The sequence below is a fragment of the Dysidea avara genome, chromosome 14, assembly GCF_963678975.1.
Source record: "Dysidea avara chromosome 14, odDysAvar1.4, whole genome shotgun sequence".
Lineage (NCBI taxonomy): Eukaryota > Metazoa > Porifera > Demospongiae > Dictyoceratida > Dysideidae > Dysidea > Dysidea avara.
The window spans coordinates 11349390-11637393 of NC_089285.1; the positions used below are offsets into that span (position 1 = coordinate 11349390).

A 288004-nucleotide genomic window follows, 5' to 3' on the forward strand; every position below is an offset into this window, starting at 1 on the left:
ACATGGGTGTTAGATGTTTGAGCCTTCAAATCTCGGGTATTACCTTGTGGGGTATTAGCCTTGATTTCTACTACCTTAGCCAGTACACTGCTGGAAACCTGCATGTCTACTGGCTTAGCTGATAAATGGGAAGCTTTCACATCTGCTGTGTTAGTTGGTAAACTGGACACCTTCACAGTTACTGACTTAGCTGGTAAGCAAAAATTGCTCACTAGTGGTAAGCAGGGAGTCTTCACATCTACTGACTTGGCTGGTAAGCAGAGAGCCTTCATTGCTACTGACTTGGCTGGTAAGCAGGGAGTCTTCACATCTACTGACTTGGCTGGTAAGCAGAGAGCCTTCATTGCTACTGACTTGGCTGGTAAGCAGGGAGTCTTCATTGCTACTGACTGGGCTGGTAGGCACAGAGTCTTCACATCTACAGACTTGGCTGGTAGGTAGGGGGCCTTCATTGCTACTGACTGGGTTGGTAAGCAGGGAGTCTTCATTGCTACTGACTGGGCTGGTAGGCACAGAGTCTTCACATCTACAGACTTGGCTGGTAAGTAGGGGGCCTTCATTGCTACTGACTGGGTTGGTAAGCAGGGAGTCTTCACATCTACTGGTAAGCAGGGAGTCTTCATTGCTACTGATTTGATTGATGAGCTGGGAGTCTTCACATCTTCAGAAGTAGGTGATAAACTGGGAGCCTTAACCTCTTTAGCGAGTAAGGTAGGAGCCTTTATCGCTGCTTCAGTTGATAAACTGGGACCCTTCACATCTAGCATCTTAACTGGTGAACTTGAAATTGAACCTTTCAAATCTGTTGAAGTTAGGTGGCTGTGAGGTTTTGCATCAGGGGCCAATGAGGAAATTGTTCTCTTAACTTGTGAATCACTGGGTTTAGGGACTATTGAAGTTAATGAAGTTGCAGGCTTTGAGTCAAATTTACAATCTGATGAATATGGCTGCTTAGATCTGACTCTGAAGAGACGATCTGTAGAAACCCTTTCGCATTCCTGAAATAGCCACACAGCTGTTGACTTTCTAATGTAGCAAGATTTGCTGTTGTGGTTCACTTCTACAAATGGTGTAATCTTTGGTTTCAGTTGGTGGCTGCTCTCAGTCTTGGTATACAAAGAAATTGTATTTCTCTGAATACACTTAAATCTATCCTGGATTGCCTTACTATTTTTGCTATCAATAATGCCAAGGTTTTCCATTGCAGAAATATCAGTAACCATTCCTTCATGCATGCCTGAGTTTGTAACATCACTAATGCAATGTGTGATGTCAAGAATGCTGTCACAATCACCGCCATCATCATAGTCTTCTTCATCATTGTCATTCTTTTCTGTTTCAGTATTCACGGGTGTAGTAATAGGTTTTGAAATGATATCCTTCATTTGCTCATGGGTAAACCGTATGCCCAGTTCGTTCATTGCACTGACTGCCTCCTTGTGAGCTTTATCGATGGTAGCAATGATATCTTCATCGGTTATGTCATTAAGACTAGTTTCTTGTTGTGAATTATACCCTACTTTTTTTGCATGAGCTTTGGCTCTGGGATAAATTATTCCACTCTCACCTGTCTCTGACTCCAGTTGCAGTTGAATTTGCAACCAATGCAAACGGTGTAAAAATCCCAGCATACTGAAATTTATAATGGTAGAAAATGTGCTAGTCATGCTCCGTGCAGCCCGAAATGTCTGCTCACATCCTTGTGATCCCAACAGCCATGGCAAAAAATGCTTACTACCATTCGGAACCTTGTCTCTTAGCATCAGTAAAAGTATCACCAAGTTATGTCCATTGAGCTCAATGCAAGCATGAACATTGTATGTAATAAAGTTGTTTCTGACGGTGTACCTTTTGCTTTGTAACACCCATTTGTGCTAACATCGAAAGAAAAAATTGTGTACCAAGCCTTGTGAAGTCGCTCCAAAGGAGAAAGCCCCTTATTCAAGTATGCATCAACAAAATATTGTAGGCATTTCAAGTAATGTAATGTACTTTTTGCATCTGGAATTTGCTCTAATGCGTCAAATACACACTGAGCTGTTATTCATGACACTGCTTCAAAGTTTTGCTTGTCCTTATGCCCCAAGTCCTTATGTCTTATTCCATGCTGGTCTTTAGTAAATGTATTTAAAACGATTTTTAAATGGTGTGATCCAGCAAGAAAATCTCCAAATGGTAGAATAATTGATGGTTTTAATAGTCGCGCTTTTAATTTTACAGCTACGTGTACAAAATCCTGCATGTATATTACAGGAGCTGTCACCTTTAACCAAAACCAAGGCCACTGTTTAGTATTGGGCAATTCATTCAATAAGTGGGATGGTGAAAATTGAAATTCATTGTGGTCATTTGTACCAACTTTGAAATCACACAAGATTTTCATTGCTCTCAAAGGCGACTGTCCCCGTCACCACCAAAACTAATTACTGTGATATTGCGCTTTCTACATTCAGAATAAATGCACTGCTAACGTTTCAGTACTTGTGTTGCAGTGAAACAATTGTTAGTACCTATACAGGCTAGACAAAATGCAGGCACTTCCTTACAAACACACTGTGCTACAAAAACATTCGCAAACTTTGATATCTCCTGTGTTCTAAAATTCTCTTCTATGGTGGCTGGAGACTTTTACGGACATCTTTCACAAAATGTGAGATGATATTCCTGTGGCCTGGTGGTACGGTGGGCACTGCAGTCACAAAATCACTGCGATGAAACCTGTTGAGGAGCACATAAATATACGAACAATAAATGAGGGATTACAAAAACCTGGTATCATTAGGAAAAGTTTCCTTTATGTAATGTAACATTTTGTCAATATCATTATCCACTGTTGTTTGACCAACATCCATCTCAGCAATGGTTTGAAGGGTGTCATACCCACAGGCCATAAAAAATATTTTGGATGTATTCTGGCAGTCTCTGTTGCATCATTGTAATGACAGTTTCACTAGTAGTGGTGGATCATGTTACCATTGGATTCTTCAGTATTCACTGCCCCGTCCATCTAGAAACAATATATGTACAGTATCAGGCCTTTGATAGGTGCTAACTTAGTACTAAGGAACATGATACCACCCTTGCTAATTATTTTTAACCTCAAATCTATATGTATGAACACTTAATGCTTTAATAATAAACTCTGTATGTAGCCAGAATTCAGAGCATTTTGTTCTCAGCAAAGAAATACAATTTTAAAGCCTGCTTATTAACAGCTACTACCTGTTAATATAACCAGGCGCAACCCTAAGAATTACTGTTGGCATTTTAAATTAAGCAATAGCTATAGCTGCCATTCTCAGGCGTGCAGCATAATAGTATACTCAAAAGCTTAGGCAATTATTGAGAGGAAAGGGGCATGACCCATTGGTAAGGATTGTTTGCAGTGTATTAGCTATAGTAGCTGCTAGCATTTGATTAACTTTAAATTCCTCAAAATTCTGCTTTATACAACTAAGTAGCTATACACTGTTAACGTTCATCCTACCTCATAACACTCCAGGGCTTTAATATTGCTACTGAGCAATACCATGAGCCCAAACTGAGCCTGCCGGAAACACAAGATTTCCTACTGAATGGCAGTTACAGCCTTGTAATTAAACCTTCCCTGTAGTGCATGCGTGACATAGCTAGATATATATAGTTACATTACCTTTATGGATCGAATCTTTAGCTAGTTAGTTGTCTTAGTAGCTAATCAGTTATCTCTGAGGTTATGAATCTCACCAAATCTCGAGCCAAATCTTGCACCAAATCCAGCACACTGGGGCTAGCTACGTATACAGTAGCTTACAATAACAGTCAACCGTTTATAGCCTGCAGCAAGGACTTCACTCTGTAGTTACTGGAAAGGCAAAAAGCTCCAATTGATCTAGTTCGAGCTCCAGCTGTACGCAGCTGTATTAACAGATCGTTTCCCATACAAGTGAAAATACACATGCGGACGCCCCAGTGCTACTAATTAAAAGCTCACGTGGTTATATAGTGATCACGTGAGTATTAAAATACATATGCGATGTTTTACTGAAATTTCAAATAAAATTACGGAGAAAGTGCATTGTTCTCTTCCTGTGATTCTCGGACTGATTCAGTGATTCCTTGTGATTCCCGTGTGATTCTTCCTTGATTCTTGGATTCGTCGCCGTGATTCATATCCAAAAATTGCCTGTATTTTTCTGACATCTATTCAACTCTAATAGAGTAGTCGTGCGTTCTATTAGGGATAAAATAAACAACGGTTAAATGGCACCATATAAAAATAACACATATCTAATAACTGTGATTGTAAGATCCCTTATTTTCTAAAGATCATTGTTGCTTATTGTAGGTGTTATCTGGCTGAAGTAGTAGTACGCATGCGTAAAAACGCAGTACCTTCAATATACAGGCACTAAGCGCACAAAACATAATATTTGAAAGGGTCTTGTATGTTGTAAGTATATTGAATGGACAGCGGGTCTCAAGAAGACGACTAAAAGTTGTAAGTTGACACAATTTTACTTGTAAACAGTATTTGTCACTTATCACTAGTTGTATGGTGTTTCTTCAGTTGTGTTAAGGTAGGTAAGGGAGCCGGGGGGTTCCAGACAACTGGGAATTCCCGACACCGCCTCGTTTTTAATCCGCTACTGAAGGATGGAATAGAAACCAATTAGGCTATGATTTCTTGTGTACTATAAATACTAAAGCTTTGCTTCAATAGCTTTAAGGATTACCCAGATCCATCGCAATTTGTTTGCGCATGTAGAACGTTTTTATGTAAAAAACAACTCTACCTATGGTAACAGAATATTGAAGGTACCTTTCATAATTCTAAGCGACCATAGACAGCAAAAATGGTCAATCACACTATACAGTGAGCTACTATATGATGTAGAGATAGTACAACTGGAATCCAAGCCCATCACCTGCAACATGTTAATAGGGATTTCCAACCTATCATTTTAGCATTATGCAGATATTCACTACTCATACAAATGAACCTTGCAATAATTCTTAGCTTTCTTCCTTTCTGTGTGAAGCCAATTAACTGCTCTTTCAAATAAAACTTATTTCGTGAAATTCCATCCAGTAATTCATCAGAAATAGCGAATTTAAAATTGTATTTCAAATTTCCCATTGAAAACTATGTAAAATATTTGTACAGAAATTTTGAACATTTTCAATGTATTATAGCGGTACTGTTTACAGTGATTTTTGTTGTCCTGTTCTGTGGATTTTTAACGAGGTATGAAGGTGTTACTTGTGTCCTAAATGTGCTGATTTTGAATATTTCGTTAGTTTTGGTGGTTAATGATGTTAAATGTGCGTGTTTGGCCAAAATACATGTGTAAGTTTGGGTTTTAAGGAACATACCTAGGGTTTAACATTACTTAACAAGTGTCTTAAGCAAGGGGAGGGCTCTTCTTTGTACGTTGCATTAACTTTCGGCATCTAAGTAGAGACTGTTGGTTGCGGTACGTTAAATATCGCTTTGCGTTTTAACAATGAAGCCATAATTGGCATTCCAGCCGCACTAGGAATGCCACTCGGGTTGAGTTTTATTGTAAGGCAGTTATTGAGCAATATTGTGATGGTAGCTTGTCATGTTTTATGTGAAATTTCTTTTCTTAGTTTAATAATGGCACGTGGTTGCAGTAATAATGTATCTATTGGACCATTTTGTGATGAGACAAGTATAACTGAATTGGCCATTGCTGATTGCTGTTTACCTAAGCTTAGCAATGGACCTACTAATGGCATTGTTTTTGAGCTGAGCAGTTATCAAAAATATAATATTTGTTGGGATGAGTTTTACAGCTGGACTAAACAACTATATCATGATGGTACAGATTTGTGTCCTCTCTCAACCTTTAAGGTATACATAGGAAGAATAGAAAAAGAAGTGTCAAAACTTAAAAGGAACAAACAACACCAGACACTGCAGTCATATTTAGAAAAGCTCTTTTGTTGTTATAATAGGAAGGAGCTAACCACAGGGTCTCCACCTGGTTTAATAGTCCAAAGCAGTGGTGAGATCCCACCTTCATTTGATCTTGAAGTCATGTAGGATGTAAACAAAAAGCTAGCTACAGAGTTGTATGAAACAGTATCTGCATTGGAAGCTAAAAAAAAAAAGAAACTGATAAATTATGTGACAAAATGAGCCACTTGAGTGTGCGAAATGTCAATAAAAGAATTAAAAGACGTGATAATAAAATAGAGGATGTACAATTACAAGTAGAAGCATTAGAACAAGAAATAGATGAACAATCTAAACTGATCAAGCATTTTGAAAAAGAAAACCATATGTTGCATGAAAATAACCACTTATTGCAGAATAAAGGTGAGCAGACACGTGTTTAAGTTTTACTGTGTATCAAAGAAAGCAGAACAGAAAGTAGAAGTTGACTTAAATGAAATTTATTCCAAATTTGAAGAGCTTCAATCAAACTATGATTTAAAATGTTGAAAACTGAAATAACACAACTGCATACAAGTTTGGATGAAAAGCAGAGTACAGTAGACCCTCTCTTATCCGGCCCTCGATTATCCGTAACCTCGATTATCCGAAATCGGTTTTGCAAAAAAAAAAAAATCACGTGCGATTGTTTTCAAAACATGGCGATGGTAAAACGCAAACGGAAGGTGCTAACTGTTGATGAAAAGCTGAAGATTTTAGAGTTGCTCGACAATAATTATTCCTTAGCAGCAATTGCAACAAAATATGACATCGGTAAGAGTACCGTGAGCGATATTAAAAGGGATCGCCAGAAACTTCTAGACTTCAAGAAGGAAACGCTAGATATGGGAATGTATCACCAACCCAAGATGATGAAACTAGGAACTAGTGCGATACTGGACAAGGCTGTGTATTTGTGGTTTAAACAAAAGCGGATGGACGGGATACCAGTGACGGGGCCCATATTGTGTGAGAAAGCCGTTCAATTAAGTAAGAAGCTGTTTGGAGACAACTACAAATTCGTTGCTAGTGAAGGGTGGAAATGGAGATTTTGTAATAGACATGGAATACGAAATATATCAAGCCAAGGTGAAAAGTTGTCTGCTAATTATGATGCAGCTGTGGACTTTGTGCCGTCGTTCCGTGAATTTGTCAGAGCAAGGAACTTTCCTTTAGATAACATCTTTAACTGTGATGAAACGGGACTTTATTTTCGTTTGTTGCCTGAGAAAACACTTGCTGCTTCGTTTGAAAAGTCAGTTGATGGGCAGAAGAAGGCCAAAGATCGAATAACCCTGAATGTTTGCTCTAATGCTTCAGGCACTGTCAAACTGCCCATTCATTTTATTGGAAAAGCTAAAAAGCCCAGGTGCTTTAAAGGCATTAACATGGATCTTTTGCCTGTTGTCTACTCAGCACAAAAGAACGCATGGATGGAGTCTAGTTTGTTCCACGAATGGTTTCATAATAATTTCATTCCGTACGTCCAAGAGAAACTAGGCAAAGACTGTGAAGCTGTGCTGCTTCTAGATAATTGTTCTGCCCATCCTGATGCAGATGAGTTAGTTAGTGAAAATGGAAAAATCATGGCTAAATTTCTGCCACCCAATGTTACGTCACTTATTCAACCTATGGATCAGGGTGTTTTGATTGGTTTGAAACGTATTTACAAGAAGAAGCTGCTGAGTAGAATGCTATTAGCAGATGAAGAGGGTAGGTCTATCATAGACTTTTTAAAGTCTGTCAACATGAAGGTGGTGGTAGATCTCATTAAGGAGGCATGGGATGAGGTTAAGGCTGAAACACTGAGGAAATCATGGGAGAAAATCATACCAATAGACAAAGAAGATGAAGTCATCCAAATGATAGAATTTGATGAACCTGCTACTGATGTATTGATGATGGTGAGAATGTTAAATGAAGTCCAGAATGAAGAAAACCAACTTGAAGAAGAGGATGTGCTTGACTGGTTAGAGCAAGATAGAAATGATCAGGGTTACAGGGTCTACACTGATGATGAAATCTGTGAAGTCGTTCAGCTAGAAAATACAGAAACTGGTGAAGATGATGTTGACCAAAGTGATGATGATGTTGATAGCAGTGAAGGGTGCACTATTTCTCATGGAGCTGCTGCAGATATGTTTGAAAAGTGTTTAAAATGGCTGGAATTTCAACCAGAGGCAAACATGTATAATTTGACGACAATACGTGAGTTAAGATCCCTTGCTATTAAAAAACGGTTTGCTTCAATGAAACAATGTACACTATCTAATTTTTTCCATGCGAAGTAACACTGTACATGTACAACGTAACATTTTATTTCAATACGTACTGTAATTCAAATAAAGTGTACATGTGCATGTAAATATGTCATCCTAATGTCTCTTCAGTTATCCGAACGATTTCAATTATCCGAACACTTTATCAAATGGAAATATACACAGGGGGTCGGATAAGAGAGGGTCTACTGTACCAGCGAACAGTTACGTGAAAGGCTCAATGAAATAGATACAAAATTGTTGAAGACAAAAGAGCACAAGCAGTTGTACCTAGATAATGTAAGGCAGTGCTGTCTTGAGTTATTAAGTTTAAATGTAGGTATTCGACAGGTGGAACCTGTCATCAGATCTGTTATGAAGAATATTGCTGGGTATGAAGTGGACAACTTGCCACAGACAGGAACACTGGTAAGAACGTATTCAGAGATGAAAGGTTTAGCCTGTCAGCAAGTGGAAGAAGAGCTTAGCAAGACTACTGGTTTAACTTTATACAGTGATGGCACTTCAAAGTTTGGACAACATTACGGATCATTTCAAATATTTGCACGGTTTGCTGATGGAAGAAGTAGTGCTTACACATTAGGGCTTTCAGAGATGGTGACAGGCTCTGCAGAAAAGACACTTGATGTCTTAAAGCAGATTTTAGATGATATTGAATTGGTTGCTGGTAAATCTGCTTGTAAAAAACTACTTACTAAATTTCAATGAATTATAGCAGTCATACCGTTTAGAAATATTACCAGATGTAGTGTCGTCGTGGCCTGATCTCTCACCAGAGGAACAACAACATGTGAGTTCATTAAATAACTTTTTCTGTGGATTGCATATGATAGTTGGTATGGCTGACACTGCTGCTTCTGTATTGTGCCATTGGGAAGTCACTACTGTGACATCCACTGCTGGAAGTGGAGTTATAGTTAGAAAATCAGAATCTGGAACTGTTAGGCTCGTAAGGACAGCATGCAAAGCATTAAGCAAGCATGGCAGCGAACAAAGTGGTGTTTACCAGTCCTTTACCTCCTTATCATCCCACGGTGTATCTAAAAATCCACTGGCTTCCTTCAAAGGAAATTGGTTTAATATTCTTTTTTTTGATGCAAGTGCATTGTTTTATATAGTACCATTAGTTAAGCAATTTTCGTTGACGTTTGGCAAACTCCAAATCAATTGTTAAGAGCTGTTCTATCTGATATACAGATTCCTCAATATTTAGCTGGATGTAAAGCACTCGGTCTTATAAACAAAATTGTCACTGGTCCTTTGTGGCGTGTACTTGAAAGTAGTGATGTGTCAATATTAGATATGAATAATTGATACCAGAAATTGAAATCATGTTTTGATGAATGGTCATGTGATGCAACATGTGTATTAACTGGTACCGCTGTTCTTTTTGATGATTTCCCACCTAAGGAGGATGCTATTTTCAATGCATTGATTAGTCCTAGTGAATATGATGCAACCTCACAGGAGATTTTGCAAACCTTGTTTGCTTCACTTTCACTACTAGTGTCACGGTTTGTTGAAGATCATTTACCGGAAGGTAAATACCATAATCCATCTACTCAGTTGCAAACTGAGACAAGATCAGTGCCAAAAACAAATGTTGTTAGTGAAATGGATTTTGCACAACTGGACCGTCTATTATATCAAAAACCTAATGCCACTACTTTGTGTCTAGAAGGAATGATTTTATTTGCAAACAATAAAACGTCCAGATGGCTATATTCCAAATCACCAGAAGAGAGACATGATCTTCTTAAGAAAGCTCGCGACATTGCTCCAGAGTTTAAACAGCTGTACAAGATGCGAAGGCTAACAATGCTAGAAGAACGTTCTAAAATGTTACAAGCCAAGCAGTTAGAACTTGAATGAATGCGACAAAGAAAACTGAAGGAAAAAGAACATTTAACAGAAAGTATTATGATATATGGTCTATGGCAGACCAGAGAGCAAGTCAATGAAAACTTGAGCAAGTTAAAAACAAAGAAAGAAAAAATCAAAGCACTAAAATTACAGCTGGACTTTTGCAAGAAAGTTTTAGAACAATCGTACTTTGAGAAGGATATATTTTTTGTAACTAAGCAGTCTAAACAGTTGCCAGTTGAGGTAATTTGTAATAACCTTTGCAAACTGTTAACTAGTGCACACTCAGTAGTTCCTCCTAGCACTGTAACAACAAACTGTCAATCCCTTATTGGTAAGGAGATACTTCATAAGTGGAAAGATGAAAATGGACAAGAGACGTGGTACAAAGGTAGAGTCTTGAGCTTGGTACCTGGTACTACTGATTAGTTTAATGTAAAGTATGATGGGGAGGAGGACATTTTATCACTTAATTTACTCTTTGACATTGAGAAAGGAGATCTTGACATACTAACTTAACTTACTATAATCACATTTGGATATGTTTATTGTTGAAAATGCAGTGTAGCAAATTTAATGTGGTCCTTTTTAAGGGGTGGTCATTAATACAAATTTCTGCATTTCATGACAGTTTACATTAGTACTGAAATGTGTGAGAGAAATTTCACTTAAAAATATTTATCTGAGCTCAAAATATTGAAGTAGAAAATTTAGGGTAATTTCGGTGCCGTGTCCACATGGGACTTCCTGTACAAAATGCTAGTACAGAAAAATCATGCATCATCATGACGTTTTCCTTCATAACTCCATCTAGGATTAAGCTATGAACTTGATTTTTTAAATAGATTCATCAGCATTAATTGCTGAATTTAGGTAAACAATTAACCACAAGGAATTCCAAAATTTTAATTTTGGTTGGAAATCCCTAATGTTAACTATCATACGCAATCAAGCCCAGAAAAGCCTCAAGCAAGGATCTGCGGAACCACAATGCTGTTTCAGATATTTAGTAGCCTAGACTAGACAAATATGCCAGTATAATAAAAGTATAATAGGATAGAGCGCTATATGCTAGCATAATGCAGTTGTTTCAAACTATTGAGTTTATTTCCTTGAAAAATTAAATGAATAGTTTCTAGTAAAAAATGGTCACTGAAAATTGCAAGCTGCAATAGAGTACTCATATGCATTGTACATAACTCCTTACTCTCCAATAAAATAGTCACATTCTATATAGTGAAATACTCCAATAGCACATTCACTGATGATAATGAGTTGCAAGGTTATTGTAAGAAAAATGCATGTTGTTAGCTTGGGAGTATAATACACATTATTGGCACAGGGTGCCATCAGTGCATTATCAAATCAATTATTTGTTATTGTAATACATGCACACACCCCTGTACATTTTTTCACTGAAAAGCCTTAATAAATAAATAATAACATTAGTAGGTGGAAAACTGAAAGCATTTCATGCAGGCAAAATTTTGAGCATAATTATAATGTATCTCATGATTGCAGATCTGCCCACTATGTACTTGTGTTTTGTCTCATCCTAGTTGTGATAAATTATAATAAAGTATTTTTCTCTGCATGTTATTTGTAGTTGAGTTATGGCCAGTGTGCTTGTATGACCTGAGCATCAAGGCAAACAACTGTTCCAGTTTAAAGAAATGCCACTATCATTTTGGTTATGTGTATGTTCCCGTTGTGTTGTTCGACTTAAAGAGTTACATGTTATTGTGCCATGTTTGTACCCTTATTGTTTGGCTGAGTTTACGTCAGCAGAGGTGAGAAGCTCACTCAATTTGTCAACGCCGTGTGTTCTGTTAGATACAGTCACTTCTAAGCAAGGGTACATTCATATAGTATTTATGACAATTACTTTTATTGTGGCTTACAATTGCAATATGCAAGAGGCATGATTTTGTCCATCTCCAATATGTTACAATTACTCTTGCTGTGTGTTTTGTGGTATAGTATCCTTGTTATTCCCGACTTGTTTGGCTCATATGAACTATAATATTCATGAACAATGATGAATGGCATTATATAGACAGTCATTTCACAAACACAGTATTGAGTGCAAATAGCTAAACAGTTTTACGCCTCTTAGCCCGACTTTCAATAATCCCTCCTTGTCTCCAGTATTCTTTTTTTCTTAGGCTGCATGTATATAATAGCTTGCACAAGTATACAATTTTTTAAAAGAATGGACACACCTGTAACTTCTCTTTCTTCTCACATAAGCAGCTAATTGATTGACAATTTGCTCATGTTTTATGATGTCTATAGTGGCATTCCATCTGTTAGATGATCTGAAATAGGTTGCTTTACAAATATCATTCTTCTTTTCCACAGCTGTAAATAGTAAAGTATGGAGGTGAGTAGTATATTGTAACTGGAGTTTTAAGTACTGAGGAATGTACTTAATGCTACAGTATATTCATTAAACCTCAAGTCAATATAAGGCTATATTCACTGCCTCCAGTGGTTTGTTACATCACCTTCAAATTAAACTGCTTATTATACCGATTCATATAATTCTTACAATCTTGAACTTACAATTAATTCTGTTGTATAGCATAACTAGTCAAAATTATCATTGTTTTCAATACTACCCTACTGCTGCCAACGTATCAGACAAATTCAAACCAACTAACACTCTCTATACAGTGGAACCTCAGTTATATCCAAACTCCTTGGGACCAGGGGTGATCCATAAGTCTGAAAAATCCATATCTCTGAAACTGTGTTAAAAATAACTACCCTAATAGTATGGTTACTACTCTAATAGAGCAATCGTTTCTGTAGTTCAATTAATTCCTGATAAGTGAGATCTGAGGTTCCACTGTATATAAATATATATATATATATATATACCACAAAGGAATTTGACAAAGCTATATGTGTAGTGCTCCTTTAACTTGTGTCTTATTGGCATTATACTACGTGTGTGTGTGTAGTGTATGTAATAATACTTACCTTGGCAACTAAACTGCTTTATATTCCCATAGCATTTAATGAAATAACACAGATGAAAAACAAGGGTGTGCATGTATGGAGTCACATATTGGGGGCGGTAACTGATGTGGAATTTTCTCAAGTGCATAAATGATTTCACCCACTCTTTCGCCTGTAGAATATAAAAATTACTAAACGTATAACTAAAAACCACGTCTGTTACATATCTAAAGTATCTTGGGATAGGGAATTATGCTTAATTAATTTTGAGTATGAAGGTGGGCTAAAAGAATTCAAACCTTTTCTAGTATTTTAAAAGCATTGAAATTGACATACTCTAATAGAGGAGTCACGTACTGTAACAGTCAGTAGACAACCATAGCTCTTTTATCTAGCCTGGTTTAGCAAATTTAAGTCCTGCTGAACCATATTAGATAAATTGACAACTTCAAGTACTATTTGAGAGAAGAATGACAGTGTAGTGTCAATGATTTCGATAAACTTTGAAGGAAAATAGTTTGAGCATAATTCCCACAAGCCTATACCACTAATATTAATTTTAATACTTGTGTACCATATCATGTAGTTCATCATAACCAATGAGTGGGTTTCACTTTGAAATGATATCATATATGTCTCGAAAATCCTGAAAGATTGTTATACATGATTTACAGTTGACATATAAGCAAATACTACCTCCCATAATTTCTGCACACATTTTGCACAATTTGAGGGCTGACACAATGTAATCTTAGACGGAAAGAACTTCAACAAATTCTTCTTTTTGTACCCTACCAATGAAGTGAAAGAGTATGAAACTGCTTTGTCTGATGACATTCCATTTTCCTTTGCTTCCCAAATATCAAATGGAATACCACATCTTCTGATGTTAGATTTTACTGCGTTCAACATCGGTCCTTTCAAAAGCTTCCATTTTCTCTTCATAGAACGCTTATCACTAGCAACTGCAGTTGCAATTAGATTCTTCAGTAGGACATCTGTTATCCTCAATAATAGATGTAGTTCATCAGGAATTATATGGTCGGTTTCTATGTCAAGCAGTGGCAAGCGTTTGCAGCAATATGCCTTTTCCTTGTAGTCATTATGTAAAGATTCAAGAGTTCTTTGTTTAGATATCAGGTATTCCTTGTCTGGTACATCCATGTCCCATCTGTAAAAGGTATATATATATATATATACATATACATATGTATTACATATAATCTAACTAAATTTACATGGCGCACCTGTCATCACTGGCAACCTTACACCAGACACAAGCAAATTTACAGGATGCTTTTTTCAGACCCATCAAAATTAATATCAACTATATGGTAAGTCAAACAAATATAGTTAAATAAATATCTCAAGTAATACAAAGGTAATTAGGTACTATATATATATTCACATGCATGATGCAGTTGTCAAAATTAAGTCATCTAAAACTTAACATAATAAGTGGGAAGTATTAGTCACACACTTTATATAATTTGTTTACTTACATGCATACATGTACCACATAATCCTATACACACAGATGCATATAAAAGTGTCGTATAAAATCATGTACTTAGGTTATGTTACCTTATAGTCACAGCAAAGAAAAATTTCTACTTCATAGTCTTGGCCATTTATTTTAATGCTGGGTTTTTTAATAAGCTGATTAATCTGCTCAAGTGGTTCCTTCATTCCCTGTGCTATGTTATCATACGTCTCTGCAGCTTTTATCACTGATAATACGTGTACATCTATAAATGTAAATTGAATATCTAATTGTGCCATATTCTATGAAACTGTTGTGGGTACCATTATATAATATGACCTCACGTGCAAAAATATGGCACATGAACACAAACTACACCCTGTCACATAACAAAATATATCTCAATATTAGAATTAAAAAATTATATTCTGTAGTTGTGATTTGTATTAAATGTTTCAGTAATAAGTTCTGAAAATTTCATGATAATTATATGTGATGAATATTTGAAAAAGTAGGCAAACTTAATTTTATGTGTCCACATGCCCTGTTTTTGCAATCTCAGGCACATATATGACATTAATCTGTCTATTGACACTATCAGGAACAGAGTCAAGTACCACTTCTGGAATTATTTCGTTCATAACTTTCACCCCCTCAATCCTCATACACTGCACTACCTCTGTCCCTGTAGTCGGTGTGTTACTGATCATTTCTCGATTAACTACACACTGATTTAGACAATTTATCATGTGATCTTTTTTATCATTTTATAATTACTATTTTTGACTGTAGGCACAAGCCTACAGACCTTTAGTACACCATATGCGTTTCATCTGTGTGTGTGTGTGTGTGCCTGAGCTCATGCTTGTGTGTGTGTACTATAAAGCATTAATAAATATGTGTGTATATATATGGCACCTGGTAAGAAAACTATAGCATACATACACTAACTATAAAGACAATCCAGAAAAATTCTTAGTTTTCATTAAGCTGATTGCTTTACACAGGTGGATTATTGTATAAAATTTTCATTTGAAGAATTCATGGTTGCTCTTCAGAGAGATGCTTTTTTGTGCCAGTGAATATATACTAGACAGGTTCTATTTTAGAAAGACGCAACCACCTGCAGCAAGGCGTTTGGTGACCGACCTTCACTTGCTATTACAAATTTCCTATATTCTGTATATAAATAGTTATTATAGTACCTAATAAATAGCTATTATAGTACTATAGTGAGTTTACAGTATTAATTTGCACAATTGCATGCCTCTTCAGTTGAGAAATTAAGGTGCACATATGTGGTAGTTATATAGTTGTGCCCATATATATATTCCATACTTGATTGATTCAGTTCCCCTCCACATAGCACTGCAAAAGAAAGGATGCAAAAATTGGAAGATCGGCTATAGTTTGCTCCATCCAGTGAGATTTTTATTCTAATTTTGTTGTTAGTAAATTTAGTTGGATCCTGTATGTATAATATACAAACAGCTTGATGAGTGTGAATATATACACTCTTGTTAACTGCCTGGGACAGTAGCTTAATAAAATCACTTGCAGCTCCGTCCACTTCACCAGTGACATTGCTGACAGGAACAATATTTATCTGCTTCTTGAGGTCTTTAATCTAGTGTTGGAAAAGTCATATAGCTATAAGTCATCTTACTATTTGACAATGCCATAAACTTCTTAAATATAAACACAATGGTTATCACCAAAATAATCTTTGAATGTCATTTTCAATCATAAATAACTATGTACAGTGTATATATAACCAGGTTTTGTGAAAAGGGGTTTTTCACACGCATCCTATTCTATATATGAACTTGAGAGATCATAACTTGGTGTTCAAGTACCATGTATACACCTGAATTTTCCATTAAGCCATGTTGGTGCTCACTACTGACCAAATTTCAAGTCAATGGCTTCTTCCAATCTTAAATTATAAGTTTCCAGAGTTGTTTAAATTTCATCTATGTGTATGGAAGACCCCTTTCAGTTACATAACTTGGTTGACTAACAGCTGTTCAGCAAAATGGATAATGCATGATAGTCTTTTGTCAATTTTAACTTAATGGCTAACCACATGTGGCATGGCTTGAGAGAATAATACTGCACCAAATAATTTGAACCATGCATAGCTATTTTAGTACATATCTAATCACATGCACAATACAAATGCCACTGAATCAATGAAAGCAATTACCTTGTGTTGTCGGGGGAGAGAAGGAAACAACGAACCTATCTCATGATATGTTTCAGCTGAAACATTGTGCTTCATCAGCACATAAAGAAGTGCTTTTTTAACTGCAACATCATTATCATGCTTAAGCACAGTGTGTCGTCCTTTGCCAAGGTTAATCTTAAGCAGGTCACCTCTTTTCACTTTTCTCAACAGCAGTGCAACTGGCTGTAAACCTGCACTCTCTACACCCTTCAAGAGGTTTATAGTCTGAGCCTTAATCAATCCTAGCTTACGTTGTCGCTGTCTTAACTTAACTTTGTCATATTGATTTCCTGAAATAATAGTACATCATCATGATACTAGTCACAAATTTCCTATAGCTAGCTTATATAATGTGTGCCGTGCATAGCTGACCTCAGTACTTAGATATCATCATAATACACTTTGCATGATGATGCAAAAGCTTAATGATATTAAAACAGTGGTGATTCTACACCTGGCATGTAGGGGGGCACAGCATGACTGAATGCTGTTGGGGTTCTGGGGTGTAACCACAGAAGCTGCTGGTTTAAAACTTTAAGATGGCTTATTAATGCTATCCCACTAGGGACCTGTAAGAAGGCCAAATCCTGTGAATAAAGGGAGTCAGAAACACGTAGACTAAAACATTGAAGAATACAGAAAAAGGCTTTAAAAATGATTTATTTGAAGTTAACCTGCACAGTTGTCAGCATATCTATTCTTGCTCACCTGCATATATATATACATATTATAATTATACAACATAAACCAAAAAAGCATAAGCAGCCATACAACTATAGAAATTATACAAAAACAAACACAAGAAGTTAACTGCAATCACTTCAAATTTTATTGCTCATTGATGTAAACGTCATTAACATAGTGAATTACATAATTGCAATCAACTGGAACTTAAAATAGCTACACTACCAATCTAGCTGTACTGCAACTTTTCTTCAATTTTATTTCAGGGGCCTCATGGGATGCATACCATCTTCCCCTTGAAGTCGCCTATAGCTATAGGTCTAAGGAGAGATTAGGGTTTAACATAGTCTACAGGGCTTCCCTTCTATCGTGTGGCCTATTTCAGTGCTAATTCACTGCTCTCCAGACTTATAAATACACGATTAATTAAGAGCTAGCCACACCTACCTGGTAGCTGCAATGCATTAGACGATTGACCCAAGGGCTGACTAGTGTAGTTGAAGTCCACCTCGCTCTCAAACAGTAGCAAATTGTGAATAGAACTGTTGAACGCTGTTTTCTTTGCTCCAAATGTAGAGGTGTAAGCACCCCTTATTTTTGAGCTTTCTTTCTTCAGCCTACTTTCAATAGAATTATTTAAGGATGCAAACAAGCTTGATGGGGCAAGACCTAAATTTAACAGGTCTGTATAAGTTGAAACACTATATCCTGCTTGGGCCTGCATCTTGATCTTAGCTTGCCAGTCTAAGATAAAACCTTTTGGTATTTCCAGCAACGCAATGGGGTTCTTCTTAACAAATTGGCTATACTGCCTGTGTGTTTTTGGATCTCTGGCAAAAATTTTGCCCTTTATCTTGTTGTCTACAGCCTTAATATCTGCCTGAGGCCCATCTGTAGGTGCTTGAGATGCCATGGTATAGCCAGCTAGCGTGCACGAAGGAGGACGATAAATTCACTGAACGCAGTAGTAATGGCTAAAAACTAACTAGGTTGTTCAAAAAGCAGAGTTACTTAATCTGCACTATTTATAACAAGTACAGTAGCTGTCGTGCTCTGTTACCGGAAATTGTCCACGTGTTTCGCGTGTATTTTCAAATTTAATTGCATTCCATCTGTACAGGTACTGAATGCGGCTGTCACCAGACCCTTGCGCTACGCAGCGCGGGTCGGCTACGTTGCCCCTATTAATGACGTGCTTTACAAACAGGGTGTATGCATGCTCAACTTTTAGCGCACTGCATGTAGCTAGTTAGCTAGCCTTTGTAGAATAAGCACCACCCTCGTCCTCACATTAATATGTATACACCATAGATTTATAAACCCCAGGTACCTGGGGTTTATAAATCTATGTATACAGGACTAGCTAAAAAGTAACATCCAGCCTAATACTTTTCTGAGAGTTTTGGTCGCCTCCATATAGACCTCTTGACTTTTTAGGGCGTGGCACTTTTTTTTAACGAAATGATCACGTGAATGCGATTTTTGTACCAGTGTTGCCATGTTGTGAATAAAGTTCATAGATTTATGAACTTTTTGTTTTGTTCGTGAACCTGAAATAATCTATGAACTTTTTATGAACTTTTGGCTTGTCTGTGAACCTGAAATAATCTATGAACTTTTTCATGAACTTGAAATAATCTATGAACTTTTAATGAAATTTTGGCAATTTTAGGTGGCAACTTTTTTTTTTTTTTGCTGTTCAGTGCCCTACTAATCCAGAGATCCACCTATTTATAATGTGGGCTAGTTTTTGGAAAGTGACTATGGATTTATGAATTTTTTATGAACAAATTTATTTTTTCACATGAACATTTGGAACAAATCATCTGGCAACACTGATTTGTACGGCAAAAGAAGTAGTGATGGAAATGAGTGATTACGTATGAGAGATAGATCATGAGCAAGGAAACAGTATTGTTTGAAGCTACATATTGTTGATGAAGGTTTTCGTGCTGGTACAATGTTGTAAATGAGTCGGAACAGTGTTCAGGCGGAAAATCTCAGTGAATCTGAAGTGTGGCGATGTAAACAAGTACTTGATAGACATGCCAGGGACCTTCATAACAAAAGTTTGAAGGCCTAAAGATATTTTGAAGTGTCTTCTACTGATGTGCGACTAACAGTTGCGATGTTACCATCACTACGGCATCAGTGTGTTGGCAATGGAGCCTGTCACAAAGGTTCAATGTTTGATTTGTGTAAGAAGTCTTCAAACGGCTTTCATGAAGCTTTGGTACAAATGGGAGGCCTTACTACTCAGAACTGGTCACTCTTGTTAGCATGGCTGTAAGTTTGCAACACTGACACTAACTGATCAACATTGTAATTGCAATAGTTAATCAGGGATTCCACTCAGCTTATGCTGATTCTCAGTGGAGTCCTGAAAACAGCATACACCAAATACACTTAATTAAAATACAAGATTGTAGGTATGCTGTGTACAGGGCATAGCTGAAGAACAGCTTCGGCTGATGTTGCCTCCCTGCCAAAATTTGTAAAATGTTACCACTCTAGTTGCTTAACAGTGTTGGGCAAGTTACTTTTTAAAAGTAACTAGTTACATATTACATAATACTTGCAGCTGAACTATTTAGTTACAGTTACATATTACCCATAAAATAAAGTAACTGTAATAATATTACATATTATATTACTTTGTGTCCATAGCCTTAAGCTGTCACGTGTGAAACTACCACCTTATCACGTGACACGATTGCGTTGTTGGACAATGTGCAAGTCTTGATATAAGTAAGTAGCTGGTGAATAAGCCTCACTTAGTAGGCTTCATTACTTCGTTGTGGCTAGGCGTCACTCAGTGGGTTACTAACGAGTTTAGTAACTTCGTTACTTTTAGTAATAATATTACGTAATATTAGATTCGTTACAGTAACTATATTACTTAGGTAGGGTCCGCAATCCGAAAAATCAACTTCTACAAATCAATCCCCCTACCATTGTGGGATGTTCATTGTAGTATCCCATTGCTAGATCCACCATGAAACCGGAGGCACGATTGTTGTCTTCACAGAAATATCATTTTCAGTACCTCGCAAGATGTAAAATTTATTTTTTAAATTTCGTGTTTCACACAAAGGACCGGCTGAAACTTGCTACTTAGCCAAATCATATGCAGAGTTGTTGCAGTTCAAAAGTACGTACAGAAATAAGTAAATGGTTTGCTGGGTGCCCAGCACAGGGTTGCTTTCTTTGAAAAAACATACAAAGAAATACGAAGTTTCGATTTCAAACTTCCCTACCACCCAGGGCAAGAGAAGCAACTCTTCCTCATAGTGTATCGATACGGTTGGGTACATAGTCTGTCTATGCTGTTAGTTTAGAAAAGATCTGAGACTTCTCACCATCTGGGTGACGAGCGTCAAAATTTTCTACAGCATTAGAGAATTGTGTCGCGCTTTCTAGCCATTTCTATCGATTCTGCAGCCACAACAATCATCAATTATTAACTAAACTATGGCAAAATATATCCCTGAACTTTCGGTAGCAGCGGTTGTCAATTATTATTTCATCCACAGCTCCCACGCCTCGCTCTAAGCTATGCATCAAGGGAGGCAGCAAAATCGTCCAAATTTGACTTCACCTCTCATGCTCCACAGCAGCTTCAAACTTTCACTAGATTACATTATGCTGCACAACATCCCAAAACAAACCGAAAAAAGCACAAAATCTGTCATTTTTGATTCGAGCTGGGTGGAGCTCCTGGTGAGCTGCTGGTATACTCCATCATATGAAATCACAGAAACACCAACTGCTACTATTACCAAACGTTTTCAACCATCATTTATCATCATTCTAAACAAAATTAAGTGTCCAGTGTGGTATCAGAAGTACTGGAAAGCACTTTGGTACCATTGAGAGAATCCCTTGAAATGACGCACGAAAATTTTAACGTTCTTTACCCAGATGGTGAGAAGTCTCAGATCCTTTCCAGATTAACAGCATAGACAGACTATGCATCCAACCTTATCACATCACTATGAGGAAGAGTTGGCTTTTCTTGTCTTGGCTGATAGAGCAGTTTGAATTCGAAAATTCGTGTTTCGTTTTCTGCTTTTTGAGAGAAAGCAACCCTGTGCCGGGAACCCAGTGAATCATCTGCTTATTACTGTGCGTACTTTTTAACTACATTAACTCTAGATAATATCTAGCTAAGCAGCAAGTTTTGTCCTGATCTTTGTGTGAAGCACGAAATTTAAAAAATTATTTTTGCATCTCACGAAATACTAAAATCGATATTTCTGTGAAGACAACAATCGTGCCTCCGGTTTCATGGTGGATCTAGCAATGGGATACTACAATGAACATCCCACAATGGTAGGGGGATCGATTTGTAAAAGTTGATTTTTCGGATTGCGGACCCTAACTTAGGTAACGCGTTACATTTGCAAGTAAAGTATCTTGAGTTATATTACCTGTTTTTATAGCGTATTTCGTTATATTACTTTGTTACCACAAAAGTAATAATATTACGTAACGCGTTACATAAGTAGCGCGTACTCCCAACACTGTTGCTTAATGTAGGAATTGTACGTGTATTGGGCCTCAGTGCTAAGATGACCACTGTGTGTGTATTTTATTGCAGGGGAGAGGTGTACAATCAAGAAAGCTCTAGTGATGGATGAAGATTTTATACTACAACTGCACTCTCATTAAGTTTATCGATTACGTACTGTTTTTTAAGGTTTCTTATGTGCAGTGTACTTCATGAGATCTTGATCTAGAAACTTCATAGGCAGTATCAGTTTTTTCGTGTGCAGCATGTTTCTTGTTGCGTTTCATAACTATAATCGCTATAGTACATCTTAATTGGGACCATCGATATTGTTCACATGGTACCAGTCATTATAACGCACTTTACTTAAAACCATTTCAACAATTCAATATATTTCGGGGACTGCCCCACAAAAGTACCAAGTCATACAGTCAGTTGTACATCTGTAGTGATTGTTACTCCAATCACAACTGAGGGATCTGGAATAACAATTAGTTCTTGTAAAACTTCATACTTCACTTAGTATCTCCATATAACTGCCTTTTAATTCTGTTAAGTTGTGACACACCTGAGAGAGAACATCCTATATAAGCACAGTTAAATATAGACACATACAAATCTATACTACTAGGAGACACATCAAGGGCTCTGACCACTGGGCTATGCTGCCTACACACACAAACACACCACGAGAACAGCAAGGTATAATTGATGGATGAGAACCAATTCAAAATATAGATGAGACTAACTTTAAACTCACTATCATATGTGTCCCTGACTGGTTACATATACATTGCGATATCATAGTACATGTAATAGTTGTAACACGGGCATGAGGGCTTTGCCTGATATGTATGCCCGACTGCCGCAGGCCCGAGGGCATACATTATAAAACTATCTCTTGGTGATATAGGTTTCTTATATATTTTGAAAACCTTACATAGGAAGTGCTAGTGCTATAGTTGAAACTTTTTTGAAACTATACCAAACCACATCAAAAACACTTTCAAGTACATCAAAAGTACTCTCAAATACATGAAGTAACTTCAAAGGCTTTAAACTGATTGATTTAATACCTTTAAGGCTTCAAATACAACTTCAAAGTATTGCATAATAGTTGTAATTACCACATTCACCCCTGATCTTCCTTATATGTCAAAATAGTCTAGCTGTCAAAACAGCCCAGTTGTAGCCCTGCTACATTTCGTATGTAGCTGGGATAGCTGGGCTACATACGAAATGTAGCCCGGGGCGGTTCCTTTGATCTGAGGTGTGAAAGTGTTACATATTCTATTCACTACCTTGTAGTGAGTACTATGCATGTGTATCAACTTGCAGTATGGTTTTGTATGCAGAGTAATCACACCAGCGTTACACATACCTTGAGTGAAAAAACTGTTGGCACTAGATGGTTGTAAAGCCCTACAAGCTAGCTGCTCTAGAATAACACGACAGCATCTTGATTTTACAATTCTTCTTCCCTGTAACAAAATGCATGCAGAGTGGTCATCTTAGCACTGAGGCCCAATGCACGTGCAGTTTATAAAGCTACATACTTAAAGTGGTAATGTGTTGATCAGTCAGTGCCAGTGTTGCAAACTTACCCAGCCATGCCAGCAAGAGTTCCAGGTTTAAGTGTAGGTCTCCCATTTGTACTAAAACTTCATGAAAGCCGTTTGAAGACTTCTTACACAAATCAAACATTGAACCTTTGTGACAGGCTCCATTGCCAACACACTGATGGTGGCATCGCAACTGTTAGTCGTACATCAGCAGAAGACACTTCAAAATATCTTTAGGCCCTTAAACCTTCGTTTTGAAGGTCCCTGGCGTGTCTATCAAGTACTTGTTTACGTCGCCACACTTCAGATTCACTGAGATTTTCCGCCTGAGCACTTTTCCGACTCATTTACAACGTTGTACCAGCACGAAAACCTTCATCAACAATATGTAGCTTCAAACAATGTTTCCTTACTTCATGATCTATCTCTCATATGTAATCACTCATTTCCATCACTACTTCTTTTGCCGTACAAAAATCATATTCACGTGATCATTTCATAAAGAGGTCTTATGATGGAAACTAGAAGGAAGAGAGTCTACACAAAGTCTCTACTTAAGGGATGGATAGATGTGAAATCTGTGGTGAGTTCAAAATTTTCATGAGCTATAGCTATTCCAAGACGTGACCCTGCGCGTTGATTTCTTTTTGCGACTATATTATAGCACAGACATACAACTGACTCAGCACAAGTACCTAAGAGTAGAGCTCTATCTAAGAGACTACAGAAGGAATATCACTTAAGTAGAGATAACCCTCGTAAAGGTAACACTGCAGGAGAAGCTGGAGAAGTAAGTAAACTACTGTATAATAACTATATAGCTAACTATAGTTAGCCACTTTAATTTGTTTTGGTCCTTCTATATAGGTGTTTCTCCTGTGCAGGATACTAATAGTTATACTTTTGTTATCATATTTCTTTTTAACTTCAACCAGGCACTTCATGTTTAACTGTCTATCTAAGATATCCATGCATATAATTATGTAGCTAGCTAGCAGTTGCACTGGGGAGGCTTTAGTAACCAGACACTAATTGTATTACAATACAATGTAATTTATTTATTAAAGCTTTACAGCACAAGTGCTAAAGGTCTGTAGGACACCTGGTCCTACAGCCTGTTTAAAAGTTGCCAGAAAGTGTGTTTGGAAAGTGGAGAAAGGGGAAAAAAATCCATGACTGGCCTAGACTGGACCTGGGCAGCCTCGAACCTCTAGCCATCTGGTTAACACTTGAATGCTTAAAGAGTCTGCCAAGTGGTCAGGATGTTTTCTCCTTGATTTCATGTATATATGTGTATCCATAGGAACTATAGAGAGTGACTTATTATCTCAAAGTACCCTATGTGGAACCAAATGGATATTAGTATATTTATTAAGGCTTTACAGTGTTTGTGGGCTTTAGGCACGGTTTCCTGCAGACCTTTGGCTTCTTGCCATAAAGCAACAATAAATAAATAAATGATAGCTATATAAACTGTGTAACTGCAGTATGTGTGCTTTTTTGCCTGGAATCTAACTGAAATACTTACATTATGTAGGATCATACCAATGATGCTACCGGCACCCACCACGGCTATTATGAAGTAGAAAAGGTTATAGCCAGTAAGAAAAAGGTAATTTAATATGTTTATGTGTGAACACAGCAGCAGTCATCTATTATTATAATATGTATATACACATAATGTACTTTGCATGCACATATCATGTGCATACAAAAATATACTTGAGCCGATTTTCGAAAGGGTCTTCCATACACATTCACTTTGACAATTCATAACTTCAAATTGAAAAACACTATTGACTTGAAATTTGATCGGTAGTTAGCACCAAGATGTTATAATGGATGACGAAATTCCAAGTTGGTACTTGAACACTAAGTTATGGTCTTCCAAGTTCATAGAACTGGATGTGTGTGGAAGACCCCTTTTCGCAAATCCGGTCACATAATCATGTATGTGCATAGAGAGGAAAACCAAGGCAATATTTAGTGTCATGGAAGGGATATCCATCTCGTCAAACTGAGTGGGTATCAGAAAGAAATGTGACAGAAGCAGTTAAAAGGTTTTACTACTGTAGTATGTAAGATTTTTTATTAACTCACACACAGGTCATTTTACCAGCAGGATATTTCTGAGGACTCTGTTGCAGAGCATACACTTAGACTTAAACATGCAGTAACTAGAAGACTCAACTCACATAGGACTGATAAGTACATTAGAATCCCATTTATGCATGCACTATACTATAAGTTGTTTAAGGGTAAGACACAACTACACAAAAGGGATTTTAGACATCGCCTGTTTGGCTCAGGGTGGGATGCATCATACAAGAAGCATGTAGGACATGCAAGAACTCTGTATAGTGGTAGCAAAATATTATTTCCTATTGAAACTAGTCTTTATTTAAGTAATAGTAGTGATAATAATTATTTTAAACAAGCAGATGGCACATACACACAAAAAGAAGTTGAACATGTAGAGATGGTTAGAATTCTTGTAAACATTGAGGACTGTAATTAAAATTAATGTAGTTTTGTACTTATAATTATTCCTGTATGTATGTTTGTTGATGATTTGTTTGCTGTAGTTAAAGACATCCATTTGTGGTTTGGCTAATGAAATTAGCCCAGGTCACTGAGTTACTAAATTAGTTGCGTTGTCAGTAGGTATCTGAACAACACACAAAAATGTAATATGCTAGAATGATTCCATAGATAGATGGATAGATTATAGCATTAAGGAGTGGGAGTACAGGGACCATGTGATAACCTGTACATGCTTTCAGTGTGTACATATGAAGAAAAATCGGTTATGTACAGTACAACTCTGCTGATATCAGTAGAGGTAGAGGCATGCATATATGCGCATATGTGAACTTTATGCATGTGACACTACACTACTTATATATTGGTTGTACTGCACCGGGGTTTTCAAGTCCGTTGTCCTATTATAATTGCGCATGCGCTAAAAACCTACTAACCGAAGGGCCATTCGCTGGTGATAAAGGAGTCACAACAACACAGTGAGTAATAGTTTTACCACATTTACAATCATCCATCATAATAGGGCACACACAGTTACCTCATCTCACTTGAATCTGCCATTTCTTTCGCACTGCTAAGCAGCATGCGCCAAAATACATAGGACAACGGACTTGAAAACCCCGGTAATATAGTTGACTATAAATGTTACTGACCTGCTCTACTGTCAGTAGTTACCATGCCATTACTTCATAAACATTTTCAAGAGACATGAAATTTGGGTGCACAACAGGAAAGTTATAACCACTATACACAATTACACATCATTGTGGTTGTCCTTATATATACCTGTTTAGATTATTGACCAAAACAGTGAGACTAATGTCATGGCTAAATGACATCATTAACTTGATTATCCACCACAAGATTACTGGCTGAATGTTATGTAGTCACAGAGAGCATGAATGTAGTTCTGGTATCAGTGACACTACCTTATTTTATTACTTGCCATGGAGGCTAATCAAATTGAATACTTATTCATGTATTTGTGGCTGTGGCATGTAGGTGAGGTCATCAACAATGATAAATCACACTTTTCAAAGTATATGCATTTTTTTCAGTTAATTTCAGTTCACGGTTGGTTTGACTTTGGTTTTCTTTAGTTTTTTAAGTGAATTTGTACTAAAATGCATATTTTCATGAGATTTATAAACTGATCTTGAAGTTTAATAATTTAATCAGAAGTACGGCTGGCTCCTCCACAAGAGGGGGAGGGGGGTGGGATTTGCCCCAAATGTCTCATCCTGGATCCGCCATTGACTGTGTTGTCATGATAACCACCACACACTCCATGGCTGAATGATTATGAACATATGGCAAACACAAAATAAATTTGTATGGCTTCACCAACTACTGTGTCTATATTTGCAGTTACTTTAATCAATTTTTTTGATGTGAACTTTTTTCCATATAATGCATACCATGCTGTTATGCTTTACAGATTTTTTTCCAATTGTTATTTCAATATACACCATGGTGAACAGTTTCCATAAGCTGTATATTTTATGGTTTCCTGTTACTTAAAATCCATCTCACTGTACTTCTAATATTACCAAACCTCACTACATCTATAAATGGATATAGGATGAATACATGCATGCAAACATGCACCCACAACAATGCACACATGACACACACGCTCACTAACTCACATATACACTACACTTATGTAAGTACACTAACACACACACACACACACACACTTATGCAAGTACGCAAGCACTAACACACACACACTTATGCAAGTACGCAAGCACTAACACACACACACTTATGCAAGTACGCAAGCACTAACACACACACACACACTTATGCAAGCACTAACACACACACACACTTATGCAAGTACGCAAGCACTAACACACACACATACTTATGCAAATACGCAAGCACTAACACACACACACTCACACCTACTTGCATGAACGTACACGACACACATATGTTCACACACATGCATCAATGCACATCATGTAACACAAACCAGTGTATTTCTCTACACACCATTTTGATTGGAGGGGGGGATAAATATTCATAAAAATTATAAGGGTACATGTACATGGTACCATTGGTGCATATGGTGCATAGGAACATATGCAAGGCATGGGGGTTGCATGTCTACAATAGTTAAAGTCAACAATATCAGCAAGCAATATAATATCTAATCAAAAACAGCCAAGCTGTAAAAAAAGGTGCGGCCCCCATAAAGGCCATGGTGAAAAAAGATGTGAAATCCAAGGTGGCGGCCAAGAAATGGCTGTGATGGTAGGTTAATGGTTACATTTTAATAACAACAATTCAGGTGAATTTGGTGCCAAGACCAAGCGGCACAAAATTCACCTGAATTGCCGTTATTAAAATGTAACCATTAACCTACCATCACAGCCATTTCTTGGCCGCCACCTTGGATTTCACATCTTTTTTCACCATGGCCTTTATGGGGGCCGCACCTTTTTTTACAGCTTGGCTGTTTTTGATTAGATATCACTTCTTTTTGTATTTGTATGCTGCAAAGCCGGCCTATGGCTGGCTTTGGGGCTTTTTTAACCCATGTGTTTTTTCTTTACCACAGGAAGAAGAAAAGAACTTAAAGAATTTTAGTACTTCAATTATTTTTAATTTTATTAGTAATTATACAAATTATATACATATATTTATTACATGCTCATTATTCCCCACAGGATTTTTTTTGCAGCTGATCTCTCTACTGGGTGACTTGAAATGTAGCTGAACTATATACAGGATGGTTTCTTTGTAGCTGAACTCTGTAACAGGTGATTTGTTTGCAGCTAAACTCTCTACATGGTGGTGTCTTTATAGCCGAACTCTCTACATGATGGTTTCTTTGTAGCTGAACTCTCTATAAGGTGACTTCGTCTAGCTGAACTCTCTATAAGGTGACTTCGTCTAGCTGAACTCTCTACAGGGTGATTTTTTTGTAGCTGAACTCTCTGCAGGGTGATTTGTTTGCAGCTGAACTCTCTACATGATGGTTTCTTTGTAGCTGAACTCTCTATAAGGTGACTTCGTCCAGTTGATCTCTCTACGGGGTGATTTGTTTCTAGCTGAACTCTCTACAGGTGAATTGTTTGCAGCTAAACTCTCTACATGGTGGTTTCTTTGTAGCTGAACTCTCTACAAGGTAACTTCCTCTCTACAGGGTGATTTGTTGTAGTTGAATTCTCTACAAGGTGGTTTGTATGAGCCTGAACTCTCTACATGGCGGTTTCTTTGTAGCTGAACTCTCTACAGAGTGATTTGTTTGCAGCTGAACTCTCTACATGATGGTTTCTTTGTAACTGAACACTCTACAAGGTGACTTCTTCTAGCTGATCTTTCTACAGGGTGAATTGTTGTAGCTGAACTATCTACAAGGTAACTTCTTCTAGCTGATCTCTATACAGGGTGATTTGTTTGTAGTTGAATTCTGTACAGGTGGTTTCTTTGTAGCTGAACTCTGTACATGATGGTTTCTTTGTAGCTAAACTCTTTACAAGGTGACTTCTTCTAGCTGAACTCTCTACGGGGTAATTTCTTTGTAGCTGAACTCTATATATGATGGTTTCTTTGTAAATGAACTCTCTACAAGGTGAATTCTTCTACCTGATCTCTCTACAGGGTGATTTGTTTGTAACTGAACTCTGTACAAGTGCGTTTTTGTGGGTGATCTCACTGCAGGTTGATTTGTTTGTAGCTGAACTCACTAAAGGGTGATTTTGCTTGTAGCTGAACTCCTTGCATTGTATCTAGTTTCTAGCTGATCTCTCTACAGGGTGATTCGTTTGTAGCTGATCTCTCCACAAGTTAATTTGTGTGTAGCTGATCTCTCTGCAGGTTGATTAATTTGCAGCCGATCTCTCTACAAGGTAATTTGTTTGTAGCTGAACTGTCTATAAAGTGATTTATTTGTAGCTGATCTCTCTGCAGGTTGATTTGTTTTAGCTGAACTCTCTACAGGCTGATTTGTTTGTAGCCAATCTCTCTACAGGGTAATTTGTTTGTAGCTGAACTCTCTACAAGTTGATTTGTGTGTAGCTGATCTCTCTGCAGGTTGATTTGTTTGTAGCCGATCTCTCTACAGGGCAATTTGTTTGTAGCTGATCTCTCTACAGGGTGATTTTTTTACCTGACCTCTCTTCAGGGTGATTTGTTTCTAGCTGATCTCTCTACAGGGTGATTTTTTGTAGCTGACCTCTCTTCAGGGTGATTTGTTTTTAGCTGATTGCTCTACAGGTTGATTTGTTTGTAGATAAACTCTCTACAGGGTAATTTGCTTGTAGCTGAACTCCTTACTTTGTGTCTAGTTTGTAGCTGATCTCTCTACAGGGTGATTTGTTTGTAGCTGAACTCCTTACATTGTGTGTAGTTTCTAGCTGATCTCTCTACAGGGTGATTTGTTTGTAGCTGATCTCTCTACAAGTTGATTTGTGCGTATATAGCTGATCTCTCTGCAGGTTGATTTGATTGTAGCCGATCTCTCTACAGGTAATCTGTTTGTAGCTGAACTCTCTATAAGGTGATTTGTTTGTAGCTGATCTCTCTGCAAGTTGATTTGTTTTAGCTGAACTCTCTACAGGGTGATTGCTTGTAGCTGAACTCCTTACATTGTGTCTAGTTTCTAGCTGATGTCTCTACAGGGTGATTTTTTGTAGCTGAACTCTCTTCAGGGTGATTTGTTTCTAGCTGATCTCTCTACAGGTAGATTTGTGTTGATTTGTTCATTGCTGATCGCTCTAAAGGTAATTGATTTGTTGCAGTTGAACACCCTGCAAAGTGTTTTGTTTGTAGCTGATCACTCTAAAGGGTAATTTGTTTGTAGCTGAACTCTCTCCACAGTGACTTGTGTGTAGCTGAATTCTGTGTAACTGAATTCTCTAGAGAGTGACTTAATTGTAGCTGAATTTTCTACATAGTGCATGACTTGTTTATAGCTGAACTTTCTTCAGTGTGACTTGTAATGTTCTGAATCTCTATAGTGGTATATTTGCTTAACTCTCCACATGGTGACTGTCTTCTTGCTGAACTGTCTATAAGATTAACTGTTTGCAGCTGAACTCCCTACAGAATAACTTGTGATGTAATAAAATTCTATAATGGAGTAAATAAATTAGCCGAATGCTCTATTAGGGTGACTGTTCTATTAGAGTATCTCGATCTCGCATTTGCTACACGGAGTTGGCTTTCGAATCATAACTCAGTGGTTTGTAATCCGATTCTTCTGTACTACTGCAAGGACTTTCTATGAAGATTATTCCAGCTATACACCGATTTTCAGCTCATTGCTCTAAGCAGTTTGCCTAGTAGGCGTGAAAACTAATACTTTTTATTGATAAAAATCGATCGCGTAATTGTGACACAGGTTGGGTTTTGTGTCATATCTCCGTGGTCTTTATCTCGATTCCTTTCAAACCACCAAAAGGCACTCCTACGATGGTTACTCCATCTACATAGCAATTTTCAACTCATTCCATGAAGCGGTTTACCCTGTAGGCGTGACAACAAATCGATCTTGTTTTACGCGAATAATCGGTCATAACTCCTGAACCATTCATCGGATTTGTACCACATTTGATGCTAAGATTCGCCTTCGGACTCCCTTTCTGTGTGCCAAATTTCAAGGCGATCGGAGTACGCGTTTGCTTGTTATAGCAATTTTTGCAAGTGTGCGAAAAGACGAAGAAGAAAAAAAAACGAAACTTTGGCAGCTCGTATCTCAGAAATGGCTGGAGCGATTTCCTTCAAATTTGGAATGTAGACTCCCTTGGCTGGCGAGCAACTGTGTAGCAAATTTGGTTCCAATCAGATACGTGATCACCGAGATACAAAGGTGTGAAAATGACGTTTTCGTTCTTCCTGTCAATATACTCACGGTGTGGCGCGCCGGCTTCTTGGGCCGCACGACACACTACCGTGTGTCTTGATATGCATTACACATATATCCATGGTCACACAATGGTAGTCCAAACATGGGTGTATTCACAATGCTACGTTACAGTCAGTACACATAAACCTTGTTATTGTCTTCTTCTAGTTTGCTGAGTTGTTGTTCTACAAACATGGCATCTTCTTCGTGTCTTCTGCCCTATTCCTGGAGTCTCTGGAACCGGTGATGGAAAATGCCGACCTGATATTTATACGTACAATAATACGTATTTTGTGTAATAATTTTTTATATACATTCTTACCAACAAGACAAGTAGGGTTGTCCACAGTACTGGAGGATGCTGTCCTGTCCACTTGTGTAGAGTACTGATCAAAAATCTGCTCTACAACATGCTTACGAAACTCAACAAATTGTAATTTCTTACCACTATTTACTTTATACAGTGCATACACATTATACAGAGACATATCAACAAGATGAAAAAACAATTTTATGTACCATTTACAGATTTTACGTGTACATTTAGTAAGACTAGTTTGCATGTCAGTTTTATCTACTTCCTCCATGTGTTTGGAATAGTCAACTACACAGGCAGGCTTACGTATAGTTTCTCCTGTTGCATGGTGAGTTTTCTTCTGTATCTACAATATCCGGCTTATGCACAGTCGTAAGCATGCGTTAGTCCCATTTTAGCCTTCCACTTCATAGCCAAAAGTGCATCATTGTGGTAAGCTTCTATTTGTCCTTTACATAACATTTTCCTAAAACATCGCATTTTTGTACGCCTACCACCAACAGTCCCACATGCACCTGTAAGATTTTGAAAAAGATTGGCAAACAAGGTTGGGTTACTATACCAATTATCTACATACAAGACGTGACCCTTACCTAAATATGGTGATAGTAAAGTCCTAACTACAGATCCAGTATAACCAAACTCCTTCTCGAAGGTAATGTTGCTCCTATCACCATTGTAAACAATAAAATCGAGGATGTAGCAGGTTTTATAATCACACGGGACAAATAGTTTTATTCCAAAACGGTTGCATTTTTTTGGTATATATTGCTTGAACAAGAGTCTTCCTTTCCATAAAAGAAGACTCATCAATACAAAGGTTATGCAATGGCACAAACACTTGACCATGAACCACACATGTTGGATTTGCTTTTAACTAATGAGAAGACATGGTTCACCATACAAGTTATTCTGCAGGCTTGGGTAGTAGTGACCATGTATGTATCCAATTTAATTTGACCTGTTCTCCAAGTACAGTGTCCAGATCCTGTATTCACTATAATTACTACAAGGCTGACTCCGATAAATTAAGAACCATACTTGATGAGACAGACTGGGACATGCAATTACAAGGCCTTGGAATATGATTTCTGGGATTTTGGAAAATGCTATTGAGGTATGTATTCCTAAGACCCACCACTCTTCTAAGAAAAAACACATGGTAACAAAGCTACCTCTCCTCTTCAAAAAGCTGAAATGCTGAATTCTTATTATAGCAGTGTACTGTATAGGGGGAAAGTTTCGATGGGCGAAAGTTTTGCGGTAGAGGGCAAACAAACTTATTCGCGGTTAAATTTTTGTGGTGGACGAAAGTATGGCGGCGCCCGCTTAAAATGCTTAGTCGGGCAGGTAAACAATGCACATTAATTATTGTGTTGATAAGTGGGCATGGCTCTCGGCGATCATGATGCAAACATACACTGGCACCTGATGATCAATTAAAGTGGGCATGGATCTACATTGGGCGTACACAGCAACGCACGTGGCTTTGTACATACTTTCGGATTTGTGAGATTGCGATGACACCAAAGTGTGCAGTCACAGACCACATGAATTGTTGTCATCAAAATTCTTCAGAGGGAGTGGTAAAAAATTCGAAGCACTTCTCCATTCCGTTTGCACGGACTTTTGTGAAGTTTTGGCATGCTTAGGTGCTTTCCCACGAGGGCTATTCTCTTCACTTTCGCTCTCATCACCATCAGATACACAAGATTCGGCTTCCTCACTCTCCTCACTGCTACCCTGTTCGTTTTCAGCCTGAGTTAAGCAAGCATGATGGCGAGAAACACCTACAGAACCACTAGAATTCTCTGGTAAAGAAGGATCGATCACACTTTCGTTTCCCCTCCCAGATTCATTACTTACGTACATCGCTATCAGACAAATTATCACAAGAACTCACCTCTTCTAACTCACCTGCATCCATTCCAGTATAGACAACTTCCAAAGAATCGTCAGTATTGGTGTTGTCACATTGGTTAAAAGTCTTACAATGGTGAAAAAGATGCTCTGGGGGAAGCACTTTTATAATTTATGGATACATGAGATAAAATAACCTGTACAGCTATGGTATCATTCAAGCTGAACAAGCCACAGCTGATTGTTCAGGGTGTTTATTGTAGTCACCATACTACAGTGGAACCTCCCTTAACGGTCACCTGAGTTGGGCGGTTACCTCAACATAACAGCCACGTGACTACGGTCCCCAATCAGTTTGTACAGAAATAGTTTGCATTAAGTGGTCACCTCTATAACACGTATAACAGCCAGCTTTAGCAGTCCCATGCAGCACTTCACTACACAAAAGGCCTCTCACAAAGCAGCCAGCTATGGCCATTACGGTGAGCAAACTAGCTGCATTACTTCATACTTCTGTAATACGGAAAAGTTATAAACTGACAGTATAGAAAAGTTTGTGGCCACTCAATGGCTTTGCTTTTTCGTGTGATTCTAATTAAAGCTCACCTCATGATCTTGATTCCTGGATTTGTAATTGTGTAGTTAACATTAACAATTCACTGTCTTTAAGGGGAAGTCCCTGTTTTTACCTCACAGACTTTGTAGTTAGGAATCATAATCAGCTCAATTGCTGTCTCCAAACTCAGAGTAGCTTAAATTCAGGCTCTTTTCTGCTACTTTGTCTGCTATGTAAGTAGGCAGTGAACTGGAGTGTAGCTAAATGCATTTTTATGTGGCTGAACCTGAGTTTATACTGTAAGTCCCTGGAACCTTTGTATAAAGGCCAAACCTCGGTTTATGGCCTATGGCTGCTTTATATGGAGGATATTGAGTTAGGCAGCCACCTCTCTATAAAGGCCAAATATTTCTGGCCCGAAGGTGACCGCTTTAGATAGGTTCCACTGTAATACTGTGTAGTAAAAGCATAATAATTATAATATAATCCATAATAATCCATACACTTCCCTTATGAAAATTGTGTGCAACTTGTATATGGTTTGCAATTGCACACATGCAGTGCTCTTAAGATGGTTACAATAGCACAACCTTGCATATTCTCTGTATGCATACAGTTCAATAGCAAAAAAACTAGTGAGTTATTTTGCTATCATATTGCACATATGCAATTTGCTTTCATACAATAGCATATTCATGCTATCCGTTTACTTGTATATTACACATGTGCTCTCATACAATAGCAATGCATTGTGCTCTTTTGCTTGCATACCGCATGCTTGCAGTTTGCTTTCATAAGTTAGCTTTATTAGGGGTTGGTTTGCTCACAAATTACACACATGCAGTCCACTCTCTTTCTGCGTACATGCAGTAGACAGTATGAAATAGCCAATCAGATGAAAACAAACAAATGTTTAAAAATTGCACCCAAACTGTTTGCTACTGTTGACAGCCTGTACAAAGAAAACAAGAAGTAGTCTTTATTAGTGGGATGTGGTGTTCTACAAGAAAACTTGTTGTAGCAGTACATGACATTACAAGTACAGCTGAGATTGTGCTACTGTTGACAGCCTGTACAAAGAAAACAAGAAGTAGTATTTATTAGTGGGATGTGGTGTTCTACAAGAAAACTTGTTGTAGCAGTACATGACATTACAAGTACAGCTGAGGTTGTGCTACTGTTGACAGCCTGTACAAAGAAAACAAGATATAGTATTTATTAGTGGGATGTGGTGTTCTACAAGAAAACTAGTTGTAGCAGTACATGACATTACAAGTACAGCTGAGATTGGCATCTTAAGTCTCCTTGAAAGTTGTGTGTCACAGATGGAGAAACATTTCTAAACATGAATAAAATACTACCACTACTGTTCATTATGGCTTCTTTGTTCTCTGTAACAAAGTGAGGGAGTGTAATTTTTAACCTTTGGCCAAACAGACAGTTTGTGGCTTGTAACTGACTTGTAGTTTTGAATTGCGTGCATTTCTTGTAGATGCGAATTACAAATTTAAAAGAAATACAAATATGAAATAAATTACCAGCATTTGCAAGCTACATTGCTCACAAGTTGAACTGCTGAACTGCTCACAAGTTGCACACATGCGATGGCACACATACAAGTGTTTACATGCAACAGCTATGGAAATGCATGTGTGCAATCGGGCCAAATACTAACATGCACACACATGCATTTGATTACATGCATTTGCATGTAAATATACATGTGTGTTTGCATGTGCATGTTTACAAATTTTCATAAGGGGACGTATTATTGAAAAAATTCCATAAATGTTTTGAACACTTCTTTCTTAGTGAAGGAAGGGACTAACAATAAACCCTGGATATCATCTTATTCACCTGCTCAAGAGGAGTTGGAAAATCTTTGTTTCACTGCAATAGACCCAAGGATACAGAAGTTATGAGCGTTTGTTTACGTCACATCAAAGCAATCTTACTCAATTGATTTTTCTTCAGGAATTTTGCCTTTGTATGCAGTGAAGAAGGGTGAGTAAAGGAAAACTTACCCAGTTCATGGTGAACATGATGGTGAAAATTGTAGCTCTGTACCTCAATTAATTGGTAAGTTACAACCGTTTTTGTAGGTACCTGTAATTTATTTTCCCTATACTTGCTGTACAAATCTATTTTTCTATTGTTGCTACTTTGTAGGGCTGTAATTCCTAGTTATTGGCATATGAGGCTGAAAGTTTTCCAGAAGGTACACTTGGCTAAGTAGATTAAAAATATTTAATACACAGGAATTTGAAAAATGCACGGTTGTGTCGGGTTTTCGCAGATCCGGTCACAAATGGTCTTCACTTATTCAAACTTGTACCAAAATTGGTATTAGTATAGTTTGCAGAGAGATAACCACAAATATGGTCTATATATCTCACTTTGACACAATACACATCAGCATCCCACACACACACATACACACACACAACAGAGTTGGATTGGAAGTCAAAACTAGGTAATAGCCACTGCACAAACAAAATATTTCCACACCATTAGAATTGGCCCCGTGTATTTCTTGGAGGAGGTCTTAAAAGGGCACAAAAAATGTTAGTATAGCATGAAGCCATGATAAAATATTCACTTTCCACCGCCCCGACCAATATTCACTTCCACTACCCCCAGCACTAGCTGAAAAATACTGGGCACTTGTAAGTACATACAATATCAACAATGATTCTTGCTGGAGACCCAAACACAAGAAATCAGCTTTTAAAGATAGCACGTGGAGCCATGACTTTTCTCCCTTGTTGATTTCAGTTCCGTCCACATTTCAAGTTCCACATTATATTTGAAGTGAAGCTAAGATCCATTTTCAGCGTAGCTATGTTATTATAGTGTCATACTGACTCTTGTAAGTGGTTGTGACAAATCCGGAAAGCCTAGAGTTATACTTTTAAAATCCACCATGGAATAATGGACAGAATCTTCAAATGGATCTAAAATCAACAGTAGCAGCCCTCCCTGCTACCCCCCAGCACCAGCTGACAGGTGTTGTGCACCTATATATAAGGGATCTTATAGCCTTTAAGTTTGACTGATCATAAGTACTCAATAAGTCAAGTTATGTACTGACAAGTATATGCAATTGGAAAGGCTATAAGATCACTTTTCACAAATATCAAGATGATTTTTACAAGAGGCTCCAACACAAGCAAGCAACTTCTAACAGCAATTTCCTTGCAGGAGGCCCAAACACAAGAAAGCAGCAAAGCATAAGATTAAATACTGGCCCTTCCCACCACCCACAGCACCTTAACATACACTTACCTGTTGCATATAGGATTGCTAAGAAAATTATGGTGTGCAAAACTGACTTATTTGTATCGATTTGCTGCATCGCACTCTGATGCACTTCCTGTGCATTTAATAGCTGGTTGACACAATGCACATATATCTAAATGCTCATCAATCACGTCACATTTTAAAGTATATAGTAGAAAGTTACACTTCACACGTATGTACCTATAAACAAGCATTCAATTTGCGCTCGTGTCTGTGGTTTAGCCCATCAGTGGAGCTTATTATAGTGAATTTACTTTTTAAATGGCATCATGCAATGCAAACACTTTGCTACTTTACAACTCTATAGTGCCAAAGCTGATGATACCTGTAAGACTGAATATGTTGGCACCCCACACACTCTTGTAGTGACTAAAACACAAGCCTCTTATGAGAGAGATGTTGAGAAGCATAAAGCACATCAAGAGTTGTTGACCCTATTATAATGCAATATTTAACAAAGTGGCTTCTAAAATAGCACAAAAGTAGTGATATTTTCTCCCGGGGCTAAATTCCAGCCCTTCCCACCACCCCAGCACTATCTGACAAAGTGCTGGCCACCTTCACATATATAGGATGATTCTTACTGGAGGCTCATACACAAGCAAGAAGCTTCTAAAATAGCACAAAAGCTATGACATTTTCTCCCCTGGCTAAATGCTAACCTTTCCCACCACCCCCAGCACTTGCTGACAAAGTGTTGGACACCTATATATATATATATATATGATATCAAGATGATCCTTTCTGGCCACCGCCTATGTCCAGTTTACAACTTGGTTTACACACAGTTTTGATCCAACTCCAGCACCACCAAGCAAGCAGAAGCTAATTTCTTCCATTGTTGCAGCAATGAAAGCAAACGAGCATGATACCAAATTGTCTTCATGGAAGGAAAACAGGAGCAAAGAAATTGTGAACCAATTGGTATATACTCGTAGAAGTTTAGAATGTGAAGGTTTACTTAAATCTCTTATTGATGCTTCTGCACTAAGCCTCTATGCTATTCAGTATTAGCAACACTAGGCCTGCCATTCAGGATATTAGAAAGATGGTCTAAATTGATGGCCAACTTCAAGTACTGTTTTCACATGGTGTTTCTACTATAGAAGAATCTATAAACAAAGTGCAAGCTCTGACCAGTTTTGTTGAGTTTTCTTGTACATGCAGTGATCGTACAGAATTGAAGTAGTTTACGCAACATCCTCATATAACACAGTCTCAATTTAGGATAGTCAAACCAAGAAGGCAACATCTTGAGGATCAACTCCATAGTGCCAAAGCCAATGCTACCTGCAAGACTGAATGTGTTGGTACCCCACACACTCTTGTAGTGACTAAAACACAAGCCTCTTATGAGAGAGATGTTGGGAAGCATAAAGCACAATGAGAGTTGTTGACCCTATTATAATGCAATATTTAGAGTGACATATATTAAATATGAAATAAAAAGCAAGTTTGATGAGCAGAACAATTTGCAGTGGAAAGAAATTTCTCAGATTTTCAATGTTTATTGTGAAACAAAATGGATATAAATTTTAACCTCTATGTGAATACCGTGTATGTGAATACCATGTATGTTACAGACAGTTGATCAACTTTTTCATGTGATTGTGGGGCAAAATAGACAATAGATACTTTCAAGTGACTGAGAGAGCAACCAGCAGCAAAGAGCTTGCTAGTGACATTTCAACAACTACTGAGCAAAGATCAGTTGGACAACCAGTATGCATATCTGATGAGTGTGGCAAGACGTATAGAAGAGCAATCACTGACTATACCATGGATTGTGCAAAACTCTCATAGTATTATGGATAAGAGCATATGACAGCTTTATTATTACCATGTTACACTTATCTGGAGTGATAAATGTATTTTAACATTAAATTTTTAAAAAGGCAAGTTTTGAGAACAGATCAACACAAATACAGTAGATGTAGATTCTCATACTCAGATTGGCATTTCAAAGTGGAGTGCAAGGCATACAAATTTAACAGGTGGATGACTCAAAATTTTGCATGGGTGCATTTTCATGACCTATCAAATGAATTCTGTGTGTTCCGTGAATGTAGAACTTTATGTGGGTCAGTATATCTACAGTACTTTGTTGCAGTTTCATCCATCTAATGAACTGGTAGTAGGAATTGGCTAATATGGCAGTAGGAATTGGCTGATCTGGCAGTGAGGAATATAATGAACATCCTTTGCTATCCCAATTGGCAAAGCCCATGCAGGCATTTAAACTCACTGTGGTTTTGCTATATATGTTAATTAATCAGAGAGATGAGACAATTGTAGACACATCAATATGCTGCATTTGTCTGTCAGTTCAGTAAGATTTTCACCAGAACATGCAGATGGTCTTAGCAAATGTGAAGACAGGACTAGGTCTGTTCCATTTTTCTTACACTTAGGCCACGTCGCCCAATTATAAAGCACACAGCTGTAATCATTTATCACGGTCACAGATTTACAACTATTTAGTTAACGAGCAGATGTCTGTCTACCATGGAGGTATGTTTGTGAAAATAATGGAAAGAGATTATGTCTCACCTGGTGAATATTTTGTTACTTGCCTCTCTTCACGCAGTAAACCCATGTAATACAAGTACTTGCCATTCTGGATATTAGTAAGACAATAAACATAAAAGGCCTAGTACAAATGCTTCTTCCTTATTGCATCTCTACTTTAGAAGATTCCATTGGAGAAGTAAAGTTCCAACCAAATTTGCTGGTACATGCAAAATTGTGCAGAATTAAAACAGTTGGTCCCTGACATGTATCAGCGTCTTGCTATGACCTATCAAATAAACCCTGTGTATAGCAGGTATCCCGAACAGCATAAAACAATCCCAGCATTATTGTGAATATCTATAATAGTTATCTGAATATGTAAGGTGACTCTCCTACATAAAAATGATGCAGCGACAGCACATACCCTGTCAGGAAGATACTGACAGATATCAATTGCCAGCAATCTAGCATGCCAAGGAAATTTTAACCAGGATCAAGTAGGGTGCAGCACATCTCAAGTTTACAAGTAAGTGATACTCCTTTATTATTATATTCATGATGTTTTTACAACCCGAGTGATAAAATTTTTTTACATTATATCTGAAAGGATGCAAGTTTGATCAGATCAGCACAATTTCAGTAGCAAAATTTCAAGACATTGCAAAGTGTAGTGGGTACTAATAAAGACCACATTACTACCAACGAGTTTATGCAGCATCTTGACATAACTCAGTGTTGATTCAGGCTTTGCAAGGCAAGAATACATTAGAGGATGCAATGAAAGTTGAATAACATGTATACTCCTCACATTAAAAAATATACCCACTGCTCAGGTTAATGAAATGGTGTTAAATAAAGGAAACAATCATTTGCACATGAGATAAACACAAATGAACTGAGTAAAGCAATATAAATCGATTAAGGTATTTCAAAACAAAACGGTGAAACAGGGAAGTACACACATACAGGTATGGACATCATGTAGCATTACTACTGCGCAACACTACACCATGACCTATTATACGGTATGTGTATCATTACTAACAGATAAAGCTTTAACATTGTAGTTCCTAATAAAAAAACACGATGTCAGATACATTTCTTTTATCAAACGGTACGGTCGTACCGTTTAAGTAGGGATCGTGGTGAATGTTTTGCGTGCCACCCAAAATTCCGCCTTTAAAAATCATCCTACAGACATTGTATGCGGCGAAAACCACCTTTATGGAATAGTACTAGTCCATATAATACATAAAACAGCAATAAATACAACAAAACACTTACAGGTGGCCAGATATAAAATTATAAAAAATCGCCAAAAACTCCAACTTTAGTATCACTGCCTCACTGCCTCACTCACTGAGCACAGTCGCAAGCCTAGAGCCCAAATGCCCATATTGTTTACATAGTGATGTCATGGCCATCCTCGTTTCGGTGTACAAAACTTTATGGCCTCGACAGGTGGAAGATTTCGCTGTTCTTGTAACCAGCAAATTAGTGTTTGTTGTTTACAGCTGGGTTAGCTACCACCCACACTAATTGGAGGCTGGACTGGGTAGGGATACTGGAGAGTAGTAAACAACAGTGTAAGAAAATTCAGGTTCAAAGGTGTTTCAAAATGGTTGTGCAAATTTCCTGAAGAAACAGAAAGTGTAGTGTTGTTTCTTTGCTGTTGTTTACACCGCTTTTAACAGGTAGAGTGTAGTAGGCTAGCTAGATATTCACTGCTTCGCTGTATATTTCCACTGTTTCGATAAAACATCAGAAAATAGGCACTACTTTGTACAATTGTTTAGCTCAAGCTGAGTGGTACTGTGGTATAAAATCTACTTCAGTGTATCACACATTTCTTTGGTTGTGTAAATACGGTGATGAGAGAAGTTGGCTAATAGTACTGCTGCTGAAATATTAGCTTGTGCGTACCTACCATTGTCACCTGTCGCAAATAATATTTCTCCCAACGTCCACAGACACTCCACAGACACACTGTGTTCTTGTTCAGTACATAACGCAACACAATAAACAATGTAAAAGGAATATCCACGTATTCAAACTGGCCTTCAAACAAGGAAGAGAAAGCCAAACAGTCACTCATAACATTTTCTAATGTATTGGCACACCATAACTAGGATAGGGAAAATATTTAATGGGTGTTTCCAATCCATTAAGAACACATACATTATCTATGATTGAACTATGCATTGAGATACAGACATCAGGTGGACTTCAATTTTGCTACAATTAAGTGTAGTGAGGATGTGTCTTGTATACCTAAGCGCATGACATAAATTCAGGAGTTATATAGATTCCCTCTATTAGAGTATCTCAATCTACAAAATCTTTAATATCCCCTCTACATGATAATTAACATTAACCCATAGGCAAGAAAACTATGCATGCCTTGCACAAAGCTTCAAAGCATCCATTCAATGGCTATACAATTTATGTCATTCAACTTATGATGTAACTTCAAATTAAAATGATAGCAAGGGTTTTCCCTAATGCTAAACAGTGAGCCATGCAAATAATTTTGTGGTAAGGAAACATGCAAACTTTTTACATAACCTTGTAAAATTTGATGGTGGTTGCTCCTATCAACCATAATTGCAACAAGTTCCATTTGTTTCACTACAAAAAAGTTTTATCAGTCCATATGACTCACGTGAGTAAACCCACAATTAGAGACAAGAATTATGAAACACGGAGATGCGGTTAACTAATGTTCATCGTTTCATAATAAGTAATTAAGCTTACGTGTCCAGTTACGTGTCCAGTTAACCTTCTCCAAGTAGCCCAGCTGACGAACAGACTTTTGAACGATGAGCTGCTTTAGACTTTAAGAATTAACTTACTCCTCCTAATTCTGTTGCCATGCATGCCCATGTTATGCATAACAAAATACTTTAATCCCTCAATTTTTAGTAACATGATCATGAGTTAATGAACAGAACATGTAAAGTGGTGGCACAAATCGAACAGTCGTCGCATGGTGTCCACCTTTAGGCTGTCTCTAGTCCCTCGGCTACCCTCATCCAGCTGATTATGACACATGCATGCCCGAAACTTGATTACCTTACAAGATAATTTACTATAGTAAACGGAGATTTTAGAGAGCTCGGATTTGAGATTTTCAAAAACTTTTAGAGATATTAAGCATACAATATTTTTTTAGTGGCTCCTGTAAAGAAACGGCCTACTAACGCGCACTGTGCCAGTGTGATTTACTCACAACTTGGTACTCAAAGAGCACCCAATATAAGCACTTTTTTTTGAAATTGTTCGACTTCCGGCCACTAGTACAACACCTGGCTGGTATATTTGTATAGAGTCATTTTATCTACACATTAAGAGGCAGCTGTGACATATGTCACACATGTCAGTTACAACCGTGACTTCGTAACTATAAGATCAATACATACCTGACGTATCAATGAAGGGTTCTGGTGTAGATCTTTCTTGCTGTACGAAGCCGCTTCGGATGACTCATTTATTAAAAGCTCAGCAGTAGTCTGCGGTGAAAATCACGTGTGAAGTCCAGCATTCTAAGGCGACTGCGCAATTACTGTAGAATGAAGTGATGGCGATTTTTGAGAATACGATATTGACATACACAATATTTTCCCCCAATAATTAATAGCTATATGCAATGTTATTAATGAAAACATAAACACAAGATAAGAGTCAAAGTACAAGCTAAATTATCAGTTTGATTGGTACACAGCATTATATATAGTATAGCTGGTTAAATCATACTGTACACATGCATGAGGCATGTCTGGTTATTGGATGCTGGAAATTAGTGACAATGACAGCCAGTGATTATCATGTCTTTGTAAGTCTTCAATTTAACAGATGATCCATCCGGGATGCGATCAGCATCCTCATTGACCGATAACCAATGGGGTTACAACTAGAGCTGGGTGATATCCCAAAATTTCAAGGCGATATATCATATCATAGTTTTTGACGATATTACTAAATATCCCGATATATTGTGTTGCAATATTACCATTGTATAATTTTGTTATTTAATCAATATTACTTGTTATTTTCTCTTCTATAGGTTAGATGTCTGACATTACAAGTTGTAGTAATACAAGTTTACAAACCATCAAGATAACTACTATAGGTTACAACAACATCTAACATGGTACAAGTTTCAAAATTTACAAACCATCATGACAATCAGATAACTACATAAGTGGTACAACTGAGACAACACTAGTTTTTCATGTTTAGAGCCAGAAATACCAAGTTGTCAACTCTTTCTGGTTTCAGATATGTCCTTCTGTCAGAAACAACATGGCCTCCACAGCTGAACACACGCTCAGCGGCTACGCTTGTTGCACACAAACACAGATATTTACGTGCTAGCTTTGCCACATTTGGGTATCTAACAGCTTCAGTCTTCCACCAGTCAAGAGGAGACGCTTCAACATCTAGCTGTGGATGACTTAAATACTGATCCAACTCTTGCTTTACTTGCTGGCGAGGGGTCAGCTGAACCGACTGACTATTGCCCAAACAGCGACCAAGAACCTTGCTTAGTCCTTTTGCTTTCTTAGATGGTGGAGCTGCCATTCCTGAACTACCAGACTGTGAACTTGAAGGTAAGTGTGATGAATCATCCACTGAACTGTCAGTCAAATCTCTCATTTCCTTCTCTACCTCTTCTAAAATTTCTGCTCTATTGCTGACATAGTTGAGCTTGAATCTAGGATCTAGAAATGAAGAAAGTTCTAGAAGAAAGCTGAGTTCTGGATCATCATATCTTGCCTCTAAATCATCCTTTATCCTTTTCTTCATTTCCTTTGTCAGGTCAGTGTCATCATTTTCTGCCACGAGCACTTCCTCTGCTAAATGACTCAACAATGGCTTCACTACAGAAACTGTAACACACTTTTCAGCAGCAAGTGCATCCGTCATGGTTTTCAATCCTTTTAGAGCAGCAGCAATAGACTGCAAAACATCTCGATCTTGCCATGAGGGTGATAAATGTGAAGAGGCTCTGTCTTCACTAAGAACATTTCTTACAGCATCCATTTGCTCCAACATTCTTTCAACCATGTCATATGCAGAGCCCCATCGTGTCACTACGTCAACCTTCAGCTTGTGAATTTCTAGCCCCCTTTGTTCTTGTGCAATAACCAAGTCTCTCTGCTTCTTCCAACTTCTTGAAAATGCAGCTACAGCACTTCTAACAACCCTGAGGGTACGTTGTACCCTTGCATCATTTAATCCCTTTCCCACAGCTAGATTTAAGTTGTGACCAAAACAACTCAACCTATTCCAATTAAGCAGGTCACATGCCAGCTTGATGTTGGAACCACTATCAGTAGTGACTCCTACCAGCTTCTCTACTTCAAGGCCCCATTGCTGTATGGTTTCCTCAAGAGCCTCAGCAATGTTTGTCCCAGTGTGGTCCATGGGAAGGTAGTGAGTTTGGAGGCAATATGATTTTGGAGGCAATATGATTTTAAATCCCAGTTGGCATCTAAAATGGACAGTAAAAGTCATATACGGGTCTCCAGCAGCTGAGGTCCATAGATCTGTAGTAGCAGAATAGTACTCCAACTGTTTGATTTTAATCTTTTCTTTTTAACCTCATTGACTAGTGCTGGTACTGCCACTTTAGTAAAGTGTTTACGAGTGGGTAGTTGATACCTTGGATTAAATTGTTGTAACATCTTCCGGAAGCCTGGCTTGTCTACAGTGGACAATGGTAGCATGTCTCTTGCAAGGCAGTATGTGACAGCGTTAGTCAAAGTTTTGTGCTCTCTTGATGATGGTGACAAAGGTCGGCGCTTATCCCATGAATCTAAGAGTGTTGTTAACTTCGGAGCGGCTGCTTACTCTGTGCTGAAACTTTTGCTTTTCTTCTTGCTAGCTTGACACGCTAGAGCATACTCCTCGGGATGCTTGGTTTTCAAATGGCTGTATAAATTCGAAGTATTCGAATCCTTCGCAACGACTGTTGTATGGTTTGGGCACAAGCGACACTTCGGTAAATTGACACAGAGAGGACGACCATTTCCATCTGTTTCGAAGCCGAAATACTTCCACACAAATGCTTTGGCTTTCCTTTTTGAAACAAGTACAGCATCACTATCGGTCTCCTCGTTGTCTCTTTCAGTGGTGTCAACTTCGACTTCCTCATCGTCAGACGCCATTATGCTTATGCACGTGATGGAAACGTATGATGCACGTGATGATTCGATAATACCGTCAGCAGTAAATTTAATACCGCCAGTTCTTAATATCATCGATATCGATAAATATCGGAATATCGCCCAGCTCTAGTTACAACACACATGACTTGCGTTATGAATTCTGTAAGCTTGTGCTGCCGTCACCCTTGCATAGTTGTTTGGTGGCTGTATATCTGAATTAGCTTGAATGTTTTGAAAATACGAAACATCACATAAGCCAACACACTCTCCTGCATCGTATTGTGGCGGTGCCACAACATACTTCATACCCAGATCTCGAAAATTTATGAGTCGGTTCACTTTTCGGCATCCACCACCTGCCAGAATGGTATCACGGCTTCTCCTCTTCTGGGCTAACTGGAGCAAATCTTTATTAAATTTCCTGGATGATGTGGCAATCTTTAAAATTAGTATAGGCTGATGCTTGTATCTTTGCAGCGTTAGTTTATCAATGTTGATAATCTTGATTGGCAAATGTCCATCTGGACAGTCACTCTTTAAAATAACACTGACCTGTACCTCCATTTCCACATCTGGTATGGGCCAGAGTGCCTTAAATGACGGAGTTAGATCTATATTTTCATAATTTCTTCCGTTTGCCAATTGAATTGACATTTTATTGCCTGCAACATGAATTTCACCGTCAGATACATGTTTGTAAGCGATTTTAGATTGTAATGTAGCTTTGGAGCATTGTGATTTATAATCATGATTTGCATCTTTGTATACTCTTAAAATAGCTCTCGTAATATTACCGAGGCCATCTTCACTATCATTTTTCAGTACGCTCCAATTAAAAATGCTATTTAATATTTGGGATTCTTTAGTAGTAGTTTTTTCTGGCAGGCTGCCGTCGTCTGTCCGCACTGTGCCACGGAATCCTCGACGGAATCTGCTAGTTCCTTTTACGATAGCTATTAGGTAAAAGAGTAGTCATGTTAACATGAAATATTATACCAGACTCAATGAAGTAACTCTGCATGCCACCGCTATACTAAAAACAATAAAAAAAACGCTTACCTATGTCTAGGAAGGTCCAAATAGCGGTGTAATTTTCTTCAAAGTTATCCATTATTATGGATACATTTCGATAAATTTGTTTCGAGTACGGATGAATAAAAGGCGGTAAACGAAATCCGGCACTATCTTCTTCTGGCAATTTGTCCGCAACCCTCGACATCTGGATCTGTACGTTGGGCTGCCGGACTAAAGGATAGCTGGTAACACCAAGTACACAAGCTGCACTAAACGCTATTATTCCAAACATCTTAATAGCGCTGGCTTAACGACAGTAACTTGAAACACACACACACACACACGGTAGCTCCGGCAGAGGATTTTCAGTGCAACACTAATACGCTTGCGCGGCGAAATTGGCTTCTGGTGGGCGTGGCAGTAACAGACGTGTACTGAACAGTCGACACGCTAGAACTTCTCGGCCACTAATACAAGGTTAGTTACGGCATAGGCCTAGGCGTGTATTGATTCAGTTCAGTTGATCATGTGATGCCATGTAGTTTTGTGTTAGACCCTACAACTAGTTAACATTATTTGCACAGAAATAGCTATTGTGTTGATTGGCACATATGCTTAAAAGTCACCATCATTACTGGAAATGTACATGTGATTAATATAATAGTCATGTTGTCTCTGCCCTTATATCATATAGCTACTGTACCCAAATACGTAATCATTTGGACCTTGACTAGGTTGTTTTTGTTTATGTAAATAAACTGTTAAGTAATTACTAGACAACAAAACTGAAAAAGATGGTAAAAGCAGCTTAAGTAAGTAGTCAGTTTCAAATAAATAGAGGTGTACTGATATGACTATGGGGGGAAGGGGGACTGTTGGACAAGCAGTAAAAGTGTGTGCATGTGTGTGTACTTTTGTGCATGGTGTGTTTGTGTGTGTGTGTGCGTGTGCGTGTGTGTGTGTGTGTGACAGAGGATTGCCTGCAACGACTTCTAGCACCTGAGTAGTGCACAGGTGTCCCAGTGCTGGTTCACTGGGTAGGCGTGACCGTGTTAGCACGGCAGCTGAAGGCTTTGCTTTTTGCTTTGTGTATACGTGCATGTGTGTGTGCACCAGTGTAAGAACGATTTTTGGAGTGGGGTGGCCAAAGCTATATATTATAGTCACCACAACCACTAGTAGTTCTATCCATTCTTTAGGTGTTGATTCATGAGTAGAGCTCAATACAACAGGAATTGTCCATTTTTTGTAACACACCCTCATGTATTTAAAGTAAGCAGATTGCAATTGACTGCAAAGGAGCTTAAATTCTTATGCTGTTATTTAACATACTGTTGGCAGACCATAGTTGAAAACAAGCACATTGTTATAGTGTGCATTAAAATTTCAATCCTATATTATCAAATTGACCACAACACCAGTATGTAGTGCATGGGACCTATTTAGGTAGAACAATATGTGTGGTATGTGAGAATAAACAACAACCACAATAACCTTAATGTATACAGCAGCCTGCTCACTCTTGAATATTCTCTGTAGTATGTAGCAGTACAGCAGTGGCAGCTGTGGAGCAGCAAAACACTGGGTGGTCTGTAGTGCTGAAATATTTTTTCTCAAACCCTAAATCTCCTCCCCATTTTCCTTTTCAAATAGTAACAAAATTATGACTAGTCACATGATTGTGCTTAGGGTAACTGTTGTGGAGTAAGTTGGCATACTACAGGATTAAATTCCAAGTGTTGGCACTCAATATCACAAGAGTTGATACTTATTCTGGTTCACAATAAAAATTGAAATGATTGCCTCACTTTTATAATTGATTAAAACACTATAATTTCATGTGTTGTGCACTGATATACTTTATTTCAACCCTTTGTTAACCCATTAAAGGTCACTGCCACTATATGGTGGCATGGCATTATAACTCACTCATAGAATAAACTTTAGCCTTGTACAACACATTTCAAAGCAAAATGCATATGTACTAGTACTAAAGTGGACATACATCCTGTTTCTGGGATAACTGGTTCCTTCCTGGAGTAATATGTTTGCTATGTGTCACATGAGCATGTAGTGTCGAGTATTTGGTCAGTGGAATCATCATTTTGCTTCATGTTGTAATGTTTCTGATCTGATATGTGCAGGTTTACTAAACGTTTTCAGCAATGGAAATTATTTTATTGATTGCACTGGGACACCCTGCTAATTAAATTATTCGTTACGTGAAAACCACAAATTAAGAAAAATGTAAAAATTGATATATTAAATACAGTGGAAAACTGTAACACATGCAAATCCTTTTAAAATTATCGTATTTTGCATCTTACATCAAGTACCGTATAGCTGGTTATTTTCGAAGGGTTTTTATTTTCGGATATTTTGAAGAGGCCCTTCTCTTCGAAATTAAATTCCCAAGTCCTGTTGCTCTTCAAAACAAATTCCCAAAAGTAAAATAACGTATACTTCCATGTAATCAAACAACACGTATTCACTCATGTATTCTTTACAAGTTTAAGCTCAGTATTATTAATAGTCGTTGAATAGTATCATTACTGCATCAATAGCCAGTAAAGTATCCAGAATGGCATTGTTGGGAATCCATGCTGTCTGCTACTGTACCCTGGTCGAGCCGATTGCCTCGTCAGAGGCTGCTATCTACTCCACTTATAACTCAGTCTTCTTTCCTGTGTGTAAAAGTGGGAATTATTCCATTCCCGATTCCATCAGTAAGGCAAGCACATGTAGACTCTATATATTTTTGTAATTTGTGACATGAATTTCTATTTGCTTGAAATACACCAGACTACTTTTGAAATATGCATTCTTCGAAATTAAAACCTTCGAAACCCAGATTTTACTGTTCCTACGAAATTTCTGGTTCAAAAATAACCAGCTATACAGTATGTCCATGTCTTATGCAGCATTAAAGGGATTTAACTGTGTAGCTATACATTGAGTTTACATATCAGAAACTGTTTTGTTTTCAACATATAACTGTCTGCTATTGATGTTGTTACTCTGCAATTACAGAACTTTCAAATAAACATTAGCTACTTCAGTCACTGGGCCTGAGAATATAGAGCACGTGGCTCAACAGGTCATATCTTACTTTTACTATTACGTATATATATATATATATATATACACCGTATTTACTCAATTCGTGCTGCACCCTCGAATATACTGCGCATGCGGTACTATTTGAAGGTCTTTATCCTTGTTTCCGAAAATTATTTTAATTGTACCACACCCTTGAATAGCACTGCACTATACTTTCATAATTACTCTTTACTAGTGCTCTAATACCTTTAGTATTAATCTCCATCTCGATTTAAGGAAGGCATTGTCCTGGTAAAACTTAAAACAACTGTCACATATTCAAAATTCTGGATATTACTTAGAAAATTGACCATGTAACACAAGGCGTGACATAGTTGTGCTACAAGGACTTGAGTGAAAGAAAAGTCTTGCATAGAAGAAGTAAGTAGCAACGTGCTGTGATTGCGCTGAGCACTTCAAGGAGTTTCTACAAAGAAACCCCATTGCATCCCTGGAAATACCAAATGGAATTTTCCAGGAGTGGGAAAAAAAATCTCGCTGCAAGCGCAGCATCTGGATCAATGGTTTCAAAGTACTATTGCTTACTTGATTACTTAAATTCCTGTCCTGCACATAATACACCAAATGAAAGAATGCAAAAATTTGAATTCCTGCTGTATTTAGCTCCATCTAGTGAAACTTTTACTCTTACTTTGTTGTCGGCAGGATCCTATAAAACATTGTTGCATGTGAATACACTATATAATTCAGTGTACGCACACTAACCATTCTTATAATTGTCTGAGACAGCAGCTTTATAAAATCACATTGTGCCCCTTCTACTGTACCACTGGCTTTCTCAACAGGCACAATTTCCAATTACTTTTGAAGGTTAGTCATCGTTATAAGAAAAAAGAATATATTGGGAGCTATAATTACCTTATCAAGCTATGTACACACATGGAGGCAAGTATCAGGTAAATACATCCTAGTCAAACATAAGAAATTTTGACTCTTGTATGTTCATAACAGGCATAATTATGAAACATAGTACAACCCTACAAAGTGGAAAGTTTTACAGGGACCAATGTTAAATTCCATTATTCACAATATAAGGAGATGTGGTGTTCCATTCCACGTTTGGACGCCAAAAGATGAATCATCTTCTGGAAGTACATCTTATTCTTTTACTTCATTAGTCGAGTATCAAAAAAGAATTTAATGAAATTCTTTCCATCAAAGATTTTGCTGTGTCAGCCATCTGAAAAGGCAAAAGATGTACAAAAATTATGGGAGGTAATCATGTGTATATACACAAGTGCATGACTATTAATAAAATACAGGATTTTAGAGACATATACGACATCATTTCTGCAAGGAACCCATGTAACCCACTTTTTGGCTATGAAGAGCTACAGAATATGATAAGTACATGACAGAAGAGCTTGTATAGGGACTGTGCAAATTACATCACTGTTCTATTCCACATATTTTCAAAAATATAATTCACCCTCTCAGAATTTATGCTTTTTCAACAAATTGTTGATGGGGCTTTGAAGCAAGGATAATTCTAGATTAATCAATTAAGGCAGGATAGATAATTTAGTTACATGGAAAAATGGTTAGCGACTGAGAATTAAACTTTTTTATGGTTGTTCTATTAGAGTAATGACTGCTCTATTAGAGTATCCAGTAGAAAATTAATTGTTATTACCCCTGTAATAGCGTATCTGTTATTATAACATAGGAATAATAATTATTGCATTTTCTGCCCATGCATACAAAATCAATGTTTACATCCCTAAGACCTAAGATGTATACTATTTGATTTTAAGCATAGTAATATGTGTTATACTTACAGTTGAAAGTGTGGGTTAAATCATATACCGACTCCTAGGAATTACATATGAACTACCGTCCTAAGTACGTCACTCCTTATATGCACATTTTATCATACCATGTGGGATTCTTTATTAAAAAAATATGGAAATTAAACAATTCAGTTGGTAAGGTGAATCACATGCATGCTACTCACCGATATTTTTAAATTTGCAGCTGTGGAGAACAAGAATGACGTCTGCAAGTCCATCTATTTCAAATCGTCAGATAAATGGAATCCTACCACAGATATCATAAAGCACCAACAGAAACTCAGTAAATTGGCTGTATATGAAAGAGAAAATACACGTATGTTATATGTTTATAGTTAAGGATGTGGGAATTATGAACAAATTATTTTAGTAATAGTTAAGTTACTCAGGTATCTGAAACAGTTTTCTCACACCATTTGTATTAGATCAAGATACTATAATAGAGCAGTCATTTACTCTAATAGAATGATCAGAGGAAAATACTAAGTACTCTTTACTACATTAGTCACTAAGCATTCTGATAACTCCCTTGCAAAGCAATTTTCTCAACATTTTGGTTACAAAAGAAATGGCTATGAAAATAGAATATAATTTAGGGAATAATAGACAACTTGACTGGAATAGAGTAACAGTAAAAATTTGAACATAATTCCTACAACCCTATTTAAATTGTTGTTTTACTATGCACATGATTCTATATGCAGGCAACGCAAAGCATCATGGTGGCAGAATGGTGGCATTCTTACAAACAGAGCGAAGAGACATAAAACTGATTAGTTACTTAACGATACTGTTGTGAAATTAATGCATATAGTAGATTTTATATTAATTACTGTGCTTAATTTACAAAAAGAAGGGGAAAAAAAACAATGATGCTAATAAATGATCTCAAGAGTATAGGTCTAAAACAATGATCTCTAGAGTATAGGTCAGCATATAAAATTAACAGATACCAGCACAAAAGTAGCATAAAAATGTGGTCATGAATGATGAAACAAAGGCTCGTTTGTAGCTCGAGTTGTAGATATTAATCTGTAGGATTTGAGAAACTACTTGCAGGTGAACAACATTCAAAGAATACGAGGCTTGTGCACAGAGATTTTAGCTTGATTTCTCAATTTTAATTTTTCATCTATGCAAATGGTGGGTCTGTTTATCCTGTGAAACAACTAAACAAGTTGACATAGTCTTAGCTGTGTTTGGGACCTATAGTGGAACTTCTCTTATACAGACCTCAGGCACCTCCATTGTCCATACAGCTTGTAGTTTATTGACTGACCATAATGAAATTCAGTTTATATGAAAGCACACCTAAAGGTTGCTATTTATCTGTCAGGTGGCTTGTGTATTCTACTAATAATAGCTACCACTTGTTTGCTAGGTGATAATGGAATTTTACAGTCCAGGGAAGTGACTATGAATGTTCTGTAGTGACTTCCCCTCTACCCATTAAACCACATAACACTAACTGATAGCAATGATAACATTACAGTGGAACAAATTAAGGACACAATAGAAGAAACCTCCATAATAAGGACAAAAATTTGGTCACAACAAGTCTGGTTAATACATTTCCAAAATATCCGTAATTGTCGTTAAGTTTTGGTTGCATCATTCTCAGAAGAATTGTGAAAGGAGAAAAATGGCTGACAAACCCAACATATCAGAGGTGACAACCTTCAACAAGACGAAGCTAAAAAAATAGAGAGGTTCCATTGTACTTGTACTAGCATTGGTACTTGCCCTACGTGCAGGACCATCTCCACATTTTAAAGCCAGACCAAGCATTAAACACCAGCACTGTTCATGTAGCTATGTAGTATGCATGATGATGTCACTTTTTAAAAGAGCATGAAGTTTTCTTGTGCCATCATGTTGATGCAAAAACCAAAGTTGTTTGTTTGTTGTGGTTTTGACAGGAATATAGATCAATTATTGACTGAGCCTTCCCTACCAGTGACTTCAACATGCTGTAAAGAACAAACAAAAGCATTGGTACCTGCTTTACATGCAGGACAACTAATACAACAATGATTAATATATTGGGAACTAAGCATTGTACTTGTATAGCATAATACATGTAGTATGTTACTCTATACATTTCTGCAATACACACAGTAGTATGTACCAGACCACCAGGATAAGAGAGGTTCCACTGTACTTAACATTGTCACTATAGAGAGGCCATGAAGTATGCTTGTTTGGGACTGCAAGGCCGGTTAAAGCAGGTAGATTAAATGTTGCATCTTACATGACCATCCATGCTTAATCCTCAAGCAGTTTGCTACTGTCAGCAGGAAAGTAAACAGAATGCTATTAGTCTCTACTGGACCACAACTCAATGGATCAGTGTAATGTTCTGTCAGGTACACATACTCTTACATACTCATTTTGCAGAAGCCCCAGCTATGTAAATTTGTTTTTGGCATTTTCTCAAACTGCAAAGTAGGCTGCTCTCTCCTAGCACTTCACGTTACTACTCACCAAGCACTTTACCACCTTTACATGTTACCACTCACAATGTACCGTATAGCATAAATATTTCAATTAGGAAATTTTTTTTTGACAGGTATTATGTTAGCATTGTAATTTAGACCTCCATGTTATGTAATAGAATTTTTTCAAATTATTACAACACCTTGAAACCCCTCTCCCCCTTAGAAATATTTAGGCCAACATTTATTAAGTACTTGTTTCCTGTCCCCAAAAGAACATTCAACTAGTGCGGGCAGGCAGTTATTATTATTAATAAAGTTTTTTTCATCAAAATACTGCAAAAACAAGCATCAGATAGCCAGCTGGCTGCCTCAGTGAAGTAAAATTAACCATCTGTAGGGTCAAACAACCTGCAAAACTCCAATAAACAATCATATTTGTGTGCCGAGATATACGTATGCTGGGACCAACGCTGGAGGCACACAAATTACAAATAATTTCCATATTTCTAATTATTTATAAATCCCAATAATTACCAATGCGGGCGACAAAATTTAAAACTGGACGTGGGCAGGTGACAGGAAAAATGCATTAAGAAGAAAAGTTGGCCTTAGGTTATATTACCAATAGAGGTTATCCGTTTTTGTTATTTTCAGTTAGTAACGGTTACTAGACACCATGTTTTTTTGAGGCAAAAATCAATGGGACCAAGTGAAACTTTTTGCAATTTTACACAATTAAAGAATGACTTGGGGGGGAATCGCTACACCAAGTGAGGTACTTCACATGTTGCTGTCAGCAGTGTTGGGAGTAACGCGCTACTTATGTAACGCGTTACGTAATATTATTACTTTTGTGGTAACAAAGTAATATAACGAAATACGCTATAAAAACAGGTAATATAACTCAAGTTACTTTACTTACAAATGTAACACGTTACCTAAGTAATATAGTTACTGTAACGAATCTAATATTACGTAATATTATTACTAAAAGTAACGAAGTTACTAATCTCGTTAGTAACCCACTGAGTAACGCCTTGCCACAACGAAGTAATGAAGCCTACTAAGTGAGGCTTATTCACCAGCTACTTACTTATATCAAGACTTGCACATTGTCCAACAACGCAATCGTGTCATGTGATAAGGTGGTAGTTTCACACGTGACAGCTTAAGGCTATGGACACAAAGTAATATAATATGTAATATTATTACAGTTACTTTATTTTATGGGTAATATGTAACTGTAACTAAATAGTTCAGCTGCAAGTAATATGTAATATGTAACTAGTTACTTTTACAAAGTAACTTGCCCAACACTGGCTGTCAGACCTTCAGTGCTGGCCACCTCACTGGGCACTGTAAAGCGTCAACAATAAGCTAACAAAAAACGCCAGCCCTACTTAGTCTCGCGTGGCCAGGCCCTTTTCTTTCTTTTGTGTGGGGCCGGGGAAAGAAAAGGGTCTGGTGAACATAGTATAGCATCGTCATTGGGCTATCCCGAGATTGTGGGGATTCTACTGCGCAGCTTCCGGATTGTTGTTTGGTGAAAATGACGTGATCTGCTGCATTTGTGTCCTGTTACCATAGATATTTCAGTAGTAGCTATGGTAACAGGATGCAAATATTAGCAAATCACGTCATTCGTGCCAATCAACAATCCGGAAACTGCGCAGTAGAATCCCCACAATCTCGGGATAGCCCAACGACGATGCTATACTATGTTCACCAGACCCTTTTTCTTTCCCGCCCCCACACAAAAGAAAGAAAAGGGTCTGGCTACGCGAGACTAGGCCCTACTTGTGGATGGAATGCGGCATATCCCTTGCCTCACTCGTCACTTAAACTTTAGTAACAAACGGTGGACATGAACATAAAACATATAGCTGCGGGCAGAGTTTAATACATCCGGACCCACAGAAAGGCAAGTACGACTAAATGCGCGAAAACTAGTCGAAAAACATTTTGACACACAAATATTAATCACAGTACGCTACTGCTAACCTGTAGAGATGGAGAAGACACCTCGGAAAACACCCGCTGATGAGTAGATGCTTGGCCAGGTCTGTCCATAGATAATATACGCGCTATCTATGGTCTGTCAAAGCTATTAGCAAAATTATGATAGAGGCGCTTTTCAATAAACTCCGCTTATTCTAGTAATTTATTGTAGTTTACAAAGATTGGATATGGCAGCTTTTTTAAAAATTATTTGTACTATGAAAATCGTCGAATTTAGACTTAGTGGTTGGTTAAATGTTTTAACAAAAGACTGTTCTATCACAAGGGAACCGGGAAACACAGAAAACTTCATGCCTGGATTGTTAGTGTGAGTCGATAATGCAGTTACCAATCGTCTTCTGTGTATTTTCCATAAGCGTATTTTGTACTATGAAAACCGCCGTATATAGCTTTCATCTTTTAATGGTAGATAGATTTCATTATTATTATTATTATTATTGATTGTTGTGCAGACCTAGGTTAGGATTAGGAAAAAGGAAATCATCAGCATTAATATCAATTTGGTGAGATATAATTTTAAATAACATTGTAGCCTTCTGTTCATTCCTGCATCTGGCTAAGGTGGGCCAATTAAGGTTCATGTTCGATATTGCTGCTATAACCGGGGAAGTGGCTAAAGATTATCTGACGCTGCATGCCAAAGCGCTAAAAGGCTTGCTCCCATATAGGCGCGTACATCTCGTGAATTAAAAATTTTTTTTTAGAAGTCACTCAATTTCTGGATATGTCTAGAGAGTTGCGGACCCCTCGCTCGCTCGTAAAAGATGAAAAATCGTTTTTACTAGTATTGGCATGCTGACATACAATGGACCCGCTTTAAGCGACAAAAATATAAAGTTACAAATGTATTCAATATCTAACATTTTAAGGTGCTTACCACAACGTCTTATAGCGAGACCGAATTGTTTTCACTAAGACGCGCGAAATGAGGTGCGTGCCACGTCTTTTCTACTGAGGTTTTCACCAGCGTTCGAATCTGTGTGACGCCGTGCGTAAGTGCGTAGCGGTTAGCGTGATTGCACACTAAGCCTTTTGTCATCACGTTAACCGGTGCGCTCTAACGCACGACGTCACGCAGATTCGAACGCTGGTGAAAACCTCAGTACAGGTTGCTATAGGCTCACGTGAAAAGTTTCCTATCCATAGCGCGTATATTATCTATGGTAGGGTCCGCAATCCAAAAAATCAACTTTCACAAATCAATCCCCCTACCATTGTGGGATGTTCATTGTAGTATCCCATTGCTAGATCCACCATGAAACCGGAGGCACGATTGTTGTCTTCACAGAACTATCGATTTTAGTATTTCGTGAGATGCAAAAATTATTTTTAAAATTTCGTGCTCCACACAAAGAGCAAGATAGAACTTGCTGCTTAGCTAGGTATTATCTAGAGTTAATGTAGTTAAAAAGTACGCACAGTAATAAGCAAATGATTCACTGGGTTCCCAGCACAGGATTGCTTTCTCTCAAAAAGCAGAAAACAAAACACAAATTTTCAAATTCAAACTGCCCTACCAGCCAAGATAAGAAAAGCCAACTCTTCCTCATAGTAATGTGATAAGGTTGGATGCATTGTCTGTCTATACTGTTAGTCTGGAAAAGATCTGAGACTTCTCACCATCTGGGTGAAGAACGTCAAAATTTTCGTGCGTCGTTTCAAGGGATTCTCTCAATGGTACCAAAGTGCTTTCCAGTACTTCTGATGCCACACTGGTCACTTAATTTTGTTTAGAATGATGATAAATGATGGATCAAAACGTTTGGTAGTAGTGGTACTTGGTGTTTCTGTGATTTCATATGATGCAGTATACCAGCAGCTCACCAGGAGCTCCACCCAGCTCGAATCAAAAATGAAAGATTTTGTGCATTTTTCGGTTTGTTTTGGGGTGTTTTGAAGCTTAATAGTGATGTAGGGTGATCTAGTGAAGATTTGAAGCTGCTGTGGAGCGTGAGAGGTGAAGTCAAATTTGGACGATTTTGCTGCCTCCCTTGATGCATAGCTTAGAGCGAGGCGTGGAAGCTGTAGATGAAACAATAATTGACAACCGCTATTACCAAACATTCAGGGACATCTTCTGCCATAGTTTTAGTCTATAATTGATGATTGTTGTCGCTGCAGAAGCGCTGGAAATGATTAGAAAGCGCAACACAATTCTTTGATAGTGCAGAAAATTTTGACGCTTGTCACCCAGATGGTGAGAAGTCTCAGATCTTTTCCAAACTAACAGCATAGACAGACTATGCACCCAACCGTATCAAAACACTATGAGGAATAGTTGGCTTCTCTTGCCCTGGGTGGTAGGGCAGTTTGAATTCGAAACTTCATATTTCTTTGTCTGTTTTTTCAAAAAAAGCAACCCTGTGCCAGACACCCAGCTAATCATTTACTTACTTCTGTACGTAGTTTTCAACTACAACAACTCTGGATACGATTTGGCTAAGTGGCAAGTTTCATCCAGTCCTTTGTGTGGAGCACGAAATTTTAAAAATAAATCTTGCATCTTGTGAGATACTGAAAATGATATTTCTGTGAAGACAACAATCGTACCTCCGGTTTCATGGTGGATCAAGCAATGGGATACTACAATGAACATCCCACAATGGTAGGGGGATTGATTTGTAGAAGTTGATTTTTCGGATTGCGGACCCTATCTATGGGTGAACAAAACGATAGCCTACAATTTACGGGCCCATATAAATAGCCGCTGTGTTGATTTTTTCACTGTTCAACGTCGCTTCGGCCCGACAGGTGCCTTTTGGCATACCGTAGTACGCGCAATGCATTCTTCATGGACTTACCAGTGTCCTCCTTTGTGTCCCATTCATCTTTGCTGACAGGGAAAGGTGTCGATTTGGATCGTCCGTATTTTTCATCGTAGCTATTTCGATTGCAGAGGTGCTTTTCAAACAGTTCTTGATTCGTACTGCTGTGTAACGGGGTTGAACATAGCCTACAACGAAGCGTAATGGATACTTTACTTTTCAGATGATAATTAATATGATTGGGGCGCGCGGCACGATTTCTTTCTTTTGGTATGCGTGGATTGTAGAGGTGCTTTCGAACAGTTCTTGATTCGAAATGCTGTGTAACGGGTTGAACATAGCTGACAACGAAGCGTAACGGATACTTCACTTTTCAGACGATAATTGATATAGCTGGGGCGTGCGGTGCCTCTTCAGATGCGGTATGCTTGGGCTCACCAGTCATAATAAAATTATTTACAAAAAAAGTTAACAAACAAGTACACGAAAAAATTTGGAATTTTCAACTAGAGTAGGGACCATAGCACATCGATAAAAAGTACTGAAACAAGTTGGAGTAGTCCATGATATTAAATCACTGTAAAGCAATAAGAAGTGTTATATCCCTACTGTGCATTTCTGTTATGGTATCTTGAGCACAGTAGGGATATAACACTTATTGTTTTACAGTGATTTAATATCATGGACTACTCCAACTTGTTTCAGTACTTTTTATCGATGTGCTATGGTCCCTACTCTAGTTGAAAATTCCAAATTTTTTCATGTACTTGTATATATATATATACCTAATCAAAAACAGCCAAGCTGTAAAAAAAGGTGCGGGCCCCAAAAAGGCCATGGTGAAAAAAGATGTGAAATCCAAGGTGGCGGCCAAGAAATGGCTGTGATGGTAGGTTAATGGTTACATTTTAATAACGACAATTCAGGTGAATTTTGTGCCGCTTGGTCTTGGCACCAAATTCACCTGAATTGTTGTTATTAAAATGTAACCATTAACCTACCATCACAGCCATTTCTTGGCCGCCACCTTGGATTTCACATCTTTTTTCACCATGGCCTTTTTGGGGGCCGCACCTTTTTTTACAGCTTGGCTGTTTTTGATTAGATATCACTTCTTTTTGTATTTGTATACTGCAAAGCCGGCCTATGGCTGGCTTTGGGGCTTTTTTAACCCATGTGTTTTTTCTTTAACACAGGAAGAAGAAAAGAACTTAAAGAAGAATTTTAGTACTTCAATTATTTTTGATTTTATTAGTAATTATACAAATTATATACATATATTTATTACATGCCCATTATTCCCCACAGGATTTTTTTTGCAGCTGATCTCTCTACTGGGTGACTTGAAATGTAGCTGAACTATATACAGGATGGTTTCTTTGTAGCTGAACTCTCTACAAGGTAACCTCTTATTGCTGATCTCTCTACAGGGTATTTTGTTTCTAGCTGAACTCTCTACAGGTGATTTGTTTGCAGCTAAACTCTCTACATGGTGGTGTCTTTGTAGCCGAACTCTCTACATGATGGTTTCTTTGTAGCTGAACTCTCTATAAGGTGACTTCGTCTAGCTGAACTCTCTACAGGGTGATTTTTTTTGTAGCTGAACTCTCTGCAGGGTGCAGCTGAACTCTCTACATGATGGTTTCTTTGTAACTGAACACTCTACAAGGTGACTTCTTCTAGCTGATCTTTCTACAGGGTGAATTGTTGTAGCTGAACTATCTACAAGGTAACTTCTTATAGCTGATCTCTATACAGGGTGATTTGTTTGTAGTTGAATTCTGTACAGGTGGTTTCTTTGTAGCTAAACTCTTTACAAGGTGACTTCTTCTAGCTGAACTCTCTACGGGGTAATTTCTTTGTAGCTGAACTCTCTATATGATGGTTTCTTTGTAACTGAACTCTCTACAAGGTAACTTCTTCTAGCTGATCTTTCTACTGGGTGATTTGTTTGCAGCTGAACTCTCTACATGGTGGTTTCTTTGTTGCTGATCTCTCTACAGGGTGATTTGTTTGTAACTGAACTCTGTACAAGTGCGTTTTTGTGGGTGATCTCACTGCAGGTTGATTTGTTTGTAGCTGAACTCACTAAAGGGTGATTTTGCTTGTAGCTGAACTCCTTGCATTGTATCTAGTTTCTAGCTGATCTCTCTACAGGATGATTTGTTTGTAGCTGATCTCTCTACAAGTTGATTTGTATGTAGCTGATCTCTCTGCAGGTTGATTAATTTGCAGCAGATCTCTCTACAAGGTAATTTGTTTGTAGCTGAACTGTCTATAAAGTGATTTATTTGTAGCTGATCTCTCTGCAGGTTGATTTGTTTTAGCTGAACTCTCTACAGGGTGATATACTTGTAGCTGAACTCCTTACATTGTGTCTAGTTTCTAGCTGATCTCTCTACAGCGTGATTTGTTTGTAGCTGATCTCTCTACAAGTTGATTTGTGTGTAGCTGATCTTTCAACTGATTGATTTGTTTGTAGCCGATCTCTCTACAGGGTAATTTATTTGTAGCTGAACTCTGTACAAGGTGTTTTTTTGTAGGTGATCTCACTGCAGGTTGATTTGTTTGTAGCTGAACTTACTAAAGGGTGATTTGCTTGTAGCTGAACTCCTTACATTGTGTCCAGTTTCTAGCTGATCTCTCTACAGAGTGATTTGTTTGTTGCTGAACTCTCTATAAGGTGATTTGTTTGCAGCTGAACTCTCTACATGGTGGTTTCTTTGTTGCTGAACTCTCTACAGGGTGTTTTGCTTGTAGCTGAACTCTCTGCAGGGTGATTTGTTTCTAGCTTATCTCTCTACAGGTTGATTTGTGTGTAACTGATCTCTCTACAAGCTGATTTGTTTGTAGCTGAATTCTCTGCAAAGTGTTTTGTTTGTAGCTGACCTCTCTTCAGGGTGATTGTTTATAGTTGATCTCTCTACAGGGTGATTTTTTTGTAGCTGACCTCTCTTCAGGGTGATTTGTTTCTAGCTGATCTCTCTACAGGGTGATTTTTTGTAGCTGACCTCTCTTCAGGGTTATTTGTTTCTAGCTGATTACTCTGCAGGTTGATTTGCTTGTAGATGAACTCTCTACAGGGTAACTTGCTTGTAGCTGAACTCCTTACTTTGTGTCTAGTTTGTAGCTGATCTCTCTACAGGGTGATTTGTTTGTAGCTGATCTCTATACAAGTTGATTGTGTGTAGCTGATCTCTCTGCAGGGTGATTTGTTTGTAGCCGATCTCTCTACAAGGTAATTTGTTTGTAGCTGAACTATCTATAAGGTGATTTGTATGTAGCTAATCTCTCTGCAGATTGATTTGTTTTAGCTGAACTCTGATTTGTTTTTAGCTTATCTCTGTACAGGTTGATTTGTGTGTAACTGATCTCTCTACAAGCTGATTTGTTTGTAGCTGATCACTCTGCAGGTTGATTTGTTTCTAAATGATCTCTCTACAGGTTGATTTGTTTGTTGCTGATCGCTCTAAAGGTTGATTTGTTTGTAGCTGAACTCTCTGCAAAATGTTTTGTTTATAGTTGATCTCTACAGGGTGATTTTTTTGTAGCTGACCTCTCTTCAGGATGATTTGTTTCTAGCTGATATCTCTACAGGGTGATTTTTTGTAGCTGACCTCTCTTCAGGGTGATTTGTTTCTAGCTAATCGCTCTACAGGTTGGTTTGTTTGTAGCTGAACTCTCTACACGGTGATTTGCTTGTAGCTGAACTCCTTACATTGTATCTAGTTTCTAGCTGATCTCTCTACAGGGTGATTTGTTTGTAGCTGATCTCTCTACAAGTTGAATTGTGTGTAGCTGATCTCTCTGCAGGTTGATTTGTTTGTAGCCAATCTCTCTACAAGGTAATTTATTTGTAGCTGAACTGTCTAAAAGGTGATTTGTTTGTAGCTGATCTCTCTGCAGGTTGATTTGTTTTAGCTGAACTCTCTACAGGGTGATTTATTTGTAGCTGAACTCCTTACATTGTGTGTAGTTTCTAGCTGATCTCTCTACAGGGTGATTTGTTTGTAATTGATCTCTCTACAAGTTGATTTGTGTGTAGCTGATCTCTCTGCAGGTTGATTTGTTTGTAGCCGATCTCTCTATAAGGTAATTTGTTTGTAGTTGATCTCTCTGCAGGTTGATTTGTTTTAGCTGAACTCTCTACAGGCTGATTTGTTTGTAGCCGATCTCTTGCAGGGTAATTTGTTTGTAGCTGAACTCTCTACAAGTTGATTTGTGTGTAGCTGATCTCTCTGCAGGTTGATTTGTTTGTAGCCAATCTCTCTACAGGGCAATTTGTTTGTAGCTCTACAGGGTGATTTATTTGTAGCTGACCTCTCTTCAGGGTGATTTGTTTCTAGCTGATTGCTCTGCAGGTTGATTTGCTTGTAGATGAACACTCTACAGGGTAACTTGCTTGTAGCTGAACTCCTTACTTTGTGTCTAGTTTGTAGCTGATCTCTCTACAGGGTGATTTGTTTGTAGCTGAACTGCTTACATTGTGTGTAGTTTCTAGCTGATCTCTCTACAGGGTGATTTGTTTGTAGCTGATCTCTATACAAGTTGATTGTATGTAGCTGATCTCTCTGCAGGGTGATTTGTTTGTAGCCGATCTCTCTACAAGGTAATTTGTTTGTAGCTGAACTATCTATAAGATGATTTGTATGTAGCTAATCTCTCTGCAGATTGATTTGTTTTAGCTGAACTCTGATTTGTTTTTAGCTTATCTCTGTACAGGTTGATTTGTGTGTAACTGATCTCTCTACAAGCTGATTTGTTTGTAGCTGATCACTCTGCAGGTTGATTTGTTTCTAGATGATCTCTCTGCAGGTTGATTTGTTTGTTGCTGATGCTCTAAAGGTTGATTTGTTTGTAGCTGAACTCTCTGCAAAATGTTTTGTTTGTAGTTGATCTCTTTACAAGGTGATTTTTTGTAGCTGACCTCTCTTCAGGGTGATTTGTTTCTAGCTGATATCTCTACAGGGTGATTTTTGTAGCTGACCTCTCTTCAGGGTGATTTGCTTGTAGCTGAACTCCTTACATTGTATCTAGTTTCTAGCTGATCTCTCTACAGGGTGATTTGTTTGTAGCTGATCTCTCTACAAGTTGAATTGTGTGTAGCTGATCTCTCTGCAGGTTGATTTGTTTGTAGCCATCTCTCTACAAGGTAATTTATTTGGAGCTGAACTGTCTAAAAGGTGATTTATTTGTAGCTGATCTCGCTGCAGGTTGATTTGTTTTAGCTGAACTCTCTACAGGGTGATTTGTTTGTAGCTGATCTCTCTACAAGTTGATTTGTGTGTAGCTGATCTCTCTGCAGGTTGATTTGTTCGTAGCCGATCTCTTTACAGGTAATCTGTTTGTAGCTGAACTCTCTATAAGGTGATTTGTTTGTAGCTGATCTCTCTGCAGGTTGATTTGTTTTAGCTGAACTCTCTACAGGGTGATTGCTTGTAGCTGAACTCCTTACATTGTGTCTAGTTTCTAGCTGATGTCTCTACAGGGTGATTTTTTGTAGCTGAACTCTCTTCAGGGTGATTTGTTTCTAGCTGATCTCTCTACAGGTAGATTTGTGTTGATTTGTTCATTGCTGATCGCTCTAAAGGTTGATTTGTTGCAGTTGAACACCCTGCAAAGTGTTTTATTTGTAGCTGATCACTCTAAAGGGTAATTTGTTTGTAGCTGAACTCTCTCCACAGTGACTTGTGTGTAGCTGAATTCTGTGTAACTGAATTCTCTAGAGAGTGACTTAATTGTAGCTGAATTCTCTACACAGTGCATGACTTGTTTATAGCTGAACTTTCTTCAGTGTGACTTGTAATGTTCTGAATCTCTATAGTGATATATTTGCTTAACTCTCCTCATGGTGACTGTCTTCTTGCTGAACTGTCTATAAGATTAACTGTTTGCAGCTGAACTCCCTACAGAATAACTTGTGATGTAATAAAATTCTATAATGGAGTAAATAAATTAGCCGAATGCTCTATTAGGGTGACTGTTCTATTAGAGTATCTCGATCTCACATTTGCTACACGGAGTTGGCTTTCGAATCATAACTCAGTGGTTTGTAATCCGATTCTTCTGTACTACTGCAAGGACTTTCTATGAAGATTATTCCAGCTATACACCGATTTTCAGCTCATTGCTCTAAGCGGTTTGCCTAGTAGGCGTGAAAACTAATACCTTTTTATTGATAAAAATCGATCGCGTAATTGTGACACAGGTTGGGTTTTGTGTCATATCTCCGTGGTCTTTATCTCGATTCCTTTCAAACCACCAAAAGGCACTCCTACGATGGTTACTCCATCTACATAGCAATTTTCAACTCATTCCATGAAGCGGTTTACCCTGTAGGCGTGACAACAAATCGATCTTGTTTTACGCGAATAATCGGTCATAACTCCTGAACCATTCATCGGATTTGTACCAAATTTGATGCTAGGATTCGCCTATGGACTCCCTTTCTGTGTGCCAAATTTCAAGGCAATCGGAGTACGCGTTTGCTTGTTATAGCAATTTTTGCAAGCGTGCGAAAAGACGAAGAAGAAAAAAAAACGAAACTTTGGCAGCTCGTATTTCGGAAATGGCTGGAGCGATTTCCTTCAAATTTGGAATGTAGACTCCCTTGGCTGGCAGGCAACTGTGTAGCAAATTTGGTTCCAATCAGATAAGTGATCACCGAGATACAAAGGTGTGAAAATGACGTTTTCGTTCTTCCTGTCAATATACTCACGGTGTGGCGCGCCGGCTTCTTGGGCCGCACGACACACTACCGTGTGTCTTGATATATATATATATAACACAGGGGGTGCAACTGCACAATAAACAATAGACACATGCAGTACATTGTATAATTGCTTGTTATCTCATTATTCGGTTCCAGCTGCTAGTCATACATGATCAATAACTTTCAGGCAGAACAAGAAAGGTAGAGCATTCAATTATTTTATTCAGTAAACTATTCCAGTTAATAATAGTGTGAGGGAAGAAGCTTTACTGGTAGTAGTTGGATGATGTTACAAGTGTTATTAATCACTGATGTGATAAACGTGTAAAGCGAGACAAGAGCCATCAGTGAGGTAAGTAATGTTCTGGGATACTGATGTCAGGCGAGTCTTGATGTAAAAGGTTATAATAATTAATCTGCTAAACTTTCTGAATAGACCACTAGAGATCATTCATCATGTCCCACACTTTGCTTGTTAGTTATCGATCAAGTACTGTTGGTGTGGATCCCATACATCATTTGCATATACAGTATCAGTCTCAGTAATGTAGTAGTTTTAACAGATGGTCATCACTGGTATAATGTTTGTTTCATAAAATTTAATATCTTGCTTGCCTTATTGATTACTTCTTGATGTGTTTAGACCATGATATGAAGTTCTGTAATAATATTATGTTGTTCCACTGAATGTAAAAGTCAAGTACAGTTTACAGTAACGTGTATGGCAGGGCTCAATATCACTTGCCACTGTTTAGTCCATTCTACTAAAGTATTCAAGTCTATGTCGTGATCTTGATAACTTTGCATAGAACATAATCATCAATGGATATATGAACTTATTCTGGTACTTACTGTTAATGTGCAATAGTTTTAAGTTTCAAGCTAGTTTGTGTTACACCCATTTAGATTATAATCCATTATGAATGTTCTATTATGTGGTTTTGACTGCTCTATTAGAATACATCTGACTGCTCTATTAGAGTATCTCAATCTTCATTGATGTTCCCTTGTAGTTAAATTCATACTCTTTGTAGGTTTCCTAATGCACTGTGGCTATACTGCTCTCTTCCCATTTGTATATTTGTGCAGCCAAACTATGATGGTTTGTTGCTCCTGCTGCAAGCCTACAAGTTCAAATTTCAAATGGGTTTCTGGAACCCCAGGAAACCCCACTAAATATTCTCCTGCCACTAATAGGTAGCATGCAAGTATAACACTGCATGCGTGGAAGATTCTGGTATGGGTAATTCAACAACACAATCTTGAAAATTTAATTGTACAGAAACAATACACTGGTCTCTGTTAACCTGATAATATTAGCTGACTACTTAACAGGTATTGTACATGATGACTGACTTGATGTACATGTTTAATTTAGTACTGTGTAATACCAAGCATCACCAGCAATATCATGTTAGCTATCCATAAATGGATTTGTAAAAGTAAACAAACTAGTGTAAAATAATTTTTAAAAAGATTGTTGAAAAAAACAAAACAAAGAAACTCCAGTCAAATAAGCTAGCATGTTAAACACAAAGAGATTTCTTTGAACTCAAACATTTATACAGAAGCATTCTCAGTACTTACCTGCCCCTGATTTATGGAAACTATTATAGTCACTATATCCATTGAGTCCAAATAGAGATCTCTTTGTGTTTTACATGCCGGCTTGTTCGACTCTTGTTTCTTTACTTTTTCTGTGATCTCCATTCCCATGTTAAAATTGTTTTTACACTAGTTATTATTTGTTTCACTGATCTACAAGAAATCTGTCCACTTTTTTGTGATAAAAACTACACAGCTTTCCTTCCTATGTCTTTGTTCATCTCCATGACCTATTTTTGATTTGATTTTGATTAATTTGTGAAAAATCTGTAGGTTGCTACAAGAACACCCCCAATAAATATATGCAACATTACATCACACAAAGCACAAACTACAAAAACAAACACATACACACCAAAAATAAATTATATTCATGCAAGATAATTAAGTAGCAGAATGAAAAACTTTACGTGAACTTAAATTACATACAGAGAATGGTGACTCATTCCACAAGAAGACTATATTTACAAAAAAAAAGAAAATATGATTGCATTAATTGCAGAGCGTTTAGTCATGAGTGTTTTAGAATGAGATAGGGTATTGTTAAGAGTTAAAATTAAAATTGATGGAAAGTTATCATCAAAAGAAATTGTGGTTCAGTGATGAATCAGGTCATACAAAAATAAGCAATGGTATAGTGGTGAGTTGACTGTAAATGGAAGGCCTATGAAGTTCAGAAAGGCACAATCCTGATGACAGTGGAAGAAGGGTTAAATAAAATGGCTGTCACAAATCGAGCGAGTAGCTTGATTCTGAGTAGCTTCAAGATGACTGATTTCCTTATTGTAATGAGGTAACCAAACTGGATAGCCATATTGAATTAGTGGGTTACACAAAATATGTTTCTGTTCAAGCATACTATATACCTGGAATGAATAATAAGCTATAAGTCATTAAGTCTAAGTCCTTGAAATTAGGTTAGGTAATTCTAAGGCTGCAGCACACGTTGCTGTCTGACCTTCAGTGCTGGTCACTGTAAAGTATATAATAATTCTCCCAGAACCTTAGCTAATAAGCAAAACTGATGGGGTGATAATAATTATTAGAAGCATTTAGTTTGTCACCTTTCTTGTAAATGGGACAAATATTAGCACTCACCCAAACAAAATGGCATTCTGTAAGGATTTGTTAAAAGGGCAGTCAATGAGGTAGATAATTCAGCAGCTCCCTAAGAGACCACATATCTGATCAGGACCACAAGGCTTACTCACTTTTTAAGAAGAGGGACCACATACCTCGTGTCTTCACATAGTCCAGAAGCACATATAGAGGATCTGGACTATGTGAAGACACATGTCTTCACATTAGTTATCATGTCATTCTGAATGTCAGGGCTCAAATACTTGTCACCCTTTTTGTCACCATCTTCTCATTTCTTGGATGTTGTGTGCCTGAAACTTACAAAGCTAAATAAAACTACTCTCCTCGTCGTGATGACCTCATAGTGCTATGCCTTGACTTCATAAAAATTTCACATTTTGCAAGACTTCCAAAAAGCATTTTTGATTAACTGCTTTGTTTTGAGCATGCACACTACATAAAATTTCTCCGATGTCGCCTACAGTTTTTGGAAGTTCCACCATTACTTGAAGAGGTTCTAAATATCATTTGCTATGCTCATGTTGATGAAAGCAATCGGTAGCATCTTTCCAGTTAGCAAATCCTTTAGAAACAAACACTACATCCTTACATTTCGCCCTCAATAAGCTGATAACCAGGATGTATACACAGGTTGCTGACTGTCGTTTCTTACCCAATCATTGTATGTGGGTAAAAAAGATAACTGTGGAGTAACCATTGCACAGATTTCATGAACATCATGTGACCATGACAGAGAAAACTGCATACTTGCGCTCAAGAAAGATAGCTATATACATGTACTACAGAGGCATGAGCTCAGTGATGTATAAAGGTTTTATTTCACAAAGGCCTGTGAAAATAAGGCATGTGGGCACTCTGTTACAGAATAGGAAATACCTCAGTATTGGAATAAAAAACTGTTTGCATTCTGTAACTTGTATCATAAAGCCAATTGATTGCAGAATACCTGCACAAAGTTTGAATGTTATGGCATGATGGCACAAAATTTTATGGGCGATAAAGTTTGAAAATCAAATTTATGTGCCAACATGCCCAATTTTTGCATGGCCAGTACAAATTATATGATATCAAAGACGGTAGGTAAAAAGTGTTATAGTTTATAATACTCGCATCACTCTATTTTGCTGATTTGACATGTTTCACAGTAATGAATGCTGAACACTTTCCCAGATACATAACAAATTTTGGTTCAAATTTGACAAGAATATGTATATATGGTATGCAAAAAGTTTACATACAGTTAAGTGCACATAATAAGCTGTATATATAGCCATATTACAAATTCCATGAAATTTTGATTGGTTCAAATTGCCACAGATCAGGATGCCCATCTGGAATGTTAGAATATCCTGAAGTGCTCCACTGAAATGGAGGCTGTTGCTGATGTGTTGGCCCGCTGATAGCAATACACCCGAGCTTATTGTGGAACATTTCATAGGATGTCACCTGATGAAGAGAAGAGAATATTTAAAACAAGTGAAGATGAACTTATCTTCTTACTGTAACTTTACTTAAATTTGACTATCTCAGCAAAAATTCAACTTGTTCGCACAAACATGCGGATTGAGAAAAACAAAATTTAAAAATAATTCATAAAATTACGCATGCTACGAACAAAAAGTATGCAGGCAATTACTCAAGAAGGAAGACTCAAAACTGTATACCATCTTATTCACCTGCTCATGGGGTTTGAAAATCTTTGTTTCGTTTCTGTAGCTCTAATGGTATGTGTGTCATGTGCATTTGTTTACAATGCAATAAACGTAAACAAGATCGTCATTTATTCTACCACACCACCTTCATATCCGTATGTGCAAGTGACTACAGGGCTAACATTGTACCTTGGCTGATGTGATAATCCATGATGAACATTTTAAGCCAAATTGCAATGCAGTAGACTAATCCAAACGCTGTGAATGTAAGCACCTGTAGTTTATTTTCAGTATAATTGCTGTAGAAATCGATTAGCTTGCTCTTCCCACTATCTAGCATTATAATTCCAAAACTGCTCACCACAGAAGGCTGAAACTTTGGTGATCCAATTCTTGGACACTGTAGATAATGCTGAGAAAACAAAAAAATCCGAAATTGTGCGAACAATTCTGATTTTGCTGAGACGGTCACAAATAGACATAGCTACTATAAATAGGTACTTACATTCCATGCCAAAACAAACAATTTGTACACTTGCTTCACTAACAGTGGAGATTAGTTAGTATAAGTACCTGGAAATGCAATTAGCATTAATTGCATATTGCACAACCACTGGATGCCTATGAAAATGTATTGAAACCATTGGGAAAATGATTATAACTGATAATACTTGCGATCCATTACATACAAAGTATACAGTATGTTCTAATTTTCTGTACATAGATAAAAACTACATCAATTTCCCTTTACTTTTGTGGTTGTCTCCTATTAATTTGATCAGCTGTAAATTCAAGGTATTGCAAAACAGTGCTTTCTAGGGACCCGCCGATTATGCTCATTATTTTACCTATTATGCTATGCTGCACTGCTCAAAAATTTACCTATTATGCTTAAATTAATGCTCAATATTTACCTATTATGCTTAAATTATGCTCAATATTTTTACCTCAGTTCCCATGTTTTTCTAATAACTTTGCACTTTATGGAAAAGCAGTAAGTGGTTGAAGCACAGACTGTAAATCCTTGCTTGTCAAAATGCATGTCACAGAAAAGATCGATATACTCTAATAGAACAGTCAGCTACCTAATAATTTTATTAAGAGTTACTGACTGTTCTATTAGAGTATATCGATCTTTTTGTTGGATATGTATTTTGATAAGCAAGAATTTATAGCATTGCACAAGTTTTCTTCCTATTATGCTAGCATTATGCTCAATGCTTTCAGGCACCTATTATGCTCATTATTATGCCAGCATAATCGGCGGGTCCCTAGTGCTTTCCATGGGTACAGTTTCTACTTGAAAACCACTCAGAACTGATTGGCAAAGCTTGATAATAGATTATTTCTATGAAATATGGACACCATAAAACAGATGTGCTGACAAGAAAATACGAAGTTTAGCACACCAGTAAACTGTCCAAATGCTTGTTCTAGTGTTGTTCTTCAATTAAAACATAGAAACAAGCATCTGTTTGTGTGTTCCGACACCTGAACACTTCTTTACTATGAATTTTCAACTTCAGCACCTTGTAGTTGAAAATTCATTTCGTGTACTTGTTTGTTAACTTTTTTTGTAAATAATTTTATTATGGCTGGTGAACCCATTACATGCATACCGCATCTGAAATGGTGCAGCGTGCTCTAACCCTTATCGTTTGAAAGGTGAACTATCCATTATGCTTCATTGTCAGCTATGTTCAACCCATTGCAGGGCTGGGGCCCAGAGATTTTGAGTGGTCCGACCAGACATGGACTGCAATGAAGGTCATAGTCATGTACACTACTCAGTTTTTATTGATCTAATATGATCTGTAAATCAGAGATTGTCTGCTTTGGTGTGTTACTTAACTGCATGTGTGCTATAAGCATACACAGTATGCTAAGCTAGAAGGGTCAGTGGGCATGCTTTAAACTTTCGAAAATAGATGCTCTGGAATGTCATCTGAAAGCTATTTTACATGCAAAGTCTCTTCTTTTTGTTAACATCCATGGTAATTTTGTGCTATATTGAGTTTCATAACTGACTATTATAGCTAATTTTATTTTCATGATGCATACAAAAATTTCTCAACATGAAAATTTAGTTTTAGATTGTAGCTACATGCTAATACATGACATGCATGATCAATTAGCTCAATGCAGTATACCAAGTATCACCATGACTGCTCTATTAGAGTATCTTGATCTTTTCACTAAAATCAAGTAGCTGAAAAGTGATTGGCCGGACCGTGGGCTCCTACCCTGACCCATTGCACAGCATTTCGAACCAAGAACTGCTCGTAAAGCACCGCTGCGATTCACACATACCAAAAGAAAGAAATCATGCTGCTCGCCCCAATCATATTAATTATCGTCTGAAAAGTGAAGTATCCATTACGCTTTACTGTCGGCTATGTTCAACGCGTAACACAGCAGTACGAATCAAGAACTGTTCGAAAGCCACTATGAAAAATACGGACGATTTCCATTTTGAAGGGAAGCCATCACATGCTACCGCCAAATCGACACCTTTTGCTGTCAGCAAAGATGAATGGGACACAAAGGAGGACACTGGTAAGTCCATGAAGAATGCATTGTACGTACTACGGTATGCCAAAAGGCACCTCTCAGGACGAAGCAACATCGAACAGTGAAAAATTCAAGCCCGTAGCCTTAGCCGTTATCAAGTTATGCTTGTCTGAAGGCATCAGTCAGTCATTTACTTACTTACTCAGTCAGTCAGTAAAAAATTCTGTTAAATAGTTATTTTTAAAATTCCGTAGCAACTTGTTGAAAGCGTTTCGGGTCGATCTGAAAGCATGTTTGAGCTTAGTTTTACCTAATGAATACTACCTCATTTCGTCTGGGAAAATTGAGGCTGTTTTTTGGGTGATATTATTTCATGGGCCACGCCTACTCCTTTGTGGTCCCTACTATACAGTAACTATCGTACTGTATGATATTACATTTGTTTTGGGAGAATCCCTACTATACAGTACTATGGTAACTGTATGATAGCATCCCAGCATAGATAATACACGTAATAAAGGATTGACAACTCAAATAGCAACTGCTATACAATACTTGTTACACTCATGCATTTGATTACGTAAACTGCTCATGCCTATCATCATAGATACCCCACAAATGGCACAGTCCGTCTTTCTAGGTGTCATTGTTTCTTTTGGAAAATAAAGCAGAGTTTCAGACTAACCGTGCTAGAATTGCTACTGCAAAGCAGTACCACAGCGAGCTACTAGTTGCCTGCAATAAGGTCAAATTTATGTTTTCTTCTGACTTGTTGACAGCATTGCAAACCGTACTATGCATTCCAATACCAGCAATTGTTACTAAAATTAAGGAGCGAATTTGGATGAATTATGTTGGTGCCAGAACTATGCGTTAACCACCATTAGATACATCGTGAACATTTCAACAACGAGTCACTGTTTATGAAGCTGGTTAATGAATACATATTTCAGCATCTTTTATGTACAACTTTCAAGGATAGAGGAGAGCCAAGCATCCAAGAGCCTGACGTTACCCTCAATGAAGATGAAGAAAATATTATGGTATGCATGTGAGTACATAGGCATGAAGCTACACCATAAGTATAGGAAGCTTAAAAGCAGCCAGATTTGTGGAATGTTTGGACAGAATGGAAGTAGATGACCAGACTCCAGAACTGCCATCAACTGGTTAGAGTACTCATTCATGATGTCAGTTGGTCCATTACCGAGTTCTTTATCTACTTCAGTGCTCTTCTTGTTGATGGCTTCCTTGATCTTTTGTTCTAAGTATAAACATTTTTTTTTGGTTGTTCTCAATCAAGACCTGTAGCTGTTTGGTTATCTGTTTTATTTCAGTGGTATTTAGCCACCTCTCATTAACATGGCTGACAACATTGGGCTCATCCTGCTGCTTAGACCATCTGTGATACATCTTATTGTATCATGGTAGAGAACACAGTTGCTACAATGGTGTTTGTCTGTAAGTAGCTATAGCTGGCAATTAGACGTTCTCACTGTTTCTGAATACCTCTCACCACTACAGTACACAGCATGCTCCCTGTATATATATGCAGGAATTTAGCCAGATGAATATAGCAATCTTCCCTTTTTTTTCATTTACCATATGCACAAATTGCTTGTCAGGGTGCCCTGGATAGACATTCAGCTTCTTGATCTCTACAGAAGTCTTATTAAGGTTTGTACATTGATTTGCTTTGGAATTGACAAACTATACGCTATTCAGTTCATGGCCATGTATAACTATTCTCACAGATAAATCAGACCTTATTGTTACAGAGTGTGAAAGTTTTAAGGGCTGACTACTAGATAATGGTTCCTCTTGAATTTTATAGATCAATAATTGTGAATTGCATTCAGACTGTTGCAACTCCAGGGATGTGATGGCAACTTTGTATTCAGGTAATGGTGGAGATTCCAATGAGTTAGGTGATAGTGTTTATAATTGTGGGGAAGTTGATTGAATTGATGATGTTGTGCCAGTTATTGGTAATGGAATTGGAGGAAGAGGAGATGACAACAATGAAATAGATGTCATAGATATTGATCCTGGTGATGAGAATGGTGACTGAATATGTTCTTGCCTTAGATATTGGTGGTGAAATAGGAGACATAGGCAGTATAGATGTTGGCATAGATATCTGGGACAGAAGAACTGTTGGTGCCTGCGGAATTTAATGAAACTATTTGCTGGAACCAAACATCAGGATTATAGTTGAAATACACATCAGCACAACAGTATGCATGCAACTACTATTACATTGATTACTGTATACATTCTGCATATGGGCAATAGCCATGCATGCATGTATGCACATTCATCATTTAAAGTATATTTGTGACCCAGTCTGAGAAAACCGGTCTTATCACCCATGTCAGCAGATTCGATTTTTCACCCAGGACACAAAGCTACATGAATAAGCTATCTAATTCCACAATCAAAATCAGCTAGACTTTAGTGGTCTGGTTTTGCTGGCTGCTTTTCCCAAGCCTAGTGGCGATCCGTACGTGTGGTGTGGGGCCTTAATGGAGCTCTGGTCAGCCTGGGGATGACTGTATGTGGCTGTACAGCTCTATGGTGTTAAATAAGCACCTCTACTGTGAATTTCCTTTCATTTTAGCCAGTTTTGAGACCTCAATGGCCCAAAAGTTGGTCTAATTCATCCCTTGGCTATCCTTTTCAATTTTTGAACACCATCTTGCCCGCCTTCCAGGGCCCCTGCCTCCCACCCAATTTGCAGCTCGCCTGATACGTCAACCTTGGTTTAAAAACCATCTAAAATGGCGGGATACTTAGTTGTTGGCTACTTGCACAGTGGATACTCTGGAAGGTAAGGAATTGGTGTAAAACGTGTGAAAATTAGGTTGACATAGCTTCAACCATTGGCGAGCTACAACACACTAAATACTTAAAACCGGTGTTTCTTGATACTTTTAAATAGGCGATAAGCCGGTTTTCTCACATTTATAAGCAAACATAATTGTCTCAATGGAACATTTTTATGCATGTAAAATTATAACATGGGCATATAACAAAATTTTTAATGACAGGGCTTAATAGGATGCCACCATACTGGATACCACCATTATGTCACTATATGTATGGCCACGGTAAAACTCCAAAACCCAGCACAGTAAAACAGGGTAAAACTGAGCTACAGAAAAACAGTTTGTTTGCAAAAAACTAAAGCATTACACCTAATAGGTGGTTACAAGTAGCTACATTAAAAATTATTTTTGGCAAACAACTTTTGTTTTGTTGTGAAAACACCAAAACTGAGAATACTCACTTCCTATCATGCTGGGTCGAAAATTTCAGTGTGTTTAGCTGTTTCCTGCTCACCTTGGTCACGGTTCATCTTCTTTAGTACGTTGCTCGCCAACATAGTGGTACTACTGTCTGAGCGTATGTTGGCAAAAGAAACAAAATGTGTATAGCAACGAATAGAGGGAAGGTCAATTAGTGGGCAGGCCGTAACAAAGATTGTACGTGATGTAATTACAGTTTAATATGTGCATTGCCAATCCTTTATTACGTGTATTATCTATGATTCCAGCTTGAAATACTGTACATTGTGCAACTGGAATGCACATTTAGTGTAACATAAGTGTTACATGTATGTGAGGTGCATGTACAGCTGTATCGCACAACATGCCATTTTGCAATGAATCATATAGTATGGCAGTACTGTATATTAGGGATCATGGCAGTTTGGGTTTTTCTGACCAAAAATATCAGCCAAAACCCAGCATTCTGGTGCCTTGGTAGTATTGGTTAGGTATAACCAAGCCCAATAGTGCCTTCTGTATAACGCTAAATGCTTCCGATAGGTAGCTACAATTCTTTTAAAAAGTTACTCTATGAAATTCTCTACTGACTAACTGCCTGCCTGTCTGTCTGATTCCTTTAGACAAGTGTAACCCAATAATGGCTATAGCTATGGGCTTGATTTTATCACTGTTCAACATCACTTCATCCATAGATGTGACTTTAGGCATACTGCAGTATATAAAATGCACGCATCATGGACTTATCTTTGTCCTCATTTGTGCTCCTGTGTCAATTCACGGTAGGGAAATGCATGGTGTCCTGTTTGTAAACAGGAGTCATTTGTATTTTCCGTGGAGACTAGATTGATTGCAGAGGCATGTTCATTTGTAACGCTGTGTAACTTGCTGAAAATAGGTGAAAGTGGAGCTTAAAGGTTACTTCATTGACTTCACTTTCACAAGTCAGTAATTGATAGTTGGGGCGTGTGAATCATTTGTATTTTTCATGGTGGCTGGATTGACTACAGAGAGGTGCTTCTCCTTTGTAGTGCTGTGTAACGGGCAGAGCATAGCTGTAAGAAAAATGGAATGGCCATTTCCCTTTCGAGTCAATAATTGATAGCTGGGGCATGCGTTCAGATGAAAACATTAACTCTGGTGCCATCCTTTCTTTGTGTGGGTTCACTAGTCATAATAATGTGACAAAGTAAACAAACAATTTTAAGGATTATAGAAAAAAGTATGGAAACAAGGGAGGTCTCCTACACCTGCAGATATACTAGTGAACATTTAATCCCTGCCCCATGACTGAAGTATATCTGCAGGTGTAGGCAGCCTCCTTTTCCCTATTTTTTTCTATGATCCCTAATCGAATATACTTGTATATAGTACATGTATGTCTGTACATGTAAAACGAATGTATTGACTATGTTCCAGTGCCATGTATGTCACATGATGCACCATGTGTAGTACATGCGTGTTTTTGTAGACTACAAATACAAATGAAACTTAATAGAAGTACGTAGTTTGGTACTGTCCCACATGCTGTAAGTGTTCCCAATTAGTCTGAAAACCTTCATGTAGCATGGTGGTAGCCATTAGATACTGCAATAACCATAGTAACAATATGCATTGACTATTGTATGCATGTCAACTAGTGCTGAGCGATAATATTGATAGTTCGATACTCGCGATCAAAAAAATCATTATCGCGATAGAATAATTACAGCTTACTATTGCGATATTGCTGTAAGATTACTAGAAACACTGCTACCAAGTTTATTTAACTGCTTTGTAACTCTTTAGGTTTGCTTATTCGCAAAATGTTTGGTTGCAAGGCTATAACAAGCTGTGTATATTTATCGCCACCCACGCAATTAGTTGATTGCTTTGCGAAGGGTCTAGAATTCCACTAAAAATGCTGCTTGAGAAGCTGTCTTAGCTGTTTTATAACTACTTGGCTTGCTTTATCATGGAAAAGTTTGGCTGCAAGGTTGTAACAAAAATTGTAGAAATATTGGCCACCCATGCAATTAATTACCTAATTGATGCACTTAAAAGAAAACCAAGCAAATAATAATCTATGGTGGTGTTAATTATGCTTAACATGCATTGAATACTTGGAACTTGACTGAAAAGTGTCATTATCGTGATATTATCATATCGTGAATAATACTTCAATATCTATTGTGATAGTGAATTTTCTACTATCGCTCAGCTCTAATGTCAACACAAACATGCATTTTCAAAACATGTTGGGATTTAAAGTGTTTAAAATTCATGCATGTGAACACCGTACTAAGATGCTTAGGAGATCATGTAGGCTACATGTAAAATGTATGGTACATTTGCAACATTTAAGACATGGCCTGTTATTGGTTGGCCTCATGCTATATAATCTATGCAGCATTTACAGCAATGCTTTAGCGTGTACATAATGTACATACAGTAGTAATTGATAGATCAGATAAACTAGATACAAGGAACAACTAATATATGTAATAGAATTTACCTTTGTATCAATTCCTCCATGGAAGCGATGAGACAGAAAAAAGAAGGGATATGTTCCATTGACATCATTTAGATCACTACGTGCACATACTGCATTCTCAGCAGAGTAAGGAGGTGTACAGTTACATGCGGACAGTGGGTCATGCTTAAAGTCATTGTACCTACATGTATACATAATAGCAAATTATTTTAGACACGTATTGCAATGACCACATTAATGCATAAAAGTACATAGCTACATAATGCACACATTATATAGGGACAAACTGTACTATAAAATTGTTCATACATTTCTGTGTGCTTACCTCATCAAGTGTATCATAGACTTAAGGTCAGTAATTTTATCTTGGTCTCTGGCAAATATCTTTGCACGAGGAGAACCAGCATGGGTGAAAAATGAGCCGAACTGATCAGCAAGTTTGGCAAACCCGCTCTTTTCAAATATATCATCAAAATAGCTGCAATGATATAATGAAACAGTACTTTTACTCACATGATGATTACAATACACATGCACAGTGTTATGAATATGCACAACTCCAGGTCTACAGTAAGTTATATTTAGGGAAATCCCTACATTGGTATGTTACTACATGCACAAATAATTCCATTTAATGCCAAAGTAGGGATTTTCCTGTATAGCTATGTTCTACTAAAAATTATTGTTTTTTTAGATAACAGCTTCACTTTGTCATGTTGAATATCGGAATAAGTGTATTGTGCTATGAGGGAAGCCAGACATCAGGTCTTGGCATTTACTTAAGTTATATGTTGATGATTTGGATGTGACCACAAGGCCAGCCAAACAGTAAACTGTGAGGTTTCAGGTTACAACCTAGTGCCAGCCTACTAATTAAATAACTAAAAAGATGTTAGTAAAATGCATTTACAACCTGTTAGCCATGAGTAACTTTTACTTGTGATATATACCCAACTTTGGATAAAGACACACGGTAGTGTGTCGTGTGGCCCAAGAAGCCGGTGCGCCACACCGTGAGTATATTAACGGGAAGAAAGAAAACGCAATTTTCACACCTATGTAGCTCTGTCAGGATCAGGATCACATCATTTTCATATTCATTTCGCACACTTCGCAAAATCCGCCATAAAACACGAATGCGTGCTCGGATTGGGCTGAAATTTGGCTCACTTAAAGGGCTCATTAAGGCGGATCGCAGTACCAACTTTGGTAGGAATCCAATGAACATTCACGGAGTTATGACCAATTATTTGCGTAAAATAAGGTCGAAGGTCTGTCACGCCTATAGGGTAAACCCCTTGGAGGAATGAGTTGAAAATTGATATGTAGATGGAGTAACCATCGTAGGAGTGCCTTTTTGTGGTTTGAAGGAATCGGGATAAAGACCATGGAGATATGACACAAAACCCAATCTATGTCAAAATTATGCGACCGATTTTATGAATAAAAAAACTATTAGCTTTCATGTCTACCAGTAAGGAAAACTGCTTAGAGCAATGAGCTGAAACTCAGTATGTAGCTGGAATAATCAGCATAGAAAGTCCTTGCAGTAGAACAGAAGAATCGGATTACAAACCACTGAGTTATGATTCAAAAGGCAACTACGTGTAGCAAATGTGAGATCAAGGTACTCTAATAGAACAGTCACCCTAATAGAGCATTCAGCTACGTTTATAATTTACTCCATTATAGAAGTATATTACATTACAAGTTATTCTGTAGGGAATTCAGATAGAAACAAGTCACCCTGTAGAGAGATCAGCTAGAAACAAGTCACCCTGTAGAGAGTTCAGCTCACACTGTAGAAAGTTAAGCTACAAAGAATCTACCATGTAGAGAGTTCAGCTGCAAACAAATCATCCTGTAAAGAATTCAGCCACAAACAAATCGCCCTGTAGAAAGATCAGCTAGAAGATGTTACCTTGTAGAGAGATCAGCTAGAAGGATCACCTTGTGGAGAATTCAGCTACAAAGAAATCACCCTACAGATAGTTCAGCTACAAACAAGTCATCCTGTAGAGAGATCAGCTAGAAGGATCACCCTGTAGAGAGTTCAGCTACAAAAACAAATCACCTCTTAGAGAGATAAGCCAGACAAAGTAACCCTGTAGAGAGATCAGTATAAGAAACAAATCATCTTGTAGAGAGATCAGCTACCTTTCAAGTCACCCAGTAGAGAGATCAGCTGCAAACAAGTTATGTATAGGGAATAATTGACATGTAATAAATGTATGTATTTGTATTATGTATATAATTTGTACATTTACTGATAAAATCTGAATTAGTTAAAGTATTTAAAGTCTGCTTCATTGTTTTCTTCTTCCTGTGGTAAAGAAAAAAAGATAGGTTAAAAAGCCCTTTGGGGTATCATGCAGTACGATAGTACTGTATAGTAGGGACATCAAAGGTGTGGGGGCAATCCGTGATATAACATAACCCAAAAACCTGCCACGATTATTCCTCACAATGACATGACAGTATTGGTTGGGTAAAACCAAGCCCAAAAGTGTCTTCAGATCAACCTGAAACATTTCCGTCCAGTTGCTACAGAATTTTTTTTTTTTTTAATTAAGTCAATGGAATTTTCTACTGCATGCCTGCCTGCCTGCCTGCCTGCCTGCCTGCCTGCCTGCCTGCCTGCCTGCCTGCCTGCCTGCCTGCCTGCCTGCCTGCCTGCCTGCCTGCCTGCCTGCCTGCCTGCCTGCCTGCCTGCCTGCCTGCCTGCCTGCCTGCCTGCCTGCCTGCCTGCCTGCCTGCCTGCCTGCCTGCCTGCCTGCCTGCCTGCCTGCCTGCCTGCCTGCCTGCCTGCCTGCCTGCCTGCCTGCCTGCCTGCCTGACACTTTCAGTCAAGCATAGCAGAAAACTGGCTACAGCCCTAATTCTTTCGCAGAAACGTTTCTAGATCGCTTAAGAAAAAACCTTTGGTATATTGATAAACATACAATACTTGCACTATTGTCTTACCTTTTATCCTTCTTTACCATGGCCATCAGTCAAGGTTCTACCGCTGAGTGTTAATAGACTACAGTACGGCTTCCATCTACCAGTTGCATCAAATTATTCGAATACATGTGGTCACCAGTTGCACCAAACTATTTTGAACACACATGTACATGACTAACTGTTGATATTGATCAGTGAGAGCAACTCGTGGCAAGCTATATAGCAATGTGTAAGTCAATAATTAGTTTACAATGTTAAACTGAGTCGGATCATCCAGGTCCCGCTTTACAGATTATTCGGGTCTGACCCCACTTGCTAAACTAGATGTGGACGTGTTACTACACGTCATAGTGTAGCCCTGCTTCTTTCGTGAGCCACGCCCACTTATGTAAATTACTGTCTGTAGACATATGGTAGCCACGCCCATTCATCAGTCTGTAGGTATGCACGAATCCATGTCCATTATTGTCTGCAGGCTTAATATGTAGAGCCATGCCCACTGACCAGTTGCTATTGTATGAGTCATAATCTAGTATAATAGTGCTGTGATTAACTCTTAAAGTATTGTGACTGGTTTTGTGAAAAGCAGGCTATTTTGTGGTCATAAGCTTGCAAAAAAAAACTTCACAAACAAGTATAAGAAAAAATTAGTAATTTTAAATTAGAGTTAGTGCTGCAATAAAAAGTATTGAAACAAGCTGGATCGGAGTAGTACGTAATGTCCAAATACTGTATAACAATAAGAATTGAATATCCCTACTGTACTACACTCAATGTACAGTAGGGATATTCACTTCTTATTGTTTTACAGTATTTGAACATCAAGAAATGGCTGTGATGGTAGGTTAATGATTTTAATAACGACAATTCGGGTGAATTTTGTGCGGCACCAAATTCACCTGAATTGTCGTTATTAAAATTTTTACCGTTAACCTACCATCACAGCCATTTCTTGGCCGCCACCTTAGATTTCACATCTTTTTTCACCATAGCCTTTCTGAGGGCCGCACTCTTTTTTTACAGCTTGGCTGTTTTGGATTAGATAGTAACTACAGATTAACACTTGACTTTTTAATTACACATAAAGCAATACCAGGTTGATTAAAAGAGTGTTTAATATTAGTTGAATTCCAGGATACCGTGAAATATCGGATACCTCACAAGCCTAGACTAGACAACATAATTGTACTGACTGTGTATGTGTGCGCACGTGCATGCGTATGTGTGCGCACGTGCATGCGTATGTGTGTGCATGCAGCATAGCCAATTGCACTAGTAATCAAAAGGTTCCCGGTTCGATGCTCGGTTGGTGTTCTGTTTTCCATGAGCAAGAAACTTTACTCACATTGCTCCAGTCAACCCAGTTGTTTAAAAGGGGACCTGGTGGCCTAGGTAACAGTAACATCAATGGGTACCTGTGGAAGCATATGTCAACTGTCCATGTCACACAGCGGGTGAAGGTCTAGGTGAAGGCACAGGTAGGACTTTAGGTGCCCACACCTCAACCTGTGGGATATGGTACAGCCTTCTGCAGGTTACTAGTCCTACCCCAGGAGGATTTTCCTGCACTGACTCCTAGCACCTGAGTAGCACACAGTATCCCAGAGCTGGTTCACTGGTACCATTAATGACCACACAACACACACAACGCACACATCAGTTATGACATTACATAATCAGCGGAGGTTAAAATCTGAATTTTGTTCCAGCCCTAACTTGTTATTATGCATTACAATTGTCAACTGAAGATGCAAATAACAATAATCTCACACACAAGGCAAAAACTTGGTCAGGAAAGCATAAAACAGAGCCACTGGTGCAATATACCAGCAGCTCTAAAGTAAGATAATTACCGTACAGATACTGCTACTACTGCACACATATTCTTACGGAATATTATAGCTGGCCCAGTAGCCCTGTGACTTCAACACATCAGTGACATCTTTGTGATGAATACTATCAGGTAGTTGCTCCAGTGCCCACAATGTATCACTACCAAGCTCTTCACCTGGTTTTATCTGCTTGTAATCAACCACCATCCATTGGTTATTGTAAGTACCAGAATTATATTGGGAAAATTGACTACACCATTCTGACCCATTTGATGCTATTCGATTAGCAACCATGGTCCGTATGCCCTCAAGCACATGATGTGGATTAATATACTGAAAGAGTTCATCATTGTAGTTGCCGTTTGTTGTTTCTAATGTGACCAAACCAGAAGAGATTTCATAAAAATCATCACCACTGTATAACTGGCCAGGATATGATGAAAATGCCTGAATAGAGCCAACAACTGATTCCGCTACAGTGCATTAAAAACAACAATATGAAGATTTTAACTTCTTAATATTAAGTGACCACAATTGTACATACTTACAGATATATACATTACACCTGTACATCTATTATTATTACATAAACTTATTATTAGCCACCAATATTTACAGTACAGTGGGTGAGCAGGTTTTATTAACTAGATATTGTACTTGAATTATACAACACACATGCAACTTTTTTAATTAGCTACTGACAGCTACGAATTGTACAGTCATTGATGCAGCAAGGAAACAGCAATATGGAAGATACGACAACAAATGATTAAGTTAATGTGACCCAAATCAACAAATGGGATTAAAACACAACAGTGGAGAGATAGGACATGTGCATCATGTCTAGCAACACACATGATGCACTCAACCCAAGATAGGTTGGATGATATTAAACATATTACAGTATAATACACTTTAAAAAGCTGCAGCACAAGTTGCTGTCAGACCTTCAGTGCTGGCCACTGTAAAGTGCTAATAATAATAATAATTACTAAACTATCGTTTAGCAGATAATTTATTACACTTGAAGTAATGCCATGCAGATCTGCAACCCCATTAGTTAATGGCATTATGTGTTATGATCACTGGATCAATATCCTTTATATCAAGAGTTAATAACCCTCCCTACTATTATTAACTCTTGTTTATATTGTAGGGGAAGAAAAAAAACAGCCACTCTGTGCACCAAATGCATTGACATTGAAATTTTATCGCTTCACCAAAACTTGGATGTGGCCACTTATTTTAGATGCTGCACCTGCAATGTTGTCTCACTGGCTAAATTTGGTCATTATGATGTCATGCAAGTTTTCACCGTTGTTCCATCATCTCAATGCTTAAAGCAATAAACTAACTTGCTTACATAATCCGACAAATGAATGTGTTACAATATAATACTCTCAATAGCAACTTGACATATTATTTTGAAATACATCAAGCTATCAGCCAATAGAATTAGCATTACTTGTTTGTCCGTCCCTTTACAAAATCTGCAATACTGATCTGATTGGCTAAAATAGTGTGCTGTGTTCTATTGGAAGTACATGTCCACTAGCGTTACCATAGGATAGATGCCCCATAACATAGCAACAATATGGTTGCTTAGCAATGGTTGCTGGGTAACCATTGCTAATGTAAACATCACTTTGGGACCATACACAATGGTTGCTAGGAAACATTTGCTAAGTGTGATTGGTCTTTTGCAACTTTTTTTTGAATTTTGCTGCTTAGTAACAGTTGTTAGATTACTTTGTAATAGGATGGATGGCTGTATCAGTCATCCATCCTATCGCATAATACAAAGAGGAAAGTAAACTGTAGACGGGCTGAAGACCTACTTCACATCAGGGGGAGGCAGCTTTAGTGCTTCCTCAGCTTAAGACAGTGGGGTAGTGAATAATAGTGATTACCAACAATTGAAATACTCTAATAGAGCATTCAGTTAACTCTAATAAAACATCAGGATTGTTATGAAAAATAGGCTGCCTGCATTAATTAGGCTAACTTTCCTGATCTGAAACATAAAATTAAATAAGTGGTCTGATTCAAGTATCATTTCATTCCTATAAATATTGCCTGTTAGATCCTCTTGTCGTGGATTTTTGAGGAGTCTAATTATATAGTTACTTAGACCCTTCTCATGTTTACTTAGACCCTTTTAATGTTTATTACGTGCACCAACACTGGTAACGCTGGCAATACATTGCCACCTGAAAACTAATTTAAACTCTAACAACAGTTACTGGTGGAGTAGTGGGCTTGTTTCTACCAGTTGACGCTACATTTCTCTGTTACTCCACTGATGTTGCTGGATAGAACTACGTAGTCGCAGTGAAGCTGATTGACCAGCGGCCATTATGTTTGCTATAGAACACGGTGCAGTAGTTCAGTCAGGAACTTAACTTAGCCATGTTCTGAGCTGTCCAATTTTTCAGCCTATCATGTACCTAGTGCTTATGACCAGCGTAACTTACAATTACTTGCTGATGTAGCATAGGGTAAATCATAAAGTTTATATATCCTCAGCATAGCTTGATACTCTCCCCAAGTATCATGACCAACATAGAGATCTTCGTTGTTCGGTAGCACTTTTATCAGTGCAGAGCATGAGTCAGATTTCACAGCAGGTTGTTTCACATTTCCATTTCCTAAAGCTGCCTCAAGATCTTCTAAATCACCTGTGATTTGAAAATACCTACAAAGAGAGAAACAGGGCAATTATTTCTTTGAATATGCATACATACCCCAACAACAATTTCAGCAAAAAATACCACCAGTAGCCTCTGTGTGTTGTGCATGCTACACGTACACTAACCAAAACCCAACATCAGGAATGCTGGGAAACTTTGAAAGTTTATATCCATCTCTTAGGCCATCAAGCTGATCTAGATACAAGCTCACCTAAACGATACACAGAGCAAGAAAACACCATGATACCAACAGCCTCTATAGTGCAGCAGTAGTGCACATATATAAGTTACTTATGTTAGAGATTGTGTAATTACTTCATCTGCAAAACACTACTGTGAACAATTAGATAATTGTTTCTGCAACATTGAAAATTTCATGGTATTAGTACCCAAGAATTGGATATTTGTTGAGTAACAGACCAGTATACCAGGTAGATATTATAGTGGTTTAATAACAGGTTTACAGGTATGTAGCTGCATATGTTTCTACCAAGGAAAGCTACAGTTAATAAGCTGCAATGAATATTGAACATATGACGTACACACAGTAAAGTACAAAAACAAACAGTGATGCTACATCACACTGTATTATTTTCTTTACAGTCGAGTACTGAAGGGTGAATACAGAAGGCAGAGCCTGTACTGAGTGTTGACCACTAGCCTAGGAGCATAAGCTTGTAAACTGAAACAGGACAAGTACCTAGAGAAGGGACTGAAAAAAGCCAACTCATTGTGACTTGATCTGTACGTCACCCTGACTCTGGCCATGTGCCTTATCGTACCTGAAACCAAAAAGGATCATCTTCCATTTGGCCTATTGTCCTACTCATGAACTGAAGATTACGTTCCAAAAACACAGACAATTTTCCGCAGTAGTCAGTCTCATTAGAGCAATAGCCAATCAAAGTGTTTCGATATTGTTTATCAATCAACTCTGCTGTTAGAGTACCCTCCAATAGGCCAGCATAGTAGGCCACGTCATGGGAAGTAGCAGTCTTATTGCCATGAATCTCCAAGTGTGACCACCTGTATAAACAATGAAGCCAAACTATATGGTTATGATTAAATACGGGTAAAGTCACAGCCTGTATACCCGATCACTGCAATGTCTTATACAAAAATAAATCTTGAATCTAGTAAACACGAGGCGAGTAAACAACTGCCTCACAACGATTTAAAAGTATTAGTGGAGATACTATTAACAACATAAGTAGGTAAGCTATTCCAATCATTGGTAATAAAGTAATTTAATCTACACAATAATCTTGACCGTTCCTTAAACAACTTGAACTGATGCCCCCTGGTGGCAGTAGTTGAGAAAGTATATAAATCAGTACAATATGAACCACGCAGCCACACCTGCCAAGCCTATAGCCAGCAGAAAATAGCTATTAAACAAAGAATATTTGAATAATGTCACAGTTCAAATCAGTAAATAAGTTATTCTACTTGCGGTAGTACCATACAACTTACAAGTACAATGATTACCCTGTGCTAGCGATTTGGTCATCAAAGCTTCCCCACACTATTGAGTCATTTACTTCTCCATGGTTTAGAACGTATTCGTTCCTACCCACTCCTGTCTTCGATATAGAAATGACTTGCTTCGTTACAGCACTGTTAACAGTGTATAATAATACAAAGCAAATCCATTTACATAACATCAGCTTCATCGTGATTACGGTGCATCTATGGTGCATCTGCTGAGGCTTGTCCTACCACAGATACTATACTTACAATCTGTGGTCCTACAGAGGCGCGCTGTATTTTATGGCGCTGGCGCTAAGTGCCAAACACGGTGCGCATTAAAACGATCCAGTGGGTGGTGTTCCGATTCGTGTTCGATGGAATAGAAAGATTCGCTGGATTAATGGCGTTGCACAGTAAGTGTGGTTATTTGTGCCTCGTGGTGATTAGGTTACTGTTTGTTATGAGGCAGTAAGTCGGTGTGTTACAGTGTAAGGCGGGCTAGAACTGTTTTGTTTCTGTTGCTGCAGCAGACACAAAATGCCATCTTGAAACGAGCACGTTAACAATCGTAAATTGTGTGTTTGATTTAATGGAAAATAGTCAGAGCTTTTTGGCCCAGCATAATTGTTATTAATTGTTTATTGTGTTGATGGTTAAAACCAGTGTCGATCTATTATACCATTCAGATGGTTTTTTTGCAGCTGTACACATAAGCCATGTGTTACTTACTATACACAGGTGAAGTTAGCAAGGTGCAGCAGAATCTAGACCTATTAAGAGAGCAGTATGTGAGACTACAAGGAAAGTACAATGAGCTAGAACAGAAACACAACAAGGTGTTGGCATCTCAGGGTGGAGGAGTGGGGAAGGGGGATGGATATGTGTCACGTCTGATTGCCATGGCCAATGATCTTTATGATAAGCCTTTGTATAGGTGTGTGTGTGTAGTGTGGTACATGTGTATGTATGTAGTTACTGTAGTAGTACTAGCTAGTGTACATGGATGCAATGCCACTCAACATGTTCATAATCTTCTTAACAGTGATGTTGTGATAAAATTATCAGATCGTCAGCTACCTGGGCACAGGTTGATCCTAGCTACTCGTAGTTCACACTGGGATAGTCAAGATGATCGGATGTCATCTACTAAGGAGATTGACTTCTCCAGCCTCACTCCTAACGTTGCCACTACCATCATCAAATGGGTGTATACCAACCAGGTGTACCTGCCTCAAGATGAGATGTTTGTCATTGAAACACTTGTCGGCGCTGAGAGGTACAAGTTGACTGAATTGAAGGAGAAGTGAGTAGTATACAGTATTACTGTAGTTCAGTAAATGAATACATCCACCTTTTAAGTCGAGTTTGTTTAATTTTTGAGGACTATAATCTTGTCCAGTACACAAAGTGTGGTGATTCCTCCCATGTGTTATTGTAGATGTGAGCAAGTGTTGACTGCTTGTGTGTCAGTGAGGAATTGTCTCAAGTTATATCAGATATCAGAGGAACAGCATGCTGAACAACTGAAGAACTATTGTCTGCAAATGATCTCCAATCATTGGGTATGTATGTAGTTTGTCTGAATGCTTATGTGTTTATGTATGTACATGTGTTTTGCTGTGCTTGTACCCTGTACAAGCCCTATATGTGTCTATGTGTGTGGTATGTTACAGGGGTTTGTTTCTCTTAGCTTACTGTGCCTTTAAAGTCACTTTGTTATTTGATGTGTTGTATGCTGCTGGATATTACTTTTACATAGACAATTCAGCACAGTGCTGTGATATTTATACTTGCTAATGGGTATCCTTATCCTCAGACAAACTCTATTGAAATAGATTTTGCCACTGAGTGTAATGTAGGCGTGGTTATTAGTTTTTTTGTTTCTGTAAATAATTATTATATCACTTATGTGGATAATTAGAACTATGTGGTTGCAGGTGATATTCAAACATGGTCAAGGGTATCAAAATATTTTCTTGTGTTTATATAGCACAAATATTATCATGCTGTTGTTACAATTTTTATGTGCCTGATATGTGGTAGGATTTGGGTTTATTTGCCAATCAAAAAGCAGCTGTGCTTTTCCTTTGTAACAGCTTGGCAGTATTGGTTAGGTATAGCCAAGCCCATAAGAGTGACCCTATACATATTTTAATTTTCTATTGAAAAATTTATGCTGAAACTAACTGATGTCTCCAGCCACGTATAACTTGACAATGGATAAGACTACAGGCTTGATTTCTTCACTGTTCAGCAACACTTCTTCCCAATACTTGCCAACTGCAATACATACAATGCACGCATCATGGATTTTTCCTGTCCTCCTTTGTGTCCTCCCAGTTCATTTTACGGACTGCAGTGCAAGATGTCGATTTGTGATAGCATGGTACAGTAGTTATGGCTTCCCTATCATGCTTTTCACCTGTATTTTCGTAGTGTAATTGCAGAGACACTTGTTCTTCATTGTGTAACACTACAGTGTATGTAATGGGAACATAGTTGAAAATGAAGTGTAATGGCTACTTCACTTTCAGTTGCTGATTGTTGGGGCATGCATTCAATTGCAAAATTAATTTTATAGCATGCCTGGTGCTATTCTTTCTTTAGATTTGTTCAGTAGTCATAATATGTTATAAAAAGGACAAGTAGAAGGAAATTAGGAATTTTAGGAAAATAAAAAAAGGTGTGATGCAAGGAAAAGTCGTAAAACAAGAGAGATTGTCTGTACCTGCAGCTATACTAATGGACATTAACCCTATGGGAAGTATAGGAAATGAATATCCGTTAGTATATCTGATGTCCACTGGTACCTGTATAATCACGTATCTGCTAGTATAGACAACTTGTTTCACTGCTTTTTTTCTTTCCATCTTGAAATTCCTAACTTTCCTTGTACTTGTATATATAATATTTCAACATGGTAACAGATTATAGAACATAAATGCTGCAACTACGTATACATATGTACCATATAAAAGCCACATTCGAGTAAATGGCTGTCTTGATTACAAACTGGATGAACTGGTCTCAAATAGAGACCAGGGACCCAACTGTTAATAGAGTCTACTATTCGGTGACTTTATTGCTTTCCTTTGCTGCGATTGTTTCTTCAACCTTGTTAACAATAAGTTAGTGCTACGAGTAATCACACGTGAGTGGTCCATGAGCCTGAATGCATGCAGATATGCATCATACCGTATTTCTATAAATATAAGCTGCGAGAAATTTTCACGAGATAAATTTTCGTGTTAAAAATTTTTCAATGGTGTCCTCAAGCGACGAAAATTTTTTAACAATGAATCACATAACTTTATTAATTCTATACGGCCATTTTTTGAGAACCAGAACGACAAGCAGCGAAACTGAAGTGTGGCATCTCCGTTCCATGGAGGCTGCGCCCCAGATTTAGAAGTTGTCCGTCACAAATCAAGCAATGGACTGGAGTGGTAGAAGCTCATTCCATGCAACTTGCACATTTGTACATATATACTTTATTTAATGTGTCCTGTAGTAGCTGTCTATCACAGAATGGTATCATTACCAATGTGCAGCAAAATAGACGAAGCGAGATGAACCCCTCTCTCCTAGGATCAGGGAGAACTTTGTTTTTAAAAGACTGCAGCAAAGACATATGCTTGACACGCCAATGGCCAAGCCTCGATCCAGGTGGCCAGAAAGTAGTTTACCGAATTCATTCAACTTCTCAAATATTACGTTGGTAAAAATTTTTCGCGTAATTAATTTTCGTCAGATGCTACCTTGGACGAAATATTTTTAACGGTTTATAATTATAGAAACACGGTAGTTTTTCAATAATCATTAATTTAGGCCTTTACCACACTAGGGTTGGGCAATATTTCAATATCATCACCTGTATGCAATATTATGATGTGCAATACTGAGTACCGCAGCTTTTTTGAAACTGCTGCAATACCATTTTCTGCCTAATTACTAAGAGAGAAATTGTGTTATTAGTGCTTTGCAATCACTACAAGACTGACACAAACATTAGAGAGCTGTACCTAGAAGCACTGAAGGTCTGACAGCAACCTGTGCTGCCATTACATATCAAGAGTTGAATACTGTAGGCCCACAATAATGTCTTATTTATGACACATAGTATCTTATAGTGGACATGGCAATACTCGCAATTATTGCATGATCACAGTGCAACAATCGCAAGTAGAAAATACCAGTACCACCCAACCCTACACCACACTTGTTAATGTACTGAATCCTTTTGTAGTAATTTTGGTCTTTGTTTGGTTAGCTAATACATACATGTCCCAGTCTTATTAATAATTTTCCTTTTAACATGATTCCTTCAATAGGTGTTGATGTTATTACATTTGTGTGACTGTGCATATGTGTGCTTGTTTATGCTTATGAGTACGTATCTACTGTACATACGTACAGTGTAGAGTACACACCTTCTTTATAGGCTACCATGTGTGTAGTATTGTACTCCCTTCTTTCTCATGCATCAATAGGCAGATTTGAACACTGAAGATTTTGCCCAGCTGACAGCTCCGCTGCTCTATGAGATGTTCAAGGCACACTCAAAGTTCCCCCTACACCTTGCCATCCAGCACAAGAGGGAGGATGTAGTCTTTCTGTTTCTCATAGAGTATAACCTGCAAGTATGTGTTACTTAACATACAAATGCACAATATGTACACCATGCATGCACGCACAGTCTCAACACACATTGACTCTGATGTTGTCATCCAGATACCAGGCAAGTTAAGTGAGAGAGATCAGGATGGTCAACTACCACTCAACTTGGCACTGATGCAGCGTCATGAGGGTATATGTAACACACTGATCTCTCACAAATGTGATCTCAATGTTGCGGACAGCAAGGGAAAGACGATGTTACACCTGGCCATCATTAGAGGTGACAGCTTTGCTGCGTCATTCCTTGTCAAGAATGGAGCAAACACCAACCAAACCATCAACACAACCAACGAGACAGCGTTACATCTCATTTCATCATATTCTCCATCCCTGGCTTTATCCAGTATGCCTACAGGAGGACAGACATCATGGCCAAGTGAGCATATGGCACACATTGCCAGCCTTTTGTTGGAGTACGGCAGCAACCCTGATGCTCAGGACTGTTTTGGGAACACTGCGTTACACAGAGCTGTGCAGTCTAAAAATGAAGAAGTGTTCAATGTTCTACTGAATCATAGCAGGTACAGTGTTTGTGTGTCTGTGTCTGTGTGTAATATGTGTACATTGTTCACTATGGTATTGTTATTGTAGACTCAACCTTGAGCTAAGGAACAATACTCGTGAGACTATCCTGTGGCTAGCACTACTCCAGCTAAAGCAAGACTACCTATCAGCTGGTGATGAAGATCTGCAGAACTATGAGTCGAGTTTTGCTGCTCGACTTATCAAGCGAGGCAGTAGTGTGGATGCCACAGATCCCATGGATGGTAACTGTTTGCTGCACAAAGCTGCTGCCATGTCCCGAGAAGAGGTTGGTGTGTTTCTTGTGCGTCATGAAGCTTCTCCCAACCTTACTAATGTGAATGGGGAGGCACCTCTTCATCTTGCATCACTTAATGATTTGCCACAGTTTGCAGAGGAATTATTATTACACGGCGCAGACCCGAATTCTCAAACCAATCTAAAAGTGTGTCCCAGATCTGCATCAATTGCTTCTGAACCTGTGACCACTCCAGAAGCGAGTTTGGAACCACGTTCGTTAGCTCAGGAGAGCACTAGTGAAACTGGTTACAGTAGTTTGCCTCGTCCGCTAGCTCTCCCACCTGGTTTTGAGAATGTTTCCAGTACCCTATCAGCTTTAACTGGTATGGGAATGACCAGCACAGAAACTGCTACTGGGTATACTATCTCTAAACCGCAAAGTACAAATCCATTTGGGTCAGAAGAAGATCTTGAAGTAAAGAACCCTAGCTTACATGGCTTGCATGGCTCACTGGATGGATTACAAAGTAGCCCATCAATGTTACCACGTCGTGTTGCTGAGTTACAGCAAGAGGAGTCTATTAGAAAGTCAAGTCGTTCCAGTAGTATGAGTGAGTGGAGTGATGCGTATGGAGCAGAGGAGTTTATTGAGCCTTCACAATCATTTGATATCGAGTCTGATCCTGGCCAGAGGTCTCCATTACATGTGGCTATATCATGTCAACATGTACGAGTGGTAGATGTGCTGCTGAAGCATAGAGGTGTGTAGTTTGTGTGTGATATACATGCTTGTGCGTACATGTGCCACAAATGCTGTACGTTGTAACATAATAATCTGTTACTATAGCAACTAGTTCAGGATCAGGTAGACTACAGATAGCACTCAACCTTGACCTAAGAGATGGTGTTGGGGAGACTGCAATAGGGTTGGCTCTTTGGACTGGACAATTTGATGTTGCTAGGGAATTATTAGAAGCAGGTAATACACCTACACTTTGTCATTAGCACATTTGAAGTCACATCTTCACTATTTGAATGTGATGCTGTAGGTGCTGACATTGAGGCTCCCAATTCACAGGACCAGACACTACTGTACCTGGCTGTTGTTAGGGAGCAGCCCAAGGCTTGTCTGTTCCTTATTGAAAGTGGAGCTGATTACAGAAAGAAGTTAGTCCATGCTGATAGCTGCATTTGCACATTTGTTTGATATGCTTACATTTATTTTCTTCAAATTACTGTAGCCACCTGTTGGTTATCCATATGTCAGTATAGTACTTTAGAGATGGAGATGTATAATTCAGTAGTTGCCCTATAGATGAAAATCTACACCATAATTTTCCTGTACCAAAATAACTAAAACCACATAATCATCTACTTTTCAAACACATTACAGTGTATATGTCATGTACACATCTTACAGTGTCCACATGCTACACACTACTTGTAGGATAATCGATGATGAGAGTTATTTAGTGTTAGCCATTAAGCATCAGCTTCAGCCATTGGTTAAGAGTTTGTGTGAGAAAGGTGTTGACCTGGGAACAGTGGACAGGACCGGAAGTGTACCACTATGGGTAGCTCTGCGTAGTAAGCAGGAGAATATTGCCTCCATGTTGGTATGTGTGTGTGTACGTATGTATGTTATATATGTATGCGTGTGTGTGTGTTATGTATGTATGTATGTGTGTGTATGTGCGTATGCATGTAGCAGTTAAATACAGAGTTATATTTCACAGGTTCTTCATGGCTGTGATGCTAATGCATGGTCGCCAGGTCCAGGTGGTTGTGTCTACTCACTGCTGCACAAGGCAATCAAACTACGTGACACACTGACCAGCACCTTCCTGATCAAGAATGGGGCTGATATAAATAGTCCATTCAGACCAGGTGCTGAATGGAAGGACAGCATCGAGGCCAACTTTGCCAGTCCTCTACACATGGCATGTTCCATTGGACTAGATGCAGTGGTGCAGTGTTTAGTAGAACATCATGCTGATGTGAACCAAAAGGTACAGTATGTCTGACTTGGTTTCGTTTTATATGATATAGTTTTTAGTGTACAGTGCATCTCCATGTATTTATTGTAGGGATGAAACGAATATTAAATTTTAGGTATTCGAATATTATTCAAATTAACGAATTATTCTTTAGGAATTTTCTGTATAATTAGGTGCTTGAAACGGACAAAATCACTTTGATTGCTAATAAAACTTTAGATGTTAAAAAAGAAAAGTCCTTTACATGTATTATTAAGATGAAAAATTATAATTTAAAATGACAACTTTCAGTTGTCAAAATGTTTTCAAGGTTAAATGTGTACTAGGGCTGAAACGGATAGCAACTTTTACTATCCGGATATCCTGAACAAAACCTATCCGGATATCCTACGGATAGTGACATCATCACTTGCTATAGAAACTTTTAATAGTTTATTGTAAACATCCTTGTTTTACTAGTACTAGAAGCAAACAAACATTAACATGATAGCAAAAGGTTTGTGGTAATGTTACAGTGTTACTTTGCACCGTCTGTAACAAGATTGGCAGTTGGAGAAAACATGAATACAAGATGTAGCAGTTGCTACAAGACCTTTTCCAGGTACAACTAGTCGTAAAGAACTCTTTATAAGGCAATAACTATTCTGTTACAACTTCTTCAGCAACATTCACAGCCTCCCTTCGTAATTTAGCGATGGGCGTGGTCGCGAGCAAGCTGATTAACTTACCAGGCTGCTGTTAACTTCACATAATCTAGCTTAGCTAACTCTCCATGATGAAAATTGATTCATCTAGTGATGAGAAAGTTGGACAGATAAATGGCTTTAAGTTATTACTATCCGCTTGGCTTCAAAGTATTATCCGCTTGGCTTCAAAGTACTATCCGGATAGTAAATTATTATCCGGATCATACGGATATCTGTTTCAGCTCTAATGTGTACATTATCTGATTAACAAATATTTAATGAATAACGAATATTTCTTAACGGATACAAATATTTCTTAACGAACGAATAACGAATATTTGTACTATTCGTTTCAGCCTTAATTTATTGTACACTAAATTTAGACCTGTCACTGTTTCTATTGTGACTTTCAAATTCAATTTAATTTACAAATTTACTGATATTTGTTTTCTGTCACTCTAGGACTCCCTGGGACGTACTCCAATACATGTTGCTATCTCATCCAAACATCCACGATGTTCAGCCCTGCTGATGGCACATCCTGCTCTTGATCTAGCAGTGAAAGATAAGAAGGGAAACACTCCATTTGCTGCTGCCCTAGCTGCTAAGGATAGTGACACTGGACAATCTATTGTACAACGTGATCCTAAGTCAGCTGAACAGGTACGGATAAAATTGTGCTTGAGGATATTTGTTTTATTATGGATGCTTTAATACATTTGTACTATTGTGCCATCAAGAGTATATACTCTTGGTACCATGTTGTACGTTCCACAACATATCATATAATATGTATTTGTGTGTGTACTGTTGTGTGGTAAACTACTCCATTTCTTATCACAGTTTGATAGTCATGGTCACAACTTCATGCACAAGGCAGTGATCAATGAAGATGTGGAGGCTGTTGTGTTTCTGATGAGTGTTAGGGCTGATGTCAACTCTAAGGTGCAGAATCCATCCCTCAATATACCACTACATCTGGCAATCAAGAAGGGATCTGAAATCATTGTGCGACATCTGGTAAGTGTGTGTTTTAATTGTGTGTGTGTGTGTTGTGTGTGTGAGTCCACAACTGAGAAGTGTGAGAAGTTTTTAGAAGGATAAAAGTTCAATAGAAGCAATGCTACTTCTACCATGGCCAGTTTGCAGTATCCCTAACTATCAGGTGTTGAGATAATGTCTCAGGGTGGTTGGGGAGTAAGGTTTTATGCGAGTGTGACAATGGTGCAAAGACCTGTGGCTGTTCACTAAAACAATGGTAGTAGTATATGTTTTATCATTGTGACAGAATTTTAAGCTGAAGATAGTAGAAATACAACATTCCGATGAGTGTATCTGCACTATGGAGCCCCCACCCACAATATATTTATGCATACATGTAACTAATTGTTCAAGTACATGTTCTTAAATTATCTTCATACAAAACAAATTTCAAAAGTTTAGCATTCTAGCACTTCTACCTTAAGGACAAACACAACCACTGGACTCCACTTACTCGATAGTGTGACTCTAATAAATTCGGCCAACTAGTTTATCCTAAGAATAGAACTAGGCCTTAGTTTTGTAGCAATATCAATTAAGGAGTGTAGTAGGTAAGTACATTTAGTGAAGGTAGATCGTTCTAGGAGGATTGGTTGTGTGCTCATCTAATGCTCGCTCAGATGCCACTTATCCATCACCGTGGCGTGTCATGTAAAGCTGTTGCAAGGTAACTAAAGTATAATTACTATAGAGTATATAACTATTTGCATAATCTGCTTTTGCTTATTCCGTTATTCTGTATTCTGTGTTTTACAAAGTCCCCAGCATCCAAGGGAGGAAACGTTTGCATTTCATATTATCAATACTTCTGGTACATCCCCAGGTAATTTGTGTGGTTGTGTAATTCAAAGTTTCTACTTCAAAACTGAACACCACAATCAGTTGTCAAAAGTGATTCTATAAATACACAGTCACTGGTGGATCCTTTGTTACAGTGATGATGAAACTATACATGCTTAGGACACCTTCTGAGTCAGTGACTACATACACTTGTAGATCACTGACAATGCTGTGTTCTTGGGTTTTTGAGCTGTAACAAACCAGTGCACTTGCTATGAAATGTATGTATTTCAGTGGAGTTTTATATTGTCTAACCCGCTTTTCGCTCAACCTTATAGACACATTGAGTTTGATACATCAAAATTTTAGATTGAAATTGCTATCACACTAAAGACCTGCAAAATGGCTAAAGTCTGAGAATATTGGGAGTAGGAATCTTACTGTAGCTCTAAAACACCTTCAAACAAGTGTATTATATTGTAACTGAACAGAAGATATATTGCTACACTATTAGATGTCTGACGTGCCTTAAAATACACACATCGTGGACTTACTTTGTTCTTCTTTGTGGCCTATTCCTTTTTCTTGCAGTGCGAAGATATTGATTTGTGGTTAGCATATCAGTGATTTTATGAGTTGTGTATCATGCATATACTGCATATACTGCATATACACATTTGGCAGTATTTGACAGTGAATCATTTCATCAAAAATTTTCCTTGTCGGATTCTTATGCTCTATGGGGTATATTCTGAATACATAGATAGTCCCTGCTTGAAATCAGGAACTCATCAAATCCTATGGACAAGGGAGCGTGTAACTCCGTACACTACCAATGCTACTGGCGAAATTCAAACATGGTGTCCAGTGTTACTATGTATATAATTAGTTATATCATTCTTACGTACAACAGGGATACACTGAATGAACTGCTACTCTATCGTCTTATGTAAAGCTGCTTTGATAGGAAGATTGTCGAGTCGAAGGTAGAGCTTGGTATAGTCAAGTGAAGTAATTTTGCATGATTTCACGTGATTAGTGACTGTAGAAAGACTGTCCTGCTAAGCCTGTGCTACTATTCCTCCATTGTGCCATTGAACTTTGTTTCCATAGCTTCGCTTCGTTGCAGCGGAATCGTGATGTACTTGAGCATGCGCCTCCACATAATATCCTAATTAGGGCAGCCATGTTTGAATTTCGCTGTTTACGGAGTTACATGCTCCCTTGTCCATAGGATTTGATGCACTCCTGATATATAAACTACATGACACTTCTTTAAATACTAGTTAAAGCATTGCTGCAAGTACAATATGGAAAAAATAGCGTGAGGGTATGGGCAAGAGACTAATATAGTACAAAACAAAGTTGAGCGCTGTATTACACACCATATTGTACAAGGTGCTTTAACTGGTTTACAGTGCTTTCTGGTCACCTTTATTCGGAGCGTTCATTTTGCAAACTTGAACCACATTAGTTTTCAGCCATCAGACAATTGGTAAGTGTCTATATAATACAGGTTTGGTCATAAAACAAACATGGAAATAATGCCACTATTATTCATTTGATCTTCACCCACGCAAGTGCTTTAAATAACTGTAGGTGTAGATGATACAGCATAGAATGGAGCATACACAAAAATTTGTTAACTGTTTTGTAACATTATTGAGCTTCTACAACACTGAATCTAAGGAATGATGCCACGTATATGTGACACTAATTACATACATGTAACAAAAATTACTAGTAAGCGATGCTGCATTTTGCCTATTGTTTAACTGTTCTGTCCATTTGACAACCTAAAACGTGAAGTAGAATGAATCTGCTTATACCTTCACTGTTGGAGGCATGATGCAAAAATAAAGATATATGCCATACAGAAAGGAAAATACAGCACTATTGATCACGTGTGTAACATTTTAAATCACCAGAAGTAGATAAAATGATGCCATCCAATGTCATACATGTGATCAATAAATTGTGCTGGGTTAACATTCCTTACATAACTATACTGTAGTGTATTGTATTTCCGCATAACTGTATCGTATGGGAAATACAGTACAGTTATATGGATGGAGATACAGTACACATCGGCACTTTGATCCCTCCCACGCAAAGTGTAATATACTGTAGTGTGACCAGGCCTGAGAAAATAGGGCATGTGGGCACAAACCACACCCTACCACATAACATCTCATATCTCAGTACTGGAATAGAATATTTTCATTCTGTAACTTGAATTTTAAGTGCTGAAATTGTCATGGCCAAGCAATAATGGAATACGAAGTTATGACACATCAAAGTTTCAAAAAGTATAGGTAATTTTTATGTGCCCACATGCCCTATTTTCGCAGGCCCAGTCACATATATATGTGAATAATAATTTTCCATGTATTTTGTATACCAGTTATTAGCCGGAGCACAAGTCAATGCAGTAGACAATCACAACAAGGGTGTACTACACATGGCAGTAGGTGCTAACTCCCCCACCATACTCAGTGTACTACTAGAACATGGTGCTGATGCTGACCTGGCTGATGAGGAGGGGAACACTGCCATGCATGTGGCCATGCAGTTAGGACAGGTGCACTGTGTGAAGGTGTTGATACAAGAGTCAAACATCAACTTGGCTGCCTTAAATAACAAGTAAGAAATGTAAATTCTTGTAGTTCATGTATATAATACTCTAAATAATTTATTCTTATTTAGTACATTATTGAAATATAGGTGTGTTTAATTTCAGGGGTCAGAATTGTTTGCATGTACTGTCGTCTCATCCTCAAGACAGTGCTACTGCCATCTTTAACTATCTCATTGTGGCTGCCCCTCAGTTCCCAATAAATTTATCTGACGCTGATGGGAATACTGGTAATGTGTGTGCTTATCTAGTAAGGTGTTTAGTACTTGATATTACTCCAGCTGTTATGCATGCCTACTTCAGTGGCAATGCTGCTTTGTGTGATGCTCTGGTTAGAAATAGAGCACATCCCAATACAATGAACAGACAAGGAATAACCATCTTTAATGCTCCTGTGGCCACCAAACAACTTCTCTTCAGAATATTGAGTAAGTTTATTTATCTGTGTGACTTAAAATAATTATCAGATGCAACTGTAACTCTATTTTAATATCCAGTGAGTTGTATTGAAAGTAAAACATGGTTCTAGGTCGCATGTACAAAAACTTAAGTCAGCATCCTAACTATTTGTTCTATACACATCTTAACATAAAACCCTACATCATCACAACTAGGTCAGATCACAGTGGAGCCTCAGTGGGTGGAGGGTACTCATTGTCAGAACTGTCAGACAAAGTTCAACATCTCTACTAGGAAACACCACTGGTGAGTACATATAGTACTATATACTGTTACATGTGTTCCTTACTGTAGTCGTCATTGTGGCCGATTGCTGTGCGCCAAATGTACTGGCCAACAGATGCCGATTTTGAAGTTTGAGTTGATGAAGCCAGTGAGGCTGTGTGAGATGTGTGCTGATGTGCTTCGTCTAGGAAGGGACTCCAGATAGATAACTAGTGTTTTGAGTTGTAATAGATCTCTATCTGTGTAAATGGAAACACAGTGTTTGTGTTTTGTAAGTTTGTGTCTTCAGTCATTTAATATTTTGTATACGTCCATGTTGACTTTTTAATTGCAAACCATTAGGCATTAATGTTAAAATATTTGATACAAAAACTGTACATCCTTACAACAACAACAACATACACATGCAGACAAACAAGCACAGCAGCTTAATACATAATATATTATAAATTGTTCAAATGCAGTTCACCTCTTCACTACAATGTTACTTGATTGTTGTTGTCCCCCTATTCCACCTTGTTGCTGATTATTCCCAATACTGATCACCATACCTCCTGCTACCACTACTGTGTTATTAGATTGCTGCTGCTGCACTGGACGGTGTGGTGGTGGGGCTCTGTAAACTGGTCGTGGAGGCATTGGTTGCTTGTACACAGGAGGCGGTTGGTAGTAACCCTGTCCAGCAGGTTTGGTCTGGTATGGCTGTTGGTAGTAGCCTGGCTGAGGGGGTGGTCGGTATCCTTGAGCTGGCGGAGGAGGCCTGTATGCTTGAGTAGGTGGTGGTGGTGTGTATCCATAGGGTTGTGGCATGGGTGGACCCCTGTATGTAGCCTGCTGAGGTTGTGGCATGGCTGGGGGTGGTCCTCCGTAAGGAGGTTGCTGTGGTGGCATGGATGCTGATCGAGGGGGCAGGCCTCCATGATAACCTGAAGTTGCAGCAGCAGCGGCACCCACTGGATAGGGTGTGTATGGAGGTGGAACATCCTTTGGAGGAAGAGGTGGGGCTTGTTGTGACTGGGCAACTTGTACTTGTTGATAAGCAGGTTGAGCTGGCTGGGTAGGATTAGTAGGAGCAGGATAACCTTGGTATTGTGTACTATCACTGTCACCCTTTACTTGCATCAAACTTGCTATCCATTCACTGTGTAATTAATATGTTACACTCTAATTGAATCACACCATACACTAGTTGTTTACATTATGCTACATGTGACATGAGTAAAATATGAATTTGTCCATGGTTTAGACCTATTATTTTTACCTTTCTCAATAATTTTCACAGGTAATTTGCAGTGTTCCATCACTTCCATGGCTAAGTTTGGCTAAACATTTTGAATGAGCTACATAAGGAGTCCATAAGTGCTTTTTCATTGCTTACGGGCTTTAGTTGTTCAATGGTTGGAATCACTGTTATCTAGAGCTCTTCACCTACAAAATTTTAATCACTTGTTTACATTTATAGGTCACCAACAATGGACGATAATCGGTTAAACTGCTACAATCAAATTCCACTATATGGGCATGGTTTTATAACAGTAAATATTTCTTTATGGAGCACATGTCCTTGGTGATTAACAATAATTAAATTCTTATTGATTTAAGTTGGTGACTACGTTGAGTTACCAGTAGACTTACGTTGAGTTACGGTCTAAACTCTTTCTCTGTGTGTACGTGCATGCATGCATGTGTGTGTCTATGCATATCTAGCTTAAAAGACTTCATGCCTAGGTTATGTCAACTCACTTGCACTCAGCAGGACTCTCTGCATGTAATGTATAAGTCCTCTCCTTAGTGACAATGGAGAATGCCTTAGCATCATCAAAACCAGACGGTAATTGCTCTGATGAATCAATGTCTTTGGCAAGACCAACACGACCGCTATTTACCAAGTCAATACTTCCCTTCTCTGTACCCCCCTTCTTCTCATAATATATCAGGAAACCGTTGGTCCTAAGGATCACCCAACGCTTCTTCCAACTCTTAACTTTTCCTCCTACATATATAAACCAATGCAGGTACAATTAATATTGTGGTATACATAAAGGCATAGTAAACACTCTACAGAGATGTCGACATATTCAATAAACATGACACTACAGAGCTATAAAGACTAGACAATAGCTTTAGATGAAAGTGAATTTTGCATATTCATCATAATGTTATAGTGATAGCGTCAATATATTGATAGCAGTATGAATGGAATTTACAAGTATATGTTAGACACATCATAGTGGAGATACTATCAATGTAGACACATTCTGTACTGTTAACCACTCCAATCAAGCAGTAAATGAGCTGCAACTGTAACATCTAATTAAAGTTGAGGCATTTCGTATTTCTGATCAAGCACCTTAGGAGTTCATCAATGAATAATATTGGGCCTAGATCTCTAGTTGAGCCCACAAGCATTAAGCACATGACATACATAACAAAGATTGTTGATGAAGCCTCATAAAAAAATATTTTCCCAGGCTAGTTGAACATGGACTGCCCTTGCCACCATGCCCAGCACTAGGAGTTACAGTGCTGGACAGCTGGAAATACCAGCAATCAAACAAGGTTACCAGATTGTATAGATTCCTCTGTATGAGATGTACCATTTTACTATCACCTCCTGGCTCATGTGATCACATTCACTCTGCACCAGCGCATGTACACACCCACGGGTCATTGCTCATTCCCACCATTTGTGCGTACGATGCAGACACCTAATGAGACTACCAGCGGATATTTTTTTTATTATATATTTCGCCGATTATCTACCGGGCGTGTAGTCTCTCGCCCCAACAGGTGTGTCCTTGACGTTTGGGCTTTAAATTGTATTCAGACATAAAACAACTCAGTAACAACTTTCTTTGACGTACCACATTTGTGTAGATACCCTGCTTTAACCTCCGTCATGCTGTTCCTAGTTTACTCACTCGGATCAGTCTAAGCGCACGTAACGGGATGTGACGAAGTTAACCAAATTATGTCTAGAATTCGGTGTTATTTTATTATTACGGCACAAGCCTAAGATCACGTGTATGCAAGTGTGTCTAATGTGTGTGTGTGTGTATTCTGTTTTCTGACAGGCAAATGTGAGAGACGTCAATCACAGACTCCAAGCTAAATGCTGTTAGTAGTGTCCAAGGCCAGTTGCTGTTATTTCCTTGAATAAGCCGAACTTTCTGGTGTGTTTAATAGTCTGGGCATAGCTAGCTAGTCTAACAAATCATAATGCTAACTGTGCACATGCCACATTACAGGTAAGCCCACGTACATATACATGGGATTATCAATAGATCACCATTTTGAAGCTGCTAAGTTTTCAAACATATCAATAATCCAGCCAAGCACAGTTTGTGTCCGCTCCGCGCACCCTGCCGCGGCTCTGCCATCACCCAGTTCACAGTTGTTGAGTCAAGCATATGTGTATAAATTTATTAAATTGCACAAACACAAAAGATATATAGCTCAGTTGTATAAAACATGATTATTATTTTACACCGGCTAACTGCAAAAGTTACAATTTATTTACATTAATGTAATTAAATTTGTCAATATTGTCTCCTCACTACAACATTGTTGGTTATTCCCAATATACTGATCACCATACCACTACTGTTTTACTAGTCTGCTGCTGCAGTGGAGGTGGGGCTCGGTAAACTGGCTGTGGAGGCATTGGTTACTTGTATAGCTACAGATAGTAACCCTGTCCCAGCAGCAGGTTTGGTTGGGCAAGATTGTTGGAAATATCCTAGCGGTGGTGGTCTGTGAACTTGAGCAGGATCTTGTGGAATGAGAAGGCGAATACTAGTCTGGTACATCACAGACCCTTGCCAGGGTGCAGGTACTTATAATCTCTCAATAAGCTCCAGCAGAAAGCCAGCCATGAGGTTCAGTCGAGATGTACCAGACTAGTGACAAGTACAAATACAGTGGAACCTGTTAATCAGGACAATTGAAAATGAAAACATCTGAATTGCTACTTGGTAAAAATGTCAAGGTCAGGACACCTCAGTGATAATCAATCAGGACACTTTTGGTCGGTCCCACCATAGATTTATAAACCCGGCCCAGGTACCTGGGGTTATAAATCTATATGGCCCACACAGGTTTCACTGTACAACTATACATGTGCACGTTGATACATATTTACTATTATAGACTCTCCCTAAACCACATCATATGACAGGCACACCCCAAAGGGGGGCAGGGCAGTACTCGCCCAGGATGCTCAGAACTTAAGAAGTGGGAAGAGTTTCGCTATACCACATTAGTGCAGATATCCTTCAGTCATATTCTTAACAATAGTTCTCAACGCAGCGCGTGTTGGCACACACCAAATCAACACGCGAGCGGATGTGACGTCAACCACGAATTTTTACTAAACCAGGGAGAGGCCAGACTTGTCATTTCCCTAGTTGTTAGTGGCTTTCTTGTGTTGTTGAAGTAGCACCAGTCATGTTGATAAAAGAGTTGTAAGTGACCGGCATTTTTTTTGTTTTGTTTCTAAATGGTTGAAGGAATTGGCTTGGGCCGAGGGCTTGGGCAACCTGCGTTTGCGTTTTGAATTTGATTTCACTTATGGCACATTGGTGATGTGGTATGTGTATATTTAGTATTACAATATGTGTGGTCCTATAGGCTGTTTCTATGATAATAATAAACCCAAGGTTTTAGCACTATTCTAAATAAAGCGCGTATAAACAATATTGCACTACGGAGCTGGCAGCTGAGTGCCCCTAGCGATTGTTTATCAAGTTTGGTTTGTTATTATGTTATAATTTATTATTCATATAGCCGGGTGATTATGCCCTTGAGTCTTGAAGAGGTAAGTCATGTTTTATATGTTAGATCCTTTAAACAATTTATGTAAAGGTCTGTAGTGAGCTTTGTTGTGCCAGTTGGTAAGAGTGGTGGTTGATAGTATGATGTGTTAATTGGTGTGGGGTTTCTGTTGGTGAAAGCCCAAAACATTTAAATTGATTGATGATCATTGTATGAAGTTATAGGAAGTTGGCAAGGCTATGTATGATTTCCCTTATAAACTGATAATATATAGCTTATTTTTTGTCAAATTCCTTACAATGTAGTATTGGTGTATTTACTACAGAGATGTTATTGATACAGTTTAGTGATAAATAGTGTACACGAATCCACATTCCATGTGTGTAGTATATATTTAGCCATGTTTCATACAGCAATTGTCCAAACGATTGGGTTTGCACATGATTTTGTGTTTTGTGAAACAATGTGCATATCTGTCTGTGCGTAGCTGCATCCATACGTCATAGATTTGTGTGTGTGTGTGTGTGTGTGTGTGTGTGTGTGTGTGTGTGTGTGTGTGTTTATGTTTGCATTTGCATGTGCATGTGTGTACTATTACATACCATTGCTCTAAACAGTACCACATAGCTCAGTTGTACTCAGTGGCTGAAGCTAGTAAGAATGAGACTGGTGGTGGTGATGGGGTAGAGGTGGTGAAGAATGAACCATGTAACCATGACAAGATGGGCAGTGGACAATATACATACAAGATATTTCACTTAGCAAGGTATGTGATTGTGTTTGGTAGTATAACTTCTCTGCTGTAATCCAACAATGGTTAACATAAAGAACTTCATCAGAATCAAGCATTTCTGTAGCCTAGCAATGCTGTGATTGGTTTATGAAAAGGTACATTTATTTCACGCATCATTTTCACCCATTTGTTAACATACAAAATCTCAAATCCTTTATTACTTAAATTGCCCATAAATAGAGAACTGTCCATTTAATATTATCATGGAAATTTACAGTTATGGATGCAACAATATGGATAAACTCCATATTGCGTATTGTTTTCAAAAATATTGCAATATGTTGTTATATTGTAATATTTGAATACAATGTTGAAATGTGCTAAAGTGAATGTTGCAATTGTTTAAATAGCCCATATCTGTATGCTGAGATACAGCAGACAGTATACCCACAGGTCAAGCAACCATCATCAAACGCATTTACAAGTAGCTAGGCTAGTACTACTGTGCTATAGGTTCAGGGTATAGCTTCTGGTCACCAATAAATCATCAATTATTACTTTCTGGTTCCTTTCATGCTGGGTAATTGTCCACGAACCACAGCCCTGCTGTGTATTACAATACAGCAATGAAATTGTTGTATTGTGGTAGAAAATATTGCAATATATCGATATATTGTAATATGGTTGCATCCCTAATGTCTATTATGTTAAGGGCTCCTTTTTGCAAACTCGATCACAAGTTATCTTGTATCAATAGTAATGTATCAAATACATAGGCACTGTTAAGTGTCCACTACATGTTCTGTTCCTAGAGCCTGATTGACAGAATTTTATTCATCAGTCAGGAGACCGACAGCTCATGTAGTATGAGATTAAACTATAGCTCTTAATAGGGTGCACATGACATGCAAGCTTTTGACTTGTTTACGTATATCGTCCTAATACTTTGGTGCAGGACCATTAACTAAGCCAAGTTGTATTGATGCCACCTTATTATTTGCACAAGCATTGTTTTCTTGTTTTTATGAGGTCAGTCTACTAGCTAGTTGTTCCTGATCACATATACTGGTTTAAAACTTAACATACCCAATATTCAAGTTGCTATGTAGTCATACTGTTACAGCACAGTTCCTCCATAGTGTCACACTATTATTGTGTTACTGTGGCATATAGTATACTGTGCTATATTGATCAGTGGGTGTTCCTGATTTGTTTGTACCTAACCTGATGTACAATATTAAACTGCATCTCCCATACATTCCTGTGACTGTATGACTGTTCATGTAGTTTATGATATAAAGTAGCCAGAGGGGGTTGGACACGCACATGTGAGTGCATACATTTGTATGGAAAGTTTAAGCAAACCTTTAGCAAAGTTTAAACAGGTACCAGTTGAAAGTGCACTTCAATTTTAGTATATTCAGCCGGTCTACCCCATTCAACTCCACTACTCCAGGCGCATAAATCATTCACATGTGTAAGATGTTCACGGATGGAATCGATGTGCAGTACCACGAAACAACTTGCACACTGGAGTTAATTAAGGCTAATAATCGTCCAAGAAATCAATATGCAGTGATATGAATGCTTCCACTTCCTCACAGGCAGTTGAGATGGGTGCTGCTAGCCTGGCCTCACAGCGAATGAGAGACTGCTTGGCCACCCATCTTTTATAAAGAAACTTTCATTCATCTCAAGAAGGGTTTATACACACAAGGTAAAGTAGTGTGGCTGTTGTTAAGCACTTTTATCATATAATCTGCTATCGCGACATCAGAACTATGCAATTAACGGTAATAATTTTTGGTAGCGCTTATATCATGTCCAACCTCCTCTGTGAGGTAGTCTTAATGTGTGTGGGAACCTTATAAGAATGAATGAAAGGTAATATTATTAACAACGATTCATATACTCATTCACAGCAAAGTACCGAGGTTTGTTAGAGCTATTGCACCAAAGGGCTCACTAGAGGTGACTGAAGAGGCATGGAACTGCTACCCTCACTGCAAGACTGTCATCAGTAACCCTGGCTATATGAAGGAGAAGTTTCATATCACTATAGAAACAATACATCGAGAGGATGACACTGGTAAAATTGACAACATTCATAATCTACCACCTGAATTGTTAGCCAAGCGTGAAGTGGTTGTTATTGATATCGTTAATGATCACGTGGAACCAAGAGTACGTGTGTGTGTGTGTGGCGCGTGCGCCTGTGCTTGCTTGCGTGCATGTGTGTGCATATACATTTGTGTGTACTGTGTAGTCATGTGTGTGTTGGCTTGTGTGAATATGTGATACAGCCAAACTTCAGAAAATGTTAAATGGCTGGCTCAAACGAATATATAGTGGTTTACTGTATTCAAATATTCGCACAGCTCTTACAAAATTAGTTGAATAATTGGTGTAAGGTTTCATTGCTATGAATGCAATTCAGTAATGAAGGCAGCCACTACCAAGAAGCCTACAAATAACCACAAACAGGAATAACTTACTGAGAAGAAAGAGACACCACAGTGCCCTTTCTGAAAGGATTATCACAGCAATACTGTGATAGAAAGTATTTATAACAAAGTAGAAGTAAGCCACAAATCTGTACGAAGTCTTGCGCTTACATGGAATTAGTAAATCTTTACCAATTAGTGGCTGCCTAATGCTATTCACAGTATACCCTTCCCTTTATCACCATAGTCTTGCGCTACCCTTCCCTTTATCACCATAGTCTTGCGCTACCCTTCCCTTTATCACCATAGTCCTTTCCTTTTTGTTACTGTCATAAACCTTTTCCATAATGACGTCAGAGCAAAAAATGGCGACCTCTATTTGGGGTACTCTACTGTTTTCAAGTACAAGTGATATTGGGTGACAAATGAAGATTGATTGTTTGTGTGATTCAGGAAGAAGATATCGAGCTAAAACTAACAGGTATGGGTATAACGCAGCAGAATTAAATCATTTATGTGAGGTTTGAAAATTTCGGCTGGTTTTGAAGGTTGCTTAGAATTAGCATTATTGTTTAGAATTAGCTTTATATATGTTGTAACCATACCTGGTACTTGGCTTCAATATCATCTTTATTAACAACTAAATGGCGTATGACAACTTGTCGTCATAGCAAGTAATACTCGAAAATACTGTATAAGAGTACCCCAAATAGAAAATCGATGTGACGTCATTATGGAAAAGGTTTATTAGCATTGTCTTCCGCTTCGTTAAATGCTGACAGCTAATCACGTGCAAATATTTAATTTATTATTCGGCTACAATGCAAATAAATATCAATTCGAACGTTCGGCTAATCATTTGATCCCTACTGGAAATGTAGCTTTTGTACAGTGGATGGCCTGGAAGGTAAGGAATAGGTGTAAAGTATGAAAATTTGGTGCTCGTAGCTTCAACCATTGCTGAGCTACAACACTCTGAATACTTTAACCTGGCATCTCTTGATACTAGCTAAATAGGTGATAAGACTAGTTCTCCCAGAGGCAGTCACATATGTGTATGCACATGTATGCACACTTTAAATACTTGTTACAAAACTCATACATTATTCATACAGTTCATATTCATTACAGGATTACAAAGAAGCAGAGGACCCAACAAAGTACCACTCAGAGAAAAGTGGTCGTGGTCCACTACAGCCTAACTGGATGGTAAGAAACAAGTTGAGTGTGTTCTGTATGTACTAGTCAATATGGCGACTGTCCTGTGTTCACACATCTCATTAATAGTTTGGCTAATGTTGTATACTTATTATTTGGAGACAAAGACATTAAGGGTTTTGTTAATAAGTGTCCTCCTCAATATGATGTACGCTTTAAGGATACCTACATGCTATCTAGGTGAGGTTTGGCAGCTGGTGTAGCTTTAACCTTTTAAATTTAATTCTCTAACTGTTGAGGGGTCCGTCTTCTGCAACTTTATGTTCCCTACCCTTAGTGGTGTTTGTATGCCAATAGCTTACTTTCTTCAGCTTGGGAGAGACAGTGAGAAACGCCCCCTTCTACTACACCCAGCCACCTCATGGAAAAGTGACGGGGGTACTCACTTAACTGGAAAGAAAGGAATAAAGAAAACCTTGGACAGCAATTGCATTGAAATTTTATTTTCATCATTTTCCCTAATTAAGTTTGGAAGGAGTGGGTGGGGCACTTTCACTTCAACACACTGCCACTGTAGATCAGCACGCATGCGTAATACCACAAGTTATCTTAAATGCAAGCTCACCTGCATGCTGAGCGTCTCACCTCCACCAATCAACCTAGTTTGATTTATCAATTATCCTACAGTATTTAGGTAACATAAAATACTTATTTGTGTGTTTTATTCGCTAGGAGACCAGCAAGCCAATAATGTGTTGTTACAAGCTGGTAACATGTGACTTTGTCTGGTGGGGACTACAAGGTCGTGTGGAGAAATTAATACAAAAAGTAAGTACTGATGTTGCACATGTACATGCAATTACATCACTTGCATGGGCAAAGATCAAACTGCTGTTATTTCCATACAGCACTGCGTTCAGAAAATACAGCACTGTTGATACATGCGTAATATTTTTAATTGCCAAAACAATGCTATCTGTTTGTTTAATGACCAAACTTGTACTATATAGACACTTACTAATCGTCTGAGGGCTGAAAACTGATGCAGTTTGTAAATGCTCCAAACAAAGACGACCAGAAAGCACTTTATACCAGTTAAAGCACCACCGCATTCATGCAGTATCATACAGTACGATAGTACTGTGTATAGTAGTGACCACAAAGGAGTAGGTGTGGCCCACAAAATAAAATCACCCAAAAACAGCCTCAATTTTCCCTGACAATGATGAGGCAGTATTGGTTAGGTAAAAGCCCAAGCAAGCTTTCAGATCGACCTGAAAAGCTTTCAACAAGTTGCTACGGAATTTAAAAAAAAAAAATTTTTTTTATTTTATGGAATTTTCTACTGACTAAATAAGTGACTGACTGACTGACTGACTCATGCCTTCAGACAAGCGTAACTCGAAAATGGCTAAGGCTACGGGCTTGATTATTTCACTGTTCGACATCGCTTCAGCCCGAGAGGTGCCTTTTGGTATACCACAGTACGTATAGTGCATTCTTCATGGACTTACTAGTGTCCTCCTTTGTGTCCCATTCGTCTTTGCTGACAGCAAGAAGTGTTGGTTTGGTGATGGCTTCCCTTCTTAACGGAAATCGTCCGTATTTTTGTTAGTGGTTACTTCGATTGCAGTGGTGCTTTTCGAACAATTTTTTATTCATATTGCTGTGTAACGGGTTCAACATAGCCGATAACGAAGCGTAATGGATACTTCACTTTTCAGACGATAATTGATATAACTGGGGCGTGTGGCACCATTTCTTTTGGTATGCGTGGGTTGCAGAGGTGCTTTTCAAAACAGGTCTTGATTTGTACTGTTGTGTAACGGGTTGAATATAGCTGGTAACGAAGCATAATAGATATTTCACTTTTCAGACGATATAGCTGGGGAGTACTGCCCCATTTCAGATGCGGTATGGGTGAGTCATAATAACTATTTACAAAAAAAAAGTTAACAAACAAGTACACAGAAAAATTTGGAATTTTCAACTAGAGTACGGACCATAGCACATCGATAAAAAGTACTGAAACAAGCTGGAGTAGTGCACAATATTAAATCACAGTAAAACAATAAGAAGTGTTATATCCCTACTGTGCATCTGTGTACTTGTAGTAGGGACCACAAAGGTTGGGGTGTGGCCCACAAAATAACATCACCCAAAACCCAGCCTCACTTTTCCTGATGACAAGTAAGCATTATTGGTTAGGCAAAACTAAGCCCAAAAATGACTTCAGATCGACCCGAAATGCTTTCAACAAGTTGCTACGGGATTTTAAAAATAATTTATTTAACGGAATTTTCCAGTGACTGACTGAGTAACTGACTGATATCTTCAGACAAGTGTATCTCGATAACGGCTAAGGTTACGGACTTGATTTTTTCGCTGTTCGATGTCGCTTCAGCCCGAGAGGTACCTTTTGGCATACCGCAGTACATACAATTCATTCTTTGTGCACTTACCAGTGTCCTCCTTTGTGTCCCATTCATCTTTGTTGACAGTGAAAAGTGTTGATTAGGCGGTAGCAAGTGCTTTGTAATGGAAATTGTCCGTATTTTTCATAGCGGCTATTTTGATTGCAGAAGTGCTTTTCGAACAGTTCTTGGTTCGTACTGCGGTGAAACGGGTTGAACATAGCCGATAATGAAGCATAATGGATACTTTACTCTTCAAACGATAATTGATATAACTGGGGCACGCGATGCCATTTCTTTCTTTCGGTATGTGTGGATTGCAGGGGTGCTTTTTGAACAATTCTTGGTTTATAATGCTGTGTAATGGGTTGGACATAGCTAGCTGACAATGAAGCGTAATGCTTACTTCACTTTTCAGATGATAATTGATATAGCTGGGGCGCGCAGCTCCATTTCAGATGCGGTATGCATGGGTTCATCAATCATAATAATTATTTACAAAAAAAGTTAACAGAAAAGTGCACAATTTTTATTGGAATTTCCAACTAGAATAGGGACCATAGCTGGATTAGTGCACAATATTAAATCACAGTAAAACAATAAGAAGTGTTATATCCCTACTGTGCATTTTTATTGTGTAATCTTGAGCACAGCAGGGATATAACACTTATTGTTTTACTGTGATTTGATATCGTGCATCAGTACTTTTTATCGACGTGCTATGGTCCCTACTCTAGTTGAAAATTCCAAAAAAAAATGTGTACTTGTGAAAAAAAAAATAGCACTCTGGCGTGCTCTCACCGAGTACAGCACTTGGCTTTATCTCATGCTGTATTAGTCTCTCGCCCACACCCTCATGCTATTTTTTTCATATTGTACTCGCAACGATGCATACACACACTTGCACCTCTACATGTGCACACACACACACACACACATGCACAAGTGTACATGCACTCATGTACAACTTACATTACATACACTTGCCAACTATGAAAAGTATTTTATTGCATTTTCACTGTGTTACAGACAGAACGTCGTGTGTTCACTAACTTCCATCGTCAGATATTCTGTTGGATGGACAATTGGTATGGACTAACTATTGATGATATTAGGGCTATTGAAGCGAAGACTAAAGCAGAGTTAGATGCGGTTAGTAGTTCTCAACTGAATGTGTAATATGCATGCCTGATTGTATTTACTGTACAAGGAAAAATTAGGAATTTTATATTTGAGTGGAACAAATACCAAATGCAGTTGATTAGTAGAAAATTCAGCTAAAATTTTAAAATTCCATAGAAACTTATTGGATGGATTTATGGTAAAAAATGTTACCCAAAAACCAGCCACATTTTTCCTTCATAACAGCGTGATGGAATTGGTTAGGCCCAAAGCTGGCTTCAAAGTGAGGGGAAAGATCCCTACTACTCTATACTACTGTACTGTATGATAAACACTGTGGCCCAACTAAAAGCCGCACTCTAGCTTCACCCATCAAATCAATAATAATAAAAGGACTGTTGTAATTTTTCATGGTGTTCATTTTCCTTTAGCAAAGAGATAAAGGTGAAGTAAGAGGTACCAGTGAGCAATAAAGAGTTACTATTAGGAGAACGAAATATTTATGTACTCTAATCTTTCTTCAAGAGAGACTTAAAATGGTTTTTTTTTTTTTCCTTTTTTTTTTAATTTATGTATGTTAAATACATTGTCCACCGTTGTAGATAATGTGTATTATATTATTATTATCACATGGGGATAAACTATGCAGATATGGGATTGTGAGTGTTGGCTTTGAATGTACACACCCACCAACCATTGCTAGTTGTAGTGTTTATTCAGCAGTCACACATGTCTGTGTGATAATGCAATGGTGCAAAAGAAGAGGTCATCTGTGTTGAGGACTTGATATTCACGCAACCACCTATCTAGAATTGATGTGAAGTATGACTATGTATTCCTACCTAGACTGGATAGTGAGATAATTGAGACTTAGTGTGGAAGCTGAGGATCATTATAATTGTAACCCTATGATAAACAACCAAGCACTGTTTGAGGTTATAATAACTAGGAAAGCAGCACATTGTGCTGAAAAGGCTTTAAGGCCTTTGAACCTCGCCTTGAACATACTGGTATACTCCGCCCCTTACTTTTTGCGGAGGGCGGGCGCGCCAAAGATATAATATCTATGGATGAATAATGATGTGATCTCATCTAGTGTGGAAGAAACCAGCACTCACAAGTAAAGGGTCCTGATTCGATTAAAATAGAAACTTGTGTAAGGGGCTGCGAGGGCTTTTAATTGGTTTTGCGCACGTGATCCTTACACTTTGATTATTACATTCAGAAATGGAATCTAACATATCGTCAGGAACATTGTCCCTTCCACTACTGGAGAACAGGACTGATCAGCTAGAAGATACCGTACTGCATATGCAATCATTCGGGCCAGAGCAGCCTTCAATTGGACGAGGTGAGTGTATAGACGGGTTGCCTATTTAGGGCGTGTCCCTTGTGTAACGCGAGAAAATGGGACTTTCCGTTTTACGCATGATTACAATGTTGGTCAAGAAGTCAACAAAAAACCCATTTTTAAAATAGTTTGACAAACGTTTTTGGCTCTTCAAATGTACAAGATGAGTTAAAATCATCCAGTCTATCATTCTAAGTAGTAGCAAAGTCTTACAAAGAATGTTTTCAGCGAGTTTTATCGCTTTCCAAAAACCCGAGATTGAGAGAAAATCATATTCTCGTTCAGCCTTCACCTTACACGCTGGATATGTTATAGCTCAAACCTTTCTCTATAACATACTTTCTGTTCTGAAGGCTGGCTAACTCTTGCTTGCTAAAGTTAACCGAAACGTTCATTTTCTCCAATAGCTGTAATACATTTTTGACTTAGCGAACTCGGAAAGTATGTGGAAAATTTACGATAAAACGACCACGCCTTAAAAAGGCAACCCGTCTATAGTCTGCCCTCTGGCTGCTTCTAATGCGTCCTCATCACTGGCCTCCTGTTATCGGAGGCACGAGAACATTAAGAAACGTGCGTATGCTCAGAGAATTCGTGAGGAGGAGCATGCCTCTTTTACCCCCCTGGTAATGTCTGCCTCTGGTGGTCTGGCTCATGAGGCTTCTGTTTTTTATCAACGCTTGGCTCATCAACTTTCAAACAAGTGGGGCGATGATTACTCTGTTGTCATGGGGTGGTTAAGGTGCTGTCTATCTTTTTCTCTCTTGCGGTCCTCCATACAATGCATCCGCGGAGCCCGCTCATCCATCGGTCACTATGTTAAGACTCCCCCAATTGTGGAGCTGATTCGGGCAGAGTCTCAGTTTGCCGTGGACTAAGAAAGTCCCGGTTTGTCCAGCACAGGCCATTTATGTGCTGGGGGTGGTAGGCAAGGGCAGTCCATCAAGCCCGGGTAAAAAAAAAAAAAAAAAAAAAAAAAAACCGTCTATAGTCTGGTACATCGCGTACGGTACTGAGCTCGCGAAGTACGTAGACAGATGGGCGGGTCAGTGACAATGAAGTGATTAGATAATGAGGAGAGAATTAGTCTCGCCAGCCTCCTCCTGTCCTCTCGAGCATATTTGCATGCAGGTATTATGGATAAAAAGCTACAAGCTGAAAATGTTGTTAGGCAGTTTGTAATGGCTGTGCCCAGGTAAAATAATGGCTTGAAAGCTGGGAATCTCAGGCAGAAATAGCACAAACATGATTATAGATAGCACAGTAACACTTGAGCTGACAGAACGATTTTACTCAACCTGTGCAGTATACAAGAAAAACAGGATAATATGGAATAATGGAACTTTTAGAGCTGGCAGTAAACAGGGACAGGAAACAGATGAGAATTTATTTGGAGTAGTCTTAGCCAGACAGCGGTGACACTCATCGATTGGTCTGGGATAGGATACACGTCTCGTTTTCATTCTGCAGTGTGCAGGCAAAGAACATATACTGGCTTAAACACACAGTGGTTAGAGCGAGGACAGGCAATCATGCCTTTGAATGGAACGAAGGAAAAAGCTACAACCAAAAGCACTACACGGAAAACTAAGAGAACATAGCTGAGACAATAGGAAAATTTCAAGGCTGGTGTAAGTACTCTAGTACAGGTTCTGCTGATTAAAAGTACAGATCGATATACTCTAATAGAAGACAGGCAATAAAATACTCTAATAGAACAGTCATCAATTAAAAAGCTGATTTCTGTCTGAAAACACTTACAAATGCAATCTCAAAGTGGCTATTTGAACTTTGTCCTACAGTACATTGGGGCAATCCAGACCCAAATATTATAGTGGTAACCTGACTCTAGCCATTACTTTGCCTGACCTGCAAATTACAGCTTCCACCAGCCCTGCAAAATATCAAGAAGAGTTAGGAGGCCATGAGCTCTATACTAGTGTTAAAAGGATGTGATTGTGTGCAATATAGCTACATATAAAGTAAACAAAGTAGTTAAAAATTTTAGGAATACACATGCTACATGTACGTATAAAAAGTAAGGAAGCAAGCTTACAGCTGAAATGAGAATTCAAAAATTAAGGAAACAAGTCAAACAAAATTAGATGACTATTTGCTACAGGAGCTCACTGAGTCTGGGGGATAAGGGACTCAATATATGTGTGCGCATTGTTTTTTTCTATCGTAAAAAAAGAAGACAGGGAACTCATTTATAGTGGACTAAAGGTTAAAGTTCTTGTTGTTACAGTGGAGCCAGCGATGGATGTTGGCATGGAACAGGATGGGGATGACAGAAGTTTCGCTAGTTACAGAAAATTATCTTTAGTCTGCAGTAATTATCAGGTACATATGTTTTATGGTAATAATGTTATAAGCTGGCCTGATATTATAAACTATTCTGTTGAAAGTATGGCACTGGACAATATAGAAAAACAAAGAAATTGGTTCATACATGTACAGCAGTGACTGTTATACTGATAACACTACAGCCATAACATCGCATATACATTGATCTATAGAGAGTTGGGAATTGACTTGGTTAGCACTTGTTCATCAAATCCTCCAAGATATATTTTGCCATATATTTACTTGCACATACAAGAAGGGACAGATCAAGTTTGAGACTTGATTTCTGAGGAATAGAGCAATAAAAGCTTGATTAATATTTTCTATATAGCACATGTTATCATATTATGATCCACTTTTTAATATAGAGTGAACACTCATTATTCTTCAGTACTGGTTATGCATAATTATTTCAAACATTTTGTACGTAAGTGTATTGTAAATGCTTTCATAATAGCATTGTATTAAGAAATCTAATATACAGTAGGGCCATTAAAAAGTTCATACTCTTGTTTGATTTTAGCTATGCAAACTGTTATGACAAATTATGCAAATGTTTGTTAAAATGCATTTTTGCAACAATATATATTGTTTTACACTAATTATTGTTAAAACCAAATAGAGTATAAACTTTTTAATGGCCCCTACTGTACATGCATAATAATATTCTCAATGTCTTTTACACTCAGGAGGCTGCAATATATTTGAATGAGGGTATTTATAATGAGAAGTTTAATACACACCCATCAACCATGTACAGATATTATGGGTACTTGATCCTGCACCATCGACTATACTATACCATTTTCCCACTTGTTGCTGTTTCATTACTGCTGTTAACTCTTTTTGAAGAACCAACATTTGTTGAAATTTCACCAAAAGTGTGTGTGTGTGTGTGTGTGTGTGTGTGTGTGTGTGTGTGTGTGTGTGTGTGTGTATGTGTGTGTGTGTGTGTGTGTGTGTGTGTGTGTGTGTGTGTGTGTGTGTGCATGTGTGCGTACGTGTGTGTGTGTGTGTGTGTGATAAATTATTACACATGGACTTGTAACAGGTGACTCCTTTCATTGAACTGTTCTTGTTATCATTGCTATTAATTGATGTTGTGTTAAAAGTGATGTGGCAGACACCTAAACGTTATTTGAGAAAAAGACTATCACTATTAAAGGTATGTGTAGATATGTTCTAATTACATTTATGTGACCGAATATTTGCACAGTATTGTCCAAATGTGGTATACGTGCACTATATTTCAGTCATATCCTGATTAATTTATATAACTAATATATGCTATATCCCAGTGGGGGGGGTAAAGTTTTATAGAGAATAAATATCTGTGATATAAATGGAATTGGTGCATCTCGCTATCCACACGAAAGAGACAAGATTTCATCAACAATGTGGCTTGATAGCCCAGATAAAAATAGTCTGTCACTTGTTATTAAAAACTTGCTTACCAATTTAGGTGAGGATGTGTTAAGTTACACCATGCATGGTAAGCATTAAACTGCGACAAATTATGGTGACTTATAGATCATAACAGACATGGTTGCCGTACTTTGTTTACTGGAGCAAAACTGATCATTCCCTCAGAAAAAATACTCCTGTTAATAGCCTTCTGCAAGCCAATCAATATTCATACATTTCAATAGGCTGCACAGTATTTACTGTATGGTAGGTGGACACTGCTGTAGGTGAACAATGGGTATGTACTGGGTACTTTTAGGCCTATATCACAGTAATTTGTGGTGTATCCTGCAAACAGTTTCCTACTGGCCTGGGCTTTGTGTTCTGTTACTATGGTAACCACTGTTGCTACTGGTTACTGTATTGCTATGGCCCACTTAAATGTTTCCAAGATCACTGCAGTATATAACAGTATACACACACCATATACTGATTCACGTACTCCTATTATATTAGTTTTCTCTTGTATTATAAATGTGATGGCCGGCATGATATGCCATCCATGAATCACCAATTGTGTACTACCGTAGACAGAAATGGGACACAAAGTAGATGTATGCATGCATGTACATATACGTAGTTGCATGCTGTGGTAGGTGAAAAGGTACGTCTTGGACATTAGAGTGAACAGTGAACAAATCAAACCCCCCAAAGTGTTAACCTTACTTTATTATATAGGTTAATCATCCGTTTAGTTAGTAATAGCCTGGTTAAATAATTTTTTTAAATCCCATAATAACTAATTGCATTTAAGCACACAATTAGGGTAGATTGTACAGTACATTAACCAATTGTGTAATGCATCAATTTTTCAGCCATTGACATTCAGGATACACGTTCAGACATGCAAGTATTTTTATATTTTGATACTGTTTTTTTTTTTTGTTTTTGATTTTATTTTAGGCCATACCAAATAAATCATATGTTTCTCGGATTATTTTACCCTCAAAGGTGACTCAGCAGGTCGGGGGGGGGGGGAAGAATGGCACATGCATATTAAAATACATAGATTCATAACAATTGACTCCCAGCAGAACATGTACAGCTGCAATAAAATATCAGTGTGCATCTTAAAATACATGTTATAGTTAATGAGTTAACATGAATACATGAGTTAACATACAGAGAATATATCAGTTAACATTCAAAGTTTCAAAGAGACCTGCACCATCGGTATCAGAGATTATAAATACACCTATTTGGTGAACTGTACCTATTAAATCATTCTCCAAGTGCTTATCATTCTTCCTTCAAGGGGAACGAGTTTTAGGAGGTAGGTGACGTTTCCTTGCATCAGTTTCCATTAACAATGAAAACACTTTCTTCTATGGGACTTGGGCTGCTGAACTGGATGCAGAATCTGAACTTTCAAAATATATACAATAATGTTTACAGTTAGACAATTTACAAACACCGATGGGTGGTGCATCAACGGACACCTCGTGAATGACAATAAACTTTTCGTCTGTTGAAATCACTATCCTCTTGACTCTTTCTTCTTGAAATTCTGCAGCAACTTTTCTAACCAGCGACCCAAATGTCTCTTCACAGGAACACTTCATTTCTGTTCTGTTTTTAACGATGACTACACCTCGTTTCAAAACAACACTTAACCATTCATGGAGCGTGGTGTCAGCTTCATCTGCCATGCTAAGTTCACAGGAGCCGATCACATGGATTTTTTTCCAGAAAAGTGAAATTGTTGGCTCGCCGCATCCGAGAAACATAAAATTAATTTGTGATGGCCTTAATGCGCAATGTGTAAGTTTTTATTAGTGCTTAAAAGCTAAGCATAAATAAAACCAGTAGCATCTCTTCATTCACCATCAACAAAATGAGGAGGTTGGATTGACTTAGCAATCTAAAGTTCTCTGTGTGTCCAGATTCTATAAGGCAATGATGGAGGCCAATAATAGATTGTTCACATCTTTTTGTTTAAAGGCTGCTCTTGCAGCACTGTAAAGCTCTTAAATAATAAATAAAGTCTTTTGTACCCCTTTGTGGACATTTGTCAGTGAAGTAATTTTATGCACGTATGCAATGCAGAAGAGATTTTATAATTGTAAATTAATAGGTGGAAGTATTATAATCATACAGTATGGTAGCACTGCATATTAGGGACCATGGAGTTTTGAGTTTCTTTCTCTTCAAAAATCACCCAAAAAGCAGCTTCAGTTTTCCTTCAAAACAGGTTGACAGTATTGGTTAAGTATAACCAAATACAAAAGTACCTTCAGAGTGACCCCCAAACCATTCCAGTATGTAATTTTAAATATTTCTATTGAACTGAAGTTTCTACTAACTGATTCCTTCAGCCAAGCATAGCTCGACAATGCATATGCATAGATTATAGAAGGCCGTAAGACCCAGGATAGAAAACTAATGCTTACAGACCTACAGTTCCATTGACACCCTTTGTATAATATATTCTGTTTGTGGAGAAAGGTTATTTATTGCAACATAAGGTGACTTTGTAACTCGAAGCAGAGCCGCCTAATCATTGCTATCGAGGAGTAAGTCGTGCCACAAACTCACACTTCAAAGGGAATTAAAATTTTGAATTTGAACACGTTTCAGTCATAATGACCAGAGGACTTTATCATCAATGTTTTAACGTATTTTGGGGTGTATGGCATTCAGGGTTAAGGATTATCCATTTCCTGTCCTGTCGCTGACAAGCTCGTGGGCTGGTGTAGCTGAGAAGTGTCACGGGAATAAAACTTGGCCAGGCAGTAGATAGTTGATGGAAAGCTAGATACATGAGTGAGCTTTACCAAAGAGTACAACAGACTTAACGCATGTTAACAGAAAATTTATAGGCAATATTGAAGTGAATAAATCACTTGAAGCAGGGCCGCCTAATCATTGCTATCGAGGAGTAAGCCGTGTCACAAACCCACACTTCAAAGGGCTTTAAAATTTTTGCCCCCTGTATAAACCATTTTGTGGCACTAGTTTGTGTTAAAGAAGTAAGACTAATTTTTACAATACAAATTTTAATGAATCGCATAATAGTTTACTATCCCCCTCTATGATCTACGGCATGAGGCTATGGGCTTGACTTTTTCACTGTTTGATGTCACTCCATCCTGAGATATGCCTTCTCTGCCAACTACAGAATGTACTGTTGCTACTGGTTACTAATAGTACATACATCTTGGACTACCTTTGTCCTCCTTTGTGTCCCAGTTCTTTTTTCTGACATTGTGAGGTGTCAATTTGTGGCAGCACAATGTGGCATCCCTGCAGCTGTGGTGGTAGCTAATAAGCTTATATGCTTTCGTAGTGATTGCAGAGACACTTCTCGTATTGTTCTTCATTAACTGTGTTGCTGTGTAATGGGCCGAACATACGTAGCTGAAGATGAAGTGTAATGGCCACTGTGCACATTTCAGTAATTGATTGTTGGGGCATGTGTTCAGATGCAAAATTAATTTTAAGGCTTGCCTAGTGTCATTGTTTCTTTTGAAGTTGTATGCGCGTGTATGAAGCTGTCCTCTTCAAGGAAAACACTTATCCTTGATCGATGTGCCAGACATACTGAGCCAAACCTCATATTCGTAACTTATTTCAGTCATGATCGATTAAATAAGTGCCTGTAATTTATTTGCCGTATTGTTGCTGTACAAATCGAGTTTATTCCTGTTCCAACTGTCTAGCACTATAACTTCAAGATTATTTATCACAATAAGCTGAAACTTTGGCTGTCCACTCCTTTGTAACTATAGATAATAGAGAAGCAATAAAATTGAGTTCAAGGAATGTACAAAAAACGGCCGGTTTTTGCTCAGCGGGTCACATAATTATAGCTGCAATGATATTACAATTTAAGCGACAGTATAATATCACCTTTGATATCACATCTTTTTCATACTGGCCTATATTTGGAAGTCTGCACGCTTTTCACATCTCAGCTGTTTTGGATTGGATATCATTTTACTTTATATAGCTACCTATGCTGGCTTTTGTCTTTTTTATTTTCCTACAAGTAAACAGAAGCACTAGACTTTAAAAGACATTTGTACCGTATTTTGAAATTTGTATAGTTTATTTCACGTTAGTTAGAGATGCTAAACATTGCATGCATAAAGAGATCTCAAAATGCCATTGGTACATCATGTATGGTTTGTTTTTACATTAATATTCATTGATAACATATTTAAGGAAAAATTAGGAATTTTAAGTTTGATTAGAGATCATTGAAAAAAAGTAGGGAAACAAGGGATGTCGACTACACCTGCAGATATACTGGTGAGCATTTAATCCCTAATTCAGTTTATACCCCAAGACCAAGACTGAATTAGGGATTAAATGTTCACTAGTATATCTGCAGGTGTAGGCGACCTCCCTTGTTTTCTTACTTTTTTTTTCTATGATCCCTAATCGAACTTAAAATTCTTAATTTTTCCTTAAATTGTTTGTTTACTTTTTTGAATCGTTATTTTGACTAGTGAACCCATGCACCCACCACATCAAAAGAAAGGATGGCGCCAGAATTAATGTTTTTGTCTGAACGTGTGCCCCAGCTATCAAATACTGCTTCGAAAATGCAGTAATCATTACACTTCCCTTTCAGCTATGTTCAGCCCGTTGCACAGCACTACAGACGAAAAACAGTAGAAGAAGACTTCAAAAGTGCCTCTGCAACAATCCAGTCACCATGAAAATACGATTCGCACGCCTTCAACTATCAATTGCTGCCTCAAAAGTGCAGCGGCCATTACGCTCCGCTTTCAGCTATGTTCAGCCCGTTACAAAGTGTTACAAACGAAGAACAGTGTTAGAATCATATCTGTAATCAATCCAGTCACCATGAAAAATACGGACAATTCCCATTTACAAACGTACTGTAGGGAAGCCATGCTTGCACTACCGCGAGTTGACACCTTGGGCTGTCAGCAAAAAGAAATGGGACACAAAGGAGGGCAAAGGTGAGTCCATGATGTGTGCATTGTACATACTGCGGTATGCCAAACGGCACATCTCAGGATAAAGCAACATTGAACAGTGAAAAAATCAAGCCCATAGCCTTAGCCGTTATCGAATTACGCTTGCCTGAAGGCATCGGGCAGGCAGGCAGGCAGGCAGGCAGGCAGGCAGGCAGGCAGGCAGGCAGGCAGGCAGGCAGGCAGGCAGGCAGGCAGGCAGGCAGGCAGGCAGGCAGGCAGTTAGTCAGTAGAAAATTCCATTGAATAAATTAAAAAAAAATTTATTGGAAGCCTTTAGGATCATACTGTAGGCACTTTTGGGCTTGGTTATACCTAACCAATACTGCCAAGGGAAGTTGTGAAGCTGGTTTTTGGGAGATTTTTTTGGCTAGGAAAACCAAAATCTTCATGATCCCTAATATACAATACTACCATACTGTATGATTAAACAGATTCCCATTACATTACTGAAGGTTTGTACCTTGATAATTACCTGACACTCAATTATGGACATACAAAGCCTTTCAATTTCATTTTAAATTGTTTTGGCTTGAGCCTTTCAACAATGTTGTCACCTGAAGCCATCTAATTGCCACATGCAAGAAAATTCTACTAGTTGGTATAGGCGATATAGCTGTTAGGCGAGATAACTAACAAGTCACAGCAAACTGACTGCTCTATTAGAGTATCTCAATTGCATGACTCTCGTGTATATGTTTGGTGGCTAATTAAGAAATTATGTTTCATAGCTACTCTAATAGAGTGCACATTTTTTTTCTGAGCACTTCCAAACGCACAAATTACTGTTCTAGAGTTTCTATAGATGAATCTATGAAATTATATTCTGGTGTAGTAAACTAGAGCTTCCATTTATAAGATAGAAATGAGCTGATTGATAGCCACATTCTCATGGATCACTGACTGAATTGCAGAATCATGTTATACTAACCATCCAATACACAGAATTACTTAGAAACCATACATCTAAAATACACTCACTATAAACTAAGGAGGTTTTGATTATGATGTTTTTGTTTACATAACAGTAACCACAATTAAGTTATCACAACAAAGTATCCAAGTGATTAGAGAATTACTTTGTTGATACCTGCTACAATGTCAAGTTTCTCTTGGAATGAAACTTTGGTAAAAACCAGCCTGAACAAACAACAGAATCTCAACTAACTATATACATATTTACAAATGCATGTTGTACAAGTTTACTGACAGTGCAATCCATTTTACAGCTGGTTTCTTTGTAGTTTGTCCCATTATTGTTGTTGTGCATGCATATATGTACTCGTGTCCAACATGTCATGTCTTTGTATAAACAGTCGACTGTCGACTTTACCTGTCTTCATCAATGTATGCTATTACATAACAAATGTGCACTAGTCTAGGTAGGATCCTGTTATCCCAGAAATGGGACATCTATGGGTGGGTCCACTTCAGGACTAGTGCATCTTGCTATGAAATGCATTTTACAAGTTACAGTGTATACCAAGGCTAAAGTTTAGTCTATGGGTGAGTTATGATGTCATGCATGGCAGTAGTTGAGCAACTGACAACTGTGGCAGAGAGGTAAAGGGATAGGGCATATACTTTTAGACGACGAGGTCTTTGGTTCAAACCCTGAACATTTTTTTACACTTTTGGTACACATATTTTTACTTATCAGTGTCTGTTCTATTAGAGTATCTTAATCATGCTTGTTTCACATGTTTGGTTTTATATCTCCATAGCTTATACACTCAGTACTTTCAAATCACAAAAAGTCTATACTATGTGGTTAGTCTATCTGCATACCAATTCTTAAGTTGCTTCTGTGAGTAGTTTATGGTGTGACAAAATATCACACTTACAATTTAGAAAAATTGCTTGTACCTTTACTACACTTCAACCAATGTGTACACAAAGTGGAAGATAAATGCACTATAATGTGCTTTTTACACTTTCTAATTTTGAATAATCCGATGAGGTTTACATAAGTAATAGCAATTTTTGTAAGTGTAATAAAATTAATGGCAGAAGAAGTGCAGAATGTGAAGAAAATAAGACCAACTTTGAAGGCATGCATTTCAATAACCACTGGACCGATTTAGCTCAATTTAAGATGTCCCACTCCTAGGATTTTGTCGCAGAAAAACGGCCTATTTCCGTTTAGCTATTACTGAGGTATATAAGAAGACATGAAATAGCATTTTCTTCATACTTGTATGTTGCATGCCCTAGCTTTCCTTGGCCACAGAACACGCTATCATGTGTCCTGATGTGTGTGTGTGTGCATTTTTAATTGACTGAGTTATATGAGAGGATACCATTAGTACAGTGCAATGTATCACTTCATTCAATAGTGTGCTATACTGTTTCTGTCACTTGTGGAAGCCATAGTAATTCTTGGACGGAACAGTCAAAGTTTTAACATCACAAGAGCACTGCGACCTGTATTCCTGTTGGATACACAAGTGATGACTGATGTGAAACGGTATGTGTGTGTGGTAATGCATTGTGTGACCGAATTTGCAAAGTGGTATGCCAATTTTGCTTTTACCATTATTACATGATAGCTGAAATTTTCAATTGATCATAGTGACTAAGAATGCAGCTATGTACACCTGTATCAGTTGGGTTCTATTGTAGAGTATTACTATACTTTATTGCCAATCAAGTTTTAACCCTTTGGCTCTGAGCAGTGTTGGGACAATTACTTTTTAAAGGTAACTAGTTACATATTACCTATTACTTACAACAGAACTATTTAGTTACAGTTACATATTACCCAAATAATAAAGTAACTATAATATTGTTACATATTATATTACTTTGTGTCCATAGCCTTAAGCTGTCACGTGTGCAACTACAACCTTCTCATGTGACATGATTACGCTGTGTAAATGTTGGTTATAAGTAAGAAGCCTGTGAATAAGCTTCATTCAGTAGGCTCCGTTACTTCGTTGTGGCTAGGCGTTATTTATACTCAGCGGATCAGTAACGAGATTAGTATATTACTCAATATTAGACTCGTTACAGTAACTTCATTACTTAAGATTTGCAAGTGAGTTAGTTATATTACCTGTTTTTATAGCGTATTTCATTACAGTGTATATTACTTTGTTACCACACAAGTAATAATTATTACATAATGCGTTACAGAAGTAACGTGTTACCCCCAACACTGGCTCTGAGCACCACCATTATAGTAGCTTTGGATCTTAAAAACGAAAATTATTTTACGTGAAAAATGCATTTTGACATTCAACACTTGTGGCTCCTGTTATTCTGTGTATGGACCACCTATTCCATTAAACTACTCATAATGAATAAATCTACAATATCATAAATAAAGCACAGCACATCACAGGCATAGGATAAATTGCAATAAATTATAATAACTTCAAGTAATTGTACAAGTTTTCAAAGTCTATGTTATAGTAGTCACATCATTAAAGTAATCATAACATGATTACTTCCACAACTATACTAACTTGCTATATCCTTTTGTCATTCCACAGGTTGTGTGGTGCTATACATAGCTATAGTTATCATTTGTGCTTGAAGAGACACACATTGCATACTAATTGGCCAGTTTTTGATGTTAACTTATAAGAGTATTGATTAAGCCCTTGTACATACAGTAGTTCGTGTATCACTCAGACACACACACACGCACACACAATGATTATTTATAATCAAATACATTTATTATTTTGTGTATGTATATGTTTAGAGTATTGCATCAGATTCAAAAATGTCTTGGACCTATTTTTGATGTGTTGTGTTATATCTTCTTCATTATATCACTAGTGGGAGCATCAGGTACTCTATGTGTTAGTTGTATGTATGTGGAAACACCAAGTATGCACAAAATGCGTCTGTGTTCATCATAGTAAATTATACTTACGAGTATATGAAAAATGCCATCAAGCAAGTGCTTCTTATCCAAGATGTATTATATTCCTGGTAACCCATGTGAAAATAGGTGATTACAAACATAAAAAAAGACCATAAACATCTATACGTACACAATAATACTCCGCAGAAACTACCTTCCCTGAAATTTGCTATTGCAGATGGTAATTAACTGGAAGAAACAATACATGTAGATGGTACAATTGTACATTGTCCGTGGCAAGTGACAGCTTGATCATACACGTTTTCTTTTTGTCATAGGATACTATGTATTTGGATCAACACCAGAGCTCTATGTAAGGAGAAAGGTCATGTGTATTACTACTCATTAAATTATTTTTATGGCAGCAATTTGAAACATTAGGGCGCTCTATAATTAACCTGTTCTTCATAGTGATTAATGCTAAGTAAGTTATTTGCTCTGTTATTTGGTCATTTTTAGAAATTGCAGCAAAATTGTATCTAATCCAAAACAGCCAAGCTGTAAAAAAAGTGTGCGGCCCTCAGAAAGGCTATGGTGAAAAAAGATGTGAAATCCAAGGTGGCGGCCAAGAAATGGCTGTGATGGTAGGTTAATGGTAAAAATTTTAATAACAACAATTCAGGTGAATTTGGTGCCGCTTGGTCTTGGCACAAAATTCACCTGAGTTGTCGTTATTAAAATTTTTACCATTAACCTACCATCACAGCCATTTCTTGGCCGCCACCTTGGATTTCACATCTTTTTTCACCATAGCCTTTCTGAGGGCCGCACACTTTTTTTACAGCTTGGCTGTTTTGGATTAGATTTCATTTCTTTTTGCATTTGTATACCCCAAAGCCGGCCCATGGCCAGCTTTGGGACTTTTTTAACCTAAGAAAAGATGAAGTAGATGTACTTTACATATTTTATCAGTAAATGTACAAATTATATATACTGTATAATACATATGTGACCGGATTTGCGAAAAGGGGTCTTCCACACACATCCAATTTGCCAACTTTGACAATTGATAACTTCAGATTGGAAAGAGCTATTGCCTTGAAGTTTGGACAGTGGTGAGCACCACTATAGCTGAATAAGTGGTGACATTTTCAGGTTAATATGTTACTTGAACACTGAGGTATGGTCTCCAACGTTTACGGAATTGGATGTGTGTGGAAGACCCCTTTTCGCAAATCCGGTCACATAATATTATATTGATTACAGAAATCTCCATGGTAGTTTCTTTGTAACTGAACACTCTACAAGGTGACTTCTTCTAATTGCTCTCTCTACAGGGTGAATTGTTTGTAGCTGAACGATCTACAAGGTAACTTCTTCTAGCTGATCTCTCTACAGGGTGATGTGTTTGTAGCTGAATTCTGTATAGGTGATTTGTTTGCAGCTGAGCTCTTTACAGAATGGTTTCTTTGTAGCTGAACTCTCTAAAAGGTAACTTCTTCTAACTGATCTTTCTACAGGGCAATATGTTTCTGGCAGAATTTTCTAAAGGGTGATTTCTTTGCAGCTCAATTCTCTACATGGTGGTTTCTTTGTAGCTGAACTCTCTACAAGGTAATTTCTTCTAGCTGATCTCTCTACAGGGAGATTTGTTTGTAGCTGAACTATCTACAAGGTAACTTCTTATAGCTGATCTCTCTACAGGGTGATTTGTTCGTAGTTGAATTCTGTACAGGTGATTTGTTTGCAGCTGAGCTCTTTACAAAATGGTTTCTTTGTAGCTGAACTTTCTCCAAGGTAACTTCTTCTAACTGATCTTTCTACAGGGTGATTTGTTTGTAGCTGATCTATCTACAAGTAATTTCTTCTAGCTGATCTCTCTACGGTTTGTAGCTGAATTCTGTACAAGTGATTTGTTTGCAGCTGAGCTCTTTACAGAATGGTTTCTTTGTAGCTGAACTCTCTACAGGGTGATTTGTTTGTAGCTGAAATCCCTACAAGGTAACTTCTTCTAGCTGATCTTTCTACAGGGCAATTTGTTTGTAGCTGAGTTCTCTACAGGGTGTTTGTTTGCATCTGAATTCTCTACATGGTGGTTTCTTTATAGCTGAACTCTCTACAAGGTGACTTCTTCTAGCTGATCTCTCTACAGGGTGATTTGTTTGTAGCTGAACTCTCTACAGGTGATTTGTTTGTAGCTGAACTCTCTACAAGGCGATACTTCTAGGTGATCTCTCTACAGGATTCCTTGTATCTAACTGAACTCTCAACAGGGTGATCTGTTCATAGCTGAACTTTCTACTGGGTGATTTGTTTGCAGCTGAACTCTCTAAATGGTGGTTTCTTTGTAGCTGAACTCTCTACAGCGTGACTTCTTCTAGCTGAACTCTCTACAAGGTGACTTGTTTCTAGCTGATCTCTCTACAGGGTGACTTGTTTCTAGCTGAACTCCCTACAGGTGATTTGTTTGTAGCTGAACTCTCTACATGGTGGTTTCGTTGTAGCTGAACTCTCTACAAGGTAACTTCTTCTAGCTGATCTTTTTACACTGCATATTTGTTTGTAGCTGAGTTCTCTACAGGGTGATTTGTTTGCAGCTGAACTCTCTACATGGGAGTTTCATTGTAGCTGAACTCTCTACAATGTGACTTCTTCTAGCTGAACTCTCTACAGGGTGACTTGTTTATAGCTGAACTCTCTATAGGTGATTTGTTTGCAGCTGAACTCTCTACATGGTGGTTTCTTTGTAGCTGAACTCTCTACAAGGTAACTTCTTCTAGCCGATCTTTCTACAAGGTGATTGAGTTTTTTGCAGCTGAACTCTTTACATGGTGGTTGCTTTGTAGCTGAACTCTCTAAAAGGTGACTTCTTCTAGCTGAACTACAGGATGATTTGTTTGCAGCTGAACTCTCTACGTGGTAGTTTCTTTGTAGCTGAACTCTCTACAATGTGACTTCTTCTAGCTGAACTCTCTACAGGGTGACTTGTTTTTAGCTGATCTCTCTACAGGGTGACTTGTTTCTAGCTGAACTCTCTACAGGTGATTTGTTTGCAGCTGAACTCTCTACATGGTGGTTTCTTTGTAGCTGAACTCTCTACAAGGTAACTTCTTCTATCTGATCTTTCTACAGGGTGATTTGTTTGTAGCTGAATTCTCTACAGGGTGATTTATTTGCAGCTTAACTCTCTACAAGGTGACTTCTTCTAGCTGAACTCTCAACAGAGTGATTGATTTTTTTTGCAGCTGAACTCTCTACATGGTGGTTTCTTTGTAACTGAACTCTCTACAGGGTGATTTGTTTGTAGCTGAACTCTCTACAGGGTGATTTGTTTATCACTAATTTTATTTCAGTTGTTCCTTATGTGGGGCAGGATATTGTTGTTTTGATTTGAGGTGGGCTGATGGTTTGTAATGCGACTTTAAATAGGTTTTTTAGTTTACATTACTTGTTTCCTTTTGTTTTGTCCTTCTTGGCGTTAGTTCATTTGCATTTTTTGCATAAAGTGGGGTCGAATAATCCTATGGGTTTGCCTTCTGATGTAGAGAAAATACCGTTTCATCCTTATTATACGGTAAAGGATTTATCGGGAAATATGTTATTTTTTGTTTTGTTTGTTTTTATTGTTTATTTTTTCCGGATTATTTGGGTGATGCCGAGAATTTTAAGGAGGCCGACATTTTAGTTACTCCTATTCATATTAAACCGGAATGGTATTTTTTATTTATGTATGCCATTTTGCGATCTATTCCGAAACTCTCTACAGGGTGATCTGTTCATAGCTGAACTCCCTATAAGGTAACTTCTTCTAGCTAATCTTTCTACAGGGCGATTTGTTTGTAGCTGAGTTCTCTACAGGGTGATTTGTTTGCAGCTGAACTCTACATGGTAGTTTCTTTGTAGCTCTACAATGTGACTTCTTCTAGCTGAACTCTCTACAAGGTGACTTGTTTCTAGCTGATCTCTCTACAGGGTGACTTGTTTCTAGCTGAACTCTCTACAGGTGATTTGTTTGCAGCTGAACTCTCTACATGGTTTATTTCTTTGTAACTGAACTCCCTGCAAGGTGACTTCTTCTAGCTGATCTCTCTACAGGGAGATTTGTTTGTAGCTTAACTCTCTACAGGTGATTTGTTTGCAGTTGAACTCTCTACATGATGGTTTCTTTGTAGCTGAACTCTCTACAAGGTAATTTCTTCTAGCTGATCTCTCTACAGGCCGATTTGTTTGTAGCTGAACTCTCTACATGATAGTTTCTTTGTAGCTGAACTCTCTACAAGGTGATTTCTTCTATAGCTGATCTTTCTACAGGGTGATTTGTTTGTACCTGAACTATCTACATGATGGTTTCTTTGTAGCTGAACTCTCTACAAGGTAACTTCTTCTAGCTGATCTCTCTACAGGACAATTTGTTTGTACCTGAACTCCCACATGATTGCTTCTTTGAAGCTGAACTTTCTACAAAGTGATTTCTTCTAGCTGATCTTTCTACAGGGTGATTTGTTTGTAGCAGAACTCTCTACAAGGAAACTTCTTCTAGCTGATCTCTCTACAGGGAGATTTGTTTGTAGCTGAACTCTCTATACATGATTTGTTTGCGGCTGAATTCTCTACATGATGGTTTCTTTGTAGCTGAACTCTCTACAAGGTAACTTCTTCTAGCTGATCTCTTTACAGGGTGAATTGTTTGATCTACAAGGTAACTTCTTCTAACTGATCTCTCTACAGGGTGATTTGTCTGTAGCTGAACTCTCTACAAGGAAACCTTTTTAACTGAGCTCTGTACAGGGTGAATTGTTTGTAGCTGAACTATCTACAAGGTAACTTCTTCTAGCTGATCTCTCTACAGGATGATTTGTTTGTAGCTGAACTATCTACAAGGTAACTTCTTCTAGCTGATCTCTCTACAGGGTGATTTGTTTGTAGCTGAATTCTGTATAGGTGATTTGTTTGCAGCTGAGCTCTTTACAGAATGGTTTCTTTGTAGCTGAACTCTCTATAAGGTAACTTCTTCTAGCTGATGTATCTACAGGGTCACTAGTTTGTAGCTGAATTCTCTACATGGTGGTTTCTTTGTAACTGAACTATCTATAAGGTGACATCTTCTAGCTGATCTTTCAACAGGGTGATTTGTTTGTAACTGAACTCTCTACAAGAAAACTTCTTCTAACTGATGTCTGAACAGGGTGAATTGTTTGTAGCTGAACTCTCTACAGGGTGATTTGTTTGTAGCTGATCTCTATACAGGTTACTTATTTCTAACTGATCTCTTGAATTCTGTTCAGGGTGACTGCTCTATTAGGATGACTGCTCTATTAGAGTATCTCGATCTCGCACTTGCTACACCAAGTTGGATTTCGTGTTATAACTCCGTGGCTTTAAGTCTGATTTTTCTACACCATTGAAGAGCCTTTCTAAGATGATAACTCCATCTGTACAGCGATTTTCAAAGCATTACCCCAAGTGGTTTATCTGGTAGGCTTGGCAAGCATAATAATAATAATAATAATAATAATAATAATAAAAATTAGCTAATCTCGATTGCGTAATTGTTACACACTGTTGATTTTTTCGCTGTATCTTCCTGGTTTTTAGCTCGATTTCTTTCAAACCACAAAAGGTTTGAGGTTCAATAGTTAACCTATTCACCCACCGATTTTCAGCTTCTTCCCATACGCGGTTTACCCTGTAGGCGTGACAACATATTGGTGTTATTTTTCGTGCATAATTGCTCATAACTCTTTGCTTGTTTATGGTATTCCAGCCAAAGTTGGTACAGAGATGCGCCTTTATACCCCCCTTCTGTGTGCCAAATTTCAACGCAATCGGATAACGCGTTCGCGTTTTATAGCAGTTTTTGTAAGTGTGCGAAAAGAGGAAGAAAAATAAGAAGAAAAAAAAAACGAAGAAACTAAGCCAATTTTTGAAGTCGCATATCTCAGGAATGCCTGAAGCGATTTCGCTCAAATTTGGAATGTGGAGTACTGAAGTTGGTGGGAATGTACACAGCAAAATTTGTCTTGTTTCATCAAGGCAGCACAGAGCTACGGAGGTGCGAAAATTGCGTTTTCTTTCTTCCTGTCAATATACTCACGGGGTTGCGCGCCGGCTTCTTGGGCCGCACGACACACTACCGTGTGTCTTGATATATCTAGTAAATGTTTATCTGTTAAACTGTTTTTCAAGTTATGGTTAATTGTATTGTTTTATTTCTATAATAACTATTTATAAATCTATTTTGTTTTTGGTAACAGTTTTCCTGGCTTGTTACTGGACAGATATCGCAACGTAGACTACTCCCCTGTGTTTGGGGTGTTGTTTATTCTCTGGTGTGTAGCAACATTGTCCGTAGTACTACTGGCTATTATCACCAGCTCTTTTGTGATAATACAAAAGAATAAATTTAAATCTCTTTATATACACAGAAGGTTAGTATTTAAACACAGTGTGCACTTTTATGATTGTGTTTGTTATTAGAAATGCACTCCGTCGAGCCTTTGATTTGCTACAGACCAATGGGGTAAATTCTTGCTTATGTGTGTTCATCTCAGCAAAAAAACACAACCTGTGTAGTTCATGCAAGCATACTTTCAAAAAAACGAAATTAAGAAAAGTCTAATTATACAATCACGCTAAACAAGTATCAATTAAACCTATCCACCATCTTATTTGCCTGCTCGTGGAGGGTTTGAATATATTTGTTTTTTTTCTGTAGCCCTAATGATATGTGTGTCACATGTGTTTGTTTACAATGTGGTAAATAAGATTATCGCCATTTTTCCAATGCATCCATACATGTGTGAAAGTACATGGCTAAAAGTATACCTTGGTTGATTTACCATTTCATAGTGAAGATTTTTAGCCAAATCACAACTCTATAGACCAATGCAAGTGGAAGGTATGGCCATGAATCTAAGCACCTGCAGTTTACTTTTAGTTGGTCACTGTTCATATGGATTTCTTTGCTCTTGCTGCCAACTGTTTAGCGTTATAATTCCAAACACTGCAAAAAAGATTGAATTTAATGTAGTTTTCTGCTGAAACATATACAAAGCATTTGTGAGCCATCACTTTTGCGCTTGCATATATGAAGCGAATGTGAGGAAATGTACATTCCATTACATTTATATACACTACCATTAAAATTAATATGGACAACAAACATATGTATTGCATACATATATACTGCCTGAGCTGTGGACTACAATCTTTGTTCATCATATGCATTGATAGCACAAATGCATACTTTGGTATAGTGAAAATTGCTTTATAGTATAGGGTGAAACTTTGGTATCTCATTCTTTGGACACTGTAGTCAATGCTGAGACTATAACAAGAAATTTTGCAAACTAGGCAGATTTTTGCTGAGACGGTCACACATTATTATGTAAATTTCCATGCCTTTTATCTCATTTTTACCATTGTACATATCTACAGAGCATGTGGCATAGATACATGACATATGTTGTATGTGGAACGCATACACGCATGTACACTCGCTCGTTTGCACGCATGCATGCATATATATATATATGTATGTATATAATATTATAGAGACCATTAAAACATTGGCTGACATTGTTGTTCCATTTGTTTTCAGAGCATATCATTTTCTAGCTTTATACAACTGATGTTCTGGTATGCTCCAAGAACTTGTAAGTACCTTGTATGTACTGTGTGTAAAGTAAAAGATTACAGTACAAGTTTTGTAGATCATTACAATTACACTGTAACATAATATAGCAGGCTATATAGGGAGAAAGCACTTTAATCCCTAATCTATCTTATGAGCTAAAGTAGGAATCAAATTATAATTATCCCCATTTCACTTTTACATTATAGAAAACACACAAAGTCATTAACTTGCTATCGGCAAATCAACACTTTTGCACTGCGGAAATGGGACACAAAGGAGGACAAACCATGATTTGTATATTGTACTTATTGTCAAGAGGCATGTGTTGGGCTGATGAGACATCTAATTGAAAGCCAAGCATTTGTTAAGTTACATTTGCTTATAATTAGTTGGTCAGTCAGTTAGTAGTAAATAACACGAAAGATGTTTCAGGCCTCACTGAAGGTGTGTTTGGCCTGATCATTCCTTACCAATATTGCCAATTTTTAAGGTGCTGTATATGTGGCTGGTTTCTGCAGCTGATTAATACATTTTTGTGGGTAAAATCTTATAATGTGTGGTAAAGAGCAAAGACATTAGTCATGTCCATGTTATAAAATGGTGTGCTAATATTAACCAGACTGTGTGATAATTACACCAGAACATATTTATACAAGTATAGAAAGAAAAATTACGAAATTTAAGTTTGATTAGGGATCACAGTCACAAAAAGTAGAAGGGAGGCTGCCTACACATGTAGATATACTAGTGGACAATTAATCTCTACAATGGCATTACTCAAGTAGGCATTAAATATCTGCTAGAATATCTGCAGGTGTCCCTTGTTTTAATACTTTTTGTGGCTATGATTCCTAATCGAACTTAAAATTCCTAATTTTTCATTGTTTACTTTTTTGTAACATAACATGATTATGACAGATCAACCAGCATATACCAAAAGAATTGAGTGGTGTCATACTTAATGTTTAGTCTGAGTAAACACCCCAACTATGAAAAAGTGAAGTATAGCCATTGCACTCATGCTCAGCTATGTTCAGCCCATTACACAATCATTACAAATGATGAACATTATGATAAGTGATTCTGCATTTACTACAGAAATTACAGACAATTTTCTTACAAATGCAGAGAAGCCATTATGTGCTAGTTACCATGAATTGGCACCTGTGCTTTCAGTGAGAAGAAATGGGACGCAAAGGAGAACAAAGGTAACTCTGTGATGCATACATCGCAGTATGCCAAAAGCACCTGTCAGGTTTAGAGTGGCCAAAAACACTTCTGATACATTTTTTTAAATTAACAGACCTTTCTACTGACTGACTGACAGTGTTGAAACAATTTTGAGTAACTCATCACATATTACTATTACTTGCAACTAAAACTATTTACTAAAATTATTTGTGATCTAATTTGCGAAAAGGTATTTTCCACACATTTTACATGCCAGCAAACAAAATGATCTAACACTTGACTCCTTATACTGGTTAATTTGCTTTTAGTTTCAGAATGCAGCCAGGTACCTTAGCATGGAAAATTTCACACAATTAAATGTAATGATAAAAAAGTTACTAAGCTTCAAAGTTCAAAATATGTGTCTAATTTTGTGTGTGAAAAGAGTACCTTTTTGCAAATCTGGTCACATTTGTATGATGATGCAATTAAATTAAAAATGAAGCAGTAAAGGTAGTGAAACAAGATATGGATGATGGTAGCCATTACACATTACAACATGGCTTTGCTGTACATAAGCATGTTACCACCAACTGTTCAATACCATAATTAGGATTTTTCCACGTAATAGCTACCATCATTCATATATCTTGTTTCACTACTTTTTATCATTGGATCCAACTTTGTTTTGAATTAAGGTTGACATGTCAAGTTTTGTGCAGCAAAACTGCATATGATTGCAGCTAGGTTGTTAAGAGGTGTGGTCACCGTGATTTGACTGTTGGGGGTGTAGTGAAGTGTTATGATTGTTTAAGGGTGTGGTTTTATAAGTATAGCTAGCCCTTTTACAGTAGTGCAAGTGCTTCAAGTAGTTTGTGGCATCTAATATGCTCCTCTATAAGTAAAGTGTTGATGTAGAAAATTAATGCCGTGTTATGGTTTCCTTGCATGAAGAAGATTACCGTGTAATTGAAGGTAAAAGGAAAGGTTTTGAAAGTGCAGATTCAGAAAAGGCACATGTCACGAGTGAGTTTGTTATTGTGGTGTCAAGTGGTGTCTTCACACTGCTTTTTGGCCTCTAGCCTTGTAACTGTGGTCAGGCTACCAGGCAGACAGACATTTTATAATAAAATTCAATCTTTTACCTTCTCAGTGTTTTCTTGTTTTCTAAGTAATTATGCCTAATATTTCTAGGGTGGCTTTTATTGGCAGTTTTGGCGAGTGTTGTTCATTTTATGGGTGAGTCCTACTAAACAATACTACCACAATGTTTGATGAATCACAGTATACGTAAAAGCAATTTGATAGAAGTGTGCTTGTGAGAAAAGTGTACAACCAGTAATAACTATACTAAACTACGCCATTGTACTCCTTGCAAATATAGCATAAACCCATGCTTAAAAATTCTTGACAATTTATTATCAATAGTTATTGAGAGTTTTCCAATATTAAGTGGTGCTAGCACATAGTTTATCTCATTAAAGGTTAAATTAGTATGTAGCCATGTAGTAGTATTAAGTAACTGTCTCAGCAACAATCTGGCTAGTTTGTACAAGGATGGGTTTTGATATATATATATATATTATTTTTTTTGTTAAATAGTGATTTGCACATGCTACAAAGAAAAATGTACAAAAGTTTCAATCACACCATTACTCAGGAAAGCAAGTCACAAATCAAAATACACCATCTTTTTTGCCTGCTCATTAATGCTGAAACAATTATTCAGTTATTTGACTATTCAGTTGGCATAACACTATTCAATTCGTTAGCACAGTATTTGAATAATCATTAGCACTTTGTACACTGTATTCAGATGGAAAAGCCAGACTTGAAACTTATGACTGTGAATGAAGTGATGTATTTATGCTGTAAAATTCTATTTTAGAAAATTAGAAATAGCTCTTAGGCTTTACCTTGCTCCCTAACAATAAGGTTTCAGTACTTATTCAATAGAAGTATAAGCTTAAAGAATATTTGGTCGTTTTGTTCACAACTATTCGAATAGTAAAAATTGCTATTCGTTTCAGCACTACTGCTCATGGAAAGCTCAAAATCTTTGCTTTGTTTCTGTAGCCCCAATTGTATGCATGTCACTTGCAGTTGTTTAATATTAGACATAAACAAGATCATTGTCGTTCCTTCATAAAACTCCTTGATACATGAACCGTATGTTAATAAATAAAAAAACTGTAAATCAATGTAAACAGAAGTTATGGCTGCAAATTTACAGTACCGCTCAAATGTAATGTTGCCTCGTGAAAGTTTGAGTGATTAAAAACTCGTTAATTAAATGGCGTGGCACCCATTTCGCTCACAAGTATTCATCCCAAATGAAATGGAATGAATACTAGCAAGCGAAACGGGTTCCATGCCCTTTAATTAGCAAAATTTTTTAATCACTTGCACTCTCACGAGATGATGTTACATTTTGAGCGGTACCGTAAGAACCTGTTGTACCATTGTAGTTGCTGTACCACTGTAGTTGCTGTACAAAACAATTTCTTTGCTCTTCCAACTGTCGCATTATAATTCCAAAACAACTTACCACAATAGGCTGAAACTTTGGTAACCCATTCTTTGTGTATTGTAGATGATGAGAAATTAAAAAAAAAAATTTGCTAGTTGTGCAAACTACTGTAGGTGGTTTTTTGCTGAGATGGTCAGATATGTGACCGGGTGAGCAAAAACGTGCTCTTTTCACAAATTCCTCAAATTCTATTTTTATCACTTCTCTGTATTATAGTAACAAAGGAGTGGATAGAGCCTTTCATGTTGGAATTATAGCTCTAGACAGTAATATACGTATACCAGACAATCTTTTAGGCAGTTGGAAAAGTAAAAAATTCAATCTGTACAGCAAATAAATTACAAGGGCGCTGAATCAATCAACCATAACTCTTAACTGAAGCAGGCTACAAAGCTACAAACTCAGGACATGTCTCAATCTGTTCACCGTGCACAGGCAAATACATCATGGTATTTAGTACTCTCCCTATATTTCTCCAAAAAATAAGAAGAGTTCAACAAAGAAATTATGGCAATGTTAAACTTTATTTCTATTTTCTATGGCATCTTAAATAAGCATCAATACTCACATGCCCTTTACTGTACTAACAAGGAGCAAAGATTTTCTAACTCTCTAAAAGCAGACATACTGTATCTGATGATATATAGTCTTTATTGATATTAGCCTACTTTCACTGTGCAGTGATTCGATTAAAATGTTTTACATAGTTTAAAATTAATGTGTTTTTATAGCAAAATAGAATTTTGCAGAAGTGGTAGGTTTTCACTGACGTATAATAAAATGATGTATCTTACTATAGCTGTCTGGAAATCATTGTGTTTCTACAAAGCAATGACACAGAACAGTGGATCCTTGGGGTATGTGAGCTACATAATATACACTTTTATACAGAAATTGTATGTATATGTAGGCTTAAGTACATTGCTTTTTTATTCTTTCTGGAAATTCTTTTATTACTGTATTTGACCGATTAATAGCTGCCCCCGGATAGTAGCCGCTCCACAGCCTAGAATTATTGTCATAAGAACCATGGCTTGTATCTGAGTATATTGATGCAAGTGTTGATACACGTTTGAAGCAGAAACCGGGCAAAGAAATTGTTTTAAGCTAGGAAATAACGTTATTGAGAGACGTTACAATGAATGATGATAGTATTGAAGGATGATTAAACAAGGTCAGTCACTTGTGAATCATATAAATGTTGCGGGTTGCTGCCACACAAGCCCATAGTAGCTGCCCTTGGATAGTAGCCACAGTGTTTTCCTTGGCAAAAGTTATAGTAGCTACGGCTATTGACTGGTTCAAATACAGTAATCCTAAATTATTCCAGAATGCTTCATGTGCTAAATCATGAAATAGAACAAGTTACATGTACTTTCAAAATGTAATTACTAGCATACATACAAATAAAACCCTTTAATGATGAAGATATTCTAGTAAAGCAGTCACATGACAGTTGGATGATTGTTTTGTGCAACCAGATCTGCGAAAATCCCACATGTTAGTGCATTTTTCAAAATCCATTTTATTATGTTTTCTTTCCAGATAGCCAAAGGAATGGTGAACCCAAGTTTCAGGTCTAGAAGCCAAGAACATACAAGAGCCACCCAGGCTACATCTGAATGTAGTCTGGGCTAGAACAAAATAGATTGTGGGAATCAGTTTAATACTCATGTGATTAGTATATTTGGCCATGAAAACTGCTTAGACAGAAGGGTTTGGTATCCTTGCTATCCTATACGTTGAAAACTAGTGCTATAACAAGCATTTCCATATTTTTCGAATATGGACCACACTCACATTACTGGTATCACAAAATTACCACCCAACATGAAATAACCACTCTACAAGCAAACTTACCCATTTAGTAAACTTTGTAGTTATGCCATAAACATTTCAGTATCACTGATTAAAACAGTAAACTCTCGTAACTGAAATTCTCCATGATAACTGTAAGATCTGTCCGTTCATCATAGCCAAATGTAGCCAGAACGTACCAGCTGCTGACCCATAATGGAATCTTTCACTCATACATATTATAATACATCTAGTGGTTGTACTCATGTTGGCTTGGATGATTGATTGCCTGGCGCAGGCTAACTATGGACTGGAAGTGTTATGTAACATGGGGCATTCAGACTTTTGCCTTATGCCCATGATGAGTCGAGGAGTGCATACCAAGCCTTTGCAAGTCAATCAGTGTAACCTAAACATGTATTAAAATGTACAATAAAGACTTGCGTACTGAAAGCAAATTGGCCATTTCATTTCATGTGGCATTTCATGTAGGTAAATAAAATTTAAATTGGGGAAATAGGGAAAATTGATGTTTCACAGTAGAAGTACTTTTACCAATTGCTGACTGGCTGTTAACAATTGCAATCAGAATGTTGCTATTTGCACTGCCAATAACTGCACTCATCCTTGTTTGATAGTAGGAAAATAAATTATTCCACATACCAGTGCAAGCAGTCACCCTAATAGAACAGTCCTAAAGAAATCACAAGAGTAAAAGCACAAATGCATTTAAACTATACACAATCATATTCTTCATATCTTCATGCACAAGTACTTGTGCAGACTTCTTATGTGGTAGTGATTTCAAACACAATAAAAGAATGAAAGCTTTTATCAATAAGATTCAAAAATTTCCCAGGCCTATTTTTTGAGACTGGGCATTATTTGTCTTAGAGTACACAACACTTTGTGTGGACAAATCAAAGGAAGCCACCATATCACAAGAGGCACTCAGATAGGGAATGTTAGCTAAATGCATTCACAAGCATTTCCGCATGTTTTCGAAGATGGGCCACACCCACATTACAAACACACATAAAATGAATTAATTTGCTACAGTGAAGCTCACCCCTTTAGACCATTAGTATACATTGTAATTAGTCTTTAAACGACTTGATATCATTAAAATACTTGTGAATTCCCTGAGATTTTGTCCAACTTGACTTTTCCATGATACCTTTAGGACTTGTATGTTTATTATAACAAAGGTAGCTGCAACATTGCCAGTTGTCTAGCTACAATCAAATCATTCAGGCATGTATATACAATGAATCCAGTGGTTGCACATTGGCATGGGTAGTAAATCACCTGCAACGGAAGTGTTACATAATTATACTGTAGCATAGAAATGTTCCATAATTGTAACATGCGCACAAGTGGTATACCTGATACATTCACTCTCAGCCCTTGGGACTGTGGCCCTCAGGCTTTGAGTGGACATATCAGGTGGACCACTCATGCCCGTAGTACAACTAGAAATTGTTCTGAAAGCAAATAAGGGGTTATCTTGTAGGCATGGCAAATGTAGTCTCGCGTGGCCAAACCCTACCCTTCATGTGATACTTATCGATTGATAGTTATAAGCGCCTAGCTGCGAGATGGTCTGGTATAGTTTGAATAGCAAAGTTGTTCTGCCACCCAGAGCTTTTTCAAGGTGATAATGAAGCACCTGGTTAACTTTCATCATGCCATGTCATGTTGCGGGTTGTTAGTGAATTCCTTTCTCTGTTGACAGTAAACCATCAATCCGCAATATGATGTGGCGTACGTGATGAAAGTTAACCAGGTGTTTCATTGTCACCCTGAAAAAGCCCAGGGTATCAGAACAACTTTGCTATTCGAATTATGCCAGACCCTCTCACAGCTAGGCACTTATAATTATCAATCGATAAATGCTATGGAAAAAGTAGGGTCTGGCCACACGAGACTATGGCAAATGACCAATCTCTCCTTATATATTTACATTGCACAACTATTACCAATGTTTAGTTTTGGTGTTATAACTCCGTGGCTTTTACACGCTTTTACACCAATTGCAATCAAACCATAAAAGGTAGTGCTACTAAGCTTAATGCTTATTCACTTAAGTAGTTTACCTTGTAGGCATGATAACTATTGGTTTATTTGTAATCATTAATAACTCAACAACCATTCATTGTGGGTTCAAATCAGTCATATTAAGCTGTACTTTTGAACCCTTTTTAATTTTCACAGATGATGTGTTTATTTGTAAATAAAATGTAAAAGGGGACTCCTATCTTGGGAATGCCTGGGATGATTATACGTACTGAACTTCTTGTCAATAACATACTGGCGTGGTGAGTCATCTTCTTGGGCTACACAACACACTACCATGTATGTATATATCTTGATCTCAAAATGTATGGTATACTCGTTTTGGTGGCCTTTGACGCACTAAGATTGTTTTGTATATGTACATAAAATTGAACATGCACCCCCTGTATACAGATGTGCATACTTCTACTTGTGGTCTACATTTGTACACATTGCTATTACTCATGCTTGCTCTGACAGAATTGATGAGTTTTATTCATTTTATGATGTGGAGGGACTGAGTTGGAGGAGGGTAAGTATGTATTTCATGTAGTGTGTATTTATGTGTATGTACATCAACAATAATTCCGTTAGTCATCCACAATGTCCATTATGTAATACATGTAGGTTAATGAGAGAGGAGAAATTGTTAGATGGTACTCAAGATTGTCACCTTCTATTGCTTCAAAATTTACTTTGCTCACTAAAATAGTCATCCACCCATCATTTAGAATCACTCTGAGTAAGATGTCATGCGGTGCAATCCAATTATATTTGTAACTTTTACAACAGATGTCATAGTGCTTATAAATGTGTTATATTTCTACATATTTACTTCATATGTTGGCAAAGGAGGTAAGGTGATTTGTGTGTATTTGCTAACTGTTATGTATTCCAATTGTGTAGATCCTGAGGAGAGGCTGGAAAAGCCACAGAAACTGATTGGTATCAACATAGCTTTTGTTATAAGTAAGCAATCATGATTAATCAATTAAACAACTTGTAATCTGTGTACCAATATTTGTATAGTTTATATTATTGAAGCTATGGTTAAGATGGTTGCCCTTGGTCCATTATACTACTTTCAGAATAAATGGAATGTGTGAGTATATTGGCATTCTATTTAAGTATGTACTATACATAATTGTGTGTTTGTTGTGTTACTTATTCACATCATATGAGCTGTATAATACCATGATTCTAATGCAAATTAATGCATAGGTGAGCCTAATTACAATACTGTACACAGAGTTTTCTATCTGTACAGCAGACAGTACAATAGCAGTGCACAAAATATTGCATTCAGAATTTCTTTAAATACAGTGATGTATTTTACAGACTTGAATTTACAGTGGCCATCTTCAGTTTTATTATTGATGTACTTCAAGGGTCACACCCAGAACTGGTGGTCTTAACACCTGTAAGATTCATCCGGTATGTCTGCACTGATAACAATTGTTAACATTATGTTTTATGGAGTTTACAGTTTAAGTAAGTGCTGAACAATTAAGGGCAGCAATACAAATTTAATTGGACTGTATGTCAGTGGTCATGCACAAACATATGACAGAATAGACCTCCAAGCTGCTGTTGTTGATAAAACTATGTTTTATAATAAATTTGCTTGTCACAACTCTGGTTAATTCACTGGAGCTGCCATTGAGTGATTACTGTTATACGGAGTGCATGAGTAGCCATACAGTTTTCTGTTGTGCTAAATAACTTCCAAAATTTGGTATCTGCATTGGGTAGGCATTATTACACTTTTAATTTTTGTGATTTATCCTAGCCAATGTTGTAGTCTAGCGGTATGCATTTTCACTACTTTCTTTAGTGTTATCAGTAAAAAGGAAAGTGTATAATTAATTGTTCTTCAAGGTGAGAAATGGTTGGAACCAAAGTGGGCAAGGTATTTTAAAAATCAGCGAAACTTCAAAATTACACAGTGAAATGAAGGCTTGTTATTTAACATATTAAAGTACCACAGGCCACATCACAACAGCTTTTTAGGCATAGATTGCACTAGCAAAGGTTTGGGCCATCCTACAATAGCTGATTAAATCATGGGTTGTAATGAATTTGTTTTGTATGGCTGGTCAGTACCACATCAACTTTATTTAATGTGAAATCTGATCAAACCAAAAGTTGTGTACACTGCAGGATCTGTGAAAGTTCTACAATACATTTTATATACGTAGTTTTAATTGCATTTCAGTGTTAGGGTTTCCGTACGAATGCTCCACAATATGTAGTAAGGCAGTCGAATCACCATTTATCCGTTTCTGAAATGTAAACAGACTTTCCTCCAAGCAAACTGGACTTACTTTAAAGTAAAATTCATGACATGTCGTATGTCACGACTATTGTGACATCCCTAATCATACAGTACGATAGTGCTGTATAGTAGGGACATCGAAGGTGTGGGGGCGATCCGTGATATAATATAACCCAAAAACCTGCCACGATTTTTCCTCACAACGACATGACAGTATTGGTTGGGTAAAACCAAGCCCAAAAGTGTCTTCAGATTGACCCAAAACGTTTCCGTCAAGTTGCTACAGAATTTTTTTTAAAATTTAGTCAATGGAATTTTCTACTGCCTGCCTGCCTGCCTGCCTGCCTGCCTGCCTGCCTGCCTGCCTGCCTGCCTGCCTGCCTGCCTGCCTGCCTGCCTGCCTGCCTGCCTGCCTGCCTGCCTGCCTGCCTGCCTGCCTGCCTGCCTGCCTGCCTGCCTGCCTGCCTGCCTGCCTGCCTGCCTGCCTGCCTGCCTGCCTGCCTGCCTGCCTGCCTGCCTGCCTGCCTGCCTGCCTGCCTGCCTGCCTGCCTGCCTGCCTGCCTGCCTGCCTGCCTGCCTGCCTGCCTGCCTGCCTGCCTGCCTGCCTGCCTGCCTGCCTGCCTGCCTGCCTGCCTGCCTGCCTGCCTGCCTGCCTGCCTGCCTGCCTGCCTGCCTGCCTGCCTGCCTGCCGACACCTTCAGTCAAACATGTTGCTGTCAGACCTTCAGTTCTGGTCACTGTAAAGTGCTAATAATAATAATATAATAAACGTAGCAGAAAACTGGCTACAGCTACAGCCCTAATTCTTTCGCAGAAGCGTTTCTAGTTCGCTTAAGAAATAACCTTTGGTATATTGATAAACATGCAATGCTTGTGCTATTGTCTTACCTTTTATCCTTGGCCATCAGTCAAGGTTCTACTGCTAAATAAGCACAAACATTCAGTTAATTAATTAATCATTAAAAGTGCCAAAAGTAAGATTCAGAAAGGGCCACGATGTCTAAGACTGACATAAATTAAGATATATTGACATATTTGTATTTACCGTAAATGACAAAAGTTTGGCAGGACCATTAGCTATCATATTTTGTTAAATGTTTGGTCACATGGTAAATTCATCGAACTTTCATCTGCCCCAAACTACTTCAGCCAACTTTATTCTAGCTAAATTTTCATTGTTTACGGTATTGAGTATAGCCATACAATAGAACCTCTCAGAGCAAAAAAATGTACTGTGAAAACTAGAAGCCCATGAAAATAGTCCAAATGCTTTGTTTACTGCTGGGTGGAAGTTGAAGAGCTGCTTGTTGATCATTTTCAAAAAGCCATTCATTCTGTGACTAGTGTTAGTTCAGTGATTACTGATGGTGTTATTGACACAATTGAAGCAAATGTCAGCTGAGCAACATTCGTGAAACAGCTACCAGTTTAATCTGTGATCTGTCACATCATAAAGGAGTGTCAGCTACTTACATCTTTGTCATGATGATCAGTTGTGAGCAGCGGAATGTTAAGCCTTATTCTTTGTTCAATGTCTGCCTTATCACTCTGTCAACCATCAACAACTGAAGCTATTAGTAATCGGTTGTTAGCACAATCCAACTCTAAAAATGCAAATTACACGCTGACAAAATTAATGTTTATTTTACTACGTATACCTAGAACAGTAACATTAATAAGCCATAAGCCACGTAAAACAGTCCACTAAGTATTCTTTACCAGCAAAATAAGATTACCGTGCATACGTTTAACAGACACACCTTTATAGCACTATTTCGATCAGACACCAGTCAATCATAAAGTACTTCCAAATCTTGTCTAATCGAATCTTTTGTTTGCCGTGCCTTTAAACCTATCCCAAAAATAAATTCCAAGTGTGCCCTGTAATGCTGGTAGGCCTTTTGTAACTCCCCATCGTTTAAGTCCACATCACTAGACCAAACCATGTTAACAGATTTGCATAACCCAGGAACAATGTCACATCCGTCACCTTTGATACAGCGAGTAGCATTGGGATTCTTTTTGGCAGCAGAATCAAGTAGCAACATCTATAATAAGTAAATCCCTTAACATGAAATTCATGAATTTTTTGTAGATAGCTGAATATCAGTGCCTAGACTTATGCTGCTATCAGCAATACAGCTGTACATTGCTGCAGTGTACTCTGAGACAGTCCCGGAATGTGTGCTTACATAGATAAATAAATTTGTGTTGTTTAGTTAATGTTAATTGTGACTATTAGTCATTGCACATGTGTAATTGTTGCACTACGTACTTCAATTGGCAGCTTGCTTGAGGCTACATGCTGGTCTTGTGATGTAGTTTCAACACTCCACATAGGCTAAAAAACTTTACAAACTTTGTCCCAGAAAGAGAAAACATTGATATTAACCATTGACGACAGTCATCTGGGCAATGAATCTATATAAAATGAAAATGCATTTTTACCATAATAATCACATAGCAATCTTGCACCTGGTGTATTGATGTGGAACAAAATAAAAGTTGACACAATGCTCAATCAGTCCCATACACGATCAGTATCATACACCTAGCTGGAAGAAGAGATTCATTTTCACCATTCCACTTTGTGCCCAGAGCTTTAGGAAGATGGTAAAGAACATTTGATGTGCCGCTTGACTGTAGATGCTTCATTGCTAACATTGAAAGCTCTGAGAAGTCATCAGGTGGACTTATATCAGACTGCTCAACATAGATAACTTGAATAATTCAGAAATCAAAGTAAGCTGTTGGTCATGATTTGACAATGATGACAGCAAGCCTGGAGCAGCACATATTTCTCCAACAGCCACATCAGAATCAGCAACAGGTATCAAAAGCTCAGGAGCAGCAACGTTCTGTGGAAAATAGTATTCTTCAGCTACCTTTGGGGACTTAAACCTTTTCCTTACTGTATTTAAAACTTTGCTACAACAAGCGTTCCATATTAATTTTACAAAGTAGCAGAACGCGTGATATTATCTGTCCAATTGTGGAATAGTGCTCTGTGTTGTATTTGCAATAAATGTGGCTGCAGAGCTTCAAAATTCTGTATTCTTTGTTGCAGGCCATGAGTTACTTTGGCCTCTGAACATCAAATAATTCACTAATGCCTTCAGTTCTTCCTCTTCCCAAATTCTTGGCTGTTCAAAACACCTAAATGCATTACATCATAACCTAAGAAACTAACTATTTCAGACACTGACTAATTGGGTAAGCGGGTACTAAACAAGGAGGCTGCTGAGCTAAAGTAAGCTTTATAAGGTTTTAAACTTTACTGTTAACATTTGGTTGGTTGCTGTATTGGGATAACTGTTCTATTAGAATATCTTTGATATTGATTTTTACAACATTCCTATCTGAGTCCAAGTTCTGGCCACATCCCCATTCATGGAGAGTATAAAATGTGTTTTCATGCCATAAATAATAAATCATCAAACACCTCAAATATAGCCTTCTTGATGGTAGATATACAGAGGCTGAAACTTAAACGCTGTTTTCAATTTAGACCCCAAAGAAGTTATGAAAAGAAATATTAGAAGCATGCAACATGTCATGTCTTTGCTTGGCTGGTCACGTTTGTATAAAAGTAGATAAGGAACAAGTTAATGTTATACTACTGTACAACCATTTTATACTATCCCTTGCTAGATATGGGAATAAATCAACCACGTGTGAAATTTAGTTTGTGTATATTATTATTAAATTAGTTTTGTTTTGTAATATACCATACGGTATGGTAGTACTGTATATTAGGCATCATGGAGTTTTGGGCTTTTATTTCCCTTCAAAATCACCTGAAAATAGCCTCACGTTTTCTTCAAAACAGCTTAGCGGTATTGGTTAAGCATAAAACCAAGCCCAAAAATGCAATCAGAGTGACCCTACATGTAAATACTCCCAACAAGTTTCTATGGAATTCAAAAAATACTGAATTGTCTACTAATTAACTAACTAACTGATTCTTTTAGCCAAGCATAACTCGACAATACATAAAGCTATGTATGGGCTTGATTATTTCACTGTTTAATGTTGTTTCATCCTAAGATGTGCCTTTTTGCCAACTGCAGTATGTACAACACATGCATCATGGACTTACCCCCTTTGTATCCCATTTCTTTTCACTGACAATGCAAGGTGTCAATTTGTGCTGTAGCAGATATGGCTTCCCTGTAGTAGTGGTGTTAACTATTACGTTTATCGCCCAAATTTTCCGGAGTGATTGCAGAGACACTTCTCGTACTGTTCTTCATTTGTATTGCTGTGTAATGGGCAGAAGATAGCTGAAGACGAAGTGTAATGGCCACTGCACTTTTCAGTAATTGATTGTCGGGGCGTACGTTCAGATGAAAATTTAATTTTATGGCATGCCATTCTTTCTTTTGATGTAGTATACGCTGGTTCCTTAGTCATAACTATGTATTGAGAAAGTCAACAAACAAGTAGGAGGAAAAATAGAAATTTTAAGTTGGATTAGAGATTAAAGAATAAATGTGTAGTGAAACAAGGGAATAGTGAAAAAAAGTAGTGAAAAAGAGAGGTAGCCTCTATAAGTACATATACTAATAGGAATTTAGTCCCCAATTTAGTCATAGTTTATAAACTGAATATAGAGATTAAATGTCCATTAGTATATCTGTAGGCATACGCAACCTCTCTTGATGCTTTTTTTCCTATTCCCTTGTTTCACTACTTTTCGTTCTTTGATCCCTAATCCAACTTAAAATTTCTAACTTTTCCTTCTGCTTGTAACTTAACTAAATAAAGATGATTATGTTGATGTACAAAATGACACATACTTTCTCAACTCCAAGCTCTGGTAGTCTGTGAGGTAATTTTTCAGATGTTGAGATGCCTAGACAGCCCATTGATAAAGTTCACAATATCTTAAGAAATCTGCTCTACCCATATTTCAGAACTGGGAATTGTCACTAATGTGAATGGATTGTTTGCAGAGGCACTTCTCATACTGTTCTTCAGTTGCAACTGCATGTGAGATCATGTGTAACTGTAGACAATTGACCATGTTTCAAGCATGCTAGACATGATATAAATTGTGGCACCATCCTTTATACTTGAAGCTGTACACACTACATTGTTACAGAAAGGTAAACAATCAAGTACAAGGAAACATAAAGGTGAGTAGGTAGTTGTAAACATTAAAACAGTGGAGATACCCAGTTCCTCACTTCAGTTATGACTATAGCATAACAAATTATAGTGAAGAGTTACATTTACACTAGTATAGCTGCAGTTGTAAGCTACTTTTCCTCAGCAATCCTTATCTTGAGTGTAAACTTTCTAGCAACCTATCGGAGGTATTAAAAGGTGCTCATTAATGCTTAACCAATACTGCCAGGTCATTGTAAAGAAAAAGTGAAGCTGATTTATGGTTATTTTTGGTAGGACAAAACAAACGATTCCCATTATCAATAAAGTTCAGCAATTAAAGGTGTTTAGTTGTCTTCTGTTGATTATACTGTTTGCTGTATTTAGGTTGGTTCGCTTCAACCAAAGGTCCAGAGCAATTACTAATATTATTGCACAAATAATTCCTCGGATTTTCAGTGTATTTTTACTGTTCCTAATTGTATACTACTTCTTTGCTGTAATTGGGATGCAAACATTTAATGGAGAAGTTTTCAAAGGATGTTGCAAGTTAGTTATTTGACTTACAAGTTGTTTATTATTACGTTTCTTTTCTAGTTCTTCAAACGTTGCTGTGCATTACAGTGGTGATACAAACACCAGTAACACACATTTTTATGTACTTACTTTTGATAGTCTACCTCAAAGTTTCAGTAAGTTGACTATTATTAGTAGGTTTCATTTTACTGTAACACACACAGGCCTTGTATTTAGTGTCTTTTCCTGCCATTTACTGTGGCTAGTAAATAGAAGTGACACTGTGTGACTACTCAGCAAATGTTATACGCAAATACATTATGATTACATGTGACCTACTGAACAATAACTGGTCATTTTGCACATTCCTCGAATTCCATTTATTGTTTCTCTCTGATCTATTTTAGTAACAAAGGAGTGAGCAGCCAATGTTCCAGCTTTTTGTGATGAATAGTCTTGGAATCAAGACACATGGTAGTGTGTCGTGTGGCCAAGAAAGCCGGTGCACCACACTGTGAGTATATTGACTAGTCTTGGAATCCAGGCACATAGTATTGTATCGTGTGGCCAAGAAAGCCGGCACACCTCATCATGAATACATTGACAGGAAGAAAAAAAAACAGCTTTTTCATGTGTGCATAACTCCATGGCCCCTTTTCCAAAGCACACCATTTTTGCATTATAGCTGTCCGCCAGGTAGGGTACACCACACAGCAAATTTGATTAAAGTCGCAGCAGCCATTTGCGAGATATGCTCGTTCAAAGTTTTGTTTTAATTTCTTCGTTTTTGTCTTCGTATGCCATACGGGGCTTTGATTTCTTTTTGCACACCTTGCAAAAATTGCTATAAAACACAATTGAGTAACTCAATTGCCTCAATCTTTGGCACTAATGAAGAGCGTGTAACAGTGGGCAGGATTCACATACCAAACTTGCTGTGAATCTGAGAAGTATCCAGTACAAAAAGATCAAACTTCTGTCATGGCTACAGGGTAAACCAAGTAAAGGAATAACTTGAAAATTGGTGTGTAGATAGGCAGATCATTGTAGCAGTGCCTTTTGATAGTTTGGATAGCAATAGAGTTACAGTGACAAAGTTATAAAGCACAAACCAAATAACTGTAAAATTGCAAACTTGAGATACTCTAATAGAGCAGTCACCATGGGGTAAGAAATGTGTACAATAATCTTGGGAAAAAAAATTTAAAAACCAGAGTTCAAACCGGGACCTCCATATCTAACATCTGCACCACTGAACCACTGCTATCTTGGCTAATCACCTCACTTAATTTCTGCTTTATAAATGAAATTACAATTTTAATCTGCTTATAATAATTATAAGCAGATTAAAACTGTAAATTTAAATGTTTGTAATTTCATAAATCTACCAATAGAAGTGCTAGATTATTCTAGAACATTCTATGTATGGTCTATTGGAATCCTCAAAAACGTATACTCTATTAGAGTATTACAGTAATATTATCAATTATTGAAGTAAATCATGCAATGCAATACATTTGTTAATCACATTGTGATTTAGTTTGCCATACATTAGTCTCAATAGTAGGAGTGTAATTAATCCCAAATCACATGGCCTTGTTTCTGTAATTGCACTGTAAAGTAGCCAATAAAATAACAGAATAACAGAAGCATTTTAAGTGCAACAAGAAAGTGATATAATGAATAACCAATCAAATAAGCTGATAATAGAAGCCTTTTAAGTGCAACATATGTAGACATTTTGAGTGGCCAATCAAAGTTATTGACATGTGAAGACTTTTAAGTGCAACAACAAATGATGTAATACAAAGAATGATGCATTCAACTGGTAGAAGTTAATGGCCACATAGAACTGGATAGATGTGTACTACAAACCATGAAGGGTGGTCACTATGTGATTAGTAGGAAATCACACACATTTTCGTGCAATTATGGAATAACTGTACTCGTAACAGCCAAAATTGCACTCAAATGTGTGTGATTACCTATACAAATCTGTCTTCAATAATCATCATTGTGGATGCATAGAAAATCAGAAATGTGAATAAAAACAAACCTCAAAGTCAGCCATAGGCTGGTTTGGGCTGTATGCAGTACATAAAATACGAAATCCACACAAAAACAGCCAAGTTGTGAAAAAATGGTGCAGCCTTAAAAAGCCTGGGTGAAAAAAGTTGTGAAATCAAAGGTGGCGGCCAAGAAATGGCTGCAATGATGTTAATGCTAAAAAAATTCAATAATAGCTGTGTGAATTGTTAAAGTTATTAGCATCAACACCATTCCTTGGCTGCCACCTTTGATTTCACAACTTTTTTCACCCAGGCTTTTTAAGGCTACACCATTTTTTCACAGCTTGGTTGTTTTTGTGTGGATTATATATAGTGTTAGACAATTTGAACAACAATCAATTGGATTTGTACAGCAACAATATGGCAGTTGTAAAAATTTAATCACAACTGAAACAAGCTATGAAGGCAGGACTCAGCTTATTATGTTTACGCAAATCTATCAAGATATAGTGTTTTCCCTGTAATCTTCCATGGACAAAGACGAAAGCCATTCCAACAAAGAAACAATGATGGTAAACTTTATTTCTACCACATCGTAGCCAAGAGTACATAATATTTACAAGAGTACATAATATAAATATTATGTAGTCTTGTCGTAACCCATAATGCATGAGCCTTTTTTCTGTGCAAACACAAAACAAAGATTTGCTTACTCTTCATGGACAGCAAATTCTATGGTGTATAGGTGTTGTCAATTAGAGCTTTGTGTCAGTGCATACCAAAGGGATTAAATGGTGCATAAATTTTTATGCACACTCATATTTATTTCAGTACATTTTATAACGAAATAGAAGTTCGCAAAAATGGCCAGGTTTTACTCAGCAGGTCACATATTTTAGTAGCCAAACTTTTTGCAGTTTTAATGCTCATAATCCAATATAAAATAGTTTCACAGCCTTGGTGCTTTTACTCATGCAACTTTATGCAGTATTAAGTCACCACAATTTGAACCACATATGTGACCCAGTCCATTAAGGCCCTGCACCGCACATACGGGTCACCACTGGGCTTGGGAAAAGCAGCATGGGCTGGTTTTCCCAGATTGGTTCACATATATGTACACTGTACAAAGTCTTTGTACTTTTTCTGCATCATTTGTGTAGTTACTCTGTTTGAAGTGATGGTTGGGGTTGATTGGTGGATTCTTGTTGAAGGGTTTTCATTAGCCAATGACGATGAAAATACTCGAGTTTATTTCCTAGCATTTATGGTAACCACATCAGTAAGTTGCACTTACACGTTAGTGCTTGTGTATGTGTGATAAGTAATCTTATATTGTGTATGATGTACATGGCTGTTGTGTATTAGGGTGACTACTTTATTAGAGTATCTCTATTGTGCTACTGACTGAGTAGGCATCCTTTGTGATAAATCATTACAAACTCAATTATTATAATTATGTGCAACTAGATCATTAAGAGCAGTAGTTTCTAATAAAACTGATTGTTTTGTATGCTGTTATTTACTCACCCTTATGGTAATTTCAAACCATTATTTTTGTGACATCTAAATACTGGCAAGCAAAAACTGGCCATTTTTGTACTTTCCTCAACTTCCATTTTATTGCTTCTTTGTTGTCTATAGTAACAAAAGAGTGGATAGCCAAAGTGTCAGCCTTTTGTGATGAACAGTCTTGGAATTATAGCACTAGGACTATTTGAACAGGAATTTGTATAGTAACAATAAGGCAAATAAATTAATCATAACTCACAACTGAAACAAGCTACGAAGTTGGCTCAGTCTGTTCATCATGAACTAGAAAATCAATTAAGGTAATAGTATTTTCCCTGTATGTCACCATGTGGACAAAGAAGAAGGCCATTTCAACAATGAAATGATGACAGTAAACTTTAGTTTTACTGCATCATTACTAAGCACCCATAACTCACGTGCCTTACACTATGTGAACACAAAACAAAGATATCCCCATGAATGGCTAATCTGATGATACATTGGTTTTATTGCTTTAAGATTTTTTTCAGTGTTTACCAATGGGATTAAAACATGTGTAATTTTTATGTAGCATGTGTATTTTTACCAGGTTGATTTTTATTGCTGCAAAATAATATCTTTTCAAAAACAGCTAGTATGAATATACCACCAAAGATAGTGTCAATACCAAAATTTATGCCTCAGTATAATTACTAGCATGAAGAAAATGACAACTAGGAAGATTGGAGATAAGGTAAAGGTAAGGCACAGAGGACAAACAATTATCAAAAATTGAAAGGTCACATGCTACACATGATTGTGGCTTGAAATGGTATTTGCATATACTTCCTAACAACTGATCGAGCAGGCAGGCAGGTGAATTTTGCTAGAATTTAGTTCTTGTGTAAGCGTTTTCTTGCTTATAATTCTACGTAAGATTATTGTAATCATGTAGTTAGCTCACCCACCAATGTAAATGTAATATGGTACAGAATGAACTATAAATATCTATAGGATCTCTTTGTAACTTCTCAGTTACATCATACATTTCAGTAGTTGTTCTGTGTAGTGGCCACACCTTTACATAAACAGGAGAGGGATAATGGGTTCCTCTCGAACTATTGCAGTAATTATAATTTCATCTTACAGTTTTTGATGGTTAATAATACACTGTATGCACACTATTGTATGCTGCTATTTTTGAACATCTTGGGTCAGTGTTCTGATGCATGTATGTGCATGCACACTTGCTCAAGCTTCTGACAACCAGACTCAGAAATAATCTCTTCAACTATCAACATATTAGCAATGTTTACTGTGCTATTAAGATTTTACGTGGTTATGATTTAAATTTTCATACTTTGAAGTTATATAATGGCTCTGATAATCAAAATTTGTTGGTCTGTAACATTACAGTAAATTGCAAGTTTTATTACATAGTTATAGCACAATTACGAGATATATGACAAAAATATATACATGACTCCCAAGAGCACGCTAGTGGTCAAGGGTGAGTGCATATATTTTGTCATATCCCAAGTAATCATGTTATAAGTGGTATATTTTACACCCCAGTAGATAAACAATCAGAGATATACATGTAGCAGTTATAGTGATTTAGTGGTAGAATTGTTCACTTCAGCAATGCCATGCTCATCTACCCACTACAGTAGGACTTCGATTGTCCAAACTCGATTACCTGAACCCTTGATTATCCGAACAGTATACATGACTGCTCTATTAGAGTATTTCATCATTAGGTAAATGGTCTAGGTGAACATTCTATTACAGTTAATGTGTGTTCTATTAGAGTAGTTAAACAGAACTCTGTATACAAATAAATGGGCTTCATTTATCCGAACACTTTCATAATTTAACTGGCACACATGTGTTCAGATAGTGGAGGTCCTACTGTAGTACTGAGTTATCAACAAAGGAGACAAGACAGTCCTCTCAGTAACCAAGGTGAACAATTCTTGGTTGATTTAGGCACTTGGAGAAACTTGTTCACCATTTAGGTAAGGATTTCACAGAATGTTTGCAGTTACACCACATATGTGACTAGATCTACAAGAATTCCACATGTTAATGCTAGCCTAATTTTAAAACAATAAATGCATTGGGTGAAATATTTATGAAACTGAAAAACATAATTTTTGAGTGCTTGTTTTGAGTGCTTGTTTCATGATGTAGGGGTGATAATGGCAAAAACCTTGGTAGCAGTATGATCCCCAAAGCAAGAGGAGTTTCAACATCTTTTGCTGTCAGTACTCCCAAGTAGACAGAAGATATGAGCATTAGTTTGCCTTGCATTGGACAAGCAATTCATTATCATTTTCTTTCTCATGCTTTCACCTTCACCCTGATTGTAGGAAAGGCCTGGAAGACAAAACTTACCTAGCAATGTATTTACCTGTTCATGGAGAACGTGATGGTGTAAGTTACATCACAGTTATGACCATTTATTTAAGGGTGTATAGTTTATTTCCCATATTGTCACTGCAAATCAATTTTTCTGCTGTTGCCACTTTGTACTGTAGCACTGTAAAACTTTGAAAGCTCTTGGCTTTTACAGTTTCATTTTGACTATTTCTTTGGCTATCCGGATAAAGAAAATGTATTAAAATGGAATTCAAAAAATTTATTAACATGTGGGGTCCTTGCTGGTCTGATCACATACGGTAAGTGTAGACAAAAACCATAGTGATATATACCACAGTTTATCTGTTATATACCAAAGCACAGTACTTTGATCTTCACCACAGGTGTAGTATGTTGAATAATATAATGGCTTGTACGTTATGATAGTTTTGAAGCAGTAGAATGTAAAGTTGCTTAATAAGAGGGGCGTAGCACAAGAGGGATGTGGACTGACTCAATGGGTCCAGGAATTGCTGAAACATCTTAGAATTTGTGGATTTCCAGCAAGTTTACAACTTTAGGAAGTAATCATGTTACACTTACAAGCTTGCTTATTAGCCTAAAAATACAAGACTAATACATGTAAACAAGCCACTATCATTACGGTTGTTCATAAACATAGTGGATATTACGGTTTTCAAGGAGATAAAAAGGCTCAATAGCATCTACTTCATCAACTACCCCTGAACAGAGTTGACTGGTCAATTAGAGTATCTCGGCATCCAGGGCAGTTCCCAAGGCCATGTACCACAATCACAACTCTGCATGCTTGTACAACTCCACATTTAGTTAGTATGTGACTATAACTTAGTTTAGTACTGCTCAGCCTGCTTTCCCTGGCTCGAATTGTGCAAGCATGTAAAGACATGCAAGCCTTGTGCCAAGAAAAGCATACCGAGCAGTACTGAACTAAGTTATAGCCACAAATGAATGGTACATGAGTGTTACTAACTAACTGTGGAGTTTGTAGGAGCATGGAGAGGTGTGAGAGCAGTTCATGGCCTTGGGAACTGTCCTGGATGTGGACTGGTCAGGAATCGCCGAGACATCTTCAAATTTGTCAATGAACCGATTGAATGCATGAAGCGGAATAACCAGATTCCGCACGCTTTATTTATTGGAAATTACCGTATTTGACCAGTTCATAACTGTGGCTGCTATAACTTTCAGTGAGGAAAACCCTGCGACTACCATGCAATAGCAGCTAGCTACTATCCGAGGGCAGCTACTGTGGGCTGGTCTGTGGTATTTATATGCACTCACGAGTGACTGACCTTCCTTCAATACTATCATTTATTTTAACTTCTCTCAAAAATGTTATTTCCTGGCTTAAAACAATTTCTTTGCCAAGTTTCTACTTCAAGCATTCTTATCAACACTTGCACCAGTATATCTAGATACAAGCCACAGCTATTATCTGAAGGCGGCTCTTATGACAATAATTCTAGGGTGTGAATCAGTGGCGGCTATTAACCAGTTAAAGTGGTAGCTGGGTTTTATGGATTTGATGTTGTTGGTCAGTGAAGCCGACCAGGTTATGAATATTTCTGCCTGCACGTTTATGTGGGATTTTACTATTACTGTTCACTCAACCACTCTTCACAACCAACCTGACAAAACTTTGGTAGACAAGTAACGTAATTTTATGAAGTTAATTGATGGAACAATCCCTGGAGATAGTTGAAAGCTGTTGAAAAGCGAGATAAGTATGCAGACATTTACATTTGGATAAAAGTTGAGAGAGCGTGGAGGACTTTGATTTAAGTGGTACCTATAATCATAGGAGCACTCACATCTATACCCAAGGAATTAAAAGTAAACTTACAGAAACTGAGGGTACAGAAGTGATCAATTCCTTGAGATATAGAAGTCTGTGCTCTTGAGTGCTTGTCACATCCTGTGATGTTATTTGACTTGATTCCGAAATATCTGGTTGATACAGGGATTTCATTTATTTATTGTACTAGAGCTAATATTTATAGGTATAATATGAACTATTGTTACACAGATTATAAGAACTAACTTGTGTTATCATAAAATAATAACAAGAATTCCATGGTACATAGCTGGTACTTACCTCATTATACAAGTGTAAATAAATTTTATATTTGAGTAGGGATCATAGAAATAATAAGCAATGGAGTATAGCTGCAAACGTAGATGATCTCCATTGTCTGCTTATATTTCTATGCTCCCTAACACGTGTTTGTTAATTTTTATAACACAAGTACACAGAAAATTTTGGAATTTTCAACTAGAGTAGGGACCATAGCACATCGATAAAAAGTACTGAAACAAGCTGGAGTAGTGCACGATATTAAATCACAGTAAAACAATAAGAAATGTTATGTCCCTACTGTGCATTTCAATTATATATGGTATTTTGAGCACAGTAGGGATATAACACTTCTTATTGTTTTACTGTGATTTAATATCGTGCACTACTCCAGCTTGTTTCAGTACTTTTTATCGATGTGCTATGGTCCCTACTCTAGTTTAAAATTCCAAATTTTTCTGTGTACTTGTTTGTTAACTAATAATTATTATGACTGGTGAACCCACGCATACCGCATCTGAAATGGCGCCGCGCACCCAAATTATCGTCTGAAAAGTGAAGTATCCATTACGCTTCATTGTCAGCTATATTCAATCCGTTATGCAGCATTTTCGAATCAAGAACTGTTCGAAAAGCACTTCTGCACTCCGAGATGCATTCAGAAAGAAATGATGCCGTGCGCCCCAGTTATATCAATTATCGTATGAAAAGTGAATTATCCATTACGCTTCGTTGTTGGCTGTGTTCAACCCATTACACAACAGTACAAATCAAGAACTGTTTGACAAGCACCTCTGCTATCAAAATAGCCGCTATGAAAAATATGGATGATTTCTGTTACGTGAAGGGAAGCCATCACATGCTATCGCCAAATTGACACTTTTTGCTGTCAGCAAAGATGAATGGGACACAAAGGAGGACACTGGTAAGTCCATGAAGAATGCATTGTATGTACTGCGGTATACCAAAAGGCACCTGTCGGGATGAAGCGACGTCGAACAGCAAAAAATCAAGCCCGTAGCCTTAGCCGTTATCAAGTTACGCTTGTCTGAAGGCATCAGCCAGTCAGTTAGTTACTTACTCAGTCATTAGAAAATTCTGTTAAATAAATTATTTTTAAAATTCTGTAGCAACTTGTTGAAAGCATTTCGGATCGATCTGAAAGCTTGTTTGGGCTTAGTTTCACCTAACCAATACTGCCTGATCGTCGTTAGGGGAAATTGAGGCTGTTTTTTGGATGATATTATTTTGTGGGCCACACCTACTCTTTTGTGGTCCCTAATATACATCGTAGTGTATGATGATCAAATCAATGCATACCACATCAAAGAAAAGCATGGCACTAGTAAGACATAATAAAAGTGACTATCAATTACCAGTGAAGTGGCCAGTCTGTTCCACTTTTTTGATTAGTTTTACCCATTGTAAGCAAAGAACAATATGAGAAGTGCCTTTGCAATAAATTAAGTCATTACAGAGATTACAGATGATTCTTATGAAAGCCAGCTGCACTGAATACATCTTGTGTCAGTTACTGCAAATCAACACCTACATGATAAGGGAGAAGAAATGGGACTCAAAGGAAGACAAAGGTAAGTCTACCATGATCCATACACTGTAGCTGCTGCAGTTGGCGAAAAGCATATCTTGACTCATTCTTGAGCCTAAAGTAGTGAAGAAATGGCTTTAACCATAAATGTACCATGAAACCACCTACCTTCAAAGGAGAATTTCAGGTTACATATCTCATAAACCCTGGCTGGCCATGGTACATTTAAGTTAAACCATGGCTGGCTATGGTACATTTAAAATAAACCATGACTGGTCATGGCACATTTAAATGTACCATGGCCAAGTTTACACTGATTTTCTTGTATAGGATTACTTGTGGGTTTCAATTACATCGTGATGAACATTTACCACCAAGCAGCAGCACTTGTACAACAAAGAAAAGGTAAAAGCACAATAAAAAAGCCTAAAACATAGCACTTGGAAGTCTTATAATAGCACCTAACAGCATACCTACATTAGCACAAATAAAACGTTCAGTCATCAAGAATTTGTTCCAGGGTAACTCCCTCTAAGTGGTTCTCTCCATCTTTATAATTCTGGATAGCATCTCTTCCTGGAACCACTACTGAGCAACCAGGGAATGTACATCCACTAAACATGATGTTGGGAATGGTACCGAAAGTGGGGATAGAATCAAGACACACGGTAGTGTGTCATGCGGCCCAAGAAGTCGACGCGCCACACCGTGAGTATATTTACAGGAAGAAAGAAAACGTCATTTTCACACTTTTGTATCTCGGTGATACCTTATCCGATTGAAACCAAATTTGCTGCAGAGTTGCCCGCCAGCTAGGGGAGTCTACATTCCAAATCTGAAGGAAATCACTCAAGCCATTTTCGAGATATGAGCGGCCAAAGTTTCGTTTTTTTTCTTCGTTTTTTTTCTTCTTCGTCTTTTCGCACACTTGCAAAAATTGCTATAAAACACAAACGCATGCTCCAATCGCCTTGAAATTTGGCACACAGAAAGGGAGTCCAAAGGCGAATCCTAGCATCAAATTTGGTGCAAATCCAATGAATGGTTCAGGAGTTATGACCGATTATTCGCGTAAAACAAGATCGATTTGTTGTCACGCCTACAGGGTAAACCGCTTAATGGAATGACTTGAAAATTACTATGTAGATGGAGTAACCATCGTAGGAATGCCTTTTGGTGGTTTGAAAGGAATCGAGATTAAGACCACGGAGATATGACACAAAACCCAACCTGTGTCACAATTATGTGATTGATTTTTAGTAATAAAAAAGTATTAGTTTTTACGCCTACCAGGCAAACTGCTAAGAGCAATGAGCTGAAAATCGGTGTATAGCTGGAATAATCTTCATAGAAAGTCCTTGCAGTAGTATAGAAGAATTGGATTACAAACCACTGAGTTATGATTCGAAAGCCAACTCCGTGTAGCAAATGCGAGATCGAGATACTCTAATAGAACAGTCACCCTAATAGAGCATTCAGCTAATTTATTTACTCCATTATAGAATTCTATTACATTACAAGTTATTCTGTAGGGACTTCAGCTGCAAACAGTTAGTCTTATAGACAGTTCAGCAAGAGGCAAGTCACCCTGTGGAGAGTTAAGCTACAATTATATCACTGTAGAGATTCAGAACATTACAAGTCACACTGAAGAGAGTTCAGCTATAAACAAGTCATGCACCCTGTAGAGAGTTCACCTACAATTAAATCACTCTCTAGACCATTCAGCTACACACAAGTCACTGTGCAGAGAGTTCAGCTACAAACAAATTACCCTGTAGAGAGATCAGCTACAAACAAAACACTTTGCAGAGAGTTCAGCTACAAACAAATCAATCTTTAGAGTGATCAGCAACAAACAAATCAACTTGTAGAGAGATCAGTTAGAAACAAATCAACCTGCAGAGAGATCAGCTACAAACAAATCAGCTTGTAGAGAGATCAGTTACACACAAATCAACCTGTAGAGAGATAAGCTAGAAACAAATCACCCTGTAGAGAGTTCAGCTAAAACAGATCAACCTGCAGAGAGATCAGCTACAAACAAATCACCTTATTGACAGTTCAGCTACAAACAAATTACCCTGTAGAGAGATCGACTACAAACAAATCAACTTGCAGAGAGATCAGCTACACACAAATCAACTTGTAGAGAGATCAGCTACAAACAAATCACCCAGTGCTAGAAGCAGTTACCTTGTAGAGAGTTCAGCTACAAAGAAACCATCATGTAGAGAGTTCAGCTACAAAGAAAGCACCATGTAGAGAGTTTAGCTGCAAACAAATCACCTGTAGAGAGTTCAGCTAGAAACAAATCACCCTGTAGAGAGATCAGCTAGAAGAGGTCACCTTGGAGAGAGTTCAGCTACAAAGAAATCACCACGTAAAGAGTTCAGCTGCAAACAAATCACCCTGTAGAGAGATCAGCTAAAAAAAGTCACCTTGTAGAGAGTTCAGCTACAAAGAAACCATTATGTAGAGAGTTCAGCTACAAAGAAATCACCCTGTAGAGAGTTCAGCTAGAAGAAGTCACCTTGTATAGAGTTCAGCTACAAAGAAACCATCATGTAGAGAGTTCAGCTACAAAGAAACCACCATGGATGTAGAGAGTTTAGCTGCAAACAAATAACCTGTAGAGAGTTCAGCTAGAACCAAATCACCCTGCAGAGAAATCAGCTAGAAGAGGTCACCTTGTAGAGAGTTCAGCTACAAAGAAACCATCCTGTATATAGTTCAGCTATATTTTAAGTCACCCAGTAGAGAGATCAGCTGCTAAATAATATCCTGTGGGGAATAATGGGCATGTAATAAATATATGTATATAATTTGTATAATTACTAATAAAATCAAAAATAATTGAAGTATTAAAAATCTTCTGTAGGTTCTTTTCTTCTTCCTGTGGTAAATAAAAAAACACATGGGTTAAAAAAGCCCCAAAGCCAGCCATAGGCTGGCTTTGCAGTATACAAATACAAAAGAAGTGATATCTTATCAAAAACAGCCAAGCTGTAAAAAAAGGTGCGGCCCCCAAAAAGGTCATGGTGAAAAAAGATGTGAAATCCAAGGTGGCGCCAAGAAATGGCTGTGATGGTAGGTTAATGGTAAAATTTTTTATAACGACAATTCAGGTGAATTTTGTGCCAAGCTTTTTCACCATGACCTTTTTGGGGGCCACACCTTTTTTTACAGCTTGGCTGTTTTTGATTAGATTATTCTTTACTACTTGATTTGATACTGATACCACAGCTGCAGAACTATCACCCTTGTCATTATTAGACATAATGTTAGAAACATCTAACAATTGCTTTTCAGAAGGACGCTCGTACTGATGGAGGGCCTCCAATGACTTGTGCCCAGTGCGTTGTTGTACTAACTTTTGTGAAACACCAGCACGAAACATAGTAGTAGTCGCATAAGCTCATAAACTGTGGTTTGTGTAGGTTTGAGATATACCAGCTTCTTGACACATAGTCTTCAACATACAATCTAACCTATTCTTTCCTACAGCCACACTGGTGAACCAAGGCATTGATGGATCACTACGCAATTTCTCAACTGGTCTCAGATAAAAAGCACTATCACTTTCTTTTGCTTCTTGTGGAACAACTTGGAAATACTTATCAAGAATCTTTACATGACATTTGTTGTTTTCAGGGGTACTTTCATACTGATAGACAACTTTGTTATCTAAATTTAGTGAGTTGAACCCACCTTGGCGATTTTTGGAGCCAAATCCACTGTACACATAACATATCCGCTCCATACCATCAACATTTCTGTGTTCCCTCTTAAGTTGTGAGAACTTTAAACCCCGTTGCTCCTTTCCACCCCTTAAACAAAAGTTTTTCCCATTGTAAAAGAAGACCGCTCGTAACAGGCCCCAAGGATTTTCAATGTTCATCACTCCAGTTTTTCACAACTGATCCTCGTCCTCAACAGACAGAGATGGGGTTTCTTTCTTTTCTGCACCAATTCCCTTGGCATGTAACCTTTTAAATAGTGAGTCACAACAATTCTTTAAGGGCTTAAATTCAGGATCTTGAAATAAGTTGACCACATTTCCTGAATTCCTCATGTAGCAAGAGATATAAACTGCCGGGGGTATAATGCTCACCATTTGTTTTCCGTGTTTCAACTACAAACTTGCATAACCAATTACAAGTGTTGTTCTTGTCAGCAGAAATAAGAATGTCGTCGGGGCACTTCTCTCCAGAGATCAAGATTTTCTTATTATTAGCTGTTCGCCAAGATTCAAAGTTGCAATAAGACCACTCCGTGTTCTTCACTGTGTTCTCAGGCACTTTTGTTCCAATACATTACCTTCTATTTCAAATGAAAAACGGCTCTCTGCTGTCACTTCGTCAAGTTCACCTTTTCCAGCACTGGAACCTTGTTTATCCAATTCTTTAGACGATAGTGCACCTTGTTTATCCAACAGTTTTGCTGTAGACAATGAGACAGTGTTCGCTCCTCGATTGCACTTTAAGCTAAGCCGACGCTTCGCTTCATCCATCACTGGCGATGAACATGAATGACAAGGTCACCACCCTGGCAATTGTAAACAAAATCTAGGGTTTGGCTCTTTACATTGAGCGACCTTTAGTTTTAAAGCTTTTAACAATGTTTCGCTCACAGCAGCTTTCTTCTCACACTAATAACGGAATTTTACGTGTCATGTAGACAACGTTATTTCAATGTCAATAATTGCTGGCCATAATCGAATTCATCAGTCACGCTTATAAATTGAATCAGGAAGTAGATTACGTGTTGGCTAGGGTAATTTATTACCCAGCAGGCTATTAGCCTGCATTAAGGGTGTGGTCTATGTATACCAAATAGACCGCATGGTACATATCAGTTGTATCATAATACAACTATTACTTAAGCTATGCTTGACTGAAGACATCAGTTAGTTCAGTCAGCAGAAAATTCAGTCAAATAAATCCCACACAAAACTTATTTGAAAGCTTTGAGGTCATGCTGAAGACTTTTCAGATTAAATTCTACCTATCCAATACTGTTAAACTGTCATGAGGCTGGTTTTAGGGTGGTACTATTGGCCAGAAAAGCGTAAACCTCCATGATCCCTACTGTATTGCATGATGTTTGTGTGCAAACTTTAATTAAGAAATTATCAAGCTCCTATAGAAAAAAAGTTTCATTACAAATTAGATTACAAAAAGTTTCCCTTTGTACTTACTTTCCCTTTGTAGGTTTTGTATTTTTAGCTACTCCCAGTAATTTACTTATATATTATTACACAGGTGCTGTACACAGTTTCATTGGCATTTATTCTCCAAGCATTTGTGTACAAAGTTCAGTTGGATATTAGTATCTTCAGGATCAGACCAGATGAGGATGATGGATTTGGTAAGCACATTAGTTTTTCCAGTGTCACTGTTCTGTACCGCACACGTATATCATACCGTACATACCATAAGCGTATACCCATATGGTATATATATGCACATGGTACGAACTGTACGCGTACAGTATGGCAATCCATACTGTATAGGAATAATATAAAATTGGCAGTGGATGATGAACCAAAAGTCGGTTCAATAAGCCGGGCTCACTGTTGAACCAACAGTAAAACTTAGGTCACCAAATGAAAAAAAAAAATGAAAAAACACAAAACATGGCATGATCTGAGATGATAGCTATCTGGATCGGGTCAAGTGCTGGCAAATTAGTTTGACGATCTGGAAGTCTATTGACGCGTAGAGCAGCTCATGTATTTTTGACCACCATGTATTTTCAGGTGCAATATTTCCTAGAGGAGCAACAATACTCGATCAATCGTTACACTATTATGAAGACCTATGACTATAACTTCCATACATAAAATATAAAAGGGTTTGGTTATATAGTGTGGCTGCAGTGACCTACGAAAGCCACTGTCCAAAAACGTCAATGCTTGGACAACGACATGTGCACTCAGACGCCACCTTCTACACGCTTCCCATGCAATTTCAAAAGCTATTGTGTGGTAGTGATTGATAGAGCTAGCCTTGTGCCACCCCATGATATAAGCAGATTAAATTTTTATTAACTGGTATTGCAGATAGCCGGTTTTTCCCAGAGGTGGTAACTTTATCAAATGTCGGACGCAAAAGATCATTTTATTTTCAGTCTTTTCAATTATTTGTGATAATTTGGTATTTTATTACTTTCAGTAAAGTACTAGCTTAAAACGTTTTTTAATGCAGCAATTGAAACACAGGTATAGGGTGTTTTTTGTCAATTCTAGGCGGAAGGAGACAAGCTACATAATAGCTGCAGTATAGTACGTCTATACAAATTAGCTAAACAAGGCCACTCTGCTTACTCATTTGACATTTTTGGATATTATTAAAGTCAATTTTAGATAGCGGAGGTCAGCAATAAGCTGCAACCCTGTGTGAAACCTTGCTACCACATATATGACTGTTCTATTAGAGTTAGTGTTGTTTAATTAACCAAAACTAAAACTAAAAGTGGTTTTAGTTGAGGCTTTTACTTTTAGTTATCTGAAACTAAAACACAGAATCTAAAATCATATAGTATGGTAGTACTGTATAGAGGTGTACTGATAATCGGATCGGCTACAATATCGGCCACCAATATGGTATTTTTTACCAACATCGGTATCGGTACAGAACAGCAGGAGGACCGATATCGCTACCGATATTTATACAGTAGCAATGGTTTGTACATAAATGGATTATGCATTGGTTTTCTACATTATCCATGTGGTTCTGGCCATAGATTCTTTATGCTCTGGCTTATTGTTTACTCTGCAACAAGTGCTATGCTACGAGAAGCCATATAAATACACGCAATTCTAGTGTTTGTTGCTGGAAAGCTTATCGCAGTCTTTACAAATGAAGCAGTTATAGAGTACCTTTGTAAAAGAAGAAGAATCACAGGATAACGGAAACTTGCTGTAGCTACCAGCTTTCTCACAAGTCATTAGAATGCAGAGTAATGCAGAAATATCCGTTTAAGGCTTCATGGGAGTATATCTACATAAAATGTTTGTGGGTGCCTAATTGTCTGGATTGCACAATAGAAACCCAAGCTGTACACCACCACAGGAAGAGTATAGCAATGAATACATGCACATGTTGCTGTAGGGTAGGTAAAAGTACACTTTTGTTTGCTTAAAATATTAATGCAAATATCGGATTGATTATCGGTTATCGGCTTCTTTTGGTTACATCAATATCGGATATCGGTACATGCCAAAAACCTATATCGGTACACCTCTAGTACTGTATATTAGAGATTTGGGTTTTCCTGACCAAAAATATCACCCAAAAACCAGCTTCATAATACCATACTGGCACCGTGGCAGTATTGGTTAGGTATTACCAAGCTCAAAAGTGCCTCCAATACGACCCTAAATGCTTCCAATAGATTGTTAAGAATTTTCTACTAACTAGCTACCTGATGCCTTCAGGCAAGCATAATTCAACAATGGCTAAGGGTACAGGCTTGATTTCTTCACCATTTGATGGCACTTTGTCCCCAGATGTGCCTTTTGGCATACCACAATATGTATTACCTTTGTTCTCATTTGTGTCCCATTTCTTTTTGCTAACAGTCCCAAGGTATCAATTCACAGTAGCGTGATGCATATGTTTGTAAATGGTCTGTATTTAATGTGATGACTTGATTGATTGCAGAGGTGCTTCTAATACTGTTCTTCATTTGTAACGCTGTGTAGCAGGATGAAAATAGGTGAAAGCAAAGTACAGTATATAATGGCCACTTCACTTTTGAGTCAGTAATAATTTGATAGTTGGGGTTTGTAAATCGTCTGTATTTGTGACCGGATCTGCGAAAACCCAACACAATAACGCAAGCCTAAATTTCCAGTATAAAGCATTGAAAACAATGGATAAAATATTTGCGTATAGTACTGGACATCGTAACTTTCCAAAAACGTAATGTACTATATAATTTGATTGACCGCTACGTATGGTTATAAACAAGGCACTGTAATTTTCATAGTGTTTGTCCTATGACTACGCAATCAACGTCGTTTTACTCGTGATGTAATAAGGATTAAAATTATACCTAGGGATTTATCCTACAACGAAAGTATGAGGACCAAAACACGCCATGAAATGCATTTCAGTTTACAAGCGTTAAAATCCTCTACACACCTTTAGAAAATCATCTATAACTCACTGCCAGTTGATCCTATTCACCCCCAAATCACCGTTGACTGATTCGCCATTCAATGGCGAGTAAGGCCATATACAGCTCACGTGCCTCAAATGCTAATTAACATGGCGGACAAAGCGTGGAACGCAGCGTTCCGATAAAACCAGTCGCCGTTCTTCAGAGCTCTATAACAAGTAAGCCTCTGTTGTTACAGTGTATATTTAGCCTTCCCCTAGTAGCCCAATGAATAAGCTTTCTTTTGATGTCTGGTATTAGGCTAATGGAGTTAGAGGCCAAGTTACCTGGCCATATACTTAAGTCTGTTTGAATAAACACGCATTCATCAAATATTTTTGTGTGGCTTTAAAGGTTAAGGCTGGTTTCTCTGTGTTTTAAAAGCTATAACTTCTAACTAAATTTGATTTTTAAAAATCTGTCTTACAATTTTTTAGCATATGCTGCATTGTGTTTGTGTACTAAATTTCATAAGCATTGTTGGCTGTTTTGCTGAGAAAAAGTGACATTTGTGTTATGCTTCAATTCACAATAACACCTAAATAACCGAAGATATCAAAAATTTGTCTTACAAAAAGTTAAAGCTATAACTGTTCTCCATTCCCACCAAGATTTAGCTTTGTGGCTTACAGCTACAGGGAGAAAAAGTGAAATATGTAAAATGTTGAATCTACTTGGTTATTACATCATTACACGAACAATTCACATTGATATGGCTTCAACTTCCTGTTGTGTAACCACAATGGTTACATGTTTCCCCTTTCCAAATTTCAAAGACGTAGACGAAACCCACGTAAAGTTATGACATTGCAAACACAGTAGTTAACTTTTGGAAACTTATGATGTCCAGGACTATATTATTGAAAAAAATTCGTAAATTTTTTGAATGCCTCTTTCTTAGTGACGGAAGGGATTAACAATAAAAACCTGTATATCATCTTATTCACCTACTCAATAAGAGGTTGAAAAACATTGTTTCGTTGCAGTAGACCCAACGATACACAAGGTATGAGCGTTTGTTTGCGTCACGTCGAAGCAATCAATTTTTCTTCACGAATTTTGCCTTTGTATGCAGTGAAGAAAGGTGATAGAAGGACAAACTTACCCAGTAAATGATTCTCCTATTCATGGCGAACATGATGGTGAACATTTCAGCACAGCATGTCAATCCATTCATAAGTCACAACTGTTTTAGTAAGTGCCTGTAATTTATTTTCCCTATACTTGCTGTACAAATCGATTTTTCTGTTGTTGCTACTTTGTAGGGCTGTAACTCCGAAAGTTATTGGCACATGAGGCTGAAACTTTACCAGAAGGTACACTTGGCTAAGTAGATTACAAATATTTAATAAACAGGAATTCAAAAAATGTGCTATTGTGTTGGATTTTTGCAGATCCGGTAACATTTTTATGGTGACTGGAATGATTGCAGAGGCACTTCTCCTACTGTTCTTCATTTGTAGCACTGTGTAATGGGCTGAACATAGCAGCATAATGGCCACTTCACTTCTGGTGCCATCCTTTCTTTTGAAGCAGTATCAGTTATAATAATGTTACAAAAAGTAAACAAACAAGTTTAAGGAATTTTAAGGATGATTAGTGATCATAGAAAAAATGTAGGAAAACAAGGGAGGTCATCTACACCTGCATGCAGATATACTAGTGAACATTTAATCCCTAATTCAGTCATGGGTATAGACTGAAGTGGTATATGCGTAGACAGCTTCCCTCTTGTTTCCTTTTCTATGATCCCTAATTGACCTTAAAATTCCTAAACTTAATTGTAATAATAGCTTTTTATAGTAAAATCACATGCACTGTATTACATTTGTTCTTTGAAAAAGAATCATGCATGCATGTACATTCATTATTACAGAACCAAACATGGTGGGTTGAAATATGCATCAAATTCTTGAAGGATAGCATGCACTGACTGCTAAATTGGTCTTCATATTTACTGCAATTGTTTTGGCACCTGATCATTTTGATTTTGGTACCTTGATGCATTGGTCTTGTGTTTACCATGTTTATCTTGGCACCTTAAAATTGTCACATTGTGTTTCTTTAAGTGCTAATGGAAAACAAACAATATAATTATGCTTTTCAATTTGCAGCTGTGTAATTTGTAGCACTTAAATACATGCATGTATACCCATGTACATGGCTTTGGGATTTAGAATTTATAGGAAAGCAAATATGTGAGTTGAATTTTAGTTGCATTGGTGCAGTTTTGGCCAGAATAGCCCAAATATTTATGATCCCTATTATATAGTACTATCATAACTGAAACTAAAACTCTTGAAATATAACATCAAGTGCATTGAAGATGGCAACTAAAATTAAAGCTTTAACTGAAACTATAAAAATCTAGCATATAAAGCTATAACTAAAATATATTAATGATGGTAACTAAAACTAAAACTTTAACCAAAACGTTTTATCAAGACACACGATAGTGTGTCGTGCGGCCCAAGAAGCCAGCGCGCCACACTGTGAGTATATTGACAGGAAGAAATAAAACATCATTTTCACACATTTTATCTCGGTGATACCTCATCCGATTGGAACCAAATTTGCTGCAGAGTTGCCCGCCAGCTAGGGGAGTCTACATTCCAAATTTGAAGGAAATCACTGAAGCCATTTCCGAGATACGAGTGGCCAAAGTTTCGTTTTTTCCCTTCATTTTTTTTCTTCCTCGTCTTTTCGCACACTTGCAAAAATTGCTATAAAACGCAAACGCGTACTCCGATCGCCTTGAAATTTGGCACACAGAAGGGGAGTCCAAATGCAAATCCTAGCATCAAATGTGGTGCAAATCCGATTAATGATTCAGGAGTTATGACCGATTATTCGCGTAAAACAAGATCGCTCTAAAGCGCTAATGCCAATAAATACTTTAGGTTTAAGGAAGAAAATCCATCCCTCCTGGAGGAGACTGAGTGTGGCCCCGACTAGACATTGGGTGACCTGCAGTTCGAATCCTGGGGTTGGAGGGATTTTTTTTCCTTACTTTGGCCCCTTTTCTGTTACACCTTTTCAGCTATAAGCCACTAAGTCTAAGTCCTTGCAATTAGGTTAGGTAATCCTAAGGCTGCAGCACATGTTGCTGTCAGACCTTCAGTGCTGGTCACTGTGTCAGACCATCAGTGCTGGTCACTGTAAAGCGCTAATAACAATAACAAGATTGATTTGTTGTCACGCCTACAGAGCAAACCGCTTCATGGAATGGGTTGAAAATTGATATGTAGATGGAGTAACCATCGTAGGAGTGCCTTTTGGTGGTTTGAAAGGAATCAAGATAAACACCACGGAGATATGACACAAAACCCAACCTGTGTCACAATTATGTGATTGATTTTTAGGAATAAAAAAGTATTAGTTTTCACGCCTACTAGGCAACCGCTTAGAGCAATGAGCTGAAAATCGGTGTATAGCTGGAATAATCTTGAAAGTCCTTGCAGTAGTATAGAAGAATCGGATTACAAACCACTGAGTTATGATTCGAAAGCCAACTCCATGTAGCAAATGCGAGATCAAGATACTATAATAGAACAGTCACCCTAATAGAGCATTCAGCTAATTTATTTTCTCCATTATAGAATTCTATTACATTACAGGATATTCTGTAGGGACTTCAGCTGCAAACAGTTAATCTTATAGACAGTTCAGCAAGAAGCAAGTCACCCTATAGAGAGTTCAGCTACGAATATATCACTGTAGTGATTCAGAACATTACAAGTCACACTGAAGAGAGTTCAGCTATAAACAAGTCATGCACCCTGTAGAGAGTTCGGCTACACTCTCTAGAGAATTCAGCTACAAACAAGTCACTGTGGAGAGAGTTCAGCTACAAAGAAACTACCCTGTAAAGAGTTCATCTATACAAACAAGTTACCCTATAGAGATCACCTGCAAACAAGTAACCCTGAAGAGAGTTCAGCTACAGACAAGTCACTTTATAGTTTATACAGTGTTCAGCTACAAGTAAGTCACTCTGTAGAGAATTCAGCTACAAGTAAGTCACTCTGTAGAGAATTCAGCTACCACCAAGTCACTCTGTAAAGAATTTTTCTACAAACAAGTCACCGTGTAGAGAGTTCAGCAACCAAACTACTACTCTGTAAAGAGATCAGCTATACAAACAAGTTACTCTGTAGAGAGATCAGCTAGAAACAAGGGAGTATTCAGCTAGAAGTCACCCTGTAGAGAACTCAGCTGCAAAGAAACCCTGTAGAGAGATCAACAACAAACAAATCACCCTGCAGAGCATTCAGCTACAAACAAATCACCCTGTAGAAAGTTCAGGTACAAACAAATCACCCTATATACAGTTCAGCTACAAAAAAAAGTCACTCTGTAGAGAGTTCAGCTACAAAGAAGTTATGCTACAGTGAGATCAGTTTGAAACAAGAGATTTCAGCTACAAACAAATTAACCTGTAGAGAGTTCAACTATGAACAGATCATCCTGTAGATAGTTCAGCTAGATACAAGTCACCCTATAGAGAGATCAGCTAGAGGAAGTCACCTTGTAGAGAGATAAGCTGGAAAAAAGTTGCCTTGTAGAAAGTTCATTAACAAAGAAACCATCCTGTAGAGAGTTCAGCTACAAATAAATCACCCTGTAGAGAGTTCAGCTGCAAACAAATCACTCTGTAGAGAGTTCAGCTACAAACAAATCAACCTGTAGAGAGATCAGCTTGAGGAAGTCACGATCAGCTAGAAACAAGTCACCTTGTAGAGAGTTCAGGTACAAAGAAACCACCATGTAAACAGTTCAGCTGCAAACATATCGCCTGTAGAGAGTTTACACAGCTAGAAACAAATCACCCTGTAGAGAGATCAGCTTGAAGAGGTCACCTTGTAGAGAGTTCAGCTACAAAGAAACCATCATGTAGAGAGTTCAGCTGCAAACAAATCAACCTGTAGAGAGATCAGCTTGAGGAAGTCACGATCAGCTAGAAACAAGTCACCTTGTAGAGAGTTCAGGTACAAAGAAACCACCATGTAAACAGTTCAGCTGGAAACATATCGCCTGTAGAGAGTTTACACAGCTAGAAACAAATCACCCTGTAGAGAGATCAGCTTGAAGAGGTCACCTTGTAGAGAGTTCAGCTACAAAGAAACCATCATGTAGAGAGTTCAGCTGCAAACAAATCACCCTGTAGAGAGTTCAGCTACAAAAAGATCACTCTGTAGAGAGATCAGCTAGAAGAGGTCACCTTGTAGAGAGCTCAGCTACAAAGAAACCATCATGTAGAGAGTTCAGCTGCAAACAAATCACCCTGTAGAGCGTTCAGTTACAAAAAGATCTCCTGCAAACAAATCACCTGTAGAGAGTTCAGCTAGAAACAAATCACCCTGTAGAGAGATCAGCTAGAAGAAGTCACCTTGTAGAGAGTTCAGCTACAAAGAAACCATCGTGTAGAGAGTTCAGCTACAACAAAACCACCATGTAGAGAGTTTAGCTGCAAACAAATAACCTGTAGAGAGTTCAGCTAGAAACAAATCACCCTGTAGAGAGATCAGCTAGAAGAGGTCACCTTGTAGAGAGTTCAGCTACAAAGAAACCGTCATGTAGAGAGTTCAGCTGCAAACAAATCACCCCGTAGAGAGTTCAGTTACAAAAACATCACCCTGTAGAAAGTTCAGCTAGAAGAAGTCAACTTGTAGAGAGTTCAGCTACAAAGAAACCATCATGTAGAGAGTTCAGCTGCAAACAAATCACCCTGTAGAGCGTTCAGCTACAAAAAGATCCCCTGCAAACAAATCTCCTGTAGAGAGTTCAGCTAGAAACAAATCACCCTGTAGAGAGATCAGCTAGAAGAAGTCACCTGTAGAGAGTTCAGCTACAAAGAAACCATCGTGTAGAGAGTTCAGCTACAACAAAACCACCATGTAGAGAGTTTAGCTGCAAACAAATAACCTGTAGAGAGTTCAGCTAGAAACAAATCACCCTGTAAAGAGATCAGCTAGAAGAGGTCACCTTGTAGAGAGTTCTGCTACAAAGAAACCGTCATGTAGAGAGTTCAGCTGCAAACAAATCACCCTGTAGAGAGTTCAGTTACAAAAACATCACCCTGTAGAAAGTTCAGCTAGAAGAAGTCACCTTGTAGAGAGTTCAGCTACAAAGAAACCATCGTGTAGAGAGTTCAGCCAGAAACAAATCACCCTGTAGAGAGATCGGCTAGAAGAGATCACCTTGTAGAGAGTTCAGCTACAAAGAAACTGCCATGTAGAGAGTTCAGCCTCAAACAAATCACCGTGTAGAGAATTCAACTACAAACAAATTGCCCTGTAGAGGGATCAGCTAGAAGAAGTTACCTTGTAGAGAGTTCAGCTACAAAGAAACCGCCATGTAAAGAGTTCAGCCTCAAACAAATCACCGTGTAGAGAATTCAACTACAAACAAATCGCCCTGTAGAAGGATCAGCTAGAAGAGGTCACCTTGTAGAGAGTTCAGCTACAAAGAAACCATCATGTAGAGAGTTCAGCTACAAAGAAATCACCTTGTAGGGAGTTCAGCTAGAAGAAGTCACCTTGTAAAGAGTTCAGCTACAAAGAAACTACTATGTAGAGAGTTTAACTGCAACAAATCACCAGTAGAGAGTTCAGCTAGAAACACATCACCCTGGAGAGAGATCAGCTAGAAGAGGTCATCTTGTAGTGAGTTCAGCTACAAAAAAACCACCACATAAAGAGGTCAGCTGCAAATAAATCACTTGTTGAGAGTTCGGCTACAAACAAATCCCCCTGTTGAGGGATCAGCTAGAAGAAGTCACCTTGTAGAGAGTTCAGCTACAAAGAAACCATCATATAGAGAGTTCAGCTACAAAGAAATCACCTTGTAGAGAGTTCAGCTAGAAGAAGTCACCTTGTAGAGAGTTCAGCTACAAAGAAACCATCATGTAAAGAGTTCAGCTGCAAACAAATCACCCTGTAGAGAGATCAGCTAGAAGAAGTTACCTTGTAGATAGTTCAGCTACAAACAATTCACCCTGTAGAAAGATCAGCTAGAAGTCACCTTGTAGAGTGTTCAGTTACAAAGAAACTGCCATGTAGAGAGTTCAGCCTCAAACAAATCACCCTGTAGAGAATTCAACTACAACAAATCGCCCTGTAGAGGGTTCAGCTAGAAGAAGTTACCTTGTAGAGGGTTCAGCTACAAAGAAACCATCGAGTAGAGAGTTCAGCTACAACGAAACCACCATGTAGAGAGTTTAGCTGCAAACAAATAACCTGTAGAGATTTCAGCTAGAAACAAATCACCCTGTAGAGAGATCAGCTAGAAGAGGTCACCTTGTAGAGAGTTCAGCTACAAAGAAACCATAATGTAGACTCTGAGAGTTAAGCTGCAAACAAATCACTCTGTAGAGAGTTCATCTAGAAACAAATCAGCCTGTAGAGAGTTCAGCTAGAAGAAGTCACCTTGTAGAGAGTTCAGCTACAAAGAAACCATCGTTTAGAGAGTTCAGCTACAAAGAAACCACCATGTAGAGAGTTTAGCTGCAACAAATCACCTGTAGAGAATTCATCTAGAAACAAATCACCCTGTAGAGATATCAGCTAGAAGAGGTCACCTTATAGATAGTTCAGCCACATTTCAAGTCACCCAGTAGAGAGATCAGCTGCAAAATAATATCCTGTGGGGAATAATGGGCATGTAATAAATATATGTATATAATTTGTATAATTACTAATAAAATCAAAAATAATTGAAGTATTAAAAATCTTCTTTAAGTTCTTTTCTTCTTCCTGTGGTAAAGAAAAAAACACATGGGTTAAAAAAAAACCCAAAGCCAGCCATTGGCCGGCTTTGCAGTATACAAATACAAAAAGAAGTGATATCTAATCAAAAACAGCCAAGCTGTAAAAAAAGGTGCGGCCCCCAAAAAGGCCATGGTGAAAAAATATGTGAAATCCAATATGACGGCCAAGAAATGACTGTGATAGTAGGTTAATGGTAAAAAATTTAATAATGACAATTCAGGTGAATTTTGTGCCGCTTGGTCTTGCCACCAAATTCACCTGAATTGTCATTATTAAAATTTTTACCATTAACCTACCATCACAGCCATTTCTTGGCCGCCACCTTGGATTTCACATCTTTTTTCACCATGGCCTTTTTGGGGGCCGCACCTTCTTTTACAGCTTGGCTGTTTTTGATTAGATTCTATTTACAGCTATAACTAAAACGAAAACTAAAAGTCAAATGCATTACTAAAACAACACTAATTAGAGTAGTTTATATTTTGAGCGCATTACGCTGGTTAAATTTTACAGCATTTCGTGTTTGCATGACCAAACATCTATGACTTGTTCCAGAACAGATTCTAGAAAATATAGGCGCTTACGGCATGAAAATTAACAAGTGAAATGCACTCAACCTATAAACTACTCTACTAGAACAGTCATATATTATGTGTTAGCAAGAGTGTTGCAGCTTATTGCTGACCTCCACTATCTGAAATTGATTTCAATAATATAAAAATGTCAAATAAATAAGCGGAGTGGCCTTATTTAGCTTGTATAGACGTACTATACTGCAGCTATTATATAGCTTGTCTTCTTCCGCCTAGAATTGATGAAAAACACACTATACCTGTATTTCAATTGCTGCATTAAAAACCTTTTAAGCTAGTACTTTACTGAAAGTAATAAGATACCTAAATTATCACAAATAATTGAAAAGTCTGAAAATAAAATGATATTTTGTGGCTGACATTTGATCAAGTTACCACCTCTGGGGAAAAACCGGCTATCTACAATACCGGTTAATAAAAATTTAATCTGCTTATATCATGGGGTAGCACACAAGGTTAGCTCTATCAATCACTACCACACAATAACTAATTTTGTCTTCATAACGTAGCTGTAAATGTAATCTAATCCAAAACAGCCAAGCTGTAAAAAAAAAAAAAAAAGAGTGCGGCCCTCAAAAAGGCTATGGTGAAAAAAGATGTGAAATCCAAGGTGGCGGCCAAGAAATGGCTGTGATGGTAGGTTAATGGTAAAAATTTCATACATATGCATAAATGTTTACTTCTACATGTATGTGGAGCTATGTACCATGCAAATAGTTAATATACTATTTGATGGAAATTTTACACAATATGTGAACAGCGTGTAGTTATTATACGTGTACGGCTCAACCATACGCGTACGGTTTATACCATACGTGTATGGCACAAATATTTTGCCGTATGCGTATGGCATATATTGTACACGTATGTTATGTACCGTACATGTACGGTACAAAATACGCGTGTGGTACAGAACATCACCATTATAGGCTGTTATTATTGCTGTCATTGATTTAGGGAAGAAAACGTTGCTGTGATGGTGTTTGTCTAGGCCTGTAACAAATGTGCCATAACTAAAGGCATGATATAGGCTAGCTGGGTGCTATATACACCTGTATGCCAACATAATACTAGCATATTAGATGGATATTTCAAACTATGGAGCTTAATTCCTTGAAAATAGATTGATATTCCTTAATAGAGCAGTCAGACAAAAATGCAAGCTGAAAAGAGCACTTATTGATACTCTTCAAAAGCCAAGTCACTTTGTAGTGAAATATTCTAATAGAGCATTCACTGATTTAAATATCCCAAATCGTTTACAGATAGTTGAATTGTATAGCTTGTGTGCCATGTGGACCCAACCGTTAATTAACCCTTAAATTATACACCATTTTAAAGTTCTATCCAATCATCCCAGAAAACTTACACAACACACACACAACTCACATGCTTTGAAACAAAGAAAGCCAAGTCATTAGTTTATTGCCGTGGCATCAAAAGATCTGTGCTGCCATAGCAATGTTGGCTGCATGCACAAAATAGTAAAAAATAATTTGTGCTGATACTGAGTTCTAACTTCTGTAAAAAGTCTCATCATTAACAACATGCAATGCAGGATTACATGTCAGAGTTCTGGGTTAATTAAATGTGGCCAATAGTACAGTACCTTGAAGTGTGCTGAAAACCTTGTGAAAGTGACTTAGGTAATTAATTAAAAGTACATTGCATGCTTTCAAGTAATCTAAAGGAACAGAACACCATAGTTTTTTTGTTTTTTTTTTGACATCAAAATTATTGTTCTTAGGTTTCTATAAACATATCAATGGTAATACTTCTGTGTTTGTAGCCTACCGTAGCCATGTAACATAGTAATGAAATTTAAGGAAAAATAAATTTGATTATAAATCATAGAAAAAATGTAGGAAGGTCACCTACAGCTGCAGATATACTAGTGAACATTTAATCCCTAGTTCAGTCTATACCCCAAGACCAATAGGGATTAAATGTTTACTAGTATATCTGCAGGTGTAGGCAATCTCCCTTGTTTTCCTACTTTTTTTCTATGATTCCTAATCAAACTTAAAATTTCTAATTTTTCCTTTAACTTATTTGTTTGCTTTTTTATGACTGGTGAACCCATGCATACTGCATCAAAAGAAAGAATGGCATCAGAATTAATGTTTTCGTCTGAATGGCCCGCACCTCAGCTGTCTAATACTGCTTTGAAAGTGCAGTGGCAATTATCACCACGAAAATACAATGATTTTTATGCCCCCAACTATCAATTACTGCCTCGAAAGTGCAGCTGCAATTACACTTTGTTTTCAGCTATTTTTAGCCTGTTACACAGCATTACGAACAACGAACAATGTTAGAATCGTCTTTGCAATCAATCCAGTTACCATGAAAAATATGGGCGATTCCCATTTACAAAGGTACTGTAGGGAAGCCCTGCATCGTGTTACCACGAATTGACACCTTGGCTGTCAGCAAAAATAAATGGGACGCAAAGGAACACAAAAGTAAGTCCATGATGCATGTAATGTACATACTGCGGTATGCCAAAAGGCACATGTAGAGACGAGCAGTGAAAAAATCAAGCCCATATCCTTAGCCGTTATCGAATTACGCTTGCCTGAAAACATCAGGCAGGCAGGCAGGCAGGCAGGCAGGCAGGCAGGCAGGCAGGCAGGCAGGCAGGCAGGCAGGCAGGCAGGCAGGCAGGCAGGCAGGCAGGCAGGCAGGCAGGCAGGCAGTTAGTCCGTAGAAAATTCCATTGAATAATTTTTTTTTTAAATTTCGTAACAGTTTATTGGAAGCCTTTAGGATCATACTGAAGGCATTTTGGGCTTAGTGATACCTAACCAATACTGCCAAGGTGCCAGGATGGAGTTGTGAAGCTGGTTTTTGGGTGATTTTTTTGGCTAGGAAAATCCAAATCTCCACGATCCCTAGTATATAGTTCTACCATACTGTATGATAATTATTAAAAGTAAAGCATTGAAAATTAGGACTCTTAGCAAATGTGACACAGTCTGGGAAAACCAGTCTTATCACCTATTTAAAAGTATTGAGAAATGCCAATTTTAAGCATTCAGTGTGTTGTAGTCCGCCAATCGAAGCTACATGTACCAACTTTTCACATGTTTTACACCAATTCCTTACATTCTAGAGCATCCACTCTACAAGTAGCCAACAACTAAGTTTCCCACTGTTTCATTTAAACTGTATTGGACAAACTCCAAAAGGGTTGGAAGGAAGGGCCAGAGGAGGGCAAGGAGCTGTTTAAAAAATTAAAGAGGAAGGCATAGAAATTAATTAGGCAAAGTTATGGGCATTTACGTCTCAAAACTGGCTAAAATGGAAAGGGCATGCATTTATAGCACAGGTCTTTATTCAACACCATGGAGCTGTACAGCAACATATAGGGACCCGCCGATTATGTTGGCATAATAATGAGCATAATAGGTGCTTAAAAGCATTGAGCATAATGCTAGCATAATAAGCAGAACACTTGTGCATTACCATAAATTCTTGCTTACCAAATACATATCACAGAAAAAGATCGATATACTCTAATAGAACAGTCAGAGAATAATCAGACATCTGACTGTTCTATTAGAGTATAGCTAGCTATCGATCTTTTCTGTGACATGCGTTTTGGCAAGCAAGGATTCAGAGTCTGTGCTTCAGAAACTTACTGTTTTCCCTGAAAGTGCAAATTTACTAGAAAAACATGGGAACTGAGGTATAAATATTGAGCATAATAGGTAAATATTGAGCATTAATTTAAGCATAATAGGCAAAATTTTGAGCAGTGCAGCATAGCATAATAGGTAAAATCAAGAGTATATAATGGGGAGGGAGAGTATCGAACTATGCTATACACTGTGAAAAATGAGCCCGTAAAGTAACCCACATACTTTCGTTTCTTGTCGTAAACCTGACCGCTGTTGATTGCCCAGATTTAACACCTTAAATGTTTTAACGGGTGGTCCGTATGGAATCTCAATGGCTGAAATTCCATTTAGACGTGTCACTTTAACTAGTACAACTGTCGAGGCGAGGCATGGGATGGCGACCATGATGAAATCTCTACCATGATGAAATATCAAAATCTCAACCTCGCTCGACCATGATGAAACCTTGATGTTTGCTTTCCAGGTTAGCTGCATCTGTCTTTCTCTTTGTACGGCGAGTTCCTCTGCATAATGTGCCATACTTTTCTCTAGTACACCATTCTTTCACTCAGTAGTCACATCTACAAAATGCGCCCACTGCGCTTATAATTAGTCACCAATCAACACAAATCACCGAGTCGTTTGAACGATGCCATAGGACTTTACGGGCTCATTTTTCACAGCGTATAGCGTAGTTCGATACTCTCCCTCCCCATTATATACTCTTAGTAAAATAATGAGCATAATCGGCGGGTCACTAGCAACATATAGTCATCCCAAACTGGCAAGAGCTCCATTAGGGTTGTATGGATTGCCACTGTGCTTGGGAAAAGCAGCCAGCAACAGCAGACCACTCAACTCTAGCTGATTTTTTTTATAATGAAACTTGATCATTTATTCATGAAGCTTTGTGTTATTAGTGAAAAATCAAATCTGTCATGGGCAATAAGACCGGTTTTCCCAGACCCATACAGTCACGTATTTTATTATACGGCAGGGTATTTGTTATAACAGCTATAACTTCACATTGTAAAACAAACACCAAGCTGTTTCTTGTATGAGACATTTCATGTGAAATCATCCCTAAGCGGAATAAAACCAAAAAAACTCACAATATGGCTGTAAAGGTCACCAAACATAAATTCTGAGATGCTCAAAATTTTAAGTAATGTATGATGTATATTGTACCAAGTTACATGCTTTCATTAAAGAATTTTTTTCCACAAATCTGCCCTACTGCTACACTTGTTATTGCAACACAAATTGGTCATCATACAATATGATAGTACTGTATAGTAGGGACCAGAAAGGAGTAGGCGTGGCCTACAAAATAATGTCACCCAAAATCCCCTGACGACGATGAGCCGTATTGGTTAGGTGAAACTAAGCCCAAACAAGCTTTCAGATTGACCTGAAACACTTTCAACAAGTTCTAAGGAATTTGAAAAATAATTTATTAATGGAATTTTCTAATCACTGAGTAAAATAATTTATTTAACAGAATTTTCTACTGACTGGGTAAGTAACTGACTGATGGCTTCAGACAAGCGTAACTCGAAAACGGCTAAGGTGGGTTGATTTTTTCACTGTTCGACGTTGCTTTGGCCCAACAGGTGCCTTTTGGCATACCACAGTACATACAATGCATTCTTCGTGGACTTACCAGTGTCCTCCTCTGTGTCCCTTTCATCTTTGCTGACAGCAGAAAGTGTCGATTTGGCGATAGCACGTGTTGGCTTCCCTTCTGCATAATGGAAATTATCCATATTTGTCATAGTGGCTATTTTAATAGCAGAGGTGCTTTTCAAACAGTTCTTGATTTGTACTACTGTGTACGAGTTGAACATAGCCGACAACGAATACTTCCCTTTTCAGACGATAATTGGTATTACTGGGGTACGTGGTGCCCTTTCTTTCGGTGTGTGGATTGCTGAGGTGCTTTCGAACAGTTCTTGATTCAGAATGCTGCATAACGGGTTGAGCATAGCTGACAACAAAGCGTAATGGATACTTCACTTTTCAGATGGTAATTGATATTACTGGGGCGCGCGGTACCATTTCTTTTGGTGTGCATGGATTGCAGAGGTGCTTTTCGAACAGCTCTTGATTCGAAATGCTGTGTAACAGGTTGAACATAGCTGACAACGAAGCGTAATGGATACTTCACTTTTCAGACGATGATTAGGGTGCACGGCGACATTTCAGATGCAGTATGCGTGGGTTCACCAGTCATAATAATTATTTACAAAAAAGTTAACAAACAAGTACACCGAAAAATTTGGAATTTTCAACTAGAGTAGGGACCATAGCATATTGATAAAAAGTACTGAAACAAGCTGGAGTAGTGCACGATATTAAACAATATTTATATCCCTACTGTGCTCAAGATACCATAAGGAAAATGCACAGTAGGGATATAACACTTCATATTGTTTTACTCTGATATAATATCGTGCACTACTCCAGCTTGTTTCAGTACTTTTTATCAATATGCTATGCTAGTTGAAAATTCCAAATTTTTCTGTGTACTTGTATAATTAGACTGGTTTTCTTTATAGTATCACAGAAAAGGTTTAATCTAACTGTGTAGACTATTATTGTGCAACAGGAAATTTTGATAGAAGAAAAAGTTGACAAGTTTGATAAATCACTGAAATTTGTTAACATATACATGTATAGTGCACATATGATTGTCAACATTTGATTCATCGAAGCTGATGAAGGCAACTTTTCTTGTTAATCAAACCTATCCTGTCCATGGTAGTATGGTGACCGTCTCAGCAAAAACCCAACTTGTTTGCACAACTTCCGATCAGCGTTATTTACAGTGCCCAATAAATGGATTACCAAAATTTTACCCTTGTAGTGAGTAGTTTTGGAATACATGTATAACGCTAGACAGTAGGAAAAGCAAAAAAATTGGTTTGTACAGCAACCATACTAATAATAAACTACTGGCACTTACAATCACAGCCATAACTTCCATTTCCACTAGTCTACAATTGTTTATGTTTGGCTTAAAACGTTCACCATAGATTAGCAAATCAACCAAGGTATAGTGCTAACCCTGTAGTCACTTACGCATTATGGGTATGAAGGCGATTTGGTTAAAGAAATGATGACAATCTTATTTAGGTTTACCGTTAGGGCTCTCAGTTTCAATTAAGTTTTGATTAATTTGTTAATCGATTAATCACTGATTACTAAATTGATTAATCAGTTTGTAGTGAACACCATGCATATAGCATCAGCCATACTTAATTAGTACAGTATTGTAGTGGTAGTCTATGCATCATTCAGAATAACATTATAGTTGTAGAAGAAGAGTTGAAGGAATGGCAGCAGTTGATAGGTAGTTACAACTAGTAGTTTAGCTGGCAACACTAGCAATCATTGTCAGTACGTACAGGCTGCAATATGGCATGTTTATGAGCTCAGAATCTGTCATGGATGTGGTGAGCCAACTAGAGGTGTACTGTAGCATTGAGAAAAGAGAAGTGATGTAACTTTTGCTATATAGCACAATACCTGAGTTACCTATGGCGGTGTGGCCTCTATTACACAACTCAGACAATAAGGTACCATGTATATTTTTACATGCTCCCTTGTCCGGATTGCTCCATGTTTTGATTAGTTATCAAGGTGGTTGCTATACAAAGATTATCTTTTTTTCCTGTGATGCAGTTCTTTATTCTTAAAATACAGTATAACAACTACTGTTCTTACACGTGCGATTGTATACCTTCTCATAACTTAGTGCTTTGTGGAATAGTACAAAGAGACTTTCTATTAATTGTTGTAGTGAGCAGAGGCTTTTCACTTAGAATTTTATTGATGACATGTATGCTACGCGATTAATTGATTACAAGAAAAATAAATTATATTTTTTAGCAAATAATTGATATTATCGATTAATCGTGAGAGCCCTATTTACCGTATCATAAACAAACGCACATGACCAGTGTTGGGTTAGTTGCTTAACTTGTTACCTATTACTATTACTTGCAACTAAAACTATTTAATTACAATTACATATTATTCATAAAATACAGTAACCATTATAATATTATGCACAGCCTTAAGCTGTCACGTGTGCAACTACCATGGCATGATCACTGTTTTCTTTGTAGCATGCATAATTGTACTTTTTTAAAAAAATTCAAAACGCATGTATGAGAACAAGTCTGGTTTTTGCTGAGACGATCACAATTGTTATTTCATTGATCAAAATAACATAGTACTCAATAATAGGGACTATAATGCTATGTGATTCTCACAAGAAGCATCAATTTTAGCTTGTCAACCTGATAGACTGCTACTATGTTTAATTGCTAAACTACTGTGAAAAAGTAATTCAATGGCTAAACTGCCAGAGACTTTTCCTATTCTGAAAACCATTTCTGTAGAAATATTTAATTGTCATTTCAACAATATAATACAGTACATACATATGTAAAATATCAAAACTGTATTTAAAGCTAAGCAGTGAGATAACATGACCATAAAATTGAAGTAGTATAGTCTGAACAACTTGATTATACAAAGAAAACAATAATTTTTTGAGATTTAATGACTAAGTTTTGACTTTTTCTGGGTTGATATTTGGATTCTAGTTACACGTGTACAATTACAGTACTTCATGTTATTGATGTCATCATTGTTATTTAGGAACAGAGAGTGAAGGACAAGATCATGAAGTATACAGAGTTGCTCTCTCCAAAGAGGAAGTATCTAACCTTGAAACAGAGTTGTCCTCTTACCTCTTTCCACGAAGAATGCAGAGTGTGGCAACAATGCCAGTAATTCATATAATGTTTTGTATCTGTTTATCAAACAGTTTCGGTAGTACTATTTAGTGGGGTTCCTTCTTAAAATGAACAGCAGCCACCAAAATACTGCAGTTAAAAACTATTGTAGAAATATCAAATGTGATGAAAATTAAGGCCTTTTCACACTTAATGTGCATTGATTGTGACACTTAATGTGCATTGATTGTGAATACAGCTGTGGTCAGTCTGAAAGTGGAGTGAATGCGCATCAATCCATTCCACATTATGTGTGCAGCAACTGAATTCAATTTGCTTTCATACCGTCAACAACGAAAGTTTGGAGTGACTAAAGTTTGGCAAAATGAGGAAAATCGCCAAACTTTATTTGCCAATGTATATAGTTCCATATTAGCTGCATGGTAAATTTTCCAAACTTTTGTCCGCCAACCTGCTTTGCATGCTGATTCGCCAAACTTAAGTCTTGCCAAACTTTTGTCATTTACGGTAACATGTGATTGATTACCCAATTACGTAACAAAAAATTAAATGACGTTGGTCATTGTACTACCTTCTTCTTATTCCATTGGGGTCAGAAAAGTATTTGTAGCGAAGAATGTTGTTACTTACAATACAAAACCTGGCACTTACAAAATGTTAAGTGCCAAAAAGCTGGTTAATTCTTAGGAGAAAACCTGTACCAGGAATGATGATTTCAGAAGGGTAAGCTATTCCTCTGACACTCACTCATGGTCACTGTGTTGTTTCCACAAGCCGAGTATAACACTAGGTATGCCCGTCGCTTGAATCTTGGTGCAATAGCCATGCTTTGTGCGAGATGTCTGGAGATTGTACAACGCCCCTTTGCTAATTGAGCTTATGCGCATCAAGTCTGGCCAATTCACCTATCAAGGTGGATTGACATGAAGCCAGATTGAATGTGCACTGTGGTCAATCCAGCTCAGGTGTGAAATCGTTTGATCCGGCTTTGATGCACGTTCAACTGTAGTATGAAAAGGCCTTCCCATTTACAGAATATATAGTCTTACATCAAACCCAGCATTAAGAACAAGAAACACAGAGAGCATGATATTGAATGAATCTCCAAACCCCAATTTTTTGTCTGCCTGCCTGCCAGCCCGACCAGAGTCAAAAAAATAGAAGCCAAACAAAGCAGCATACTTCCACCATTTTTCTCCACAATAACACTCAAGAATGACATCAGGGTGATTAGTTTGTAGCTGAACTCTCTACGGGTTGCTTGTTTGTAGCTGCGTTCTCCACAGGGTGATTTGTTCATAGCTGAACTCTCCACAGGGTGACTTTTTGTAGCTGATCTCCCCACTAGGTGATTTGTTTGGAGCAAAACCCTTCAGGGTGAATGATTTGTGTGAATAGTTTGTAGCTCAATTATGTACAGGGTGACTTGTTTCTTCCACAAAATGATTGTTTGTAGCTGAAATATCTACAGGGTAACTTGTTTGCAGCTCTCTCTAGGGTGATTTTTTAGCTGAACTATGATTATGATTACGTATTCAGGCAACTCTCTACAGGGTGACTTGTTTGTAATTGAACTCTCTACAGGGTGATCTGTCTGTTGAAAGGTGACTTGATTGTGGTTGAACTCTCTATTGGGCAACATACTGTTAGCTGAACTCTCTACATAGTGACTTGATTGTAGCAGAACATTTTAATACAGTGACTTATTACACAGGTGAATGTTTTACTAGGGTGACTGCACTATTAGAGTATCTCGATCGCGTACTTGTTGCTTTCATAGTGGCTTTTATTCTGATTCCTTGTAAATGACTGAAAGATCGTTCTAAAATAAGTAATCTCTACCTATTTTCAGGTGTGGCAAGTAATACTTTTTTATTAACAAAACTTAATTGAGCGCTTTTTTTTACACATGGCTGGCATTTTTGTTATATCACTATGACAGTTAGTGTGATTTCTTTCCAACCACAAAAGGTTTGCAGGTATGCATCAAAAAGGTATATAAATGAAAAAAATTATGTAAAAGGTGGGATTCGAACCTGCAATCTACTCTGCAGTAGATAACTTCAGAGAAGTGGAACTGTATGTCCTGTGGTTTGCAGTAGAATGCAGCTAAAATTTCTCTACTTCATGGCCTTCAACACACTGGAGTAAAGCGAGTAGATGCTTGAAATCAACTTTGTAAGGTAGCCAGATGATGAATGTTTCATTTTGTGCATGAATCATGTTGATACATGCACAGATTGGTGAGTAAGTGTCATCAGTACCTGATATTTGAAAAGTATATCAGGAAAAAGTTGTATTGCGAAGAAGAAAATTGTCATGACAGGAATCAAACCCGGGACCTTTGGGTTGTAACAGGCCGTTTACACTAGCATTCTATTTTGAATTGGTACGGACTGGAGTGGTTTACGAACCAGTGTAAACAATAATTGAAGCGAACCGCATCGAATCGCTCCATTTTGGACCTGCTGGGTATAGGGGTCTGGATTGCTCTAGACCACTCCAAGGTCAAGATGTAAACAAGTTCGCACTAGAAGTTCGATTCCACCATTGATAAATGGGTTACATATACAAAGAATTACATGCAGATTCACAGTAGCATGGCAACCCTCACGTGGACAGACAGTGAAGTGACCAGAATACTGGAGATATGGGGGGAGGATAACACCCAAGAACAGCTTGAAGGATCCAAAAGAAATAAACATGTGTATGACCGAATGGTGGAGGAACTGCACATGTACGGTGAGGAGAAGACTGGAGAACAGGTGCGTGGAAAAGTTAAAAAGCTGAGGCAAGAACACAAAAAGATCAAAGATGGCCACAAAGAGACAGGAAATAAATGGAAGCAGTGGAAGTTTTATGACAGAATTAATGATATTATGGGTAACAGACCATCCGTCACACCACCAGTTGTTTTGGACACATTACAAGATTTGGCTTGTGCATCAACATCTAGTACAGAGAAGATCACAACAGATGAGGAAGAAAAGGGTAATGAATAAAGAGTTAACTGATGAGGATATTGAAGGGGAAGGGAACGATAAAGATGAATTAGAGAGAGAAATGGCTAAACCAACTGGTAATGCTGAAAAGATCGTCAAGGGTAAGGGGAAGAAGAGGAAGCATGCTAAAGCAGAAGTTATGGAAGATATCATGACAAAAGCCATGAAAACTGTTACAGATGGATTAAAGGAATCAGAAAAGATGTACGTTGAGTTAGAAGAGAAACACATGGAATTTGAAGAGAGAAAGAAGCAAAAGGATCGAGAATTTCAAAAGGAAATGATGAAGATGTTGGTTAGCCGTTGCCTCCCCCTAACTCTGCCCAATATCCTATGTACCAACCGTTCTCCCCGCAACCAGTATATTTCAATCCTAGTGATGGGTTGTTACTCTTGTGAGCATATTATGAACCATTGAGTGCATGATTGTGCGTAAGTATATTACGAACCATTGAGTACATGATTCGATGTTAGTGTTTTATTACTAAAGTTTATGATGACAAATATTCCACTAACACGTTCCTTGTAGCTACTCATTCACGGCCGCTGTTACTGCTGCTGTTGTGGTGATCATCACAAGAGCTCTCTGTTTCACTGCTATCAAGATTATTATTATTGTCTTGTAGCCAGTCTTCATCAAAAGAGTCCTCATGTACCTCATAGAAATTATGTAGCACACAGCAAGTTGTAATAACACATGGCACATTATAAATGTGGATGTCCATCTGCTTGGATAGACGTCGCCATCGTGCTTTCAGTCTCCTGAATGCAATGTCTACCACAACTCGAGCTCTAGACAATTTGTAGTTAAATAGCTTTTGCTCTTGAGATAATGTGGGGGAATGGGCAAAGGGTTTCATTAGGCATGATTGTATAGGGTATGCACCTTCTCCAGGATGGGTATATTACGGCCACCAATTTGTACAGTGTCACCTTGAAGGAGCTGTTTGTTAATCACTTTATGATATAAAAGAGAATTAGCAAATACCCTAGCATCATGCACACTTCCCGACCGACCTACACAGGCATTCCTAAACAAGCAGTCATGCAGCTTGTACAATCATAGAATAAAGCCCTTTTCTACTATAGTAGTCTGTATGGTTCATAGCAGGGGGAGTCACTGAAATATGAGAACCATTAATAGAGCTGGCACACTGTGGAAAACCCCACTTGACCTTAAAACCCTGAACAACTGCACTCTATTGTTCGCCAGTGGGAAAAGAAATGTACATGGTCATTAACTTTGTGACAATAGCATCACATGTTTATGGACCACAACACACACTGTACATCTAGCTACCCCAAACAGATGGGCCACTGTATGATACTCAGATGTTGTAGCTTATATCCACAATGTCATAGCCACATGCTGTTCCACAGTTAATGGCTTTCTCAGCTTTGTTGTTTGTTTCTCCAATATTTCCCTTAGCTCATCACACAAATAATCAAACGACTGTTTACTCATTCTAAAATTTTGCATCCAGTGATGCTGGCCAAAGTTATTTAAAACAATGTCTTCCCACCAATTTGACGATCAAGGAAACATCCAAACTTGCTTGGGATTTCGGATGGTATAATCACAATACAATGACAACATCACAGACATTGTCACAGCTACCAGTTTCCACCTCTTCTGTCGAATTTTCTTCATGACACGCTTCCTAGAATCACTTCTCTGTTTAGATGGTATTGCACATTGCGAAGCAAGCAGTAATGTTTTGGCTAAGTCAGACATTTTTTTGAAAATGCGATTGTGGTTTCAGTTTTTGAATGCTGAGAGCGACTAAAATTTCAAGTGTAAATGCCGCTGTGAAACCGGTCCAATTCGATCCGAGTCGATCTCCGATGAATCGACCTGCTAGTGTAAATGGGCTGTAAACCCCAGTGCAAGGGCTGTTAGTTCGTGGTTTAGATAGGAATGTAACTCAAATCTTCCTCTACACCAATGCCTTTAACACTCACTGAGCCTTTTCCAACCCTGCTGATTGAGCGAAAAGAGTATCAGCACTGGATGTATACAATGACTAGCTGGTGAACTGGACTACTGGACTCAGGTTTTCCTTATTTACCAAGCATTTGGACAACTGTTGAGACAATTGATGTATGTAGCAGCTTAGTGATCATTGCAACCACTATCATTGTAACAACTGATGTAGCTAGTAGTGTAGGTATGGCCTAATTATTTGTCCCTCAGTTAGTCATCGGTCAGCCTTTCTGCCTCTCAATTGCCCTTTCTTACTGACATTAATATCGCCTTGAATAAACACTGCAGCAATTATTTAATTCATAAAAACTGTAGTCAGACATATAGTGGTTATACAAGGGATTTTTGGGTTGGACATGTAAATGAGTATGATAACCTGCATGATAATTTCTTAGTGAGCATGAGGTACAGAGTTAAAGTGGTGAGAGTGCTTAAAGATTACCTAGTTGGGTAGCTGGCTGGATACCTAGCTAAGTAGGTGGATAGCTGAATAGCTGTAGGGACTGAGAACTTGACTACATGGGTTGCTGGCTAAACCTTCACTTTCAGAAACAAGGTGAAGCATCTTTATAGACTCTAGTATAATAGCTATTATTGCATATAGCTACGTATACCTCGGGATGAATGAAGTAGCCAGTGTGTGTATGAACATCATTGCAAATGAAAAGCCATACACGATTGTGTTCATAGTTGTGTATGTTTGTTGTCACTGAAAACTGTTTGTTGAAAGTGCTTGTGATTAGCGTATGTGGGTGGGTTATACCCTATAGAATAATCATGTAGGTATACTTTAATAAAACAGTCAAGTGCATTTGGGAATTATATATTACATGTTGTGGATTCTGCCACTTGTGCAGTGTTTCATCTTGTAAATTTGTATAGCAAAGCTGACGCCTCACCCTATAACCTGCTCCTTTGCTGCAACATTTTCCATGAAAGTAGTTATATTTTTTGTAAAGTGATTGCATAGGAATCAAACTATTAGTTAGTCATAGTATGTCAAGAATTTGGTATGATAAATCTGCGAACAGTAGCTGTATGCAATGAAATTTTTTTTTTGTCATTTCTTAGGTTATTTGCTGTGACAGTTTGCACACATAGTCAGGTTCACTATGTACTTTTGTTCAAAGTTTATGGAGATTAGCAAACCTATACATTTTTGGAAAGCTTAGAGCATGAGAAATCTGAAAATTAATGTTTACATTTGCACAGATTTCTGCAAGGTCAGCATTTTTAAAGTTCAAAATGGCAGCCAATAAAGTAAGAAATTCCCAATATATCAATTTAAATTTGACATAAAAGTTCATCAATAAACTCAACAAATTCTCTGGTGACATTTTTACATCTCTATTTATTAGAGGTGATAGTTAATCAAGAATAATTAGAAGTTTTTACAAACGGAATAGAAGAGTATCCATTATGCTGCAATAACTCAAGAATAGTTCTAAGCGAAAAGAATTGTGGAATATTCCAGATTAATTTAATGAGATCTATGTATAACTGGAGCAAAGTATAAGTTTGGCTTTCACTGAAACAGTTCAAGCCTAAAAACAGCAGAAAAATTGAGTTACTCTAATAGAGCAGTCACGTACTCTAATAAAGCAGTCAACTTTGAGTCCATATTGCTAATGTAGCAGTCACTTTTATGAAACTCCTAGCTAGTGTGCTTATGTTAGACATAAATTTCAGGAGATTAGCTAATACTAGGTTTGAAAGAATAATTGTAATTTGCATAAAATATTCTCTCTTAAAAGAAACTTTGTTAATTAGCAATTGGCAACTATGACTTCACCCTGACTAGATCCAAGAGCACTTTTGCACGTACCAGTTGGTGGCATGCATTGACACAGTTTACTATGTCAAATAACTTTGCTCAAAATTTATGGGCCTACATAATTATTATTAGAAAGCTTAGAGCATGGAGATCAATGCTTACATTTATACAGATACCTACATGTTAGTCAATTAGCAGTTTGAAAATAGCAGTCCATATGGTGCAAATTTCTCCATATATCAGCCTCTTATTGACAGAGAATTGCAAAAAACACTATTTCTATGTTCTCACACCCATATAGAACCATTAATAGCCTCTAAAATGCTAAGAAACTTAAAAGCAATTCATTTGGCAAATAGTTATTGCATGAAACAAAGTGAATAAGTGAATTATTTTACACTGAGATGTAGGGTACAGCTATGTATAAAGACATCATGGTTACGTACGTATGTACATGTATTTATATCTATTACAGTTAATTCAAAGATATGAACCTAACAATCATCATGATCAACACTGTCACTGTTGTCATTTTCAATGTATTATATACAGTATGATAGTATTATATATTAGGGATCATGCAGAATTGAGCTTTTCCAGGTCAAAATATCACCCTAAAACCAGTCTCAATTTCCCTTCATGACAGCTTTGCAACATTGGCTAGGCACAGCCAAGCTCAAAAATGTCTTTAGACTAACCCCAAACTCTTCCAACAAAATTTCTATAGCATTTTATTAAAGTTTTTTTATTCAACAGAATTTTACGCTGACTGACTGACTGACAGCCAAGCATAATTTGACATATGGGCTTGAATTTGCCAACTACAGTACATACAATACACACATCATGGGCTTGCCTTTGTCGTCCTTTGTGTTCCAGTTCTCTTCACTGACAATGCAAGGTGTCAATTTACACTACATAATGTGATATGGCTCAACTGTGGCTGTGTTAGCTTATCGCCAGTATTTTCCATAGCAATATGATTGATAGTGGAGACACTTCGCACGCTGTTTTTTGTTTGCAACGCTGTGTAATGTGAAAAGCATAGCTGAAAATGAATCGTAATGGCTTGCTACAAAATTGATAGTTGGGGGCTTGGGGCATGTGTCCAGGTGTAAGGTTTTCCAAGTGCCCTTCTTCCTTTGATGCAGTATATGCGTGGGTTCACCAGTCATAATTATGTTAGTCCCACATTTAATCCCTATATTTCAGTCTATACAGTAGTGAACAAGAGAGGTTGCCTATATTCTGCAGTGGACATTTAATCCCTAATTCAGTCGTGGTTATAGACTGAATGAAGTATAGGTCCACTAGTATATCTGTAGATGTTAAGGCAACCTCTCTTCTTTCACTACTTTTTAGCAATTCCTTTGTTTCTTCACTTTTTTGATCGTAATCCAACTTCAAAAATTTTCATTTTTCCTTCTACTTGTATGTATAAATCTCCGTCACTTGTGCATCTGTACCACACAAACACAGTTCTGTGCAAGGTAAATCGTTGTAATAGCACCAGCATTTTAGCATGGAGCAGTTACTTGTAAGCCTGCCATTAAAAACATCTTGGCTAGATTTTTTTCATCTTCTGGATAAGAATCACTCCATCGACAATGGCAATATTTGGATTATTTAAAGATGGTAATCATTCTGTCACTGAAAAAGAAATTTACATTGGATAACAGTTAGGTAACAGTGGATACTAATTTTCAAGATCATGTATCAATTTTAACTTGTTGGTGCATGTCTATCTGGTGCATAAAATTGCTCTTGGTGATCATGGTGAATTCATTGTTTATGTAAAAAAGAAACTTCCCTTTTAGGAGAGAGCTAATTCCATTTACTTTTAAAATGAAAATTCTTTCAAAATTCATCTAGTGCTAATTATGCTAAACATATGTAAGCATATTACCAAAAAAATGGACTCAAAAGTTGACTGCCTTTAAGCGACTGCTCTATTGGAGTATCTAAATTTTTGGCTTTTTTAAGGTTTGAACTGTTTTAGTAGAAGCCATTATTATACTTTGCACTAGTTATACTTTGCACCAGTTATACTCCAAATAATCCAGAATATTCATTAATTCTTTTCATGATAAATTATTCCTGAATTATTGCAGTATAGCTAATAGACGTTCTTCTATTCCCTTTGTAAAAACTTTCAATTGTTCATGATTAAATGTCTCACCTCTAATGAAAAGAGGTGTAAAAATGTCACCAGAGAATTTGTTGAGTTCATTTATTAAACTTTTATGTTAAATTTAACTTGATATATTAGAATTTTCTTATTTTATTAGCTGTCACTTTGAAATTAAAAAATGCTGACCTTGCAGGAATCTGTGCAAATGTAAACATTGATTTTCAGATTCCTCATGCTCTAAGCTTTCAAAAAATGTATAGGTTTGCTAATCTCCATAAACTTTGAGCGAAAGTGTATTTTTTGACATAGTGAACCTGACTAACAATTTTCACCATGCCGAAAAAGTATTCAGTAGCAATATATCAATTACTGCAGTGTCGCAGGTGGCTTGTGTTGTGGTGGTAATATAAATCCTGTTGTAGTAACACTTTATAAACATCATATGTTACCAATAATGTTTATGTTTAATGTGTAGGATGATATGCTATTATGTGAAGGCAAGAGACATAAAACAAAAGCCGATTTGCTTAAACAGTTATATTTTGATGATCTTCAGGTAAGCATTACCCTTCAACAAGTTGAATACTAACATAAAATGTGACCTAATTTTAGAAAACTGTCAGTCTACACACAATAGTACTTTTGTAATAAATTCATTCAAAAACAATGGGTAAAAAATGCAAGCTTTAGAAAAAAATTATGCAAGTTTTTGTTGCCTTGCTGGTCAGTAAATTGACACCCCAGTGAATAAATCTTGGGCATCATCGTGTTCCCCTATTAATAGGAAGTTCAAAAATCTTTGTTTCATCTTCATACACAGTGGGTTTCTGAGTTATGGATGTTTGTTTATGTTGTGATGAAAGAATTTACGATGATTTTTCTTCAATGAATTCACCTTCTTTCCGGATCACAGAAGAATACCTTTGGCAAAAACTATACCTTGGTGGATTCACAAATTCATGGCAAACACAATGAGCAATGATTTAACTCCGTACGCCATTGTATTCAGTAAGTTATTATGGTTTATGTAGGCACCTGTAGATTATTTTTTCAATGTCTTCTGTACATATTGATTTATTCGCTTGTCCAGGTGTCTGCTGCTGTATTTCCCACACTGCTTATCCTATGAAGCTGAAACTTAACCAATCCATTCCTCTGTCCCTGTAGATAACAAAGATATAATAAAACAAATTTTGATAAATGTGCGTGTATCAACAGTTTTCTAAAATTAGGTCACAAATTTTGTTGCATTATTATCTTGCTCTGATGCCATACAAATCATATGATACTGTATAGCAAGTTATTTTCAAAGGGTTTTTAATTTCAGATGTTTCAAACAAGCGCTTCTCTTTGAAATTAAATTCCAAAATCAAGATGTTCTACTAAAATAATTTCCTACAAACAAAAGAATCAAATCACATGATCATCAAGTGTGTTTAGCGTGGCACATACCTTGGCACATACTGCAGTGTTCATGGTATCTGATGGTTCTTTATTACTACATGTATTTCAAACCAGTTTCAAAGAAACTTCCAGACCCAGATGACCTTTACATCAGCTTCTATTTAGGATGCCAATGTAGTCCACAGCAAGCAAACATTAGACTTACAGAAGTTTAGTAAACACAAATTGCTATATAAATTTGTTTTTGTTCATGGAAATAAGGAGGCGATTCTTCACTTTAAAAAATGTTGTTCTGTGTTAGAAATCCCAAAAATTTTAGTCAGCATGTGGAAGTCCAAATATACTGACGAGACTAAATCGAAAGCAGACTGCTGGAGATTTTCAACGCAATGGTGAGATTGTGTTACATAGTATACCATCAAAAAGGGAGGGGGACCATTACTACTAGATGATGAATTGGATGAACAAGTGAAGTTCTATGTCAGGAAGAAAGGGGGTATCGACACTACAGTGCTTATTGCTTGCGCTGATACCATTGGCAAAGGAGTTGACAAAAAGTACCTAAAGGAACATGGTGGACCAAAAGCTGGGCTAAGTCTCTCCTTGGATGTACATCAAGGGAAAAGTCAACATATCCTCATAGGTAGTTAAAGGTAGAACTAAATTCTTGGCATAAGGACTGTAATACAGACAGCATCATGAATTGAAACCATACTGGAATGAACATTGTACTTGGTTCTCAATACAATGGATAATGGAAGTAAATGTGACAATGTGAGTAGTATGTAGGTGCAGATTATAAATGTCAGATTACAGTAGTTATCTGTGCTAATTTTCCTACCTTTCCAAATAATTTATCAGGGTAGAACCCCTGTATGATTACCGACATTTGTCTTTCCAGATGATTGGATCTGAAGAGAACACACTGGAGTACATCAATAAAGTAATATTGCCTTTTATTTGGATGAAGTATGAAGAGTTGAAGTTTCAACCACATTATCCTGCTTTAGTATTATGCTGAGTTTAAGAGATTCTCTTCATTTCCTTCTGAATGCTAATAATGTTTATGCAGTTTAAGTTCCTCCTAAATGTACCGACTGCTTATAGCCAATAGATTTGACTGATGACAGATCATTAAAGGACTTTTTACACAAGAAATTTTGCCTGAGCAAGTTGAACAGAAGCTGACTAACAAGACGCATAGCGAACACAAGGATGTCTGTAATGAAGCCAATTGGTGCTAGCAGGCTTAAAACAACACCTACTTCTAGGACAATCAAACAATGCTAAGAACGTTTTTTAAAGCTGCAGGCATTATCAATGTACTTACAAACTTTTACTTGGCAGATGTAGCCATGATCCAGTAGTCACCATGCACATGAATGTATGATTTGCATCATATTTTGTTCAAACACAGTTCGTTTCTTTTTGGCTTGCTATAAACCTTTCATCCTTGGAAATAGTTTTAACAACCTTTGTGAAACATCTATAACCATATCATTAATTAGGCCTTTTGTGCCTGCTACAGTAGATCCATTTTCAGTTTTATCCTGCCAACATGCAACCATTCTTTCCTTCCATTTTTTTTAATTTACAAATACTAGTTTTTAATTTTTTTTTGTTGTGTAGCATAGCTAGCTACAGTATTACTTGTGACTGTTCTATTAGAATATCATACATGACTGTTGTATTAGAGTATATCTCGAGTCAGCTAAGAGGTGTGCAGCTAGCTAGACTACCAGACAATAAGAGGTGAGGTCATTTTGTTTACTGTTAAGTAAACAGCTATATTGTTAATAGGTGTGGTCTCCGTACTCTATCACTATTAGTCCACCTAGATCTTTAATTAATGGATGTAGTGGCGAACCTATCACGAACAGGATCCCAATCGCAAACTTGCGCATATCTAGTCTTATAGTAGCGCCAGGACTGAAGCACTTCTGAAATCCAGCTCTGAAATAATTCTGTGGCATCTATACATGTTGCTGAAAGAAAGTGTCGATACAGAAATTAATGCCTTGATATGGCTTCATTGGATGAAAAGGCAAGCAGCCTGATTGTAGATAAAAGAAAAGACAAGGTGCACGACTATGGTGAGTGAGGCAGTGAGACTAAAATTCGAGTTTTGGCTATTTTTTTTTTAAATTTTATATCCGACCACCTGTAAGTGTTTTGTTATATTTCGTAGTGTTTATGTTGAGTAGTACTATTCCGTAAAGGTGATTTTCATCGCGTAAAATGTCTTATGTCTCTAGGATGATATTTAAAAGTGGAATTTTGGGCGCAATGCAAAATCAACATTTTCAAGGCAATCCCTACTTAAACGCTACCTTACCGTTTGATACAATCCAGTCATAGTTTATGGGGTTATTAATTGTCTATTAGTGGGCAACCTCCTCTCTAGTTTCACAACTGTTTTTTTGCTAATAACTTTTGCAGTATGACCATCTAAACATGACAAGTAATGTGGGGACTACTTCATTAACAACTGCACATGCACACCACTGTACACTCTATTTAATACACAATACATATAAACTACTATTCTAAAGTCAGTAACAGCCAACGGTGTTACATCACCTTCCCCATAAGGGAAAAGTTCATCCCAAACTTGATACCTTGGAAGTAATTTTCTGCTACAGTAGTTCCTTAGTTCACATCTCTTCTGACAAGTCGGTGGACTGTCCACATCAGGATCTTAATTCCTTGAGGGTGGCCTGAACTTTCTTGCTGTTTTATGCCGCTGTCAATTTCTTGGTCTTCATTCAGCTCTCCAGGACCACTATGCGCACTACTCACTTCCATTTGTTCTCCTTCCCTGTCACCTTCAATTTTCTGGTCTTCTTCATTCAGCTCTTCAGGCACTACTCACTTCCATCTGGTCTCCTTCTTTGTAATAATCAGGTGAGCCTCTCAACAGTAACTTGTCTACTAGGGCTGAGCGATACTACCGTTTTAGCGATATATCACGATATTTTGAAAGTATCAATATCACGATATTTTGTTATTAACTATCGTGATACCATGCCTGTACATTACTGTCATTAAAAATCCATTTGTTATGCAGTAGTTGGCTAAGAATCCTTGTAAATGATAAAGTCCACCCATCTGGTTTCCCCTGCAGAGAGGTGTGAACACCATAACAACCTCAAAACATGTGTTACAATAACTGTTACTGTAAAAAAGGATGATAGTGACTAGTTTTCTATCACCTATAAGGACTTCCTGCAGGAATGCTGAGCAATACATTATGTGGCACCAGCTATGATTGACTTATTTGTAAGTATCGTGAACTATTCAGTATCGTGGATAGTGGCTTTAGTATCGATCGTGATACTAAAATGGCAGTATCGCTCAGCCCTATTGTCTACCCAAGCAGGGTTTTTCCTAGTGCTATGACATCTCCCTCCATACCAATAGTAGCTCACTGGGAGTTGAGGACAGGGGCACATACAAAGTTGGTGTACTTAGATAGCACCCTCTTCAGGACAGAATTGTTTTACCACAGCTACATCCGGGTCACTACACTGGACTACCTGATATGGCCCATGCTATGGTCAAGGCAGTTTCCTGCTTTTCCTATTTTCTTCATGAGGATATCTTACTAAAACAAGGTCTCCAGCTTTGAAATGTATGGAAGTTGCCCTCTTATCATACTGCTGCTTGTACCTCTTTGTGCAGTCTTAATGTTAGCAGGAACAAGTCCCCCTTGTTGATGATAGTGATAATACAAGTTCCTCCCTATACTTTTCCATATCAATATGCTCCATAGGCTCTACTGGCAAAAATGTGGCCTCTGTAGGAGAACGAAAGTCAGTTCCAAAGAGTAAGTAAGAGGGCTTCTCCTTCGTCCCCTCATGTGGGGTGTTCCTATAGGCCACAGAACACCAGACAGATAACGGTCCCATTGTGTACCAAATTTACAGCATGTTCACAGAACATACTTTTCAGTGTTCTATTTAGTCACTCAATCATTCAGTGTGGGGGATGGTATGCAGTGGTATTAAGTTTTTTTATACCCAACAGTTGGCAAACATCTTGTACCACATTAGCTAGCAAGTTGGTTCCTTGGCCTAACAATAGTACCTCAGGTACACCAAACATAGGTAAAAGTTTATCATCCAACAACCGAGCAATTCGGTTAGCCTTCTGATTGGGTGCTGGAAAGACCATGGGCCAGTTTGTCAGAAAATCTTGCAAAACAATAACATACTTGTTGCCCTTAGCTGTCTTAGGCAGTTTCATTATATCAATGCCCCAGATTTGGAATGGCCTTCTCACAGGTATTGGGTGGAGTGGTGGCCTTTTCTCTCCCTCTGCACCTGTAGTCATAGCACACTCAGCACAGTTCCTAATAAAAGTGATGGCATCAACATACATATTCTCCCAATACCAATTACAACACAACGTGGCATACAGTCGGTTACTAGAAAAGTGCCCAGCTATCCTCCCTCCATGATACTCCTACAAAATTTGACTTTGTAGGTGACTAGGCACCACAGCTCTCTGTTTCACAGCCTTCTTGTGATCGACAAAATATAGGACTTTGTCCAGAATGACAAATTTTGTAGCCAGACAGCAATTTTTCTTGCACCTTTCTCATCTTGAGGGAGGATGTATTCTCTAAATAATGTAAGAAAATTGCTAGCTTGAGGTCCTTTCTTTGTTCATGATGCAAATTGGTTACAGATAATTAGATCGTGGAGGGGCAGTAAGTAGATCACTGATGTTCTTCTCTTGTGTGCTAATCTGCAACACAAACTCATCAAGATTCATGCTGGTTGGGCTGTCTACCACAGGGTTACGTGAAAGAGCATCAGCACCAACATTTTCACATCCAGGTCTGTGTATGATTCTCAACTGGCCAACTCCACTCCAAAAAATCTTCAGCCACCATCGTGCATGGTTTCTGTTAGAACTAGGTTTGTGCAAGATAGACTTGACTGCTGAGTAATCAGTAATGACAGCAACACTGTGTCCATAGAGGTATGCTCTGAAATATAGGACTGCCCATACTACAGCCAAAGTCTCCAGTTCTGTAACACTGTATTGTTTCTCAACAGAGGAAGTGGATCTACTTGGATGCAGTTTATCATCACTCTTCTGCTGAGACAATATAGCACCAAGCCCATCAATGCTGGCGTCAGTTTCCAGAACAAAGTCAAGGTCAAAGTCTGGATAAACTAGAATAGGAGAATCAAGAAGCCAGTCTCTTCAATTCAATAAATGCTGCTTGACAATCTTCATTCCATTCCCACCTCACATCTTTGCCATTCTGCCGGTGTAATGGAGACACAATCTTAGCAAACTGGCAACAAAACATTGGTAGTAGCAGGCCAAACCCAAAAATTGATGGAGTTCAATGATATTGCATGGGGTAGGAAAATTCTACATAGCTGTCACACGGTTTGGATTAGGTAAGAGGCCTTGTGAGGTAAGCATATGTCCATTGTCTGTCTAAAGAAGTAGCGTTTTACTGGTTGCAGCTTGAGGTTAACTTCCCTAAGTCTGGTCAGGACCTTACTGAGGTGATAAAGGTGGTCTTCCAAGGTCTTGGAATAAACCATCGATATAGACACTGACAAAGCTAGGACCATCCATTGGATTCAAGGAGCTAATAACTTGATGCACCAGCCGCTGAAAAACTGCAGGGACATTCATTAAGCCAAAGGGCATCACACGGAATTCAAAAAGACAATTGCTGAGTGGCAAATGCTGTCTTTTCTCTTGATACATCACTCATCTTTACCTGCCAGAAGCCAAGTCCAATGTAGAGAAGTACTTCATGTTTCCCAGTTCATCCAGCATGTCATCAATTCTTGGCAGGGCTTGGTAACAGAGTTAAGACCTCTATAATCTTCACAGAACTGTAGGCTACCATCGTTTTAGGCATTACCTCCCTAGATCCAATCGTATTCACAACAGAAATTAACTTTTCCTTACTAGACTTTGAACTATCAGTTACTACACTGACTAGTTTGCTGATCGCTTCAACTGGCTGTGCCTCACTAACCTCCAGTCCCTTCTCCAAATTTTGTGTAATGCCTAAATAATTCACAAATGACACTTGAGCAAGGCCATCCTCACTGGGTGAAAGGACTGCATCTAACACCTGGAATCCTTTTTTCCCTACAAGCACTCTGTCACTCTCAGCCAGTAGTGGCTGCGTGTTTGTATTAACATCACCATCTATCTGTACTTGAGCTGCAACACATTCATTTGGGATCAGGCGGATGTCCTGTAATAAACAGATCCTCACAGTTGGGACAGCACCTCCAATTATTTTCTCCTGCTTGTCTGGCGATTGTATCTGAATGGCTTCTGGGGATGGCTGTATCTAGGGGTGATAGTCAATTATGCTGAGCTGTCAACTCACTCCTTCTGATAGCAACAATTCTTCTGGAGCATCCATCTTCACATGGATAGGAGTTTTCATTGCCTTGTCCTGGAACTCAATGTCCACTTCAATCATGCCATCTCATGAAAGGGCTATAAATCATAATTCTTAGGTACTTTGTCAGGTGCCTTAAATCCCTCTTCCGTAGTTTAGCAACTTGCTTAAATGCAGTACTACCCATAATAGTAATATCTGCTCCACTATCCACTACACCTAACAAGGGCACTCCCCCAACAACTACTTTGGCACATTGACTTTTATTGCCGCCATCTGTAATATGCACTAACCCTACACGAGGATCTTCATCATCATCAGAATCTGAGTGCAGATACATTATTGGGTCTTCCCTAACATCACATTGCACCATCTTATTGCTAGGAGCTTGTTCTGATTGTCTTGTGCTTTCCCGCTTTGGAAGTCAACAGTCCTTTGCCTGGTGACCTGTTTTCCTACAGTTCCAACATTTCAGTTGGTTCATCTGAATAGACACACTTGCCTCACCACCAATGGGTTTCTCTCTATTATCCTTGCCATCACCAATAGGCTTCCTGTAGTCTTTCATAAACTGGTCTGATTTAGTTGACTAGCAGTCACCTTGCTGATACTGCTGTCACTTCAGCAACTCTCATTGGTGCCTTTCCTCATTTCTAGCCACAGTACACAGCTGATGATAGCTAGATGCACCAGACACTGCAGAACCCTTAATGAGGTTATACTTTAGCCCTTCATTCAGTTGCCCACACAACAGCATGCTTTGTGTCTCTTCAGACATGCTCTCATGGCCATAGGCCCTACAGAAGGTTTTCTCTAAGCAGCAAATGAAATCAGAGACCGCCTCAGTCGTTTGCTGTGATAGATGCCAGAAGTCTTGTGCAGCAACTACTCAGTTCACTGAATCTAAACTAGCTTGCAGTGCTTCTGTTGCAGCAGTGAAAGATGTCTTGGAGCTCTCCGGCATCAATCTCTGGGCCTTGCCACGGAGGTACCCAGCCAGTTGAATTAGTATCTCTTGCTCATTCCAATGGTTCCACATTGCAGCTCATTCTAGAATTGGCAGCCAGTCATCCCAATGGATGCTTGAGCCTTCTACAGTGAACGGCTCAATGGGTGGGGCCTTCCCTCGTCAAACAGAAGGGGTGGGTAGAACCATTGTATCAGATTGCTCACCATCTATGATACTCTAAGTGAGGTTATACTCCAAGTGAGGTTTATTCTTATTGGAGTAGTGAATAGTGGACTACTCACGCTCATAGGCCTTGGTGAAGCTTTCGCAGCATTCGGTTCTTCACACAGTTGTGCAATTTCAGTGACCTTAGCGTGCAATACAATTTCCCACTCTAACATCTGTTCGCATTGTAACCGCCAGAATCTCTTTGACGTAAGCTTCTCAGCCTTCACAGCCACCTTTAATGAAGCGACTTCATTAATTAGTTTCAGTGCATTCGTACAAGCAATCTGCAGCTCACTTTGCAGGGTTTCAAGCTCTGTTAGCTTGCCTTCCACAATCACACAAGTTTCTGTCAAGGTTGCATTGGTAGACAAGTCTAGAGAGGCTGCGATGGCACGCCACTTCACCAAGTTAAGACAATTAGAATTCAAAGGCAACGTCGTTCCGGATGGCCATCCTTCTTCAGCAACTGACGAATGCTCCTCAGGCAATATCGTCCCTGTCGGGTTGAACTCCTCCGTCGGCAGTTACTAATTCTTTCGAAGTCATGTTGACTATTTCTTTGCCAGATCTCGGTAGGACCTCCACTGTAGTATCACTGTCTAAACGTGACAAGTAACGTGGGAACTACTTCATTAACAACTGCACATGCGCACCACTGTACACACTATTTAATACACAACACATATAAAATACTTTTCTAAAGTCAGTAACAGTCACCAATGTTACATTTGTTTCACTAATTTTTATTCTTTGATCCCTAATCCACCTTAAACTTTCTAATTGTCCCTTGTACTTCTTTGTTTACTTTTTATAATGACTAATGAACATTATCAAAAGAGACTGGTGCCAGGGATGCCATAGAATTAATTTTGCATCTGAGCGTGCCCTAACAACCAATTACTGAAAACTGCAGTATTACTTCACCTTCAGCTATGCTCCACCTGTTACATAGCGATACGAATGTACAATCACCACAGAAAATACACCACAGTCACACAGAACTACCACAAATTGACACCTTGCATTGAGTGAAAAGAACTGAAACACAAAGGAGGACAAAGGTAAGTCCATGATGCATGTACTGTACTGTGGTTGATGAAAAGGCACATCTTGGGGTGAAGCATGTTGAACAGTGAGAAAATCTAGGCCCTAGTCTTATACATCATCGAGTCATACATCATCAAGGCATCAGTTAGTCAGTTAATAGAAAATTCAATTAAAAAGAAATATTTTAAAATTCCATAATTTTTTAGAATTGAGTGTAGTTTTATAGAATTTTATATTGCTCTTAACCCTTTAAGGACCAAGAATTTTGTGCATAGTCTACCCTGGAAGCCCACACGTTTTTTGATTATTGCGCATTTAGTGTTTAAAAAAATATAATAAGTTTATAGCATTGACAAAGCCCCTACAAGTGCTCAATTGTATAACAAATTATACTAAAAGACTCGCCTGACAATAATAAACAACATTATCTAACTTACCAAAGTGTAGAACCAATGTCTTAAAAGCACTAAGGTGAGTTTCAAACACCTACACGCGATCGATTTCTTCGTGACACAATCAATAAAAACAGTCTGCCATTTTAATTTTTTAAAACCGCATCACGTGATCTTGTATATCAAATTATTCGCCTTTAAATAGTTAGCACTTTGAGCTTTATTTGAAGTTAATACGATGAACACAGCCAAAGTTATGGAGCGATTTTTACAAGGTTAGTTTTATTGTTGTGTAAATATTAAATGTTTGTACTTTGTTAGGAATTTTACACAGGCTTAGTTTTGTGTGATAAGTTGGCCTTTGAAAAGATCGAGATACTCTAATAGAGCAGTCATCAAAAATACTCCAATAGAACAGTCATTATGATATTCTAATAAAGCATTCAGTACTTATAGTCTAAGCCATGACATCTGTGTTAACCGTCTTAAAATACCCAGTGAGTCATCCGCATGGCACACTACATTGAGCTAATTGATCATGCATGTCATGCATTAGTACGCAGTTACAATCTAAAACTAAACTTTCACATTGAGAAATTTTGTATACATCATGAAAACAAAATGAAAACAAAATTAACTATATACTAACTATAATAGTCAGATATGAAACTCAATTAATTGGTAATGTAGCACAAATTACCATTGATGTTAACAAAAAGAAGAGACTTTGCATAGCCTCCAGATGCTATTTCAGAGTATCTATTTTCAAAAGTTTCTCTGGGGGAGCATGCCCCTGACCATTCTAGCTTAGCATACTCTGTGTACTTATAGCACATGCCGTTAAGTAACACACCAAAGCAGATAATGTCTGATTTAAAGATCGTATTAGATCAATAAAAACTTAGTAGTGTGCATGACTATGACCTTCATTGCAGTCCATGGATGTCCGGACCACTCAAAATCTAATATAACATCATGGACTACTCCAACTTGTTTCAGTACTTTTTATTGATGTGCTATGGTCCCTACTCTAGTTGAAAATTCCAAATTTTTTCATGTACTTGTGTAGATTATGAATATTCAATAAACAGGAATTAGAAAAGACAAAATTGTGTTGGGTTTTTGCAGATCTGGTTATGTATGAACAATAGTGTGAACTATACTGAAACAAGTACTATGTCACTGTGTGTATAATAATTGTTTGCTTATTACAGAAATGGATTGAAGAAGATCAATACATCTTACACAGAGCACCCACTTCAAACTATTTACCACCTAGTAAAACTGGAATATTCAAAAAATTGAAAATTGGATTCTATAAACTACTTGCAATAATTAAGTATACTTTGGAATATATTTTTGTGTGAAAAAATGCAATAATTAATAAACTTTTATTAATAAAAATTGTTATGTAATAATATTCTGCAAAAGTTGTATGTAATTCTGCAAAAGTTTTATCAATTTATTTTATAAGTTTATTTATCAATACTGTGCATTATACCAAGATGCCTCTCTGAATTTACTGCAAGCAGGCAGAAATTGTCAGCCTGAGTATGTGCACTTTCGGGCCATTCAAATTTATCATACCAGAAAGGAAAACAGTACACACCAAGTGCTTAGCTATTCATTTCCAATTTGGTTTTTGTACATTGGGATTGGTGAATACCAATTGTGTAAAATTCTGTTCCATTGCCAGAGGAGTGAATTGACCTTAACTGGATGGAATGAACGAAGGGTGCACAATTAACTGCTGACCTGGTTGTTGGGGCATTAACTGTTGAATTCTTCCTGTAAGCAGTAGCTATTTAAATTTTTCGCAACTGACCATCGCATGTGACAGTGCATGGCTAGGCCCTGGCCTCCCACTCGATTTGCTCTGAGCTGAAATGATCAGTACACAGAGGTGAATGGATTGAAAGTAAGTAGTATAAGTAAACAAGTTGACGTTATTGTTTAAAAAGCCAGGATCACTTCTCTAAATAAAATGCACCACTTGTGTAGTGTAGATCTGGTGTGGTCAGATCACTATACCACCTCTAGTGAGATATCAGCTTAGCTTTATAGTAGGGGGAGCACGCAAGTTGATACTGTAAAACCCCTTTCCCACCACTTTACAAGGGACCAGACTATTGTTTACTTGTCACAGAGGTGTTACTCCAGTTTGGCAAGAAAGCGTAGCACTATAATTATTGCATCATTTTTGCATAACATAATCCGGATTTGTGTAGGGAAAAAAGATTGGGAAATTCAATGTAGGGCAAACTTTTTTGAAGTGCTTTTGTGCACTGCAAATACTGCATCAAGTAATCACTACCAAAAATACAAAACCCTGTAGTCATACTTTATCAATACTCGGAATTTGCTAAAGATGGGATGACTTTCTGTACAAGTGATTTATAAATGCAATATTTAATCTACCTCCTAAAACTTACTTTAATGTGTGAAAGGTAACTGAAAAGTGATTGGCACATGTACTGACACTGCTTGAAGGTTCTTAATTTACTAATTTGTTAAGATGCCTTACTGTACATATACTGATAGTAAAGTGTCAGTAGACTTAAGTATATGGAACATAATTATTTTACTAAGTTTTAAACTCTCAGTAAAACATCAGGTGTTATCAGTGAGTCTAACCAGCCACTTAGTATGTGACTTTGTTGGGCTAACGTGTTACATAAGCTCACAAGAAGCATTTGATACACTGATAACCAAGTCCAAGAATCTTGTAATTACTACGTACAATTGAAACAAGACTAAATATAATATAATTTGCATACTCTCAGTGAACTTACTTTTGTTAGCAATACGAGCATGGTCAGTAAAATAAGGACAAACAAGACGGAACAGGTTCTTGAAAGTACTCAACTCATTTACAGTGCCAGACGAGGTAGCAGCCATCAGCTGTTGATAAAAAGTAGTGAAACACATGTGTATGAAATTATCACAACGAACTGAAGCTATAGTTAGCTAGCTATTGTGATTAATAGAAGTGTAGCTACTTATTGTAAAATCATCATGACTTTGTTTGGTACAGTAGAAAAAATCTTAAGTCACATGAGATGGTGAAGCTAAAAGGTTATCACATTTAGTTAAGTAAACGAAGCCATACAAAGAATGTGTATTAAACTAAAGTATAATCTGTTTCCCATAATATAAGATGGGGTTTATACTAAAGTATAAGATAGTTAGTATAATGCAAGACTATACTGAGATTATTTGTATAGTTTAAGCCATTAGATATGCCATCTTATATTCCTCTTTTTTCACAGTGCCTTTTAGGCAAAACTGATATTTTTTACCCTATTTTACAGACAAGTCATAGTTGTGCATACTCCACTAAAGTACAGCTTGTAATGGCAATGCTGTGAGGTTGTACACTTACCTCAACTCAAAGCTGCTAATCAGACAAGTGGGATAGAGTTCCAACCATGCACCACTGTTTATTATAGAGTTGGCTTTGTGGTTACCACGAAACATAAACAAATTACAAAAGTACATGCCAGAGCCTTTGACACCAGCCCTCCAACTGTTGAAGCTGAACAGATTAATCTACTGATCACCTGATTATTAGTACAACTCTAGTATTGTATCACTGAACAAAATAACAATGTTTCACAGTGTAGCACCAAATCACAAGTGTACTAGAAAATAACAATGTTTCACAGTGTAGCACCAAATCACAAGTGTACTACAAGTCAGCCGGTCATCAATCTGTCACTTACCTAAGCCCCTAAGAGTACTTAATATGCATTCCTTCTCTTCTTTGAATTCTCCGTCTGTAAGCACATTGTCTTCAAACAATTCTTTTGGTCATTTTAGATCATCTAAACAACTCTGTCGGATTGATAAGACTTTCATTGGTGATAATCCTTGCACCTTGGTTGGTGACTTTTCCTTTGCAGGAGTCTTGATCGCTTTAACTATTGCTGATGTTGCGCCTGCAATTAAATCAGCCACTCCTTTGGGTGGTTTTTTCTTGTTATGACGACCTGATAGTAGTGGAATTTCTGGGGGCACTTAGTAATCATCATGATGTCCACTTTGTATTAGTTTTCCCCATAGGCGTAACTTCACAGTCTCCAACTTTGGGTGTTCTTCCTTTAACAAATATTTCATCTAAATCTTCTTCAGTCTTATCACGGGAAGTTGAAGCTTTCTTCTTGGAAGGAGGTTCTGTTACGTTTGCCTCTGTCGTCTCTTTTTTCACACCATAAGGTAATTGGGGAAGATGGAGTACATGTTATCTAAGTCTCATTGCTCCTGCAACCATCGCTTTGCTTGTGAAGGTGGCTCAAGGTAACCAAGTTGAAATGTCTCGGTGGTCAGTTCATCACCAAATGCATCCAATAAGCCCCTTCTTAGACTGATTATGGTATAAAATTTTTCAGTAATTTCATACCATGTCCTAATGGTGAAATCACTCTTTCTTTTCAGATTGATAAGCTTGATCATATAAGTATAGGTCACTTGTGTGGCAGCATCTATGGTGGCAGCCTGAGAGTGCTGCTCAATTCAAGATTTGTCATGGCTGAAAGCTGTCCCGAGTTGTTCAGTACCGGACTGTCGAGACTGAATGGGAGCCAATTCCGAATTTTGGAGTGCTATACCGGTCTGATCTGGTGGTGATAAAATCCTTGAATTTGTCTGACCTGTGACTGCACCCAAAGAAAGAAATTGTTGCAGCAAGCCAAGTTTGCCAATTAAATTACTACTTGAATTAGTAGTAGTCATAACCGTCCCTCTTGATATTAAAACTTTCACAGCAACGTGGTAGAAATACCTGAGCGTTACCTTGGTAAAAAGGCGGTAGGTGACGTTAAGGATCACGTTTTATGCTTGCGCTTAATTCATGTGTTGCAAAGATTTGGAAATCCTCAGTCCATTGTGTTTTGCACTCATTAGTCAACTTCCGTCTAGGTTGATTCATGCTCTCTTGCCATTAGTGGAGTTCCTCAGTGGCTCGGGCACTATTGTGAAAATGTTTAACAAATGATTTAGCAGCACCTAGTGCTTGAGCTATAATACTGATACCAAACCCTTTGATGACACATAACTGTAAACAGTGAGTGGCACAATTCACACTCTTCCACTGTTTCTCTTTAGCTAAAACATGATCTGCCCATTGAAAATTGGAGCCTTGATCATGAACAATGGCCACTACATTGTTGTCAGTTATGTTGTATTCATTTCAATTTATTGACTATACTATCTCCAGTGTACTGCTCAGGAAATGGATAAGTGGCTGGTGGGTAGCTTTTCAATTCCCAGGAGTTATCAATGAAATTCAAGGTATGGGAAATGTAGGCATCATTCGAAAAGCTGGTCCAAATATCAGTGGTGATTGCATATTTCGTCTCATTCGCAGCAGAACTCTATCCAGCTTTTCTTTGGCTACAGCAAACTTACGCCTTACAATGTCCTTCACTACCCAGGTTCCAGGTAAGACAATAATTACTTGAAACCTTCACCTTCCACAATAGCAGCAGGTCACAAATCTTTCAATTTGATTTGATTATTAATTTGCAAATAATTGTTTAACCTCATGGTAGTCAGCAAATGCCATTCTTCCCTACCAGAGTACATACAGCAATAAACACAATACAAAACACAACTACAATACAGCTATGCAACCATACTGATAATTCAAGGTAAGCTACAAGTAAAAGTCCATACCAGAGGATGTAAATTCATTATAATTAAAAGTAACCCTACCATCAATGCGATGAGCCATTGGAAACCACTTTCGGTTTATATTTATCTTTATGATAATGCTGTAAATGATCTCGAAAATTACTTGTGGTCCCACGATACACATACTCCTTGTTGCACAGTTGGCACAGAACATTTAATCCATTAGAACACATGATTAAATGAATGAAACTTACCCGACAAAGCGCTGCTACCTTCAGTTTCACCAATTGCTTCTGTTTCACTAGTCTCTTCACTGTAAACTTGCCTTGAGCGGTCACTCAAAACTTCAATTTCCTCTGACGCCATTAATTCGAATGTTTGAATCTTACAAATTTGTTTGGGCCTAGTACATGGAGACAATTCCAACAAGGTTAGTGATTATGTGATGCTGGCCATGTGATCCTGTTACACCCCAAGGTAGCACAGATGGTTGGCATGCTGCATATTAATTGACACTACTAATTTTATAAGCAAGGTTTTTCTGTCCTGAAAGGTTTCTAGTAATTTCATGTTCTCGGTAATATTTGTACACTATATGCACTTTTGTGAGACATGATTTTCACATGTTTTGTTGTTTGTATAATTTTATTGATATAACTTAGATGTTTCAATTCAAGTCATGCATTATCATATAATTGTGAGTTACAACCATTAATTCAGGGGCGTAGGAAGCACGGGTGCAACGGGTGCTGGAGCACCCTCACAAATTTGTCTGCGCGCGCCGCAAAGTAATTAATTGATCACGTGATCAGACAAAAAGGATTAATATACTGTATATATAAATATATTTATATAATACATACACTGTAAGTTTGAATATCATTTCCATTTTTATAGGATGCAATTATAGATCACAGCTTTGCAGCCGAGAAGGTGAGAACCGACATTTTTGTACTCATGGTATATGTTACCTGCTGGGTGAAATCCCGACTAGTTTGCATTTTCTCAAACTTCATTTTATAATTTCTTTGTTGTAGAGAGGGAAAACCGATGGGCTGGTAATCTTACTTACGGGCAATGAAAACGAAGGGCAGCCTTTTTTTACCGCAATGGAAACAAAATACATAAGTCACGTTTCCTTCGTTGTACGAAACTAAACAAAGATATTCTTACTCTCCATGAAGAGGCAAATCCTGTGGTATATTAAAGATGTCAATTCGAGTCTTCCATCACTGTTTACTGCAATGCACGTAAAATCATTTTTGTAGTATGTGTTTTTTACCCAATGTATTTCAATGACATTTATCTACAAAACAGTGTTATGTAACCTAGCAAAGTTTTCACTTAACGGGTCACATATACACACTGCATGCATGTAAGCTAACTACACACCTGTGTACAATGCACACAAAGCACTGTGTACAATGCACACAAAGCAATTTCTATCATGATACATGTATAGTGTAATAAAAGTTGTGCATTTTACAGGTGGCAGCTCCAACATTACTTCAACATAAAAAGGTGAGAAGCTATATTTAATTTGTTTGCCATGCATTGATTTTTGGTGGCCATGTTCAATAGCATTAGGTATCTTGAACGTTTGGGTATTTCTGGCCAAAAATGTCATTGTAAAACCAGCTTTGCAATATGATTTATAGGGATGAAAAGTCCACACGTATATCTTCAAGTGTAGGTGACCACCCATTTTTGTTACCTTCTTATCACTAGCCTAGTTTAAAGGTCCACTGAAATGGTCAAGTACGCTTTGGCTATTATAAATCCTTGCTACTAGTGGCTATCGATAGGGTGGTGCATGTGATTATATAGTCAGATCTTGTTTTTAAAAAATGTATTTTATTGTGTTGTCGTTACTACATCATGACGCATTGGACAAAGAAACTTTAGTATGGTGCATGAGATGCCATAAAAGTGACAGAAGTGCCCATGTACAGATAGATCAGATTTAGTTTCATATCATGTCTGCCATAACGACTTGAAACACAGTAAGAACTTGTACTGCAGCCAGTTATAAGCTTATGGGAAATACAGTTTCAAGCTTATGGGAAATAGTTAATGAATTTATGCTGATGTCGTGGTGAAGAAAGCCTGTATAAATCAACAGTACAGTGGAGTGGGAAAATATGTCTTAAGTTTATTTCTTTAACCATCTCATGCATATCTTGTCAGTGGCACCATTGCAATTTTTTCCTAGTGTTTCTCCATTATATTGCATGCTTGAATGTATTCAAAACATGCTATCCCCAGCGAGGCAACTCAAATAATATTGTTTGTTTCATGGTACTGCTAATCCAGCTTTGTAAACAAAACCAAACTAATTTTAGTTCAGTAGAGCAGAGCCTTTAGGCTGAGCTACAGGCAACTACGGAGCAACACTGCTATTGCTTTCAGCAGAACGTAATGGTCAGGCCAGTGCTTGAATATGCATCATCTGTATGAATATGAATATGCATCATCTGTATGGGATCCCCATACCTTAAATAATATCAATAGAACTGAAGCAGTACAGAGAAGAGCGGCCAGATTTTGCCTAAATGAGTTTTCAAGTCACTCTAGTCTTACTAGCATGCTAAGCCCACTTAACTTACCTCCTTTACAACAAAGAAGAAAGAAAGCTAAACTTACAATGATGTATAAAATTATTAATGATCTTATTTATATTCCCAAAGATTACTTTACCCCTAATGATTCGTGATTAAGAAAAGGATACTACAGGCAACTGACGACAAACATTGACTCGTATAAATTTTCCTTTTCCCCTCTGATTACACTTTGGAACCCCCTCCCCCCTATATAGTTAATTCCCCTTCCCTGGATAATTTTTGTAACAACTTAAGTAATTATATCTGTGCATTATAATCATTAGTGATTTCTGCACAGTAAAAATAAATAATAATAAGATATCCTTGCTCCCCTTGGTGTGCGTTTGAATGTACCACCTGTGATGAAATCGAATTCACAAATGGCTGCAGAAGATGTCATTTTGACAAAAAAATTTGCTCACCTAAGGATACATGTTGAACGTGCAATAGGGAGAATTAAGGAGTACTATATTCTGCAAAGTGTGTTACCTGCTGCCATGTTGGACATTATCAATCAAGTTGTGTTTGTTTGCTGCATGCTTAGCAATTTCAATCCACCATTTTCAGCCAACCAGATGATTATTAGTAACAGCAAAGGTGTCAACAACAGACACATACAGTATGGTCTTGCTTTTCTTTAAAAATATTCAAACTTCCGGTAGAGTACACCATCCACTACCACTAGCTGATCCCAGAGCTGGAACAGTTGACAGACTGCTCTGGAGTGTCTCCTCAAAGCTTCTGTATCTGGTTTACAGTTTGCTTCTCTGGCCTCTAGGATGGCACTAGTGCCATCCTCAAACTGTTTATTACGTAAATTTACATTTGATAAATTAGTCACAACGATGGTAACTGACACAGTGGTGGTAATTTCCTAGGTTGTTGACGGATTGGGTGGCATCCCTTAGTATTAATCGCTTGTGATTAACATTTTCCACCACATTGGATGGGTCTATTACAGAGACACAAGCAACTGTTGAGCCCTTGTGAAGGGTGACTGAATCTGTAGATGGGTTAATCAATCTGATGGGAACTGTTATCTCTTTGTTACTATCAGTAGGCTTGACCAAGGCATTAGCAACAATAATAAGTAACTTCATTGGTAGGGGTGCTGTTTCACTATTGATCTTTACCATCACTTCCACCTCACTAAGGGGAGGCAAGCATAATGATTCATATAATACTGCCTTGGCATCAACAAAAGTGGTTTTACTGATACCGCTGGTGTTTGATAAAGCGAGAGCCCTTCCTTTGAGGTGCAATACTCTTTGTTTGGCATTAATAATGCAATGGTTCTGTTGTAAGAAATCTAGCCCTAGGATGGCTTCTGCATTAAGAGTTTTGGCCGCAATAAATTCAGCCCAAACGTTCACACCTGAGAAGAAAACCTCTACATCAGCTACCCCTACAACCGGTATAGGGCTTCCCTCAACTCCTACCAGCTGGCAGCCATCCCACTTGCAGAGTTCAAAATAACGTGAGGTGATCGGCCATTTTCCGTAAAAAAATGTGATTGACCGATCAAGAATTAAAACATCCGGTGGTAGGTGCCGAATGTTTGTACAGTAGTGATAAGAGATGAAGAGACAGTGTGAGTATGAAAGAACAGTAGATGATGTAGAGAAGACAGTAGAAAGCGATATATTCAATATGACACGTTCAAGAAGTGGAAGCGCGATCTGGATAAAGAATGTAAGACAGTCACGTGGCTAGAATGTGAGACAGTGATGGAATGTGGCAGGAAGATGGTGAGGGCGCTTAAGTGCAGTATTTGTAGCAAGTACAAATCCAGAATTGAAAGCTCCAGAAACTTTAATGACAAATGGATTGTGGGAGCAGAATCGCTTCGCACGAGCAACATTCGAGACCACGGAAAAAACAACCAGTACGTGCTCGCTATGTCACTGCTAGAGAAAGAACATGCAACCAGCCATGGCGAAGGACCTTCGACGTATGCTCCAATTGTACAAGCCTTAACAAGATTGCCAGAGAGTGAAAAGGCAAGGCTCAAGCGTAAGTTTGATATAGCGTACCTTGTAGCAACAGAAAGTATGTCGTTTTTAAAATGCCCAGTAATCTGTGAGTTGGAGAAAAAGCATGGGTTAGATATCGGCGTTTCTTACACCAATGAACGCAGTGGTAGAACATTTGTACACTATATAGCTGAAGCCAGACGGAAAGAGCTGGCAGAGAAAGTTGTCGGCGCCAAGTTTTATTCCTTACTAATAGACAGATCCACAGACAAGGGAAACATTGACAACGAGGCTGTACTAACAGTATGGTGTGATCCCAATTGCAGTGATGAAAAGGTTCACACTAGCACTGATCAGGCCAAAGTTTGTTAGAGGAGAGGGCCTATTTGAAGTTCTAGGGCAAGCACTCAGCAAGTTAGGAATAGAAGACGTTGGTGATCACTACCAACAGTTAATAGGTATTGGGACAGATGGTGCATCCGCATACATTGCCAATGCTGGTTTAAAAAGAATAGTTGAGAGTAAACTTGAATGGATAGTGTGGATGTGGTGTCTTGCTCACAGACTGGAGCTTGAGATTAAAGATGCACTGAATGGTACTTATTCTGACGGAATTGATGACATGTTACTTCGTTTATATTATATATATGAGAGATCACCAAAAAAATGCCGTGATTTAAAAGATATAGTTGGTGATTTGCAGCAGTTCCTTACCTTCACTGATGATGGCATAAAACCTGTCAGAGCCAGTGGTACATGGTGGATAACTCATAAGCTCAGTGCTATGAAAAGAATTCTCTCTAAATTTGGGGCCTACACACAACATCTGTCAACCTTATCAGAGGACTCATCAGTGAAAAGTACTGATCGTGCTAAACTAAGAGGATACTACCTTCAATGGACACATGCAAAATATATTTTGGGGTGTGCTTTGTTTATTGATTTCTTAACCCCTTGCAGTATCTTTTCTAAAGTCATGCAAAATGACAAGATTGACATTGTCGCAGCACTTACAAGTCTTCTGAAGACATTGCATGAAATGGAAAAGTTGGCATCTAAGCCACTGAGTCAATGGGCAACCTACTCTACTACTTGTGCTAAGTTTGTCAAAGAGGGTTCGGGTTCAACCACTGAATATTATTACCAAGCTTAGAAAGTGAAGTGTTATGTCACTGTAGATGAATACTTTGTAGCACACTACAAGGACTATTGTAAAGGTGTAAGTCAGTGCATAAAGTCTCGTCTGGAGTGGTCTGACCTTGAGTTGATGAGAGATATCATTTTTGTTTTGAACACTCAAGGTTGGGAGAAACTTCTGGAAGAAAGTAATCCTTTAGATGAAGTTTTGAGGTTGGTAACTAGATTAAAAGTGCCACTGCAGGGAGCAGAAGCAGAAACTGGCGAGATTCATCGAGAGTTTACTGAAATGATGGATTATGCTGCAAGTTTTATTTCTCTGTCAACTCTTGAGAACAGAAGTGTTTGGTGGAGGTTATTCAATGCTCCAACTAAATGTGATTGGCGAAGTGCTTTACTTCTTGTTCAACTATTGTTTTCCTTACCTGCATCGAATGGGACAGTTGAGAGGGTCTTTTCATTGAGCAATATAATCAAAACAGAGAGACGATCACTACTGTCTGCTGAGTATTTTGATGATCTTCTATTATTGAATAGTAACAAAATTCCATTGACTAGCTTTGTGGCAGATCAAGCTATTGATCTGTGGTGGCCTGACAAAACAAGGAGGCCAAATCAAAAACCTAGAAAAAAGTACAAAAAGCATAGTAAAGATGACAAGAGTAGTAAAGTTATTATTTTGGATGATTCAGAGGACAGTACTCCTGTACCTTCTAGTGAATGTGAAGATGACAATGACCTTGACTGGCTTAATGAATGGGATACTTTGATTGGTTGATTTGTTTCAGTTTTCACTTTATATTATGTCTGTATTGTTTCTACCTGCATTATATGTGACTACAGTATGCTGTTTATAAGTGTTACTAAGAAATCGTTCATGGGTGCAGTACATTTTATCAAATAGCCATACAAAATAGATTTTGTGTGGCACCTATGGCCACACAAGTAAAACATGTTATTTTGAATTCTGCACTTGGAGAGCAATATAGTAGTGTGTTCAGCCAGTTTATTCCACGTTCATTTATTAAGCTAGTGAGACCCCGGAACCCAGGTGTGTTAGTACTTAGTGGGTCCATAGGAGCGTCCCGGGAAACCTTATATAGTTACAGGCCGTGACCATACCTGGAATGAGCGGGACTTGCGTCTCTGTGTTGACGGTACGAAGCTGCCTTGCTATCTCCCTCACCAACACGGGGATGTCCTCCCTTGTCAACGGGATTGGCGTTCCTCCATTATTAACATTGCCATTGCCAGGCTTGCCGCTGCTGCCGCCACTTGTCGTGGCCGTACTACTGCCACCGGAGCTACTCTCACGTGCATTGTTATCGCCGCCGGCAGATCTCCTGGTACTGACTTGCTGGGTGTGGTTGTCTCCATTAACGGGCTCCCTTCCATCGCGACCTTCAGTCAGAGTAGTATCTTCTTCTGAACGTGATTCAGTCCGCTTTCGCTTAGTCCCTTGACGTTTCAGTGGCATCCTACTAATACTAGTGCGGATGACTACACTTCAACAAGCTCTCCACGTTTTTTCACACTTCACAGCACGCCTTCTGATAACGCATGCACAACAAGTTGTTTAACTATCAATGTCTACCCATCAAGATGTGGTCACCTTTTGGTAATGCATGCGTGATACTTGTATTCCAATTAAGGTTCGCCCTTGATGTGTGGCCACCCTGCTTTTCTTGACGGCTGTTGCAGACACCAGTTGACTACGTACTTCCGCTTCCCTGCACTGCCCGCTTTTACCAAGTCAGTTGCCAATTAACACACACCTCCTCTTTGTGTTCCGTCGCTATATTAACTTTGTTTAATTAGTTAAACTTCATACAATACATACATGTGTTTATAAGTATAGCGTAATGCTGTATGAGTGTATACATACCTGCTTCCAATCATGAGACTTTAAAGCTGTTGTGGTACTAAAAATCAAGCTCTATCATTGGTTAACTGCAGATCTGATGAAGAAAGACTGTAAGAAACGGCAGGATCCTTGCGAGCTAGAAATCTTTTTCTTCAGTGTTGCAGCTGACAATCTTCCTAATTTACACTCAATATTCCTGCATTTCTCTGTATCATCTTTTCCAGTAATGAGGTCATAAATGTTGACAATAGCATCTTTTATGGTATGCATTGCATCTGGTACAGTTTGATGGACTGAATTATGATGCAGAAGGTCTAGAAATGGATATTTTCCTTTACATCCAGTACCCTTGGTCAAAACAGCAGCATTAGAAGTGGATCTACAGCACAGTAAATAAAAATGAAAATTATATTATACATTAAGATGACAGTAGTAGCACCATTACTATACATTTTCACACAAATTATAATAAGATGATTTTTCTCACATTCATGTTGCATTGTCAACTGCTTTATGGTTGTTCTTAACATCAGTCATTGTACGCTTATCCGGTGCTCTTTTCATCTCCACCTGTTGTGAAGGAAAGCCATGTGTTTCGATTCGCAACTCAGAGCTAGGTGGCAAATATTGCCTGTTTTGCAAGTATATTATCTGGCGTATTTCTGGGTTGTAAGTACCTAAAAGAACATGATTTAGATTGTTATTACAAGTATGGTTGGTAAACTTGGAAGTTGAGCTCATCACAATACAAACTTCCTAATATGTATTTGGAATCTGGTTATGTTGGTTATATACCTTTGATATCACACCACATACATCCTTTGTATGCGCCAGAACCAGATACTTTGAAAACTTTCCCGATCCCAGGATAGTCCAAAACAAATAGTGTGATTTCAATCCTCAGTTCTAACATAGAATCTTGATATGCATCATAGATTTGCTGCCTATTCAATTGTGACAATTCATCAGCTACCACTTGAAGGTAAGGATCTAGGTTTTTAGGCTCCAGATTGCCATTTCCTGGAATGATTCCGACCAGCACTACACTGCCAAATGAATTTCTAATGTGCCTGGGTAAGTTTAAAATGGTGATCATTATTGGCCACATTGAATATTTTACATGGGCATGACTGAATGGATTAACTCCATCCGTGCATACTGCTAGTGAAATTCCACGTTTGTCTCCTTTAAATATTCCAACAACCGAGTACGCTGCTTTCCAAGCAGGGGAGTCATGAATATCGTACATTTCACCTGTTGGGTCATGATCAGATCCTGTGTGACTTTGCAATGGCCATATTCTCTACATAGCTAACTCATGTGCATGGACACACATGGCATGGCTACTTGGGCAAATGTACATGTGTTATAGCTATTCAGTAAGAGAAAACCATCATTTTATTGATGAAAACTGCATGTTACAACAATAATATTATTAACAAGTTGAGATGAGTCTTTGTACACACACTGCCACTCATGTGTATACTCAATGAGTGGGTGTGAAAAGAAATAACAGTACTTCTATCAGTATAGGTACTCTTAAAAATGCATGCATCACTCAAATACTGGGGCATACTAAACTAATGCAAACTGGAATAGCTAGCACCGTTTGATAAATGAGAAGATGCATAGCTAAACTATATAATACACCATACGTATACTACATAATATTATGTATAGCTAATGCTAGATAGCTCAATTAGGGCAGACTTTACCTCTTCTGTCAATTCAGCGGATTCAATCTCCAAATATGGGTTTGATGTAGATGTTGATTGTTCATCTGAATTTAGGATTTCCAAATCTTCCGTTATTTGCTCTTCCAAGCAACTAATTGATCTTTTTCTGGCATCACAAACACCTGATGAAGAAAAGGCATAATCCATTCCTGATGTGGTAGCATCTAATATTGACAAAGTACAATCCACTCCTGATAATGACGAAGACAAAATGCCCATGCTCTCGCCTGTGCTACTACGCACGTTATCCATGTGCTTATGGCAGTAATAACGAGAAACTTTTCTTCCATTGCACATTGGGCAAGGACACGAAACTTTTTCAGAAACACTACTCATCTTCATAAGCAGAAATTCACGTATATAGCTACACGGCTGCTTATGAGCGTATTAAAGTGGAAACATTGTGGTTGACAGCATGCACATAAACAGAATACGTATAATGAACAGTACTGTATTCTTCTACGTAGCTATGAAATGTATAAACGCACGTGACCGGAACATGCGACTCTTGATATAAGCCGGCTGAGTGGCGGGAAAATTACAAAAATCTTGCAATTGAGCTAAGTTTTATTGTTAGTTGTCATGGCTGTACAGCTTTCAATAACTCAGGAACAAGCAAAGTTGTTGCTTCTGTTGCTGCAAATGGTGACATCTCAGTCCAGTGCGCATTCCACCATGCAGAAGCAAGTCGAGCTGCCCTTTCAACCGATTTATAGTTCGACACCAGACTCGAGTATGGACTTAGATAGCAGCCAGCTGATGTTTAACACAGAAGAGTTGCGCACAAAAGTAAAGAAGAACACTGACGCTCAAAATCTTTTACGCGTGAGTTCCTAGCTAACTGACAATAAAAATAAATGAATAAATAAAATACGTATATCAGTAGTCTAGCTAACTATACATTAAACTACCATTTGTAACCCCAGTAGAGATCTGCAAAAAAAAAAAAATCTCCTGTCCAGATTTTATAAACACCGCGAGCTTTAAAGTTATAAATCGAACAGTCATGTACGAGTAGCTATAGCTACTTAGCTACACGGTAGCATACGTATAGAGGCTTGCAGCTAGGCCGTTCATGCACAGACAACAATATCAATCGCCCTTACAACTGCGGTGAAGTGGGAAGGGGGCTAGACAAAGCTCATACGTATATATGTCCAAATACAGACTTATAGTAAGCCTCACTAGCTAGCTATAGGGAATTAACAATAATAGGTCTAGGCTTATCTTTGCTTTGCTTACGAACTCCCCGGCATTACATAATACAACTGTAGCTATAGTTACGTAGCTAGTCTGGCATGGTCACCCTTAGTCAAAATATTTTCTATTGATGGAAGGGGCGGTAGCTGCGCTAGACTATACTATACCTCTTTAATGAGACGGATTGTGGTGTTTGGCTACAATCCTGGTGGTAGCCAAAGTAGCTTAGCTTCATTTTTTTCTAACCGGACTCCCTAGCTTCCACCCACACATCTCTGTAGAAATGAAATAGAAGAAAATAAGGGGAAAGTAACAATATACTTACAGAAAAGACACCTAAAAACCTACAGAAAGCCCACGGATTGTTAGTTAACTGGTAGATGCCTCTCTGCAACTGCAAGATCTATTACTGCATGGGGGTACATCAGGGCACTTATAATTAGAGCGTGATCGAGAGCCCCAGATACATATGATCAAGGAGCGGAGCAAGGAGAACCCCATACTATACACTGGAACTAGCCCATCACCACTGAATATGGGGAACTCCACTTCTCACTAAGTAAGAAGGCCAAATGCAACAATAGACTTTTTCAGCCTGTCCATTATACGATTGCACCAAAATTCTGTATTAGCTTTGCACTGCTGTTAGCTATAATAAAAATCTATATCTGTCTTAAGATGTGCAACACAGCCACATTATTTTGGTACAGTATATGTTGTACTAGCTATAATTATAGGTACGTAACTACATGTAAATTCAGTTACGATTTTTGACTGGTGTAGATAATAATCCACTATTTAGCTATACTTGCTTACTCTCCTAGACCATGCATGGGCAAAAACAATAGAACAGGCTCTGCCTATAACTAATTAATTACAATACGCTAATCTTTTCTATTTGTATAGCAGCTTACAATCAACACTGTATATCCCATGATAATTTACTGCTAATAGGTAGCATGTAAGTGTATAGTGCACTGCAGTAGTGTAGGAATTGCTACATTTGGTACCTACAGTATTGCTATATGCCATCTATGCATTATGCTGTACACGGCTCTCCTCAATTTATGCAGTTGACGATTCGTGAGGCAGCAAAGGCAACCGATTTGTGGAACAAAGCTCCTTACCTAGAAAATATTACTCCGATAACTTTTATAAAGCTGTAAGTTACTGTAGATAACTTTTTGCTGTTGTTCGTGCATACACACATTAAGTGGTTAATGCTACACACACAATTATAGAGTGGATGTTTGTATTACAGACTATGTAGGAGTATTGTTGGTTGCATAACTTTAGTTGTCAACACATTCTGTCAATCAGTGTTGGAAGAACACAAGAGGTTCAGTAATAACTTTGTGGAACCCACTAATCTAGTATTAGAAATTGTCTATATCCTATCCCGACTCCCTGCTTACTTTAAATTTGTATACCTCACTATCTAGTAAGGAGTATGAGGAAATGAAGTGCATTGCATAGTGATACAAGAGCATACCAGGATTATCTGGAAGAAGGTTCAAATTTGAAAAGGAAATATGCTAATAATGTGTATGATAATATAGCTATACAGGTCTTCAAATCGAGCCCAGCACTCCACCACAGTATTAATAAAGCAACCTTAAGGAAAAGATTGTCTGATACACTTATGAACAGACGGCAGCATCTTAGACACTTAAAAGTCTTGCCACCTCCAAGAGTATGCTTCGTGATTACACATAAGCATTTGAATATGGTGTACCTGGTTAATGCGCATACAGCTACATATCTATAACTGTTTGCTGTACATTGCATTGAGTGTATATACGTATAGATAGTATCAGTTACATTTTAGCTACATGTATGTTAATATCAACACTTTTAATTTAGGAACAATTATAGCAAGATGCATATATACTTTGTTAACTAAAACTTCTCAGTGTTGTAATCTAGAATTATTCATGCATACTTATAGAAATGCAAAGCGTGTCCCATGTAAAGTTTCCAGTAAATCGTTGACTCCAAAGCCAATGCCACCAAACACTGGACAACAGATAACTGACTCTGCAGACTCATTGCTTGGGTAAGTAAACAGTTTATGTATGACTGTACTATTATAAAATTGTCATTTACATGCTTTACAGTATATGCATGAATGTATAATTACTGTTTGCTGTTTAAATTTCCATATATGCTGTGCTCAGTCACACTGTTGAAATAAGGTTTAGCGATGGAACTACCATTGGCACAGGAGTGCTCCTATTTGTTGGTATGTAACTATGTAAACAATTTATGGATCTATGTATATATTATGTTATAATAACATTGCAAACACTACCTTGAGGAATGTATACAGAAGCCCGTGTGTGTACGTATACATGTACGTTTTGCGGGCGTGTCTACTTTTTCAATGCATAACGTTACCTGCATTGTTATTTATAGATGAAAACGATATATTTTCAAAGGTAGTTTTGAAACAAAAAATTAGGGACATTAAAGACAATATCAGCTTGTATGAGCCACTGGACAGCAAGCTCTATTTCAATGATTTGGAAGTATTTAACATAATAACATTTTGGACATTTAAAAGTATACTTCAATGTATGTGTAATTTTAATACTCATGAGTTGTGAATGTGTAATTTAAAATTTTAAGATTTTTGAAGACAATTAATATCTAATCAAAAACAGCCAAGCTGTAAAAAAAGGTGTGGCCCCCAAAAAGGCCATGGTGAAAAAAGATGTGAAATCCAAGGTGGCGGCCAAGAAATGGCTGTGATGGTAGGTTAATGGTTACATTTTAATAACAACAATTCAGGTGAATTTGGTGCCAAGACCAAGCGGCACAAAATTCACCTGAATTGTCGTTATTAAAATGTAACCATTAACCTACCATCACAGCCATTTCTTGGCCGCCACCTTGGATTTCACATCTTTTTTCACGATCTCTCTACGGGGTGATTTGTTTCTAGCTGAACTCTCTACAGGTGATTTGTTTGCAGCTAAACTCTCTACATGGTGGTTTCTTTGTAGCTGAACTCCCTACATGATGGTTTCTTTGTAGCTGAACTCTCTACAAGGTAACTTCTTCTCTACAGGGTGATTTGTTGTAGTTGAATTCTCTACAAGGTGGTTTGTATGAGGCTGAACTCTCTACATGGCGGTTTCTTTGTAGCTGAACTCTCTACAGAGTGATTTGTTTGCAGCTGAACTCTCTACATGATGGTTTCTTAAACTGAACACTCTACAAGGTGACTTCTTCTAGCTGATCTTTCTACAGGGTGAATTGTTGTAGCTGAACTATCTACAAGGTAACTTCTTCTAGCTGATCTCTATACAGGGTGATTTGTTTGTAGTTGAATTCTGTACAGGTGGTTTCTTTGTAGCTGAACTCTGTACATGATGGTTTCTTTGTAGCTGAACTCTTTACAAGGTGACTTCTTCTAGCTGAACTCTCTACAGGGTAATTTCTTTGTAGCTGAACTCTCTATATGATGGTTTCTTTGTAACTGAACTCTCTACAAGGTAACTTCTTCTAGCTGATCTTTCTACTGGGTGATTTGTTTCCAGCTGAACTCTCTACATGGTGGTTTCTTTGTTGCTGAACTCTCTACAAGGTGAATTCTTCTACCTGATCTCTCTAAAGGGTAATTTGTTTGTAACTGAACTCTGTACAAGTGCGTTTTTGTGGGTGATCTTACTGCAGGTTGATTTGTTTGTAGCTGAACTCACTAAAGGGTGATTTTGCTTGTACGGTAGGTTGCAAAAAAAGTTAACGTTTCGTAATTGTAATCACACCGTACTAGCGTAACCACAAAAGTGTAATTACGCATTATGCTCTATTGATAATTACGAGCACTTTGTAAATACGGCTGGGAATCCACCTGTAATCCTTAGTACGTAACGTACTTTGTATTGATTAATAATACAGACGTAGTTACGTACGTAATATTGAGTGTACTTTTTTTCTGCAGCTAGCTACGTACGTAGCTAATTCAAACCTCCACTGAAGAACATGATCAACGACATAAAGAAGCCTGGCAGCTCGATCGGACAAAACTACTTTACTATTGAACACAATGTATTGTTATTGACTTTATTAAAGTTACTATTTAGCTATATTTTCGTATGTACGTATCAGTAATCACTGCTTACTCTATAGTTTAGTATTGTTCAGCTACTTCCCACTAGCTACGCTTCTGGTTGCTAATGACAAAATCTTCCAAATCATCTACTGTGAATCTAGATCTCCTATTTAATGCATTGTCTCCGCCTCAATTAAATGATTACTTCTCCAGTGTCCAACTGGTGGACTTAATAATAAAATGCTGCAATTAATGTAATTGTATGATATAGCTATCACGTGCTGGCTGCAATTATTACTTGTGGGATCGTGAAAATGATTCTTAGTGTCTACGCTAAGCAGCGAATACTAGTGTATTATTGGGACGGCACTAAGTCTTCAACAGCACTAAAGAAGAGGCTGAAGGATGAAGACGGGCTGAGTTACAGTCGGACTGCAATTTGGAAGTTCCTTCGCGAATACGCAATGCATGGTAGTCTAGCGAGGAAAGAAGGATCGGGTCGTCCAACGACGATAACTGTTATGGTGAAACAGCTTGTTGAGAGACAAATGTTACACGACGATGAAACCACAGCGTATCAGCTTCACAAGTAAGTACGTAGCTAGTGTAGCTTACTTTTCTAGTGTTGCACTGACTTCATAGGTTGCTGTCAGACCACGATCACTCGTTATCTGTTTCGACTATACTATGTTGCCGTCAAAAGCTGGGCTGGACTTTCCGTGGTAAGTGCTTTAGCTGAGAATCATCAGAGTATTCTGCTAGTCTGTCAGCGCCCACCTTTTCACAATCTGGTCACCGTCTAGTATTGCAGCAATGGAATGTAGCTACTTGAACACATATCACAGTAAATTAGGCAGTATATACGTACCTATGGGAGGTAAACATCACTGTGACAGTATACGCGTTGTGATACTACTTTGAATTGTTTTTTGCAAATTTTGAATGCTAGATCCTTCTTATGTGAAGGTGTGGGTGCCACCAGATTAGTATTCTGCAAACTCATGCATGTACAAGTGGTTATATATACTTGTGTACAATAGTAATAATATAAAGATCACAAAAGTATACATGTATGTACATTTCAGATCATGATCAGTGTAATAAATTTGCTAATCTTTTCAAATCACTATGATACAATGTAGGTAGTGCCTACTGTCAGTTGATTCGCCAAGCTAATAAGGAAAAGCGTGTTGCTTGGGCAATGGAATACTTAGAGGAGGCTGAAGATGGGTTTAATGACGTCATTTGGAGTGATGAATCTTCGATACAGGTTGAAACTCACAAACGCCACTGTTATAGAAAGCAAGGATCTCCTCCCAGAACAAAGCCCAGGTGATAACTACTTGGTATAATGTCATTGATTGTGTGTTTTAATTTGTTTTCAGAGCTAAACATCCTGTAAAAGTGCATGTGTTGGCTGGAATTAGTGTACGTGGGCCTACTAAAATATGCATCTTTGATGGTGTGATGGATGCTGTGTTGTACGTTGATATTTTACGTTCCACACTGTTACCTTTTATTCAGGAGAAGTATGCTTTGGGTCATAGGTTTATGCAGGACAATGACCCAAAGCATACTTCTAGGCTTGCTAAAGCTTTTTTTGAGGAGAATAATGTTAACTGGATGAAGACTTGTGCCGAATCACCTGATATGAATCCCATTGAGAATATGTGGCACGAGCTTAAAGAGTTTGTCAGAAGGGAGGTAAAGCCTAAATGTAAAGAAGAGCTTGTTCAAGGAATAAAGTTTTTTTGGAAGACAGTAGATGCTGCAAAATGTACTAGGTAAGACAAACTGCTTTTCACACTTAGGGCAAGATTGTCGTAGTAAGATTGCATACTATATTGTACTGAAGTTGTGTTGCCTTTTGTTTATTAACTAGGCCATTGTAATTACAGTAGCTGGGATTTGCTGATTAATAATGATTTTTTTACTGTGTCTAGGTACATTCGACACTTGGCCAAGGTCATTCCAAAAGTGCTGGATGTTAATGGAGAAGCTACTGGTTATTGAAGGGCATGTCTTTCAGTAGTCCAAAACGGCTTTTTTAAAAGCCTATACTTAGTAAAAAAAATATTCGCCATGTAGAGACTTTTCACTCATATAGTACTTCGTTCATGCAGAATTCAAGATTTGATTTGTAACCAGTTGTTGCTGTGCATGTGTACAAGTCACATACATGCCTTTTCAGACTGGTTGTATGTAGCTTTGTAGCTATGTGTGTAATTGTGCTTAGATTTATTTCTACAGGTATAAAACAAACATGAGATTGGTACAGCTTCAGCATGTGAAGACCGATGACAGTCATGGAAAATAGCATTTCGGAGCAAAGGTAAGAGGTGTTAATAATGCTGCGAATTAAGTACAGCAGTTCTTTCAGGTAAAATTGTTACTGCTTGAGCATGTGGAAATCAATTCGCGCCAATGGCAAGTAGCAGGCATGTGTGGTGAGACTGTATTGTTGTCTTGCATAACCAAACCACTTTCCTTTGTCTTTGAGCAATAAAGGCCCACACATATTGGCTACATAAGACTAATTGTTATTCGTTTTGTAATTTTCACATTGCATGTGTTGTTTAATTCCAAAGAAATGATCACCGTTTATTAGAGATCCACATACCCTGATCCCCCTAGCTCCCTCTCTCCTGCTATGGCACCTCCTATTTCACAACAGTGCACCAGTTGGATTATGGCAATAGTTAGTAAAGATCTAGGATGGAAATATAGAATGCAGCACTGAGCAATATTCACTATTTTGATTGTGCTAAAGCTGCTACTGAGCTGTTTACAGGTTTGTTTCTCCTTATAATAAATGTTAGCACTGTTAGGTGTTTTTCTCCAGCTTCCCATGGACCCCATACAGTGATTGCATATTTGTGCCACTAGTAACCAGGTGCTTACCAGTATACAACCATCGCCATAGAGACAATTCCAAGTTAAGCCTCTTTCACTTGTAATATTATCATAAACTCTAGCTAAATTGACTATCACTATGATTTTTTATGCTAGTTCCATGGAAAGATAGGATAGAGAGGGGTTTGTAGGGGATGGGGGTGGGGAGTATTTCATTTATTCAAGCTCAAAATTTATTGGCTTGCACCTTTTAGCCATGACAGATTGTCTGGGTCCGACCCGATTGGATAATGTGAAAGTGTATTATGTCATAACCTAGTCCAGCTTATTGAGATTAGGAATGTGATAGGTATATGTACATGGTGCTACACAAATTTACCAGAAGAGTATGTTGAGGTTGAAGGTATGCATGAAACCACACCCACTTAATTTAATCTGGAATTTTTATCCAGGTCACTGGGTCAGCAGTAGTGACCCAGTTTCAACGCTATGGTCTACTGTTACCATGGGTTTTATCTGTTTATTGCAGCTCAATCTTAACAATAAAGGCCACAAATTAGTGCCAGATGACCAAGTGTTGAATAATTTAAACCCACAAATATTCATTGCAGAGTAACAGGTAGAAAGGTTTAGATAAAAGTGAAATTGAGCAGTCAAGACTCATTGCAGATATCCTATTGCTTGCCTACATTTGGTTGTATGTTTGGATTGATCCAAGGTTTTCAAACAGCATGGGATAAATATGTGTGCTTATTAAGCAGGTTATATATATATATATATATATTTTTTTTTTTTAGCTGGACAAGGCGTACTACCCAGTTGTATTGTTTACCCTGTGCCTTTATTGATGACATTTTCATTATGCTGGTGCTGTTGCATCGTACTGCCTAATGGTATTGTTTATCCACAGTTGCACCTTCATTGCTGTCACTTCATTCTGCTGGTGCCGTTGCATCATACTGCCTAATGGTATTGTTTATCCACAGTTGCACCTTCATTGCTGTCACTTCATTGTGTAAGTTAATTTACTCCTGTGCTGTTTGAACACCTCGGGGAGTCCCATTGTGCAACAATGTGGTTCAATCATATTCCCTTTGACTGAAGGACACCATAAAACTATAAAGTGTGGTTTCTGAGATACCTACAAGGGACGGCCTTTTTACATGATCGACTATTGTCATAATCAGTTGGTCCCAAAGTATCTGTTATGTAGAGGCTCCTCTGTTTAACTTTCCACATGACTTACATGGCCACTAATGTTGAGAGCTAATATCTAGATGGTTTTATATACCTAAGACTAAGTTGTCTTGATTAATAGTTGCAAAGCAAGGTATGGACTTGTGTGAGAATGAAATATTGTTTTGTAACTTTCTATTTTCTTTAGTATAGCAAAGCTGTACAGATGTCAAAGTGATTACAAAGTTATTATGGGCTTGTATAAGGTGATTAATTCTAATTGTTTGGTAAGTAATATTCTCTCTGGTAGGATGGTTCTAATTAAAACTGTCAGACATTGAACTGCTTGGTGTAGCAGATAATTTCCCCAGTTGGATGGAACTTGTGGAAACCTGTAAATATATTCCAGTTGTGTGTATCAAACATTTGGCATATTGTGATTTCTCTTTAAATTTTATAATCTGCTGAGGTATACTCAGTGTAAAAAGTATTAAATTTAATAATTAACTTTGAGGGCTTTCAGGGGATTGGAATGAATTGTATGATAAAATACGATGTGGTAATGGTCCAATAACACACTCTAATGTGGAAAACCAGGACACATTATGACAACTGTAACAAGGAACAATAATTTAACTGTATGTGTTGTGTTCTGTACTAGAAATAGTTCTATTAAAGGCCACCCTGAAAGTGGGCTAGTATGATTTTTTTGTACTCCTATTTGTTCTATTGTTGAGGTATACTTTTATACAGGATGCTACCCCATGGTTTAATTCATTGTATTAGTTTGCCGTTGGTAACAAATATAATTGTTAGTGATCATATTGCATTACACATTTAGATCCTTGAAATCAGGAGACAATGCCTTTGGGTTGGTCTCAAACTGTCAAAGATGTCCATACATTGACTAATATGTGTCTAAATATCAGAGCCTTTTCTATTTAGTTATGACACGTGCACCTTGCTAAGTTAACCTTAAATGCTTGTCAAATAATTTTTAATTTTGTATTATAATATCACACTACACATAGACATTACAAAAGCATATTATTACAACCAAAATGCTTTGTGGTGCCTGCACCACAAGCATGTTACATACACAACTACAAATCAAGCCATCAAAAAAACTTAATTACATAACATAAACAGGATTTCAAATCAAATGTAATACACAAACAAAATCAAGTAACACTATAACACAAACGAATCTACTGATTGGATCAAAGTGGCTATATATAAGAAGTAAAAAGAACAAATAAGTACATAACGTAGATAATCAACTGCTAGTGGCTAAAAGTTTTTATACGATGGACAGTGACTCATGATCAGTGACTTGCAAGCCTGTCCTATAGATTCAGTACAACTTTTCCACAGACTTTCAAACTCAATTTTTGTTGGGGGTAGTCTCGGCACACATATATTCATCAAAAATTACTTTAATTGTGTCAGCTCAGCAACTGGTAATGGATGCAAACTACCTGTCCCACGAACAGTGCACAGTTTCATTATCTCTTTGCCGAAAAAGCTTTCTTTTGCTAGGCGAACTGATAATGTTGGAATCTTGGTTATATTTAAGAGTTTGGGATACTTTTCAACTACAGTTTCAGGTTGTTGTAATTGGATTTTATTGATTGGTGGCAGTGGTTTTTCCTCCTTTTGTACAGCTAACCGTTTTAAAAAAGCTGATGCTTTGTTGTTAAGTAGCGGCTCTATAAATGACCTGGCGGCTCCACTACAACTGCTAGATGGTGTATCAGTAGTGTTATCCTTTGATATGGCTCCACTACAACTGCCAGATGGTGTATCATCATTCGACACTGGTGACGATCTATTCGATAGTACTAATGGTGATACATGTGGGCTTGTCCAGCTTGTCATGTTGTCAGCGTTGAGTCCACTCGATGCTGATAAGTGGAAAAGATAATTCAGTTTAGAGTCTAGCATCTGTAAGTGGTGATCCATCTTCACAACTCTGTTAGCCAAGTCTACATTAAATAACAAAATAATTAACAAATGTAATTATATGATGTTTATGAAAAGTCTACAATGCGTTTTTGTTTATAGCACAACTCTATATGTCCCTACACAATTGTGCAAACTTGTGACTACAGGGCCACAAGTACTAATTAATATTATGGAAATTTCTTGGAAATCAACAAGACACTGTAGATTTTGGTTCTATTATAATGGTATGGGTAATGCACTGAAATACAGTGCCCGAAGGATAGAAACCATAAGCCTTAATTTTACGCCAACATCCCACATAAAAATCTCCTTTAAGTATTGTCCAACGGTAGTTTAGAAACATTTACAAAATAAACTTACCTTTTATTTCCTCTTTATACTGTTGTTGTTCTTCAGAATTCTGCTTATGCGTAAACTCATGATTTGTGAAACCCTGGTTATGTGTGAAATCCTGGACACGTGTCTGGTCACTTGTGAAGTCCTGGTCATGTGTTAATTCCTGGCCATCACTTGTAAAATCATAGTCCCAATCATCATAATTGAACTCATGATCATCACAATTGGATGATGTAGTACCAGCATGTAACTTTTTTTGACTGACATTCTGCAATAGATTTGCGTCATCTTCATTTTCACTTGAGTCTTGATCTGAAAAGTTCTTCAATAAAGTTTCACTTTGTTAATTAAATTAAATACCTGACTCCTCAGATTCCTTTCCACTTCCAACAACTATGATGCTGCCTCTCTTCTTTGAAGCACTGCCTGCTATTAACAAATAAAACAGTATAATAATTTAATTCAGAAGTCCATGCAATGTATGTAAACAAAATGCACCTGAACAACAAAAAACTAGCCAACTTTCTGCTCTTACATACTGCCATAAAAGTGATGCAAGAAAATCAGATGTGCCAAGGTGCGTAATCAGTGCATTAATGGTGTTGACTATCCAACTATAACATGGCCATATGCAATGACACTGTACGTACTCTTCTTGGACTTCTTTTGATCTTTTGTAGACTTCTTTGCAGTTAACTTTGACTTCTTCACTTCTGGTGCTGTTGTTTTTGACTTCTTGACTGTGCTTAACTTCTTTCCACCTATATTTATTGGATTTATATTAAAGATACTGAGACTTAACATACCATCTGTCACTAGTTTTCTTTTTCGTCCCTTAATCAATTCTATTATAATAAAGTGAACATGACTCAACTGCCAACATTTGAATCTACCACAACATATAGCCTAGAAACATGAGGCCTTAATAGTGAGTGGCACTGATGACACAAATGACAAGCTAACCAGATGTGTTTACTACAATAAGCCATATGAACAGAAAGTAGTATGTTTACTATCATCTCTAATGTTTCAGGTCGAAATTGTACTGCTTCCCACACACAGTACAGATATTTCACATATTTGGACATGACATGACAGAACAGTCAGTACATGACAATATCACACAATAGTAGTCATGAGACAGCCAGCCTGACAATTGACTAGGAACACCTATAAAACATCATCAAGCATGGTGCTTGATATTTGGGAAGAATTGTAGCCAGAGCTCAGTACTCAATGCTGCAGCACTATTTTGAAATAATCTGTAATGTTTACAGAGAATGGTGTTTATTGTTTACAGAGAATGGTGTTTATAGTTTACAGACACGACTCACATGTAAAAAGAAGGTGGAGACTTGTACACCTTCCCATACACTTAAACATGAGTTACACATTGCCTAATTAGGATATGTGGTGTAGGGCATGACATAACAACACACAACAACACAAAGCTTACCTTTCTCATTACCTTTTAACACTTCTATCTGTGGTAGAGCATCACAAGGTTGAATATTTTCATCACAGGTGTAGTTAAATTCTACTAAAAATATAAGTAATATGAGTTACACATCTCATATATTATGGGACCAAAAAAGTTTGGTCTCAATAACAAGGTAGCCTTGTAAGCGGGCTGTTCTTAGAGACCTACTGTATTAAAGGTACGTACGTCTAGGTTCTATAGTAAGGCTGTGTTATTGCATGGACTGTAAAAAAGGATTTATGGTACAACTATATAATAAGCTTACCAGTTTTTCCATCTATGAAGGCTTTTTCCAAGGACAGCATGGCTGCTTTTGTACCTAGAATTGTATACAAACCAATCTCCAACAGTAACTATCCTCACTAATTTATTGTCAGAGATAAAGTTAAAAACAAGGCTGATATTACATGACAGCAGTCAAGCTGTTTTACCCAGACAATCAAAGCTGTGGAGTAGTATAGTGCACGAAAAAAAGTTCAGTAAAAATAAATGGAACAACTAAGGCTGATTGTCAGACAAATTTCCAACAAGTCAACAGCCAAAATCAAAAATCATTTACATGATTGAGGTCATAGTACAGTGCTTACTGGAGTGACACCCCTTGCAAACAGATATTATAATCTTAATTGTATAAATGCAGTGCAGCTATTTTTTAACATACCATTTCCAGCTATTTTTCTGGCATTGTAACACTTTCTCCCAATGCAGAATCCATTTTCTTTCGAGTTCAATGTCACTTGGCTAGCTTCATGTATACTGACCTTTTCTTCTTCTACCCAGTGAACCAAATAGTACATCGCTACATGTCCAAACAAATAACCAAACATCATAGTAGCTTAAGCCTCAGAATGCACACACCATACATTTAATACAATAAAGACATGACAAGAATGTAGTAAACAGCAAAGGCATGAGGTGACCATACTTCACCGAAGTTCCACATTGGGCAGCAGATATGAAACTGACAGTGCCTTTACTGGTAGTTTTCCAATGATCAACTGGCACAAATATCGGACCACACAAGTGAACAAGCTTAAGCCATTATAACCAAACCCATCAAAGACAATTAGCAACAGTCATGCCATACTGAATAAACTTATATAGCTACCCTGGCATACCAGAAGTTCTTAGTGTGAATTGACAAGCCACGAGGGAGCAGTCAGCTAGCTGCGCCTTTGCTATAAGTTTAGCCATGAGTGGCAAGTCATATAGCGAAACTGCAGCCACCAAAGACAATTAGCAACCACGCCATACCGAATAAACTTACCCTTCTGTATTGCCATAGCAGAAGAAGTCCTTAATGTGAATTGTAGTCTTCACCAAGGTGGCACTGTGACTTGGGTTTCGATTGAATGCACCGGCGAAAAACTCACAACTGTGACAAACAACGCGAGGGAGCAGCCAGCTAGCTGCGCGCCTTTGCTCAAAATACAACAAAAAAAACAACAACTACGTAGCTAAATACAAATAAGCTAAGCCACACAAGTGAGCAAGCCATAGTTTGGCTCCCACCACAACACAATACTGAGCAAGCAACACGCAGACACAAACTTGATACTGAGAATAAAAAGCATAAACTCACTGTTCTGTTTTGTCATGGAGGCTTTAAACGCTTCAGAGCGCACTACGTTCCTTCCGAAGAGGCGACTACTACAGAGTGCCGACTACAGTGTAATTACGTTCCGGTACATACTAACCCACATACGTACAAATTGTAGCAGTGACGTACGTAATAACTTCCGTACTTTATTGCGTAATTACCAAATACAATTAAAACAGAATTACGGTACAAACGTGCATAATTACTTCATAATGAAGCCGTTATTACAAATACGAAACGTTAACTTTTTTTTGCAACCTACTGTAGCTGAACTCCTTGCATTGTATCTAGTTTCTAGCTGATCTCTCTACTGGGTGATTTGTTTGTAGCTGATCTCTCTACAAGTTGATTTGTGTGTAGCTGATCTCTCTGCAGGTTGATTAATTTGCAGCCGATCTCTCTACAAGGTAATTTGTTTGTAGCTGAACTGTCTATAAAGTGATTTATTTGTAGCTGATCTCTCTGCAGGTTGATTTGTTTTAGCTGAACTCTCTACAGGGTGATTTACTTGTAGCTGAACTCTTTACATTGTGTGTAGTTTCTAGCTGATCTTTTTTTGTAGCTGACCTCTCTTCAGGGTGATTTGTTTCTAGCTGATCTCTCTACAGGGTGATTTTTTGTAGCTGACCTCTCTTCAGGGTGATTTGTTTCTAGCTGATTGCTCTACAGGTTTATTTGTTTGTAGATGAACTCTCTACAGGGTAATTTGCTTGTAGCTGAACTCCTTACTTTGTGTCTAGTTTGTAGCTGATCTCTCTACAGGGTGATTTGTTTGTAGCTGATCTCTATACATGTTGATATGTGTGTAGCTGTTCTCTCTGCAGGGTGATTTGTTTGTAGCCGATCTCTCTACAAGGTAATTTGTTTGTAGCTGAACTATCTATAAGGTAATTTTACATAGCTGATCTCTTTGCAGATTGATTTGTTTTAGCTGAACTCTCTACAGGGTGATTTGTTTCTAGCTTATCTCTCTACAGGTTGATTTGTTTGTTGCTGATCACTCTAAAAGTTGATTTGTTTGTAGTGAACTCTCTGCAAAGGGTTTTGTTTGTAGTTGATTTTTCTACAAGGTGATTTTTTGTAGCTGACCTCTCTTCAGGGTGATTTGTTTCTAGCTGATATCTCTACAGGGTGATTTTTTGTAGCTGACCTCTCTTCAGGGTAATTTGTTTCTAGCTGATTGCTCTACAGGTTGGTCTGTTTGTAGCTGAACTTTCTACAGGGTGATTTGCTTGTAGCTGAACTCCTTACATTGTGTCTAGTTTCTAGCTGATCTCTCTACAGGGTGATTTGTTTGTAGTTGAACTCTGTATAAGGTGATTTGTTTGCAGCTGAACTCTCTACATGGTGGTTTCTTTGTTGCTGAACTCTCTGCAGGGTGTTTTGCTTGTAGCTGAACTCTCTACAGGGTGATTTGTTTCTAGCTTATCTCTCTACAGGTTGATTTGTGTGTAACTGATCTCTCTACAAGCTGATTTGTTTGTAGCTGAATTCTCTGCAAAGTGTTTTGTTTGTAGCTGACCTTTCTTCAGGGTGATTTGTTTCTAGCTGATCTCTCCACAGGGTGATTTTTTTTGTAGCTGACCTTTCTTCAGGGTGATTTGTTTCTAGCTGATTGCTCTGCAGGTTGATTTGCTTGTAGATGAACTCTCTACAGGGTAACTTGCTTGTAGCTGAACTCCTTACTTTGTCTCTAGTTTGTAGCTGATCTCTCTACAGGGTGATTTGTTTGTAGCTGAACTCCTTACATTGTGTGTAGTTTCTAGCTGATCTCTCTACAGGGTGATTTGTTTGTAGCTGATCTCTATACAAGTTGATTTGAGTGTGGCTGATCTCTCTGCAGGGTGATTTGTTTGTAGCCGATCTCTCTATAAGGTAATTTGTTTGTAGCTGAACTATCTATAAGGTGATTTGTATGTAGCTAATCTCTCTGCAGATTGATTTGTTTTAGCTGAACTCTGATTTGTTTTTAGCTTATCTCTGTACAGGTTGATTTGTGTGTAACTGATCTCTCTACAAGCTGATTTGTTTGTAGCTGATCACTCTGCAGGTTTTGATCTCTCTACAGGTTGATTTGTTTGTTGCTGATCGCTCTAAAGGTTGATTTGTTTGTAGCTGAACTCTCTGCAAAATGTTTTATTTGTAGTTGATCTCTCTACAAGGTAATTTTTTGTAGCTGACTTCTCTTCAGGGTGATTTGTTTCTAGCTGATATCTCTACAGGGTGATTTTTTGTAGCTGACCTCTCTTCAGGGTGATTTGTTTCTAGCTGATCGCTCTACAGGTTGGTTTGTTTGTAGCTGAACTCTCTACAGGGTGATTTGCTTGTAGCTGAACTCCTTACATTGTGTCTAGTTTCTAGCTGATCTCTCTACAGGGTGATTTGTTTGTAGCTGATCTCTCTACAAGTTGAATTGTGTGTAGCTGATCTCTCTGCAGGTTGATTTGATCTCTCTACAAGGTAATTTGTTTGTAGCTGAACTGTCTAAAAGGTGATTTGTTTGTAGCTGATCTCTCTGCAGGTTGATTTGTTTTAGCTGAACTCTCTACAGGGTGATTTATTTGTAGCTGAACTCCTTACATTGTGTGTAGTTTCTAGCTGATCTCTCTACTTGGTGATTTGTTTGTAGCTGATCTCTCTACAAGTTGATTTGTGTGTAGCTGATCTCTCTGCAGGTTGATTTGTTTGTAGCCGATCTCTCTATAGGGTAATTTGTTTGTAGCTGAACTCTCTATAAGGTGATTTGTTTGTAGTTGATCTCTCTGCAGGTTGATTTGTTTTAGCTGAACTCTCTACAGGCTGATTTGTTGGTAGCCGATCTCTCTACAGGGTAATTTGTTTGTAGCTGAACTCTCTACAAGTTGATTTGTGTGTAGCTGATCTCTCTGCAGGTTGATTTGTTTGTAGCTGATCTCTCTACAGGGCAATTAGTTTGTAGCTGTTCTCTCTACAGGGTGATTTTTTTGTAGCTGACCTCTCCAGGGTGATTTGTTTCTAGCTGATATCTCTACAGGGTGATTTTTTGTAGCTGACCTCTCTTCAGGGTGATTTGTTTCTAGCTGATTGCTCTACAGGTTGATTTGTTTGTAGATGAACTCTCTACAGGGTAATTTGCTTGTAGCTGAACTCCTTACTTTGTGTCTAGTTTGTAGCTGATCTCTCTACAGGGTGATTTGTTTGTAGCTGATCTCTATACAAGTTGATATGTGTGTAGCTGTTCTCTCTGCAGGGTGATTTGTTTGTAGCCGATCTCTCTACAAGGTAATTTGTTTGTAGCTAAACTATCTATAAGGTGATTTGTACATAGCTGATCTCTTTGCAGATTGATTTGTTTTAGCTGAACTCTCTACAGGGTGATTTGTTTCTAGCTTATCTCTCTACAGGTTGATTTGTTTGTTGCTGATCGCTCTAAAGGTTGATTTGTTTGTAGCTGAACTCTCTGCAAAGTGTTTTGTTTGTAGTTGATTTCTCTACAAGGTGATTTTTTTGTAGCTGACCTCTCTTCAGGGTGATTTGTTTCTAGCTGATATCTCTACAGGGTGATTTTTTGTAGCTGACCTCTCTTCAGGGTAATTTGTTTCTAGCTGATCGCTCTACAGGTTGGTTTGTTTGTAGCTGAACTCTCTACAGGGTGATTTGCTTGTAGCTGAACTCCTTACATTGTGTCTAGTTTCTAGCTGATCTCTCTACAGGGTGATTTGTTTGTAGCTGATCTCTCTACAAGTTGAATTGTGTGTAGCTGATCTTTCTGCAAGTTGATTTGTTTGTAGCCGATCTCTCTACAAGGTAATTTGTTTGTAGCTGAACTATCTATAAGGTGATTTGTTTGTAGTTGATCTCTCTGCAGGTTGATTTGTTTTAGCTGAACTCTCTACAGGCTGATTTGTTTGTAGCTGAACTCCTTACATTGTGTGTAGTTTCTAGCTGATCTCCCTACAGGGTGATTTGTTTGTAGCTGATCTCTCTGCAGGTTGATTTGTTTGTAGCCGATCTCTCTACAGGTAATCTGTTTGTAGGTGAACTCTCTATAAGGTGATTTGTTTGTAGCTGATTACTCTGCAGGTTGATTTGTTTTAGCTGAACTCTCTACAGGGTGATTGCTTGTAGCTGAACCCCTTACATTGTGTCTAGTTTCTAGCTGATGTCTCTACAGGGTGATTTTTTGTAGCTGAACTCTCTACAGGGTGATTTGTTTCTAGCTTATCTCTCTACAGGTAGATTTGTGTTGATTTGTTCACTGCTGATCGCTCTAAAGGTTGATTTGTTGGAACTGAACACCCTGCAAAGTGTTTTGTTTGTAGCTGATCACTCTAAAGGGTAATTTGTTTGTAGCTGAACTCTCTCCACAGTGAGTTGTGTGTGGCTGAATTCTGTGTAACTGAATTCTCTAGAGAGTGACTTAATTGTAGCTGAATTCTCTACACAGTGCATGACTTGTCTATAGCTGAACTTTCTTCAGTGTGACTTGTAATTATCTGAATCTCTATAGTGATATATTTGCTTAACTCTCCACATGGTGATTGTCTTTTTGCTGAACTGTCTATAAGATTAACTGTTTGCAGCTGAACTCCCAACTTTCTTCAGTGTGACTTGTAATGTTCTGAATCTCTATAGTGATATATTTGCTTAACTCTCCACATGGTGATTGTCTTCTTGCTGAACTGTCTATAAGATTAACTGTTTGCAGCTGAACTCCCTACAGAATAACTTGTGATGTAATAAAATTCTATAATGGAATAAATAAACTAGCCGAATGCTCTATTAGGGTGACTGTTCTATTAGAGTATCTCGATCTCGCATTTGCTACACGGAGTTGGCTTTCGAATCATAACTCAGTGGTTTGTAATCCGATTCTTCTGTACTACTGCAAGGACTTTCTATGAAGATTATTCCAGCTATACACCGATTTTCAGCTCATTGCTCTAAGCGGTTTGCCTAGTAGGCGTGAAAACTAATACTTTTTTATTCATAAAAATCGATCGCGTAATTGTGACACAGGTTGGGTTTTGTGTCATATCTCCGTGGTCTTTATCTTGATTCCTTTCAACCACTAGACCCATATATAGGTCATCAGTGCTATGAATATAAGAGCAAATATTTCCTTTTTTGTGTTCAACCACATAGAGCACTGAAACAAGACCCCTGCCACCATTGTGTCTAGCACACACAAATAATAAATATCTCATGCTGTCAAACATAGTTAGATATACCGTACACAAGGAACGAATTTGACGAATCGGTTTAATTCGTCAAATTTAAATTCGTCATATGTTTATAAGCGTCCTTATAAGTACAGGTTTTGCCTACAATTTCTTGATTTTTGTCAACATTTTTCTTACGTCAAAATTTCCTTGCGTACGGTAGTCAAACATATGCATGCTATGGTGTAATGAATATTAAATTTCTTTTATTTAACAGATAACTCTTGCTGAACAATTAAAGCAATTTCCCATGTGAGCACTATATCTTACCAGTGTCATTATTAGCATATATGTATGGTTGTGCATGCAGTAGTGATGATGATGACTGTTAGGAGGAAGAGGAAGATGAGGAGGGTTATGCCAATAAACCTAATGATGGCAATGAAGAGAGTGGCTATGGTGGTGGGCTAAGTGATTATGAGAAGAAAAGACAAGAGAATATCTCTAGAAATAAAGCAGTATTAAGGGCAATCATGTATGAGGTTAGTCTCGCGTAGCCAGACCTTCTACGCGCCAGGCGCTTATCGATTTTTAGATTATAAGCGCCAGCTGTAGATGGTCTGGTGACATCAGCACATATTAGTCGTTCCAGCGCAGTATTTGTGCGCTAGCCAATTAAGTGCATTCTAATGACGTATGTGCCGGAAAAGTTCTTGATTTGTGTAATAAAGTGAACGAACTCTTTCCGCGTTTGGAAGGATAGAATTAAATGGCTGACTTGATGGATGTAGGCAAAGATGCCCTCGAAGATGGGGTGATTAAAATCGCTGTTGACAAAGCCGCCAAACATCTAGGCTACAATGAAGTCAAAGATCTACAGATGAAAGTGATTTCCGAGGTTTTAAGCGGTCATGACGTCTTCGCAGTGCTGCCCACAGGATATGGAAAAAGCCTTTGTTATGGTTGTTTACCTTTAGCGTTTGATGAAATATTCAAGCCTATCAAGCCGTCAATTGTCTGTGTTATATCTCCACTAACAGCTATTATTGAAGATCAGGTATATTGAACTAGCTACTTTTTAAAATTATAGCTACTGAATGAATAAAGTGTGTAATAGTAGCTAACTGTCATGTATTCAGTGAAGTTTTTTTACACAACTATAGGTTCAATCATTCTCATCCAAAAGTTTGTCTGTAGGATGTGTGTTGCGCGGTACCAATGTGTCCATTCTGGAAGGAGTTGCCAATGGAGAGTTTCAGCTAATATTCTTTACTCCCGAAGCAATACTGAATCACAAAAGATGGCGTAACCTTTTATGTAGTGATGTATATAAGGAGAGACTTCAATTTGTAGTCATAGATGAAGCACACACTGTGATAAAATGGTAGGTACTTAGATAAGTAAACATGTGCATAGGTTCCGTTTACTACATAGGGGTGATACATTTATAAGAACTCTTTCGAGAATTGGTGAACTGAAAAGTATTGTTTCCAGTCATGTTCGATTTATGGTACTGACTGCAACTGCATCAAAGGAACTGAGGAGAAAGGCTTCTGATGCAATCTGCTTAGACAACCCAAGTGTAGTTGCTGTTTCTCCATGTAAGAGGAACATTGCCTATGCAGTGTCAAATTTTACAACCATCAGTGAAAGGTTTGGCCCCATTCTAGAAGAACTAAAAGTAAAGCGGACATCAATGGGAAGAATCATTATCTATTGCCGACGATGTCAAGATTGTAGCAGCCTGTATTCCCTTTTCAAGGTTGGATTAGGTGAACACTTTACCCACCCCATTGATGCACCTGAAGAACTATCTAAGTATCGACTGGTGGAGATGTTTACGAGCGACACAGATGCTGAAGTAAAGACGCAGATAATTCAATCCTTTGGTTCTGCATCATTTCCACTGAGAATTGTGATGACATCCGTCGTATAATTCACTATGGACCGCCAAGTGACATTCACTCTTATATCCAAAAGACAGGGAGAGGTGGAAGAGACGGAAACCTAACAGCAGCAGTTTTGCTGAAAGCAAGCAAGTTCAATCGCTATTGTGATAAGGACATTTTGGGATACATTAACAATAAAACAAAATGTCGACGAGATGTACTTTTCAAAGATACTGACAACTATGTTCACATTGACATGGGCAAGAAATGCCTGTGTTGTGACATTTGTAAATTGCAGTGTGACTGCGGATCATGTGAAACCTTCATATAATTATCAGTGTGTATTATTTTATTTCATAAATTCTATATTCTGATTATTTATCAAAGTAACATTTAGCATGGTCATGTATCCATTCGATGATGCTATTTTGTGGCTTGACATGGAGCGAGTCACGAGGATTACTGAAAGAGTGGTGCTTCCTGTTGGACTTTCTTTCAAATACAGATTGTCTCTGCAAGATTTCCAAAATCATTTTAAAGTCTTTCTCACTACTTGTTTCAGGGTGTAGAGAAGAGTTCGCATTTACAGAATTGTCACTGTCAAAACCATTTAAAACGGGTTGAATGGTTCCAAGTGCTTGTGCTACCTGGCATATAGCACTTTCTGTTTTATTGGCTCCTAAATGGGAGATGCTGTTTTTGCACAATCCATTTAAATGTTCACAATGCCAATCATTGGGAATATTCTTGCCTGGTTGTCCATGAGTATTTATGAACCTGCCCCAAATTAATTCTTCGGCAAGACATGGACTTAACAAAAAATCATGTTGCAACAACAAATTCAGGGTTTCAATAGAATAATTAGTCCTGCCAGAACTTAAAAACATTGGCAGCATATACCTGTAACACCTTAAAACTCGTAAGCCGTCTCCCTCCTTGATGGCATCCCTGAATTCCATGTAAAAACATCCAAGTGTTAACAAATTTGTGGCATAGGTATAGACACCATCATCAAATTTAGGTGACATGGTCCTAGAAGAGTCAGATGATGTAGTAGTCCCAGGTGATGTGGTCTTATAATCTGGATGCATGCAAGACTCAACCAAGGAACTAGAAATATGGTCGATTATAGCCTTCCGCTTTCTGCTGTCTCAGTTCACGTTTCATCCCCTTGAGGAGCGAATTCTTTTGAAGGCGTACCACGTACAGATGTCAATTTCAGCATTTTCATAGCTGCAGCTACTATATGGGCTTCAATTGCAACAAGAAAAAATCTTCACAGGGATCAAAACTGTCAATTGGTTTTCTCTTCACGTTCATCCTTCCTGTAAGATTTCTTAGTTGGTACAAAGTACCATACTGAGATGCTGACTTCGATGAGTAATAGTACTTCCATATCACCTATACAAAACAAATGCATTACTGTGCAAGATGCACCATACACCACTCACTCCAAGGAAGTTTGCTTTTGTGTGTCAATCCTCAATCACAGGGACAATCCCCACCAACAATTTCTCTGGTGTTTGTGCATTCATTTTCCCCCGAATGGCACTCCTGGCTCTTGCTGCAGTCAACTGGTCCCCTCCAAGTAAAGTCTGTCTCATGTTTGCCTTTTCTATTTTCTCTACCACCCCAGTACTTACTGCTCTTTCAACACAGTAGGTAGACTGCGGAATGTACTTATGAAGTTGTATTAGAATTGCAATCATCCCATCGCTAGTGTTCTCATTCTGAAGAATGACACCTAGGGAAACCTACAGAAGCAAATTATGCACGGTTTATATAATACAATTAAGATACTAACCACTTCTGATTTACTACTCATCTCAGTGTAATACTTATGTTGGATATGCCACTCAATGACACCATCAAAACTGAGCTTTAAAAAATCTAAATACCAAAACAACACCCTAGATACTAAAGTTGCAATGTTCTCCTTGATCTTGGTGTCATCGCCTAGCCTTGGTAACACTGAATTAGGGATATACTGAATTGACGCAAGTTCAGATATGTGGACACTGACATCTGACAGATGTGATACATCAACTCGATTTGCCACAGCGTATGTGTGAAAATAGTGAAGGGACAGATTCTTTCTATCAGACCGCAAGTGACGCCTACAAACACTTTTGTCGATATTGTCTCCACACAGACGAAAGCCTTTGTGTCTTGCTTGCAGAGGAATTCCTGGTAACATCTTCACTATATGTGATGGTTCTAAAACTTCAGGATGACAAACAATCAGTAGGATCTGTTTACTTGACCTCACTATATCAATGTCATCATCTGTACTTGATAAACTACAAGCTTCATTGTCAGACTCAACAAAGCCATCAGACGAAAATTCACTGGAGTCACCTCCTTCACTGGATGATTCAGAGCTATGTTCAGAGTCAGACAGTTCATAATCTTCTCCTCTCTCTTTGTAAGCTGGAACTGGAAGGCTTTCAAGATCTAATATAAATGAATCTCTCCATCCTTTTACTGCCTTGTCATGGTGCTGTCCTAATTGTTTCACTAATCTCACAGTGGACCTGTGGGACACTGAAAGGCATAGCTTTTGCAACCTCTCGTAAACCTATACAGTTACATGTATATAAGTGGCATAGGATATGTGTACAATATTTTGCTTACTTGTTTACCACTGTGCCCTGCATACAGAATAGCTGAGATCAGCTTCTGAACCACACTCATTTCATCATATCTGAACTTCAGCAGTATTGCAGCACACATTCCCTTTACTCCATCTCTGTTACGTCTGCCATGCCTCGTCTTTGTAGCATAGTTCAAAATAGTCATCAAGGTCGGTGCATGAGTGCTAAGCTCATCCAACAACTTGCTCCACTCAAAATTTAATGGAGAGCTATTCTGTAGAACTGACTTCACAGAATGAGAGCACATCTTTTTAATTTCATCACGCACTGCCATTGCCACCTTGTTCACAGAATAGTCCTTAATATTCTCATCTTCAAAACAGTGGTCAGTAACTCCTGTCCAAAAACGTTCATATGATCAAACTCACAATATAAAATACCTTTCTTATGTCCTCTAGCAGCTGATACACTGATGCTCCTCCTGTGAGGCGTGTCAAGGTTGTAATTCTTGACATCATTTTTGTATCCAACTGTCAGCTACAGATTCACTAATAATTACTAATATATATGTAAAAAACTCACATTTGAAAATTGTATGGATGTATCTTGATCGCTATCAATAACAACAGGACGGTTTAATGCTTGCCGTTTCCTTGCTTGTGGTTGTACACCCACTGCAGGTCTCTTCCTAGTAGGGGTTGCTGTCTCTGCACGACCCTGTGTATCATCTTGCTCCTCAGTCTGTTCCTCCTCATGTTCTTCACTCTGTTCAATCCAATTTAGCTAGAGAACTGCATTATTCAGCTTTTTCTTCAGCTCAGTAAACTTCAAAGCATACTTGTCATAGTCATTGAAGCAATTACGACACATTTTCGTATTGTTGCGTATCATTACAGGAGCAGTGGTCACTTTGCTAGCCAAATATATCCACAAACCACAGACTCGTTTGCGTACCTCAAGGGAATGGCCCTTAGACGACTCTCTTAAGTTTCTTCGTATCTTAGGGTGAGAGGTCAAGTCGAATCCACAAGCAACACATATCATTGAGTTGTCTTTTCATGGTTCGAGCTGGACTGAACTCCCTCCGCATCTTCCATTTTGTTTGTAATGGGCATGCGTAAATTCTCCAATTAACATTCCGCCGGAATGACTAATATGTGCTGATGTCACCAGACCATCTACAGCCGGCGCTTATAATCTAAAAATCGATAAGCGCCTGGCGCGTAGAAGGTCTGGCTACGCGAGACTAGGATGAGGTACTGTATGTTTTACAAACAGAATTAATATTGTAATAATAATCATAATCAGGAAACATCCACAGAGAATGGCAGATCTTTTATACATCTGTTAAGGTATACACTGAGCAATAGAATTATTTTTAGTTATCTATCATAATTTATTCTTGCATAATTTGCAGATAAATGGACAAAACAAAAAACGAAAAAGACAAAGTGTAGAGAAAAAGGTACATGAAAATTACAGCTAGACATATCTTGCAAAAATCGTTTCTACAGACTGCATGTATAAAATCCACATTAAATTTTGTATAAAAGAATATTTTCTGTTACTTTTTTAGTATTGGTTCACTAAGCATATGCATCTATATACACTAAAATGTATAGTGTAAATGGCAGCATATTCCTCAAGAGTCTAAATTTCTAATGATGCATGTTTTATTAAATGATGTTTTAAACCTTATAGTATTCTTAGTGTACAACTTCTGATCAGCAATGCAAATGTTCCTGTCTCTAGGAACTTGCATTACTACATGACTGTGAATGAATTGGCCAGTACACATTTGCTGGCAATACTTATACTATTGTGCCATGCTTATAGCTAACATTTTTTAGCATAGAGAATATGAGTATACGAGCATCTACTACAACACGCTTTCCAACACAAGCCACTTTTTGCTACACCAAGCTATGTATAGAGATTACTTTGTATGCACATATGTTAAGAATACATTGTAATGCACTACTTCATGAGAGATAAAATTATTAGCTTACATTTGCATGCAATTTTGCTCGGAATGGGTAGCTATGTAGGGTGGAATGCATGCGTATAAGAAACTATGGCTCCCTATTTGGTAACTTTATATGTAACTAAATATATTTTATAGTCCACAACATAGAGGCCAACATAAGGATAATTTTACAGCAATCTATAGCCATGTTTACTAAGCATAATAATAATAATTAAGTTACCTCAGCTATAAATATTAAATCACTTTATGCTTGCTACTGGTAATTTATAGTATGCAGACATGTGTACCTTGCCTACCACTGGTAACTGCTTTATGTAATAAACTGCAAAATTTATTGCTAGTAAATAATTATGAATATGAGAACTTTTTGCTCAATATTGTATACTTGTAAGTACAGACTGAGGCAAAAAAGCCTGCCACAAAAAAGGCTGTTGCAAAAACAACTACTATAAAAAAGACTGTTGCAAATGCATCTTCTACGAAAAGAGCTGCTACAAAAATGGCTGCTGCAAAACAAATGTTACAAAAAAGATTACTGGCAAGAGGACATCAAGGGTATGTACATGCACTGAAAAATCCTCAATATTATAATTACGTATTTGTAATTATATACAGTTTTGGTGGGAAATTGACAGTGACTCAGAATACTGGAAAGAAGACAAAGACCTCTTCTCATCTGAAATATTACCTAGAAAGCGATCCAGGAAGCCATCATATAAAACATTATAACTGTAATAGAACTAGTTTAGACTACTAAAGTTTCAAAAAGCACATGTAATATAGCATGTATACATTCATAATGCAGCAAATTTGCAAAAGAGAACTATGTGTGATAATAAACATTGTGCTTATAAAGTCCTGAAATTAGATTGTATAGCATGTAGATAATTAGGGTTATAATGTAATGCACTGTAGCTTTAGTTATATTTAGTTGAAGTCAAATTATTTAATTATAATATCAAGACACACGGTATGTCGTGCGGCCCAAGAAGCCGGCGCGTAACACACGTGAGTATATTGACAGGAAGAAAGAAAACGCAATTTTCGCACCTCCGTAGCTCTGTGCTTCCTTGATGAAACAAGACGATTTTTGCTGTGGAAATTCCCTCCAACTTCAGCACTCCACATTCCAAATTTGAGCAAAATCGCTTCACGCGTTCCCGAGATATGTGACTTCAAAAATTGGCTCAGTTTCTTATTTTTCTTCCTCTTTTCGCACACTTACAAAAACCGCTATAAAACGTGAACGCCATATCCGATTGCCATGAAATTTGGCACACAGAAGGGGGTATAAAGGCGCATCTCGGTATCAACTTTGGCTGGAATACGATAAACAGGCAGAGTTATGAGCGATTATTCACGAAAAATAACACCAATATGTTGTCACACCTACAGGGTAAACCGCTTATGGTAAGAAACTGAAAATCGGTGGGTGAATAGGTTAACTATTAAACCTCAAACCTTTTGTGGTTTGAAAGAAATCAAGCTAAAAACCAGGAAGATACAACGAAAAAACCAACAGTGTGTAACAATTACGCAATAGATTAGCTAATAAAAAAAAAACGACTGCTTGCCACGCCTACCAGATAAACCGCTTGGGGTAATGTTTTGAAAATCGTTATACAGATGGAGTAATCATCTTAGAAAGGCTCATCAATGGTGTAGAAGAATCAGACTTAAATCCATGGAGTTATAACACGAAATCCAACTTGTTGCAGCAAGTGCGAGATCGAGATACTCTAATAGAGCAGTCATCCTAATAGAGCAGTCACCCTGAAGAGAATTCAAGAGATCAGCTAGAAACAAGAAACCTGTATAGAGATCAGCTACACACAAGTCACCCTGTAGAGAGATCAGCTAGAAGAAGTTACCTTGTAGGGAGTTCATGCAACTATGGAAAGAGATAGTTCAGCTAGAAGAAATCACCTTGTAGAGTTCAGCTACAAAGAAACCACCATGTAGAGAGTTCAGCTACAAACAAATCGCCCTGTAGAGAGATCAATAGAAGAAGTTACCTTGCAGAGAATTCAGCTACAAAGAAACCATCATGTAGAGAGTTCAGCTACAAACAAATCTCCCTGTAGAGAGATCAGCTAGAAGAAGTTACCTTGTAGAGTTCAGCTTCAAACAAATCACCCTGTAGAAAGATCAGCTAGAAGAAGTAACCTTGTAGAGAGTTCAGTTACAAGAAACCACCATGTAGAGAATTCAGCTACAAACTAGTGACCCTGTAAAGACATCAGCTAGAAGAAGTTACCTTGTAGAGAGTTCAGCTACAAAGAAACCATTCTGTAAAAAGCTCAGCTGCAAACAAATCCCCTATACAGAATTCAGCTACAAACAAATCACCCTGTAGAGAGATCAGCTAGAAGAAGTTATCTTGTAGATAGTTCAGCTACAAACAAATCACCCTGTAGAGAGATCAGCTAGAAGAAGTTACCTTGTAGAGAGTTCAGCTACAAATAAATCACCCTGTAGAAAGATCAGCTAGAAGAATTCACCTTGTAGAAAATTCATTTACAAAGAAACCACCATGTAGAGAGTTCAGCTACAAACTAGTGACCTTGTAGAGACATCAGCTAGAAAAAAGTTATCTTGTAGAGAGTTCAGCAACAAAGAAACCATTCTGTAAAGAGCTCAGCTGCAAACAAATCAGCTGTACAGAATTCAGCTAGAAACAAACCATCATGTAGAGAGTTCAGCTACAAACAAATCACCCTGTAGAAAGATCAGTTAGAAGAAGTTACCTTGTAGAGAGTTCAGCTACAAAGAAACCATTTTTTAAAGAGCTCAGCTGCAAACAAATCACCTGTACAGAATTCAGCTATGAACAAATCACCCTGTAGAGAGATCAGCTAGAAGAAGTCACCTTGTCAATAGTTCAGCTACAAACAAATCTCCCTCTAGAGAGATCAGAAGAAATTACCTTTTAGAGAGTTCCACTACAAAGAAACCACCATGTAGAGAGTTCAGCTACAAAGAAATCACCCTGTATAAAATTCTGCCACAAACAAATTGCCCTGTAGAAAGATTAGTTAGAAGAAGTTACCTTTTAGAGGGTTCAGCTACAAAGAAACCATTCTGTAAAGAGCTCAGCTGCAAACAAATCACCTGTACAGAATTCAGCTACAAACAAATCTCCCTGTAGAGAGATCAGAAGAAATTACCTTGTAGAGAGTTCAGCTACAAAGAAACCACCATGTAGAGAGTTCAGCTGCAAAGAAATCACCCTGTATTAAATTCTGCCACAAACAAATTGTCCTGTAGAAAGATCTGTTAGAAGAAGTTACCTTTTAGAGAGTTCAGCTACAAAGAAACCATTCTGTAAAGAGCTCAGCTGCAAACAAATCACCTGTACAGAATTCAGCTATAAACAAATCACGTTGTAGAGAGATCAGCTAGAAGAAGTTACCTTGTAGATCGTTCAGCTACTTAAAGAGACTTCACGTTTCTAACTTTATTTCTAGCTTTATATATCAGAAAATGACCAGAAAAGTGCTGAAAATCTATTTCTAAAAAATCGCTAAAACATAAATTTTCGTCTGCCTGCCAGCCTGCCTGCCTGACCACATTCGCAAGGCTACAGGCCAAACGAAGCGTTCTGCCAGTTTCATTTTACGTCACAACAATAAACTCACTGGTGGCATGTGCCTTTTGGCCATTTGGTTGGTATACAGCGACTGTGCTATGCTCTTTCCCTTTATCTTTCATCAAGTACTGGCCTTTCCGTCTTCTTGTGTAATTGGTGATAATTGACGTAACCAGAAATAATTTTACAAGAAAAAACGGGAAGTACTGAAACCAAATGTTTTCTCACGTGAACGTAATATATTTGAAAGCTGCTGAAACAGCGAATAATTTGAGTCTTTATACAGACTGGTAGTACTCCGGGAAAAGGAGTTTCTTTGTTCATCGAACGTTCAAGTATATTTGGAAGTTGACAGTGAAACAGCGTCTGCGAAGCAGGGATATCTCTTATACTCTACGTGGACTACTGTACTGAGAGCTTGTACTCAACCCTAAGGAATCATTTTGTTTGTCCAAATATTCAATACTGATTGGCAATATTTGTTTGAGTGTTCAGTGAAGGAGTTTCTTTGTTCATCGAGCTTTCAAGTATATTTGGAAGTTGACAGTGAAACAGCGTCCGCGAAGCAGGGTTATCTCTTATACTAGGTGGACTACTGTACTGAGAGCTTGTACTCGACCCTAAGGAATCATTTTGTTCGTCCAAATATTCAATACTGATTGGCAATATTTGTTTGAATGTTCAGTGAAGGAGTTTCTTTGTTCATCGAGCTTTCAAGTATATTTGGAAGTTGACAGTGAAACAGCGTCCGCGAAGCAGGGATATCTCTTATACTCTACGTGGACTACTGTACTGAGAGCTTGTACTCGACCCTAAGGAATCATTTTGTTCGTCCAAATATTCAATACTGATTGGCAATATTTGTTTGAGTGTTCAGCGAAGGAGTTTCTTTGTTCATCGAGCTTTCAAGTATATTTGGAAGTTGACAGTGAAACAGCGTCCGCGAAGCAGGGTTATCTCTTATACTAGGTGGACTACTGTACTGAGAGCTTGTACTCGACCCTAAGGAATCATTTTGTTCGTCCAAATATTCAATACTGATTGGCAATATTTGTTTGAGTGTTCAGTGAATTACCAGAATTTGAAGTTGCAGTTGCCACTCCTAAGCTGAATGAACTTTCTTCTTGAGTTTAACACCAGAACTAAGCATTAAATAGTTACAATACCCAAACCCTGGATTGAATAGTTGGTGTTCATTCCATGTGGTTGCTCGATTAAGCATCACTGCAACTACGTAAGTGTGTTTTTTTAAGTATAATTATCTGTCAAGTTGCCACTTGATGATTATGCACCTGTCAAAGTCACACCCCACCTACCCCAGGTTAGGCATAGATGGGGATTTGTAACTGCTGCGCAACAAATTCCTGACCCCTGGGGAAACTTTTGCCCCCGGGAATCACTAGCAATTTATTCATGTTGCAAATTAAATGCCCTAACTCTGGCTGGGGACAAGTTGTGATAACAAATCCCTTCCATAGTCTGTATGTGTTCACCTGAGCCCCCGCCAAAATTACTGACATCAAAGAGGTGAACATGTGTTCACTCCCAACGGTTTTGTACTGGAACAAGTATGTTTTCGTGTTATAAACATGTTTGCATGCCTGAATGTATGGGATATTTTTGAAGCCTCAACGTCTACTAAATGGTTGGGCAGCTGTCCCTTGTAACAAGAGTTATCCCCACTGCTGCCTGTCTTGGGGCATGACTATACAGGTCAATTTTGCAGTTTTATGAACTTCATTTGCACGCACTACAGATACAAGTATGACAATGCACATAACTATTAATGATTATTGCATTGCACTGACTGTTTTATTAGAGTATTTAAGCTTTTGAATATTACAACTGATGGCCTCACCAGGCCGGCTTGGTTGCTAATTTAGACTCCCACTTAAGTAGCCATTTAAGAGCTTTGGAAAATTTTGTAATACGCATGCACGACCTTACGCAAATTACAACCTGTATGATGTGTTTGGTTTATGTGTTTTTTATATTCACTATACAGTTATTGCAGCATCACGGTTGTTTACATCATCTGCCATGCCCTCTAAAGAGAGGAAGAAAAGAGAAAGAGATAGAGCCTATTGTCGAATCCATAAAGTTGATGAATCATCTGATCGAAAAGAGTATTATCATGATTATTATCATAAAAATATAAAACTTAGCCAAGAAAGATCCTTTGTTTCATCTAAAAAGTCTTATGACAAAGCTCCAGAAGAGAGTAGAGAGGCTTCTGCAAAGAGATCCAAAAGGGCTTATGACAAAGCGCCAGAAGGGAGTAGAGAGGCTTCTGCAAAGAGATCCAAAAGGGCCTATGACAAAACGCCAGAAGAGAGTAGAGAGGCTTCTGCAAAGAGATCCAAAAGGGCTTATGACAAAGCGCCAGAAGAGAGTAGAGAGGCTTCTGCAAAGAGATCCAAAAGGGCTTATGACAAAGCGCCAGAAGAGAGTAGAGAGGCTTCTGCAAAGAGATCCTAAAGGGCTTATGACAAAGCGCCAGAAGAGAGTAGAGAGGCTTCTGCAAAGAGATCCAAGAAGGCCTATGACAAAGCGCCAGAAGAAAGTAGAGAGGCTTCTGCAAAGAGATACAAAAGGGCTTATGAAAAAGCACCAGAAGAGAGTAGAGAGGCCTCTACAAAGAGATCCAAGAAGGCCTATGACAAAGCGCCAGAAGAGAGTAGAGAGGCTTCTGCAAAGAGATCCAAGAAGGCTTATGACAAAGCGCCAGAAGAGAGTAGAGAGGCTTCTGCAAAGAGATCCAAGAAGGCCTATGACAAAGCCCCAGAAAAGAGTAGAGAGGCTTCTGCTATGAGATCTAAAAAGGCTTATGACAAAGCCCCAGAAGTAAGCAAATTACATTCAACAGAAAACTCAAAGTCCTTGTACCATAAGGACATAGAAAAGAGCAGAGAAGCTACTGCAGCAAGATCTAAAGCATCGTACTATAAGAACCTGCATAAAAGTCGAAGTGGTACCTCTTCAAGATCAAAAAAACATTATCACAATGATATCAAGACTAGCAGACAACTTAAGAAATACAGGTATGTTAATTTTATGTTCACATTACAAACATTGTTATGTCTTTCATAGGTATGCATTAAGAGCACCAAATGATGCTACTGTTCATACTTATGTAACTACCATAAATAAATCACTTATGGAGGACAAAAGCATCAAAGAAAGTCTTACTTCCAGGTTCAATGATGTTTACAACACTTTGGCTGCAAAGATGTCTCCGAAGATTCAATCTATGACAGCTTGTCGTCTGGTTGCTAAGAAGCTTGTTCGTGATAGCCTTACTTTACGAAAAAAAGCAGTTGCCCAATTTCTTTCAACTGTCAGAGCTATCAACAGGCAGGTCATCGACATTAACACTTTTGATAATGGACAGCACACAGCTGCCTCAGAACCCTTTTTCTTTGATACTGCCTATAAGACACTAGTTGCTCTAAACACCACTGTTGTTGATCGCAAGAAAAAATGCGTTCTATCTATAAAGAAACCCATTGTTTCACAAGATGAGACACATTTAGATGTTGCTATTGCTGTTCATAGCAGTGGATTTTGTCTGCTTGATACATTTACTGATAAATTATTTAAAGTACATCTACTTCATCTTTTCTTCTTCCTGTGGTAAAGAAAAAAGATAGGTTTAAAAAGTCCCAAAGCCGGCCTATGGCCGGCTTTGGGGTATATACAAATACAAAAAGAAATGAAATCTAATCCAAAACAGCCAAGCTGTAAAAAAGTGTGCGGCCCTCAAAAAGGCTATGGTGAAAAAAGATGTGAAATCCAAGGTGGTGGCCAAGAAATGGCTGTGATGGTAGGTTAATGGTAAAAATTTTAATAATGACAATTCAGGTCAATTTTGTGCCAAGACCAAGCGGCACAAAAATTCACCTGAATTGTCGTTATTAAAATTTTTACCTTTAACCTACCATCACAGCCATTTCTTGGCTGCCACCTTGGATTTCACATCTTTTTTCACCATAGCCTTTTTGAGGGCTGCACACTTTTTTTACAGCTTGGCTGTTTTGGATTAGATTATTGATACAATAAATAGTCTGTACACGAGACAGCAAGTAGCTGAACAGATTATACAAATATCCTATTACGTATGCAAAAATTTGACTATAATATTACTGTATATTAAACAGTGTATGTCAATTTGATAATTGAACACAATCTACCTGTGGCAGTTGTAGATCACTTGGGAGCCTTTTTAAGGATGTTTTTCCTGATAGTGATATAGCCAAGAAATATGCCTGTGGGAGCACTAAAACCACATGCATTATCAGTGGCTCTTTAGCACCACATTTTAAAACCTCTCTGATTGAGGAACTGCAGAAACAAGCTTTTTCGATTGCTATTGATGGATCTAAAGATAATGGTCTTGAAAAGATGAACCCACTAACTGTACGTTTATATGATGGTGAAAAGAAAGTTACTACACAGCTACTTGATATGTGCCTCACTACAGGTATGTCACCCATCAAATTTCTAGAATTTGAGTTTATACTGTAATACAGGTGCAAATGCAGGGACAGGGGCAACAATATTTCAGAAGATGGATGAGGTATTCCAGGGTCACGATATTCCATGGACTAACTGTATTGCAGCCTCAGTGGATAATACATCTGTTAATATTGGAAAGCACAACTCCATATAAACAAGAGTGAAGAGTAAAAGTTCTGCTGTGTACTTTCTTGGTTGTCCATGCCACGTAGTGCACAATGTTTGTTTGAAGGCTGCAGAAAAGTTTCTCCAGGTTAAATCATGTGCTGTGAACTTCTTTGTGTAATACAGTTAAACTATGTAATTATGAAACTACATATTAGTTTTAAGTATGTGTAACCAACTAGATAGGACCATACAATAGTGTCCTGATATTTTAGGTAGCCAATACAGGGGTTCCGTGCACTGCATGTGACTTTTATTATATTAGTGTTGTTTTCGTCTTAGGACTATATATATAGCTACATGTTTTCTATGTTTATGACTCAGTGTTTCAGTGTATGCAAGGCTGTTTATAGAGACATGCATATCATATATTGTGCAGGTGACCAGGTTTGATGTTGAAGAATTGATGATAGATAATTTCTTTTTTTGGACAAGAGCTGCAAAAGAAAGAATGAATTAGCAGATTTCTGTATTTTCTGTGACGTTCAATTCCGAAAGATACTGATGAATACTAGGTGGCTAAGCCTTGAGGTGGCTATTTCACGCACCATACAACAGTATGCAGCCTTAAAATCTTACTTCCTTTCTCAAGGTATGTATAATAGCATTTATGCTTATTTATGTGTTAAGTGTATAAATGCATGATCAGTAGTAATTTGTTACAGAATCTTCATCTGCCCGAGGTCAATGACTTGCAACAGTGTATTCTAACCCAATGTCAAAGGCTTATTTAATGTTCTATCAAGCTGTTCTGGAACTCTTTGTGCATTTCAATATGTTTTTACAAAGAGATGATCCTCTCATTCCTGTGTTACATACTGAGGTTAATGCATTTCTAAAGAAGTTGTTTACACGGTTGGTCAAAGTGGCTGTTATACAAGTAGTTAAAGATGATATTGTCAGCACTGACTATAAGCTGCAGACAATGCTTACCAGATTCTTCATCACTAGAACTAGAAGGCACATGATAAGCATCTTGTTTCTTCCCCAAAGCCTTGAAGTGTCCATGAGCACTTTGCTGAGGTCTCTTAGCAATTCTTCAGGCTCCTTAGTCAAGTCCATCCTTCAGCACCTATGACACGTGCCTAACCATGTGAGTCAATTAATGCACATTATTTACAGTCACATGATCAAATAGCATGTAGGCAATTGTCCAAGCGGTAAGTAGGTAGCGCTCAGGTGATCGCCTAAGCGGTAATGAGAAGCACTTAGGCGATCGTCTAAGAGGTAGTGAGAAGCACTTAGGCGATCCCCTAGGTGGAAGAGCGGACGCGTGACCCCTCTTGGCCACCATAGCAAACAGACAATGGGGTTGAGGCTCAAAACAAATTACTTAAATATTGCTATCTACCAAGAAAGAAAAACGTCACATTGTCTAAAGTTGCAAATATAGTTTTGCACAGCTTTCTCCCTAACCATAGGAAACACTATGTTCAGCTCAACTTAAAACAATCTAGCGTATGTAGGGCATATGACAGAAGTATTGTGCTTTCTTATCTTCATGATCGACCAAGATATACCATTATGCAATGTTTAAAGAGGAACGAAGGTGAAAAATTACCTAGATGCAATGTGACATGTGTAGATTTAAATGCTGGTAAGTTTCATGTCAAAGGTAGTGGAGAACAGTATGCAATGTTTCATTTGGATCATCTAAGGAGACAGGTATGTTACAAATCCAATATTGGAAACTAATAGACTGCTCAGAAATTACTAAAAGTGGCAATTTCTGGCAACCAGAAGTAGCCTTTTCAGCAACTTTTGATGGCTCAAAAAGTTTGGGCAGTGGAGGAAAGATGCCAATTCTGGCTAGTTTCTATTGCGCATTTATTAGCAATTCAAAAGTTACCAAAACTGAAAGTTTCCAAAATTGGCAACTATTGTTTTGCTTTGAGCAACCACAACAAATGGTGCTCCAAAGTTACCAAATCTGGTATTGCGGATTGCGTGACCGTTGTCACATGATTTTCTTACAGAGGCATTAGCCAATCAAATTCGCTCGTATCACGAGATCTAGCGCGGCAAAAATGTCTGAGAGCGGGACCTCTAGCGGGACTGCTGTGTCAACTGAGCCAAACAGAGTGATTGTTAATGTAGTGCACCAGGACCACCTTTCGAACAGTGTCACTACCGTGAGTGGAGAAACAAGACCGGCTACCTCTATGAATTCGTCTGTGAGTACTCCTGTACAGGCTAATGGAATTCGTGGAAACTTACCGCCAGTTAGCAGTGGTATTGTGACACCAATTCTCTCCCAAGAAGGTTTGTCGGCATTATTACAGTCATACATCAGTAGTCAACTTTGCCAAGTCTCAAGAAACAGTCAGCCTATTTCAGTGTAGCATGTACTTCAGCAGCAGTGACACAACCAAGATTTCAACTGTCTAGTACTAGTTCCCCCGGCACACAACTTGCAGGTGTCAATAATCCTTTGGTTACCAGCCATGTAAAATGTAGTGCTGCTACAAGTCGTAAAGTGAATTTCAATGTCAAGGTAATTAATCCAACTAAGAAAAAAGAATTTGAAACGTATGTGCTGAGAGAGGTGTCTAAGGGTCATATTTCTACACCAACTTTACTACGTAAAGAACTCGTACAGCAGTTTGGAGAAAGCTTAGTGTCTACGGCTCAGGACTTTGCAGTTGGATATTACAGGGGTTGTTGTAAGCTGAGCACATGTTCTCCTGCAGACATTGAAGAAGTCTGGAAGTGTGCTTGTAAAGGGGAGAACATTACACTTTGGTGTAATGGACCCAAGCAGACCAGAATTGAAATTGGTTCTGACAGTGATGAAGATGTACCAAAACAGAGAAAGAAGCAAAAGAGATGTGCATTAGATGAAAAAAACAGACGAGTAGAAAAACTTGCATCTTCTCTTCGAGAAAAGCATGGTGACACATTCACCAAGATTCAATACAGGTCGTGGGCCGAAATGGTAGATGTGGGAACTCACTAGTACGTTTGTGATGTATAATATTTATGTATACAATTGCAGTTAAACCTTCTTAATAGGACCACCTATATAGCTATGTGAGACCGTACTGTATAGCCTAAATATTTCAAGGGGAATTTTTGTGATTTTGGTGGGTACTAACAAAAATTTTATCCTTGAAATATTTAGACCTCCATAATGATAGTCTAATACATTTTGGCGATGTTTGCAATTCCATGAACTAGGTAACACTGCTCAACCTTGAAAAACGTGCCCTTTGAAATGTTTAGGCTATACAGTAAGTCTTGGCCTCAATAATGAGGTGACCTTATTGGAGGTTATCAAGCACATGTAAATTGTGTTAGGGGCTAGTATTGTATAGTTACAAGGTGGTCTTATTGAGGTGGTCACTGAATATGGATCATTGTATATTCTATAGGTCTTTAGAAGAACCACCTGGGATACCTGCATTTTGTGGTCGTCACAAACAGTCAAGTTCTGTGCAAGCTCTAAGCAATGCAATGGCAGAAGTAGCAAAGAATTTTGCGCCAAAACCACAGAGACCATTGCCAACAAGTGATACTGATACCCCAGGGTCATCTACAGTGTCTCCTGGAAAGATTGCTAACTTGAGGGTCAGTTATCTTCAACAGCTGAAGGATTTGCATGGTCTCTATGACTGTGGTGCTCTGATTGAGTCAGAATTCTTGGAGCAGAAAAAGCCAATATTGGAGCAGTTGACAAAGCTTAAGCCCTAGTGCTTTCTGCCAACAAAAACATTTTACACATGATTTTAAACTTTGAAATTGTTTTGTTAGTGTGTCACAGTATGTACTGGCTACTTGTACCCTGAGTATGTTATGTATTTTCTACAATTCTCAACTGATACAGACTGGAATGCCATCAGTAGCATGGTGGGTATGGAGAGTGATGTATCCACTAGCAAATCGTTGGCCTGCATTTACTGTTTCACCTCACCAAAGACACATTCTATGGGGTTATAGTCTGGTGAGTATGGTGGGAGAAATCTAACCAAAGCTCCAATGCTACAAATGGCATCAACAACATCATCGGCATGATGAATTGATGCATTATCCATCACCAACATGGAATTTACGCTTCTTTCATCAAAAGGTCTAAGGATAGGCAGCAATTGCGTATATATGAAATCCAGAAAAACATCACCATTTACTGTTCCCTCTGTAATGTACACGTCCTGAATACCTTCCATACCTCTCAGCTGCAGCTGGTAGTCTTGTGGTGGTAGTCCTCTAATCCCATATCCAAAGTAACGAAGTGTACTTCTCCTGTCACACCCAGTTTCATCAATCCATACTATTGTTGAAGGGTCAAATGCTGACATCTCAGCCACGTATTCAACACGTTTCACTTCTGATTGCTGCAATGCAATGTGAGTAATCCGTTGACGACTCAAACCCAGCTTTCTAATTGTACGACATATAGTTGATACATCCACTACAATTCCACGCACTCTCTGCAACTCTGCCTGTAGCTCCCTCAGGTACATCCCAGGATGGCACGAAATCAGCTCAAGTACTAATAGCTGATCATCATCACTTAACTTGCAATAACAACCATTATGCCTTTCAAATGGATGGACATGCCCTGTTACAAGAAATCTCTCAGCATACCGATGGACAGTTCTATCGCTGACAAATAGCATACGCGCTACTTCATCAACAGGCTTGCCAACATGACGTGTTGCCAAACGATTTGCCACCTCAAGTCTACTGAATAGGATACAGGCATGAGTAACTGCTTGCATGAATCAGCCAACTTATAATTTTAAACTCAGTCTATAATGGCTTTCGATTGGTTACTTTTCATGTGATATCATTGACCTAAAAAACTTATTGACAACAGTCACGCAATCCGCGATAGTAATTGTATTTTTACTTATAAAGAATGATAAAATCATTGATTGTGGGATTTAGTTTGCCAAAAGTTACCAGAAGTGGCAACTTTGTAGTGCTGAGAAATTAGTGAGCAGTTCAAAATTTGCCAAACTTGGCAACTTTTGGTTGCCAGAAATTACCATTTTAGGCAATTTAGCTATTTCTGGCAACTAAACATATCACTTATGCAATGCAAAGTTGGAAGTTTTTGCGACCAAATTGGCAAGTTCTTAACTAAACAATTATCGTAGCCATTAGACACTTTTTCAAGCTGCACAAAAGTTGTCAAAACTGAAACTGTTCTAAAATTGGAATTGTCTGTGTTGCTTTGAACAACAACTAGATGGTGCTTAAGTATTATCCTACTTTAATTATATGCAATAAATGGGTTGATTTAGTAAATGCAAGTTAATCAGCTTCTGCAATGTAGAAGATTTGAAGTTAAGATTGTCCATATCACATCTGCTTCTTAATGACCTTTTACACCTACGCTTGGTAGTGGTGTGCGATATCAGGATTTTAATTTCGATATGTTATCGATACGATATGGGGTAAATATCGAAATTTCGATACAATTTTCGATAATTTTTAATTGTGTGGGTGGAATAATTGCGTGGGCGTCCGATATTTATAAATGTGCTTGAAATACAATTTACACACAAACTATTGCATAAAACTAATAATAAGCCTAGAAAACTGGTAGACAAGTTTTTAAAGTGGCTAGATAGTACAGAACCAACCTTCATTTCTAGCGTGATTGCACAATCACACACTAAATGCTGTAGATTTATCGAAATATTCTTCGATATTTCGATAATTATCGCAAAATATTACCTTTTCGATAAATATCGAAATCTGCTAAAGCAGTATCGAAAATCGATACGATAACGATATCGACAAAATTATCGTGAAATCGATATTTTTTCGATATATCGCACATCACTAACGCTTGGCCAAGGGTGTAATTCCTTGCATCGTCGGTTGTTGTTTTCTTAACAATTTCATCAACCTCCACTTCATTATCTGATGACATGGAAGATATAGAGGCCTCTATGTGTTCTCTTCTCTCCCACTCTTCTTCAACTTCCTCCTCATCATGACTTGGCACTTCCACAGAATTGCCATTGGAGCTACCAATTCGATTGCCATAGCCATCAAGTTGTGCTTTTATATAATAAAAATATAATTGTTCGGTTATTCGTAGAATTTAACTGCTTAAAATATGAGTGTGATCAACAAGCTACCGATGAAATGTACATATCTTATTTACTTGGTTAGATGCCTCACCTTCAATAGGAGCTGCACTTGAGTGGTTACATAATCAATTTAAAAAACTTAAACGTTTTATGAGTGGCGGTAGATTTTGAATAATCGCCACATCAATTTGACAACTCAGGTAGCGAACACTGTGGCATTTAACCACATAAATATGGAACTTATTTTAAGGGATAACTGTATCTAATCCAAAACAGCCAAGCTGTAAAAAAAGAGTGCGGCCCTCAGAAAGGCTATGGCACAAAATCCACCTGAATTGTCGTTATTAAATTTTTTACCATTAACCTACCATCACGGCCATTTCTTGGCCGCCACCTTGGATTTCATCTTTTTCACCATAGCCTTTCTGAGGGCTGCACTCTTTTTTTACAGCTTGGCTGTTTTGGATTAAATTTCACTTCTTTTTGTATTTGTATACCCCAAAGCCGGCCATGGGGATTTTTAAGCCTATACATGGTGGTTTCTTTGTAGCTGAACTCTCTACAAAGTGACTTCATCTAGCTGAACTCTCTACAGGGTGATCTTTTTGTAAACTCTCTACAGGGTGATCTTTTTGTAAACTCTCTACAGGGTGATATGTTTGCAGTTGAACTCTCTACATGATGGTTTCTTTGTAGCTAAACTATCTGCAGGGTGATTTGTTTGTAGCTAAACTCTCTACAGGGTGATTTGTTTGTAGCTGAAATCTCTACAGGATGGTTGCTTTGTAGCTGAACTCTCTGCAAGGTGACTTGCTTGTAGCTGAACTGTCTACAATATTAACTGGTTGCTGCTGGACTCCCTACAGCATGACTTGCAATGTAATAGAGGAGTAAGTCATAAACTAGGTGAATGCTGTATTAGGGTGACTGTTCTATTAGAGTATCTCGATCTTTCATTTGCTACACCATAGATAATATAATTATTCTACGTACCCGGGATTGGCGTCCAAGCCAATCAACGCCAATCAACACCTGCACTCCGTGTTGTAAAGTAATAATCGGAATTTTGTTACATTTCTGTATTTGTATCAGAAATGGTGAGTCCGTGTCTCCAAAAAAAAAAAAAAATCTATGCTTCAACGCTGTCAATGACACTCACAAGGGAGGGGACCGGGAAGTTATGTCATTCTCACGGGTGGTTACACCACTTCTGTTTTCTGTGCAAGCTTCTTCATACACGACAGAACTGAGCCTCTTTAGCTCTATGATATAGCTATTCGGTCTATGTCCTCGTTTCTGTCCCGGGCTGCAGCCATAGATAACAGCTATACATATTCTTCATACTATCATTACATGAGCTGGCTTGCAGGTGGCCAGCCAGACAGCTTTTAGCTGCATATATCACCCCTATTGGCTAGGATTGTTTTTAACTTTATGCTATACTGTGTGTATGTTTCATGAATTACCTTGTTTAGGAGCCATCTCAGTGAAACAGGATGAAGATTTGTTAGGTAAGAGTGTACAAATGGCCGTCACTGCCAGGCTACATAAGGAAGTCGACAGAAGTTAACATGATGTGGTAAAAATGAAAATGTTGTGTACAATTTTGTTCAGTAGGAAGTTGTAAGATATGCTATAACAAGTGCATGGTTGTCTGGAGTCTCTAGGCTGAAATAATTAGTGAGATCTGTATGCAAATTTGGATGAAGACGTGTATAGCTAATCACAGATAATATATTCTACTATCTATGAGTTAATTCTGTTGACCAATTGTATCTGCCAACTTTGAACAGCCTCACAAGATTGTGAAAAAAATTCTTAACTCTGAGGGGTTTCACAAAAGCATGGACATGATGGAGAAATTATTTTCCAAGCACTGCGGCAAGAAAGCTCATATGAAGACTTACCAACCATGTCTACCACATACTCCAGGCAGCAGTGTAATTAACTATTCAGTTTAATTTTGTATATTGATCTGTAGCTATACAGTCCTGTAAAGTATAAATAAATCAGTGATGTATACTGTAATCCACAAATACAATAAAAACACAGTTGTTGTAATTCTGAACAAAGACAATGACAGAGAAAAGAAACTGGTAATAGAAACAGCATCTTTTAGGAACTTGGGAATACCAGACACAATTAAGAAGCTTCTTTGGATATTTTCATAATTCTTGAAACCGCACTGCCAAAGCTTTATAATTATGCCCTCCTCTTTGTTTCATTACTGGTTACCTAAAAGGTCAACATAATGAACAAGTAATTACAACTATGGAACAATTTCACCTAAGGATTTCACACGGTTCTCAGCCTTAAACAGCCTGCCAATACTGAGCCATGAATGTATCATGGACTCAATTACACCAAAACACATAGAAATGAATGGATATAAGCAATAGCACAAATGCAACTTCTACATTCGTTCCTAGATATCTCAGAAATATGGTACTGCTCAGGCCCCCAAAATAGCCTCATGGATGTAAAATCCTATGGAGAGCGTTGTGACTATCTCTTCGTGAATAAATTATAATCCTAGGTTGTGTAAGTTCCCACACCTGTCACCATCAGACATGGGGCCAAGTACATGAGTACTTATACTTAAGTACACTTAAGTACAGATTTGAAAGTACTTGTACTTTACTTAAATACTTTCTTAAATTCCCCAATGTACTTGTACTTATACTCAAGTACTTTGCTAAGTACTTGTATGTACTTGAGTACTTAAAGTACTTGTAAGTACTGCAAACATTGTACATAGTTTGTATACAGTGGGTGTACAATGAGAATATCAAAATTGTATGAAGGTGCAGTTTACAACTTCTTGCGATTCTTCTACTGCCTTCCCCAACCTTACTGTGTATCATGTTGCCACGATTAACGATGTCGCCAACGCTGTTGTTCAAGTCGAGTGCGTTTTAAGAGTTTAAGAGAGCTAGGCACACTTACATACTACAATACATTGAATACAGCATATATTTTACTACAGCAAAATGTACTTGTACTTTACTTAAGTACTTCCAGTATGTACTTGTACTTTAATTAAGTACTCTCTTGATTGCTGCTGGAGTACTTGTACTTGTACTTGGAAAATTCAAAAGTACTTGTACTTTACTTAAGTACTTTTAAATGTACTTGGCCCCATGTCTGGTCACCATAGCGCAAAAACAGTGTAATGACGGTTTAAACCAAACACAGCATCACGCTAGCCTTTATCACGGACTCAGACCCGACTATAAACAGCATACCTAGCAGTGAGCAATGTAAATATGAAGATTAGTAGCTTTCTTCCCTTTCTTGCAAGTCATCAGAACAGAATCGCTCGCCATCACGGCATCTTAGCACTTCAAAGGATGAGGTGTTAACGAGGCAATGCTAACAGCACAACAAGCATCAAAGGCGCTCAAGTCGGTCGCCAATCCCGGGTATGTAGAATATACTATCTATGGCTACACATAGTTGGCTTTGGAATCATAACTCAGTGGTTTACAATCCGATTGTTCTGTACTACTGCAAGGACTTTCTACGATGACTATTCCAGCTACATGCCAATTTTCAGCTCACTGCTTTAAGTGGTTTGCCTGGTAGGCATGAAAATTATAGGTATTTTTATTCACGAATCTTGATCGCGCAATTGTTATACACCTTCGGTTTCATAAAGACGAAGAATAAGAAGAAAAACAAAGAAATAAAAACGAAATTTTGGGAACTCATATCTCGGAAATGGCTAATAAGGTGATTTTCTTCAAATTTCGTATGCGGGTGGCCTACCTGGCGAAACTATCAGGTTTGGTTATTACAGCAAAGAAACAATGGCAAAAATTTTAATTATGACAATTCAGGTAAATTTGTGTTGCCTTCTTCAAGTTTCACTAGGATTTGATACCAAATTCACCTGAATTTTCTTTTGCTATTACCCTACTATCACACTTCTTTGTAACTGAACTTTACAGGGGGACAAGTGAGAAGATGACACGTATTGATCAGTGTACAGTGGAAATTCAAGTGAACAGTATCTTGATCTGATGGAGAATTGCACCATATACTGTTCTTTAATATAAGTATATATTAGATTCAAATATTAATGTTAATTAAGCATGTATATGTGACCGAATCTGCGAAAAGGGTCTTTATAGCCCTTCCAGTTGCATGTACTTGGCAATTCATAACTTCACTTGTGAGTACGGTACCAGCCTAAAATTTGGTAACTTTACACTCCTATCATAGCATTATTCCTGGATGCAATTTTAAGACAACAAGGTAAACATTATGGCATCAAACTTGGAAATTTGGAAAGGCTATAAGACCCCTTTTCACAGATCTGGTCACATATAATAATGGTTGTATGAGTGACACCGACGTTTTGTCAGCCAACATCATGAATAACAGTATTAATCAACCACAAGATATAAATTGCCAGAGTTTCATTTTTATGTAGTACAAGTACTTTTACAAGACAGTGAGTTGTTGAACAATGCAGTGATAAACTCTGAATAGCTTGTTTGGATGATTTGATGAGTTCAAATCCAATTTTGTCTTTTCAGGTATTTGGCCTTTTTGCAGTTTCCTTTTTGTAATAACAAATTAACTTAGTTACTCTCAACCTTCTACACAGTTATTGATAACTAGCTAGCTAGTTGTATTGACAAATTTAATACAGGCGTCACACTCTTTGTGGTTGTGGGTGACGATGAGTACTCTCCGCTGTTGTAGTTTACTCCTGATTAGTAGCATGACAACTAGAACTCGTTAGCTTGTCCTCTCTGACTCAATCAATTAATTATTCTGAGAGTTACCGAAGAGAGCAAAATAGTTGCCGATCATGTGGCTTATTTATTCAGTAGCTGAATATATCCCTGTCCTGCATTAGTCTTGTGCCCAGCCGGGCTCGCGCTAATGTGCAAACACCGTCTGGTGACAATGCTCGAGTTTCTTGGGCCCGGAAGTGCGATCCAGCCAAAATATTGGCTGGCCAATCAGAATCGAGGAGTTGCACAATTGCATGAATGTATTGGAAGTGGACAAAAAGCAGACTATTTAAAGCCGTTTATTAGAAGTCCCCTAGACTATTCAAGATGTTGTCAAGTTGTTTTTTCGGTTTCATCTTGTGAATCGTGACTCGACGTTTCACCAGAACCCAAGAAACTCGACCATTGTCACCAGACGGTGTTTGCGCATTAGTGCGAGACTAGTCCTGCATCACATTTGTCATAGGATCCACCATATACTGATTTTTTCTATCCTTTCATGCAATTTGCCAGAGTGTTCTTCCTTGCAGGAGTAACGACATACAGTAACACTAAATAAACAGTGCAAAAATTAGCTAAACACAATAATAGCTACAAGCAAGAACAGCTGGACATATTACAACAATACAAAACCGAACAACACTAAAGTGATGATAAACACAAGCAAGTCATTAATGAACTCACAAGAACATGTAATGGTTCCATTCATAGTCTTTCATGAACAGAGGGTGTTTTAAACTGTCCACGTCGTCTTCAGATAGCTACGTAAAATATTTTTAATGTTGCAGTTATGATAAAATGGCTAAAATTTATAAGATTGTGGATCCTCGATAACCTATATATCATCAGATTCTAATCAAACAGATTGGAGCCTATGCATATTGTGTCAAGAAAATACATCCAGGAGGCTATTCTCAGCTATCGCTATTGATCAGGTTCATGAACAAAATAATGCATCAGTAAAAGGTGATAGCGGTGCAGTGGGCTTAGCAGAGAATCCAGCTGTTTTACATCAATGGATGGTTATCTGGTTCAGAAATGGCTCATTTAATTGACAAATTTGAATGTTCTATTCAAAAGTCGCAGAGTCAAGATTTTTGTCATCATGAACAGAAGAAACATCTGCAGGTAGTTGTACAAGATGTGAAATCATTGAAGAAGATAGAGGTTGTTACCTTTAATAGGATCTGTTATTGGTACATTTTGATTAACTAACCTTTTAGTTACATACAATTCATATTGGTCACCTCCCAGTGTCTCAATACAGCACACTGTGTCTGCCACTGCAGAGTCTACAGTGTTTCATACAGCAAATGGGGAATCCTTTTGCTGAATGTAGTGATGATCTTGTTTTGAATAGCAGAAACATTGTAGACTCTTGCAATATCAGACAGTGCACTGTATTGAAACACTGGGACATGACCAGTATGAATTGTACATCACTGAAAGGTTAGTTAAGTATCAACAATGGATCCTATTAAAGGTACAACCTCTGTCTCTTCAGCCAACTTCCAGTCAAAGGGAAATCACAGCTGCAACTAAAGTCTTTAGAGTTGGTTGTTCTCTTTTTCTAGACTGTATGTAGCCTCTCAAACACGCAATGGTGATTTGGATGAATTTTTTTAAGCATGAAAAATCAGTCTTATCTACCATCACTATCACAAATGGGTAAATTGAGAACTGGAAAGAAGTCAGATCTATTGTGCTGTTTAGAAGAAGCCAATTCTGTAAATAATCATTGTTTATCACCCACAGTACAAGTGAGCATTCTTGATGGTGTAGCTGCTGCAACCTGGTACCGCAAGGACATTTGATGATTTTACCAAATGTGTTTTTATATCCTAAGTCACAACACAACTTCAGAATTTGCTCAGATTAGACATAATCTGGGACGTTTATCAACCAGATAGCTTGAAAACAGATGCTCGAACACAAGAGGGAAAGGTATAAGGAGACGTGTTGAGCATTCTAGCACAATCCCAGGTAATTGGCAGGAATTTCTTCGAATCAATGACAACAAAAAATTAACTATTTTTATTTCTTGCAATGTTAAGTGTAGCTTGCATTAAAACCAACAAAGAATTTATCACAACTCAAGATTCTGGAGCGCTGTGCGTAAATCATCCAGATGTTTCAGATTTAGCTCCATGCACACATGAAGAGGCCGATACTAGAATCATTCTTCACTAGAGGATGCAGCAAGAAAAGAATACAAACCAGTATTGATACGTACAGTTGACACTGATGTTGTAGTTCTAGCTATTGCAGCAGTTGATCATCCAGACATTTCAGAATTGTGATAAGGAGCATGTCAATGAAGCCAGAAAGGAGCTCTTCACTTGCAAAAGGTAGAGCAATAGATGCCTTTCCTCCAACACCGGCTGCCCTCATACAGCACATCAAAAAGAGCTGTATACCAAGCTGGAGCCAAGCAATGATTGCATTTCCAGTGCTTCCATTATCAAATACCTGGGGATGGTGCAGAAATGTAGGAGAAGGCTGGGAAGTATACTGGACAGCATTACCAGAGGTATCACAAGTGTGTAGGGAACTTATATGCTGCGGATGTAAGAAAGGATGTCAGGGACGATGCAAATGTTGATTGGTTGCATTGCAGTGTACCATGCTTTGTTTTTGTGGTGGACTATGTGGTGAATGATATTACCTTCTTACTATAATGATTGTTTACATTTGCCTTTGTTAATTAGTTAAAGAAATAGCCATACAATGCCTTTATATTAATTTCCTTAATGAAATAGTACAGGAATACATCACATGTTTAACACAGAACTGTATATATAACATATTCATTAATAATTGCGGGGACGTGTAATTTTTAAAATAATAAATAGTCCATAACTCAAGAACAGATTAAGCTATGGACTTGGAATAAACATTGAAATGTTCTGCTCGATGAGACCTATAATTTGGTACCTTACTTTTAAATGTTAGATTAATCCTACATAATATATTGGCAAATAACCTTATTTTTCAACATTAATATGGCTGTAAAGGTCACTAAAGGTCAAATCTGAGATGCCCCTATAACTAAAAATTTTCATAAGGGTAAAATCTACCATTGTGCCAATTTTTATGCTTTTATCATCAAAAGCACGATTCTTTCACCAATCTGCTGTACTAAGTCAACTATCCTGAAGTTGTTGTTCCTGGCTGGGTTTGGCTCAGCATGCTTGTGCTTGTCGTCACTGGGTGTATGATACTGGTGTGCCTCTGTCAGAAACTTTGCAGCCTAGGTCGCAGCAACCCTGCCCCTATTGTGTCTGCTCCTACACCCTCTGGAATACTTCCTGTTTTGAATCCTGTTCCTCCTACTGCACTGCCACAGCCGTTAAGTGTCAACTTATCAGACGAGCAGTTCACTGAGTTGCTCAGGAAGCTCACCGTCGTAGAGAGACAGAGCGAGGACTGTGATATGAATGATGCTGACATGGATGACGACAATGGATCCTCTGTCTCTCGTTCGCGTTCCCGTCCTCGCCAGAACAGGTAAAAAATCTTTGCTTGTGATATTGTAAACGTTCTTCCAACATATAGGAATAGGGATAATCAATCACATTGGTCACGGCAAAGTCATGAGGCTGGATCACATGATAGGAAGCGGAAATAAGGTACTAATATGGTTAATATGTTGCTGTGAAAAAGGGGGAAGGCATGGCTAATATATTTTAGCTTTATCTTCATGGGTGTCATCATATTAATGTGCAATAATCGAGACAGAATTTGCAAAAAAGACTTTCCAATTGTGTGCATCTGATAACCTATAACTTGTGTTGTGGATAAGGCCAGGCAAACATCCACAAAAATTTGGATTTCCATGCAGGCTGGAGGTCATTGTTCATTATAAAAGAAAATACTCAAAATCAAGCTAAATTTTCTCTAGTATGCTCTTCAGTGTTCCAATTATGATCTCAGCACATAACAAAACAGCAAGAAAGAGCTTATTGAAAAAATCGCATACTTTTTTAAAATTGATGTTATTACATAAATCGATAGGGCAACTATTAACCTTCCTTTTTGTGAAGTTTCACACTCATAGCTATTTGCTACAAAGAGATATACACCATTACACTGCACCATGTAGCGATTTCACAGTACGCATAACACGGACCAACTTACAAACGAGCAGATTTGTTCTCAATCATTTCCCCGTCTTTTCCGCGCCAACCCTTTAAAATGGCTAGTTCGTCAAAAAAACCCAGTGTTCTTTCCGCTATTAACTCTATGTCCAGTGATGGCTTAGTGTGACTGTCTAACAGTGTTTACGCACAGTTATTACTTTGGCAATGATGACAGCGATGATGACATAAGCGGTGATGAGCTGGACTTCGGTAAAGAAATGTTTGCTGGAATGCCTTAAATGTTTTGAATCACTTACCGCACTGAAACACCTAAGAAGCGAAAGAAGGTCACAGAACCTGCTAATGGTGACCAGGTCATAGTGCAGATATGAAGCTGGTGAATTAGAATTCAGCGAGCAAGGTAATTGATGTGCTGTAATCATACTGTGAAATGTTTAAAATAAAACAATATCATAGGACTGTTTGAAGATTTCGATATTCCTAATTCTCAGTCCAGTGTCATTGATCACTCTTCAAGGACTAACAGTGACGACCATGACAATCCTTTGTCTACTAGTAGACATATTCCTGTAAGTCCTGCCAATACTATCCCCAGTTGTGGAGACCAGCAGCAGGTTGGTGGAGCTCCATTCCAGCAGCAACTCAGTCAACATCAATCCGCTGCCAGCTATTTTAGTTGCCACCCATGTCACCCAACTGTCTCCTCACTGGGTAGCCTGGATGGAACTGAGTTATCATCTGTGCAGTATGCACATGGCAGTGGTTACTCACCTTGTAATGATTGGCTTGAAAGCAGTCCATCATTTCACTCATTTGGCAGTCCACTATCACCACTCCAGTTTACTGAGTCACCTCAAACCCTGTCACATGCTGAGTACCCATCAATTACCACTCAACAATCACTGGGTAACTCACCAGTTGGCCATTCGCTTTCCAGTTCTCCTCAGTCTCTTTCTATCAGTAGAAGTCAGTTATTTGTTAATTCTCACTCACACAACAATGGTCCATTTGGCTCGTTTGCTGCCAGTTCCTCTGTCTGCATAGGTAGTGTTAGCACACATCAATATACAAGTGGGCCAACTACTCAATCCCCTGTAAATAGTCACTCAGAATTGACCAGTACTACAGCAAATGTACCTGTCTTCAGCACTCCTACGATTAACACAGCAGATGTACCTGTCTCCAGCACGCCTACCAGGAGGGTAAACGCCATTAGTAGATGAAGCAATGCCACAGTATCAGTGAGAAGAGAGCCTGAAACTTGTGAAGGTGCACGTTTGACTGAAGAGGAAAAGTGTGCTAAGTTTCTGGATAAAACCTGTGGTTACAAGCTGGTAAACAAAAAGAGTCCCTGCAGCTCCCAATTTTCAATGGAGTATATTCTAGATATCCGAGCACAGGCTGCTTTACTGTCACATGATCAATTGGACATGGCATTGATGGGTGGCATAATGGCTGGAATGAACAAGAACAAAGACATAACACATGGACAACGCAAAGTTGGCTCGAGACAAAGAACTTACACAGAACATTCACACAATGGTTTACCTGTTTGTGTTGTCACTTTTGCATTTCTGCATGGAATTGGACAGAGGTACAGACTATCAGCCATTACGGAACACTATGCTGCAAACGGTTTGACTCCCAGAGTGCACAAAAACACAGGACGACTTCCTGCAAATGCAATGACATGATCAACAATTAGCCATTGTCAGGCTCTTACAGAACTATGCAGAAGAGAACGCAATACTTCTACCCGGTAGAATCCCTGGGTACAAGCGAGGTGATATCAAGTTGTTGCCATCCAGCTGCAGTAAAAGGGTGAGTATAATAATACTACACAAACCATGCAGCAAGTTACTGTTTGTCTGCGAGACTTGATAAAATTTTTATTATTTTATAGGATTAACAGTGTGCCAACTGACCTGTGTTGGACATGCCAGACCAATAGTACATTAATAATGAGGGCTGTCAACACGTCTGATGAAGAAAAGTCACAGGTAGTAATAATAGTAGTACCATACACTGTTATAAACACAGAAATACATTCTTTACCACATACATTGTTTCTTTTTAGACCACCAAACAAGCGGAAAGCCATCTCAAGATCGTTAAATCAGAGAGATCACATTATCGTAAAGTATGTGAAAAGAGCAGTGACACTGTAAAGAACTTGTTTCCATCTGGAATTCCTTCACCCGGTGCAAATATTCAACCTAAGACAAACAAAGGCTGTATCCATTATAGCTTCGACATGGCCCAACAGGTACATACAGTTGTACTTCCCTGTGCAATATTCGGTGACTTTTCCCTATGTATGTATGTACATAGATTCACTATCCTAGTGACCCTCTACAACCGGGACCCATTTACTTCTTGACACCAAGAAAGTGTGCCATTTTTGGGGTGTGCTGTGAAGCTATTCCCTGCCAGGTAAGAATCTGTACATGCAGTATAATATGATTACACTATAACCTTACAATTTACAGCATATTTTCAACACACTATAATATTTCAGTTAGATGACTGTATTGTGAACAACTTTCAGTATACAGCAGAACAAAATTCACATAAATTTCTCTACAGATCATTTACCTGATTGATGAGGCATCAAATGTGGGCAAGGGTGGAAATGTCATCATATCTATGCTTCACCACTTCTTAGACCACCACAGCCTTGGGGAAACATTCGTACATTTCCACGTGGATAACTGCACAGGACAAAACAAAAACATTGTAATGCTCAACATAACATTAAAGATTCTACACATTTCTAGAGCATTTTGCAGCTTATCCCTTTGATTGGAAACAAAATAAAGCAGAATAAATGCCGGGTATACTTTTCTATGTCACCTTTGCAATGACCAGTGATAAAATTTAATTTCAACGTTAGCAGTACAAAAGAGCGTTTCCAACATGTTGGAAACATCACTAGTGATTGCTGATGTAGCCATTGCTGAAGTGATATAGAAAAGCAACAAAAGGCTCTAGAAATGTGTAGAATTTTCAAATGTGATGTTGAGCAGTACAAAAGGACATTTCCAACATGAAGTATCACTAGTAATTGCTGAGGTGATATGCATTTATTCTGCTTTATTTAATTTCCGCCCTGTGGGAAAACTGTAAAAGGTTCTAGAAATGTGCAGAATTATAAATGTTATGTTGAGCAGTACAAAAGAGCGTTTCCACCATGTTGGAATATAACTGAGGTGACATAGAAAAGTATACCGTGCATTATTCTCATTTTCCACCTGTGAGAAAAGCTGAAAAGTGCTCTAGAAATGTGTAGAATTTTAAAAGTTATGTTTAAAAGATTGTTTCCAACATGTTGGAATATAACTTGTCATTGTATACCAAGCATTTGTTCCACTCTCTTTAATTTCCGACCAGTGGGAAAAGCTGTAAAATGCTCTAGAAATGCGTAGAAATTTAATGTGCTGTTGAGCAGTACAAAAGACATGTTGGAGTATCACTGGTCATCGTAAAGGTGGCATAGAAAAGTATACCCGGCATTTATTCTGCTTTATTTTGTTTCCAAACAAAGGGATAAGCTGCAAAATGCTCTAGAAATGTGTAGAATTTATAATGTTATGTTGAGCATTACAAAAGAGTTTTTCCAACATGTTGGAATATAACTAGTCATTGCTGGGGTGATACAGAAAAGTATACTTTAATTTCCGACCTGTGGGAAAAGAAGCAACATGCTCTAGAAGTGTATCAATTTTCATTGAGACGTTGAGCAGCACATAAAATCGTTTCCAACATGGTGGAGTATCACTAGTCATTGCTGAGGTGATATAGAAAAGTATACCCTGCATTTATGCTGCTTTATTTAATTTCCGACCTGTGGGAAAGCTGACCTGTGGGAAAGCTGCAAAAGGCTCCAGAATGTGTAGGATTTTAAATGTGATGTTGAGCAGTACAAAAGAGTGTTTCCAACATGTTGGAATATAACTAGTCATTACCGAGCTGATATAGAAAAGTATACCGTGCATTATTCTCATTTTACACCTGTGGGAAAAGCTGCAAAATCCTCTAGAAATGTGTAAAATGTTAGCAGTACAAAGAGTCTTTCCAACATGTTGGAATATAACTAGTCTTTGCTGAGGTGATATAGAAAAGTATACTTTGCCTTTTATTCTGCTTTATTTAATTCTGACCTGTGAGAAAAGCTTCAAAAATGTTCTTATAATGTGTAGAATTATAAATGTTGTGTAGAACCATACAAAAGAGTGTTTCCAACATGTTGGAATGTAACTAGTGTTTACTGAAGTGATATAGAAACGTATACCATGTATTTATACAATCATACAATGTTTTATGTGAAAAGCAAGTGTTAACTATCACATTTACAATCTAATGTAGAGTGACTCCTCAGCGCCATCATATGAAAATTGGTTTGCATTGCACATATAATGTATGTAACATATGTAACGTTGGCAATGTGTGTAACACATGTAACGTTCATGATGTGTGTAACATATATAACGTTGTTCTATCGAACAAAGTTCAAAAGATTAGAATCACTTCTAACATCTTTAAAGGTTCGATAGAATTCTACCCTTTTGTCCTATGTTAGATGTGATTCTAAGCTTTTGAACATTGTTCGATAGAATTCTATCCTTTTGTCCTAGTTCAAAAGATTAGAATCACGTCGAAAGTAGCACAAAAGGATAGAATTCTATCGAACAAAGCTAATCTGAAAGTTTTTAGAATAGTTTGCAACAATTCCAACAGGTCGGAAACAAATGAAAAAGCACAATAAATAAAGTTTATTTAGTTGTTCATCACTTCATCAATGACTAGTTGTACTCCAACATGTTGGAAACAGTTCTTTGAACAACTCAACACAATAGTTAAGTGATAGAGTATTTTGCAGTTTATCCAACATGTCGGAATACATAATCTGGAAGTTTTTAGAATAGTTTGCAACAATTCCAACATGTTGGAAACAAATAAAAAGCCGAATAAATCAAGTTTATTTAGTTGTTCATCTCTTCATCAATGACTAGTTATACTCCAACATGTTGGAAACAATCTTAAAAGTTCCTTTCTAATGTTTAACATTATGTAAATGTTTTAAGAATAGTTTGCAAAACTTCCAACACATTATTCTCGTTTTCCACCTGTGAGCAAAGCTGAAAAGTGCTCTAGAAATGTGTAGAATTTAAAACGTGATGTTTAGCAGTACAAAAGATTGTTTCCAACATGTTGGAATATAACTTGTCATTTCTGAGGTGATATTTAAAAGTATACCAAGCGTACGTTCCACTCTCTTTAATTTCCGACCAGTGGGAAAAGCTGTAAAATGCTCTTGAAATGTATACAATATACACTGTTTGTTCAATGATGAAGTTTTTCGGCAGGAATAGCCGTAAATGATCCAATTTCGATGGGGTGCTTGTAGATGGGGTGCGTGCTTTCTTCCGGGTCAACATCGGTGACTTGGATTCTCACTTCATTCGGCATAAGCTTTACATTGTGACAGGTGGTTCCGTGGCACACATAGCCTTCTCCGCTGATTCCGTCGTCCAAAAAAAAGAATACTATATGTATATCATTAACTAATTACAGCAATAGAATGCATAAAGATTGTAATACTTTTCTCGCCATCCTCAAAGCTTATAATATTATCTGGTGGTTCTGCTGTTCCTTTTTGGCATTTATTTGCTAAAGCAAGTACAGAATCAATAATATTCGATCAAGTGTTAGCAAAGGTACAATAGTACAATGATGTATCTATACATCCAACAGGTCGGAATATAAACAAAGCTGAAAAATTCAAGTCATAAATTTCTACATAACCTTAGCAATGATTAGCTACACACGACAATATTTATAGTATTTTCTACTGCACAACAAAGGTCTGAGCATTCCTATAGAATTTTGCAGCATTTCCAACAGGTCGGAAATGAAATAAAGCTCAATAAATTCAGTTCTACATCACTTCAGCTTTGACTAGTATACTCCAATGCGTTGGAATGTACACATGTATTCTTACTTGAACTTTGCTGTTCTGTGTCTTCTATAGGGGGAAAAGCCCAAATGAATTAACTGTACATAGTTACAGACATGCATTGCAATAGTTTATGGATATAAAGCATCCATAAATGATCGCAATATTTACCTAATTTCCTCTTTGGTCCTGTATAAAACAATTACATACTTAATAGCAGTTGTCTCTCAAACACATTAACATACTTGTTCTTAACTTTTTACTCCAAGGTGTTGGCGGCTTCTCTGTAACAAAAAAAGAAGACATTATTACATCGATTCTAACAGTGTGAGTTGGACATAAGACCACTGGTATCAGCACACCTCTGCTTGCAACCCAACAATGGGATCTCTATGCATTATGCATCACATAAACAATAAGCATTGAAACATGCAAAGCTGAGGTATCCATTATTGACTGTGGTCCATACTCCTGCCACAAGGTCCATTAAGCCAGAATATAAAGCATACGTAGTGTTCAAGCACATGATATACCTCATAAAGGTTCAGAAGAGGATGACTGGACAGGCAATAAAAATAAGTGAGAGAAGTGTACATGTCACATGGGCATACACATACATATACTTATTTGAATGTGATTCCTAATTACTATAGTTTCACGTTGCCAGACTCTCCATCGTGGTACATATCAATTAGAAATTATAAGTGCCTACTCTAAAAGAAAGTCTCGTCTATTTCAGCATCACAAGTCATTCTTCACTCGTTCGAGGTGATCACCTAACAAAAGGGTGATTGGTTATAGAAATTATGGCCAACAACTAGATATTAAACACCACCACTTCCTGGTGTGAAGAATGCTCGATATGTGAAGAGATCAGATCCATTTTGGAATAGGTGTTTATGATAAGTGCCATAACGGAGAAGAAGCGGTCTGGCCATTTGACAGCACACCCAAGCAATAACTCACCTTCAGTTATCACAGTATTAACCACAGGAGGAGGTTGACTATGAACAGTAGTGGCAGGCTGCGATGTTAACATGTCCTCAAGTCCTTTAGATGATATAAACAGGCAATAAAAATAAGTGAGAGAAGTGTACATGTCACATGGGCATACACATACATATACTTATTTGAATGTGATTCCTAATTACTATAGTTTCACGTTGCCAGACTCTCCATCGTGGTACATATCAATTAGAAATTATAAGTGCCTACTCTAAAAGAAAGTCTCGTCTATTTCAGCATCACAAGTCATTCTTCACTCGTTCGAGGTGATCACCTAACAAAAGGGCGATTGGTTATAGAAATTATGGCCAACAACTAGATATTAAACACCACCACTTCCTGGTGTGAAGAATGCTCGATATGTGAAGAGATCAGATCCATTTTGGAATAGGTGTTTATGATAAGTGCCATAACGGAGAAGAAGCGGTCTGGCCATTTGACAGCACACCCAAGCAATAACTCACCTTCAGTTATCACAGTATTAACCACAGGAGGAGGTTGACTATGAACAGTAGTGGCAGGCTGCGATGTTAACATGTCCTCAAGTCCTTTAGATGATATAAACATGCATAGTACTACCTTGCTACAATGGAGCATAAAAATTTATCAGTTGGAAAAGCCAAACAACTTAACAGATAAAGTTATGTTTGTATCTCGTAACATTAAAAATTTACTTTCACCATTCTCCTCATTCCCTGATTCTTTAGGTGGTTCTTTAGGTTGTTCTTTAGGTTGTTCTATAAAGTTAAAGATAGCAATGTTTGTATCTCGTAACATTAAAAGTTTATCTTGATCATCCTCCTCTGACTGTTCCTCTTTCTTCTGTTTTTCTATATAGTTAAAGATACCTTGATCATCCTGCTCTGACTGTTCCTCTTTCTTCTGACCATGTTGTTCTCCTATATAGTTAAAGAATATGGAAAACCACACAATTCGTAACATTAAAAGTTTACCTTGATCATCCTGCTCTGACTGTTCCTCTTTCTTCTGACCATGTTGTTCTTCTATATAGTTAAAGAATATGGAAAACCACACAATTCGTAACATTAAAAGTTTACTTTGTTCATCTTCCTCTGACTCATGTTGTTCTATACAGTTAAAGAATATGGAAAACCACACAATTCGTAACATTAAAAGTTTACCTTGATCATCCTTCTCTGACTGTTCCTCTTTCTTCTGACCATGTTCATGTTCCTCTGACTCATGTTGTTCTATACAGTTAAAGAATATGGAAAACCACACAATTCGTAACATTAAAAGTTTACCTTGATCATCCTGCTCTGACTGTTCCTCTTTCTTCTGACCATGTTGTTCTTCTATATAGTTAAAGAATATGGAAAAGCATAAAATTGTTTCCTTCATTACTTTCATCATCCATAAAGTTAAAGATAGCAATGTTTGTAGCAATATATTAACAGGCATCCACCTTACCTTTACGCTTCTCTTCTTCAAATACCACTGTCCAAAACAAAAAGAACCAGTAAAAAGTAGCTACAAATATATGACAGGGCATGCGAAAATGGGGCATATGGGCATAAACTGCTTCATCAATGACTAGTTGTACTCCAACATGTTGGAAACAGTTCTTTGAACAACTCAGCACAATAGTTAAGTGATAGAGTATTTTGCAGTTTATCCAACAGGTCGGAATACATAATCTGGAAGTTTTTAGAATAGTTTGCAACAATTCCAACATGTTGGAAACAAATAAAAAGCACATTAAATAAAGCATCCCGTTGCTTATGTCCCATGTTACCTGTGTTACTTTTCTTACCACCTTCCGTAACCTACTGTAACCTCCCATAACAAAGTTAACACAGCTAACAAAGGTAACCGCGAGGTGACATTGATAACAAATGTAAATGACATAACAGAAGTAACATATAAGTCAGGACAAATTTTACACGCAATTTTTACGTGCCTTACCCCCAGGGAACTTGTGCACATTTATCCCTGGGTTGTCGCTTCTGTATACAACTATATAAAAGAAATAAAACAATAAAAGTAGATGATCATCTATAGACATACGTGGCAAAATCAAATTTGGCCCGTGCTGGCTCGCATAGTGAAGGCCAAAACTCTTGCCTCCCTTTAGGTGTTTGTTCTATATATACAGAAAATGTGAATCATTAATGACAGGTTTAATTGTGAGCTTACTTCAACAGGGCACTGCACTGTTAGTGCTGGCCGGTTTTTGTGAGCATCATAAAGGCTCCTTAGGTGTTTCAAACCAATCTTGGGAAAGAGCTAATATTAGGTAACTAGAGTAAATAAATTTATTTACCTTCTTAGGAGGCTCAGACTTTGGAGCAGTTAGTGTCTAGAGATATTGTCATCAAGGATATGTAGTACAGTGAGCCCATACTAATTTGAAAAGTTGTTGCTCAGAATAGCTGTCGTTTATAAGCGCCTCTCCGACCACACCCAAATAAGTAAAAATATAGCAGTAACCAGTCTGTAATAGTTTTGAAGAAACAGCAAAGCATGATTGTTTTCTTGTGCAAAACTGGGTCGATTGGGTCTGAGCAACAACTGAATTCTAACCACATTGGGCCTAACTCACAGCGATGATAGAAGTGTTCTCCTTCTGCTGCTCTCTGCAACAACCAATGAATATGATGACAACATGATACATTGATCTCTAAATGACGCTTACTCTAGGTTTTGAATTCGTTGTTGAAGTTCCTAAATGAAAAAAAAGTGGATTTTACTGAACAGTCACCCTAGAGATATCACTCACCCTAACTATCTTGGTCAGCTAAAAAACAAAAAAAAACATAACACATGAAAATTTCCAACATGTGGGGAAAATACAACATGTCGGAAAATACAACATGTCGGAAAATCCAACATGTCGGAAAATCCAACATATCGGAAAAGCACACATGGCAACAAGTGGGAAAAAAACTCACCTCTTCGAGCTTCTTCTTAGAGGCCATTGTCGCTTTGATTTAAATTCCAAGCGTATCCGTTGTCAACGCCCTGATGAGTTATGTCATCACGTGATGTGTCACCTGTTGGTCGTTGGGGTGTTCCGTGTCACCTGGTCAATGTCGTGTTCGTGTTCGGTGTCACCTGGTCAATGTCGTGTTCGTGTACAACTGTTTCGGTGATGTCCACAACAAAGGTACACTAAAGTACTAAGGAAGTAGATACTAATTGTGTGAAATATGGCGTCATTTTTTAGTCGTCAAGGAAGTGTGTTGATGAACATACTGGTTCTCCTGATCATAGACCGTCCAAGAAATCAAAGTAAGAGAGTGACAATACAGAGGTTTATTGTATTCTAATTGATGCACATCAATGTGTTTTGTATTCCATTATCCATGCTACCACAAACACTCCACTTGAAGTTAATAAATTTACAGGCACAGACTTTACCACTGCATTTGTTTACAATTGTGTTGTGTGTCTATTACAGAAGAGATGGTGATAATGAAGAGGATATTGAAATTCTGGATTTGTCCCATTTAGTCAACGATTATTATTTCAGCATAGCCGTTAAGAATCTTGTTCCACGTGCTTTTTTTAAGACACAGAGTTATATGTCAGTGCTTGATTCTATGGTGGTAGGTCGTAGTGTTGCACCGATATCCAAATTAGCCGATTATTCCGATAACCGATATTAAGCAACAGAATTAGCCGATACCGATAACCGATCCGATGTACACCAATAACACTAACACTCATCATTATTAAATGGCTCATATTAGTGACATAACCATTGATATACAGCTCATTCTAGGCTAAAATGTAAAGTTAGATGTATACCACAAGTAAAAGTTACTCATGGTAAACAGGTTTTAAGTACATTTTACTACTGCTATATACAGTTGAGACAAGTGGCTGGTACTACATAGAAACCTAAAAACCTCAATTTATTGTTGGGCATGGCCTAAACCCTGACAGTTTATTATGGGCATGGCTTGTAGTCACCGCTAAACCATTCACACATAACTTAATTAAAATGCCAAATAACTTATGTCTAGCCTCCCCCACATCATTATACTACACAGCACAGTGGAGATTAACATCGGCCTTGATTTAATCAAAACCGATTAATCGGCTAGTAACCAATATCGGCCCGATACCGATTATTGAACCGATTATCGGTGCAACACTAGTAGGTCGTACCTGCATAACTGGACCTAAAGGTGTCGGCAAGACCATGTGTTTATTAGCACTTCTGTGCAAGCTGAGGGAACAAGGTTTTGAACCAGTTTTTATAACCTCTCATTCATTTGAGAGTGAGGAAATAACATTAAACTATCTTCAGGAAGTGGCAAAGAATATTGGCTTTGAAAAACGTCTGGATTCCACTTTTCCATTGTGTTATTGGTTATCTTGTTTGATAAATTTCACAAACCCCAGCCGCAAACCTGTATTGTTATTGGATTTTGATAAGCTTAATGATTCCAGTATTCTTTTTCACATGGCTGCAGCTGCCCGTTGTTGTCGTGATAACACAGTGTTGGCAGTATCTAGTGGAGACTGTGTGGTAAAAAACCAATCTTTTAAATCTCTTTTCCAGTATTTTCGTGTATTGAACTATTTACCTTTCACAGAGAGAGAAGCTAGTTATTTCATCAAATATCATAAAATTGGATTTACTGCAGATGAACTAAGACCTGTAACCGGGTGTAATCCATTATTACTGGCACTGGCTTCTAACGCTACCAATTTACCTGGTGTTATTCAACAAGTAGATGGCTATATTAAATCATATATAGAAGAAAATCTAATATGTGGTTCATTGCCCGTACAGTTTCTGAATTCGTTGAAACGTTGTGAAGAATATTTCTGGATGGCGTTCATCAACGACACCCTTCAAACTCATGATGATATAGTAGACTTTAATTCTTCGTGGGTTGGATTGCACAAGGTTTTATATATGATTTATAACCCTGTAGAATTGGACAAGACTCCTGGGATGAGTCCATCCATCTGCAGCATCTCATTGCAACACTACTTCTTGCCATTGCATCACATCAAATTCAACTCTGGAAGTGAGAATCCAAGTCGGAATCAGCGGAGAAGGCTATGTGTGCCACGGAACCACCTGTCACAATGTAAAGCTTATGCCGAATGAAGTGAGAATCCAAGTCACCGATGTTGACCCGGAAGAAAGCACGCACCCCATCTACAAGCACCCCATCGAAATTGGATCATTTACGGCTATTCCTGCCGAAAAACTTCTTCGTTGAACAACCAGTGCAACTCATTGCGTCATAATCTCCTCCACCCTGCAAAAATAAATAAATAAACTGCATCATCAATCTTCTCTCTGCAACTCTGCAACTCTAAAAAGAAGGGAATCCTCCCTTTTACTTTTTTTGTTACAGATATGTACTTTTTGTTATCCAAAGTGCTACTGCTGTTACATTTCTTGCTATTGTTACAGCTGTTACGTCTGTTAGCTCTGTAACCCTTGTGTACAATTTAGTAGATTGGAAATTTTTTTGGAAGGTCTTTCTCCAACATGTTGGAAAAAGTCCTAAAAGCTCCTTTCTAATGCTTAACATAATCTGAAAGTTTTAAGAATAGTTTGCAACAATTCCAACAGGTCGGAAACAAATGAAAAAGCACAATAAATAAAGTTTATTTAGTTGTTCATATCTGTTTCCAACATGTTGGAGTATAACTAGTCATTGATGAAGTGATGAACAACTACTTTTTATTTGTTTCCGACCTGTTGGAATTATTGCAAACTATTCTTAAAATATTAACATTATGTTAATCATTAGAAAGGAGATTTTAAGATTGTTTCCAACATGTTGGAGTATAATTAATCATTGATGAAGAGATGAACAACTAAATAAACTTTATATATTATGTTTTTTATTTGTTTCCAACATGTTGGAATTGTTGCAAACTATTTTAAAAACTTCCAGATTATGTATTCCGACCTGTTGGATAAACTGCAAAATACTCTATCACATAACTATTGTGTTGAGTTGTTCAAAGAACTGTTTCCAACATGTTGGAGTATAACTAGTCATTGATGAAGTGATGAACAACTACTTTTTATTTGTTTCCGACCTGTTGGAATTATTGCAAACTATTCTTAAAACATTAACATTATGTTAATCATTAGAAAGGAGATTTTAAGATTGTTTCCAACATGTTGGAGTATAACTAATCATTGATGAAGAAATGAACAACTAAATAACTTTATATATTATGTTTTTTATTTGTTTCCAACATGTTGGAATTGTTGCAAACTATTTTAAAAACTTCCAGATTATGTATTCCGACCTGTTGGATAAACTGCAAAATACTCTATCACATAACTATTGTGTTGAGTTGTTCAAAGAACTGTTTCCAACATGTTGGAGTATAACTAGTCATTGATGAAGTGATGAACAACTACTTTTTATTTGTTTCCGACCTGTTGGAATTATTGCAAACTATTCTTAAAACATTAACATTATGTTAATCATTAGAAAGGAGATTTTAAGATTGTTTCCAACATGTTGGAGTATAACTAATCATTGATGAAGAGATGAACAACTAAATAACTTTATATATTATGTTTTTTATTTGTTTCCAACATGTTGGAATTGTTGCAAACTATTTTAAAAACTTCCAGATTATGTATTCCGACCTGTTGGATAAACTGCAAAATACTCTATCACATAACTATTGTGTTGAGTTGTTCAAAGAACTGTTTCCAACATGTTGGAGTATAACTAGTCATTGATGAAGTGATGAACAACTACTTTTTATTTGTTTCCGACCTGTTGGAATTATTGCAAACTATGTTGGTTTTGCAGTTTATCCAAAAGGTTGGAATACATAATCTGGAACAATTCCAACATGTTGGAAACAAATAAAAAGCACATTAAATAAAGTTTATTTAGTTGTTCATCACTTCATCAATGACTAGTTATACTCAAACATGTTGGAAACAATCTTAAAAGCTCCTTTCTATTGCTCAACATAATGTAAATGTTTTAAGAATAGTTTGCAACTATTCCAACAGGTCGGAAACAAATGAATAAATAGTTGCACTCCAACATGTTGGAAACAGTTCTTTGAACAACGCAACACAATAGTTATGTGATAGAGTATTTTGCCGTTTATCTAACAGGTCGGAATACAAGTAACGCTAAGACATACTTTCCTTAGTAAGTATTAGTTAAACTCCAACATGTTGGATGACTAGTTATACTCCAACATGTTGGAAAGAATCTTTTACGGTAAACTTAATGCAAGTAGATTTGTTGCTTACTACAATAACTCCTTCATTGAACAATTAAATAAACTTTATTTATTGTGCTTTTTCATTTTTTCCGACCTGTTGGAATTGTTGCAAACTATTCTAAAGATATTCAGACTTTTATTTATTGTGTTAAGCATTAGAAAGGAGCTTTTATGACTGTTTCCAACATGTTGGAGTATAACTAATCAGTGATGAAGAGATGAACAGCTAAATAAACTTTATTTATTGTGCTTTTTATTTGTTTCCGACCTGTTGGAATTATTGCAAACTATTCTTAAAACATATACATTATGTTCAGCATTAGAAAGGAGCTTTTAGGTCTGTTTCCAACATGTTGGAGTATAACTAGTCATTGTTAAAGTGATAAAGCACTGAATAAACTTTATTTATTGAGCTTAACTTCATTTCCGACATGTTGGATGTTGTTTTAAATTCTTTTAAAATGCTAAGAGATTGAAATATTATGTTAAGCAAGTTTATTTATTTGTTCATCAATGACTAGTTACTGTATACTCCAACATGTTGCATAGATACAATAACACTTGATCGAATATTATAGATTCTTTACTTGCTTTAGTGAACAAACAAACGAAAGGACTGCAAGATCAGACATTTTTTCGTAATGGAGACAGAGGTATTGCAATCTTTATGTATTCTATTGCTGTGATTAGTTACTTATAGTGAAGTTTGCGTGGGATGGAGTTAGTGGCAGTGGTGTCATTTTCCATGGCACCACTTGCCATAATAATGAGATCGGCACAATGATGAAGTCAGAATACAAGTGACGGCAGTGACACCAACAGATAACCTCCACCCCAAATGTTTCCAACATGTTGGAGTATAACTAGTCATTGATGAAGAGATGAACAACTAAATAAACTTTATTTATTGTGCTTTTTATTTGTTTCCAACATGTTGGAACTGTTGCAAACTATTCTAAAAACTTCCAGATTATGTATTCCAACCTGTTGTTGGATATACTGCACAAGAATACTCTATCACTTAACTATTGTGTTGAGTTGTTCAAAGAACTGTTTCCAACATGTTGGAGTACAACTAGTCATTGATGAAGTGATGAACAACTACATAAACTTTATTTATTGTGCTTTTTATTTGTTTCCGACCTGTTGGAATTATTGCAAACTATTCTTAAAATTACAGAACAAAAGTACAGAACAAAAACACAGAAATATTAAGAGAGTTTTATTTTACTATATAAAAGGTCTTCAGTGGATAATACAGCGTAGGATATGCCATTTCTATTAGCATCAGCTTCTATGTGTGAACCGAGACATGAGATAGTTGTTTCAGTTGATATATAAACATAATACACATGATGGTAATCTCGGGCTGCTTTACTTTTGTAGTAATCGTGAAGGGACTTGCAATCGGATGTTAACTCTGGATATTTGTTATTATTATGATTATCTGCAAATAAATCACCGATTTTCTTTTTATGAGCATCATATGAGGATATCGATACTTGAAAATAAACAAGGCAAATAATTCCTTGATCCTGGACAAATAAGCCAACGGCATCAATAACGGGATGATACATCTCAAGACGATATAATACATTCTCCTTCAAATTATCTTTATTTCGAGGCATTTTTTGAACCTGGTTTACGGTAATCTTAATGCTAGTAGATTTGTTGGTTACTACAATAACTCCTTCATTGGCATGTTGAAAAAACAATTCTTCCGCCATCAAGCCCTTGACTTGGGGATAAACAGTGATGTCAATATCTCCTTTATTAACCAAATCCCGTAAATCTGCTTGTAATATTCCTGGCAGTCTAGGAAAATTAAGTTTAATTACATTATGCTCCAAATAACAAACTTTATTTAGTTGTTCATCTCTTCATCAATGACTAGTTATACCCCAACATGTTGGAAACAGTCCTAAAAGCTCCTTTCTAATGCTTAACACAATAAATGAAGGTCTGAATGTCTTTAGAATAGTTTGCAACAATTCCAACAGATCGGAAACAAATAGAAAACACAATATATAAAGTTTATTTAGTTGTTCATCTCTTCATCAATGACTAGTTATACTCCAAAATGTTGGAAACAATCTTAAAATCATTTTTGTTTTAACTGCCAATGCTGCCTGTACAAAATCACTCTGTTTACTATAGGGTTTTTAAACAGACACAGCACAAAAGTACAGAACAAAAACACAGAAATATTAAGAGAGTTTCATTTTACTATATAAAAGGTCTTCAGTGGATAATACAGCGTAGGATATGCCATTTCTATTAGCATCAGCTTCTATGTGTGAACCGAGACATGAGATAGTTGTTTCAGTTGATATATAAACATAATACACATTATGGTAAACTTGGGCTGCTTTACTTTTGTAGTAATTGTGAAGGGACCTGCAATCGGATGTTAACTCTGGATATTTGTTATTATTATGATTATCTGCAAATAAATCACCGATTTTCGTTTTATGAGCATCATATGAGGATATCAATACTTGAAAATAAACAAGGCAAATAATTCCTCGATCCTGGACAAATAAGCCAACGGCATCAATAACGGGATGATACATCTCAAGACGATATAATACATTCTCCTTCAAATTATCTTCATTTCGAGGCATTTTTTGAACCTGGTTTCTAAAAACTTCCAGATTATTTATTCCATCCTGTTGGATAAACTGCAAAATACTCTATCACTCAAAGAAATATTTCCAACATGTTGGAGTACAACTAGTCATTGATGAAGTGATGAACAACTACATAAACTTTATTTATTTTCCTTTTTATATTTTTCCGACATGTTGGAATTATTGCAAACTATTCTTAAAACATGTACATTATGTTGAGCATTAGTATTCTATTGCTGTGATTAGTTACTTATAGTGAAGTTTGCGTGGGATGGAGTTAGTGGCAGTGGTGTCATTTTCCATGGCACCACTTGCCATAATAATGAGATCGGCACAATGATGAAGTCAGAATACAAGTGACGGCAGTGACACCAACAGATAACCTCCACCCCAAATGTTTCCAACATGTTGGAGTATAACTAGTCATTGATGAAGAGATGAACAACTAAATAAAGTTTATTTAGTTGTTCATCTCTTCATCAATGACTAGTTATATGTGCTTTTTATTTGTTTCCAACATGTTGGAACTGTTGCAAACTATTCTAAAAACTTCCAGATTATGTATTCCGACCTGTTGTTGGATAAACTGCAAAATACTCTATCACTTAACTATTGTGTTGAGTTGTTCAAAGAACTGTTTCCAACATGTTGGAGTACAACTAGTCATTGATGAAGTGATGAACAACTACATAAACTTTATTTATTGTGCTTTTTATTTGTTTCCGACCTGTTGGAATTATTGCAAACTATTCTTAAAATTACAGAACAAAAGTACAGAACAAAAACACAGAAATATTAAGAGAGTTTTATTTTACTATATAAAAGGTCTTCAGTGGATAATACAGCGTAGGATACGCCATTTCTATTAGCATCAGCTTCTATGTGTGAACCGAGACATGAGATAGTTGTTTCAGTTGATATATAAACATAATACACATGATGGTAATCTCGGGCTGCTTTACTTTTGTAGTAATCGTGAAGGGACTTGCAATCGGATGTTAACTCTGGATATTTGTTATTATTATGATTATCTGCAAATAAATCACCGATTTTCTTTTTATGAGCATCATATGAGGATATCGATACTTGAAAATAAACAAGGCAAATAATTCCTTGATCCTGGACAAATAAGCCAACGGCATCAATAACGGGATGATACATCTCAAGACGATATAATACATTCTCCTTCAAATTATCTTTATTTCGAGGCATTTTTTGAACCTGGTTTACGGTAAACTTAATGCTAGTAGATTTGTTGGTTACTACAATAACTCCTTCATTGGCATGTTGAAAAAACAATTCTTCCGCCATCAAGCCCTTGACTTGGGGATAAACAGTGATGTCAATATCTCCTTTATTAACCAAATCCCGTAAATCTGCTTGTAATATTCCTGGCAGTCTAGGAAAATTAAGTTTAATTACATTATGCTCCAAATAACAAACTCTGTGCAATCCAACCCACGAAGAATTAAAGTCTACTATATCATCATGAGTTTGAAGGGTGTCGTTGATGAACGCCATCCAGAAATATTCTTCACAACGTTTCAACGAATTCAGAAACTGTACGGGCAATGAACCACATATTAGATTTTCTTCTATATATGATTTAATATAGCCATCTACTTGTTGAATAACACCAGGTAAATTGGTAGCGTTAGAAGCCAGTGCCAGTAATAATGGATTACACCCGGTTACAGGTCTTAGTTCATCTGCAGTAAATCCAATTTTATGATATTTGATGAAATAACTAGCTTCTCTCTCTGTGAAAGGTAAATAGTTCAATACACGAAAATACTGGAAAAGAGATTTAAAAGATTGGTTTTTTACCACACAGTCTCCACTAGATACTGCCAACACTGTGTTATCACGACAACAACGGGCAGCTGCAGCCATGTGAAAAAGAATACTGGAATCATTAAGCTTATCAAAATCCAATAACAATACAGGTTTGCGGCTGGGGTTTGTGAAATTTATCAAACAAGATAACCAATAACACAATGGAAAAGTGGAATCCAGACGTTTTTCAAAGCCAATATTCTTTGCCACTTCCTGAAGATAGTTTAATGTTATTTCCTCACTCTCAAATGAATGAGAGGTTATAAAAACTGGTTCAAAACCTTGTTC

General features: G+C 37.8%; 11 protein-coding genes and 2 long non-coding RNA genes across 23 annotated transcripts; 5 read left to right on the forward strand and 8 right to left on the reverse strand.

Annotated features, from left to right (window-relative positions):
- The first annotated feature begins 6600 nt into the window (after positions 1-6600).
- LOC136244105 (jerky protein homolog-like) lies at positions 6601-8232 on the forward strand. The gene has a single exon (XM_066035623.1). It carries the CDS (start codon positions 6601-6603, stop codon positions 8230-8232), a length of 1632 nt encoding a protein of 543 aa, XP_065891695.1.
- A 36446-nt stretch (positions 8233-44678) lies between these two features.
- On the reverse strand, positions 44679-45884 carry LOC136244106 (E3 SUMO-protein ligase ZBED1-like). The gene has a single exon (XM_066035624.1). The coding sequence runs from the start codon at positions 45882-45884 to the stop codon at positions 44679-44681; it is 1206 nt and encodes a 401-aa protein (XP_065891696.1).
- Positions 45885-51286: 5402 nt separating this feature from the next.
- Positions 51287-57094, reverse strand: LOC136244724 (uncharacterized). Its single transcript, XR_010695548.1, has 4 exons — positions 56991-57094; positions 52716-52843; positions 51467-51941; positions 51287-51410 (listed from the first exon to the last, which is right to left on the reverse strand). It is a non-coding gene; the product is annotated as an uncharacterized lncRNA (long non-coding RNA).
- A 13259-nt stretch (positions 57095-70353) lies between these two features.
- Positions 70354-88371, reverse strand: LOC136244696 (putative phospholipase B-like 2). Of its 2 annotated transcripts, none has more exons than XM_066036234.1 (8): positions 88068-88371; positions 87362-87605; positions 86705-86790; positions 86364-86584; positions 83948-84362; positions 79440-79592; positions 79136-79295; positions 70354-70637 (listed from the first exon to the last, which is right to left on the reverse strand). In XM_066036234.1, exons 1-8 carry the CDS (start codon positions 88277-88279, stop codon positions 70467-70469), a joined length of 1662 nt encoding a protein of 553 aa, XP_065892306.1. In that variant the 5' UTR covers positions 88280-88371; the 3' UTR covers positions 70354-70466. The 2 variants fall into 2 exon arrangements, with proteins under 2 accessions (XP_065892306.1, XP_065892307.1); XM_066036235.1 differs by having other exon boundaries at positions 88053-88371.
- On the forward strand, positions 88311-101670 carry LOC136244695 (rabankyrin-5-like). The gene is made up of 18 exons (XM_066036233.1): positions 88311-88462; positions 88788-88983; positions 89092-89352; positions 89488-89611; positions 92540-92689; positions 92781-93247; positions 93318-94249; positions 94336-94467; positions 94538-94655; positions 94936-95104; positions 95225-95497; positions 96634-96834; positions 97015-97191; positions 100397-100635; positions 100733-100857; positions 100909-101055; positions 101242-101332; positions 101381-101670. Exons 1-18 carry the CDS (start codon positions 88450-88452, stop codon positions 101514-101516), a joined length of 3951 nt encoding a protein of 1316 aa, XP_065892305.1. The 5' UTR covers positions 88311-88449; the 3' UTR covers positions 101517-101670.
- Positions 101633-104322, reverse strand: LOC136244697 (proline-rich protein HaeIII subfamily 1-like). The gene is made up of 3 exons (XM_066036236.1): positions 104176-104322; positions 103055-103304; positions 101633-102452 (listed from the first exon to the last, which is right to left on the reverse strand). The coding sequence occupies exons 1-3, from the start codon at positions 104210-104212 to the stop codon at positions 101777-101779; spliced, it is 963 nt and encodes a 320-aa protein (XP_065892308.1). The 5' UTR covers positions 104213-104322; the 3' UTR covers positions 101633-101776.
- A 1192-nt stretch (positions 104323-105514) lies between these two features.
- On the forward strand, positions 105515-114596 carry LOC136244698 (phosphatidylinositol transfer protein beta isoform-like). The gene is made up of 8 exons (XM_066036237.1): positions 105515-105774; positions 106097-106127; positions 106702-106850; positions 108740-109001; positions 110393-110470; positions 111152-111247; positions 113863-113985; positions 114387-114596. Exons 1-8 carry the CDS (start codon positions 105758-105760, stop codon positions 114426-114428), a joined length of 798 nt encoding a protein of 265 aa, XP_065892309.1. The 5' UTR covers positions 105515-105757; the 3' UTR covers positions 114429-114596.
- A 401-nt stretch (positions 114597-114997) lies between these two features.
- LOC136244699 (two pore calcium channel protein 1-like) lies at positions 114998-206195 on the forward strand. 4 transcript variants are annotated; one of them, XM_066036240.1, is made up of 27 exons: positions 114998-115111; positions 115181-115306; positions 117555-117649; positions 118342-118533; positions 118704-118817; positions 126399-126529; positions 127772-127860; positions 128215-128249; positions 128302-128360; positions 134131-134304; positions 134354-134396; positions 135477-135531; positions 140012-140069; positions 143545-143596; positions 143692-143806; positions 143857-143919; positions 143971-144033; positions 144094-144166; positions 144403-144498; positions 150836-150856; positions 150908-150997; positions 151046-151140; positions 154137-154255; positions 165755-165860; positions 185310-185440; positions 194774-194854; positions 205924-206195. In XM_066036240.1, exons 2-27 carry the CDS (start codon positions 115183-115185, stop codon positions 206074-206076), a joined length of 2427 nt encoding a protein of 808 aa, XP_065892312.1. In that variant the 5' UTR covers positions 114998-115111; positions 115181-115182; the 3' UTR covers positions 206077-206195. The 4 variants fall into 4 exon arrangements, 3 of the variants coding, with proteins under 3 accessions (XP_065892312.1, XP_065892310.1, XP_065892311.1); XM_066036238.1 differs by having other exon boundaries at positions 150836-150997; XR_010695528.1 differs by lacking the exon at positions 185310-185440 and having other exon boundaries at positions 150836-150997; positions 205924-205983.
- Positions 206196-229922: 23727 nt separating this feature from the next.
- On the reverse strand, positions 229923-234577 carry LOC136244616 (uncharacterized). 7 transcript variants are annotated; one of them, XM_066036178.1, is made up of 9 exons: positions 234300-234577; positions 233379-233516; positions 232983-233036; positions 232694-232777; positions 232044-232082; positions 231888-231998; positions 231598-231666; positions 231262-231549; positions 229923-230921 (listed from the first exon to the last, which is right to left on the reverse strand). In XM_066036178.1, exons 1-9 carry the CDS (start codon positions 234313-234315, stop codon positions 230368-230370), a joined length of 1353 nt encoding a protein of 450 aa, XP_065892250.1. In that variant the 5' UTR covers positions 234316-234577; the 3' UTR covers positions 229923-230367. The 7 variants fall into 7 exon arrangements, with proteins under 7 accessions (XP_065892250.1, XP_065892249.1, XP_065892246.1 ...); XM_066036177.1 differs by lacking the exon at positions 234300-234577 and adding an exon at positions 233985-234224; XM_066036174.1 differs by lacking the exon at positions 234300-234577 and having other exon boundaries at positions 231598-231663; positions 233379-234226.
- A 5575-nt stretch (positions 234578-240152) lies between these two features.
- LOC136244788 (uncharacterized) lies at positions 240153-241394 on the forward strand. The gene is made up of 3 exons (XM_066036342.1): positions 240153-240515; positions 240622-240842; positions 240893-241394. Exons 1-3 carry the CDS (start codon positions 240228-240230, stop codon positions 241392-241394), a joined length of 1011 nt encoding a protein of 336 aa, XP_065892414.1. The 5' UTR covers positions 240153-240227.
- Positions 241395-242234: 840 nt separating this feature from the next.
- Positions 242235-244739, reverse strand: LOC136244652 (uncharacterized). Its single transcript, XM_066036204.1, has 5 exons — positions 244524-244739; positions 244382-244478; positions 243982-244337; positions 242799-243925; positions 242235-242748 (listed from the first exon to the last, which is right to left on the reverse strand). Exons 3-4 carry the CDS (start codon positions 244273-244275, stop codon positions 243092-243094), a joined length of 1128 nt encoding a protein of 375 aa, XP_065892276.1. The 5' UTR covers positions 244276-244337; positions 244382-244478; positions 244524-244739; the 3' UTR covers positions 242235-242748; positions 242799-243091.
- Positions 244740-258090: 13351 nt separating this feature from the next.
- On the reverse strand, positions 258091-258915 carry LOC136244107 (uncharacterized). The gene has a single exon (XM_066035625.1). The coding sequence runs from the start codon at positions 258913-258915 to the stop codon at positions 258091-258093; it is 825 nt and encodes a 274-aa protein (XP_065891697.1).
- Positions 258916-269501: 10586 nt separating this feature from the next.
- Positions 269502-270295, reverse strand: LOC136243893 (uncharacterized). Its single transcript, XR_010695011.1, has 4 exons — positions 270224-270295; positions 270002-270178; positions 269858-269956; positions 269502-269802 (listed from the first exon to the last, which is right to left on the reverse strand). It is a non-coding gene; the product is annotated as an uncharacterized lncRNA (long non-coding RNA).
- Positions 270296-288004: the final 17709 nt, after the last annotated feature.

What these genes read in the sequence shown, in the direction of transcription:
- LOC136244105 (XM_066035623.1), top strand. Translation starts at nt 6,601, where the DNA reads ATGGCGATGGTAAAACGCAAACGGAAGGTGCTAACTGTTGATGAAAAG.
- LOC136244106 (XM_066035624.1), bottom strand. Translation starts at nt 45,884, where the DNA reads ATGGACCACACTGGGACAAACATTGCTGAGGCTCTTGAGGAAACCATA.
- LOC136244696 (XM_066036234.1), bottom strand. Translation starts at nt 88,279, where the DNA reads ATGCACCATAGATGCACCGTAATCACGATGAAGCTGATGTTATGTAAA. An exon ending in TGCTACATCAGCAAGTAATT is followed by an intron (nt 84,363 to 86,363) that starts GTAAGTTACGCT and finishes AATGCACTGTAG; the next exon opens with CGGAATCAGTTGTTGGCTCT. An exon ending in ATGGAGGAATTGATACAAAG is followed by an intron (nt 70,638 to 79,135) that starts GTAAATTCTATT and finishes TCTCTTCATCAG; the next exon opens with GTGACATCCTATGAAATGTT.
- LOC136244695 (XM_066036233.1), top strand. An exon ending in TGTGCTGCTGAAGCATAGAG is followed by an intron (nt 94,250 to 94,335) that starts GTGTGTAGTTTG and finishes CTGTTACTATAG; the next exon opens with CAACTAGTTCAGGATCAGGT. An exon ending in ACTTCTCTTCAGAATATTGA is followed by an intron (nt 101,056 to 101,241) that starts GTAAGTTTATTT and finishes CATCACAACTAG; the next exon opens with GTCAGATCACAGTGGAGCCT.
- LOC136244697 (XM_066036236.1), bottom strand. Translation starts at nt 104,212, where the DNA reads ATGACGGAGGTTAAAGCAGGGTATCTACACAAATGTG. An exon ending in AGGGTATCTACACAAATGTG is followed by an intron (nt 103,305 to 104,175) that starts GTACGTCAAAGA and finishes TTATATATGTAG; the next exon opens with GAGGAAAAGTTAAGAGTTGG. An exon ending in GAGAGTCCTGCTGAGTGCAA is followed by an intron (nt 102,453 to 103,054) that starts GTGAGTTGACAT and finishes TTAATTACACAG; the next exon opens with TGAATGGATAGCAAGTTTGA.
- LOC136244698 (XM_066036237.1), top strand. An exon ending in TGCCCTTGAGTCTTGAAGAG is followed by an intron (nt 106,128 to 106,701) that starts GTAAGTCATGTT and finishes TGCTCTAAACAG; the next exon opens with TACCACATAGCTCAGTTGTA. An exon ending in CTAAAGCAGAGTTAGATGCG is followed by an intron (nt 113,986 to 114,386) that starts GTTAGTAGTTCT and finishes ATTTTCCTTTAG; the next exon opens with CAAAGAGATAAAGGTGAAGT.
- LOC136244699 (XM_066036238.1), top strand. Translation starts at nt 115,183, where the DNA reads ATGGAATCTAACATATCGTCAGGAACATTGTCCCTTCCACTACTGGAG. An exon ending in GTGATGACTGATGTGAAACG is followed by an intron (nt 126,530 to 127,771) that starts GTATGTGTGTGT and finishes GTATATGTTTAG; the next exon opens with AGTATTGCATCAGATTCAAA. An exon ending in ATCATTTAGAATCACTCTGA is followed by an intron (nt 143,807 to 143,856) that starts GTAAGATGTCAT and finishes CTTTTACAACAG; the next exon opens with ATGTCATAGTGCTTATAAAT.
- LOC136244616 (XM_066036173.1), bottom strand. Translation starts at nt 233,547, where the DNA reads ATGATGTTTGGTTATTTGTTTGGACATGTAGCGATGTACTATTTGGTT. An exon ending in TCAAAAGAAGTCCAAGAAGA is followed by an intron (nt 231,667 to 231,887) that starts GTACGTACAGTG and finishes ATTTGTTAATAG; the next exon opens with CAGGCAGTGCTTCAAAGAAG. An exon ending in AAAGGAATCTGAGGAGTCAG is followed by an intron (nt 231,550 to 231,597) that starts GTATTTAATTTA and finishes AGAACTTTTCAG; the next exon opens with ATCAAGACTCAAGTGAAAAT.
- LOC136244788 (XM_066036342.1), top strand. Translation starts at nt 240,228, where the DNA reads ATGGCTGACTTGATGGATGTAGGCAAAGATGCCCTCGAAGATGGGGTG. An exon ending in CAGCTATTATTGAAGATCAG is followed by an intron (nt 240,516 to 240,621) that starts GTATATTGAACT and finishes ACACAACTATAG; the next exon opens with GTTCAATCATTCTCATCCAA. An exon ending in GCACACACTGTGATAAAATG is followed by an intron (nt 240,843 to 240,892) that starts GTAGGTACTTAG and finishes TTTACTACATAG; the next exon opens with GGGTGATACATTTATAAGAA.
- LOC136244652 (XM_066036204.1), bottom strand. Translation starts at nt 244,275, where the DNA reads ATGGCAGTGCGTGATGAAATTAAAAAGATGTGCTCTCATTCTGTGAAG. An exon ending in CAGGGCACAGTGGTAAACAA is followed by an intron (nt 243,926 to 243,981) that starts GTAAGCAAAATA and finishes GTAACTGTATAG; the next exon opens with GTTTACGAGAGGTTGCAAAA.
- LOC136244107 (XM_066035625.1), bottom strand. Translation starts at nt 258,915, where the DNA reads ATGCAAGCAGTTACTCATGCCTGTATCCTATTCAGTAGACTTGAGGTG.